Source organism: Calypte anna, chromosome 27 (assembly GCF_003957555.1).
Source record: "Calypte anna isolate BGI_N300 chromosome 27, bCalAnn1_v1.p, whole genome shotgun sequence".
NCBI lineage: Eukaryota > Metazoa > Chordata > Aves > Apodiformes > Trochilidae > Calypte > Calypte anna.
Genome location: NC_044272.1, coordinates 5,039,792 through 5,322,511, shown reverse-complemented (window position 1 = coordinate 5,322,511; position 282,720 = coordinate 5,039,792). Strand labels below are relative to the sequence as shown.

At 50.8% G+C, this 282,720-nt stretch overlaps 8 protein-coding genes across 13 annotated transcripts; 4 read left to right on the top strand and 4 right to left on the bottom strand.

Moving 5' to 3' along the window:
- Positions 1 to 26,756: 26,756 nt before the first annotated feature.
- WNT9B (Wnt family member 9B) lies at positions 26,757 to 60,580 on the bottom strand. The gene is given in 11 exon segments (XM_030465761.1): positions 26,757 to 26,907; positions 26,909 to 26,969; positions 26,972 to 27,107; positions 27,109 to 27,129; positions 27,131 to 27,190; positions 27,192 to 27,233; positions 28,912 to 28,926; positions 28,928 to 29,178; positions 35,451 to 35,707; positions 59,894 to 60,016; positions 60,567 to 60,580. Coding segments are annotated over 11 exon segments (1,131 nt in total).
- A 6,124-nt stretch (positions 60,581 to 66,704) lies between these two features.
- Positions 66,705 to 112,515, top strand: WNT3 (Wnt family member 3). Its single transcript, XM_008495336.2, has 5 exons — positions 66,705 to 66,785; positions 99,252 to 99,493; positions 108,827 to 109,092; positions 110,861 to 111,346; positions 112,077 to 112,515. The coding sequence occupies exons 1-4, from the start codon at positions 66,706 to 66,708 to the stop codon at positions 111,338 to 111,340; spliced, it is 1,068 nt and encodes a 355-aa protein (XP_008493558.1). The 5' UTR covers position 66,705; the 3' UTR covers positions 111,341 to 111,346; positions 112,077 to 112,515.
- A 2,118-nt stretch (positions 112,516 to 114,633) lies between these two features.
- NSF (N-ethylmaleimide sensitive factor, vesicle fusing ATPase) lies at positions 114,634 to 194,308 on the bottom strand. 2 transcript variants are annotated; one of them, XM_030465843.1, is made up of 21 exons: positions 194,229 to 194,308; positions 180,119 to 180,204; positions 174,892 to 174,991; positions 172,215 to 172,254; positions 169,529 to 169,695; positions 168,423 to 168,530; positions 167,702 to 167,777; positions 161,884 to 162,039; positions 147,961 to 148,160; positions 146,058 to 146,223; positions 145,451 to 145,525; positions 141,329 to 141,516; positions 136,316 to 136,411; positions 135,591 to 135,747; positions 131,620 to 131,753; positions 130,402 to 130,468; positions 130,151 to 130,230; positions 121,863 to 121,997; positions 120,998 to 121,111; positions 116,738 to 116,793; positions 114,634 to 116,337 (listed from the first exon to the last, which is right to left on the bottom strand). In XM_030465843.1, the coding sequence occupies exons 1-21, from the start codon at positions 194,238 to 194,240 to the stop codon at positions 116,322 to 116,324; spliced, it is 2,229 nt and encodes a 742-aa protein (XP_030321703.1). In that variant the 5' UTR covers positions 194,241 to 194,308; the 3' UTR covers positions 114,634 to 116,321. The 2 variants fall into 2 exon arrangements, with proteins under 2 accessions (XP_030321703.1, XP_030321702.1); XM_030465842.1 differs by having other exon boundaries at positions 114,634 to 116,138; positions 194,229 to 194,305.
- A 4,878-nt stretch (positions 194,309 to 199,186) lies between these two features.
- Positions 199,187 to 210,987, top strand: MEIOC (meiosis specific with coiled-coil domain). The gene is made up of 8 exons (XM_030465760.1): positions 199,187 to 199,216; positions 199,364 to 199,489; positions 200,570 to 200,727; positions 200,850 to 200,954; positions 202,319 to 204,173; positions 205,459 to 205,593; positions 207,575 to 207,755; positions 210,803 to 210,987. The coding sequence occupies exons 1-8, from the start codon at positions 199,187 to 199,189 to the stop codon at positions 210,985 to 210,987; spliced, it is 2,775 nt and encodes a 924-aa protein (XP_030321620.1).
- A 3,134-nt stretch (positions 210,988 to 214,121) lies between these two features.
- Positions 214,122 to 223,224, bottom strand: CCDC43 (coiled-coil domain containing 43). The gene is made up of 5 exons (XM_030465848.1): positions 223,042 to 223,224; positions 219,118 to 219,205; positions 216,992 to 217,127; positions 216,399 to 216,457; positions 214,122 to 215,301 (listed from the first exon to the last, which is right to left on the bottom strand). The coding sequence occupies exons 1-5, from the start codon at positions 223,207 to 223,209 to the stop codon at positions 215,114 to 215,116; spliced, it is 639 nt and encodes a 212-aa protein (XP_030321708.1). The 5' UTR covers positions 223,210 to 223,224; the 3' UTR covers positions 214,122 to 215,113.
- A 361-nt stretch (positions 223,225 to 223,585) lies between these two features.
- Positions 223,586 to 235,058, top strand: DBF4B (DBF4 zinc finger B). The gene is made up of 12 exons (XM_030465747.1): positions 223,586 to 223,741; positions 226,037 to 226,222; positions 227,239 to 227,289; positions 227,899 to 227,968; positions 228,844 to 228,914; positions 229,489 to 229,525; positions 231,252 to 231,294; positions 232,133 to 232,249; positions 232,447 to 232,573; positions 233,197 to 233,306; positions 233,747 to 233,912; positions 234,756 to 235,058. Exons 1-12 carry the CDS (start codon positions 223,586 to 223,588, stop codon positions 235,056 to 235,058), a joined length of 1,437 nt encoding a protein of 478 aa, XP_030321607.1.
- A 4,171-nt stretch (positions 235,059 to 239,229) lies between these two features.
- On the top strand, positions 239,230 to 249,727 carry ADAM11 (ADAM metallopeptidase domain 11). Its single transcript, XM_030465894.1, has 26 exons — positions 239,230 to 239,287; positions 240,823 to 241,037; positions 242,301 to 242,377; positions 242,860 to 242,935; positions 243,492 to 243,577; positions 243,649 to 243,715; positions 243,837 to 243,885; positions 243,989 to 244,056; positions 244,477 to 244,551; positions 244,625 to 244,696; positions 245,468 to 245,634; positions 245,710 to 245,794; positions 245,874 to 245,964; positions 246,075 to 246,126; positions 246,231 to 246,330; positions 246,650 to 246,721; positions 247,113 to 247,205; positions 247,296 to 247,376; positions 247,457 to 247,507; positions 247,997 to 248,060; positions 248,129 to 248,228; positions 248,303 to 248,422; positions 248,500 to 248,668; positions 248,749 to 248,863; positions 249,073 to 249,163; positions 249,605 to 249,727. The coding sequence occupies exons 1-26, from the start codon at positions 239,230 to 239,232 to the stop codon at positions 249,648 to 249,650; spliced, it is 2,340 nt and encodes a 779-aa protein (XP_030321754.1). The 3' UTR covers positions 249,651 to 249,727.
- A 10,742-nt stretch (positions 249,728 to 260,469) lies between these two features.
- Positions 260,470 to 282,022, bottom strand: GJC1 (gap junction protein gamma 1). Of its 5 annotated transcripts, none has more exons than XM_030466089.1 (4): positions 281,962 to 282,022; positions 264,604 to 264,717; positions 262,474 to 262,549; positions 260,470 to 261,997 (listed from the first exon to the last, which is right to left on the bottom strand). In XM_030466089.1, exon 4 carries the CDS (start codon positions 261,976 to 261,978, stop codon positions 260,797 to 260,799), a length of 1,182 nt encoding a protein of 393 aa, XP_030321949.1. In that variant the 5' UTR covers positions 261,979 to 261,997; positions 262,474 to 262,549; positions 264,604 to 264,717; positions 281,962 to 282,022; the 3' UTR covers positions 260,470 to 260,796. The 5 variants fall into 5 exon arrangements, with proteins under 5 accessions (XP_030321949.1, XP_030321946.1, XP_030321948.1 ...); XM_030466086.1 differs by lacking the exon at positions 281,962 to 282,022 and adding an exon at positions 279,962 to 280,085; XM_030466088.1 differs by lacking the exon at positions 281,962 to 282,022 and adding an exon at positions 279,962 to 280,085 and having other exon boundaries at positions 262,474 to 262,546.
- Positions 282,023 to 282,720: the final 698 nt, after the last annotated feature.

Genomic DNA, 282,720 nt, shown 5'->3' with positions numbered 1-282,720 from the left:
AAGACCTACAGCAGTAATTCATTTCAGTGGGATAGTGTTGTCACCAGTTCAAATAGCTGATCTCTACTTAAATGTTCTGTGTCTGGTTTCAAAGATAGCCCAAAGCAGCAATTCTACATCCTTGATTTGTCCTACATACAAAAGCCTTTCAGTGGCTGAATTATTTTTTTTGTTGTTGTTGTGTTTCCAATTTCGTTTAATATCCCCCAATGATATGTAATGAGACTGCAGAGCCCAGTATCATTTGCTGTTCAATCATTCTGGTGACATTTTAACAATTTTACCTGGCTTCAGACAATTAATTTTTCTTATATGATCAGACTCCTGGTCTCATCCCACCATTAGAGGCCTCGCAATTCTGCTACATCCCATGGATACACATGGGATTGCCAGCAGTCAGAGCTGTACCACAGAGCTTTGACATGGCACTGGGGTATTTTCCATACCAGCTTTTGCCTAGGACCATGCACATTCACATCCTCCCTGTTTCGAGCCCAGGAGGCAGAGATGTGCCACAGTGCCCACAGGCTCCCTGTCTGCTCCCCCCTGCCTGTGCCAGAGAGAAAGTGGGGCAGGGAGGAGGAGAGGAGGAGGGGCTGAAGATTAAACAAGACAGACCAGAAAGCCTTGAATTTTTCTCCCTAATACTCAGCCATTTAATGACTAGTTGATGATAAGCATGAAATTAAATAGACAAAGAAAATTCTCTCACGTCTCAGAAGTCAGCAGATAATTAAGCTTTGATTGGTGACATTCTGAGTGCTTTCTATTATTTTGTGATTCTGATTAAGGCTGGGCAGTTTTGGTTGTCCCTGCCAGTTGAATTCTGCAGATCTCTTCCTGGCCAGACCTTGAGTAGATGCAGTGCTGCCTGATGCCTCCTTACTTAGGGAGGTTTTCATCCTCTGAAAAAAAACCTTCCTCAGTAAGGAAAACTTTCTGTTCCTCTCATTTTCTATTTCCCATTTCTTTCTCTTTTAGGCTCTTTGTTGCTCACTTCATCCAGAGCAAAATTAATATGCAGTGGTAATAATAACCTGGTCTTTCCCTTTGTGAGGGTAAAACCAGTAGCAAGAAGCATGAAGGAAGGTCCTTCAGCAGCTTTGAACTCAAAGGCATTGTTTCTGTGCCTATTATAGATGTGCTTTACTTTAAGTCCATAAATTCTGAAAACCAGAAAAGAATGAATCAGGCTCAAGACTCAGACCCACAACCGCTGGCTCCAAAGGGCTGAGACTCTCTGGATAAGGAAATTGCACACCAGATAGTGGTGAATTCACAGTATCCTGGTCCCTCCAAGTAGCCATAATTTGAGCATTCCAAAGTACAACAAAAAAAGAAATCCCTTTCTCACATGTGAGCACTCCTGCTCACATATGAGCAGATATGTATGTTTTATTTTCAGGGAATGCCAGCTCATTATTCCTATACCTCAAGTCAAAATCCCCACGTGCAAGCCAGCTCCAGACTAGAAGCCATGAAATCACAGGTGCCACACATCTGCTGCCAAGAAGACCAATTAGATGGGTGCCAGAAGCAATCTCTGAAAACTTGAGGTAGGAAAAAGGTGAATAAATGAGGGAGAATGAGACAGTAGGTAAGAAATGGAGGGAAAGATAAAAGAAATCCTATTCGTGAATCAAAAGCTGACAGCTTGTCTTCTGTAAAAACCAAGGCAAAGCTGAGTGCATGTGACAGAAGATGTGAACCTGAAGCTGATGGCTTTTTCACAAATAACTTGGGCTTGGAGAAAAGTAGGAGGATTGCCTGGCCCTGGCACACAGCATCACCAGCCAAGTGTCATCTGAGAGCACAGGAAGAATCAGCTTTGGTGAACTCCACTGTCCCTAACAACTGCAACTCCTCAGGTTTTGAAAATAACTTCTCATCCATCCCACTTAAAGCATTCCCAAAACGTCAAATCTGATCAATCCTCTTGAAAAAATCAGACTGTCAGCTCACCCTGACACTCTCATAATTTTTGCTTTGATCACAATAATGGGAAAATTCCAAATCTTTGCAGACTGCCCTGGAAGAAAGAAAATAATTTTCTACAAATCCCTGATCTCAAATACATTTTGCTGTTTATTTTTGGGAGGAGAAGACCAGCAAACTTGACAGTGCCCATAAGAATGTCCAGCTGCCAGCAAACTGTTCACAGCTTTCAGGCTCCTGGAGAGTGATAGGAGGTGAGGAGGGAGAATCCACTCCAGGAATGCGTGCTGGGGCTTCAGAGGGCTGAGCTGTGTTTGACAGTGTAATAGACCCCCAGAGAGACACCGAGTCTTATGCATAGCCTGCAGCTATTGGAGAGCTCAAAGCTCAAACATACACACAGAAAGGTTAGCTTTTAATGGATGGTAAATGTTTGGAGAGACCTTTGACCAGCTCTAATACTGCAGCTGACCATTGGAAAGTCTGTAATGAATGACCAGGCATTAGGCTCTGCTGCTCAGTTTAGTGGACAATATCTGTCAGACCTTGCTGCTTAACCCCCAGCCAGCTCTGCTGCCCCTCAGGTGGTAACTGAGCAGGGACTGTGGGGTTAGACCTGGCTTTGGGTCACACTTGTTCTGTACAACCATCAGAGAAGTCCAGAGCACCTTGCTGAGGTGGAGATGATGCAAAAAGACCCTGGGATGCCTCTAAAAAAGTGTTTTTCATGATTTTTCAAAGGAACCAAACCTGGGTCAGCACTGGTCACTGTCAGGAGCTTCGTCAGCTCTGACAAGGATGAGAAACCAATAGAGCAGCTGAGTCTCAGCCCCTGTCTTGGCCTTCCTAAGAAAGCCATGGAAGGAGACAGTTTGTTTCCCATGTTTTTATTATATACCACTGGGCTCAAATTCCCCCAAAGATCTCATACTCAAAGACATTCAGCATGTTCAGGTTTCCTGAAAATACTGCAGAAATTTGCCCAATTGAAATGATTAGACCTTGGTCAGGTGTGGAAGTCAGTAGCTGACCAAAGACCTTTTACCTGTGCTGGTAAGAGGAGCCCCTGGTAGGACAGAGATGTCATCACACACCCAGTGCCTGCCACTGACAGCTCTGATGCTGAATGCCCTGGCAATGGTCCTAGCAACCCTCTAGAATGGTGAAAAGATAACCAGGATCTCTTGTCTCAGGAATCACGGGGGCATTGCTGCTGTACACTGAGAAGTTTCACAGCTTTTTTTTAGTCCTGACATATTTGCAGAGAGCAGCCCTTTGGTGGATGATTATTTGGAGGCAAGGACCCAGGCAATGCCCCTTACACACCAAGTGGGATGGCTACAGGGCATGGAGAGGCAATAAATTGCCACTGAACCTCTGCCTCTGTGTGTTGGGGCCATGGAAAAAATACAAATAAAAAATAAAAAAGGATGTTGCATCATCTATCATAGTCATCTCATTGGCAGGCTGAGAAAATATGGGCTGGGCAAGCAGACAGTTCATCAGGACTGCTGGGCTCAGAGGAGACACTAGGGACAGGACATCCATGATAGTGCTGGGGTCACCCCTTGGGGGTTGATATGGAAGCCCATATGGCTCAAAAACTTTCCTGGAGACTTCCACTTGACATGAACCCACCTAGAAGCAGAGGATCATTCCAGTAGCAAAGAATCTCAGGAGGTGTCCACAACATCCAGATGAAAGCAGCACCAGCCATGAGATCAGCCTGGGCTGCACTGAACTTGGGATCTGCAGCAATTTTTTTGATGATGCAAAAGTGAAGCAGGGGGAGGGTTGGACAGGAGGGCTGCCCAGCTGAGGGGCTGAACCTCAGTGCAGAAGGACCTGAAACTTCAAGACTGGGCCAAGCACAAACCTCATGAGGTTGACAGAGGAAGAAGTGACTGTTCTTACACCATCTGTCACCCATTGGCCTTCTCTTCTCTCATTCTGAACCAGGGTCAGGATTTTCCCCTGCATTTCTCTACCCAGACTTACCCCGTGCATTCCACATGAGGTCTGTGCCCTCTCACAAATTCCAGCTGAGATCCTTGCTGTACAGACAGGATTTGTCTTCAGTCAAGAGTGCCACCAGTATTCTTGGCCTTGCTATAGCCTTTTCCAGGGCTTTGACGCAGCAGCTCTCCCCTATGAGTCTGCCTGGGTATCACCAGAACTGCAGTGGGCAGGAGTTAAAAGAAGGGCAGAGGACTGGGAGTGGATCTCACTGTGGCTGGAGGTGCTGCATCAGCCTCAGAATGTCAGTGCATGTACATCACTCTCAGAATTGTCACAGTAAAGTCTGGTGTGGAGGTAATGAGCAAGGCAAATTCCATGTGGAGGTCCATGACAAGGGCAGGACCAAAGATGCTTCATGTCCAAAGTGGAAAGAAACATACAGGGCCCTGAGCTACATAGGGAGGGTGTGAGGATGCATGGGACAGTGACTTGGATGTGACATGGGTGGGAAGAGAGCAAGAAGAGGCTGATGAAAAGGCCCATGGACAAGCCAAGAGAGGTCCAACAAAAGGCTCCTTCTGTTTGTGTGCTGATGGCACATCTGACCTGAAATAGGTGGCACGAAGTTAATCCATCAGAACAAACCTGAGCTGGAACAGAAAGTTTATTCCTCACCCTCACACTGAGTCGTGAGGCTGTGGCATTTCTGCTGTAGCACTAAAAGCCCTCGAGTTAGGTTCAGCATACCACTGGAACTGCAGTTTTAAATCACAGCTTCTCCATGTACTCTCTCCTTATGGGGAAAAACAAGCATCAAAGGAACCTCTTCAAAACTTCCCCTCCTGCTCCTTCCATCTCATTTTCAAGCTGGAGAAATATATTGTATGTTAATTCCACCTCCCTTCTCTCAGTTTCTTCCACTTGGCTGATGTCTTCAGTTACTGTCAGTGAATATGCAAATGTAATTTTGTTTGTCTTGCCTTGGGACAATTAAGTCTTTGAAGTGTAGATATCAGATCTTCAATTTGTCTTGCTGTCTAAGAACCCACTTTCTCTTTAACTCTTTTTTTTTTAAGTAGAAGGGCTCTTCTCTTGCCTTTCCCTTTCATTGCTAACAAGCCATTCACTCTCATTTAGGCAAAGGGGAATATATTTCAACTGGTCACTGGATTTGTTGGCTGAACTACACCACAAATTCTCAGATTTCATAAACCATTGCCATTCAATGCCTGAGCAGCAAGAGACTTGTCTATTTCTTCCCAGAATTGCACAAAGTGTGAAGAGTATTCCTCAGCATCTCTGAGAGCTGAACCGACTGTACAGAGCTCTCCTCATTGAGATGTGAGGACACAGAAATGTCAAATCTGAATCACGTCCAAGATCCCTTCCACTTAGTGCTGTATACCCTGGCTGTGGCCAGGAGAAATCCCTAAGGAAGATGGAGAGCAGCAGGATGAGTAGCAAATGAAGCCCAGCCATGGAGCACCAGGACATTTACATCCCAGGAGGTACCTGGGAGTCTGAGACCTCCAGAGGGCAGTGAATCTGTATTTGAGAGAGGACCAAGACAAAACATCCGTATGTCAGCTGAGTCTACCTGTCCATGGTATCAGGACCTCATCCCTTATGAAATACCCACGTGGAAGAACTGGCAAACCTGCTGTTATGAACCAAACCAAACGTGACACTTTCTGGTTATGTGATCTACCCCTGGTGCACTCTGCACAATCATTTCTTACCATGAGTGGGCACAGTCCTACCTGAAGTAGCACAGGGAGAGCTGGATGGTGGCACTGAGGTTAAACTTCTTGTTGGGATGGCAAAAGAAGCCCCCACAGCTCAGGTGTGGCTGTGTCAGGAGATGCACACCCAGCTGGACACCCCCGAGACACCTCCCCTGGCATGTACCTCTGTATAGAGAATGTTCATGAGGAGAAGCTGATCTGGGAGCTGCCACCTCAAGAGCCAAGCTGACAGCCCATCATGGCTTGGCCCTGCTCACTGACCACATCAGTGTCCCCAAAAGCCTGGCTGGTGACAACTTCCAACAGCCCAGGACTGACATTCTGCTTTCTCTGCTTCTTCCAGTGAACCATGGTGGTTCCTCAACTAGCTACCAACCAGCTTGCTTTGCCCTTTTCCACAGCCATCCTAACTATTGCAAATAATTCATTTAGTTCTTTGTATCCTTTCATGGGCAATTTCAGCCCAATTGCCCGTTTCTGATCTTTTGACTAAAAAGATCTATTTTTTTCTTGTCAGTGGGGAAGTTTCAGTTTCTCCAGGGGTATCATCCTTCTTGAGCCTCTGAACTGCAAAGTCAGGAGACTGGGAGAGCACCCTGGGGAAGTCTCCTACATGCTTGCCATGCTCACATATTCATCCCTGAGCATCTGTAGGTGAACTTTTAATCCAGGACAACTGTTGTGTTCTTCTCTCTGCTTTGTTTACTCACAAGACTTATTCTGACAAGCACACGTCCAGGCTATATCTGGTCCTACATCTCCTCATCCCATTCAGGGATAATTATTACATTAGGTTAATTAGGCTAGTAGACTCTCACAGATTGGATTATCACCTGGATTCTTTTAACTGAATTTTCTTATAATATATTATAATATTTTCCCCTGTGCAACAAACCAACTTTTTTATTTCAAGTATAACTTTCACCTGTGAGTTCAAATGTTCTTAATTTTGGGGGGGTGTTCTTGGGTTGTTTTTTTTTGCATCTACTTATATGGTGCAATGTTTAAAGGGGTTGGAGGGAACTCAATACATGGGCCAAGAAGAACTGTGAAAATTACACACACAAAGCTCCACAAGATGCATTTACTGGGTTGGCTTGGTTGTTGGAACAGAAGTTCACCACAAAACCCCCAGCATGCTTCTCTCCACGGTGTTGGGCCATCATCCCAAAATCTTATCTCAAAAAGGATCCTTTTCCTTCATCTTCCTCCAAGATCTACCTAACATCCTCTATCTTCTTCAACCTCCCATGATGAACTTGTGCTCACACAACTGATTCCTCCACCCAGATCTCTGACTCATCAAATCCTGGAAATATTTTGATTGATCTTAAAAAAAAAACAAAACTGATAGAAATTAGAGTGATTGATGAGGATGTGAGAGCTAAGAATCAAAAAGCCATCATACAGACCCCTATGAAAGAATCAGGATGCAGCTGTGGTGGAGAAATCTCTTCACCTCTGTGTGCAGAAGAGCCCACTCAGGGGGATCCAGCAGAGCCACTGAACCCAGGGCTCTCATGCCAGGGAAATATTTGCCTTTACTGCAATGTTACCTCCAGGCTTGACCAACAAACACCCAGAGCAGGAGCATTTCTGCTGCTAATTCATTGCTGGAAAGTGGCAAGATAATTTGTGGCTTCCAACCCCAATTCCCAGTTCCTGTCCTGACCTGGTTCTGGTCTTGAGTGCTGTCCCATGGTCTAGTTGTGACCCCCAGAGAGGCAGAATTAAACCTCACTCCTTCTCTCCAGCTTTGCCTGTTTTCTGCTTGGTTGTCCCATGTCATTGTGCTTTGTAGGCAACCGACTCCCCACAAATGCTGCACTTGGGGTGTGACCCAACACCCCAAAATGTGCATTGCACATTGGTCACCACTGCTTGAACCCCTCTAACCACAAGTTTACTGAAGGATCTAGGAGCAGATTTCCACCACAAGTCAGGAGTGGGAAAAAACAGGAAACAGCAAATAAAATCTGACAAATAAAAAGTTCTTAAAATTCAAATAAATTCAAAGACAACTTAGGGAAAGTTGTCAGAAGCCCTGTTTGCAATCTTTTAATTTCTTAATGGGTTTATTCATTGTTGCTCCAAGTTCTCCAGAATTTAAGGATGCCTTGATCACATTTTTAAAAGAAAAGGAAACACTCTGCATTTCATGGTGAAATTTCAAAACCAGCTAAATATACTTTCAAGAACAGAAACAGCCTTGTTGAAAGAATGAACTGCCAGTGCAATGAAGGGTGAAATGCAATAGGAAACTGACTTGATAAAAGGTTAATTCCAGTAAATGAATAACACTTCTCTTGCATCACACAAAATACATAATGCTCAGATTATAAGAACTGCAGCTGCAGCCCAGGTTCTGAATCCCAATCTGGCAAACCTGGACAGGAGCCTTGTGAGAGGATGTCTGACAGCTGAGTCCAGCTGAGGGGCACGATGGTCCCTGATCAAAAGCAACCCTAGATAATCAGCAAAGATAAAAATTGTTCCAATTGATGTCATCTAATGCCACTGAAAACATCCCAACCAGCAAGAGAAGCAGGGGAATGTCCAGAGCCTGAGACTGCACTGAAAGGTTTCGTCTGTTCTGGAGCTGGAGAGGGAGATGTCAAATGTGAGCCAGTCACTGGAGGCTCTGCTCATACTCACTGAAGAAAAAAGGCCCAGGACAATTCATTTGGCCTTTCTAAGAGAATATTCATTGCTTGATGGCCTAATTCTTCCACTGACCATAAAGGAAGCACAGAGTAAAGAGCTCAGCTGGGGACATTGAATTATTAGCTGAGGAAGCTCTGACAAAGGGACCTCACCAAGTCAGGACTCCTTAGGAGGATCTCTGGCTAGGTGGCCTTGGCACTGATTATACCTGAAGAAAGTTTTAATGCTCACCAAAAGGAATGGGGAGTCCACGTTTTCCTCATGGCTGTAACTCTGACTCAGCCCATTACTCTGGATTAATCTCTTCCTCTGCTCTTTCATTGATTACAGAGTGATGGCTGTGAATTCACATCCTAAAGAAATCCTGTGGATTAAGGGAACTGAAGAGCAAGGTCTGCAGGATGGCAACCTGAGCCCACGCAGCTCCCAACAGCATCACTAAGTGCCAGGCATTATTTTCATACAACTCCCAAGGGCATTCAGGGTCCCACCAAGCCATGGGACAAGCCCCTGGGCTACTAAGCACTCAAATGGAAGGTGTTTTACCAATCCCATTATTATATTTTCTTACTATTTCAACTGACACAGGTGTTTCAATTTCCTGATTTAGAGGTTTCCTATTTGGAGGCAATAGGAATGAGTGTGTCAAGCAAGGCAATCATTTCATCCTCCTGCCTTAGAGGGGTGTCAGGGTCTACTGGTTGGAATAATTCTTGAGGTCCCTTCCAAGCTGGCATTTCATGATGCTATGGTACATGGCATGGTGCTGGCAAGGGACAGACACTCACCTGGGCAGAGCCAACCCTCGTGCCACACCACGGTCACACTCACACTGAAAGGTGTGAGGGAAGCAGAAGTCTCTCTCCTGCCAGGCCCTCTGAAGAAGTGAGTTTCTGTTTCAGCATGGCCAACCTCTTTAAAACTCTTCTTCTAGCTGCTATGTTGGTGGTAGAAACAGCTGGAGCCCTTCTGAGGTCAGATAGTGGAATTTTAGCTAGAGGCATTTTTTGTCTCAACAGAGATGCCGCCGGTTTGTTCGGCTGAAAGATCTAAAGTAGGGGCCGGGGCAGCAGAAATCCACTTGCTTGGGCCAACCACTGCCCACCCACCCTGGAATGACTCCAACACACTCACCAGACCCCCCACCTCTTGTTTAATCTTTAATGCACCCCCAGTTGCCCTAGGCTGGACACCTCAGCAAGGCAGGCAAGATAGGAGTGATGATTACCTGCCTGACCCCGTGTGCTGTGCTGGGCAATGGGAAATGTTTGTCTAATGGGTGACCCTGCATCGATCCCCTCCGTGTCCTCCGGGCAGAAGGAATCATTAGCAGCAGCTTAGGATGGAGGGGCATGCAATACCTCTCATTCTCCTTGGTACAGGCACATGAAAAAGCCACAGGCACAGCAGACCTGCCCTACCTGTTCCTACCCCCTGGCTCCCAGTGTGGCTGCTCTGAGGCATCCAGTGTGAGAGGACTTGGGGAGGGATGAACCAGGGTGCCCTGGACATACCCCCTTGGGTGCTTGCCTAAATCCTTTTCTTCCTGAGATACCCATCCTGTGCCACAGGGAATCAGCTCTTGCATTAACAGGACAACTCTCCTGTCCACAGCCTGACTACAACCCCTGCCATCCAGGCACTGACAGAAAACCCCAGAAAACCCCAGGTGCAAACCTAGAGACATTGGTGTTTTACTGCTCACCCACCCCTTCAACTCTGTTCTCAGTTTTGATGAAAGACTCTGCTCAAATGGAAATCAGAGAATCAGAAGAGTCAATGGCCCCAGCAAAGAGGAACCTCTCCAGAGCTGGAACAATCCAAGATCCAAAGTCAAGCATCCTTGCATGACAAAAGATGGCATTGCCAACAAGAGTGAGGGAACTCAAACCTGAAAAGACAACAGAAAATAGCAAAAGACATGGGTGGTATGGCCAATACATGAAATTAGAGACCACATGAAAACCTGACCCATGAGTAAGAAGAGCATTTGGGCACAACAAAAGATGGGCTTGAGAACCTAACTGTGGAAGAAGCAAATCAAGAGATGAGGGAGCTCAGAAGATAGATGGACATTGCTACGAGACACCACGAGTGGAAAGGCTTCCTAGAGACTGGAATAAAGATAAATTCCCCTAAGGGAAATGATTTCTAACAACTGGTTAAACAACACTGAAAATATGATTTGTCCAACCAGGACATCTACCTGGGGTCCATCTCATGGGCACTTCTTGTATCAATGAATCCTCAGTGGTGATACCAGAATAGACTGAAAAGGCAAGAAGAAATTACCCAATTAGAAATATCATTCAAAATGTTGGTGCAAGAGCCTGGAGCAACAAGAAGTTTATTGGGAGAGATGTACTGAAGACATCCATGGTAGTACCAAGATCAGTAACATTTAAATAAATTAATAGGCTGCTGAAACAGAAACAAATGCACAGAAATCATCATGCTCAAAACAGCCTGAAGTAAACATTTTTGATATGACAGACCCAGCAGAGGACACTGCCTGTACCAGAGGCAGTGACTGACAGCCCTGAGGATATGCAGGTCATATCCTCTGATTTGCTCTGTAATTGTTGGGTTCTCCACAGTAGCTCCTGGTCAGAGATGAATTTCCCATTGGCTCCTTTGTTCCTCCTCCATGTGGTGATGGCTGTGCCCTTATTCATCATCCAGCTACATACAAGAGAAATTACAGCCCAGAAGCTTGTCCATATTAAATTAAAAATACTTGTGTTCTTTCTAACAAGCAAGAATCAGTAAGCTCAGAAAACACCTCTCAGGGTCATAGTCCTCTCCTTGTACCAGAGCCCAGGAGAAATTACCCTTCTTAATCCCACCCCTATGCCTGCCAAATTTATGAACCACTAGCACTACTATGGCTTTATACTGAAGCAATCTGATGCCAACAAGCTTTCTCTATTTGTGCAATTCTCCTCTTCTTCCCCTGCCCCCCACTACTCTTCCCACCCTCTGAACATCTCCCTTCCAATTTTTCTTTATTTCAGATTAGTTCAGTGTCTGACTCTACTCATAAGCTTCTCTTCTCCATTGATGCTGTCCAGATTTAAAGCTGTGGGTGCTGCTGGGCTTTGTAAATGTTCATCTTTCCATTCCATGCTCCTGAATTACAACTTTTTTCTGTTACACTTGTCAGGATGTGGAGCAAGATGGACCCAGGACATCATTATTACTTCTGTCTTGTCAGGGAGTCCCCACTTTGTGCTGTTAACACATTAAATAAAGACACAACTGACATGGATTTTTCAAGAAGAGATCCCACAGCTCAGCTTCACTGTGAGAGTAGCAAACCTGCTGGCTAAGAACAAGCAAGCAGATCCATGTATCTTGTTTTCTCTTGGGTCACTGAAGTAGGTTAGAAAAATGTAAGTCACCTCCATGTCAATAAGGTCTCTCCAGGGAGAGGTTATGCAGTCTTGTTATGAAACTTTGTCCAGTGTTCAGTCCTGGTTCTGGTATTACAAGAATTTGTATCAGTTAATGATTAAGAATAAATAATACCTTTTCTAAATGTATAGGCAATGGCAACCAAGCAAGGTCTTCCTACATGATAAAGAGAAGACAAGAACTCATTTCAAACAATTTTGGGATTTTTAGTAAAACAGTTGCTGTATGAAAACCACTGACTGGTCTGCCTTGGCTTTGTTTTAGCCAAATTCCACTTCTTCAATCACATGGTCCATCAAAATCATTTGCTTAGTACTGAGATCAAATACACAAACCCACATCCACTCACATAATTTTATTTTCTTCCCTTTTTTGTTCCAAGGCACTGCTTGTTTTGAGGCATGCAGGACAATTAGATAAGAACTGAATGCTGGTGTGATATAACCACCCAGATTTAGCCTGATTTAGGATAACAAGAGCAGCTCCATAAATGCCATCCTGGCTGTGGATAATACAGATCAGGGAGTGAGGAGGAGCAAGTAGGGCTGGGGTTCAGCCTCATCTGAAGGGATGTTGAGGGGCTGCTGCTTCACTACCTTTGGTGCTTTCCACCAGCACTGGAATTTTCTTATTTTGGAATTTTCTTATTTTTACTCTCCACCTGATTGTCCACTGCTTTATCCTTCTTTTTCTGAATGTCTCTTTTCCAGCTGTGAAGTTCACACAAGAATCTCCCAGCTTTGTCTTACATTTTTTGGTTTGACATTTGTCTAAGTCATGCTTGTCTTCAGCTCAGAAAGGATTCCTTACAGCTATCTTCTGGGAATAATTTTTTTTTATAAATGAAGCCTGAGGGGGTAACATCAAAAACTATTCTTTCATGGTCAACTCTGAAATTAGCTTTTGGCCTAGATTTTATTTTCATGGCTTACTTTTCTTCCCATAAATGGGGAGAGTTCTGTTTATGGACACCTCCATTCCTCTTGGGCATGCCCTACTTTGGTAGGAGCATCATCCATCCATCCATCCATCCATCCATCCATCCATCCATCCATCCCAGCACTGCAAAGGACAGTGATGGATGCTCCTGTGCCCCTTCACAGTTTCTGTCATCCTCAAGTCTACCTTTCATTTTTTTATCCCTGAAAGATGTAACAGTTGTCTATGCTTTAGATCTTAATTGAAGAAATACCAAATCATCGGGTTTTTTAACAGAAATTAATCTCCATTGCATAGAGAATGTAAAAGCATGAATACAGAGTTATAAGCTTAAATTAGGGGTGGTTTTGCTATTTGAGACATGGGTGTCCAGTCTAAACCAGTATCAAATCTTAGACTGATAAGTGGAACAACTTTTGTTTCAGTTAGCAAGGCAAACTGAGAGTTAAGACCAACATTCCCCATTTACCAGGAACAGCAGATATAGTGAAAGGCAGCACTCCATGTGAAGGTATGTCTGAGAGAATGAGAAGTTAACTAAGAAGTAAAGAGAGAGGAAATTCTGTTTTGTAAAAGCAAATGCTACACCTGTGATGTCTCCTTCAAGACAGACAGAAGATGTAAAGCCCATGAAATCTTTGGGTGCCTCTTAAGATGTATGGTTTATAAAAGACTGGTTTTGCCTACAAAATGAGACAAGTTTGGGGTCTGACATCTTTTGGATGAGAGTTTGCTGCATTGCAGGAGTTGCAGTGGCAGCTGATACTGTGAAGTGAGGGAAGAAGAAAAGGCAGAAATTAATCAGGATCTCTGTGACACAGGAAGCACCATGTCCAGCCAACCAGGCACGTGGAAATTTCTTCCTGTCACAAGCACAGTAAGAAGCAAGGGACTTAAATTTCCATAAAAGCATCCTCAGTTGGACATTTGGTTTTGTTTTGGGTGCTGTGGGTTTTTTTCCCCTAACAGAACAAAGGTGAAGCAAAGAAAGAAATTGCCTAGATAACTGTAGAAACCCTTTCACTGTTATCTCTGCTCAAGCCACAGGCTACTCTTATCTTTCCCACAATGCCACAATATGCAGCTCGGATGAGCTCTCCTTTACCCCCATCCTGTTCCTTCCTCCCTGTATTTTGGCCTTTCAATCAGTCTCAAGGAATCCAATAAAAGCTCCTGCAGGAATTTGTAGCAACACATTCCTTTTCCATCATCATCTGCTCTTTGGACAGAGCTCTTCTCTTATATATCTCTCTGACAGAATATGAAACCACAAGTATTTTTAAGCTGAGACAAGAAAGTAGAGGGCAGTAATCCAAACTGACAGCAACATTATTAATTGGGGAGGAAGAGGCTGAGCAGAGCTGAGTGCTCAGAGATCTAAGAAATGGCATTGTGCTGGGAGGGGGTCCCAGGTATTTCTGTGGATGCACTGCAGAGCCTCTTGCCTACAGGACACCACATCAGTCCCCAAAGGCAATGGCAGGAGCAGAGATACAAGACCACCCGGTGTTGAGGCACACACGTTCCTTGAAGCTCTCCCTTTCTGGTGTCTGCTTTTCCTCAGAGTCTGCTCTGAATGCCAGGGCTTTGATCAGATCACTGGGGGAGAGGGGGCAGACACTTTTTTTCAAAATGTCTTAGTTTTTAGGTTTTTGCCTAAAGACCCTATTCCTATCAGTGCTCTCCTGGGTGGAGTTTTAGGGTCCATGTGCCATGCTGTTGCAGTACCAGGTTGTGCCATCCCTGCACTCAGCAGGTCCTGATCCATCCAGGAGGGGAGCTGGGACACAGCAAGGCAGACACCTCCTGCAGGATGCACTCCACAGCTAGGAAGGGGGCAAACATTGCAACACCACAGCTGAAGAGGGACTCCCCCTCTACACACTTCACACCCACGCACTGTGATCAAGCCCAATCCCAAATGCTTTTTACAGTTAATGGAGAATTAAGGGAGCTGAGTTCTGGAAGTTCCTTCCCCTCTGCTGGGGACCAAGGCAAGAACAGTCAAGGGTCTGCACAGTGTGGCCATGAAGTGGGTGAGTCCCAACCATGCTATTTAAATAAACTTGGTTACTATTCAGTCCAGAATATTCTTCAAAACTGGCTTCTGGTTTTAATTATTCATGATTATTTAGGTCTTCTGTTACTTTTACACATGGTAATTTACACTATTCCAATCATCAGGATGTTTTGAATGTGGCTATCCCAGGAGTAACCCCCTGTATGAACATCCCTACTAGAGAATAATTCCCTCATTATTGCTTTATCAGTCTCATTTCTGTTGATCAAAATGGACAGTAATTATTTTTTATTTTTAAAGCAGAGCATATCCTGTCACTACATGACATGAAGACTCTAGATTCAGAAAGTACCCTCCATCCTTAAAAAAGAGAAGTTTGTCCTACCTAAGTTATCAAAGAAGGAGATAAAAAGAAGACATGGAAGGAAAAGACTTCTAAGAACAGATATCTGTTTATTCTAACAGGTAATGGACAATGTGAGCTGGCAGTATATAAGCTAAAGTTAAGCAGATTTAATTGCTCTCATGTCAGCTTTTCCATCATTTCCTGGGCATAAATTACATCAGTTCACAATTCAACAGAAACTTTTCCTCTCCTCCCCATAACTTGTCCAGTGCCTCAAGATTTGTTAAACATCCTTGCTAAAGACTCCAAGCTTCCTACCCAGTTCCTCTTAACTTCACAGCTGCAACTTACTTGACCAGTCACTACAAAAGGAAATAACATCTTGTGTAGAAACCAAAGGGATGGGAGGGAGATAATTGTTGTGGTTGCTGTTTCTGCATCATCACATCACTGGACTGCAACTCTGGCCTCTAAGAGGGCTGTAGAATTGCTGAATTTCCATTACTACAGAATTTCAATATAGGAGAGAATTTCAGCCAAGGGGAAGTAAGTCTGCTCATTTACTTCTCTTCATATCAAAGAAGCAGAAATTGAAGTAAAGGAGAATTAAGGCATAGCCTCAGGTCATGCCAACCCTCTTGGTCTCATGCATTAGATTTGATATCTTTCCTGTCTTACATTTGTTTGTTTTTTAAACGACCAAATTCACCCCTTGGGATTTGCAATGCAGAGTAGTACTTAAACAGTAAGAAATTTGTAGGCAACTGTAGGACAGGATTCATCTTCTCAGGGGCTGCCTTGCAATTGTAAGCAGATTACATGGTGACCCTGCAACCAAACCAGCCCAGAGCTGAACTTTCAAGGGAGATGAGGTTGGAAACTGCCCTCACCCAGAGGCTGGGGGTTGGCTCAGAGCATTAGGGATATTAGATGGGTGATGCTCTGAGGGTGGTCTTATCCCCAATCATACATCTCCCCAGTTCTTCTGGAAGCTGAGCTTTTTGGAGGACTTACATGAACTCTTACTTTTTCTTTACTCTTACTCTTGCTCTTACTTTACATGAAGTCTTAGTGATGGAAACACTGCTGATGGAAGACAGCCCAGCAACAAATGCTCCCAGACTGTTCCTTACTCCTCCCGAGCCCAATGACGCTCTGAGGTCAACTGAATTCTACCTCCACACCAGGCAGGCTGGGACAACATCACTCCCTTGTCTGAGATCAGATCCATGCTCCTAAGCTTCCTCGGAATGTGCATGCCTTTACTTACTAATGTTAGTGAGTTAGTTATTATTTGTGCTGTGTTAAAAAAAAGTAATCTTTGTGTTATGTGAACATCTGGAGACCTAGGACCAGCCTGGGCATCTTCATGCTATGCTGCCTAGAATGTAGCAGTTGAGGAGGTGAGGGAGCACGTGTAGAGGAGAGGGTGGCCACATTACTCTGTTCCCTGAAAACCTTTGCTCGCGTGCTGGGGGCTGAGGGTTGGGGAGGGCACTGGGTTTATCTCTGTGGAAACAGCCACATTGGACATGCTGCTCTCTGCCTTCCAGAAACCTTTACCTGACCGTGGGCAATGAGCCTCAGACTAAACCTCCTGTTCAAACCTGACACAGAGCTTTCCACAAGCCCCAGCAGAGGAAACGTGAGACGTGGTGCTGGCAGCTCTGGTTCCTGATGTGTGTCAGCCTCCCCCTTCAGCACTCCCCCCATCCTCTCCAGATCCAGGCTGGGAGAAGTCCCCTCCATCCTCCACAACACCTTGCGGCTCCCGGAGCCTCTGGGCACGCAGGGAGCAGCTCAGTGCAGAGGAGGGGAAGCATGTTTGAAGGTTTTTTTTTTCAAGAAAGGTGTGCCTAGTTTCAAGGTGACCTCAGGGGGTTGTGGATAGCGGGAAGGGATCATTCCCCTCTCCCAAGTCAGCAGCCAGAACGGTCACACCCTGAATCCCCGCGAGCTGCGGAATCTTCATTTTCTCTGTCTGGCTGTGCTGCTGGGCTTGTCCAGACAAACAGGCAGCCATCTGCTTGGGAAATGGGTACAGGGAGGGGTTTCCCACCTCACTTGGCTTCTGCTCTCCCCTGTTGGTCACTTTGCCCAGAGCTAGGTGGTAGTTCCAGTTTCTTAGATTCACGATCTTGCTGCTCTGCTTTCACTTTCCTCTGTTTCTTCCCTCCATCTCTAGGCTTGCTGCAGGAGGGGTTAAGGGATAAACCACTGGGGGAACTTGGGCCCCAAATGAATAAGAGACAGGAAAATCAAAACAAGCCCTGATTTTGGACTGTGACTGAGACACATTGAGAGGGACAGTACCCTTCACATCTCCAGCTCTCAGAGACTCAGTGACCTTCTGATGGACACAGGAGTGATCCCAACCCACACCCTGCTGACAGCTGTTCCCTGGACAAGCACAAGTCCCAAAAGCTGGAGAGAAATGCCATGCAGGTCAGCACAAACCACATCTTAGCCACGGGGAGAGCTGGAGACCACCAGCCATTCTCCCTTTCCACATATAATAAATACATCTTTTACCTGCATGGCTGAGCAGCCTGCTCACAGGGGCTGCCTGGGTCTGGCCCTGCTCCCCTCCTAACCCCAGCCATGCCCCATGCTCAGAGGTATTTTGCACTGGACTTGCTGGGGCAGTGCAATGCCATGAATAACTTCCCTGCTAAAAGCAAGAGGGATGGAGAAGTGGGAAAGGTGGCTGAGTTTGGCAAGAGCAGTGCAGAGGGAAGGATAAAGAATCTGGGTTGGATGGGGGAGGGAAGAGAAAATTAATAAAAAGCAAGTGAGGGAAGGGACATTGGATGAGGGCCAGCAAGTTGGGTCAGGCAGCAGTCAAGAAGAGGTGGTACCAACAACAGGGCACGGATTTGTGTCCCCACAACAGGGTCAGGCAATTCACAGCAGAGCCCTTCCAAGGGCTTAAGAGGTGACTCAGAAGAGTAACTGGTCCAGTCAGTAGGTAAGAGCCAAATGCACACAGACCTCCTTCTGGGTGTCTGGGTCAGCTCCTTCACCTTGCCCATACAGAAGTCTCTCACCAGACCTATCAGGGTCAGATGGCAAATCTGAAAACCTCCCAAGGATGAGTGTCTGGTAGCAGCACGGGAGCTGGGGATCAGTGATGTGATTTGGGGTGGGGGGCAATGCAAAAAAAAAGCTGTTCAGCAGAGTTTTGCACAGACAGCTACAATTTCTCTACATAAGCAGGGGTCTGTCAAAGTGCAAAGCAGCTGAAATGTAAGAACAGACATTCAGCTGCAAATGATATGGCACCTGGCACGAAAGGCAAATGTCTTCTAGCTCAGCACATGCTGGGCTCAGGATCTAACATCGAGTACGAATTCCCAGCTGCCTGCTGGATCAAGGAAAGCAGGTGGCAGCAGACAGAGAAAAGGTGACAAAACGTAAGTGCCTTCTTGTAGGTTCAGTTAAAAGCATCCCTGCAGGTATATCTTGGTTCTGCAGAGTCTCTAAAACAGGGTTTGTGCTGAGCAGGTTCAGCACATCCTTTGGAAGGGACCTTTGGGATTTATTTACCAATGGACAGTGACAATATCCTCACCCTCTGGCAGAGCTGAGGCATCACCATTTTCAGACTTGATATTGTAGCAGCAGAGGAAAAAAGGAAAATAATATCCAAAATTATGGGAAAACATTTTAACACTGGGTTTAAAAAGCCAGCAGAATGTGTAAGGTCAGGGAGAAATACAGTAAGGTGTCAGTAAGACAGAAAAGGTAGTGACATGCCTCTATCCATGGACAAAAGGGATACAAAGGTTTATACATTTATATTCTGATGGTGGTTTCCATCTGGTGTGTCTGACAAAAATGTCTCATCCACAGGCATTAGTATTTAAAATGTGCTGTATACCATGGGTGCTAACAGAAATGAGTCTCTCAGCCAGGAGGTGACAGATGAAAACCATCCAAGGCTGTCAGGTCAGGTTTCATATCAAAGCCTTGGAAAAGGTGGCTGCTGGATGTATGGGAGTCCTGTCTGGGTCCAGAACAGACTGCAGGAGTCTCATGCCTTTTACATTTCAAAAATGAGTCCTGGCAAAAACTTTTCACAAAACCTTGCAGAAGAAAGGCATTAGCACTACCATCCCAGGCTGCCAGTCATTGTCCTGGGCACCTTGTGGGATTTAAAACTAGCACAAACTGGGAAAAAGCTACCAGAGTTTCAGTTGCCCTAAATTTTTAATACAGATGACCTGCTCTGGGAGGTGCCTGTTCTTCCCCTTGACTGATGCATATTTGCAGCTTAAGCTTTCAGACATCTAAGGTTAGGTTGGCAATCCCTAAAACATTCCAGTTTAGACAACCAGAATCTGAAGCACACACAGACCCAAGAACACGTCCTGGAGTCCTGGCTTGCCCTTACAGAAACCAGAGCACAAAAAGAGGTTTAGCAGAGGGAATGGAGGTCAGTGAGGGCTCCGTGGGTGGGTGCGGACAGGATGATCTCCAGCCACAGGGTTACTTCTTTACCCCACATGTCAGAACAGATGCTGGCACTGGAGATGCTGGAGCTCCAGAGGTGTTTCTGCCTCCAGGGTGATGCTGTGCACAGTGGCAAAGCCACTCTAAGGACCCAGGCTCACACTTTGCAGCTGTCCCTGTTGAGGTGGCTTTGATTTGCATGAGGGTTCAGATGCAGTTGTGGGTGAGAAGGAAAAGAGCTCAGCTGGGAGGTGCCAGAACTCTCATCAATGGCAATGCCCTTGACATCAAACAGGGATCAGGTTTGAGTTACCTGTTCTTGCTCCCCAAAGCAACTGAGCACCCAGCGAGGGTCACTTAGAAGCAGCCTGGCTAGAACTCACCCATCTGTCCAGACAAGATATTTCCAACATTTTCTACACCCAAGATGTGGTTTGCACACTGTCTCCTGTGTCTGGGGCTCCTGTTGCTGCTGTGACTGCAGAGATCCTGCTGGAGCTCTCCAGTGCCTGGGGGTGATGGGAACCCATGGCCCTGTGCCCCGAACCAACTCATCCCCCAAAGACAGGAGGTCTGCCCAGACCCCATGGTCAACTTTCCTCCATCCAGCAAGGCAGGGGGATTTTTCAGCATGGCTAACAAATGAACAGGCATCCACTTTGCTTCATTTGCCAGAATCTCTTTCCCATGACTTTTTAATCCCACTGCCAGAGAAATGAGCAGCACGGAGGTTTTTCTTGCACTCCCCCAGCACATGCACAGCCCCTGTCCTCTGTGTCCCCTCGCTGGGACTGAGAACACAAAAACCTCAAATCCCATTAGCCAGGAGGCAGATGATCTCAGGAAAACAACCTGTCTGATTGAAGGCCTGATTGAGGGCTTGGCTGGCCCTTGTGTGCCCAGGGTCTGGCACTGACAAGAGAGGATGGCACATGTCACTGTGTTCTGCCCACCCAGTTTCCACCAATGCTCCTTTCTTCCCCAGCCAAGAAGGGTCTGGAGCAGAGCTCTGCCCAGGGAGCAGCCTGAGGCCCTGGGGGTGTTTGATCCTGGAGCCAGAGGAGCTGCAGGGGAGACCTTGTGGCTCTCTGCTAACCCCCTGAGAGGAGGTTGGAGCCAGGGGGGGTCGGCTCTGCTCCAAGGAAACAAGGGATGGGACAAGAGAACTTTGGCACAACTCAAGTTGTGCCAGGGGAGGTTTAGGTTGGAGCTTGGGGACAATTTCTGCCTGGAAAGGGTTGTCAGGGCCTGGCCCAGGCTGCCCAGGGCAGGGCTGGAGTCCCCATCATCCCTGGAGGGGTTTCAGAGCCTGGAGATGTGGGGATGAGGGACATGAGGTGGGGGTGGCCTGGGCAGGATGGAGGGACAGAGCTGTCTGGGGCAATTGGATGGGGCAACAAAAATTCCAGCCAGAAAGCAAAACCACAAGGTGAAGCAGCTCTGCTGTGGGACACAATTGGCAGCTCTGGGCCATGCTGTCCTGGGCAGTTGCAGATGTTGGCTGAGGACTGTGCTGAGCCTGGGACACAGCAAGTGGTCGCATGTGGCCATGGCCCTTCCTCTGGCCTCATGGGTCCCATGGGGCACTACAAGGTGCTGAGGTGCCACCATGCTGTAGGTAGCCTGGTGCCAGGCCAAGGGAATGAGGAGGCATTTTGGGATAAACTCTCCTTCAGCTATGGCTCAGGATGACTGAACTGGCAGCTCCCATCTGCCCAAGCTGAAAGGGCAAGGAGAAGAGCCATGAGTTTGGTGTCACCTCTGAGGCACCAGGCCAGCACCCTGAAAAAAGTATGATCTGGTGCTCCTCTACATGTCCACAGGATTCCCTCAGACAACTGCACTTGCATCCCCCAGGGACAGCCCAAGGAGCACAGGGAACCTTTGAGCTGTGTCTTGAGGCTGAGAAACTTCTGCATCAATTGCATCAACCCAGCTGCCAAGTCCCACGAGCAGGCACAGCTGAACAGTGACATGGAGCACCAGCAGTGGAACAGAACACCAGGAACACCAGCACCCAGGTACCCCAGCACCCCAGGTACCCCAGAACCCAGTTTATTTCGCTGCTACTGGAGAAGAGGCCACCTGGCATGTTCTTGTCACATCTCCTTAACACAAACACACCAGAGCTCAGCCCCCTGGCAACCCTTACCACTGGGGCAGGCAGAATGGACATTTCTGGTTATCTTCTGGAGAGGGTGCAGGTAAAGAAGAATTAAAGGTGTAAAGATGAGTGTGCCAGAGGAGGGTGGCATTACTCAAAGTATTTTGTGGTGGCATTCCTTGAAAGGCAGAAATGTACATTCTTAGAAACAACTGGTATTTATTGACTGACAAGAACACCAGCAGTGCAGGCATGAGTGCAGTGCTGGACAACACAGCCAGCTACACAATATGCATGTTATCATTAAAGGGATTATATAAAAAATTGGGACAAGCAGGACTGTAATGCAGCTTAAAACCCATAGCACATTTTCTTTCAAGAGGATACAATAAGAAATATAATAACATCCACATTTCTGGTCACAAAATTTGTACATCTTGAGGTAGACAAAGGTTTGATTTCCCTTAAAGCAACAACGATGTGTGGGTTTTTTTCAAGTGACATATTATATAGTGTCCCAAATTGTCCTTCCAGTCTTACACAAGGTGTCTGAGGGTGCACAGTGGGATTTGCTAATCTGCTCATTTGTCACCCCTGGACATGGCACCATTTATTGACCCATAAAGTGCCCCTGACCCAGCACTGCACTGCCCACCCCCTCCCTGCTGTGGGGATCCCTGGTGGGCATCAGAGCTTATCCACTTCAGGAAAACTTTCTGATGGATTGTTCTTTCTGCCTTGCAATAAGCATGTTGGAGCCACTGAGACCAAACCAGCACCACAACACACCATTAGAACAACAAGAACTGGGGCCAGGATGTACACAGAGGGACAAGGAGTAAGCTGTCCTGATGGACAACCCAGCAGCAAGGAGTGTTCTCAGGTTTCTTGTATTCTAGGTGCAGAGGAAAAGATTCATCCGAGTTTAAAAAAATCTGTCAGGAGAGCACGTGCATCCACAGGCACAGTGAGGTATGTGTGATCTTGAGAAAGATTTTCTTATAGCCAGGGCATAATCTTTCACCTTTGCTGCTGAAGGTATTTCCATGTAAAGACTTAAGTGCATTCCCCCCTGTCTCCAGCCTGTCATTCCAGTGACTTCTTGCACACACAACCAAGGCAGCCACACCCCCTGGGTCTGTAGCCCATGACAGGGTATGCAGCTTAATCAAAAGCTCACACCAGATCAAGTGGAGGCCCAGGTCCCCACATCCCAAATAACCAGCAGGTGGTGGGAGCTTTGTTTGAGATGATACTTGGCCTTGATTCTTGAATAAAATAAAATTCAAGCTAAACAGCTAAAAACACAACTTTCAGCCAAATATCAGACCTCCATATTCCAGTGACCCAATCTCCCCCCAGGATACCAGAGAATGAAACGCATCTCTTCCTCAGATCTTCCCCATATTCACCATTTCTCAAGCAGCTCTGAGAAATGAAGGACAAGGGTCTGCAGGGGCAAAGTCCCCTTGGTATATGAGAAAAACGTACTTAATTTCTCCTAAGATATCTTTTTGTCAGTTCTTATTCAAACGATTCTCTGTGGTGCTACCTTCCAATTTACTTTTTGTTTGTTTGTTTTGTTATTCTTTGACTTTAATGAAGTTCTTGTGAGATCTCCATAGGACTGCCCAACCCAACACTCCATAGGAAGGGCAGCTCCACCCACAGTGCTGCACAGACATGTGTGACAGATGCAGCCAGGGTCAATAGACCACAGCTCCAGAAGTAACACAGATCCCTGCCAAAACTTCCATTCCTAGAAGTAATCCCTGCACATTTTGAGACTCCAGTGTCAAAGGAGTTGGTGACACCACCTCAGGAGCATCAATGTCCATACAACATGGGCTAACACACATAGTACAAGATATTTTTCAAGTGCTGCAAATCAGGATCTAATTTTGCTTTAAATGTGTCATCTTTGCCTGAAGAGTATCAAAAGACCAGTTCCAGTCCAAAATCTTCACATTGAAAGGGCTTGATCACCATTGCCTAAACAAAAGTGTCCAGTCCTCTATACCACAAATCCAACCTCCAGCCCAGACAGACATCAGTGTTTCAGCTGCAAAAGGACACAAATAACCAAGGTTGTAAGTTCACCTAGCCTGACCATATTCTTCTCTGTTGGCATAATCATTTTACCACTGCTCTGGTCTTGTTTTGAGTAAGTTTTTGCAAGCACATCAAGAGACTGAATGCATTCACCACCCCTCTCGTTACATTGCAGCATTTGGGAGGGCAGAGAACAAAGGTATCAAAATAACACTTTTGTCACATGGAATCCATGTTTGCCTCTGGGATGGGAGATCTGCCCTACTTGGTTTTAAATGCTCCTGACAGATTCTCAGCTATGTGTGGGGTGGATGATAGATCCCTTTCCACAGGTCTGAGTTGGGTTTGGAGAGCAGGAGAACATCAGAGCTCCTTGGACAGCCTGAGAGTTCCCACTGCCAAGGTCAAACACAGAGGTGTTCCAAAAGGTCACTTGGAGCTCGATGGGCACAAAGCCCTTAAGAGAAGACTTAACACTCCAGGTGACATGAACAATCTTCTGGTTTAAGAAATGAGAGAGCAATTCCTAACCCTTCACTGGGATCCAGCTGTAAGCAGGTGACACTGACCCAGACAACATGAGCAGGTGATTAGAGAAGTGTTTTTTTCCTTTTCAAACAACTTCATGGCAAATCTAGAGGCAGAATTTCCTAAGCCATTGAAAACTATTTCCTACCTGCAGTGAGCTCAGGATGTGCCTCTGCCTGAGCTACACAATGCATGAATCCCAACCTGTACGCATCCCATTGAGTTCTCTCCATCAACATTAGCCCAAAGAGAAAATATAATGAAATGAGACCATCAAAAACACTTCCACCACCTAAGAGCATCCTATCTGTTCTCAAATTATGACATCTTGGGTATGGAGAATGGGTGGTGCACACCCAGAAGTTACTGGCCAGGAGGAGTTACGGAGGAGAGCAAGAGGACAAAGCACTGTGTCTGTCTCTGCTCCCAAAGTTTGTGCTGCCCCTTCCTCCCACCAAGCCCCAGACCCTGATTCAATGGGAATTCTCCATGAAATGCCACAGGATCCAAAATAACCCTCCTGTGATGTGTCCTCCCCAATGATCAACAATCCAGGCGGCAGGAGCCTTGGGATCAGTAGTGTAGAGCAGAGCTGGTTCCTTTGTGACTTCACCTATGATGCCTGTTCCTAACAATTGTAACTCATTGGGATATATTTTCCTTGAGACTCGTGGGAAGATTTTAACTCCCAAAAGATTAAAAGCAACATGTATATAATGGTCTGCTCAATACTAATGTCTTGGGTATTTAGGAGGTAAAAAAAAAAAACCAAAAATAAGGCCAATTATCCTAATTTGCAGTATTGTGTCTGTCAGAAGGACTTTAATTCAGTTCAAGTCAATTTGAGCCAGAAAAAGGATAAAAAGGAGTAAGCCTGTCAAAAGACCTGTAGGGAAGGTGTTGGTGGCCTTCAAACTTCCAGCTAGTGGCTGGATCTGCTCTGAGACACCTCTGTCCTATCTTTTTTATGAAATAAAAATAGGAAGGAGAGTGTGACTGCACCCTCACCACTGAAAAGTAATTATTCAAAGCATATGTAAATGAAGGGCTGAGCTGCCAGACTTCAGCACGTGGAAGCTCACGAGCTGGAGCACTCAGGTCTGATGTCAGTGCTCATGAGGAGAGCTCAGTCACACTGAGAACTCGTCCAGTGTGGCCTCAGCCCATCTGAACAGCCCAAACTCAAACCTTTACCCATTGCACCACTGATGAATTTCAGGATTTAAATGTTCTTTTCAGTACCAGCCCATCTCCACACCAGCATCGTGAGTGAGCAAACACAGTGGCTTTGTTGTCTCTGGGACTCTCCAGAGCTGCTCGAGGTACAAAGGCTCCAATCAGCACTGCAGGAAGGAGCAGATGGAGCCCTGGAGCAGGGAGATGCTCAGCTCCTGGACAGGTTGTGCCTGAGCCCTCTGTGTGTGTCTGGCGGCCAGGTCAGGGCCAGTCCCAAGTCTGCTCTCTAAGACACAACCAGCAAAACAAACCAGGTGGTTTCTGTTGTGTTGAATTAACCAGAAAAACAGGACTCCAAGTCAGGGGACAGCTTGGGAGTGGCTCTGCTCATTCCCTGAGCCACCTCCTCTTGTGCCAGACCCCAGCACTGTCTGGAAGTTCTCAGTGCAGAGATTTGTCACTTATGAATCACAAATGTTTAAGATGCTCCAGGTCCTGCAGTCCCCAGTTCCTCCCAGAAATTCTGCCATTAGCAGAGGCAGGACTGTGGGGTGGGATGCAGCCTCAGGGACCAGGGCACAGAGTGACAGATGTGACACCAAAGGCAAGTGGACAGTTTGATGGAGGAGAGGAAAGAGAGATGCATGGACTGGCACCATCACCAACACCATAAAACAACCCTCTACGAGGCCACATGCTGCAGAGGGGCAACTTCACAGCCCTCAGCTGAGCCGCTGTGCACCAAAACAGAGGCAACTCCAGTTCTCCTGTGTACAGAAAGGTTAAAAAGTGGGTTAAAATGCACGTGAAGGCCTGATGTCCAAACACCAGCCTGGGAGGTGATGGATACCAGCTCCGTTTGGTTGTGAAGAGGTATTTCTGAGGCACAATTCTTGTAGCAAGATGAGAGTCCTCAACAGTGACTCTCAGAGCTTAGAGCAGGAAGGATTCACCCAGAGAATCACACTGAAAATCCCTTGCTGCCAGAGTCCCTCTGCAGTGCAGGAAGCCGCTGTCCTCTCACATCAGGGTCCATCCCAGTCCCTTAATTCTCCTCTCCCCAGGAACCAGGCACAAGCCCCCAGTGTCACCACCCCAACACATTTACATAAGTGCAGGCAAGGGACAGAGGAGGGGGATATTCCTGCAGACAAGAGTCCAAGTTTTAGCACAACAGAGATAGTTTTGACTGGTTCAGTGTTTCTGCTGTCCCATGTTACCCCCAACCTCCTGACACCCGACCAAACCTCTGCCACTCACCCCTCCCACCGGGGCGCTCTCCCAGGTGCCAGGGTCTCAACACTGAGCTCATGGGAGCACTGGACATCTTTGTGTTTTGCCTTTTGCCCTCACCCCAGAGCAGAGAGTCACATCTCCCCCTCCCCACAGCCTGGGGACTGGTCTGGACCCTGCAGCCACTGGTTACTGCTTGCAGCTGTAGACCACCTCTTCCTGCAGGCACTGCTGGCACTCCACGTAGCAGCACCACTGCACCTGGCAATGGCAGGAGAAGGTCACCATCCTGCTCTGGGTGTTGTACCCCCGGCCACAGCACATGCTGTCACAGTGCCCTCCTCGAGCAGATCCTGCCGGCAGTTCCCAGGGAATATTTGCTGGGACGGCAGAAACTGGGGAGTCTTCCACGTAGACCAGGTCGGTGGAGCGAGGGGCAGGGGGTGCCGGGGGGAATGGCTGTGGGCTCTGCGGGGCAGAGAGCTCCGAGTGCCCCACGGCGTCGTTGCTGCTGCTGAAAACCTTGACAGCATCATCGTTAACGCAGCTTCAGCACCCGCCCCGATCTCGTGGAAAGGGGAAAGCTGCTTCCAGCACGTCCGGACAGCGCAGGAGCCAGAGACAACCGTGGCACTTGCAGGTGGTTTTGAGACCGTTTTTCACAGCCTGGTGAGGAAGAGAAAAGTGGCAATCAGCACCTGATGGGACCATGAGGCTGATTCGGGGTGGAGGGAACAGCCTCAGATTGTGGGCAGCCTGGAAGTATTTCAGTTCTGTTGGTATTTTCCTGCTTTATAGAGTAAAAGTGAGGAAAACAGAAAAAACAAAGCAAAAAACACAAAAAACAAACAAAACAAATAAAACGCAACAAAAAAAAACCACACAAACCAAAAAATAAAAAACCAAGAAACACAAAAACACAAAAATACAAAAATAAATAAAAACAAAAAAACAAAAAAACCCAATCAAAAGCAAAACAAAAAACCCAGAAAAAAACAAGCAAACAAAAAAAACCCCAATCAAACCAAAGCAAAAAACAAGAACAAGAAACATACAAACAAAAACAAAAGACAAACCAAAAAACCCACCATGGGAATGGCTACAGAGCTGACTGGTGAACCAGAGCATAGAAAGGCTGAATGAGGACAATTGGCTGAATACTGAATACATTCTTGCTAAGCCATCTTGGGGTAGCCAGGAGAAGCCAGGACCAGGAGACTGAGCATCTCCAGCACAGTGGATTTCCCTTGGAATACTCAAGACAAGCCATCTCATCCAACAATAACTGGACTCCATAAGTGCAGAACCATTAATTGTCAGTACCCTGTGTCATACAGGTCAAGGTGTTTGACCTAAAGATCTCCTTGACCCAAACCTGGCATGATTTGTTCCACAGAGAATTTCCAGCAGACTCATAACTTTTCTCGAGTGTGAACCCTCGATCTGCTCCCTGTGTCCAACCAGCTCTGAAGCTCTTACTGTTCTCTGAATTCCCTGGGGCTGTGGCCTAACCCAGGGAAATCATTCTGTGAGGTTTTACCACTGGTACCATGCTAAATCCTGCAGTAACTCAGCCTCTTGATACCACTGCAGGATAGGACACTGCCCTGCCAAAGATGAAGCTCCTGACACCAGAATCCAGGTGACTTTCTCAGTGCCAAAATGCCCACAGCACACAGGGGAAATGATGAATCCTCCTTTCCCAAGCACCTTTGGCTGAAGATGGGTTAGAAGAACAGGGTCCATTTCTGGGCCCCTCAGCTCAGGAAGGAGCTTGAGGTGCTGGAGCAGGTCCAGAGAAGAGCAAGGAGGCTGTGAAGGGATCCAGCAGAATTGCTGTGAGGAAGGGCTGAGGGAGCTGGGGGTGTTGAGGCTGGAGAAGAGGAGGCTCAGGGGAGACCTCATCACTCTCTGCAACTCCCTGAAAGGAGGTTGGAGCCAGGGGGGGGGTCGGGCTCTGCTCCCAGACAGATATCAGTAAGACAAGAGGCCGTGGGGATTAAGACTTTTTTCCTAATATCCAACCTAAACCTCCCCTGGCAGAGCTTTGGCTCTGGCAGGGGAGGTTTAGGTTGGATATTAGGAAGGAATTCTTTCCAGAGAGGGTGCTCAGGCATTGGAATGGGCTGCCCAGGGAGGGGGTGGATTCTCCATCCCTGGAGGTTTTTAAGAAGAGGCTGAATGTGGCACTGAGTGCCATGGGCTGGGGAACCATGGGGGTAGTGGATCAAGGGTTGGAGGTTGATGCTCTCAGAGCTCCTTTCCCACTCGGATCATTCTGTGTTTCTGTGATTCTAAGACTCACACTGAATCCTCCCTTCCCTCCAGCCCTGCAGCTCCTCACCTTGATGCCAACGTTGGGTGTTGTGGATGTCCACCTTGGCCCGCAGGTCCTTGCCAATCCTCTTCTGCCCCAGGAATTTCTTGAGGAACTTGGTGCTGTACTTGAGGTTGTCTCCACAGACTCCCCACTGCCAGGCCTGTCGGTTTTCCAGGTCTGGGGAATCATCGCAGGTGCAGCGCTCCATGCGCCCCGCGCTGCAGGCTCGGGCCAGGGAGTGGGTGAGGGCTGCAGAGGACACAGCATAGAGGAAGGCAGTTTCCTTAAACCCTGCAGGGGAGAAGGATGAGGAGAGGGTAGGAGCAGGGAAGGCACAACAAGTTTTTCATCCACCTCACAAAATGCAAACACGAAGAGGCAAAACTCTTCAGTTGCCTGCACATCATTCCTGGCAGAGAATCTCAGTATCAGCAGTGGTGTAGTGACATCCCAGCATCACCTCTGACTGACCCAGTATGGACACCATACTGGGAACCACTCAGAAACCAAAGGGAAAAGCCAAGGAATCCAGGGAGAACCTTCAGCTGCAAAAAGTGAGCATGAAACTCCATTTGTCCTCATCCACAGCACAGAGCTGCTGGGTGTGAATGGAGACTGGGGCTTAAAGTCAGGAAATGTTTAGTAGGTACTGAAAAGCTATTTTAAGAATCCAACACATTATTTTAAAATGCTTTTAACTGGGCTGTGAGGGCACAGTGGAGGAATGTTCCATATGGAAAGGTCATATACAGTTTGATTGGGAAAGGTTTGGCCTTGAAGGACATCCTGGGGGAGAAGGACAAACTTCTCCACACAAGAGGACTTTCTGACTTTGCTCCCATGCACAGTGCTGATGGGATTCTTCAGCTATTCTCCTTCCCAGCTTCATCCCAAGCAGGATTCCCAGCTCGGCTATGTTTTTTGCCCTGAAGTATGTGACCATGGCACACCTTGGGATTTTAACCAGGAAAGGCAGCAGGGCCTGAATAGAAATTCACTCTGAAGACATGGGATCAGGCTGGGACAGGAATGTTGTGATGGCACCCATGACCTCACAGAAGTTCCAGAAAATAGTGATTGACACAAACCTGACCTAAACCAGAAAGTTATATTATATATATAATACATATTATATATAATATACATATATATATTAAAGTTTTATTAACAACAAAGTTGTTAATAAAATTTCCCTATTTAAGCCAGGGAGGAAGAAAAAAAAAAAAAGAAACAGAAAGAGAGAGAGAACCACAGAGAGCTGATCTAGTCTTGCAATTAGCCCTACTTTGAGCAGAGGTTGGAGGGACCTCTAGAATTCATCCAATCCAACCCCAAATCTTTCCATCAGTCTGTTCCCTCAAAGAATTCCAAACAATTCAGTTGTAATAATAATCAGACTACGGCCTGCTGAGAGCTGGGTAAGATCACCATAGATCTGAGCAGAGAACAGGACAGAGAGTTCTGATAGTTATCAGTGAGAAATCAGCTAATGATGAACATGGTGGATCTGCTGTGCTAGCAAACATCAAGACAGATTTCATAGAAGCTTGTAGGAATTCCAGAATTCTAGATGAAAGATCTATCAACAGCAAAAAGAAAATATGGAGGAGGTCAAGGACATCAGTCACAAACTGCTTCCTACCTCACAGTTTTATCTGCTGTATCACTTGGACATAATTTGAAACTAACCTCTGTGGTGGATGATGCTTTATAACATCTTTGAGTATTCTGGAAGAATAATGACAAAGTGTCACCAAATCCATCAAAAGTTTTGGAAAGGCTGATAAGGGATCCAGCAGTACAGATTATGAGTAGCAGTGTGATGCTCACACATTTTTAAACAGTGGGTACCCAAAAGAAGGAGCTAAGAGAGGGTAAGATACACTTGAGACTCTGAAAAATTATTCCAGAAGCTGATCTCCAAATGCTCACCCAACACCCCAGCAGGATATTGTCCCAATATCCTCTCTGACGTGCAGATACCAGAAGAGAGGGAGCATTTCAGAAGCACTTTCCCATGCCATTTAGAGGCAGCAGTACCAGTCAGCTTCACATACCCTGCTAAATCTGACTTTGTGGAACACCACATTGCTTCTGCTATTTCTGACCAGGGATGGTTTGGTTTCTTCTGTGGCACTCCACGTAAGAGCTGGCCAGATGTCCACCCACTTGAAATCAGAGACTGTTGCTTATGGTCAGGCCACTGCAGACAGCAGTAACTGAAGATAAGGAACATACTTTCATATTGTCTCCTTCTTCTTCCCACTCCCACCTCCTTTTATGGCAAAGGTTTAGTGTCCTCAGGCTGCCAAATGCTTGTCTGAAAAGTCCAAGATGGTTCCTCCTACGTTGTCATAAGGCACTGATTATTATTTCATTGTTTCATTCGCAAATCACATGAGGAAAGAAAAAACTCAATGGTCCTTTATTCCTTCTGGAATAAAAAAGAGCAACAAAGCAGCAGTTGAAGCTGGGTTTTCAGTAGGACACAGCACAGATGAGCAGCACTAATGTGATTTGAGATAAAAGTAGAGGTTATTCCATGTGTCCTGAGTATCTGCCCTCCCACTGTGCCAATGGAGCTCTGGTCCCCACAGCCAGGGGAACCTGGACCTGAAGCCCAGGCTGCCAGGGGCTGCTTTAGGTCTCTCCAGACCCCACTGAGGGCTTTGCAAGTGACTATAACAAAACCTGAAACACTCAGTGCCAGAGGGAACATCGAGGAGATGCCTTTGCTGAGCAGTTTGATGGCAAACATGTAGCAGAAAATTGATTTTCAAGATGCTGAAGCAATCCAGCTTCCCCTGGTAGGACCTTGCAGATGTCCAAGCCTTCCCCTGAGCTCCCTGGAATTGCTCCTCCAGCTCAGCAGCCCATAAATACAGAGGGATGTTTGCTGCCATGGCCAGGCACTGCTCTGTGGTGTGGTGTGGTGACCACAGGGAAAACTATGAGAGGAGGAATTTGGCATATGGTGACTCTGCCAGAGGAAAGATGCTCAAGGTCAAAGATTTTTTCAATGCTACAGTAAAGATAGTGTGAGCATTTCAGAGCAAGGAGGGAACACATCTCTCTGGGGAAAACAAAACAGCAATGAAACAAAACAAAAGGGAGAAAACCCAACCCAGCAATCAATCAAACAAACAAACAAACAAACAAACAAAAAACCTAAACAAAAAAGAACCATTTAGGATGGAAGAACTTCTCAAGGACTTTTGCACAACCTCCTGCTCAAAGCAGGACTAAGTCCAGTGTCAGATAAAGTTACTCAGAGCTTTGTCCAGCTGAGTTCTTAACCTTTCCAGTGGTGGGAATTCTGCATCCCTGAGCCACCTCTCCTGAGCTGTGCCCTGCCTGGATTCCTCACGGCATCAGTGGAACCACTGCTTGAGGGTCACAGAATCTGCCCAACATGAAACAAAGAAGTGGATTGATGGAGGGAAAGATTGTAGAGTGTTAATTTCTCAATAAGTTTTGGGTTGGTTTTTTTTTTTTTTGAGTGGTTGGATCTCAGCTGTCTTTGCTATATTTATTTATTTTCCCCAAATCCCCATGCTGTTGAAGTAATGCTTACTTGACCCACAGCAGTAGCTGGCTGCCCTTGTGCCACAGCTTGGACACCAAAACATCATTATTGCTTTACAAACTTTATAAAAAGACAACAACTGCAACAAGGTGGCTTGAAATGTCTGTCCAGAATAAATTTAAATCTACTTATTGCATGGATGTTTAAAGATGTAGAAAGGGAATGCAGAAGGATTTTGATCAGTGAAGAGAAACACCTTAAGTGACTGCAATAGTGAGAGAAGGGTTGTAGGTTACACAAAAGGAGTTTTGTAGTTGTGTCAGTGTAACACAACCAGTGGTGCAGACTGTGGAAATAAGTCTAACATTCCAAAAAAACAGAAGCCCTTGGCATTTTTTTTAACTTGGTAAAAGTAGATAAATAGAATCTAAAAGATGCTGGCATCACTAGGAGCAGGAAAAGCACAGGTGATCCCAGTCAGCCACACAGGTTTTCAGATGTCACTGCAAATTAATCATGGATTTTCCTCTATTAAAAAAATGTACCATCTCACTGAGACGTTTTCTCCTCAAAAGACCATTAAAGATAGGTTAACAATGTGTGGGTTCATTTGCAGGTTCTCTGGGATCATGGAGATATCAAATTAATAATTTCTAAAACTCTTGGGTGGAAGGAGCCCAGTCTGGTGTCAGACCAAGGATTTCCAAGGCAGCAAGAAAACAGAAAGAGAATATGTGAGAAATGGATCCAAAGTGGCAGCTGAAAGACTCATGTTCTTTGTGAATTAACCAACCTATTTGCAAGTTCAAGGAGAATGAGAACTAATAATTACTTCCAGCCAACTGTCCTCGGATACAAGAGATGCATGTAGCATACTTTTCTGTATTAAATCATCATCTGATCCTTTAGATTGGGTAATAAAAGTTTTCAAACACTTATCCTCATCTGCCAAAACAGGTTTTAAATTACAGGTGATATTTTATTTTGTCAGTCAGGAGACCATGGGAATGTTGAGGCATGCCACCACGAGATAATTAAATGTTTTGAAGCTATTTGAAGATGAGGATTATTCAATTGTCATTTTCAAGTTCTTTGAGGTTGAGGAAGGTACGGATGTCATTCAGAATGATGACAAAAATGATCACAAACAGCTTCTTACACAGCTAAAAATTAATAGTAGAGCCTTGCAATGAGGTAAATATGATCTTGTATGTGCTGGTTTACAGAAATATTTACATTTATTTTAATAAATTTGATAGTTTAAAATGGAAACGTTAAAAATTTTCAATCCCAATGGTAGTTAGAATTGAGATTTTAATTTAAGTGAAGATAATACTGTCTTCTTCAAGTCCTTTAAAAAAAAACATTTATTTACTAAATATTATTGAAGGGCTGAAACTCAGTAAGGGGATGGTTTGGATGAGCACAGGTAGGTGTATGGGTGTGCTTTGGGAATGTTTGAGTAAGGAATATTTTCAGGGTCTAGCTTCATTTATCTGTTTTTCTCATAATTTAAAGGACCTGTTCTACACCCTCCTCAAATACAGAACATACAGACTGTTTTCTTCTAAAACCTTCTGTGAAACAGAAGTCAGTGACTCTTCTGTCCACTGTGTCCCCACTTCTGCAGAAACTCCAAGTATGTGTGAAAGACTCTTGGGAGAGATTTGTAAACATTCACTGTGTGCCTTAATGCTGATAAGTGGCTTCTCACACAGTTAATTAGGATTAAATTCTGTACCTGAGAACAACAAATTTCCACAGAAAAAATATCCAGAAGGCTAAAAAGTGTCTTTTCTGAACACATACCTTGGTGTAAAGCCCTAACCCTAAGGGTTCCATTTTGTTTTGTTCACAGCATCACCCCTGATTGCCAGCCAAGGGAGATGGTCAGCCCAGGAAACCCTGGTCTTGGACATAAATCCACAAACCAAGGCTGTGAACTTCCTTCTGCTTTTCAGTCTGGGACAAACCATGCACGAAAGCTGAGGATAAGGCATATATTGTGGCAGAAGAGCCCAATGGCACAGCTCCCACTTTTGGGCAAAGCAAATGATCTCTGGCCTCCCGGCTTACTGCCCCGTGTCCTTTCTCACAATCACAGAATCATTCTGGTTGGAGAAGATCCTTAAGATGATTGAGTCCAACCATCACCAGCCAAAGCCAACCTTTTACGCGATTTGAGATCACAGAGAATCACAGAATCACCTGGGTTGGAAAGGAGCTCTGGGATCATCAGCTCCAACCTTTAATCCATTACCCCCGTGGTTCCCAGCCCATGGCACTCAGTGCCACATTCAGTCTCTTCTTAAAAACCTCCAGAGACGAAGAATCCACCCCCTCCCTGGGCAGCCCATTCCAATGCCTGAGCACCCTCTCTGGAAAGAATTCCTTCCTAATATCCAACCTAAACCTCCCCTGCCAGAGCCAAAGCTCTGCCAGGGGAGGTTTAGGTTGGATATTAGGAAAAAAGTCTTAATCCCACGGCCTCTTGTCTTACTGATATCTGTCTGGGAGCAGAGCCCGACCCCCCCCCTGGCTCCAACCTCCTTTCAGGGAGTTGGAGAGAGTGATGAGGTCTCCCCTGAGCCTCCTCTTCTCCAGCCTCAACACCCCCAGCTCCCTCAGCCCTTCCTCACAGGAATTCTGCTGGATCCCTTCACAGCCTCCTTGCTCTTCTCTGGACCTGCTCCAGCACCTCAATCTCCTTCCTGAGCTGAGGGGCCCAGAACTGGACACAGGACTCAAGCTGTGGCCTCCCCAGGGCTGAGCACAGGGGCAGAATCCCTTCCCTGGACCTGCTGGCCACGCTGTTCCTGAGCCAGCCCAGGATGCCATTGGCCTTCTTGGCCACCTGGGCACACTGCTGGCTCCTGCTCACGTCCCTGTCACTCCAGACTTCCAGGTCCCTCTCTGCCTTGGCTGCTCGCAGCCACTCCGTGCCCAGGCTGGATCGCTGATGCACAGGAGATGCAGACGCCAAGCGGCACCAGCAGGGAGTGGGATTTGGTGCTGGAAGCCAAGGACTACCTTGTACCTCTCTTCAGCAGGCTGGTCCGGCCCTCCAGGCTGCAGTTCCAGCGCTCGCTGCGGAACTGGTACTGGCACTCCACCACCCCCAGGCGGACAGCATCCCGCAGGGTCTCTGCCAAGCCCGGCTCCCGACGGCAAAGCCTCTTCTGCTTTCGGGAGAGCTTCAGCAGGTCACACTGCTTCACATGGACCTTCCCCTGGGCAGCGCTGGAGGAGGGGCCCAGGGATGGGAAGTGGGTCAGAGCTTCTTTGCCGGTCAAGCTGAAAGGAAGGAGAAGAAGGGGTAAGTTGTGAAAGATCACACAGAGAATCACAGAATCACCTGGGTTGGAAAGGAGCTCTGGGATCATCAGCTCCAACCTTTAATCCATTACCCCCGTGGTTCCCAGCCCATGGCACTCAGTGCCACATTCAGTCTCTTCTTAAAAACCTCCAGAGATGAAGAATCCAGCACCTCCCTGGGCAGCCCATTCCAAGGACTGATCACCCTCTCTGGGAAGAATTCCTTCCCAATATCCAACCTAAACCTCCCCTGGCAGAGTTTAAGCCCATGGCCTCTTGTCTTACTGAGAGCTGCCTGGGAGCAGAGACCAATCCTCCCCTGGCTCCAACCTCCTTTCAGGGAGCTGGCAGTGGTGGGTGGGATGGTGTGATCAGAGGGAAGGATGTTCAGAAAGGTGGTGGTCAGGTCATAAACTGAGATTAATCAATACAGATTGATTAGACTTAACATCCCCTCTCCACTGCACAGCAAGGAAAAGTAGCAGACCAGCACTGGTGGGAGAAGGACCACGTGTCTTGTCACACGTGTCTTGTCACACGTGTCTTGTCACCAGCAACCAGTAGGAAGTTTGACTCCGTGTGAAGCAAAGTGCTCACACCCCTCCAGTTTTGTTTCCATCACACAAAGAGATTTGTTTTGCTCAGGTCACTGCACTCCACAGCTCTGAGCTAACTCCATACATTAACAAAGGGTTCATCTGCACTGCTGCCAAACCACCAGACCCAGCTGGGAAAGACCAATGGGGAGACATTAACAATGACCTCCTTTCTAGAGCAAGCATGAGTACTGCTGGAAAATATTATTTTGCTAAGAAAACCAAAGGAGAGATCCACTGAAAATGCACTGCCAGCTACAAGGTACTTGTATGTGATTCATCTGAGAGAGGTCACAAATTTTTGAGACAAATGGTTTCACTTTTCATGGCAAGACAATATTTTTCTTGCAAAAGTTAACTCCTTTAATATTCACAGGATACTTGAAAACAAACAGAAATTGTGTTACACTGGTGCCAGATTTGAGGGCTGCAAACAAAGGGGCCAGAGTGCTGCATTTGCACAGCACTGATCCTGGGTGCTACTCTTGATACCAAACAGGTAAGAGTCACCCAGTGCATCAACCCCCCCTCTCCAAAAAATACCAAAACCAGACAGATACATAGAAATCAGCTATATCTTCACATTTTCACACATTTCATCCCTAATATTAACATCTGCAGACTACACCTCCCCTCCCCCAAACCCCAGTGTTTTCCTTGCATGTCCACAGGTAGCTCAGTGTGGGCAGAGAGGAGCCAGTGGGTCCTTGTTCCTCTCTCCCCATCAGGCAAGGTGAGTTACACTGCTCCATGAAGTGAGGCTGGGAGCCAGAGGGGCAAAGGAGGGAAGGATGCAATCAGCAGCAATGTCCCAAACACTTCCACAAAGAGTCCCCAGCTGCTGGTGCCCCTCCAGCTGCCCAGCATCTCTCCATCCCTTCCCCTGCACAGCTCAGTCCCAGCCCGGTGGAGATGTAGCACCCACCAGTTAGTAGGGTGGTACAAAGCCAAGCAAACCATTCCTCCCAGCAGTGTAGGAAGTAAGATTCTTTACCTCAGAACCATCCTGAGGTTCCTTGTACAAACCTGACTCTTCCACATCTGTATTACTGAGCAGATCTGACTGGGCATGTGCCCAGGTAGATGTTTCTGACAGCAAATGATGGCAGAGAGAGGAGAGCAAGGTCTGTGCTAGTGAATAAGTGTCCTCACTGTCTATCACGCCCCAGCTCACAAGGATTTTAACCAATGAAGGTGACCAAAAGGAAAACTTAACCTGGCTCCACAACAGACAGACATGTCCTACAGAGCATTCTCTTATGTAAGGGACATAATCTTTGTTATGGAGGATGCAACTCAAGCACTGCAGCTGCAATTTTACCCCTCCACATCCTTTCTGAGTTATGTGTCTGCATCTCTCTGTAGTCAGTCCAGTCTACAGAGGCACAAATCAGCTGCTCTTGGAGGCTTGAGAGGCTGAGGGCGCTGGAGCTGAACAGGAGGCTGAGGGGAGACCTTAACGCTCTCTACAGGTCCCTGAAAGGAGGCTGCAGGGAGTCAGGGGTTGGCCTCTTCTCTCCAGTGAGCAGGGATAAGACAAGAGGTAAATGGGTTCCAGTTGTACCAAGGGAGGTTCAGATTGGATATTAGAAAATATTTCCTCATCGAAAGAGTGGTGAAGCACAGGGACAGGTTGCCCAGGGAGGTGGTGGAGTTGCCATCCCTGGGGGTATTCAAAAACTGTGTAGATGTGGTGCTTCAGGAGATGGTTTAGTGGTTATGGTGGTGTAGGGCTGACAGCTGGACTTGATGATTATGAAGATCTTTCCCAGCCATGAGGCCATGATCTAACCCTTCAGCACTTCTGCATTAATTCTTACAGTAGCCCACAACCTCCAGATGCACTCACACTTAAGTGCATTTAGCAAACCCAGAGAAATCATTCAGAGAATAACCAAGGCATCACTGTGAATCACACAGCAAGTATTAAATTTTAAGAATCAAGTGGGTGAATCTCTTAATCTCATTGTCAGTGATGAACTGTGGGACAGAACCACAAGATGTTCCAGCAGCTGACAACCTTGAGAACAGAGACAGGTATCTGTGGTCAGGTTCAGACCAAGAAACTGGAATTTACCCAGTATCATAGAGCAGTTCAGGTGGCACAGTTCAAAGCCCCAAGACACCAAACACTGCCCAGAGAGGGCACCTGGTGCACAAGGGACATGAGCTGTATTGAAGGACAGAAGATTGACCCAAATGAGTGAGACCAGCCCTTGATGAGCCAGCTTGACCACTTCATCTGACTCACTCTGGTGCTTAAAAACTGACCCACACGTTCACTGGAGTTTTATTTCCCTGGGTGCATAAGCACATGCTCTGCACAAAGCTCTGAAGCTCAGAAGATGCCAACTCCAGCACAGGCAAGGAGAGGCTTAGATTTCAACCAAAGTCTGACTTCTTGGGGATTTTCAGAGGGTACCTCACTCACTGAGAAGATGCTGCGTTCAGGCAGAGGTCTGCCTGGTACATCAGCTGGAGGAGGAACAGCAACCACACAGAAAATCAGAGACCTGGACTTGGTTTGGTAGTGGGAATCCAGCACTCACCTCCAAGGAAAGTGCACTCATCAACAAGTTAAATGTGAGATGTGAGTATCCTCCATTTGAAGTATCTGCACCTCCTTGCAGATAAGTTTCCCAGGTTCATGGTACAGAAAGAAAAAATAAGAAAATGTGACCTGACACCAGAAAGAAGAGTTTGGGAGCCTCATAACAACACTGAACTAGATTGCTACTGGAAAGCCATGTGCAATTTTATTGTATTTGTATATGTATATATATATATACACACACACAACAAATACACCAACCTACCAGTTGCCCACATACCAACAGAACTATCACCCATGCCAAGCATCCTAACTCCCAAAAGTCCCTTCTCAGAACAAAGACAGTTCCCCTTCAGAGTTCTCCATCCCAGCTAAACTTGATTCATCCCTTCTCAGATATTTTGAGGCAGCAGTAGTAGCTTCAGTGACTATTTGGCCTGGTGATCTCCTTCCTATGAAAGATGTGATCAGCTCTCAGCCCTTCCTTTTCTTGGAAGCTTCAGGAGCAGCAGGAACTACTGGAGTGTCCTGCTGGCTATTTCCAAGGGTGTTCAATGGTATGGCTTCAGCTGAGAATAGAACAGAATTACAAAAAGAACTGCTCACTGTTTGTTCTTGACATTCTACACGCTCATCCCAAGGGGCTAAATCCATGGATCCTTTTTCCTGGGGAAAAGATACAGTTGGTCCTTCAGTCTACCAGTAACCAGCAAAGACCTATAGGGTGGAAGTTAAACCCAGAAAACTGGATCTTAAAGCAGACACAATTTAACCAAGGGCTCCTCCAGGGGTCTCAAGGGCTTGGATGTGTCACCTGAAGTAGTGAACGATGTGCTCAGGGGGGTCAGAGGTCTCATGTCACAGCACTGACTCGGGGAGGGCAATGTGGGGCAAAAGCTATTGCTTAAAACTCCATGAGTATGAAAAGGAGGTAAAAAAGGGGAAGAGATCTTCCCAGTTTTATGTGATATGTTGACCAAGACAGCACAGCAGAGACCTGTGCCAAGAGAGCTCTTAGAAACTCAGAGAATAGAGTGAGTAGAATTGGTGGGCATGGGTCAGACACAGAGCAATGGAGAAAAGTCCCCATGGCTTCTGCAGGAAGGAATTGTGCTTCACAGAGCTCTGAACAGAAAGACCAAGGCTAAGCCCCTTGCTTGCACTTGTGAAAGGAACAGATTTCCAGAATAGATGTGAGTGAAGGCAGAGATTGACTGGATATCTTCCACAATTCCCACAAGGAGAAAAGGAATACCAGTAGAACACAGGGTTGTAAAACTATGACTGGCTTCTAAGTGAGTTAAGAAAGGTTATTCCTACCTCTAATATACATGAACCAGGAGAAATTATATTAATTGTTAATTGACAGACTAAAAATAAATGGAGCAGGGTACAGAAGCTGTAGTTAAACTTGCAGCCCCTCTGAACACAGCACAGAATACAGGTGTTCATACAAAACCATGGCAGAAAAGTTCACCAGGGGCCATTAAAGACAAAGAGACTTTGACACAGGAAGTCAGCTTGTCAGAAACTGGAGAGGATTCTGAGGGACTGCCACTTTCTGCTCTCCTATTACTTTTTAAGCTTTTGCCTTCATGCTCAGTGCTGCCCAGTGCTGAAACAAGCAGGCAGTGAGATTTGGGTTCCCACATATTGCATTTCTCCAGACCCTGAAGGATGCTGGGTGTTCATATTTGTGGAAAACTCAAATAGGATGATGAAGGCACCACAAAGCAACCTTTGAAGAATTTGATTTTCAGAGCACACTCAACAGCACTCAGCAAGCAGATCCTGGGAGTGCACACAGAGCAAAGGCACCCACTCTGATTCATCTCCTACACCCTGCAAAGCAAAAGCTTCATGGGAAAAACACTTTCCAAAATTGGATCTAGCAAGATGTTAAATTCTGACAGAATTAACACAGCATCCTATGCAAACAGCTGACTGCACAGGCAAACAGTACCTTTTTTCTTTTTGGTTTTTTTGTTGAATTTCTAAAGTTGCAACTTACAAAGTAACTTCAATTTCCTCTAGAAATGGAGGAGGGAAATAACCAGGTGGAAATAAAGTATTGACGAGTAAACAAAATAATCAATAAATTGTGTTATCCAAGAGATGTGACTAAAGCTGCCTGGAGCATCCTCGTTACCTGAGTGAATGTCAGCATGAGAAAACTCCAGCTTGGAGGGCCCTACAGAGGTTGGGATTCATTGCATCATTTTAGATAAATAGGCAGAGAAATTAAAGGAATTGCCCAAGGTGGTGGAATTGACCCGTGGCACAGCTGGGAGCAGAAGCCACTTTCAGGGTCCTGAGAGGCACAGCCGAGGTCACCTGTGGGAGTGGAGACTTGCAGGCTCTGACTACATTATTTTTTATTGGGGTAAAACACAGTATCAGATCAAAATCACAGTACGAGAACATTCTTAAACTATTAAATATAAAATATGCAGATATTTGCAGTTAGGCAAACTGCACGTGGTTTTAAGATGATTTAGGGTTCAGTATCTACAGATCATACAGCAAAAAAAAAAGTAAACTCTGAATTAATGCACACCTGCTAGCAATCTGAAAGAACAATAAGGATCTTAAACTTTTATTTCTCTCTAGTTTTCTGTCTAAGCACTTTCCTAAATTCATCCATTTCCTTTAATCTCCTTCCAGCCACATTCCAGCTGCTTAAGAGACTTTTAATGAGAACCTGTTCCTGTGCAATGCCCAGCATCCTCTGGATCTGAGAGGTCTTAAAACCCCCTAAAAATATGCCTTTTTTACCTCTCCCAAGTAAGAATAAAAATCAAAGGGAGCCCTAACAATACACCATATCTGATTTCACAGGTCTTTCATGTTCCACAGAAATATCTACACCCCACAGATAGCTGCAACAAGCAGTCAGGAGAGGCTTAGAGAACACAGGACAAGGACAGATCAAACCACTGTGTGCACAACGGGTCCTCAGCTCTCCTCTCTCCCTGGCAGCTCAGTGGAAAAGAGTTTTAAACACTGTTTAATCCTTAATATTCCCAGGACAAAGCTGTGGCCAGCAGCACTGTCTGGACTACATGGAATGGTCACTGCAGAGAGGGTGGCACAAAGGCCCAGACCAGCACCTCAGGATGAACTTATGATCTCAAAGGTTGTTTTTTTTTAACTTTTCTGTATCAGAATCATCATCTCAGACCATCTGGCCAGTGGTTTTATACCTATTATCCTCTGGGTTTTCTGTTAAGCTTTCTGCTCCTCACAAAGAAAAAGAGCTTGAATTGAAAACTCAGGTGAGGTTTGTGTGAGGTTATGAGTTGGAATCCTGGGCAATTGAACTTTTCTGCTTCCTGCAAACCCTTTTTGGGAACAATAACAGACGTGTCCAAATACAGTTTTTAAGAGTAATTATCCACAGAGAAGAACTTATGAATAATTATCCATTGGTTTGGGATAAGAGGTTTGTGCAACTTTCAGTTTGTGCAACTATCTGTGAGGATACCTGGGAACCATTGCAGCCAGTTCTAACCAACAGCTGACTTGGGTCACTCTGCACCAGGTTCTTCATAGAATCCCAGACTGCTTTGGGTGGGAAGAGACCTCAAAGCCCCCCCAGTGCCACCCCTGCCATGGGCAGGGACACCTCCCACCAGCCCAGGGGGCTCCAAGCCCCATCCAACCTTCAACACTGCCAGGGATGGGGCAGCCACAGCTTCTGGGGGCAACCTGGGCACCCAGGGGCTCAGCACCCTCACCCCAAAGAGTTTCTCCCTCCCTCCCTGCCCAAGATCTCCTCTCCATCTCCCCTCTCCCAGCTGCAAACCCTTCCCCCTCAGAGAGTAGCATCCCTCCAGGCCCTTGTCCCAAGTCCCTCCCCAGCTTTCCTGGAGCCCCTTCAGGCACTGGAAGGTGCTCTAAGGTCTCCCCATTGCTCCCTTCTCTTCCCCAGCCTGAACAACCACATTCTGGCTCCTGATCTGCTCTGGGATCCCACAGTCTGCACACACTTGGTTCAGAACCTTCCACCTCTCAGCTCCATCCCATCCAATATCTCCCTGGGGCTCTTGGTTCCAGGGGCAGTGCAGTCCCTGCTGCTGCCCACCCAGCCCAGGCACCACTCTGCTCAATCATTACACAGGACATCAGATTTCCAGTCTAACCCGGGGCTGACCATGTTCCCTGGGCTGTTCCCTCCATGTAATACCCAACACCCAGTGGGAAGATTTTTTTTTTTTTACAAAATACAATGCCCTGAGATATCAGGTAAGGAGAATGTGGGGACTGAAGACAATCAGGAACATCCATGAGAAGCCCTCACCCATGGACCTGCAGTCCCACCCCATCTCTGCTCTGGCAGTCACTACAGGTTCCATTTTTTTAAAACCTTGGCTGAAAGCTGCCTTCCCTCTCCATTGCTGCTCTCTTCCTGCTAATATCCTCTTTTCAAACATCTCTTTATGGTTTGTGACTGACAATGCAAACCAAAGATGCTGTAGCCCTTCTGTAGCCCATCTTTAAACCCAGGAGCAATATGTGCTCAACAGGAGAGACACATCCTCAGAAATCTTAGAGGAATGCTCAGAACTGGACAGCAGAGTCTTGATGTTTGGTAGATCTGGTCCATTAGGGGGCTGTTTAATAGATTTGGTTTTATCAGGGGAAGGCTGCAATAAGAGAGCCACCAAAGAAAGCAGGACTGTAGGAAACTGGGCTAACTGAATGAAAACCAGCACTTACTGGACATCTCTAGAAGGACACAGGTGTTCGTATTTATATTGTCATTTGACATGATTTGCTATTTTCAAATCTACACAAGCCCAAGCTTCAACAGAGCTGCAGCTGATACGTTGTTTTTACTCTCTCAAGGGCAAAAAAAATCCTTCCATCATGAAATGAGCAACCCTTGTGCCTTCAGTGGGAGCAGAACTGGCAGTGAAGACAGAGGACACTGAACAAGAGGAGCAGCGAATCCCCAAAGCACAGCAGGGCAGCTGGAGGAATCTTGCTGCCTCTGGAGCTGCCACAGGTATTTCAAGATGAGTTATAAAGGATCAGTCCCACAGAGCAGAGGCCAAACTGGCCCACGAAAGAGACATGGTGCAGCTTTCTCCTGGAGATCTCCCCAGAAGTCTTTCATCAAGTCTGCTGCTTTTTACTACCCAGCCACATCCTCCTTAGGTTGGATGTGAATTCTTCTGAATTCTGCCCTAATTCTAGAAAGATGCCTTCTTAGACCCTGTGGGGAGCTCTGTGCCCTCCAACACCTCCCAAACCACTTTTTACTTTGTGAAATGTGTCCTCTAAGAAGGCACCAGAAGACCGAGAGCGTGTGGGGAGCTGCAGAGAGATCCCCACCCCGTCAGGGACCTGAGAGAAACAGCATGGCTGAGATGAGGAGAGAAAAACACCTTGGGGGAGGACTGAAGCAAAGGTGAAAAGTCAACAGGATAAAGGAAATCCAGAGGTGTCCACAAGGGAGATGGCCACTCCTGGATTCCTGCATCCAATGAGCCAGGCAAGCCCAATGTAACCTGAACATCAGCTGCTCCACAGTTCATCCAGAGATTATTTTCTCCTCCTGTAGTTTACACCTTTCTGGACCCAGCACTGGCAGTTCAAGGTCTGTCCAAGCACAGTCTGTGCATTGAGACCAAACAGACCAACAACCCAGGTATTAGGAATGGGCTCCTCTGAGACCTACCCACAGCTGCTGCTATTTCTCCATTGTGAGGCTGTGAGCACGATGCCAACACTTTGGTTTGCATATTTAGAGGAACCTTCATCTTTCCCAGGCCCTCACACCATTTTTGCTGGACTGCTCTGTACACATCTTGCCTCACCTTTGTCCCAATGGAATCAAACTTGGTGTTTTCTCCACTGCTGCCAACCAGCAATATTTCCCCTTTGCCAAATCCAGCATGCACCTCAGAAAGGACTCAGGCCCTCTCTCTACAGATAGCCACCCAAAAGCCTCCTTCCCTTTATATTACACCTCAGCAAGATCTTTCTCATCTGTTGGGAAAGCAAAGATCTGACTCATGTCTTTCCTAAGTCTTTCCTGTTGAGCAAAACTTGGAGGTGGACCACTGAACCAGGGGCTGAACCCCAGAATTTCAGCAGTAATTTGGACGTGAAGTTATTTTTTCCCAAACTGAGACATACCAGGCATTCATCTCAGCATTTCTGAAATATTCTGACTTCCATTTCTTTCTTTTATTCCTCATTGTGACTTTTAAATGAAGAGGTGAGAATATGAGGGCAACCCTCAAGGAAAAAATAAAGCATTAAAACGTGAAATGCCAGCCTCAGCCCCTAAGATATGCATTGTCAAAAGGAAGAACTCATGTCCCACAAAGGAGCCTGTACCTAAAGGATCATTGCCACAAAATGAAGAATCACATCCCCCTCGTGGGAGGGGTTTGAAAGGGAAGCACAAAGATATTTTTCTTCCATGGAGCACAGTGACAAGCACGTGTCCCTGGAAGTGGGAAACCAACTGCTGCCAGCAACTCAGGTCCTGACAGAGAGTGTGTACATACACCCTGTGAATGACCAAGAGAGGTGAAAACCTCCCCTGACAGCAGATGCTTAGGTATGAGTTAAACAACACAATTAATAAAATCCAGGAAGCTTTCCAGCAGAGATGAAATACCAAGCACTGTCCCAGGAAGCAGTGACAACCCCACAGACACTTGAGGGAGCGGGGAGAAGTGTCTGGCATGTGATGAGAGGGCCGGTGGAGAGGGACCAAGAGCTTCTACCAGTGGAAGGCACAGTCCTGAGCCACCACCACTCACAGCAGTGTCCAAATGTTTGTGTCTCTCCTCCAGTCCCTGGGACACCGGCACTAACAGCTCTGCTGTCAGAAAACCTGCCTGAGGAGCAGCTCACACAGAAAACAAAACCAAACCAAACACTTCACAGCAGATTCTGTACTCACCCAACCTGTTAAAAACCCATCTTTGCCTTTAACCCAAGCAAACAGAAACGCAAGAGGAGTTCCCACGCCCGAGTGCCCCCGGCTGAAGCATCACCTCAGCCTCGCTGCTCCTCGTGCTCTGTCCCTGGGGTCCCTTTGATCCTCTGTCACCCCTGGGAACCCCGCAGCACCCCCAGTGCCACTCGTGTCTCTCTGCTGAGCCCTGGCTCCCTCCGCCAGCCCGTTCCTCCCACCTTCCTTCCTCCCTCCGGGGAAGCAGCCTGGGGAGAGGTACCAAAGTCAGACGCAGCGCTCCGGAGCTAAATTCTCATCCTTAGCAGAACCGGAGCGTGGTGCAAGGCACGGAGTAAAGCCGGGGGTTCTTCCTCCTGCTCCCACACAACAGCATCTTCTCGCCCTCCACCCCTGTTTCTCCGTCCTTCTCTTGCACAGGTTGTTCCTCCCCCGTCCCCTCTCTCCGGGCTGCCCCGGAGCACGGCGGGGGCTCCTGCCCGCCCCCTGATCCCCCCGTCCCGCTTTCCCCCCCAGCCCGCACCGCAGAGCACGGGGAGAGCCCCGCGGTGACAGCGCGGCCGCGGGATGCGGGGACGGGACCCGGACGGGACCCCGCGCACCTCCCCAGCGGCCGAGAGACCCCGCGAAGCCACCGCGCATCCTCCCAGCAAAGTATCCGCGGCAGATCCGCGGTCTCTCCCGGGTTCCCCCGCACTGTCCTGCGGGCATCGCCCGCTCTCTCCTGGGGTGACCCCGCGGACATTGCGCGCTCCCTCACGGGGGTGCCCCCGAGGACCCTGCGCTGTCCCTCCCAGAGTCCCCCCGCACTGCTCCGCGGATTTTGCCCGCTCCCTCCCTGCGCTTCCCCGCGGATCCTGCGCGCTCCTTCCCGCGGTCCCGGCGCGGAGGCGGCGCCAGGGCCGAGCCTGACCCGAAGTAGGCGGCGGCGGGCGGCGGCGGCGGGAGGAGGATGAAGAGGATGAGGATGAGCAGGAAGATGCGGAGGGTGCGGCCGGGGCCGGCAGCGCAGCGCATGGTGCCGGGTCCGCAGCTCCCTGCGCGCCCGTCCCGCGCAGCGGCTCTTTAAGCGGGAGGCGGGGCGGCCCCTTCCTCCGGCCCGTCCCGGCCCGTCCCGTCCCACAGCCGCCGGCGGGGCCGTGGCCGAGGGCACCGGGCACCCCTGGGGCTCCCTGGGGACCTGTCGCCCCCGCCGCCCCCACCCCAGCCCTCGGGCGGGCCGGGTCGGGTCGCGTACCACCAAATCCCTCCATCCCGGGGGGCTCCGAGGGCTCTGGGGCTTTGGGGGTCTCTGTACCAGGCTCCGGGATGCTTGACGGCACCATTGGAGCCATGAGAGGCTGTCCCACCACCGAGGCTTTGGGGCAGCTGTTTGTGCAGGAAAGTGAACCGAGGTATTCAGGGAAAAGATGAAGAGGAGCCCGCAGTGCTCAGGCACCCAACATTCACCCCACATCTGCCTGGGCTCACTGCCAATGGCACCAATGTCCATGGACATGGGAGGTAGACCCCAGCACATGGCCTGGAGCACACTCCTACAGCAGATATAACCAAACATGGATTCCATAAGCAGACATCTCATAGAAATGTTGGTGGAAAGGATCCTTTGGGCTTCTCTAAACCAAGCACAGAATCACAGAATTACCTTGGTTAGAAAAAACCTTCAAGATCATGAAATCCAATCCTTAACATTGATAGGTCCTCAACTAAGCCATATCCCTAAGCCATATCACTCTTAAATACTTGCAGGGATGGTGATGCCACAGCTGCCCTGGGCAGTCACTACAGTACTTGCCAACCCCTTCAGTGAAGAAATTCTTCCTAACATCCAATATAAGACTCAGCCTCCTGTTCAAAGCCAAGCTGTCAGATGTAGATAAGTGTGATGGTGACTTTATCCATCCTCCAAGGATGGAAATCTGCACCTCTCTGGGTACTCTGGGACTGCACAGCCTGCAGCAGTATCCTCAGATACCTCATGATGGGGGGGCACTGCCAGGGCCTCTTCTCTGCTACTGAGTCCAGTGCTCTTCTCCAATGTGGTCTTGAGCTGCTTCTATTTTTACCCTACAGAGGGGCTCATGGCACCTTCCCAGGGGCAGAGCATCTCTGTAACCATCCCACTGCTGTCCCACCTACAGCCCTGCAGGATTTCAGGACAGCATTTGCAGTCACCATCTCCTCAGCAGTCCTACTGCAGTAAGAAGAGAAAGTACTGCTCTTCTGCCATGCTCTGTCCTGAGCTGGGCTGGGGACACAGAAACTCCCATGGCTGCATGTCTGGAGAGTTTGTGGCCCCATGAAGGGGGCTGGCTGGGAGTCCCAGATACCATGATAAATGGTGTGAAGGGCAGCCTAGGTGTGTTCACCCCTGAGAGAGCTCCCCAACACCCAGCACAGTCCTAGGACTGCCCATGGCTTCCCCTTGATCCTGCTCTGCTGCAACCTCCATTCTTAACCTTCTTGCACAAGTATTCCAGGAGCAGCAAAATCCCATTTTGCCAACCCCTCTGAGAAGCTGTTCACCATTTCTGCTCTTGACAGTGTTCATTAGGTGCAACACATAAACTTGCTGGGTTTGTTACCCCTGTTTAGGGGTGTTTGCATAAGAATGTCTTCCGATGCTGTTTTTCACCAAATTGTACAGGAATGATGGGGCTGGAGCTTTGCTCTTGATAACCCTCCTGTTTCTTGACTCACTTCTTGCTACCAGGACAGCACTCGGAACCTGGGCATCAGGTTAATCTTGATGTTAATCTTTGCTGAGAGCACAACAGAGAATGGATCTGTGAATATTCACCAGCTGCAGGCTTCAGCCACAAGACTCAGACATCCTCAGCCAGGCACCACCAGGCCATAGGAGCAGTTCAGGAAGAAGGCAGCCACCTGCCTGGGAGTGGAAAGACATGGAGAACACCACACCATGGGCACCAGTGTCACAATCAAGTCTTGATGACTGTGGAAAAGACTCATACAATCCCAGATTGGTTTGGGTTGGAAGGGACCTTTAAAAGTCACCCAGGGACATCAGCAGGGACATCTTCAACTGGATCAGGTTATCCAGAGCCCTGCCCAACCTGACCCAGAATGGTTCTAGGAATGGTGCATCTACCACCTCCCTGGGCAACCTGGGCAAGTCTTTCACCACTCTCATTGTAAAAAATTTCTTCCCACTACCCAGTCTGAATCTCCCCTCTGCCCTCCCTAAAACCATCAGGGTGTGAACTGATGGATCAGACCCTGCAGCCTCTACAGTCCTCCTGCTGGGACTTGCTCTCCAAATCCAGTTGCTGTGATACACCAGAGTCCCAATAAAGCAGCCAAAGTCCCTCTCCCAGGCTCTCAGAGAAGCTGTGACACCATCAAGGCTCCTGGGTGCTCAGCACTGACTGTAGCACATCTGAGGAGCTACCCGTATGTTTGTTCCCTGTCCCACTTCAGACCAGGTTTTGGGTTTGGGAATCCACCTTGTGAGCAGAGCAGAGTCCATGCAGCACCTCTGCCAGCAGCTCAGAGGAGGTGGGAGGGATGGTGGCACAAAGATGTGGCAGATGAGATGCTTCTAGCACCTGTCCTGCCAGCTCTTGAAGTCCAAGACTGCTCTGCCCAACACACATGTGCAGCTTCTCAGGCCTGACACAAGGCCCAGTAGAGGAAGGAAAGAGGTGTAAACCCCACAGGACTATAAAAATCCACAGGGAAGGGTGAAAAGGACCATCCAGGATCCAAGCAACGAAGTTCCAGCAGAAGGGTAATGTATGAATATTGCAATACTAAACAGAGAATAATTAATGAAAGACCAGCTTGACCTGGGGCTGCCAAGGGATGTAGGCAAGGAGGGGTGGGGAAGAGGACACAAAGACCTCTCTGGTGCCTCCTGGATAATGTCTCTGATGTGAGGAAGGCACCTTCTGTACAGCTTGGAGGCCACAACTGCATCCAGATTTTCACACCTTTGGCATTTATGTCGGGAGAGTTACAGTTGGCATTTTGCCTTCTGGCTGGCGTGAAGGAAGGAATTCCAAATGGTATGTAGGCATGTGAGGAGGAGGTGGGAACTGCAGGACAGATGGAGGGAGCAGCCATGCTTCAGGTGTTAGAGCTGGGGCCATGAAGTCCCAGCTCCATGGACTGTGCACATGGCAGTCCTGCTGAGCTAAGTTCCACAGTGAAGAGCTGCCAGGAGAAAAAGATGAGGTTCTGGGCAAGCTGTGCATGTTCTCATGGCCTGGAAAGGGTCTTTCATGTAGGCGCCATGTCCATCCCAGTCCTGAACCCTTCAGCCAGCAAAGGGAAACCTGAAAGAAGTGGTGGGCTGAGGAAGAACAACCCTGGTGGTAGCTGTTGCTTTCCTCATCCCACAGTGGTGGGACAGCTGGAGATGAAGTGTTTAGCAAAGAGACAGCATGGGGGACAACACGTGAGATAATTTGATCCCCTGAGCTCTCTTTCTTCTTGGCTTATTGGGAAGCAGGATTTCTTCCCATAATTTCTGGGACAGGAGGAGTGAGAGAGAGAACATGGGGAGGGGAGGGCTGAGGAGCAGACTTGTTGGGGTATTCTCGGGATAAAATGCAATGAACATACAGGAGTTCAGCTGCTCAGTGAGGAGCCAGGCCAGAGGGAGGATAAAGTGAAGAGTAAGTTGGTGTCTGAGGCAGAGAAGGTGTCAGGAGAGACCCTGGGCAGAGCTTTAGGAGGTTGGAAATGGCCACGAGGGAAGCTCAAGGGAAGGGAGAGGTGAGAGATGTGGGTGGCTTAGCACATGGGCCATGTAATGCTTTGTGCTAGCAGCAGGAATGGGAAAGGTTTCTCAGAATCCAGAGGCTGGGATTTGCCAAGAACTTGGGAGGAGAAGCGCAGAGGACATCAGGAGAAGGAAAACTGGGAAAAATAAGGTCAGCAGGAATAGCTGAGAAGATTGATCCAACTGCTCCTCTCTGCACTGTGCCAGGTGAAGCCTTGAGTTTAGTCAGGGGGTCCATAAACCAACAAAGCCCACACAAGACTGGGGGATGAAGAAGTGTTGTTTTCCTTCCTGGCATGTTCCTTTAGCCCAGTTCCTGGCAGGGATACTTCAGGACGTGTCAGGGTGGATTTTCTCTCCTTGAATTATTTTATTACAGAGATTATTTGTGTGTAAAACCAAGTTTAGGGATATTTTCCAGGGGGCAAGGGCCACATTTATTCTAAACCAGATAGTTTTCTGTCAGCTGCTTCTTGCTCTGTTCACTGTCCCATGGCTGCTGGAGCAAATGTTGATAGTACTTACTTCATGCCTAGCATTTACATAGCTTTTTATCTCTAGCATTTTAAAGAGCTTTTAATTGAATTTCAGCTGCCATTTTATTTGATTCACACAGAAGATGTTTACATTACATTTACATTGTAAGATTTTGAAGAAAAGGTATTTTGAGGGACTCATGAGAATCAAGGAGAAGTTCTCACTCAATGTTTCTGTATTCTGGAGTTTGGCTTTTTAAGTTTCTGATACTCAGATGTTGATCACGTGTGCTGGCAAACACCCAGGGGCACTGCAGAACCCACCCCACCCCTCATCTATGTTGTCCCATGGAGTAACCTGCAGTCCCACAGCTCCTGGTGACAATGCCTTGGTTGTGGGAAGCATCACATCCAGTGTTGGTTGGGTTTGGTTTTCTCTTTTAACACCACAGCTGGTATTTGATTCCCCAGCAATTAGAAGCTCTTGTCCACCCTCCATCAGCCACTTGATCTCAAAACCTTCACATCCCCACCAGCTGTCTCCTTACAAACAGGATCCCAAGGATCCCACCCTGCTCACCCATCCTACTGATGCCCTTGTCCTGGCTCAGCATTGCTGGAGCTCCCCAGACCTTCCCTAGTCCTGTTGTATCTCTATTTGAGTTGGGGCTTAAAATTCCATGAAATCAGATTGCTCATAGACAACAGATGCTGCTCCTTGCCATTCCTCTTTCCAAGAGCTGGAGAAGAGCATAAGAAACCCTGATGAGTTCAGGGTTAGTGAAGCTGTAGAGCAATGCCTGGGTCAAGAAGCAGCCACTGCTCCAGAACACTGTGAGGGGATTCATTTACTCCTCAGCTCATAGGTGTGGGGAAAACACCATCCTCGTGGGGTAAGGCAACACAGCAGTGCTTGAAAGCAACAGTGCTGGCCCAGCTCAAAGCTTGCACCTGGTGAGAAAGGTTTTGTCTTGTGGGCAAAAACACATCCACAAGCCATGGTCGTTTCATGGGGTCCTGGACACCTTCTCCAAAGCACGGGATCTGCTGCCAGGATCTCTGATCAGGATGGGGTTGGGTGGACTGATTTACAGCAGACACCAAACATTTGCATGCAGTTTAAGGAGAAACCAGGTAGATTTATGGAAGAGGCAAAAAGGCTGTTGTTAAAGTCAGCAACACTACCTTGGGCTGGGGAAGTCCCTGAGCCACAAATTCTTGGCATCTGGGAAATTTTTCAGAGGAGGAGCCTCTGTGTGCACATTCTGTTCTTGTACTTTTCCCGGGGAATCTGCTTCTGCACAGTGTCACTGCTGGGCACCAGCCAAGGCTGAAAATCTAAATAGAAAATTGGGAAGATTGGGAAAGAGATCAAAAATAAAATCAAATTACAAAGGTGGTAAACATGAAAGCAAGGGACAGGTCAAAGGACTGGAAACATGCAACACTTGAAAAGAAGAAAAGCAGAAGGGGAAAAGATGAAAAGTCCTCTGGAAATGCCCACTGCTCCCTGAGGGCACCCAAAGGAGATGGTGGGGTGAACAACAGGGACAGAGACCAATGGTTGGGTTACCAGTGACCCACAGAGGTGAATGCACCCTCTTGTCCCATGGCAGGACACTGATGGGGAAACCAAAGGCCCTGTGATGGGAATAGAGATAAAAGGAGGAGTCTGTAGAAGACCTGAGAGTTGGCTGGCAGTCCTGAAACACATGTTCACCAGGACCTGCCCCTCACTACAAAAAGATTCCATGTGAGAGGTGCTGTGAACTGCACTCTGAGCACACCCACCCTCATCACACCTTGGTGGCTTTTCCAACTTAAGTCCCAGTCTGGACCTGACGTAAACAGAAATCTTGGATTTCCAACTTCCTTTGCTGGTGAAAGGTCCCATCACTCTCTGTGCATCAACACAGGACAAAGAGATGGAATCACAGAATCACAGAATCATCTGGGTTGGAAAAGCTCTCTGAGATCATCAAGTCCAACCCTTGATCCACTCCCCCATGGTTCCCAGCCCATGGCACTCAGTGCCACATCCAGGCTCTTCTTAAAAACCTCCAGGGATGGAGAATCCACCCCCTCCCTGGCAGCCCATTCCAAGGACTGAGCACCCTCTCTGGAAAGATTCCTTCCTAATATCCAACCTAAACCTCCCCTGGCACAACTTGAGTTGTGCCAAAAGTTCCTCTTGTCCCATCCCTTGTTCCTTGGGAGCAGAGCCCGACCCCCCCTGGCTCCAACCTCCTCTCAGGGGGTTGCAGAGAGCCACAAGGTCTCCCTCAGCCTCCTCTGCTCCATGTCCTTGCACCCTGGAGGAATCAGGAAACTACAGGGGACATCACCCATCCCTGGTCATGCCAAAACACCGTCAGTCTTGTTTAGGCACGTAAGTCAGAGTTCTCCAAGGAGGTATCTTGGGTGGTTGGAAAAGAGCTGATGATCATCACTCACATCCAAGCAGTGCATGCAGAGCTGCTGGGCTCCAAGAGGGGGATCTGAGGGTGCCAATAAACACCAAACTGTGCTGGTCTGACAGCTCACTGCTGCCTCCAGAGGAATCACTCTCAGCCCTTCTTCCTCCATCCACCCTTTGCTCTCAACAGCACTCCTGACCACTATTTTGTACAAGCTCTTTTTTTAGCCATAGTTTGCATACCCAGTGAGTTGAACTGGTCCATGGGAGCTCTGTGGGCACCCAGCTGGTTCCCAAGTGGGAGATATGGATGCACAGCCCTTGCTGGGGAGGCAGAAAAGATGTAGAGAGCAGATTCCTCCTTTTGTCAGTAGTTATCTGTCAGCTGAGCTCACACCATCTCATGGAGCATCCCCTGAGAACATCCAGTCCCAGGTGTCCTGGCAGGGGTGAGATGTTGGACCCCCAGCTCAGCCTGAGCCCACCTTAGGAGAGCTGAACCTTACCCAAAGCATCTTGAATGCAACCCCCCAGACCTCAGGTGTTCTTTCCAGCTCATCCAGCTGTGTCTGCAGATCCCAGGGACAAGGTGATCATTTTGCAGGTGTGAACAAATCATTCTTTCCAAAGCACTTCTCATACATCTCACCACTCAGGTGCATTTTGATAGATGAGTCAGGTTTAGGAAAACAAAATCCAGAGAAGTGCAGCTGAGCAGGGCCTGGCCTGCCCCTTCCCCATCCCCGACCAGTGGGACCATGTTCCAAGTGTGGATCAAGTCCTGGGTCCTATTTGAAGCCACGTAGCTTAGCAAATGGTTTCATGAGTTGTGTTTTGAATCTGCTGGGTCTGCTTCAGACCACAGCTTCCTGGCCACACTGTGTGGGCTCACAGGGCTTGCTTTTGTAATCTGACACACACTTCCCTGGGAAATAACCTAGGAAAAGACAAACTGCAACACACAGAAAGTGATGAAGAGGAAAAAAAGAATGAAGATGGCTGCTAGACTTGAGGGTTCTGAGAGCAGGGATGAACTAACAGCCTCAAATCAGTCATCTGCTATTTTTTAGGCAGATAAACTGAAATGAGGCAGAGACTGGGAGAGTTAGAGGCCAAACACTGTGCTGAGATGAATAGGAAAGAAGAGAACAGAAATAAATGTGGGCTGAGAGGGAAGGAAGGAGGTGCTGGTGTAATGCACACCCCAGTGAAGAAGAGAGGAGGGGGTGGAAAACATCACTACTCAAACTGCAGCTTAATAAGACAAACAAAACCAAAACAAAACAACAATAAAAAATCAAAACAAACAAACAAAACACAAAAAACCAAACGAACAGACAGACAAACAAAAACATTACAAAAATCCATCCCAGTAAAGCCTTCACACAGGGTTGGTGAGCTGGGCTCTGGTTTGGGATTTTTGCCTTCCTCTTGCAGCTGAAGACCCTGAACATCTCCTGCCCAAGGCCTGACTCACCTTTGAGGTCTAAATTTGCAACTTAAATACTTAACACGGGTCTGAATGAACAGCAAACGTGATTTTCTCTCTAGTTCCGTCCGGGTGCAAAGTGCCAGGGCTGTTTCTAACCCCAGCCCCATCCCTGGCTCTGCTGTCGTCCCGCTGCCAGCAGGTGGTACTGTGCCCCCAAGGATCGCGCAAGGACCGAGGGCTCCTCGGAGGGGCTTTGGCAAAGGAAACCTTCCCAAACAACTGGGAAAGGTGATGACAATTTTTCTCTTGCCCTCCCTGCTCACCCTGCCACCCCTGGAGCCCTTTTCTCCCCAAAATGCTCCTGCCCCGAGGGGGTGAGTGAAGCACAAGGGGGTTTGGTGGCTGGGGAGCTCCCACCCCTCCACAGTGACACCAAGCACTCAGGTGACTCTGTACCTGGGGTTTGTGTTCCCTTCGTTACCTGGAGCATCCCCAGAGCCGGGGGAGAGGGGCACAATGGGGAAGTCTCCAACCCCTGCCCCCCCTAGCTGAGACCCTCAAGGGATGGACCCTGCCAGGGACCCCAGGCCTTGGGGATGGTGTTTTTGGAGCTACAGCCTGGTGCCTGTGCTTCAGTGAGCAGCTCAGATCTGTTTGTGTTGGGACCAGGAAAGCATCAGATACAGCCCAGGACCTCATCCCACGTCGCCAGTGGAAATGCTGCATTACAATGTCCCCTCCCTGGCAGGTTGGATGGGGCATGTGGGGGGTGTCCCTGCCCACGGGGATGATCTTTAAGGTCCCTTCCCAGCCAAGCCATTCTGTGAGGATGCTGTATGGTCAGTGTGACAGGTCCACAGGATGGCACTGTGTCCCACGTCACTCCCATCCCACCAAACCCATTCCCCAGAGCACGGGGGGGCACAGACACTCTGCAGGTCACCAGCACTACTGCACTGCCTGCACTGCACTTCAGGACAGGATTCCTTTGAAATAAAGATGGTTTTCAAGAAAAAGCAGTAGCTGAGAATCAGCCACTGGTTGCAAAAGTCTGAGCAGGACATGGTGTTCATGGTTCTGACACACAAACATACACAATCACAGCTGGGCTCCAATGCACAGAAAACCTCCTCAGTCCTGTGTGCACTTTCCACCAGATTTATGATAACAAAACAAAAGGAGAACTACATAAAAGTGGAGTGATGCAAATAGAGATTACTTCCTCCATCACCCCCCAAAAAGTTTATTTTTATAGCAGCTCAGTGAGTTGAGGGGATTTTTCAAGGAGGGGGAAAAATTGTGATGACTCTGGGACAGAAATTTAGGGCAGAGCATTCACCAGTGAGAGTGGGGGGTTGGAGAGTGAGGGGTCTCTCACCTCTATCTGGACCAGGAGCACTGTGGTGTGGGTACAAAGAGGACCACACCTACTGGGGGATGCTCCAGTTGGGGTCTTTTTACTTTATTATGGAAGAGAAATTAATTTCCATGGATCAAAAGTGAGGGCTCTGGTAGCTGTTCAGCTCCAGGAAGCTGCTCCTGGCAATAAGAACTTCATGGGGTGGCACTCACCAAGCTACAGGACAGGAAAAAACAGTGCTCAGACACTCTGAGGAATGGAAGCTTGTTTTACTTTTGTCTGAAGAGAGCAGGCAAGAGTGTCCTCAGACACTGCAGTAGCAGCAAGCACAGAGTCTGGGAATGATCTGCAAAGCAGGACCAGGGTAGGAGCCTTTTACAGTGGGGTCACAGAGCTGGAGGGCAAGGAGAGAGGAACTGGCACCATCTACCTGGTCTGGTACAAAGTGTTCACCAGTGCTGTGGTCAACAGCTCAGGGTCCCAGTGGGGACCAGTGACAAGTGGTGTTCCTCCAAGGCAGGCACTGGGACAAGTGCTGTTTGATGTCTTTGTTGGAGACATTGGGATTGAGTTAACCCTCTGCAGGTTTGCTGAGGCACCAAGCTGAGTGGTGTGGTCATCACCCTGGGGGGACAGGAGGGCATCCAGAGGGACCTGGGGAGCCTCTAGGGGTGAGCCCATGGCAGCCTCTGAATGTCAATAAAGGCAGGAACAAGGCCTTTCACTTGGCTCACAAATGTAGGTTGGGTGCAGAATGGATTGAGAGCAGCCCTGAGGAGAAGGAGCTGGGTGTGTTTGAGAAGCTGAAGGTGAGCCACGAGTGTGTGTGCAGCACAGACACCAACCTGATCCTGGACTGAAACAGCAGCAGCCACATCAACAGCAGGGAGGGGATTATAGGATTATCCCCCTCTACTCTTGGGAGTTACCCTGGGGTAAAGCTGTGTCCAGCCCTGGGGTCCCCATCAGCAGAAGGACACGGAGCTGCTGGAGCCATTCCAGAGGAGGCCCTGGAGCTGCTGGGAGGGCTGGAGCAGCTCTGGAGCCAGGGGGAGAGAGTTGGGGGTGTTGAGGCTGGAGAAGAGAAGGATCCCATGGGGAGACCTTAGAGCACCTTCCAGTGCCTGAAGGGGCTCCAGGAAAGCTGGGGAGGGACTTGGGACAAGGGCCTGGAGGGATGGGACCCTCTGAGGGGGAAGGGTTTGCAGCTGGGAGAGGGGAGATGGAGAGGAGATCTTGGGCAGGGAGGGAGGGAGGGAGAATTTGTTTGGGGTGAGGGTGCTGAGCCCCTGGGTGCCCAGGTTGCCCCCAGAAGCTGTGGCTGCCCCATCCCTGGCAGTGTTGAAGGTTGGATGGGGCTTGGAGCCCCCTGGGCTGGTGGGAAGGTGTCCCTGCCCATGGCAGGGGTGGCACTGGGGGGGCTTTAAGGTCCCTCCCAACTCAAACTAGTTGGGATTCCAAACTGCTTTTCTCTCCAAGCTGTGCTGTGTCTGCAGGGGATTCATTTCTTTTGCTGTCACCTCTGCCTTTCCTTTCCCTTTTTGTCCCAAATGGGCCTGGGCAGGATTTTTGCTGCAGTTTACACCATGGATGAGCAGTACAAGTATCTGTATCAAGCTCCACAATGAAGAAGACCCAAGAGCATAACCTGAGCACCACAACAAAACTTCAGGGCTTGCATTTTGCAGCTGTCACTGAAGAAATTGGAGTAGGCAGCACAGAGCTGAATTTATAACTTTCAGTGTCATTTCTGGCATTTGCTCAGCCAGATCCCTCCCCAAAACCCAAAGCTGTGGTAAGCAGCAAAACCTTCTCCATCTTCCCTGGAGAAAGTCTGCAGTGCCCCTTCCTGCTGGATCTCCCTGGCTGCAGGGGCTGCTCTGAGGACAGAGGGAGTGAGCTCTTCATCAGCTCCAGACACGGAGAAACTTCAGAGGAAATGGGGCAGCGAGAAGGGGGAGTCCTGGGCTGGAAGAGGCAGTGGGGCAGTGGTCTGCCCTGCAGGGAATGGGTCCTCAGGGCAAAGGATGCACAGCTTGTCCTAGCTTTTTGGGGTGTTTTTTGTTGGTTTGTTTTTTTGGGGATTTTTGTGGGTGTTTTTGCTTTCCCCCTCTCTTTCCCCCCCCCCCCCCCCTCTGATATCTGAATATATAATTGCAGGAGGGGACGAGGGGGAAAATGAGCCAAAGACTGGTAACTGCAGAGGCCATTCCCTGTGAGCAAAGGGCCACATGTCTCCTTTTATCGCCAGCCATAATTCCCTCCCTGGCTCAAAGGCGGCTGTGAAAAGAGCAGGACTGGTTCAAACTTCCTTGGGGTCTCCGTGGCAACCAGCCCTGCAGGAGCCTTTTCTTCCTTTCCCCCCTTTCCTCTTTTGTTGTTGTTGTTGTTGTGTCATTAAAACTTCCCGGATTGAATCCCCACCAGGCTGCTCCCCAGGCACTGCTCCAGACCTCCTGCCTGCCTCCAGACACCTGCCCTGGCCCTTTCTCATCTCCTGGACCAGCAAACCTCATCCAGCCCCAGCCCAGCCCCAGCTCACCACAGCCCAGCCCAGTTTCCCATCAGGACATCAAATACAAATAAGTATTTTATCTTCTGACACTGCAGCCCAGCATCCCCACGGAGGGGAAGCAGAGATGGGGATGCTCTGAGGAGGAGCATGGGGCAGCTCAGACCTGGAATCTCTGCTTGGCATTGCCCACACACAGCTGAACCAGCCCAAGGCTGAGCAGAGCTGCTGATGCATCAGTGTTTGGGCACAGCAAGGGCTGCAGGGACCCCTGGGGAGTCAAAGTCTTGGCCATGAGCAGCAGAGGTCTCAGCCCCATTGTGTGAATGCAGGTGGCAGCCCAAGGTGGGAGAGAGGCTGAGTTCTGTGTCATCAATCCTGACTTTTGGCTTTGAGGGTGCAGCTCCTCAAGGACATGTAAAACAAGCAAAAAATGTTGCTTATCCCTGTTCTTGTGTTGTGTTATGTTTGTAGACTGTGACACTTCCCTGTGGAGGGTGAGGGGATGGGGATGTTGCAGGTGTCCCTGTGCCTGCCATCACCCCACAGCAGGACTGACCAGACATCCCAGGAGAGCTGCAGCTCTGTAACCTCCTGGTCTCCTGGCCAAGTCAATCCTACTCCAAGTCATCCCTGTTCTTCTGAAGTAAAGGAAGATCCATGTCTGTCAGGGTAGGACATCTGTCCCATCAGCCACGTGTAAATGCACACAGCTCCTTTTGCTCCAACAGCACAAGCATTTGCCTACATCAAAAGGGCCCCAAGACTGCAGCCACAGCAACAGGGAAAGCCACAGCCCCACAGCAAAAATACCTGGTCTCATTTTTTACTGTGTGTTCTTCAGCCTCCAGGATATTGCTAGGTGAGAGTCCTGGGGAAGGAAGGAAGAAAAGAAGAAGAATGACTCTGTTCCCTTTGCTCTCCAGCCCTTCCCCCCTTGCATTCCTCCAGATGTCAAGGTAGACAGAGCTGTCTTCCAAACAAACCCAGGACCTGGGGCGTAGTTTCCTCACATGCTCAGCCAGTCCCAATTAGTCAGATTTACTGCAGCTGGGGAAAGGCAGCTCAGCCTCACCCTGGAGCTGCCCTGCACCATGGAAAACTGCCCTGCAGAACTTCAGAGGGACTGGCAGGCACTCACCTTGCAGGGATTTCTATAATGAACTGGATCCCCAGAAATCTCTGGGACTTCCCCACCAGCAGGGCCCAGGAGACCTGGGTGCACTTCTTCATCCCCCCATCCCCCTCCTCTTCCTCCCAGCCCCTGCATGCAGACGCAGGAGCACCCACAGTGGCAGTCAGGGTTCTGTACAGGCACAACCATCCCCCTCTGACACCTCCTTTGTCCTGAGCTGAGGGGTCACACTAGTGAAAAAAATGACAACAATGCACAAGAAACCTTCCTGAGACCCCTGGGTGTTACTGTGCCCAAACCAGCTTAGGTGAAGACAACTAAAAAAAAAAACTGAAAAAGGTCTGGAAATAATTTCTGACTCAGAAGTGATGAGACAGGTGTCCTGCTCTGCTAGACTTGGATCTTCCTTAGAAAATCAGGGAGGACTTGGAGCCGGGATGACTTGGTTAGGAGATCAGAAGGTTACCAGAAAAGATTCCAAAGCTTCATTACAGGACCTGCCTCATCCAAAGGCCCTTGCTGAAGCAGAGTCCCCACATCATGCAGTGTGGGACAGCACTGGCTTGGCTGTGCCTCTCAGACACAGGATCTGTGCCCTTCTGTTTTCTGAAATTTCAGATGGATTTCATTGCTGCCTCTCTGTGGTCTCTGTTGTCATAGTCACTAAAGAACCATTCACCTTAGGGCTTCCATACGGATTTTGATTTTTTTTTTTTCTTAACATCTCCATGGCAAGATAGAGGAAAGATCTCAAAACCTGACCAGACTTTGAAATGTGAGATGCTAAAGTAATTTAAGCAGGTGACAGTGGAAGGAAGGTGTTTTTATTCAGTCCCCAGCAGCTCCCATTCCATGGCACTCAGGCACTGAGACAAAATGTCCTCAGAAGCTTTGGTGGAAGCCACAGTCAGCATTCCCACCCCTCACGTTCCCTGTCACCCCCTGGCCACAGAACAAAACACCCATGAATAAAAAGGAGGAGAAAACCTAAAAACACAGGGAACAGCATTTAATCATTCCTTCTGCCCTTCAAAATGCAAGGACTGGGATTCCAGTGCCTGCTCCTATGTTCAGTACCAGCTGTACTGTTATTAATACAAATTATTTTTATTATTGTCTGTGATTCACAGCTGTTCCTTGGTGTCCTTGCTCAGGCCTGCACAGAGGGAGAGAGAGTTCCCTCCTGAAGGAAATAACAGGAGACACACAAAAACAATTCTTTCACAAGTTTTACAGGCAAGAGAGACAGGGACAGAGAAGGAACCTGGGCCATCAAAAGTCACATGAAGAGTCGTTGGCAAAGTTGAGAGCACAACACAAGTATTACAATTTCATCTTTTGTTTCTAAACAAAACCCCAGAAGTCTCAGTCCCTTAGCCACGAGACTTTCTGGGATATTGCAGTAAAATTTTATTCCAAAGAGTTTCTGCCATCACTGTCAGACAAAAAATGCCCCAAGTGCAGGATTTCCACACCATGAGCTTAGAACAGTTTGTAATAAAATGGGGTGAGGTGAGGCCATGCACAGGAATGCTGACCCACACACCTATCCTTAGAACACTGAAAACAATGCTAAAGGTTTTGTTAAATTCAAAGCTTTCTGTCACCACCCTCCCAGCAACCACCAGACCTCCAGCAGCAGCCTGGCTGTCCTCTGCTTTACACTTGTGTAAAGGGTGATGTCCTCTGCTTTACACCTGTGTCTCCAGCAAAGGGTGATGTCCCAAGAAAATACCAAGTAGAAACAAGGTCATGGAGCTCACCTGGAGAGGTGAAAATCCAAATCCATTCTCCCAGAGCAGTGGATTCCTTTCCCCTGTGGCTGCCTCTCCCAGCAGCTTTACAGACCTCCAGGAAGGGAGAGGCAGAGACATCAGAGACTTCTGCAACCCTGAGCTTACCTGGAGGTACCATGGAAACTCTGATGGAGCAGAGGTGGAGATGAAGCCCCTGGCAGGAGTGAGGGGCTCCATGGAAAGTCACAGTGCTGGGGGTATCCCCCAGCTCATCACTGATGGAGCAGATGGAGAAGATTCATGGAGACGTTCCTGTCCAAGAAGATCAGAGGGGATGTCATTCCCACAGAGCCCTTCTTAAAATCCCTGCTCTGCTGGTAACACAAGTGGCTGTTCCCAGGTGATGGATTCCTTGGTGTGCCCAGATAACAGGAACTGAGATCTGAGGGACCAGAAGCATCAGAGGGGAACAGTCTGACAGAGCCAGGGGGAACACAAAGGTCTGGGAGAGAGATCTGGCCAAGAAACCTGAGGAACGGGCAAGTTTAGAGAGAAATGTAATGCTACCAGGCATCAGTTGGAAGCAACACTGCCCTCAGAAATACACTGTGTTTGAGTAGTTTACAGGGGAAAGGACTCAGATGTCTCCATGCTTTGGATTTCTCTGACTCTTCATATACTTCTTAATAACAATTCATTTAGGGACTGATGCCTACAGCCATCAAAGGACTAATTTGCTATTTTATCTCCACTTTAGATACCAAGACAAAATCTAAGTCTTCAAAACAACAAATTCCATTGCTTTCTAAGACTTGAAACTCCCTGGAGGATCAGGGCTCTTAGGAACAACACCTTCTTCAGTTTCTCTTTCTGGCCATGCCCAGAAGTACCCTTAAACCAACAAAAAAGAAAGAAACCAAAAACAAAAAACCAAACCAAAACAAAACCAACCAACCAAACAAAAAGACCACAAACAACAACAAACCAAAAACTAAACACACCAACAGAACAAAACGAACCAAACCAAAACCCAGCATCCATCCTGACATGCTCACCTACATGTTCTTTCATCCCTGCAGGGATGGTGACTCCAGCACCTCCCTGACTCCACCAAGGGCAGCTGAACCACATCAGGAGGAGGTCCTGAGGTCCTGGTTCCTCCACACTCATCCCTGGCTCAGAATGTTGGAGTCAGGATGAGAACATAAGCCCAGGATGACCTCCACGGCCCCATCACCCTCCCCAGGTGGCTTGGTTACATCCTGCTGGTCAGATTCTGACAGATAAAGGGAAGGAAAACCCACGAGAAGGGAAAGGGACAAAAGTCAGGTAGCAGAGGGAGGAGGGGAGGATCCTGCAGTGCCTGTGATGTTGGGATAAACCAAAGGATCCCTTCAAGGCACAGGGGTGCCTCTGCTGTACCCAACGTTAGCACAATACAGAAGGAGCTTTGTACCAACATTGTGAAGGCAACAGGACTTCCCTTGAGCAGCCAGACCTCGAGTTCCTCAATTTTTATTTTTTTTTTTTTTCATTTCTGGGCATATTGAAACTGGTCTTTAAGAGTCAGTATTGCCAAACTAGACAGACCAAGGTGATTGAAAAGAGCCACAGTCAATAAAGCTGTCAGTCAGCAGCACAAGGAGGTGCCTATGAGTGGAAGTTTGAATTGCAGTCTTTTGGATAACTGTCACTTGCTCCTAGAAATTACATTTAAAATTAATGTTTGCTGTAGAACTTATAAATATTTGTTCAGGCTAGCATGAAATACCCCCAGGATCATTTTATCCTGTAGGCATCAGATTTTAATTTCACAGCAGAGAAGACTGAAAGTCTGTTCCTTCCACAGACAATGTTGTCTTCATTCCCATGAGACAGGTCACACTCCTGGGTGAGACATTCCTGACATCTCAAGGCTTCAGGGATCTGGGCTGATACAACTGAAGGCACAACTGAAACCTGCTATTGATTTTCTGGTCATTTTCCTACTCAGCTCAATGGAAGAAACTTGGAGCCAATATTGACTCTTACTCAGACATGAACAGGGCTAGAGACAAAAGAAGGACCTTCCACGTGCAGGATCTCACAAGAGGTCCAAGCCAAAGCAGCTGTGGAGGTACCTGAGTCACAGTCTCATCCCACAAGGCAAGAGCACCCAAATTCCTTGTGGTGCTGAGATGAGCAGCCAAAGGGAGCAACAGATGGGAGAAGTTAAAAAGCAACGTGTGAAACATCACCGGGAACCTTCCAGAGTCCCAAAGAGCTTCCTCTTACCTTCAGTCTACCTGGGACCAAACCCTTCCCAACAGGGTCACCTTTCAAAACCTCCCTGTGGCCACAGCAATGTGATGCTGGGCAGGTACCATGGGTCTGGGCTTTGGCATCTCTGCTGCTTTAGTAATGCAAAACTTCAGAGTCCTCTGCACACAAAGTCTCTGGGGCTTGGGGCCCTTTCCCTACTTGGTTGTGTGGAGGAGAAGCACTCTGTAGCTTGTTATTGGTGTGATTTCTAAATCCTCTCATCAAGAAATGGGTAAAGATGATGGTGCATTGTTCCCTATAGTCTATGGGGACAGGAACATTCCAACCCCCCAGACCTTGATGGTGCTCTCCAAAGAGTTGTTCAGTTCATAGTTCAAAGCTTTCCCCAGATGGATTTCTGCAGAGTTGGGGATTTTTCATCATTTTTCCAAGAGATGTCATTCACCTGTGCTATCACCTGAGATCTTGTGCTTGAGTCTCTCATTTTGATGCCTCTTTCACAGTTTGACATTTTAACAACAGAAATGACACTTTCAATCCTTATTCTGTTTGTAAGGATCCAAAACTCCCATCAGTAGAGGTACAAACAATCTAAGGGCTGCTTTTTGCTCATGGGTTCTTTGGTTGCAGTTCCCACACTCCTCATCTTCTACATCCAGTAAGTTAAAAGTCTCTGTGACCATTACCTGATGCTGGAACCAGGGAGGCAGGGACACAGGACCCCCTTCATCCATCCTGATAAACTCACTGTAACCTCCAGAAGAGGTGGGTCACATCTTAAAAGTCTGTTTGGAATAGTTCCTGTTCCACACTAACCCCAAATCAGTTAAGATTTCTTCAGGGCTGTGCCAGTTGGCTGGGTCAGCCCCATGTGAGGGCCCAAGCTTCATAGATAAAAACATTTAAAAAACCCAAAAGAGTTGAAGATGTGAGGAAGATTCCCAGGTGGTGTTTAGTGGAACAGATTAAATCCTCGTGTCTCCAAATGCTCATCTGAAAATCATCACTTTCTGAAACCCAAGTGATTGTGTTCATAGAATGGAGTTGGGCACCAGGCAAGGGATTCCCCAGGACAGAGCCTATGGGATTTGAACCCTTTGGGATTTGAAATCCCACATGAGGAACAAACCACGTTTAGCATCTATGATGCCACAGACAGCTGAAAAACCCATTGAGCTAAGCCAGGAGAATCTTGGCCTCGTTGTCCTTGTGGCAGATGGAGGGAGAGGAGGAGGTGATGTGGATGCAGGAAACCATCATCCCTGTGGGACCAGCTCTGCAGCATCCCTGCCCAAATCACCACCAGCTACAAGAACTGGAAATCAGGAGAGACAGGGACAGGGGGTAGGTGCATCCCAGAAATGAGGAAATAACAAGGGATGTGTTTGTACCCAGAGCCTTCATACCAGGAGAAGGTCTAAAGAGCCATGTGAAGGTCTGGGCTGCCCCTCAGTTACAGCCCTTGCTCTGCATAAATCCATTTGCTGGCTACTCCTGAGGCACCAGGAGGTTATAAACTGGGCAGCTGGGAATGCTCCATGAGCCAAAGCACCTTTCAATGGATTTCTCCCATTTCTTTGTCCCATTCTGTTGAGCCATCCTTTAGATCTGTGACTCTGACCCTGTGCAAGCAGCATCACTGTGCAATAACAAGGATTTTCACAGAAAATCTTTCTTGGCTCTATTTGCAATATGCAAGCACTTCAGAGAACTCATAAGGCTCTTGATGAATTTTTAATTTATTATTTATTATTGGATATTTATTTTAATGAGTGTGTCTTTTTGTTAATATTTTCATCTCTCTGCATCCAGAGATGCTCATCAAAAGAAATCCACTCGTGGGGCATCTTCCCAGCTGCCTGCTCCACCCTTGCCGTGACACAACATCCTCTTCTCCACAGAAATCCAGGCTGCCACTGCTTCCCCCTCCATCCCCTCCACCCACATGCTTCAAAAAACCTGAGCAGAGCAGAATCCATTTCAAATTTACATCCAGCCTGGCCCACGTGGCTCACACTGCGACTTTCAGGGGGTGACTCTGCCTCTTTGGGGCTCCCATTACCTCTGCCTCCTGCAAGGGTTAAGCTTCACCTCCCACTCCACCTAAAGAATGAGTTGCCTACCTCCCCCCCATCATCAGATTAAGGGCGATTGCCCTCACCCTCCATCCTTACCTTGCAAAGTCCTGCAGGGGCTGTGTGCTGTGTGTCCTGGGCTTCTGAGTGAAATTAAAAAAAAAAAAAAAAAAAAAAAAAAAAAAAAAAAAAAAAAAAAAGAAAGAAAAAAGAAAAAAAAAAAAAGCCCCACATTAAAAATTTTGGGAAAAAAAAAACCAACAAACAAAAAACAAACAAAAAGAGAACCAACAACAAACAAACAAAAAGAACCCACCACCAAAAATCTGAGTGGCCCAGTGAAGTCCCTTGCAAAGAGGGTTTGTCTGTGGGAGCGAGGGGTAGGAACAAAGTTGTGGGGTGGAGGGGGAGGAGAGGGTGATTGACAGCCCTGAGCTGAGACTCATCCCTTACCTTGGGCCATGCAGGCTGATTGGCTGCCTGCTGACATCCCCAAGCCCTGCACTTTTTAATAGACGCTTTTGGATGATCTACAGGGAAAAGCCTTGGAGAGGTGTGTTTCTGACAAGCCAGAAAGTCATCCGCACCACAAGGGACTTTGTTTAACTCTTTTTTTTTTTTTTTTTTTTTTCCTCTTTTTTTTTTTTTTTTTTTTTTTCCTGGAAGGAGGGGGATTCTTCATTTTCACACTTAATGTTTTTCTGAAAACTTCACTGGGATTTTCCCCTTGCACCAACCTGGACTAATGGATTACCACCTGCTTGGACTAATTTTATCTTTTCTCTTCAATGGCACAAAGGTCTTAGCTGGTTACCCAATTTGGTGGTAAGATTTCTTCCTCCCCACCCACTCCCCTTCCTTTTTTCTACGATTGATTAATGAATTAATTAATTATTAGCTATGGGATTTTGTGGCTGCGTGTCGCTTCCTTTTCACCCTTCGCCCTGCTGAGCTGCCCACGGTTGCATGTTTGATTCTAAACATAATTTCCTCAGATTTGACCAGTAATTAAGGAAAAGTTTGGGGGTTATTTTTAAAGGACAATGTCTTGGTTTCCCTTTGCACAAATGGAGTCTTCCCCACCACTCTTTAATTTCTCCATTTTCGTCACTGGAGCAGGAGCATTTGTTTTTATGTGAAAGGATGCGGATTTATTTTCCTTGTGCAGAAGGAATTTTCTCTGTTGCACGGCTCTGTAGCAGGTATTTTCCTCCTTTCCATAAAACTGTGATCAATCCTTTAGGAAAAAAAAAAAAAATCATTCTCTTTTCTTTTTGGCTGCTGCAGTTTTTGGACTTCTTTCTCTTCTTTTGTTGTATTCTGTCATGTGAATTTAGTCCGGCAAATAAGCTGAGAACGCAAACAGCACCTCAGAAAATATTTGTCACAAGAATTCTTCAAAGATTGGTTTAGTTCTTTTTATTTATGGAGATGTCACTTGTTTTCTTGCCCCCATAGTTGTTTTTTTTTTTTTTTAAATAATTGGCTGGGTCTTATAATGTGGCTGACAAGTAACGAGTTACTTATTTTGAAAATTAAATATAAGAGTATTTAAATAAATATATTAACAAAATGCAATTGGGAGAACTTCAGAACAAAAAAAAATACAGACCAAAACATTTCAGGTCATTTAACCACAGCAGACAGCGAGTTGCATAACAGAATATTTCAGTTAATTTCTCTCTCAATGGTGATGGATTTCTCACTGGGATCTCGTTAAGTTTCTGTATGTGCCAGGTAGAGGTTGTAAAACCCAAAGATCTGCAGGGCAAAGAGGGAGATGTTGGAATTTGGTGCTACTGAGATTCTTGGGTTATTTTGGCCTTTAGAGAGAAGTATTGTTGTTGGTGGTGTTATTATTATTATTATTGTTATTATTATTGTTATTACTGAATTAGATCCTTTCGGTGCCAACATGGAGATGGCAAGAGGTAGGTGGGAGTGAACTTAGAAACGGGCTGCCATGTCTGGGATTATTTAGGAATCAGAAGGAAAAGCCAAATTTTATTTCCTAATCATCTTCTTACCGTGGACTTTGATAATAAAAATGTGCAGTTCCAGCAGAGAAAGCCAGAGAACACAATGAGAAGTCCACGCTCAGGAAGCCTCTAAAAGCCACGCAGGTTCATGAAATGGCTAAATCACAGCAGGTTTTCCTGAAGAATTAAATTATTTCCTCGCCCTGAGCAGGGCTGCTCAACTTCAGAACCTAAGCCTGGGGCAGGGGAGAGACCTGGAATCTGGGCAGCATCCTCTGATTCCTTACATCCCTTTTCTCCTTCCCCTGGGGACCGGGATATCGGCGCGGGGCTGCCAGGAGGGCTGGAGAGGAGGCCAAAATCTGATGGCTGGAGCTAAAGACAAGAATCTGCACGGGGCAGTGGTACCTTGTGGTGATGTCAGCTCTCCCAGGGCCTTGCCAGCTCCTGACCTGCCTCAGGATTTGGCAGAAATTGGGATTTAATGCCTGAATCAAGGGGGGTTTTGACACTCGGAGCGGGAAATCAAAATCTTGACAAAAAGGTCTGGGTTTTCCCCATGAAATAAAAATGTTCCTGTGAATCAAACATCTCCTCCTGTTTTCAGGAGAAGATGCTGCAGACGAGTGTCCTTGCCTTCCCCAAACCCTCGTAAGTTCACAGAAAATGAACAATACAGAGGATGTGTAAGACAGAAGCACCAGGGGCAGGGCAAGCAGCATCCGTGGGAAGGGAGGGAGCCAAACAAGCTACAGGCAGAATTCCACTCAATAAATCTGCATCTTGCACACCTTTTGGGTGATTCTGGCAATACCAAGGTGCCAGGACATCCCCAGTGTGCTGAAGGGGTGTGAGGGGATTTTTCGTAATGAAAAAAATGAAAAAAAAAAAAAATCAAAAATGGCATGGGGGGGTTTAGAGGTTTCTTGAGCAGAAGGACAGAAATATCTGGGCCAGGGCTCCCTGGCTGCTCGGGCAGACACAATTCCCTCAGAATTCAATTCCTGCCTCAGCTCTGCTGGAAGCTGGGAGTGTCTGCTCTGTGGAGCTGGGGTCTTACACTCGGTGTGCTCCAGCTCCTTGGGACACGAACCCTGTAAAAAAAACATCCTTTTCCTGATCCTCTGAGCCTTGTGCAGGCACACGGAGGGTTTTGGGGGATGAGTCCCACACTCAGGGTTCAGCACCTCAGGATCAGCCCAATTTCAGCCCAGGATCAGCCCAGTCCCCTGCCCTGAGCTCCTGCAGCCCTCCAGGCCAGGCTGGACCAGAGATGCTCAGCACTTCCCCAGCCTCAGCTGAGCCCTTCTCTGCTCTGCTCATCTTGCAGGATCCCAGGGCTGCTGACAGGCAGGGCCTGGCCCTCCTGCTGCAACATTTCTGGGTATTTACTGTGCAGAAAATATTTTGGCAGTAAAATCAAAATAGAGTTTTTCTGCTCTGGGGCATAAATGGGGAAAAAAAAAACGAAAAAAACCACCAAAAAAAACCTGTATTCCTGTAGTGGGGAGGAAGTGTCTGAGTGTGCACAAAGCAAAGAGCAATGAGAGGTGTCTGGGCTCCCAGGAAATGGGTTTAGGGGTGGTTGGAATAATTGGGATGCTCCGTGGTGTGGTCAGAGAGTGGTGGTGAGGATGGCACTGGTAGCACTAGGGTCGGAGGGATAAAAGGAAAAGTGAGGGCTTGCCCTGAGGGGTCAGGGGGGCTGCAGCCCCTCTGGTTGCAGCATCTGCAGGAGGATAAACCCCACAGCAACCCTCAGCTCATTCACCATCCCTTGGAGGGGGGTCCTGACCTTGGTCTCAAAGATGGAACCTCTGGTCCCAGGCAGGGAGGCTGAGACCACCAGCACAGGGATGGGAAGGAAAGGACTCCCAGGTGGAAATGTGGCAGTGAGATGGTGGAGCCACTGGGCTCACAGACAGGGGGGATTTTGTGTCTCAGGCTCTTTGAGTGCAGTTCCCTGACACCTCTCTGAGCATCCAGCATCTCCCCAGGTGACACTTGAGCAAGGTCCAAGGTGGAGCAGATGTGACCTTCAGTGAGCAGGGGTGGCATTCAGCCAGGTTCCAACCCTTCCTCACATGCTTCCATCCCATTACAGCAGTGAAAAGGAACAAATGGGGCACAGATGGGAAAAGGTCATCTAAATGCTGCCTGCAAGAGTGACAAGAGGAGCTGAGGCCAACAAAAGCTTCCTCAGATATGTGTCCAGCTCTTCATCTGTCTGGGTTGCTGCTGCTAAAAGAGAGGTGGAGAAGGAAGAGAGAAAGAGAAAGTGAGGCCATGGAGAGCCAGGGCTGCTCAGGGCTGGCAGCAAAGGCAGCAGGACCCCAGCCCCACAGGCAGCACTTGTGGGTCAGACACTTGGTGTGACCCTGGGGGAGGGACAGGAGGGGGATTTCATGAGCCTGATGGTCCTTTCTAGTTTGGTGTATTCAGTGGTTCTGTGATTTTATGATTCTATGCCAACAGACCTTTCAGGTGCCAGGAGAAGGGATGGTGGTGACATCAATCACCCCACAGTCACATTTTTAAGCCCAAATCCCCTAATGGCAGTGTGGAAGGTACACTGGGGTATGAAAAACTTGGTCAATGCAGCCTAATGCCAGACTGAGGGATGGGATCAGAGCCTTCTGGAAATCTCCTGAGGGAACTGAGATGTAAATCTTGCCCATGGCCAACAGAGATATTGTGATACAGGAGACAACCAGGAACTGCTCCCAGGATGCTAATCCATGTGTGGGGAGTAAAGAAGAAAATCAGGGAGACAACTCCACCCATGGACTGAGCAAAGACACCAAATGCTGCTGTCCTCTGGCATCCACAGCATTCACCAAGGAGTGTGGAAAACCTCTGGTGTCACTGGCCTGGAGAGAGGATCCAGATTCAGTCACTGGTGTAAAGAGGGAGTGAAAGATTCAGCCCCACTCCTCTCAGCATCACCAGATCACTGCCCATAAATGTGACTCTCACCAAGAGCAGCTTCTCACCCAACATTTGTTGCCCACTTAGCAGATGAGGTGACAACCAGAAGGATGCCTTTTTCCACTGTGAATTATTAAAATCCATTTCTGTCCCTCAGAAGTGTTTGTCAGGGGAGGCTGGAGGCTTTGGCTGAGCATCCGAGTGGCCTTGGGCCCCAAGGAGGAGGCAGGTAGAGACTTAAAAACATGTTCTCATTGGCCTCATGGTGGCTTCCTCATTAGGAACAAACCTGTATCTGAAAACCTTTTGCAGGGAGATGCAGTCTGAGGTGACTTGTCCCTTGTCTTCTTCAGCTTGCAGGGTCTCACCTTGCTGGAATGAATGGGAGATGTCATTCTCTCAGCATTTTCTTTTCATCCTCTGAAGGTTGAAAGCTCATATTCTTATATTTGAAACTCTTATTCTGTAGCCTTTTATTTTGTTGTTGTTTTCTAAGCATTTATTCAAAAAGCTTTGTTAAAGGTTTATTTAAATGGAATCAAATGGCAGGGCAGGGCCAGAGGAGGGGAGTGGATTTCCTGATGCAAATCCAGCTGCTGTGGCACTACAAAGGAAGGAGGAAAAAATCCATGTATCATCTTCCTGCAGCTTACAGTGCCACCAGTTCTGGGGAAAAATGACTAAGATGATGATGGAGGCTGCCAGGGACAGAGCTGATGGCACTCAGTGTGCAAAGCCAGAGGTGCTGCCAGGCACACGAAGCCAAAGCAGCTCCTAAGCTGGCACAGAAAGCTCTTAACTGGAAGAGCTGACACATAAACCACAGCTCAGCTGCTGCTGGGGCTGCTGGGGGGGGAACACAACTTGGGGGGTCACACCCCAGGTTCTGCCCCTGGATGTGTCAAAGCTTTGTCTGGCAGAGCTGCCTGGGAACTGCAGGAGGTGATGGGGTGATGCTCATGGCACCAGATGTCAATAAGTAAACAGCCACAAGGGTCAGGTCCTTGTGATTTTAAAGGTTTCCTTCAGCATCTTCTGTAGCCAGGCATGGGAATTGGGGTCACCAGCTGGCTGGAGGGGAGGGTGAGTCCAGCCATGAGAGCCAGAGCTTGTCCAGGTGGGACTGAGATTCAGAGAAACATAAAATGTTGGAAAAGAGCACTAAGGCCAATCAAGTCCAACCATCAACCCAACACCACTAAACCGTGCCCTGAAGAGCCACATCCATGTGGTTTCTGGACACCTCCAGGTCACTGTCCTGGGCAGCCTGGTCCAGAGTCCTGGGCAGCATTTCCAGCCCTAAATATTGCCAGGTGAAGGCTTCTGAGATTGCACAGGCTTGAGAACCCTGACCCATGCCAGAACTTGGCAAAGCGTTTGCATGGCCAGACAGCATCTCCTGGTGGTTTTCCCTCTCCCTGCCTGGCAGGGAGCAGTGCAGGGGAGTCCTGAGCTCAGGAACAGCTTCAAAATACTGCTGGGACACAACAGGAAAGAGCAGTAAGAAATGTATGGATTTCCACAAATGTCAGGAAGTCTCATTCCCACAAAAACGACCCCCTCATGCCTCTTGGAGTGTCCAGGGATCCACAGGTCTTGCAGGGTCAGCACAAGCCTGAAGCCAGAGGTACAGGGGGTGAAGGGCTCTGAAGCCAGAAATCAATTACCAGCCTAGAAACCAAATTCATAAGTGAATTTAAGTGATCACACAGAGGTTCTGAGAAGGCAGTTTGACTGAAAATCAACTTCTTTTCACTTGAAAACAGGGGAGTGTTGATCTTGGAGCAGAGGAGGCTGAGGGGAGACCTTGTGGCTCTCTGCAACCCCCTGAGAGGAGGTTGGAGCCAGGGGGGGTCGGGCTCTGCTCCCAAGGAACAAGGGATGGGACAAGAGGAACTTTTGGCACAACTCAAGTTGTGCCAGGGGAGGTTTAGGTTGGAGCTTGGGGACAATTTCTCCCTGGAAAGGGTTGTCAGGGCCTGGCCCAGGCTGCCCAGGGCAGGGCTGGAGTCCCCATCATCCCTGGAGGGGTTTCAGAGCCTGGAGATGTGGGGATGAGGGACATGGGGCAGGGGTGGCCTGGGCAGGGATGGGATTGGACTCCATGATCCTAAAGGTCATTTCCAATAAAAACATTTCTCTGATTCTGTGAATCCTTCATTAGATGTAGCACTGGACAAACTGCAACACATCCAATGGAAATTCAGGAGGTGCTTCTGGCCACCTGGTACCCTTAGCTCAGAGCTGGCCAGGGATGTTGGGGATGTTGGAGGCCACCAATTGGTGAACTGGTGGAAGAGAGCAGCAATGGAGAGGGAAGGCAGCTTTCAGCCAAGGTTTTAAAAAAATGGAACCTGTAGTGACTGCCAGAGCAGAGATGGGGTGGGACTGCAGGTCCATGGGTGAGGGCTTCTCATGGATGTTCCTGATTGTCTTCAGTCCCCACATTCTCCTTACCTGATATCTCAGGGCATTGTATTTTGTAAAAAAAAAAAAATCTTCCCACTGGGTGTTGGGTATTACATGGAGGGAACAGCCCAGGGAACATGGTCAGCCCCGGGTTAGACTGGAAATCTGATGTCCTGTGTAATGATTGAGCAGAGTGGTGCCTGGGCTGGGTGGGCAGCAGCAGGGACTGCACTGCCCCTGGAACCAAGAGCCCCAGGGAGATATTGGATGGGATGGAGCTGAGAGGTGGAAGGTTCTGAACCAAGTGTGTGCAGACTGTGGGATCCCAGAGCAGATCAGGAGCCAGAATGTGGTTGTTCAGGCTGGGGAAGAGAAGGGAGCAATGGGGAGACCTTAGAGCACCTTCCAGTGCCTGAAGGGGCTCCAGGAAAGCTGGGGAGGGACTTGGGACAAGGGCCTGGAGGGATGGGACCCTGCGAGGGGGAAGGGTTTGCAGCTGGGAGAGGGGAGATGGAGAGGAGATCTTGGGCAGGGAGGGAGGGAGGGAGAAATTGTTTGGGGTGAGGGTGCTGAGCCCCTGGGTGCCCAGGTTGCCCCCAGAAGCTGTGGCTGCCCCATCCCTGGCAGTGTTGAAGGTTGGATGGGGCTTGGAGCCCCCTGGGCTGGTGGGAGGTGTCCCTGCCCATGGCAGGGGTGGCACTGGGGGGGCTTTAAGGTCCCCTCCCACCCAAACCAGTCTGAGATTCCATGATATGACTACATGTGCACCTCAAACAAAATAAATGTGATGCTGGGAGGAGAAGTGTGGGCAGCACATTGAGGGGAGCTGTCAGACTCTGTTTGGTCCCCTCTCTGCTCAGTTTGAGAAGGATGTAGAGAAACTGGAGTGTCCTGTGGGTGCTTCCAACATGGTAAGGGTCCTGGAAGACCTGGCTAACCCAGACCGAGGGGATCTGGGCTCCTTTAGAGGAGACTCAGCTGCCTCTGGCTTCCTGAATGGCTCTCAGGAGTCTGCTGGATCCTCTCCCTGTGGTGCCAGACAATAAACAAAGGGTGGGTGCTACAGACTGGGACTTCCAAACCTTATGGCTGCTGGGGGACACAGACCCTCCTTGCTGAAGGGGGTGGTGATGCCCTGAGCCAGATGCCCATACAGGTGAGGAGCCCTCCTTGGACATTTCCAGGACTCACCTGCACAAAGTTCTGTCCTACCCTGGGCAGGGGCTTGGAGCAGAGAGAGGGATCCTCTCAGGGTTCATTTCTGTGGCTGTAACAGAGACTTTGCTGAAGCCAACAGCACAGCTCCAAAAGCTGCAAAGTGTGGGGCAGGTCCTGGGTTACCCAGTCCCCAGGGAATGTCCAACCCTTCCCCAGCAACCTGAGCCTGCCCAAGCAGCTCTCACCCAGCTGACAGCTCAAGGTTTATGGCAATGTACAGCCCAACAAACACCTGATGGTCACCCTGTCCCCCCTGCCATGTGTGACGTGATGTGTGACACTGCCACTCCAGCGAGGCCATGATGGGGCTTCAGCTGATGCCTCCACACTGCATCTGCCTTGGCTCTGTTGTCTTCAGCTCCTGCTCTCACCCCCTGCTCTGCTGAGCTGTGAGCCACAGAATCACTGTAATTCTGTCATTCTGTCATTCAGTGCCCTGCTGGGGGTGTGAGCCACGGGGAGATGCATTAAAAACTCTCCAGCCCTTTCTCCCACCCTGTAGGGCACCTGGGCAGCTGGAACTCTCTGAGGGCATGAATCTAAGGTCACTTAATAATTTCTGACTTTTAATCTACACTTTCACAATCTAGCTGATGCTCTGAAGGCACTTGGGGAGGCCCAAGGACACTGCCCACATACTCACCAGGGCTGGTAACCAGGAGGTAGAAAGTTATCTTCCACCTGACAGAGGTGACAGTGATGCTCATCAGGCCTTTCAAATTGTTTAACGCTGGGCTGACAATTAAATGAGTGACAGATGCTCCCTATTAACCCAAATAATGCTGATGTCACCACCAAGGCTGCAAGGCAGCCCTGGAAAAGCCCCAGGATGGGTTCCTGGAGTCAGTGGCAGACAGGATCTGGATGCAGAAACACACAGACTCAGGAGGGCATAGATGAGGATCAGAGGCAGAAAAACTCACAGAATCACCCCAGAATGCTGTCCATGGGTGAAGTTCTTCTCCTCATGATCCCTCAAGTTTATACTGAGTATGGCATGTATGGGATGGAATTCACCATTTGGTCAATTTTGGTCATTTGTCTTCTCTCCTACTCCCTAAAGCAGGGTTGCAGGTCTGACCCCTTTACTCCCTGTCTCCTTTTGGAGCCCAGAAGTGAGCAGTGCCCTTGGCTCTGCAGTAACTATAAACACAGAGTGGTATCCACCCCAGGAGCAAGCAGTGACTGAGAAAATTGCTGTTAATTACAGCAAGTGCAGCTACTTAGAAGAGACTTAGCTGAAGGTTGGATTACAAGACAGAAAAGTGGTTCTATTGTGACTCAAACAAGGATAAACCTAAAACTAGTGGCTGGATTTTGTATGGAAAAGCAAGGGAGTATCCTAGTAGCCAATTCTAAGGAACTAAAAATCAACCCTTAAATATGAGATAATAATGCTTAAAATATTGTGTTGTGTGTTGAAAACATGCATATACCATGTCCTGTACGTTTGGCTTTCTCTGTCATGTATTCAACTGAAAAACATCATCATCTGATGTGTGCTACAAATCCCAGTTGTGAGGCTCACCAGGAGATCAACCATCTGGAAATCCTGGGGCACAGAAGTGATGGGACCTCAATGTGAGAAGTGCAGCATCCCTCTTATATTATGAGATCCAAGCTGCCCAAATCAATGAAAACTTATAGAATTCCCAGTCAGCTGGGTGAGCAGTGGTGTTTGTCTGGATGTGTCTCACTGCTACCACCCCCTTGTGCCTTGCAGATCCAATTTGCATGAGTTGTGTTGAGCCCAAGCAGTATCTATGGTAATTTGGCTCAACTTGAGCCTGTTTGGAAGCTTTTGCCAGGCCTGAGTGAAGCATCCTGGGCATGTCTGGTGGGAGTCAGCAGCTTCCAGGGAGCAGTCTTCCTGCTGACCAGTGTTGGGCTGGTTGGAACATGTGACAGCATATCAAATATGGAATATTCTGGAGCACTGAATGGAAAGAATTCTGTATCCAGAGTCCAGCTATTCAGAAATGTGGACACACCCAAAATCCCTGGTGAAAGTCGAGGCCTTTGTGCATCTCCTGAGCAGCTATTGCCATTCTTACAGCATTATGAAGCTCACACCAAAGGCTTTTCAAAACCAGATTCACGGATTTTGTCTGTGTCCATATGGATAGGATCACCTCATAGGAGACATGGTTAAACCTGGAAATAAAAACCCCAGGGAGGCATTCCTGCTTTATTTAAGCAAACTCTTACACTCAGTTTCACAAAGGCAAGGGCTCTAAATTGAGCTTGTAATGCAAATTGTGCCCAACAGCTCTACAAGGCTATAAGGTACTGCTCAAAATAATAAACTGTGGCAAGAGAATTACAGTGGGATTCCCCTCCCAGGAATGTTGGATCCTTCTGTGCACAAATCACTAAGGCACAGACTAATGGGAAGACACTGCCTCCAGAAGGTCTGTCTTAGGTCTGATCTTGGAAAGGATGAAATCACCTTAAATTTCCTCTATTGGTACCAGAGCCACCCAATGGCTGCAGATCAGAATCCTATTTTCCATTGGGTGTTGTTTTCATGAGGCAAATCTGGTGTTCCCCAGCTCCTACAGATATCCATAATCTCATTCTTCAGTTCCCAACACCCCTCAGAGAATCAACCAGTGATTTCTTAAAGGATCTGAAATGGGAGGGATTTGTAGGCAGCTCCTCTCTATAATTTCCAGACCCCATAATCAGCCAGGGCACAGACAGCTCATGTTCAATCCCATCCCTCTCTGGGCAGATCCAACCTCATTTTGCTGACCTGGTCTGAGGTTCATTTTGTACCTACCAATGGAACTGGTTTAATGTTACTCCTGTTTGGAGATAATTCTGTAGTGAGTGAATGTAATGAGAAGTTTCAGATATGGAGGGCATCAGGCAGTAATATTTAAGGTTTTTTAGTGGGAATTCCAGAGCAAAGGCCACACCATGAGTGTGACATGGTGACAACCAGAGCCTAGGACCAACCATGGGGACCCATGGGGAAGAAGCTGGGAAACGCTGGGTTGTGATTAACACTTGGAGATGTTTTAACTCAGTCCCTACATTGACTGCATGGGAATTTACAGCTTTTCTTATGATATTTCCTGGACATAAAACTTAGGACAGGGCACATCTGGATTGTCCCCACCTCTTCCAGCCCAGGAGCACCATGGTTCTTACCATTTACCCAGACTCGGAGTGTAGCCAGAACTCCTTAAATATTCTAAACTGACCCCAAAACAGAGGGTATTTGCAAACCTCTGGGTAAGAGAGAAGTCCTTCAGAAACACCTCTTTTCTCCCTTGTAAAACACATTACCCTGGCTGGAAGACTCCTGTTTCCACACCACCCATCCATCCAGCACAGGTAGGAACAGAGAGGCTCCTGCTGCTGCAGCTTAGTCACGAAAACCTCCACCCTGACCTAAGGAGGAATGTGAGCCATCCCTGGCTTCTGGTGCTTGAAAAATGGAATATTTACCCTGTAACAACAAAAACATTCATCACCAGGACTGTTAGTGAAGTTGCTTTGCCACCTTTGGAAACACAGGACAACTGCTCCTTGATAAGCATATTTGTTGTGATAAAGAAGCCAAACTTCTTAATTCCATTTCTTAGGGTAGGTTTCCTGATCTGCTAATTTACCTTTTTCACACTTCTCTGAGCATGTCTGGTTTTAATTAATCTTACAAATCTAATCAGGTCTAACTGGCATCTTTCCAGTGCTTGCAACTTTCATTTTTGAATGAGAAGCAGTTTCCCTGAGCCACTCCAGCATTGCTCAGACACTGGAGATCTTCCTGCACCTTTTCAACAAACAGACCCATGAGCTCAAAACAGGAGGGATTTATGGGATGTGATTTTGTTCTTTCCATGTCTCACAGACATCAGTTTTCCTGCAGTTACCTTCTAGTAGTAGCATAGTATTATAAATAGGAGATTTTAGCAGGGCATGTCCTGATAGGAATGGGATGAGAGCTTTCAACTGGGAAAGGGGAGATGGAGAGGAGATGGGAGGGAGAAATTGTTTGGGGTGAGGGTGCTGAGCCCCTGGGTGCCCAGGTTGCCCCCAGAAGCTGTGGCTGCCCCATCCCTGGCAGTGTTGAAGGTTGGATGGGGCTTGGAGCCCCCTGGGCTGGTGGGAGGTGTCCCTGCCCATGGCAGGGGTGGCACTGGGGGGCCAGTCCAGGATTCAATTATTTTTAGTGATCCTTGAAATCTGTCACAGGAGCTTCCACTGCTCTAGTGGCATCCACTAAAGTGCCTCTCCATCCCTTGCTCCTCTCCTGCCACTGGAGGAATCCCCAGTGCAGGTACCTTCCCCACCTTAGGGTTTTTTTCCTGGCAATGGTGCAGCCATAGGGCAGTTTTGCTTTGCAGAGCTCTAAAATGAGACCAGTGTTTGTTCTGCTCCTTGGGCCAGGTCTCAGCTGAAGTCTCTGCAGTCCATCAGGTGATTCCCATCAGCTGCAGGCACAGCCCAGCTGGGTCCAGAGTTGTCTGCAAACTCCTCACTGGGGATCCTGTGTCAGCTTCCAGCCCAGGTTCCAGCCCATGGCAGATACCTCGTGCCTCAGCCATGGAATTCCCTCATCATTGATCAGTTTTCCACCTGATTTCCTCACATGTGCTTCCCATGGTTGCTGATGCCTTTAGTAGCAATGTTTTTCTTCCGGTGCAAAAGATTTTCATTTGTGCTTTTAGAAGTCTGATTATTCCCTTGCATGTGCTCTGAATTCACTATCTTTGGTAACAACTGAATCACCTTTAGTGATTTTTTAATGAAATCCATCTGATTTCTGTCTGACAAGCAGTTTATGTAGTACTCTGAGTTGTGGTTATGGCTATATTTTCACTCTTCATTACAGTTTGCTCATTTTCCCTGCGAATTTCCTCAAAATTAGATCTCCAGAAACACAGATCTCCTTGGTGGGTTCTGGGGTGCCAGGTCTGTTGCTCCTGCCTGGTGTAGAGAGAAAGGTGGAAGAGTCAGGGAGCTGAGAGGAGCCCTTATGGAAAGGATCCTTTGCCTCAGTCCAGGTGGTGCAATGGTCAAGGCTGTAGTTTTGGAGACTTAATTTCTACTGAAACCCTTGAAGGTTTCTCAGCCCTCATCTGCTGGGGTCACATGTGCAGAATTCAGTCTGAGCATGAGCAAAGGTCTCATTTCTTGGGGTAAAACTTATTCAGCCTTTGGTGAGATAAATGCCCAAGGACAATGCGAGGAGCCTTGGGACAGCCAGACCCAGACTGATGACTGTCACAGAACCATTCCAGATCATGGTGTTTGGAAAGTGCAGCCTTCTTTACCCCAAGGACACAGACGAGTCCTCCCAGGTGTTCAGAAGTGATGCTGCTCCAATTATCTCAGCTGTTTGCTTGGCGTGGTGCTGCCTCCCATCCTCTCTCCAGCTCTGAGATCACTATGGGATTCCCCTCCCAGGAATGTTGGGACTCCCCTGCATTGCCATGGCTGCTCCTGACCAGTGCCACCCAGGCTCACAGGATGGGGTCACAGTCAGAACAAAATGATCACTGCAGCCCCCACACTCTTAATGTTCTGAGTTTTGAGCCTTTGGTTTCCAGCCCTGCCTGAGTTTTAGATTTTTCTCTCCTGCTCCCCTCAGCCCAGCACCCTGCAACTCAGCACCCCCAAAGCTGGACTGGGAAGCAGGGCTGGGGGCAGCAGCTGAGGGATGTCCAGGGATTCAGTTCTGGGGAGAAAACGCTTGATTTCCACTTTGAGCCTTCAGCCCCTGGACATGAGGCTCTGGTGGCTCTGCTTGACTCTGATGCCTGGGTGGAAATCACAAAAGAAGCTGGAAAAGCAGCTTTGATGTGGTTTGGAATATTGTGAATTCAGAGTAACCTGTGAGAAGTTAACAACTGGGAGCAAAAGAAATCTCCCTGGAGTAGTGGAATGAGTTATGTTACAGAACATTTCTGTAGGAAAGGGTGTAGGTGTTCAAACCACATTGACTTCGGGGTTTGTGTTTTTAGCCTTTATTTTGTGAGTCATATGATGCTCCAGGGCAGCACTAATGGATTTCCAGCACTAAGTCACAGCCCAGTTCTGCCTGGCCTTACACCTTACACCACCTCACAGAGGGTGTTAGGATGAACTGAGTTTCCTCATTTAAGCTCAATATAGCTGGTACTGACCAGCAAATAGTGTGACAGCCCCAGCTGTTAAAAACATTTCTGGGCAAATTTTCTGGGCAATAATCAAAACTTTAGGAACAGATTAATTTTCAGAATAATTCTTCTCTAATCCTTACCACATCTCTTGAAGGAAAGGTTCTTCCACATGACTTCATATCAGAGTACTTGTTAAAAATATGGAAAAGGTAATTTCTAGTTTCATAAGGAGTTGGCAGTAGAATTCTGCAAGGAGAGATTCTTGAAGAGGGTTGCAGAGGTGGAGCAGTGATGTGATGAAGTTTCCAGATACAACTCATTGCTCAGGAAGGTCCAAAGCACAGAAAACAGGAATGGGTGTCAGTCAATGGGCAGTGAAAAAACAGATTAATTGCAAATAACTGTCAGGTAGTGCAGCCTTGGGAAATGACACCAAATCTGCACAACAGCACAGGTTGAACTATTCCAACCACCCTGGAAACAGAAGTTACTCTAAGGGGTGTTTGCAGCTGGCAGTGAAGTGCTCAGAAATCAGCAGGTGGAACTGTACAACAGCCACGAGCTTTGCACCTTCCTGCTCTCTCCCTTGCCCAGATTTCTGGGACCAGACAAGGTCAGCTGTTAGAAGCCACTGCTGGGTTTGTTGTCAAAACAGAAAACAGCAGTGTGTCACTACTTCAATCATTATTTATTTTGATTTGTTTGCAACCTGATCATTGCATTTCCCCAAGCTGTTACATCAAGAGGTAAAAGCACTCAGGCAATCAGCAGCAGCAGGGAACTGGAAGGTCTGAAATTTCTGGATGGGGAGGTGTCAGGGTTTAACACTGGACAGGAGGCAATATTTAGATTTGTGATGAGTGAACACAACACAGATCTTGCAGATGCAGAATGATGCCAGGAGTGTGCCCAGGAAAAGCTGTTTGTTTCTCAGGGTGGAAGAACCAAATCCTGCAGTGGGATAACCCAGGGAGGCAGCTGAGCATCACAGAGCTGCTCAGGCCCTGCCAGAGGGATGGGAGAGAATCAGAAAGGTCAAAGCACAAAATCTCCTGGGCTAAGATAGAGGCAGTTTAATAGATAAAGCAAAAGCTGCACCTGAAACCAAGTTAAGGAATTCATTCAATACTTTCCTTCAGCTGCTCAGCCATTCCCAGGCTCTGTGGTTACTTGGGGACACAAATGCCACCACTCCATCCATCCCCCACATCCCGTCTTCCCCCAGGACTTTGGTTACTTGGTCATTTATCAGAGTGGGGCCTCTTCAGCATGAGTTCACCTTTCCTGGTGCTGCTCCACAGTCCTTCCCTCTCACCTGTCTGTGAGGACATCCTGGATCCCTGGATCACCAGGATCCCCCTCAAGCCATCACCAGTGCCACCCACTTACTCCACGTTGCTCAGGGACTCTCCCTTTGAACACCCAGCCCAGCACAGGAGCTCGAGGTGCCCAGAGGAGCTCAGCTTCCAGATCTCCTCCTTCTCAGCTCCTTCATGTGCTGAAAAATCTTTTTCCTTTAGAGGCTTTAAAACACATTTCTCCTATCTTGTCCTGTCTGGAGCTCTACTGCATGAACTGTTTCCTCTTCATTCATCCAAATGCTTATTGCTCTGCCCTGTGACATTTATTGGTCCTTGGGTTTAAAATTAACAGAGAAGTGTCTGTCAGAGTGTGGAACTTGTGTCCAGGAAGCTCTGGGGACATAAACCATAGGGTGAGCAGTGGCTTGGAGGAAATAAATGAGGATGACTCCACTGGGAGTCCTTGAGGATGATAGCCCAGAGCCAACTTTCAGTTCAGGAAATCCCACATCCCATCACTGCTGGGACCTGCATGTGCTGGGCAGAGCCAGCTTTTCCCCTTGCTTTGTTTCTCATGGTGTTTTCCCAGATGGCTGAGATTTCTATTGAACATGGCAGAACATTGACCTCTGGAGCAGATCCAGCAAGCCAACCAGTTCAGTATTTTCTGCAACACCCATGGCAGTTCCTGTCTCCCCTCTTCCTGGAGCCCCCTGAGTGCTGATGTGTTCTCCATGGGAAGAAGATGGCAGAGGTTAACTTTTCACCACAACAAAACCCCAAACCTAACTCTAGAGCTGGTTTCCAGAAGATTCAATTTGACTTTTCTGTGTTGTGTCTGACACAAAACACTTCAAGGTCCAGATGAGACACAGGTGCCCCAGTCTCAGATGTGCTGCCCTGGATGGACAGACCATGATCCCCTGTCACCTCCTAGGCCAGGACAGGTCCTCCCTGGGGAGAGCCTCCATCAGGCTGTTCACAGGAGCAGAATCACCTCTTTTTTCTTCAGTCTTTGTCTCAGGGCACAGTGGGGAACTCCCCAAGGAGAGGCAGACTGAGCATCCACCTTAGAGCCCACCCCAGACTATGGGGCAGATGGGTGGATGAAATAATTCTCATCCATGGTGTTTATCTGGATGTTCCCATAGTATCTGAGCACTGGGCTGAAGCTTTTCAGTGCCAGTGCTGGTGGCTCAGACAGTGATTCCCAGATGCTTGGCACCAACCACTCACTGAGCTTGGCCACCAGCAAGGCCTCTCCAAATCAGCATCCCAAACTGGATGCATCTGGAAGGGCTTGGCTGAGCAATGGGGGCATCACCAGCATCCTCACTGGCCTGGCTGGAGAGGTCTCTTTTCCTGCTCTCCCTTCTGGACGCTCTGTTCTGGATTGAGTATCCCACCTCCTCCTCCTCCCTGGTAGGAAATGTTTCCCTCCATCAGCAGCAGCCTGGGGGAGATGCAGGGCAGGAAGGAGAATCCAAGAGGTGAGCTGTCTCTTTGCTGGGAATGCCTTCCAGGCAGGACTGGGAGTGGGAGGGCAGCACCAAGAAATGGAGTGGCCTTGGTCACACAGGGATGCAAATCATAGAATCATTAAGGCTGGAAAAGACCTCTAAGGTCACCAAGTCCAACCCTACAACCCCTGACCACTCAGCCATCCACTGCAGCTCCTCAGCTCCCCATCCTCTGAACCCCTCCAGGGCTGATGCCTCCACCACCTCCCTGGGCAGCCTCTTCCAATACTGTGAGGGAATTTTTCCTGACACCCAACCTGAACCTCCCCTGCTGGAGCTTGACCCCATTTCCTCTTCTCCTCTCACTGGTCAGCAGGGAGAAGAAGCCAACCTCAGCCAAATCTGTTTCAAACCTTCAGCTCTGCCAGGGCTTGGAGTGAGCAAGACTCCAAACAAATTCCAGTGTTGTCTCTTTGAAGGAAAGGTTTTCCAGTGCTGAAAATCTCACCGTGTTTATTGCAGTCAGAGCCTTGGAAGGCTTTATTTGCGTATGCAAATCATATGCATTTATGCAAATTAAGGGTCGAATAATAATATTATCAGAGTCCCTGCAGAACAGATTCTCTCCCATGGCGAATCTCTTGATGGTGTTTTCTAAACCCAGAGTGACATTGCTTTGGGCACATAACATTTATATCTGCTCCCCAGAACAATGCAGGAGCCCCAGTCCTGGGCTCTCCCCCCAGCAGCCACTCACCCAAGCTCTGTTCCTTAGGAAGAGAAGCAGCTCCCAGGCCCTGCCCTCCCACCCCCATCCTTCCAGCATTTGCTGGCAAAATAACTCGGAGCTGAACCTCGTGCAATGCCAAGACAAAGGGGTGGAGGCAGATGCCAAATCACTTCCAAGCCCATGACAGAGCCCTGAGTCACCCAAACTGGAGCAGCTCTCCCGGCATGGGCTCGTCTCACAAAAGTGCTGTTGCTGCAGCAACACTAATCCAGAGGCTGTGGGCAGGGAGATGAAGGAAGGGATGCAAGAGCAGCTCAAGGACCTGCTCAGACAAGGGGAAATGGAAGGGATCTGGAGGGACTGGCTTGCTCTGCCATCAAGCCCTCTGTTGTAGGGACCCCTGAGGCTGGAACATGAGAGGGAACTGGTGTCAGCTCTGACCCTGCTCACTGGCTTGGAAGTCTTACTGGGAAGAGGGGAGAAGGAGAGGAGATGGGAGGAAGAAATTCTTTGGGGTGAGGGTGCTGAGCCCCTGGGTGCCCAGGTTGCCCCCAGAAGCTGTGGCTGCCCCATCCCTGGCAGTGTTGAAGGTTGGATGGGGCTTGGAGCCCCCTGGGCTGGTGGGAGGTGTCCCTGCCCATGGCAGGGTGTGGCACTGGGGGGGCTTTGAGGTCCCTTCCCACCCAAACCAGTCTGGGATTCTGGGATTTTATAATTCCATGTGTTTGTCATTGCCTTTTATCCTCTCACTGGGTACCACTGGAAGGACTCTGGCAACATCTTCTCTGCTCTCTACAACCAGTTTTATGTACATATTGTCAAGATATCCCCAGGACTTTCTTTTCTCCTGACTACACATTTGGAGCTCTCACAGCCTCTCCTCATGTCAGATGCTCCAACCCAAACCATCTTCACTCCTCCATCAGCTTAACAGAAGTTTCACAGCTCCCTGCAGGCCAATGGATCATTCTTATGCTCTCTAGTTCTGCCCTCAAGGTCCAGGATTGGAAGGCAGGGATGATCACTCAGCCTCTGGACTCCCTTAGCTCCATCCATTCCATGTCTCAGCCTCTAAATCTTTACTCATCTTAACAGAAAAGTCCCTTCTTTCCCTGATGCTCAGATACCTCTTCATGTACCCAGATGATTTCCCTGCCCAAGCATTCACATGTGCAGATACAGAGGTTCTGTGGTGCTGCTGATGGTACCACCCAGGACCTAACTCATCCCTGGGGATGATCTTCATTGAGCATCACTGTTCCTGGTATAGCCAAACCTTTCCTGAGCACTGGAAAATAAATGTCACAGTCCTGACACAAATATCACAGTCCTGACACTCAAGGTTTCAGGATTTCTGAGCTGCTCTGTGAACAGTGGACAAGGACCTGGCTCTCAGAGGGCATTGCTCCTGTGACAGCTCGTGCAAGAAACATCTCTGTTGGTTTTTCCTCATTGTCTTTTTAAAAAGATGGTGCACCATTCCTGGGTGCTTTCAGCTTCATCCTGTGCTGGTGGGGATGAGCAGTCAGGAAGAGCCACCTGAGACAGATTTGTGGGCACAATTTAAACCCAAGTGTCCTGGCCACATGTCCAGAGTGCAGCCCAGAGAACCCATCCAGAAGTAAAACAGGTCAGTGGGACATGTCCTGAGGGCATCCTTCTATCCCTTTGATTCAAGGACCTGGGTGACTGCCTCAGGTGGAGAAGGATCATGATGACACCTGAAGGTCAGGTCTCTGATCCAGCCACCATTTCACTGTAAATTCATTGATGAGGCAGCAGTACAGGGGTGACCCTCCAGCCTCAGGTAATTTCCATGGAGTGCAATGGGAGGGAACCCCCCCCCCAGATATCCTCAGAGATCTGCTCTGCTCTGTTGGCTGGAGGAGGAACCAGCACCACCAGCTGCTGAATAAACACAGTTTGGGAAAAGCCATGAACTTCAGAGCCAGGGGCTGAGTGAGTGAGCACACCAGGCTTTTGCAGAGCTCATTGATTCATCCTCTCATAGGAACATTTATCTTGAAAAGAATCATCTGTTGGTCTCTTATCTGGAGGACCCACAACCCCCTGAGCAACCTGGGCTCCCCCTGCACGTTCAAGTCTGGCCTGGCCTGGGGAGCCCTGGACAGGACAGAGGATTCCAACCCTGACCTTAGAAATGCTGAGGAAGGGGATGAATCCCATCCCTCAGGGCTCTGATCTCTCTCTTCCGAATGCAGCCCCAGGATGGACACGGGGACTCCTCTTCCAGGGGTTGCTCCCCTGGATCCTCCAGCCCTTTACTGCAAAGCCCCCCCCTGCCCTGTTCCATGGGGCTGGGACACCCCAGGGTCAGGACTTTCCTCTTGCTCTTGTTGGGTTTACCAGCCACACATTTCTCACCCTGCTGAGAACATTGAGGAGCTGCCCTCCCCTCAAACAGCTGCCACTTGCACTTTGAGACATTAACCAGCTCAGCCCAGAGTTCCACCACCCCTCAGTCCATCTCTCTAGTCCATATTTCATCTGTTTTTCCACAGAGATGCCATGGAAGATAATCTCTTGTTAAGGATGAGGTAAATGACACCCACTGCTCCCTCCTCCCCACGGAGCTCCCTGGCTGGGAAAGCTCAATTTTATTTGGGAAATCCATGCTGGGCTGTTCCCAATCACCCTCTGGTCCTTCAGGTGCCTGAACAGAGCTTCCAAGAGGATTTTCTCCATAGCATTTTACAGCTGAAGGTCTGAAGGTGGTGGTCCAGCTTAGCAGGGTGCAATGGTAACCACATCTTGGACCAGCACATGGGAGAACACAGAGAACACCTTAGAGAGAGCTGTTCATGAGCAGCAGAAATGGGACAGACCTCAAACACCTGAAGTGCCTTTAGCAGTGGGAAGAGACCCAAAGAACAGCACTGAAAAGTGCTTTTTCTCAGCAGCCCTATAAGCTTCTGGTGATGAGAAGAGAGGAACACAGGAAGCACCCATGGAGAGTCAGCTGCTGTGTCCAATACTGGACAATTAGTAAGAGATAAGAAAAAGCACCAAATCTGCATTTATTTGGAGATTCAGCTTGGCCATGAGGCCACTCTTTTCTCAAGGAGGTGGCACGGGGTCCTGAGGGGCTTTACAAAATTTGTCTTGCCAAAACCACTGCCCTCCTGATCTGGTGTTCATGGTTGTCCTGCACTGCCTGTTAATGAGAAATACTCCTGTTTGTTGTTCTAACCAGCCACAAGTCAGAGACCCCAAGCTGAGAGGACATGGGAAGTTCTTGATTTGCATTACAACTATCAGGCTGAGTTGTCCAATTGTTTCTTCTAATCTGTTAACTCAGGATCTTCTGGATGGTTCAGTTTTCACCTCTAGAGATCATTTTAATCCAGCACCAAATGCAGTTTGTCACAATCCTATTTTACACACGGGTACAACCTAACACTCTCCCATTGTCACATTGTCATTAATTGTTCGTTAATATCAATTATTGCTGGCAGCCTGAGTGGTTTTTTTAACCACCTTCTTCTATCTTTGGAATTTCTTGCTTTTTGCCTCCCCATCTGCTCCCCTCCTGTGACCCTGGGATGTCCCTCAGCACATGGATGCTGCGTCCCAAAGGAGCTGCTGCCAGAGGGGTTTGTGTTATCTCCTCATTCTGCTGGGTGATGAAACCCCCCCAGGAACAAGTCGCTTAATGACCAGACAGTATCCTGACTTTCCTTCTGCCTTTGCCTTCCCTGGATGACACAAGCATCCAGATTTCATGGTTTCTTGAACTAACAGCACGCTGAGGTTCTCCCTGCCTCTTGGTGTCAGGCCCTGCAGGGGTAACACAGTCCTGAGGAACTGGAGGGATGTTGGATACTGAGCAGTTCTGGGCGACTAGAGAAAGAGTTTGTGCAATGAGGAACATCCATGGGGACTGGGAATTAAGTTTCTATTACTTAGGACTCTCTTCACTTTAAAAAATGCTGCAGGAATTTAGTAGAAGTTGCAGAACTTCCTGCTAAGGATGTAATTTTGCCACAGTCCCTTCTTGGTCACCGTGCCCAGTGCTCTCCATCCTCCTGTGAGAAATTAATGTCTGCTTCTCTGACAGGAGATCCAAAAAAAGCATGATCTTCCTCAGATGTCCACCAGCATCCATGATGAGCTGGTGTTCCAGCACATCCAGGTACCTGGACCACTCTTCTGAAAGCCAAGGCAGGTCCCAGCCCAGCTCTGTGCTCAGAGCCATCATTGCTGGTCCAGGAGCCACCATTTCCTACACAGAGATTCTGCCACCTGGGAAAAATCTGAAAGCAGCTGTGCAAAAGGGAGGGCAGGGCAAGACCCACACTGGGAGCACACATAAGGTTTGGAAATGCCTCCAAGGGTGTTGTCTCCAGAGGAAATTATCTCTGGTAAAAATGGGGAACTGAGAGAAGCAACTGCAGGGAGCTCCTGACAGCTCAGTCAGTGCTCACCTGGATCCTCTTTGGACTGAAGGGGAATCCCTCAGCATCACACAAACTGCACTGGGGTTCAGCAAAGCCACTCAGGGGAAGCTGAGTCCTTCCCCCATCCCTTGCCCTGGTGACTCTGGGATTTGACTGTGGTTATCACCACAACATTACAAAGTACTGAGCTGGCTTAAACCTCCATGGAGTCCTCCCATCACCCTCCATGTGCATCACCTGATCATTCAAGGGCATCTCAGGGAATGCTGATGGAGTTTACCTTTGATTAGAGAGGAAATAAGGGAATGATTTTCCAGAAGCCCCTCCTGACACAAGAGCTGGTCCAAGCTCCACCAGTGCTGCCCCAGCACATCCTCCTCCTGTTGCTGCTTCAGGCACTGTGGGTGTGTGCAGAGAGAATCATTGTGGCAGAAATCACAGCAAGGCACAGGCTGAGTGGGATGTTCCTCCTCGTGAACCCAAAGGACAAGGAGAAAAAAAACCCCAAAACAATCCTCCTTGCCCAGCCATGGGTACTGCAACCACTCAGCCTGAGCCTTTTGCCCCAAGGGAGAGGAATTCATTTGTATTGACTCAAAAAGTTCTTTTCAGAAAAGCACAGGCTGGATTTGAAGACACAGAGTTAGTGAGTCTGCAACAAGAGTTGGACGTTTGTCTTTGTAACCTCTGCCTTTTCCTTTTGCTGCTGAATTCTCCCTCACCAGCCTTTGTCTTGCCCTCTTCTGCTGGACACGAAGTCTTAATCTTCCCCTTCTCCTCACTGTAACTAAATAATCTCTCAGAAGTCTTTCCAATAGACTAATCAAACTGTCACCATAAGCCACTGCCTCAGCTCACTGCTCTTTTGTCCCTTGCCATGTTTAACACCCGATTTACAACAAGGAGGAGGCTTGAAACACTCCAGTTCCTCAGCACGGTGTGGAAGGCTGGGCAGGACAGCACAGACTCAGACAGAACCTGACAAAGGCAACACAAGTACAAAACCACCCTAATACCTCCCTGGGGAAGGTGCAGGACACCCTTGGTGCCTGGGAGATGGGTTGTGAGCTTCATAAATGTGATGCTGTCCCCTGTCCCTGGGATGTTTTATTGAGCTGTGCAGAGCCAGGGGTGATGGTTTCATCCTCATGGAGACACCACTGCAGAGGATTTAGGATTTCTCTCCCAGCGTGGCCATTCCATGAGAGGTCTCCTTCCCACCAGGCTCCAGGGTGCCCCAGTTTACACAGAACTCTTGAGCAGATGCTCATGGACACCACCAGCACCCAGGGTGGGCTTGGGTGAAAGCTCCAAGCCAGACCCCAGCTCCATGCATGTCCCCAGGCTGCTGCCCAAGCTGCAATCAGTGCCAGGGGGTCAGGAGGCCTTGGAGCCCAGTTCATTCTTGAAGAGGTTTATCCTTAAGCATAGAATCCCAGACTGGTTTGGGTTGGGAGGGACCTCAAAGCCCCCCCAGTGCCACCCCTGCCATGGGCAGGGACACCTCCCACCAGCCCAGGGGGCTCCAAGCCCCATCCAACCTTCAACACTGCCAGGGATGGGGCAGCCACAGCTTCTGGGGGCAACCTGGGCACCCAGGGGCTCAGCACCCTCACCCCAAACAATTTCTTCCTCCCTCCCTCCCTCCCTCCCTCCCTCCCTCCCTCCCCAAGATCTCCTCTCCATCTCCCCTCTCCCAGCTGCAAACCCTTCCCCCTCAGAGGGTCCCATCCCTCCAGTCCCTTGTCCCAAGTCCCTCCCCAGCTTTCCTGGAGCCCCTTCAGGCACTGGAAGGTGCTCTAAGGTCTCACCAGTTCAGTGTCAGTCATTCTCACAGTAGGAAGAAAGTTCATAAAACCAAGGTTTTCTGAAACTCTGATGTTGGGTAACATCCCCCAGCATGTCCTGGCCCATGGACCCCACCTCTTCAATCACCTGAACCTTCATCCCACCTCCTGGGCTTAGTCTGGTCCTCTGTGTACCTGCAATATTTGCATTTCCCTAAAATCTTTCATGTCCAAGAACTGTGACCACTCTGGTAGCAACCCTATGAGCACCAACCCCCACCTGGGCCCCCACAGGCACAAGCAGCATCTCTGGAACCCACCCACACTCAAGTCATGGAGCATCCTGCAGATTTCCAAGCTGGATGGCATTTTCCCATGGTCCTGTCTGAAGAAGGATGCTTCTAACCATCTCCAGCCCATCAGAGGGCACAAGATATGAACAAGACTCTGCAGCTGGAGAGGACTGAAGAGAACTTTGCTGTTTCATCTGTTACCTCTGGGAAGAGTTTGGCTCCATCAGATGTGCAGCTGCCCCACAAGCAGCTGTAGCTGTTGTTAGACACTCCTCAGCCTCCTTTCCCATGTTCTAAACCATCCCAAATGCCTCCACCTCTCCTGGTACAGCAAAGCTGCTCTGTCTGAGGCCTTTATTTTATATAAATGTTTATATATTTATACTCTTACCTTACACTTTCTATACATCCCTGTTCACTGGTGGACCTAAAACTGGATGCAGAGCTCCCAGTGTGGTGTCACCACAAAAAAAGGGCAAGAACTTCCCTTGATGTGCTAAACCCCCTGACACAGCCCACTCAGAGGTTTGCACTGGTGATGCTGAGAACAATCACTGCTTTGGGTTCCAACCAGGCATCTTCAGCCATTTCACCATCATTTCACATGAATGAACCTTGTACTAGGAAACAAATGAATCCCCAGAAATTCACTTCTTTTAAACAGTTTAAAAACCATTTTAGTGGCACAACGTTTGGGGTCTTGTTGGTGACAGGCTGGAGAAGCTGCACTGATGGTTGCTAGCACATCCAGCTGGAGGGTAGCACAGGCACCTTGGGACACCTGATGGAGACCTGTGGGTCAGGAATGGCTCTGGGGTCAGAAAGAGCAGTGACTGTCAGGGTTTTAACCCTGGAGGAGCTGAATCATTTCACCACAGTGGGCATCTCCCATCAGCTCACCCAGCCCAAAGCTGGAAGAGGATCTCCTGGCTGCTCAACACCTGCAGGCTCAGGGACTGCCCATGGGGATCAGCCCAGCAGACAGAATCTGGGGACTGGGACCCTGCTACCTTGTGGGGAGCAGCAGACACTGTCTGCAAAATGCAGGAATGTGAGATGTAAAATATGACACAGATTATTTGGGAGGTCAGTGAGAGGTTGAAGAAAACCCATTTGAGATTTTGACACTGACCCCACCACCCTTGTGTAAGTGCTGCTTTCAGCTGAGAAACCAGCTCATGAGCAAATCCCTGAACAAATACTTGGGTTCTGAGTGATGCATCTGCCCTGCACCCCTTCATGTCCCCCAGCTTCATGAAACCTTCAGAATCTGGGTTCACTTTATAAAGGGAATGAGAACCCCATCTCACTGCCACCTCTGGTTTCATTAGAGTGGAGAAAGAAGGCAAAACACAGACAGGATGTTCCTCTTCAGGAGGGATGCTCTGTTGTTCCCAGGTGTCCCTTGGACATTTTTTCAGTGGTTGAAATCAGAGAATGAGGAATACATGAAATGATGTGTGTCAATCCTCTGAGTGTAAACGCTCCCAGAGGCTCCCTGGGAGCAGGGTGAGTTCCTCCCCAGCCTCCTCCTTCCAGCACTGCTATTGATGCTTCCTTCAGCCTCATCCTGGCTTTGTCCCTCTCTGGCTTTCCCATCTTCCTGTATCACTGTGCCCATGAAGCTCCTTCCCACTCCTGTGAGGAATCAAATGCTCAGAGTAACCCAGCCCCTTCCAACCTGTCTGCAGGACAAATCTCCTCCTGTCTCTGCCACCCACCCACTCCTTCATTTTCCTTCAGTGGTGCCTCTGCCAGACCTACCAATAATCTGGGACAAGGCTTGTGAGCTCTTAGGAAACTGGGAAGCCCATCTTGGAGCCCTCAGAAGAAGTTGTCCTCCCTCCTCCTCCCTCGGCAGCCCTGGCATCAGCATCAGGGGCTGAGAGCATCCATCCAGCTCCGAGTGCCCCTGGCAGGACCTGACTCCTTCCTTTTCCCAACAGCTTTGAGGAGCAGACAGTTCAGGGAGCACTTTGCAGATGTCCACACAAGCAATGCCAGCAGCTGGAGCTCAGGGCAGTTCTGGTCCTGAGGACCACCCCAGGACAACCCCAGTGTCTGCTCAGAGGATCCAACACTCCCCTGCCTGGTCCTGCTTGAGCTGCCAACCTCTGGTGACCCTGAGGCAATTTCTGTGACACCAGTGTTGTTTGTGACCACTCTTCCCCACCCATTATGCAGTATTTCCTTGCCCAGGAGGTGGTGGGATTTCCTACAACACCAGAGCAGGGTTTGTCCTCATTTGTCTCTATCCACAGATCCCTGGGGCTTGAGCTTCCTTCATCCCAGGCTTCCCTGACTTCAGTTTCACATTGACCACAACAGCAGCAGATGACCTTCACCAGTGCTTCTCTGTCATTTGACAGTTCTCACTTAACAAACCTTCCGCCTCTTCCAGCAGATATTTCACTATTTTGACACCACCTCCCTGCAGCAGAGTTGGTGGGGAGGATGGGAACTGCTCAGAGCAATCCCAGGGGTGAGTTCAGAGCAGAAAAACTGCTGGAGGCATCAGCCCCAAGATGCAGCAGGACCCAGAGAGCAGCCAGAGGGCTCACAATTCCTTCTTTGGTGAAATATTCAAATTTTGTCCCACTCTGAGAGGCCCCTAAGCCCGTGCCAGTGCCAGTTCCAGGTGTTCCTTTGGTGGTGTCAGGGGGATTTCATTGAGCTCTGCTGCTTCCTCACCTGTGTTATGGTGCAGGGCAGAGGGATTCTCACTCCTGAAGAACCATTTGTTATCCAACCAAGACACAAACCTGGTTTTTTGAAGGAAAAATTCCCCCCTGTCCAGATATGGGGATTTTCATTTGACTCAATCAATGAAGATCCAACCTGGGGTGAGTTTCAAGAGCTGCTTGTTGGTGTTGGTGGGAGGTTAAATCCAACAGCACTGTCCCCTCCCTGCAGTTCCTCAGGCCCTGAGCACCCTTCTCTTCACCATTTCGTTCTAGCATTCACTTTTTAGCAATACCTGAGAAATCCTCCTTCTGATACCTCAGAATAAAAGCTCGGGGGCTCACAGCCCCTCTCCCACCACCTGGGATTGCAGGCAGGGTCTGTGCTGCCCAACCCTCCTGATCAGAGAACCATTCCATGCACTGCTTTCTCCTTGTCTTCTTCTGGAAATAATCAACATCTCTCTGCCAGTGGAGCAGTTGCCAATTTTCTACCCTTCTGGTGCTACCCCTGACCAGGAGGTGCTGAGCAGGACCCTCCTGCAGTGCCTGGGGAAGGGCTGAGCCCTCCTGGAGAGGCTGCTGGAGGAGGGGTCTGCAGCTCCAGGGAGGACACAACTCACAGAGGAGGCAGCGTGGGCAGCATGGACAATAAATAAACAAATAAAAATCCCTCAGGAGCAGGAGGGATCGAAGTAGCAAGAGCTGTGCCCCTGTCAGAGCTCTCAGAGATGCTTCACTCATTTCTAAGCAGCCACAGGTTTGGGTGTGAATCCTCAGTGAACTTTTGACTTTGGGAAGGTTTTAGAAAAGGTTTCTGAGGTTTCTGGCCTTTAGGTGTGACTAAATAAAGAGAGAATCTTAACTGGACAGAATCTGGCTTTGCAGGCTGCTGCATTTTGTGCAGATCATGCAATTCAAACACATAATTTAATGAGGTAATTTTAAAACACACCATCTGGGAACAAAGTTCTCTTGTTCAAGAGCCCACATCACACTGGTGTGTAAATACTACAGAGACCATGCAGGGGCAGAAACACAGCAAACCCTTGCACCCCCCTCATGCCCAGGGGTCTTGGCTCCGGGGGTTTGGCCTCCAATACTCAAGCAGATGAATTTCTTTAAAAAAAAAGATTCAGTTCCTCTCAGTTCTGCAGAGCCCACCAATGACTGCAGAGTTTGGTGCAGAGTCTGGGTGATCTCTCCAGCCACAAATGGTGACTCCAAGCTCCAGAGAGGTTCAGCAGAGATGAAATAGCGGGTGATGTGTGAGCAAAGGCTTGGGATTCACTACAGCTCCCCAGTTCCCTAGGAAATGCAATGTTCCCTGTGTGGATGCTTCCTGCCTGCTCCCCATATCCAGCCAAGACCTGGCAGTTCTCAAGCTCCCCTGTGCTCCCAGGCAAAACTTTCCCTTTTGCTGCTCTTGATCTTCAGACAAACCCAGAGATTTGTGTCTGACCCTGGTCACAGAGGGCTGCAGTCTGACAAGAACCCAGAGATGGGGATGCTGTAGCAGAGCTCAGACCCCTGGAGGGGATGCAGCAGGGTTGGAGGCAGCTGTGTGTGCATGGGGACCCCTCTGTCAGAGCTGGGGGAGCTTCCTCAGCTCTGAGCTCAAAATGAACACCTGCACTTGGTAAAAACTCTCTGAGCATCACATCAGCTGAGCTGAGTGGGGTTCAAAAGGTGCCATGAGGGAAGGAAGGGGTCTGGGGCTGCTCTGGGCAAGTGCCCCTCATCATTCATTCCCCTCTGCTGCTGTGGATCTTGCACAGCCCTTCACCTGCTCCAGGGAAAAAGACAAAATTCCTGGGCAAGGCTCATACAACACTGAATAAAGAGCCAGGGTGAAAAGTCCTGGCTCCCAACGTGCATTTCAATGTGTCACTGCAAGACAGTGGGATGCCAGCCTGCACCATTGTCCATTTTAAACCAGAACATGGCCCAGGATTGGAAAAAACCAAATATATATCTAAAAATAGTACAATGAGAAACCCTCCCAGCAGAGAAAGCTTTTCTCTAGGACAGTGGGTGGCAAACAACGCCTGAGCTGTGAGCTGGCTTTGTCCTGCTGGGCCACAGCTTCCCCAGAGCATTATAAAAGGGCTGTGGGGATGGACATGGGGCACAAGCAGGATGGGCTTTGCCTGACAGGGACCTGAGTTCTGTGGGAGGAAACACCCTGGTTGAAAAGAGCCTCAGCTCTACCAGGCCCTGGGAGCTCTCAGGGAGTGTTTCCAGCTGTAGTTTGCAAAGTGTTTAGGAAAAGCAGTTGTTTAATTGACGCTGAGAGGGAGGGAGAAGGTGAGCAGAGCCCTGAAGGGTGTTGGTTCTCTGCACAGCTCTGCCCCAAAGGAAATCTGGGTCTGTGAGCACATGGAACCTCCCACCCCACAGGTCCCAGAGAGCAGAGTCCCTGCTGGGATCTCCCTCATCTCTGGAGTCACCACATCCTCTGGTCCTGCATGGATCTCCAGGTGTGCTGGGGCTCCAGGGCTGAACACAGATGCTCTTTCTAACAATTCTGTCAAGAGAAGGGGCACAGTGGTGTAGAGCATCCCCACAGCACCTCCAGATTTACAGGGGAGATCTCTTGGGAAAGGCAAGGCAGAGCTGCCATGTGTAAAGTCTCCATCTCTCTGGCACAAGACCCTGGGACACGTTCAGCTCTGCTCTCTGTCTGCTCTGTCCTGCCCGTGGGGTTGGTGGTGTCCTGGGTATAGGGGGGAAAAAGAAAAAATCAGTCTTCAGACTGATCCACCTACAGCTGCCAAGTTTAGAGCCAGAAAACATTCCCTCAGCAGCACATCCCAGAAATCCTCCTGCATTTCAAGGAAAAAGCTGCACTGACCTCAGGGAGTGGCAGCTGGCACAGACGCTGCCCCACTTTGGAGGTTGGAACACATCCTTCACCCCAATGTTGATATTTTCCAGGGCTGAGGAGGGAAAAACCAGGTTCCTGTCACCCTGCTGGGCTCTCAGGATCCACTAAAAATGGGTCCAACTGCTTCATGGGATTGCAGCAGAGAGAAAGAGGTGGCCAAACCAGATTGTGCCCCAAGAAGCTGGTCCCCTCCTCACTTTTCATTTTCCTTTTTAATCATCACAAAACTGGAATGGAAACCCGGTGTGAGCAAACCCCTCAGGTCAGCCCTCACCATGCCCTGCACACAGCAGGTAAAACCTTTTTCCCAGAAGTTTCTCTACCTCCTCCCAGCAGAGGAAGCACTCACTGGGGTTCAGCTCTGGCTGGGCAGTCCCTGGTCCTCAGTGCTCCCAGCAGCTCCCAGTTTCCTGCAGAGGGGAAAGAAGAAAAGTCCCTGCAGCTTCTGTGCTCACTGGCAGGAACCCTTTCTCAGTGTTCATCCTAAAAACCCTTCTCAATATGTTTTGTCACAGTTCTACCCTGGCCAAATCCTGCTCCTTTCAAACACCACTACTTCTGATTTCATAGAATCACAGAATGCCAGACCTGGAAGGGACCTCAAGGCTTCTCTGCTCCATCCCTTCTCATGTTATTGTTTAATGTTATTGTTTGTCTGAGCTGTCCCAGCACCCCTTGGGATGAGACTTCAAACTTTCCAAACTGGGGAATCCTCCCCTTCCCCTGGGAGACCATTCCCATGTCCCTTGATGTCGTGTGTCATACACACGAGGAGTTTGTTGGTCATCTCTGTAGGGAGGACAATGTGGAGAGGGAGAGCCCTGATACTGGGGTGCATCCTTAAAGGTCATCTTTAAGGAACCTTCCAACCCAAACCATTCTCTGATCCTATCCATGTGGGGATGTGAGTCACCTCCTCAGGGATGCACCCATCAGTAATTGCAGAGCATTTACTCCCAGAGCTTCAAAACCAATGGGAACCACAGAGCTGCTGCCTCCAACACTACTGATGGGAACAAAAGGAGACACTGGCCTGAGAGACAGTGCCAGGACTTTTGAGAGATTTAAGGGGATTAAGCAGAGAAAGAGAAAAGGAATTTCCCCTGGGTTTGCCAGAGGCACTCCTGCTCCTTGTGCTCTGCACGTGCACATCTCTCTGCTCACACTTACACACACAGCAGTGAACAGGAGCCTCCCAGCCAAGCAGAGCTGCCCAGGAGTGTGCTTAACATCAAATCTGGGCTGTAAGGTGAAAATGTGTCTGTCACCTCCTGCAGGTAAAGCTGGGGAGGGGAGCAGGGGTGGGAAGGGGCCTTTTCCCTTTGAGGTGATGATGAGAGAGCCCCCATAGCGAGATGTGGGCATGAAAGAATCATCAGAACCCAGAGTGGTGTGGGTTGGAAGGGACCTTAAAGCCCCCCAGTGCCACCCCTGCCATGGTCAGGGACACCTCCCACCAGCCCAGGGGGCTCCAAGCCCCATCCAACCTTCAACACTACCAGGGATGGGGCTGCCACAGCTTCTGGGGGTAACCTGGGCACCCAGGGGCTCAGCACCCTCACCCCAAACCATTTCTCCCTCCCTCCCTGCCCAAGATCTCCTCTCCATCTCCCCTCTCCCAGCTGCAAACCCTTCCCCCTCAGAGGGTCCCATCCCTCCAGGCCCTTGTCCCAAGTCCCTCCCCAGCTTTCCTGGAGCCCCTTCAGGCACTGGAAGGTGCTCTAAGGTCTCCCCATGGGATCCTTCTCTTCTCCAGCCTCAACACCCCCAACTCTCTCCCCCTGGCTCCAGAGCTGCTCCAGCCCTCCCAGCAGCTCCAGGGCCTCCTCTGGAATGGCTCCAGCAGCTCCGTGTCCTTCTGCTGATGGGGACCCCAGGGCTGGACACAGCTTTACCCCAGGGGGGGGGTCTCCCCAGAGGGGACAATCCCCTCCCTGCTCACTAAGGTATGGATGTGCTCAGTTGCCCATGCAGTGTCTGGCCTGTGGGATTTCTGCACTGGAAGCAGCTGAGCTCATCCCATTCTCTCTGGTATAAACCCAGCTGCTCATTTACAGCTCTGACCCCATGTTCTGTAGGGACACTGCAGGATGGTTTGGATCCTCAGCAGGAGCTGTAGGACCATCCCTGGATGTGTGTAACCTCGGGCATCTTGGTGCTTCTCTGAGCAAATATCTGTCTTCACCCTGCAGTAACAATTTCTGGCCATATAAGCAGTTTGACTAAGTAGTTAATGCTGGGCAGTTGGCAAGTCCATGAACCTATAGGAAAAGGCCCTCTCAGATGTCCCCTCAGAACCTTCAGCATGTCCCAGGACATCTGCCTGGCTCACAGGGGCTGAAGGCCATCAGATGGAGCCATGGGGATTTATCCTGCTGGAACCTCCTGCACTGGTGTCAAGGCAGCCTGGGACACCTGGCAGTGACATTCCTGACCCCAGACAATTCCCTCTCCAGTGAATGGGGAACCCTCTGCTGATGAATCCTAGAATCCTAGAATCCCAATGTCAGAGTTGGGAGGGACCTCAGGGCTCATCTGCTCCAACCCTTCTCATGTTACTGTTTGTCTGAGCTGTCCCAGCACCCATTGAGCTGAGATTTCAAACTTTTCAAGGTGGGGGAATCCACTCCTTCACTTGGGAGACCATTCCAGTCTCTGACTGTCCTCATGGGGAAAAATCTTCCTGTTCTGTTGAACCTGGATGCTTCCCCCGTGTCCCCGCTGTAGAAGCTCTCAGGTTTGTGTCTCCTGACACACTCCATGGTTTCCCAGCTCCCAGGTGTTGCTCCTGCAGATTCAGTTCCTTTATCAGGTCCATGATCCCCATGGGGAAACCTCAGCTGCCTGGGAATATCCTGAATGGCTCCAGGGGTCTCCATGAGCTGTGTCCAGGATGTCAGAGTGTCTCCAGGAGTGACAGCCCTCCTCACATTGGTGTGAGGCAATAGAAAGTCTCTCGTGTTCCTATGAAATTCCCCTTTTTCATGCCTTGTTTCTGCTCATTTTCCCATGGGTTCAGCTTCTGGGATGGCGGTGGGGACGTGACCATTGGGTGCCAACCCCCCCTCTGTCCTCTGTCCCTCGCAGGTCCCTTGCCTTAGGTCAGCAGTACAGCTCCCTGGGGTCCCAGCCCATCCTCTGTGGCTCCATCCCCGGCCTCGTCCCCAAGCAGCTCCGGTTCTGCCGTAACTACATCGAGATCATGCCCAGCGTGGCCGAGGGGGTGAAGCTGGGGATCCAGGAATGTCAGCACCAATTCCGGGGCCGCCGCTGGAACTGCACCACCATCGATGACAGCCTGGCCATCTTTGGGCCTGTCCTGGACAAAGGTAGGGACTGGGACCAGGGCTGTGGGGAGGGCTCTGCCCATGGGCTGGAGCTGTCACAGCTCAGCCTGGAGATGTTGGATGGAGGGAAAATGGCACAGGCTGCCCAGGAGGGGCTTGGAGATCCCTGGAGATGTTCAAGGTGAGGTTTGGGGAGGCTCTGAGCACCCTGATCTGGGTGAGGGTGTCCCTGATACTGCAGGGCTGGGACTGGGGGACCTTTGGGGGGCCCTTCCAACCCAAATCATTCTGGGATTCTATTAATGCCCCACTGGGAACACACTGGGGACAGGGTTAGGGTTTTCCTTGCTTTCAACCCCAATTTCTCCAATTGGTTTTTCCAATCTTGAGTGTCTGTGTGTGTGTGTGTGTGTGTTACACCAAAAGAGGTAATGAGGGAAGGGGCAGTTCTCACTCCAGGATCTCTCAGAAGGACCAGGCAGGGGAAGGTCTGTCTCCATGCATGCTCATGTGCTCTGGGATGATGGGTTCCATCCTCCCTGCCCAGCTTGTGCAGCACTTCCAACCAGGATCCTGCAGCCCCAAGAGAGGGGCTGTGGTTCCCTGGTGGGCTCAGGGCAGACTCCACACTGCCTGACAGAGGAGGCCCCTGCCAGGGAGAAGCAATGGTTGAACTTAGTTGAACTCCATGGCCAGGCCAGCTTACAGATGAGCCCAAAACAATCAGGGCTGGAAACAAAAAGGGGGAGAATAAGCATATTTTCCCTCTTCTCTCTCCAAACATAGATGCTTGCTCCTCTTCATCACCTCCTCCTGCCAGGCCACCTTTCTAGACCCACTGGTATGGATCAGGCACCATGGAACCATTGGTGAGGCACAATAAAGTTGAGGTTCCTGATGAGGTCACAGCTTGGGCATTGGACAGAGAAAAGTGAGATGTTGGGCCCCAGGACCACTGGGCACCTGTGCCATGAGCCTGCAGCCAAATAGGGTCTGGAAGGAGGGTGCTGGAGGACCTTGGTGGCAGATAACCTACTGCAAGTCTCAGATGTCCAAACCAAGATCTTTGATAAAAACTTATTCCCATGAAAAAAACGAGATGGTGGATGAAAAGCTCCCCTCCATCCCACCCCCTAACTTTGTATGTGGGCACTGCTGACAAAAGGGAACGTCCCATGGAAGTGCCCAGGGCCATCTCACAACTGTGGCTTTGCTCCTTCTGGACGAACCTGCTCTGAGGATTTGATGTGCTGAGCTCCTCCAACTGGGAACAAAGCCCTGCCTGGAGCTGCTGCTGGTCCAGGGCATTTCCTTCCCTGCCCCAGGAACCTGCAGACCCTGGGGTCTCAGAGCTGCTCCCCTGCTCGACTTGAGCCCAGCCACCCCTGCACTGCCCCTTCCACCACTGTGGGTGGGTTCAGGGACAGGTTGGATGGGACTATGAGCAACTTGGGTCAGGCAGGAGGTGTCCCTGCTCATGGCTGGGGTTGGGACTTGGTGATCTTTAAAGTCTCTTCCAACCCAAACCAGTCTGGGATTCTATGATCTGTGACCTCCAGAAGGTTCCTCATCACCCCCAGGGGGAAGGGAGAAGGGGCTGACTGTTTGCAGGACTCTGCCAGAACCAGGACCCTGTACCCCTGCCAGGCTCAGACCAGAAAAGCTTTTCTGAGGTCAAATGCAGGGAGGGTGGAATGAAAGCCATGGAGCCCAGCACAGGACTCCAGGTTTAGCAGAAGGGAGACCTGCAGGTAACATCCTGGTTTGACACCTTCATAAATGCAACCAAAACCATTTCTGGCTTCATTGGTTTTGAAACATTTGAGTCTGTACAGTCCAGCTCAGTGTGCTGATTGAAAAAGCCCTTAATGGGAAAAGGGAAATGGGAACCTCATGGTAAGGACTTTACAAAACTGGAGAAACTGGGGCTGAAAAGCAGGACAGCAAAATCCTTCCCAACAGCCTCCTGGAGCCCCTGTGTGTCTCCTGCTTTCTTACAAAACAACAATATTCTAACAGAATCATAGAATCTGCAAAGTTGGAGGGGACCCATCAGAATCATCCAGTCCAACTCCTGTCCCTGTGCAGGGCACCCCAGGATCACACCAGATGCCTGAGAGCATCATCCAAACACTTCTTGAACTCGGGCAGGCCTGGTGCTGCTTGGTGCTGATTATTCTGCCTATAAACAGTTCATTTTTATGTTTTTCCAAGTTGCAGCCATGGTGCAGTTTCCTGAACCATCAGTAGCACATTTCAGTGGAAGTGACCATTTGTGTTAAAGTGTGATTCTTTGCAGAAGTCAGGATTGCAATAGGGGATCAGGAGATTTAATTCTCCCCTGTTTTGCCAGGCTCTGGTTGGGGTTACTGCTGTATTTATTGTCAAATAGCTCATCACCAAGGCTTGCCACATGACAGCTTTCTGCCTAATAAAAGCAAACCCTAAACTGCAGCACTCAAGAGAGCAGAAAGGTTGAATTTTTCTTTCAAACGATCAAAACTCATCAAAAACTACCATCAGATTTTTAAACACATCACGAAAGAACTCTTCTGGCATTCAGGCACTGAAAAAATCTCTCAGCACCATCTCTGTCAGCATGACAGCTCTTACAAACTGCCTGTGAACCATCCTCCCAGCAATGAGCAAAATGAACTTTGAATTTTTGAAGAATATTTTAAGATTCTTTGGGATGCAGGGACTACAGCAAAACCTCACATGCAGACGTGCCTCAACACCTCCCTGCACACCAAGCTGACAAAGTAAAATATCACCCATCGCTCAGAAACTTGTGACAGATGGAAAAAAATTATTGAGCACGTTTGTTTTACAGCTTTCCCCATCACCCCAGGATGCACCGACAGACCCCGAGACAGAACTGCCAGGCAATTAGCTTGAGAAGTGTTATTTATTCTTGTGTCTCACTCCCCTGTAAGTAGAACAGTTAAAAATAAACAGCATCACCCACAAATAACGACACATCAAAGTCCAACCCAGTTGGTTGTGATTATTATTTACATTTTCTAAATGTGCTGCTGCCTTGCCACTGAGGCCTTGAAAAATTCATGAGCAGAGAGAGGATGGGACTGATTTCCCCTACGTGGCAATGGGTGACTCCAGGAAAGCCTCTGCCACTCCCGAAGTTTTCAGCCTCAGTAGCTGCAGAGAAACTCATCACATTTTCAGCCACATCCTTCTGAAGGAAGAGATAAAACCTTGGCCACACGAATGCTCTTGTCCTGCCCTGATGGGTCTCATGGGCTGGGATGAGTCTGGGCACCAACACTGGTGGCTGCCATGGGAGCTGTGGATGGAGCTGCTGGATATTTTTTTTTGTTGGCTTTGTGACACCCCCTCTCCCAGGCTCTTGTCCCATCTGCCTGAGGTGCAGCAACAACAGAAATTGAGAGTTTTGAGCCCATAACCTGATGGCACACACACTGTGCAACTTGCAGAGTGTGTTAGGCCAGTGAAATACCAAGCCCAAATATCCAGCCTTTAAGCTGTGATAACCACCTGGATGAAGTCACCTCCAAGAATCAAAGAGGACCATTTCAGTTAATGTCATTGAATGCTCCCTTAGGATGATTGAAGCTATTTTGGGAGAAAAAAAAAAACTTCAAAGATGTAGTTCTCACAGCAATAGCATGGAAAATCATTTCTAATATAGCCTGAGAAGAAACTGAAGATAATTTCATTTTAAAGGAGCTGCAAAAATGTTAATCATCACAGTTGCTTCCATTCAAGCACAGCTTAGTCTGAAGATCACTGGACTGTGGGTGAATGCTGGAGCTGTTGGCAGTGGTTGGGCTGTGCAGACCCTCTCCCAGTTCTTGTGTTTAAGCCTTCCTTGGTGCCTTCTTCTGGGCACCTCATCCAGGCTTCCAGGGATGGTGTCAGCATGGGACCACAGGGACCCCTTCCTGAAATAGCCCCAGGGTTCCAGCCCCCAGCTCCATCCCCATCTTGCTTCTCTTCCCAACTTCACCATAAAATTCTCATCTTCCCTCTCACAATCTCTAGCACAGAATCATGGAATTCCAGACTGGGTTTTCATAGACTGGTTTGGGTTGGAGGCCCCCCCAGTGCCATGGGCAGGGACACCTCCCACCAGCCCAGGGGGCCCCAAGCCCCATCCAACCTTCAACACTGCCAGGGATGGGGCAGCCACAGCTTCTGGGGGCAACCTGGGCACCCAGGGGCTCAGCACCCTCACCCCAAACAATTTCTTCCTAAGATCTATCCTCAGTCTCCCCTTTTCCAGTTTTAAGCCATTAACCCTTGTGTGTTCCTACATGTCCTTGTCCCAAGCCCCTCTCCAGCTTTCTGCAACCTCCCCAGGGCCTTGAAGGCTTCAAACAGCAAAGCCATAAAGAGCAAACAGAGCACAGCCAAACCTTGGGGACTGATGTGGTCCCATTCAGGGGCTGCTGAGCACCACCCCGGGCTACAGGCTCTGCCTTGACCCCCCTGATTTCCCCCATGGCCCCTGCCCAAAGGTTTTTGCCATAAAATGCTGTAGCTGGGGAGGTTTTTGCTTCCCAAGGCTACTGAGTAGCTTCCTGCAAGTTGGTTTGGTTTGGGTTTTTTTTTTACGTTTGCTTTTTTTTTCCTTTAACCTGGGCTGGGAAGAAACAAAACCCAAAAAAACAACCCCAGCATGTGGATCACGTTTTTACAAGCAAATTCTCCAAGATGATTTATGCAGCAGGTGTGCAGCCTGGGATAAGGAGGGAAGAAAAACCTGCTTCCCCCCTTCTCTCCTTCTCTTTTCTTTTTAAAATAAGGTCAGTTCTTATTAAAAGACAACATCTATTCCAGCCAAGTCCCACCCCAAAACCAAGGCTGAGCCAACAGAGTTGCTGCTGCTGCCCTGGGAGGGTGAGGGGCTACTCTGTGTTAGTGATAAACTCTGAGATTTTGGTTAAAGTGCAGTGCCATGAGCTGGCTGGGAGTGCAGGAAGCTGGAGAACAGCTCCTGGGCTGGATGAGAGCTCTCTGAGCCACGGGCAGGGCTGGATCTGGCAGGAGCCTCAGAAGCATCGGGAGCCGGCACCATCCCCGCTCCTCTGCCCCTCGCTCCGCTCCGCTCCTCCTCTCCCTCTCCAGGGGGATCCCGCAGGTTCTCCAGGGGGATCCCGCAGGTTCTCCGGGAGCCTCCTCCATGCCCTGGATGCTGGGGGGGTCTGGCGGTGTGTGGCTGAGAGGAGGGGCTGCAGGTGCAGCGCTGGCAGATGGGTCCGGGGCTGCCTTTGGGGGTCCCTCTGTGCCGGGCTAAGCCCCTGCCACGAGCTGTGAAAAGGCAGCCCCGCACCACGATAACCCCACGGCTTTTCTCAGCCGTGACACCCGCTGTCATTTGCATCTAAACAGGGGTGTGTGGGATCAGGGGCCGTCTTGATATAAACTCAACAGCTTAACGGGAGGGGGAGGGAAAGGAGAGAGAGGGGAGAGAGAAAAATAAGCTTATACCGATGAGAAAGAGCTAAGCTTCCTCCCCTACTGTGAGCCAGGGCGAGCGGGACCATCCCAGCCCCGCAGTCGTTTCAAATCGGTGCCGCATTCACACGCCCTTTGGGCCATTCTGCTCCGGTGGCGGGGGGCTGGGGACAGCCATCAATAGGGATTTCCCAGCCGGGCTGGCGGGATTGGAGGGTGACGGCAGGACAGGGGAACATTGCCCCGTTGCTACGAGGTGCTCCTGGGGAATGCCAGTGCTCTGTGCCGTGGGTACGCTGGCCGGCGGAAACATTCTGCATTATGCTGGTAATAGAGTGTGACACGGAGCGAACAATGGGAAATTGAGTGTCCCAGCAGGTAACGGGCCCGGCTGGGAGACAGTCGCAGTGGTGCACTGTCAAGACGGCTCTAATCCTCCCTCGCCAGCCCCTCCCCTGGTTCTGGGAACTCTGCTCCCGCATTTCATCTCTGGGAAATTCTCCCGGCTCCTCGCCCAGACCCAGGGGAGAATTCCAAGGCGAAGGGGTTTGTGCTCACTGCTTGCCCCCCCCCCCCAGCCCCGGCAGGGTGGGCAGAGCTCCTGGGGTTGCTGGGGGCTGCAGCCCCCCGGGATGGTTCAGATCCTCAGCTCCCATCCCAGCACAGAGCCCGCTCCATCCCGTGCCCGGCGCCTTCCCACCCCCTCGGGAACAGGAGCAGAGGAGATGTCAGCCAGGAGAGAGACTCGTGTCCCCCCCAGCTGTCCTGGGATGGGGCCAGGGGACTGCCCAGCTCCTCTGATCTCATCTGCTTTAGCTCACTGGCCACCCAAACAGCTTTTGTCAGGCTGAACCACTCCGGTTGGAGCAGTCACCTCCACCCGGCCCGGAGCCCCCAGTGGTACCAGAATAAGCAACTGGTGAACGATACCGAAGGGAACCTGAGCAGGTAGAGGCTGGATCCCTCTGTTGGAGGTGTGGAGGGAAAGGAGGCAAGAGTTTAAATTAAAATCACAGACTCATCATGGTTGGAAAGGACCTTCAAGATCATCAAGTCCAACTGTAAACCTGACACCACCATAACCACGAAATCTTCCCCCAAAGCTCCACATCTACCCAGGGACAGCAACTCCACCACCTCCCTAGGCAGCCTGTCCCAGTGCTTCACCACTCTTTGGGTGACAACATTTTTCCTAATATCCAATCTGAACCTCTCCTGGTGCAACTTGAACCTGTTTCCTCTTGTCCTAAATTTAAAAGAAAGTAAAAACCACAACGTGGTCCCACTGGCCAAGACAGGATTGAGCAGCCCTGGTTTAGGATCACGTTTGGCTCCAAGATCTGAGCTCCCCAAGCTGCAGGAGAGGAGAGCAGGGGGCACATACCCACGAGTTGCCTCTTCCCAGTGCCTCTGTTTGAGGTTCCTGGGGGTTGGGAGCTTCCCCCAACCTCTGCAGGGAAGGCCAAGGAGCAAGACCTGGTGCCAGGCACAAGGCAAGAACAGGTCAGGGATGCACAGGGCAGGGGAGAAGATGGTCCACAGCACCCACTCTCAGAGGATGGGACAGTCCCCAAGGTCATCACTGGTCTGCACCAGCAGAAAAGTTTGGCTTTGTCCCACATCCCCTGATGTCCTGGTGGTTCAGTCCCCTTACATCCACGAGGCAGCTGGAGCCACCTCCCCAGGACACCACCCACCCAGGAGAGTCCTCAGACAATGCTCCAAGCAATGCCTGGTCCCACCAGAGAGGCTCTGAAGAGAACAGAAAAGAAAGATGTCCCCAAGGAGAAAAGTGTCTGAGGTTTATTTGCACCATGCTTGGGGATGCCTGTATTTGGTTTTCAGCTGTATTGAAGTCAAGAGTCAAACTCCTGTTGATTTCAAAAATGAGTAAAAGTAGTTCAACAAACACACCACAAAAAAAAAAAAAAAAAATTAAAAGCACCCCAAGCAGAAGCAGAGCTGTGTAGCTCAACAACCAGGTCATGGCTGCAAGAACCCAGAACCAAGTCCAGAGACTGAAGTTTCTGTGCTGAGCAAGGAAACACAGCAGGGACTTCCCAGTCTGTGTCCTAATGCAGGAGAGAGCTCCCACCTGCCCTCAGCTGTGCTGGAATCATGGAACCATTTTGGTTGGAGAAGCCCTTTAGGATCCTGGAGTCCAACCCTTCCCCCATCCCTGCCAAGGCCACCCCTGCCCCATGTCCCTCATCCCCACATCTCCAGGCTCTGAAACCCCTCCAGGGATGATGGGGACTCCAGCCCTGCCCTGGGCAGCCTGGGCCAGGCCCTGACAACCCTTTCCAGGCAGAAATTGTCCCCAAGCTCCAACCTAAACCTGGGAAACCTGAGGCTTCCCTTCAGCCCTACCATTTTGCAGCTGCAAGGGAGTGTTTGCTTCTCCCCACCCTTCTGGAGAGAGTAATTAAGCCCAGAAGAAGATGCAGAGAGGGGCAATCAGCCTGAGGAGTGTCATGGGCAACATTTCTGGAAAAATTTCACAAATGGGGCTCTCTGAGCACTGTAAAATGGAGGTTTTGCTGTCTACAAGGACCACAAATAAATGCAGGGGCCATTAAAAGCCCCTTGAAGATGAGAGCCCATGTGAACACAGGAACAAAGTCTATGAACTGGCTGGGCTTCAATCTGAGTTGGAAATTCAAAGGGAACCATTATCCTGGCTCCAAACCAGTGGAAGGGCCACCAGTCAGAGCAGCAGCAAAAGGACCTGAGTCTGACAGCCTGAGAGCTGAGTTCAGAGCAGGTCACCACCTCTACAATGACCTCCTGAAGAGTTCAGAGACCCAGACACACTCTGCAGGAAACACCCTTTCAGTTTAACAGGGTATTGTCCACTCTCAGAGTGCAAGACTCCCCAAAACATGACATTAAACTCATGGACATCACAGTAGAAAAATGCCATCACATTATGTGGACAATATCATCTCCTTCTGTATCCTCTAAAGCCAGCTTGAGGATTATTGTTATTTGGTGTTTCTAACACTTCAGAAATTACCTCTGGTAAGCCAAGGAAACCTGTCTGAGACTCACGGAACCATGGAATGTCTGGATGGCTCCATGGCAGCTGCTGCTTTAGGTGTCCCAGCAGCACCTCAGTACTGGGCTCAGGTGATTTCCATCCAGACCAACACACCCCAAATAAGATTTTCCTTCTGTTTATGGAAAGGCCCCAATGTTCAGGCAGAAGGTCCTGCAGTGTGCAGGGCTGATGGAGAGGTTTTGGGTTGTGATGGAGAAAGCAGCTCCCTGGTGAGCTTGGAGATCCAGAGCAGCAGTTCTGGCCTTTCCCACCCATCCTGCTTGGCCTTGTCCTTCCCAGCCCCACCTGAAGCTAAAATCCAGACAATGTCAGCATCCTCATGGCTTCTGGTGGCTTCCCCACACCCCTCTGCAGTTTTCCTGCTGCTGCCCAAAGTCCAGGTCAGGCCCCCCCAGGATGAGCAGGGAGAGTTTGAGCCCTTGCCCTGCCATGGTCAGAGGTGGATGAGGTGATGGGCAGAGGTGAGACATTTAACAGGAATTCTCAGCTCCTGGGCTCTGTTCTGCTGCTGCCTCCCCTGTATCACCTGGAACCTCTCCCTGTTTCAGTCTGTGCATGAGCCTCACCTCCCTTTGGGCTGCCTCCAGCTCTGGGGTCCCTCTTTGGGTTTTCAGACCAGGTATTACCCCACTAACTCTTTCCTGAGGCCCCTCAAGCTCTCCCTGAGGTTTTGGTTGGGTTTGGGGGAAACGTTGTCCTTGGGACAGAGCAGGAGCCACCCCCTTCCCCTCCCCTGACCTGGGGCAGAAACAGCTCCCTGAACAAGGAGCAACTTTTTGCTTTTCAGTGAGGTTTAGGTGATGCTGGAGGAGGTTGGGAAGGAGAACAGCAGTGTAACCCTGACTGACCCCCCCATGGGCTCTGTTCCTCCCCAGCCACAAGGGAATCTGCCTTCGTCCACGCCATCGCCTCGGCCGGGGTGGCCTTTGCCGTCACCCGCTCCTGCGCCGAGGGCACCTCCACCATCTGTGGCTGTGACTCCCACCACAAAGGACCCCCAGGAGATGGCTGGAAGTGGGGGGGGTGCAGCGAGGATGCTGATTTTGGGGTGCTGGTGTCCCGGGAATTTGCAGACGCCCGAGAGAACCGCCCGGACGCGCGCTCGGCCATGAACAGACACAACAACGAGGCGGGCAGGACGGTGAGTGCTCCGCAGGGACACAGCACCCATCACCCCGGGATGGCCCAGCCTGCCTCCCCCTGACACCCCAGCACCCCAACCATGCCCGGGCAGGAGCTCTCTGGGGTTATTTTCTAGGGTACAGCATCTGTCCTTACTCCAATCAGATGGGAAGGGGTTAAGAAAAGCTGAACCCTGTGGCCCTTCCAGCACAAACATCTCCCAGGGCAGCTGTAGGGACACCCCTGGGCTGCCCCAAACCCCATGGTGAGAGGTTTCCTCCCATGCTGCTCCTTCCTCTCTGCTCCCCATTGAAACTTTGTCCCACCGCTGATTCCTTGGAGCACCTGATCCTTGTCAGCCCCTTCCAGATGAAATATTCCATCCCCTTCCTGTTGCCTGCAGGGCCTGGGGCTGTCCCAGCTCCTGTGCAAAGCCACCACCCCTCAGCCCTCTCACATCCAGGACACTGGAACAGGGCTGGAAGCAAACACCAGATATTGCCAGGCAGAGGTGTGGGGGGGTGGAAGCTGTGACCTGTGTCACCCTGGGGCAGTGTCCTGTAGAGAAACCCAAAGAAACCTCTCAGGATTGTAACACAAATCAGTGACATTTTGCTCCACACAGAAGGTTTCTGAGGAAGAGCATCGGGTCCTTGGGCTGACTATTTCATTCCCTCTTGTGCAGACTGCCAGGACACGGGGGTTGTTCCACATCCACGGGTGTCAGGGACATCTTCCAGCCCTCGGCTTCTCTGGGCTCTGATTGCCCACAGGGAGGGACAGAGCTTGGGACTGGATCAGATGGGATCAGGTTGGGTTAGATTGGGATGCACGGATGCTGTAACATGAGGAAAGGGTGAGGGGGCTGGGAGCTGGAGGAGGAATCTCAGCAATGCCCACAGATACCCACAGGGTGGGTGCCAGGAGGAGGGAACCAGGCTAGTGTCCAGTGACAGGACAAGGGGCAATGGTCACAAACTGGGACATGGGAGGTTCAACAAAACATAAGGAGCAGCTTCTCTAGTGTGAGGGTGGCAGAGCCCTGGAACAGGCTGCCCAGAGAGGTGGTGGGGTCTCTGGAGACATTCCCAACCCACCTGGACACCCCCCTGTGTCACCTGCTGGGGGTGACCCTGCCCTGGCAGGGGGGTGGATTAGATGATCTCCAAAGGTTCCTTCCAACCCCTGACATTCTGTGATTAGAGCAGATGCCCCCACCCTAACAAAGCTCTTCTAGCACATCTCTGCCTGGAGATGTTTCTGCCTCACACCCAAGATCCCAAACAAAACACTCAAACCCAGGCCTTCCAGCCCAAGCTCAGATCACAGAATCACAGGATGTTTAGGTTGGAAGAGACCTCCAAGATCATCCAGTCCAACATTTGACCAACCCCACACTCAGCTCCTAACCCAGCTCCAAATGCCTTTTAAATGCCTCCAGGGATGGGGACTCCACCCCTGTCCTGGGCCATCCCAATGCCTGACAACCCTCTTGGTGAAAAACTATTTCCTGACATCCAACCTAAGCCTCCCCTGGCACAGCTTCCATCCATTCCCTCTGCTCCTATCCCATCCCTCAGGAGCAGAGGCTTTTTCCCTCCTCTCTCCAGCTCCCTCGAGGCAGCTGCAGGGATCCATATGGATCTCCTCTCCCCTCTTCTCCAGACTGAGGTGCTCAGATCCAGATGTTTAAACCCAGGTACCAAAGTTGGGTGACTGAACACAACTCCTGGGTCTCAGGGGCTGCTGCTGACCCCCTGACCTCCTCCTTTTCCCTCCCTGGACAGACCATCCTGGACCACATGCACCTGAAGTGCAAGTGCCACGGGCTGTCGGGCAGCTGCGAGGTGAAGACCTGCTGGTGGGCACAGCCGGATTTCCGGGCCATCGGGGATTTCCTGAAGGACAAATACGACAGCGCCTCCGAGATGGTGGTGGAGAAGCACCGGGAGTCCCGGGGCTGGGTGGAAACTCTGAGGGCCAAGTACGCCCTCTTCAAACCCCCGACGGAGCGGGACCTGGTCTACTACGAGAACTCCCCCAACTTCTGTGAGCCCAACCCCGAGACGGGCTCCTTCGGGACCAGGGACAGGACGTGCAACGTCACCTCCCACGGGATCGATGGCTGCGATCTGCTGTGCTGCGGCCGCGGCCACAACACCAGGACTGAGAGGAGGAAGGAGAAATGTCACTGCATCTTCCACTGGTGCTGCTACGTCAGCTGCCAGGAGTGCGTCCGTGTCTACGATGTCCACACCTGCAAGTAACCCCAGGTAGGTCTGGGGGGGTCTGCTGGGAAGGGCTGGGCGGGGGTGTCTATCCCACCCGTGATCAGAGCCCGTGGGGTGGCCTCAGAGGATGGGGGAACAAAATGCTGATGGATTTGGTCGGGGCAGACCCCCACACAGCCACCTCCAGCTCACAGCATCCCCCCCAAACGGGGAGGCCCAAGGCTGGAGCTGCCCCTGCAGCCACCCTGGGTGAGGCGTGGGAGGCTGAGCAGAGGGGACAGGGAATGTCACAGTGAGGAATGAATGGTCACAGCAGTCAGGGACACACAGCACACAGGAAGCTCCCAGCTCTGTCCTCCTCCCAGCTCTGTCCCATGGAGGTGCCAGTCCAGGGGTTCAGATGGAGCTCAGAGCACCTCTCCGGGCACAAGGTATGAGCCAGGTGAGCTGCTACACCAGCTCTGCCCATCACTGATGGACAGGGAGACAGAAGCCCTGGCAAGAAGAAATTTCTGTCCCAGGTTTCTTGTCAGCCCTGCCCCATCAGACTTCACCAAACCTTCCACCCAGCAGAAGAGAAGGAAGGGTGGATGGGGAAGGGAGAGCTTCATCCCACAGCACCATTCCAGGCAGACCCTTCCCTTCCCACAAAAGCTCTGGAGCTGCCTGGTCCATGAGTCCACATCTCCCAGAAGGGCTCCATGACCCATCCCATGTCCCTCCCCAGGCACAGCCCTTCCCTGACCCTCCTTTGGGGCTTTTGTGTTTTCAGGGCCCTGCAAACCACACAGATCAGGAGTTCCTGTCCTAGTGGGCTCCTCCAGGGGTGCTGAGGTCCCAGCCCACATTCCCAGCTCCCACACAGCAGTGATGTAACACAGAGATCTGTCCCAAACATCCAGGTTGGGTCTCCTCCCTGACTTGTCCGTGGCAGGAGCAGCACAAGGAGCAATAAATCAGGGACAGCCCCTGGTCTGGAGCCCTCAGCGTGGCCCTGGCCCTCAGACTGTGCCTGGAGAGAACCAGAGCCAAGTTCTGGGTCCCTCTGCAGAACCCAGGAGGAGTTTGTGACCTGAAGGTGAAGATCACCCCAGAGCTCAACACCCCCAGCTCAGATAACCCCTCTCTGATATGCATTCTATTTAAAAGTATATATTAAATTCCCTGTCTGGAAAGATTCCAAGTACCTGACTTTAAACAGAATCCCTTTTTTTGTTTGTTTGTTTTGTTTGGGTTTGTTTTGGTTTTGTTTTTAATCAAGAAAAGATATTTAATATTAAATAGAACATTTATTGCCTTGTAATTATTTTACTGTAGCCAGGTATTCTAGCACTGAATGGAAGATCTTTTTCCATCAATCTGCTGTATCCAAAGTTTTGTATAAAGTTGTAGAGGTCGATTTTTTTTTTATTTTATATTCAGAAAATGTCTCTTTTTATAAGCATTATTTATTATACAATGTATATACTTGAGTTAACTAAGATTATATATTATATAAATATATATATTTGGAGAAAAATATATTTCAACTTGCATTTCTTTTTGTGGTACATCATTAAAGAAAAGGTAAAAAACCAAAAATCTATACTTGCCAGCTTGTGTGGTTTGCCTCTGGAGGTCCTTTATTTCCTGTTGAACATCCCTGGGCTGTGGTCACCATCCTGCCCAGGGACAGCCACCTGAGCACGAGGTGATGACAGAGATCCCCACACAGAGGGGATTTTACTGCTGCATGCCAAGGTTTTATTTCTTCTCCCAGTGCCACCCCTGTGCAGACACCACAGGATGCACACAGCTCCCACACCCCCAGCCAGGGGTCACCAGATCCCCCCTGCGTGGTCTGGGCAGACCCAGATCCCAGTGTTCCCATTTCAAAACATTTTCTCCTGTCCAAGAAAAACGGTGTGGGTGTTCCTGCAACACCTCCCACACAGTGAAGATGCTTTTAAGTGCACACATTTTCCACAGCACTGACCTCAAATATCTGGGGCAAACCCCAAACCCGATCACTCTCTGCCTCAGCTCATTCACAAAGCTGCATTTCCCTTCTCACTGTGTCCCTGAGCTGCTCGTGCAGGACTGATGCTGTCTGACTGTTGTCTGACCACCAGACTCTGCCTGTGCCACCTCCTCCCACTGCCACCTCCCACTCCCACTGCCAGCTACAGGAACCCCAAGGTTGTTCTGCTACAACCCAGGGAACCCAGAATTCCTTCCTCGTGGAGCACTTTGAGCTCAGGGTGATGGGCAGACACCCAAAGATGTGAAGCTCTAAACACCCCAGGAAGCACCACAATCTGTCCCCCAACACCCATCCCAACACTTGGTCTTTCAGACCATTCTAAAGAGTTCAGGGAAAAGCAGCACAGGGCAAGGAGGGGGCTGAAGAATCCTGCTGCTCTCTGAAGCAGTCTCACTCCTGCCCTGGCCATGTGTCAGGGAGAAAATGTGGTGGGAAGGGGGGACAAGGAGGAATTCTCTTCTGGCACCTGCAGGAAACATCTTGGATGGAGAGTTTGGGTTGGAATGGGGGGATCTGTCCCACCCAAGAGTTTGCCCTGGTTTTCCAGCATGGCCTCCAAGTGTGATCCTCCTGCCCTGCAGACACAGAGAAATGTCTGGGGGTTCATCAGCACTGCAAGGTCTGGAACGCTCTAGAAGGACTGGACCTGAGGTCTGCTTGCCCAGCTATGGAGTTACAGAATGGTTCAGGTTGGAAGAGGCCTTTAAAGGTCACCCAGTCCAACCCCCTCTGAGCAGAGACATCTTCAGCTAGGCCAAGCCCCATCCAACCTGACCTGGAAGGATCCCAGGGATGGGGTTCCCACCACATCTCTGGGCAGCCTGGACCAGTGTCCCACCACCCTCATGGTTAAAAAATTTCTTCCCAATATCTGGCCTGAATCTCCTGTCAGTTTCAAACCATCACCACTTGTCCTATCACCACAGACCCTGCTAAAAACTCTGTCCTCATCTTTCTTATTTCCCCTTTAAGTATTGAAAGGTCACAGTAAGGTCTCCCCCAGAGCCTTCTCTTCTCCAGGCTGAACCACCCCAGCTCTCAGCAGAAGTGCTCCAGCCCCTGGATTATTTTTGTGGACTCCTCTGGACTCACTCCAACAGCTCCATGTCCTTCCTGTTCCCAGGACTCCAGAGCTGGACACGGTGCTGCAGATGGGGTCTCAGCAGACTGGCTGGGAATGTCTTAAATCCATCCATGCTCAGGTCCCCACTGAACATCCCTCTGGCCACCAACAGCCTGGGACCATCTTCATGTTGTACATCAGCACTCATGGACCTCTGATCAATCAGCACTAAAGACAAAGATGTCTCCCAGCTCATCACAAGGAGTTGTGCTTTTTATTGAATCCATTGAATGTGCAATTAAATCAGATATTTATTCATCAATATACTTCTGGACAAAGACACAACGAGGTTTACATCATTTGCTCTGAAATATAAGTTAACGTGTGCTGCTGCTGTCCCTGGGACCAGCAGAGGAAAAGAACAAAGAAATTCACAAGATCGTACACAAAATGAGAGGGAATAATAACCACTGGGACTTGCAAAGTCACCACTACACAACAGCACTGCCAAAGGACAAGAAACCAGAGTGGAGTGACTCAAATACTCCTCCTGCTGTAAGCACACTAAGGACTCCAGTGCCTCCACCTTGGCCTGGAAGGATGTGGGGCAACCTCCTTCCCTGGGAACACCACCTGGGGAGGAGCTGCCAGCCCTTTGCAGCGTGTCTGGTCAAGTTTAGGAAGCTCCACTGACTAAGATCTCATAAATGGCTTTGATTTCATGCCCCACCAAATTGAGGTATGTTCCATCACCCTTATTAAGTCTGGGGAGCCAAAGAACCAGGGGGGAACAGCCTCATGCAGTCATCACCAACAGCATCCCAGTGACGTGAGGTGAGTGCTGGGGAAGGACCACATAGCAGAGTCTGATACATTCCTTCATCTCAGTGCAAAAGCAGGGTAATACACACCTCGTGCAGCTGCAGAGCTTGGCCTCCTCTCTGTCTCCAGGGAGGAAGTCCAACCTTTGGTAATATGGCAGGAAAATGGGATCTAATGAAGCTGGCTTATACCGAAGGTGCCATCTGCATGAAGAGCTTCAGGCTGGAACCAGCATCTCTAAAACTGTTGTTCAGTTAACAACAAGCTTTGATGCCTAAATACTGGATTTGGAAATTCCCTCTGCTCTTCCCTGCCTTCTTCCAGCTCCTGATGCCACCAGCCAAGCTTCCTCACCAGACCACAAAATCCCTGGGTGTAAAGGAGAGCAGGCAGCAGCAGTGAGGCAGTGCTGGAGCTGAATTACCATGGGCACTGTCTGCAGGTTACCAGCCTGGCTCAGGGGTTGGTGAGGCACAGGGTGACACCACAAGAAAGTGTTCCTCAGGGTAACCCAGAGCAGAATTTAATTTGTCCTCACCACAGACTGACAGCATGTCTTGGGAATCAGGATTTCTCTCCTATGGCAGCAACTGGATGCTGGGTACAAGTGAGCATCAGCTTCAGAACTTACAGGACATTTCCCCCATGCTGAAATCAAATGAGAAGGCAGCCTCACCTGCACACAGACAGAAGCACAGTGCTCAGGAGACACTTCCACATGACATCAGTAAAGACAAAGAGTAAAGATACAGTATTGCACTACACATGCAGATTCCACATGGGGTTCTTGGAAAGAGGGGAGCATTTCACTTTGTCCAATGTGTTGAACACAGAAGAGTAAAGATCCCAGTGTATATTCTCCAGGTTGGTCACTTTTCCAGCTGTAGATCTTGCACTTGGTCCACCTTCAGTCTAGGGGAGGAACTCTTGCAAAAGAAGCCAAATCCATCAGGAAAGCATGCACATGTATAAAAGCATCAAGCACACACTGGAACCCACTCACATGTAGCCAGGAAAGGGACTGTTGGGAGTTTCCCCAGCACAGGTACTGCCCTACATGTTTTAGAAAGTCATTTTCTAGGAGGTGCCACTGTCAAGACTGGACTCAACTACTCCCTGTGATACCTACAGGGGAAAAAGTAGGACATCCTTCTCTCAGACAGGAGAAATACAAGAGATCAAAGTTCCAGATTTTAGACAAACAACTGGATTTTAACTCCAGCAGAATCTCTTCTGAATTATTTTAATTAAAGAAAACTAAACGGTGATCCAATATCTCATTTAGATTTTGAAGTCCCAAGTAAATTAACCAAAGCAGAGAATTCAGGCATGCAGCTCTGCATAACAGCTTCTGGACCTCCCCCCTCCCAGAACACCTGTGAGGAGAACTGACCTGATACCCAGCTCTGGAAACACCCGAGGGGCCAACAGTGAGGGCAGAAACCCCACACTGCAGGCTCCCCTCAGAGAGGTGTCTGCTTCTGAGCAGGAATTTTACATGATGCTTTAAAATAAAAGTACTCACGTTCCTTCTTCTCGCAGAAGAGCCAAGAATTTTTTCACCCGATACTCAGGATCCATCTAAACACCAAACAAAGGAGATCTCCATTAATGTGACACAACCTCTCAGGTAGCACCATAGGAAAATGAGGCTGGAAGGACAGCTGGAGGTGTGTGTGTGTGTTTGCTTTGTCCCTGCATCAGCCTGGCCAGAGCATGGAAACAAAACCACTGAGAGAGCTCCACATGATCCAGGCCAGAAGCACACAGAGCATCCCCAGCAGGTTCTGCTGCTCTGAGGGCAATCTGCCCACCCACACTGTGCCTCCTGCTCTGTCCCCTTCCCAGAGCTGGGGCAGAACAGTCCAGAGCAGATGGGATTGAACATGGGTCCTGAAGAGACCCTGGAGCTGCTGGGAGGGCTGGAGCAGCTCTGGAGCCAGGGGGAGAGAGTTGGGGGTGTTGAGGCTGGAGAAGAGAAGGATCCCATGGGGAGACCTTAGAGCACCTTCCAGTGCCTGAAGGGGCTCCAGGAAAGCTGGGGAGGGACTTGGGACAAGGGCCTGGAGGGATGGGATGAGGGGGAAGGGTTTGCAGCTGGGAGAGGGGAGATGGAGAGGAGATCTTGGGCAGGGAGGGAGGGAGGGAGAAATTGTTTGGGGTGAGGGTGCTGAGCCCCTGGGTGCCCAGGTTGCCCCCAGAAGCTGTGGCTGCCCCATCCCTGGCAGTGTTGAAGGATGGATGGGGCTTGGAGCCCCCTGGGCTGGTGGGAGGTGTCCCTGCCCATGGCAGGGGTGGCACTGGGGGGGGTTTAAGGTCCTTCCAACCCAAGAAATTGGGTCACCTGAGAGCACTGCAAAAGGGCAGCCAAGGATACCTCAAAACTAAACTTTTCTGGATTCACAATGCAGCTCGTGAGTGTATCCACTCTTCAAAGGCATCTTGTGAACAAGAACATGACATCAGTCCAGGACATTTGGTGTATACAAGATGGCCAAAGTATGAGACACTGAGCACCAGTAGCTGGACATGAAAGAAGGCCAGAAATAGAAACAAAAATAGTTTGAGGGAAATTATGCTCCCAATAAGTGTAGCTTTACAGGGCTTGTACCCAAGGTCTCAAAGCAATGCAGTGGTTCATGGTGGTCCAAGAAAGGATTTGGCTGTTGAGAGACTGGTTCAGCAAGACTGCACCAGAAACAAACTGAAAGTCATTTGAATATCTGAATACCTACACAGAGCACACACCAGGTTACTGGTCTGGTAAAAAAACCCAAAACCCAACACAATTAAATTCAGTGACTGCAGAAAAAGAAACCAGATGCATGTTCTTTGCAAAGAATTCATTCACCATGGGATCTACTCAGCTGAATTTTTGAGAAACTCCATCCATCACTTGGAATCTTTAAGGAATTTCAGATTTAAATCCCTTTCTAAAAAGCTGTGGTCCAGTTCACTGAGGAAAGGAACAAGCCTTGGACTTTCTGCTTCCCTGTGAAAGGGAGCCAGCTGTAGCCTCTCAGTGCATTTGGGTGAGTGTTCTGCTCACCCCATCCCTGAACTGACAGCAGCTCAGCAGATGTCAACACTTCAGACCTTCTGGAGCAGAACTTGGTCATATCTTGCTTCCATCTCCTATTCCACAACTACCTGAAGTGAGTGTGCTAACATAAGTCTTGTTGCTACCAAGCTACAGCAGCAAAGGTGATCAGAGAGTAAGTGCAGAGGAAGGAGCCCTGGGGTGCCTGGGGCACAGAGGGATGCACAGAGGGATGACCATGAGCCAACAATGTCCCCGTGGTGCCAAGCAGGCTCCTGGCACCTGGGGGGTGCTCAGTAGGTCAGGAGAGGTTCTGCTCCCCCTCTGCTCTGCCTTGGGGAGGCCACATCTGGAATATTGTGTCCAGTTCTGGGATCCTCAGTTCCAGGACAGGGAACTGCTGGAGAGAGCCCAGAGCAGAGGCACAGAGCTGCTGAAGGGAGTGGAACATCTCCTGGTGAGGAAAGGCTGAGGGAGCTGAGGGGCTCTGAGCTTGGAGAGGAGAATGAGGGGGGAGCTGAGGAATGGTTATAAATATGTAGAGGTGAGTGGCAGGAGGATGGAGCCAGGCTCTGCTCAGGGATGTCCAGTGACAGGACAAGGGGTGCAAGCTGGAGCAGAGGAGGTTCCCCAGAAACATCAGGAAAAACTTTTGCAGTGTGAGGGTGAGGGAGCCCTGGCCCAGGCTGCCCAGGGGGGTGTGGAGTCTCCTTCTCTGCAGACATTCAAACCCCTCCTGGACACCTCCCTGTGTGCCCTGCTGGAGGTGACCCTGCTCTGACAGGGGATTGCACTCCAGGGGCTCTCGGGGTCCCTTCCAACCCTGACATTCTGTGATTTCTGTTACCAATGAGCTGTCAGCAGTGCCAGCCCTTCATTTCACACTTCATGGCTGACACAGATCTGCCTGTCTCCTCTCCATTCTGTCTGGTTATGGATTCTTCTACAAAACAGTGGTCTTGTTAGAACACAAGCGCTGGTTAGGCCACACCTCGAGTACTGTGTCCAGTTCTGGGCCCCTCAGTTTAAGAAGGATATTGAGGTCCTGGAACAGGTCCAAAGGAGGGCAACCAGGCTGGTGAAGGGACTCGAGCACAGGCCCTATGAGGAGAGGCTGAGAGAGCTGGGGCTGTTCAGCCTGAAGAAGAGGAGGCTCAGGGGAGACCTCATTGCTGTCTACAACTCCCTGAAAGGAGGCTGTAGCGAGGTGGGAACTGGACTCTTTTCACAGACGACCTTCAACAAGACAAGAGGACACAGTCTTAAGTTGTGCCAGGGGAGGTTTAGGTTAGATATTAGAAAGAATTTCTTCACGGAGAGGGTGATCAGGCTATGGAATGGACTGCCCGGTGAGGTGGTAGATTCTCCGTCCCTGGAGACATTTAAAAAAAGACTGGATGTGGCACTCAGTGCCATGGTCTAGCAACTGCTCCGGTGGGTCAAAGGTTGGACTAGATGATCTCTGAGGTCCCTTCCAACCTGGCTAATTCTATGATTCTATGATTCTATGAAAAAAAACTATTTACAAGACAAATTCACCTGTCTGCAGCCTAGGACAGCATGAAGGCTCCCCAGCTGCAGCACTGTGGCTGTGCAGCCATGGGCCATGCTGTGAACAGCTCCAGGGGAAGCACTTCCACACTGCTCCAGACTGAGAACAACCCATAATTTACATAACCTTCACCTTGAGTTGTGAAAAGAACCAACGCTTAAGGTCAAAGCAGCAAAAGAAAACGTCCTGTGTCAGAAGAAGGAATCCATTGTCAAAGCTGAGTGAGAGGGACTGCAGCAGAGCCCAGCAGCCCCTGCAGGCCTGCACCCCTTAAATACATTTAATACATGTGAGCAATGACTTACTGACTTGCCTGTAGGTATGGAATTAAAAGCCAAGGAAGAAGAGGAAAAAGTAATCTAGATAAATGACTTTATTCCCTGAGGTGACATCCAGTCAGAGCACATCCTCAGTGCTGTGCAAGTTTTAACAGAATTGTGAATAGTGAACTGAGGGATACATGACTTATATGCTGCTAAACTACATGCCTCTTAGCTTATGCTCAGCCTCTCCTAGGAAGATCTAAGGACAGTTCACTCAGCTGCACTAAATCCATTTGATGTGCAAAGTGAGTGTGTGTGTGAGGGGGAGGCTGAGATGTCAGCGCTGGGGGATTAGGGTGCAGGCTGCACCCTCTCCTTCTCAGCAGGCACAGCACTTGATGGCTGGCTTGCAGGCAGGGAGGAGGGGATGGGGGAGGGTTGGCAGCTACATATTTCTACCCTCTGCAATTATTTTCTTTAAAGTGCTGAAAGTGGGAAATAAAGAGAAGAGCAGCTGAACAGCCTGACAGATTTATCTTCTTCAGGGAAAGAGCACATACACCTGCACAGGCATCTTTTTCTTTAAAAAAAAAAAATAAAATAAATCCTAAGTGATTGCTCTGTGCAATCTCAACATGCTGGCTGTAAAGAAGAAATTTCATGAAAGGTAAGTTAATCCAATCCCTCCTGTTGCCAGATGCTCTTCTCTGAAGTGGAGCTCTACACAGCCACGGTTGTTAAAGATCTCTCCACAGCCTGAGACCTGGGGATTGCTTTCTTCAGAAAACTTCTCCTCACTGCACCTCTTTCCTCAATTAAATCCATCCCAAGGCTCCTACCACACAGCATAAGTACAAGTTGGCAGAGAAGTGGGAACCTCTGAAACTGCTCTGTTTACCCCAGTCCTTCCCAAACCAGAAGCATTCTTACTTGTAATGACATTTCTATCAGCATCAGCAGCTTCTTGATACCAATCCAGACAGGCTTCCCTTTGACATTCTGTGCAATGGTGCTGCGTTCCTTGTCTTTGAAGTTACCCAGGAGCTGGGGGGGAGAAGGAAAAAAAAATTTAAAAATCAACAAGAGCAGACAGTCAGTAAGAACAATGCTACCTAACTCAGGAAAAAGGGAAGGAATTTAGAAAGCAAACTTGCTGCAGTGTATCTAGACAAGGCAAAACACAGATGCTTTTATTCCATGATGGTTCTTTTCATAACATCTCTATTGGAGCAGTTAGTGACTCTCTTTTATGATCCAGCCTAGGTTTTCTCCAGACTAGAATCTAGAAGAACACAGTAAGCTCTCAAAATAACTGCAAGAGTGCTCTTGGATGGTATCATTGTGACAATTTTCCAAGTTTGTATAAAAGATCTGCCTGCTCAGTTTAGTTTAGCAGCTTCAATATTCACTACAATCTCCACTATGACACAGAACAAGAAGCCATTAAGGGCAAAAATTTATAAAGAACCTATAATCTCTTCAGTACCAAACACCTTCATTTGATGTTCTTCCAGTTACCAGGAGCTTGGTGCCCTCCCAGCACACGCAGTTTCAGTGCCCTGATTATATTCATTACCTACTTTCATGCCCTCAAAATCTTTTACTCCACAAACTTTTCCCTGTTCCCTCATTTTACTTTAATTTATTGTATGAGAAAGTAACTCAGAGAGGCCTTAGAGCTGCTCTGTTACGACATCACATTAATTGGGCAGTGGTCCCCAAAGCAGAGCTACTGCAAAATCACTCAGTTTCAGCAAATTCTGAGCTTGTTTATTACCCTTGAACTTTCTCTCACCTCCAAGGCCTCCATCAGCTGCTCCCCTGTTGCAATGTTGGGCACATGGATGGTGGTGCTGAAGGCATTCAGCATTTCCATCTCCTGCAGGACATCCTTGCGACTGGTGGTGCCGATGATGAGAAGCTTCCGACCCTGCCCACACAATGGGATAAGAGGTCAAGAAGGGAAAATAAGAGAGGAGACAGCTTTGGGGAGCTTCAGCTGAGTACAAATGAAAACCAGAAAATGGCTGTGTAAAATAAAACCAGGAGAATTAAATCTGTCAGTAACTGAAGTGCTCAACATCAACAAGAGCAGGATGACAGGTCAGGGCAATGCCACCAACAGAAAATGAAAAGTCTCATGCAGCTTTCCTACCTCACTTCTCCTTCTAAAGCCATCATGAGAAACAGCTGAAACCTCATTAAAATTTCAAAGCATAAGCAAAGCCCCACTCCTAAAAGCTGAATTACTGATGACTTCTGGAGGGAGCAGCCTGCCTTGAGAAATGAAGTGGGCAGTGAATGCTCTGCCACTGCACAGGCAGATCCAGTGGGTCCACAGCTCCCACTCCAGGAGAGGAGGACGCCCTGAGTCCAGGAGCTTTCCCAGTGAGGTTGTATAAAAGGGCAGCAGGATGTCTGGCAGCCTCCAAGTTCAAAGCCAAGCTGCACACACCAATTCCAAACTGGTCTGAGCAATGAGAGGCTTTATAAATAATGCAGAAATGACTGGGAAACACCAGCCACCAATAAAATCCACTTTCCCTGGTTCATCCTGCAAATGCCACTTCAGTGGTACTGGAACTGTACACACAGTGTTCAGACACAGATAAATGTTGGCTGATGGAAGGAGCTGCTGGGATTCCAAGCCCACGGGCCAGGCTGGCCAAGCATCCTCCTCACTGCCTGTACAGAAGTTTAGTTGATGCTCAGAGACCAAGAATAAAGTTCTATATTTCATGGTCATGACAAAATTCTGTTCACCACTATAAAAAACCCAATCCCCTAAAAACTATCTCCACAGAGCAGTCAGGATGAATTTCACAAGTGCTTTTCATTCCTTTGACAAAAGATGAAAACCTATTTAAACTAAATAAATCCTCGATGAAGGTGATGCATCTCTGCAGCAGTTGTATCCACTGTGCTCACTGCTGGCTGGACAGATGAGACTCCTGCTTTGGGGGACAGGCCAGGAGAAAACACCAGAACTGGTAATGAACTCAAGTGCCCACATCAGGTTTGCTTTTAGCCTCAGATGCCCAGGAGGTTGGGAGCAGAGTCCACCCCAGGGCAGAGCTTCACAAAAGGCAGTGTCAGGAACCTGCTCTGTCCCTTTGTGTTCTCATCACTGTCCCCATCACTGGAGGCACCAAGCTCATCACCTCCCTCACCTCTTCACAGGGGGAAACCCTCCAATTTCATGGGAAAAGCAGCCAATTCCTGAACTGACAGCAGAAATATCAGTTTAAATCTGCAGTGGGAGCAGGGAATGCTTTATTACCAGACAAAACTCACCTGGGGTGGCACACAGCAAGCAGAAGGTCTGACTGCCTAAAAGTGTCTGTAGGTACAGACAGGGCCCAGCACATCCCAGAGAGCACAAGTACAACAATTCTGTAGGCTGCTGCTCATGCACAGCTTTACAATTGCTCCTTATTTGTTCCCTTTATGATCATTGTGTAGTAAGGGCAGGGAAATATTTTATCATTTTACAAATGTCAGCCAAGTATGAGCAAATCATTAAGATGAAAACCCAATGCACTCAGCGGAGAGCAAGCAAATGGCATCTGATCCTCACTCCTACAAGGAGGAAATTTGAGGAATTCAGAAAGCCCCATAAGGTGCTCGTTTGCAGCTAAAGTTCTCAACAGAACAAGCAGAATAAATGATGCTCAGCAAGCAACAAGTTTTTTACCTACATGAAGACAAAACTTCAGTGATCTTCATCTTTGGAAGAGGATGGTGAAAGAATTTAAACATGGGCTTGGAAGCTGTGTGAAACAAATTCCCCAAGAACACTTGAACCATCCCCTGCTGGTGAACCCCAGAGGAGTGGCAGAAACACCTCTGGCATCTGCTCTGAAGTTACCACCCAAGGACAAGGTTAAAAGGGGCCTTCAGTTTGGTGAGATGCCCTTGGGACAGCCACACGTGTGACAGCAGAACTGAGGCGTGCTTAAAATCTTCAGAACACAGAGATTTTCAGCAGCTTTGATGGAGAAAATTTCAGCTCAATTCTGATTTACTTTGGTTTCATGGCTGCTCTGTATTTCCTTGACTCTCTGTCATCAGTTTTTGTTCCATTCATAACTAAGGCTGATATATATCTGATCCTATTTATGCTACAAGGAGAATTTCTGCTGGCTTATGCAAGAAATTGTAACCCATCATACACGTGCTGCTGGGCCCTTCAGAGTCTTCTCATGAGGCAGGGAGGGTGTTGGGGTACAAAGGCAGAGAGGAACAGAGCTGAGACCCCCCCAGCATGCAGCAGCCCCACAACCCATGCAGTGCTGTATCACCAGCACTGAGCTGCTTTACAAGCAGTAGCAATTCTTTTAACAAACTGTTTACTGCTGTGTGGAACTTGCAGAGCTCAGAGCAGCTGGGACACAGCAGACATCAGTCACTGCCTTGAGCCTGAGCAGCTTCTACCCTGATGAAGTCCATGCCTGACTATAATAAAACTGGAGCCTAGTTTGGGATTTCACCACCAGGAAAGGATGTAAGCCACAGGAATGTCATGAGTGAGGTGAGTTCTACCTCCTGTAACTTCAGATCTCCACATTTCCTTCTCAGTTAATGCAGCCCAGATGACAGATACCTCTCCCAGAAAAGCTGCCTACACTCTGGGCTCACACAGCAAACTATTTTCTAAGCAACTAATTCTATCAGAGAAAACCAAACTGCTGACAGCCACGTTTAGTCAGATGAATCCCAAACTTGCTGTAAATCAGGCCAGCAGACCACTGCTACACATACAAAAATGACTCCAAATGAGTTTTTACCATTCAGAAAAGCCACTGGAATTGGTCATTGTGGCAAGTTCTGTGAAAACACCACCTCATGCTAAACATAACCAAAATGCAAACACTTGGACATTTTTAGAATAGGAAAAGAGTAAAACCAAAGTTATTATCGTGCTGCATGAATCCAGGGTAGGGAGGACACTTCAGGTTTGAAGGACACTTCAAACACAATTAGAGACACATCACTGAGCTGGAGAAATCAGAGGAAAGCCATGGGGATGGTCAGAAAGATGGAATAGCTTCCCTTGAGAGTCCCTTGGTAAAATGATGAGTGGTAAACAGAAAGGTCTGTAAGAGCACAGAGGAGATGAGGGGCAAACGTGGGGAGTGGTGGATGGGGCATCCATCCCAGCTTTAATCCCAGCTCAGTATCTCATATAAACAACAGCATGGGAAGGGTTGGACCAGAAGGTGCTGGAGGTCCCTTCCAACTCTGACATTCTGTGATTCTATGAAACTGCTGTTTCTCAGAATAAAAGCTTGGGAGCACCAGGTGAAACTCTCAAGCACCACTTTGAAACTGAACAAAAGAACATTTGCTTTCACCAGGCAGTCCTCAAGCAAGCACAGCACTAAGAATGGTAAAAGTCTGACAAGGTCCAAAAGCAGCAGGATGAGTTAATCCAGGTCAGACCCCTCAGAGATGTGTAGCTGTTGGGAGCCATGCTCAGGACCTGACCCACTGGTGATGGGGGAAAACTCTTCAGAGCAGATGGCTACTCTGCAAAACTTGACATTTTTTAACAGCCCCACCCAAAGCAGACTGATTTTTTTTTCCCCCTGCTTTCTTCAAAAGAAACTATGTGCTTCAACTTGCCACCTTTAAACTTGACCCACTGGAACACCAGTTACCATCAAACAAGCATAATCTCTGCTGGATCAATTACTAAAAGAAAATGAAGTGTCAGGAGTCCCGTGTATGTTTCAAAGTTTCAGGCAACTTGCTCAGCAAACAACTGGAAAACCTGCAAGTCAGAGATGTTTTGCCCCAGGCATTAGCAGAGAAGCATGAAAAGCCATCAAGCCAAAGGGGAGAGGCTGCCCTCACCCCACTGCTCTGCAGGGAGAGCACACCAGGGCTTAGGTCTTGCTCTTGCAAGATGCTGAAGTGTCCTCACTTTCAGAAATCTTCTCATTTTTGATCTTTCATTTTGACCACAGCCATTGCAGAGGCAACATGCCATGTGTGCAGTCCAAAGAAGGTCAGGATGCAAGCTGAACTCCCCCTAAATCAGACAGGGCACCAGAAAAATTACCAAAAAGGAGGAATTTGTTTTTTCAGCAGTTTAAGACCATTTGGTGTCAGACTTCTCACCAGGGCAGTTCCAGGCCCAGTTCTTACATCAACAGAGATCAGACACAGGCAACTTGCTGACGTCTGGATTCATCCTGCTGGTTTTTAGGCAATACCAGTGCCCAAGATCCCTCTATAATGGTGGAGAGACACCCAGTAAAGAGGGGCATGTCTTGTCCTGCTGCCTTCCAGAAGTGGGATAACCCCCGATTTCATCTCTCTCCTTCAGGGATTTTATCTGAATGAAGGATACAATCATGCAGAGAACTCTGAGACTCCAAGAGGAGGTAGCTTTGAAGTACTACATTTTTAAGCATTATGAGATTGATTCTTCTAACACAATATTCATTCATTTCCCAGTGGGCACCACATCGTGGCAATGACTACTGAAGACAGAAAAGAGTTACAGGGTCTGCTACAAGCAAATGGAGTCTCAGCATGTCAGTGGAGTCTCAAATTACAGAATCTCAACAAATCTACCCAGCCCTAGGCAAGGGGAGTTGAGGGGAGCTCGAACTCTGCTACAGCCAGGTCTGGGTGGATACTGAAGTGCCTCTCGGCCACCCACCAGCTGATCATTCAACTTGGGACTCTTGTGTATTTTTATACATATGTTTTGGGGTACCAACCATCCTCCACATGTAGTGGGAGAAAACACAATTCTCCAGGTTTACAAGCATCAAGGTAAGGTCACTGTTGAACGGAGTCGCTTCCAATTCACACCAAGTGACACGGGATCAGGAATGCGTCTGGGATTATACCAAACAAGGAGATTATTCCCCCCTTTCCTCCATCAACTTCCATCAATTGGCAAAAGCCTCCAGCGCCCCGGAGAGGAGAGGGGCTGGGGGGCCTCTGGGAGCAGTGGAAGGGCATCCACAAGAGTGGTGGAGAGCATCTCCCTAAGCCAAACACTTCATAACACAGCCCAGATTGTGCGGGCAGCTTAGCGCGGGGATGCGGCCGTGGTCTTTCACCCCCTGAGCCGATTGTCAGCTTTTCACAGGAACCAGCAGGGAAGCACATGTGAAACCTCTGTGGGGCTGGTGAGTGTCTCCATGCCTTGTGTGACTCTGCATGTAGATGAAGCAGCTTCGGCTTTCGGAGCTGCTGCTGCTTAGTTCTCAGAGAAGTCCTTTTCTCCCGCCCGGCTCCCTGCTGCGCCAGCCCTTTTCAGGCTTTCTATCCCCCCCAGCCTCTTCTCCTGCACAACACAGGGAAACTTGACTGAAATAAAGACCCAAGAGAACATGGTTTATTTTCTTCTCTTCAAGCCATTTTAGAAAAGCTTTTTAATTGGTTTAAAAGAAGATGCTGAACAAAATGCAACGTCTTTCAGTCTCCTTGAACTCGTAGTAACAGATACCACTATTCAAGCACTGCTGAGTGCAACGAGCGAGCACGCGCCATGACTGTGAATTTAAAGCAAACTCAGAGATAGTTCCCAGTTCCTCTAAGGTCTAACATGTTTACTCTCAAAACTTCTGCAAAGTACAAACAAGCCAGAAAGCCCAGAAAAGCAGAAGCTCCAAGTATCTGCCCTTCCCACACGACGTTCCGATAACGCAGCCTCAATAGGAAGAGGGGAGCCTGGGAGACAGCTTTCATAAACCACTTCTTCAGAGACATACACCTCAATGCATAATTAATAAGACTCCATGCCAGAAATGCTCCTCTTGCACACGTAGCTTACAGTAATTGTAGGAAGCTGCTTGCACATTAAGAACACTCTCTGCAAGGGATGTGACAACACTGTGTGAATACATAATCTGGGCCACAAAGATGGAAGCAGCCCAAACGCTCCCTCTGCTTCCCACCCACTCCCTGCCTGCAGTTTCAACTCCCATTTCAAATCAACTCCATATTTCAGGTCCCTCTTACTAGTGAAAGGGTAAAAAGTCACACTGAGAGCAACAGAGAAGAGGTTTTGTCTCCCAGCATCTTGCCAATAACATCTCTCAGCACAGGGACACCACTGGTACATCCCAGGATACTCCATTTTTACAAGGAATGAACCTAAAGCATCACCCCAATCCCCCAGAAATTCTGGTTGCTTTGACCTCATGGAGCAGGTCAGCACCACTGATGCTTCTCATGTGGATCTAAGGCATGTATCTGCATCTCAAATTGCAACAAAACTCCTGAACCAACCATTACTTCCCAACAAATTGCTCCCCACGGGAACTGCTCATCTCAGAGGGAACCTGGGAGGCAGCTGATTAACCAGCAGTATTATCTCCCTTGTGGGTTTCTCACTAGAGCTTAAATACCCCAAGAGTCACCATGACCAAATTCACTCTTTTTCACAATAAACACAGCAGAAAAGGCCTTTTCCTGCATGACTCTACCTCTTGTTTTGGCATTCCTTAATGAAAAAAAAATCTCCTCGTGCCATGACTGTCTCAGGGAACTCACCAGAAACAAACACACCAGAGTGAACCCTGTCATCAGAACTGCCAAACTGGGTCAGCCCAAAGGGTGCCTCTAACCCAACGTCCTCATTTCCACGGTAGCCAAGAGTGGACACTTAGAAAAAAAGGAAAAAAACAACCCCACCTCATCAATCAAACAGTGACATTTCCTCAGAAAACTCTCTACCCTCCAACAATTTATGGCTTAAGTCACCATAATATTGGCTGTCAACCCAGTCTTCCAGCCTCAAGGGCATTTCAAACATTGCAAAGTACAAATCTCCAGCAACATGCATAAACTTGGCAAATATCTGAGAGCTTCAAGCCCTGCATCCTGCTTTCAGGGAGACGTGGGTGCCAACAGAAGTGCATCTAAGCAGCAAAATACATGCAGAGGATGTAGTGATAGAATGAACAGTTTCATATTTGCAGTTCCTTCAGAAACTGAAACAAATCAAGTTCTATTTTCCCTATTGATTCATGGGAAGAATCATTTCCTGGTGCTGTGGAAATACCCAGCACTAGGTCAGTGATTACACCAGATTATGCTGATCAGGGCTGGTTGTGCTGTTGCCTTTCTGTTCCAAGCTGTGATACCAGAACCCAAGTCCTACATTAGAGGCTTCACATGGCACAGAAAGCTGACTGGGAAAAAATATCTTTGTTCTCCCAGGTTGACAGTCACAAGGGGAACTTCAGGGCCTGTGGCACTACATTTTAGTTCAAAGTTCTGTATTTGAAAGGTCTTTTCACCAAACTCTCTAAGGAAAACATACTCACACGTAGGTTACTGCTTCCAGGGTATTAAAAATGACAAAACAATTGAGATCACCCAGGCTGTGCTTCTCTGCCTTTTTCCTAACACCAACTCTCGAGGTTTTCCTGCTAGTATGTTATTTATTCATGCAGAGACTTTCATACACACAGCAGAACTCCAGTGAATGACAGGAAAAATGGCAAACAAAAACCAGGAGTCCCTGCCTGTTCATCTCATTCAGCACAAGCTTCAGAAATTTATCACTTGTGATGCTCTTAAATGTCACCATGCCAGAAAGTGCTAATACACAGGATCAGCATGAGATGGAAGATCTGAGGCTTTCCTTACCCACTGTAATTAACATCTGATAATTTCAAGTTAAGAGCAAATTAAAACCCTGACATCCACTCTCATACATTACTTAGAAATTGATTTCTAAATAAGGAGGGAGCACGTGGCTGAGCCAGGGATTGATTTGGACTGAACAGTTCCTCAGTTAATCAGGAAGCAGACAGCTTGCATGTTTTAAGTTTTACGTGGTGAAGGTTAAACTTGTTTCTTTACACAGTATTTCTAAGGCTAAATACAGAAGATTCAGCCTTAAGTAATTAGATAATTAAAGTTGAATCCTTTGTGGTTATGCTAGAAACATTTCACTGAATGAACAGCAGCAGGCTGGGATTAACTTGACTGAACCAGAGACAATGGCACTAATACCCCTGGCAGCACAGCAGCCATCAGCACCACACAAAGCTCCTCACTGTCAAAATGCTTGCAGGGAAAGGACACCTCACCCCCTGATCACCTTCTTACCTGAGGGGGGGCCTTCTTTAGCAGAACCAGCAGGGCTTGCAACACCAGGTTAGAGAACCGTGGTCCAATTGGGACATAATCTGAAATGAAAAACTGATTTTAATGCCCAAGAAGAAGATGCACATTTAAGCCACTTCACTGTAGCAAAACCAGTAAATGGTTCCAGACCCTTTGCAACATTTCAATACTGCAAATATTTCAGTATTTCTGCACAGCACACAATCCAGCTCTTTCTCATCACCCTGACTCACCCAGAAGTCTCTCAATGTCATCCACGACAACACAGCTGAGTTGGGACTTGTAGGCATCATCAAAGATCTGTAAAAGAACAGAGTGACTCACTGCCAGACCCCAGCAACAGCACTACAACAGCAACAACAGGACCTGTGGATGTGTTTTTAGCTAAATGCAGCAGTATCTGGCAGAATAAACAGAGAAGAAAAAAGAGAAGTACCAAAAGCCTAGAATCTGCCTGCATTTGATAGAACACTGCCATCTCAACTCATCCAGAGCTCAGGTTTGTCCATTTACCACACACTCTTTGCAAAAAACAAAAAACCAAAAAAGCAGCTGCTCTGCTTTTAACTGTAAGCCATGGACAAACCAGAGCATCCTTCTGCTTTCTGGAGCTGGGGCAATACTGATAGAACAGCAGACACAGAAATCCCCCCACAGCTGTAATGCAATTAGGAATGCATTTATATTGGTTACTTTTCCTAACAGGACGCTGCAGGGAGAACCTCCTCAGGAACAGACTGAACGCCCCACATCACCCTCCAGAGAGCAGCAAACCAAGGTCCTGCTGAGCCTGGGATTTCCACAGGAATAGCAGTGAGGGCACCAGTGGTGCTGCAGCTCTGCCCCAGCACACATCCAAAGGCTCCTTTTTGGATCTGTGTTACCACCTGGGCTGCCAGCCCTGAGCTTTGCTTCTCCTAGAGCCCATGCAATCCTCCCACCATCTGATCTTACAGCAACATTTCCCTGACATGCCTCCTCCAGAGTCACTGCTTCAGTCAATGAAATCTCCTACTTGGCTGCTTGAAATAATTTAAGATGTTTGACTTGTTTGCAATCCCCCTGCTCCCCAGGTTGTTAAAGTTCTTGTTTAACTAAACATTACCACCTCAGAACCATTCCAAGTCCCCTTCAGGCAAGATCCATTCTTTCCAAGTCCATCCCTAAGCCCTTCCTGCCTTCACCTTTGCAGACAGAGCTCCAGACTCACTCATCACAGATGTTTTGTCCACTCTCAGTCATGATGCCATTTCAGACCCAACTGGAATTTTCCCTAAGTAACTCAGTGTCAGTGCCACAAAAATTCATTCAACTTTATAAATATATATCTGCACAGCAATTTAGGACCTATAGAGAGCAAAATACACAGCCACAAGGGTAATTCACTTCACTGTCCACTAGAGAACATGGAATTGGACTGGCACAAGCAAAAGAGGAGGATGCAAAAGTACCTTCTTCATAGCTTGGCACTTGGCTGTTTCAGAAAATCCAATCATCTTATCAGGAGAACAGATCTTGATAAAGGGAAAGTTGGATTCTTCTGCTATTTTTGCTGCTAGAGCAGTCTTCCCACTGTGAGGGGGACCTGAAACAGAAGACAAAAAAACCCCAAGGAAAGCAGCTCTGGTTAGGCTCAGCACAGGTGGTATTTTAGGCAAGTTTATTATCTCATTTGGAGGTATTCTGAAATGACCTCTTCTGCCTGCAGTGATTCTGCCTGCCTGGCAGATTCCTGCCAGCAGGAATCACTCTGATTCCTAGTGCAACCCAAACCTCAGAAGAAGGGAACTGATGCAACTATTTGAGTAGAATCATAGAATCATAGAATCCTTGGGGTTGGAAGGGACCTCGAAAGATCATCTAGTCCAACCCCCCCTGCCAGAGCAGGGCCACCTAGAGCACTTCGCATAGGAACGTGTCCAGGGGGGTTTTGAATGTCTCCAGTGAAGGAGACTCCACGACCCCCCTGGGCAGCCTGTTCCAGGGCTCTGTCACCCTTACAGGAAAAACATTTTTCCGGATATTCAACTTGAACCTCCTGTGCTCCAATTTACACCCATTACCCCTTGTCCTATCACTGGTCATCACTGAGAAAAGCCTAACTCCATCTCCCTGACACTCACCCCTTACATATTTGAAAACATTGATGAGGTCACCCCTCAGTCTCCTTTTCTCCAAACTAAAGAGACCCAGCTCCCTCAGCCTTTCCTCATAAGGGAGATGTTCCACTCCCTTAATCATCTTAGTAGCTCTGCGCTGGACTCTTTCAAGCACTTCCCTGTCCTTCTTGAACTGAGGGGCCCAGAACTGGACACAATACTCCAGGTGCGGCCTCACCAATGCAGAATAGAGGGGGAGGAGAACCTCTCTTGACCTACTAACCACACCCTTTCTAATGCACCCCAGGATGCCATTGGCCTTCTTGGCCACAAGGGCACATTGCTGGCTCATGGTCATCCTCTTGTCTACCAGGACCCCCAGGTCTCTTTCACCTACACTGCTCTCCAGCAGGTCAGCCCCCAACCTATACTGGGACATCGTGTTGTTCTTCCCCAAATGCAAAACTCTACACTTCCCCTTGTTGAATTTCATCATGTTTCTCCCTGCCCAACTCTCCAGCCTGTCTAAGTCTCTCTGAATGGCAGCACAGCCTTCTGGTGTGTCAGCCACTCCTCCCAGCTTAGTGTCATCAGCAAACTTGCTGAGGGTACATTCTATACCCTCATCCAAGTCGTTGATGAAGATATTGAACAACACCGGTCCCAGTACCGACCCCTGAGGGACTCCACTAGTCACACACCTCCAACCAGATTCTGCCCCATTGACTACAACTCTCTGACTCCTTCCTTTCAACCAGTTCCTGATCCACCTCACTACCTGATCACCAAACCCATACTTGGTCAACTTATCTACAAGGATGCTGTGAGAGACAGTGTCAAATGCTTTACTGAAATCAAGATAAACCACATCTGCTCTTCCATCATCTATCCACCTAGTAATTTCCTCATAGAAGGCTATGAGGTTAGTCAAACATGATCTACCCTTGATAAAACCATGCTGACTGCTCTTGATGACCCCCATGTCCTTGATATGCCTGGAGATAGTGACAAGAACAAGTTGTTCCATCACCTTTCCAGGGATGGAGGTGAGGCTGACCGGTCTATAGTTACCCGGGTCCTCCTTCTTGCCCTTCTTGTAGACTGGAGTGACATTTGCTATTCTCCAGTCCTCAGGCACCTCTCCTGTTACCCATGACTTACTGGAGATGATGGAGAGTGGCCTAGCAATGACCTCCGCCAGCTCCCTCAGCACCCTTGGATGCATTCCATCTGGACCCATCGACTTATGGATGTCCAGATTACTCAGCTGATCCCTAACCCAATCCTCATCTACCATGTCTAACTCCTCATCTATCTTGACTACTTCTGGGGCTAAATGAATCTGGGGCTCACGTGGAAACCCTGCAGGAGTAAAGACAGAGGCAAAGAAGGCGTTCAGCACCTCTGCCTTCTTTATATCCTCTGTCACCAGGGCTCCCAGCTCATTCCTTAGTGGGCCAATATTGCCTCTAGTGTTAGTTTTGCTAGCTATGTATTTGAAAAAGCCCTTTCTATTATCCTTAACCTGACTTGCAAGGTTAAGTTCCAAGGAGGCCTTAGCTTTCCTAATTGCCTCCCTACATCCTCTGACAACAGTCCTATATTCCTCCCAAGTGACCAGCCCCCCCTTCCATGATCTGTAGATTTTCCTTTTCCACTTCAGTTTTCCCAGCAGTTCCTTTTTTAACCATGCTGGTCTCCTAGCTCCCTTACTAGATTTCCTAACCATAGGGACGCTCTGCTCCTGCACTTGCAAATAGTGGTCCTTGAATACTGACCAGCTATCTTGAGCCCCTTTATCTCTTAACGCCCTGTCCCATGGGATTTCTCTTAACAGTTGATTGAGGAGGCCAAAGTTTGCCCTGTGGAAGTCCAGGGTTCTGGTCCTACTGGGTATTCTGTTCCTTCCACACAGGATCCTGAACTCTACCATCTCATGATCACTGCAGCCAAGGCTGCCATTGACCACCACTGCTTCGACAAGTCATGAGTACCTGAAGACTGATTTACCAAGAAACAAACACCAAAGAGGGTGTTACATATTTTGTAGGACTGGCCACTGCACCAACATTAGTATGTGTCAGTGTTCTGGAGAAGCTTCTGGAACTGCATTTATGCCCCTTTTCTGCAGGTACTGTGGCACAGAAGTCAGCAGCATGAATGCCAGGTAAATACTGACAAAGGCATTTTGTTATTTGCCTGAATTCCCATCAGAGTAATTCAGAGACCAAAGACATATCTTAATCTATTCACCCAATAGAAATAAATTCAGAGTGCAGAAGGTGTTGCATACTAGCACTGTGTCAGCCACAAGCACACAGAATTACTTAGGGGACCTATTCAAGGTTCATTTCAAAGCTACAGACCTCAGTGCAGTAGTAATTCACATTGTTTTACTTCAGAAGAAGGGAAGAGCTGTAAATAACAAATCCCAGTCCAGCATGTGTAGCATCCATAACTGGAACTGGTTTCCTTAACTCCTCACAGCCACCACCAGTCTAGATGGAGGGCACCCACCCCTCAGAGCAGACTCCTGAATGGGGCCAGATGTTTGTACTCAGCTAATTACACTGATGTCACTACAGTGACTTCCAGGAGGATTTAGATAACTCAGCTGGAGATGTTGGCACTGTGAAGCACCCACATTTAGGTTATTAACTGGGTACATCCACTTCTCCATTTTTCCACAAACAGGATTTCTGAGAAGCCACTTTCAGTATCCAAAGCAGGATCACCAAACAACTTTTACCTCCCATGTGTTTCTTCTGCACAGAGTTGCAGGATGGGGAAGGGTCTGGAGAACAAGTCCTATGAGGAGAGGCTGAGGGAACTGGGAATGTTCAGTTTGGAGTCTGAGAAGAGATCTTACTGCTCTCTACAGTTACCCAAAAGGAGGTTGTAGAGAGGTGGGTGCTGCCCCTTCAGTGAACAATGATAGGATTAGGGGAAATGGCCTGAAGTTGTCCCAGGGGAGGTTTAGATGAGACCTGAGGAAGAATTTCTGTCCTGAGAGAGCAGTCGGGTGCTGAAGGGGCTGCCCAGGGAGGTGGTGGAGTCACCAGCCCTGGAGGGACTGAAAACCTGTGGAGCTGAGGCCCTTCAGGAGCTGCTCTGGTGGGCATGGGGATACAGATATTGATAAATATATTTTATTTATTTATTTGGGGGGGGAGATGCTGATGGTTGGACACAGTGATCTTAGATGACTTTTCCAACTGTGACTGTTCAGTGATTCTGTGTGATTGTGTGAAATGGCCAACTGATAGGAACAGTTTACAGAAGTGACTTGGGCCTTTTCAATCCCTCCTTTCCCCTCAGTTTACCTTCTAGCAGGACGCTGACCAGGGGGGTGCGGTCGCTGTTCTTGGTTTGCTGAACAAGCAGCTCCCCATCATCCAGCACCCGTGTGACAGGATCCCCCCACTTGATAATCCCATTCATGATGTAGCTTGCATAGTCTTCCTGGTTGGTTCCAAATGCCTGTATTAAGAGAGGGAACGTGGATTTTACCAAGAAATTTTGCATCACATGAGAAAAACCTAAAAGAATTAAAGATCTCCAAAGTGACCTGGGCTCTGGATGCTTCCAGTTGGTACTGGAGGTCCCACAGGTGACACACAACATTTCAGCTGGAAGGACTGAACACTGCTGGGCACCACAAATGTTTAGAAAAACCTTTTGATATACCCTCAAAACAAATTCTAACCAGTGCAAGCTGCAGTGGGTTCTGAATCCACACCAGTTCAAAAACTGAGGTGCAAACCTCCTCCTGCAGCCCATATTAAAGCCATCATCCACCAGCTGGAGTAGCCTGAAAGGCAGAGTGTCCATGCAAAGAGCAGACAAAATCCCAAGTTGGTCTCTTGATTTGTTCTTTTCCTCTTTATGATTCTTGCATTCAGCAAGGTACAAACCAGCACCTTAGCACTGCAGGCAGAAAGAGGCTCTCTGCTTTCACTCTTGCAACAGAAGATGTCAGCCCATGGTGCACGTTCTGATGCCAGAAGGAAGCTGCCCCCTCACACTCTGCAGCAGATACACTACTTACTGGTTTGATATCATTCTCCAAAGATGCAAAGAAGTCTCCTCGTGTCACACGCAGGCTCTCTGCCTTCTCCATGTCCACTTCCACTTTGTTGCTGGCCTAACAAAGGCAAAAGAAGACACTGAAGAACAGCACACACAGCCCCTCACCAACTTCCACCCAGGGACCCAACCCAGAGTTGGGCTGTGTCAGCAAGAAAAGTGACTCCTGGCAGGACATCTGTTGGACTCATGCTGGTGACCACTGGAGCAGCCCTCATCATCTTCACAGAGCCACCCTGCACACACCAGCCCCAAAAAGGTAATGGTTGTTCCACTCCACTGCCTGGGAAGCTGAAGTGTATGGCCATGGCCCCCCCATGTTTCTGAGCAGCCACCCCAGCCAAGAAGAGTTTGGAAGCTCTGCACCATCCCTGCTGCTGCTGTGTTACCCTGAGTACATAAACCAAGAGTCAGCGAGGCTCAGACTGGTGCTCAGTGTGGGACTGATCTCACCTAAGTTTAAATTTCTGGAAGTTACTGGAGTTATGTAGGTTCCCTTTTGAGTAGGGAATTATTCTTTCCTCTAAGAGAGTGTAGAAAAAATTCTTCATTATGCTCTCTGGGTGCTGGGTGGGAAGGGGATGAAGCCTCCTCCATTGTGTGACTGTTTTTAGAAAGGCAAATTTAAGTTTGGTTTAACTCAACTCTCAATCTCCCTGCACCATCTTCAGCAACTAAGCCAAAAATAAGAATTCTTCACATACTTCCTTCTAGTTTTCTATTCAAACCATGCTCTTTCCCCTGTACAAGGAAGTCTTTCAGGGGACTGGCAAATATTAGATTTCTTTCTACTTTGTCTTTATTTGCTTTAGTTCAACAGAAGCCATGAATCTTCCCAAGATAATGCTATTGGTATGAGCTGGAATAAATAACCTGCAGCTGGCTCAGCTCACACTGCACTTCCTCCTACACAAAACACAGCACCTTGCTCCTTCTGCCATTCCCAACGTGTCCAACAACACTTAAACCCCAAGGACTGAAAGCAAACACCCCACAGAGCACCCGTGCAGTCCCCTCCTCTCAGTCACAGCAGAGCTACTGCCAGGAGCTGGCCCAAAGCTGCTCTCTGTGGAGCCAGAAGAGCTTCTGAGCTCCCAAAAAGAACTTGGGAGCAGCCTTTAAACCTGGAGACTTCCCTGGGGTGGCTGCAGCCTTTCAAGGCAGCTGTAGATGTATTCCTGAGCATGGCTGCAGCTCCACGTGGGAGGATTTATTTGTAGAACCACAAGCACATTGATGGCCTTGGGCAGCAATCAGGAATTAAATGGATTTGAAACAACTTTTCCACTCCAGGGCTTAGGAAGGCAGGCAATTAGACACTAATCCCATGGGAGCAGCCTGCTGAGGATCCTGAGTGGAGTCAGATACCAGAAACAGGATCAGTCACAAGAGGGGGCAGGGGTTGATCTGGGAAGAGCAATTCATCCAACTGGGAAGTGGCAGCTGAAGCTGGTTTTTAAGTAGCTCAGAGCTGAGGCAAAAGATCTTCTTCTTTTCCAGCAAAGTGCAGCCCTGAAAGGCTCTGGGTAATTCCTGAATTTCCCAACTATACCACAAGTTTCTCTAGATTCCAAAATAATAAGTGTCATTTCGAGTGAGAGTTACCTGAACCTTACAGGTAGAAGCAGAGCCTACATCACCTGATGGCTCAGGGGGAATAAACTGGGATTTCCATGAGATTGTTGGAAGGCAAAGCAACCTCTGGCACCTTTGCCTAAGACCAAGCTGATGGACAAGTCAAGGAACTCTGACCCTCAACACTGTGTCTCAGAGCCATTCTCCTCTGAGCAGGGTCACCTCCAAGAAGAAGGAGCACTGGATCACAAGAAGGAAAAATCCTAATGACAACAATCCCATTCTGCTTGTGGAGCCTCCAAACAGCAACCTGGGGAGTCCAGACTGACCAAAAACCCAGTGCCAAAGGAACAACTCCAAGCAGAGGGGTCTGCAAGGACCCAGCAACACCCATGGAGCAGGAGCAGGGAATGCCAAAGGCAAAGTGCAGGCTGATCCCTTCCCTGCACTGCACAGGGAAGGGACCTGGAACACTGTTAATATATTCCTGAAGTTGCTTGTACACTCAAAATCACGGTGGGTTCTTCCTCTCCCAGCCTTTAATGAGTTACATGTTTTAAGTTTTAACACACTGAGAGATTATCAGGAAAGTTTAAACAATTCAGAAGAATAATATCCCTTGGGTTTCAGTTCGTGCTCTTGCTTCTCATAGGTGCTTTACCAAACCAGCTCAGGCCTATGATGGATATTTTAAAATTTGCAGTACTTGTAGGAGAGAATAAAACACCTGAGTGCATCATTTGGCTGAAGTCACCTTCAGAATAAACAATAAGATTATCCCAAAATACTACAGCAAAGGGTTTGAAAAGCAAAGCAAAGCAAAGCGTGGGCACTTCCCATCCACAGGTGGATGAAGATGTCAGTCACCTCCCAGCCTGAAGGAGGGAACTGCTGCTCCACGTTCATGCCTTGCCATTTGCTCTTCTCCTGCTGTGACATTTGGCACACCAGGGAATGAATCAAATTAATGGTTCCCAAACACACCCAAAACTCAAGCACTGAGAAAAACATCAACAAGAAGCAATACTAATTATTCAAGGAAAATGTTTTGCTTGTGAAGGGATGAAAATACCTCCAGAGGTGTGTTTTTTTTTTTAAGCAGAATGTAAGAAAATTAGAAACTGTTGATGTCTGCATTTTTTGTTATGGATTAGAACAATTAGAACAATTAATGAATTTCAAGTATTATGGTTATACAAGAAAAATTAGCAGAACGAGCCAATTTTCCTTTAAAAAGAGTGTTCCCAAGAGGTACAAACATCTAAGGAACCAACTGATTTATGATTAAACAAAATAATGATTTACTTTCTCCATATTCAAGGCTGAACAGACTTGTTACTGAAAAATCCACCAGTGCAGTGGAACTGATGTCAAAGGCTTTGATTCTCTGCAGTAACTCACACCAGCTCCTGGCCACCAGAGCACAGGGACTGTGTCTTTCAGCCTCCTTCACCAACTAATCATCTCATATTTCAACACCACTGAATACTGTCTTTTCCATCTGGATTAATATAAGCTGACATTTCATGGTCTGTCACTCCTTTCCAGTTAAAGCCACACCGAGCTCCCAGAATCAGCAAGCATTGGGAAAGGAAAGCAATGCTGCTGGAGAAGAGCAGGAGCTGAGAGCATTACACACAGGTCACTGTGGACACTGGGATGACCATCAGGGAGTTCCTTTTTCCAGATATTCCATGAGCCCCTTCTGAATTCAACCAAGGTTTTAGCATCAGTGACATCTTGGAGCAGAAGATTCCTTCCACAGCTGAAAGACTTCTTCACCCAATGCCCATTCCCATTCTCCACTTGGAGCATGGCCCTGCTCCTACCATTCGCTGTGCTTTGAGGTCTTGTATCAGGAAAGAGCAGACACTCACCCTCCATTCACCAGTTCACACCCACTCACAACTTCACTTTTTCTCACAAACCCTTCGCTGTGTTTCTTTCAGGCTCAGACACCTTGCTCTGCCCCTTTGCTCCAGGATGATGGAGGTGGCACCATTCATTCCCTGGGAGCAGGGAAGGGTCCCCGGGGTGGCTCCAAAATGTCCATCCCCACCTCTGGTTGATGGTGAGGCCATCAGGGATGAGGGATGAGGGATGCACCTCTGCCATTAACAGCTTCAGGAAGGGGAAACAAGCAGCTCTGAGACCCCAGGGCAGAGGAGAGATGAGGAGGAGGAGAGAGAAAACCCTCCAATACCTCTGTCCTTCCCAGTGCCTTTCCACAGCCTTGTTCTGTCACCAAGACAGGTGGCCCAGGCACCCACAGATTCAAACCTTGACATAACCACAGCCTCATTTTTGCTCTGTGTATTTCTCTTCATAAATTCTAATGTTGCATTTGCTTTTCTCACTGATAAGGACTGAGATGATTTTCAAGACCATTAAAACTCCAAGAACTTGTCTCCAGGTAGTGCTCAGGTCAGCTCTTACTACTGCCAACACCTTTCTGAATTTTCTCTCCCCAGCATACATGTAAGTTCCCAGAGTACATCTTGAGCATTCACATTATTTCAAACACCTCCTGCATCTTTATGACCACAAACCAGTTGTACATTGAGCTGCAGAGCTCCCTCCTGTACATCTGACTCTTCTCACAGAAATCACAGAATGTCAGGGTTGGAAGGGACCCCGAGAGCCCCTGGAGTGCAATCCCCTGTCAGAGCAGGGTCACCTCCAGCAGGGCACACAGGGAGGTGTCCAGGAGGGGTTTGAATGTCTGCAGAGAAGGAGACTCCACACTCCCCTGGGCAGCCTGGGCCAGGGCTCCCTCACCCTCACACTGCAAAAGTTTTTCCTGATGTTTCTGGGGAACCTCCTCTGCTCCAGCTTGCACCCCTTGTCCTGTCACTGGACATCCCTGAGCAGAGCCTGGCTCCATCCTCCTGCCACTCACCTCTACATATTTATAACCATTCCTCAGCTCCCCCCTCATTCTCCTCTCCAAGCTCAGAGCCCCTCAGCTCCCTCAGCCTTTCCTCACCAGGAGATGTTCCACTCCCTTCAGCAGCTCTGTGCCTCTGCTCTGGGCTCTCTCCAGCAGTTCCCTGTCCTGGAACTGAGGATCCCAGAACTGGACACAATATTCCAGATACTCACTTCTGTCTCTTGTCTCCTGGGAACAATCTTTTGAGCTCAAGACTTCCAGTTTTTATCAAAATACACTGAGAGTTACCTTCCATTCCAACTGAGATATGGAAGAGTCACTCAGAGGGCAGGAGGTGGAAGAGGTCAGTCAGAACCACAGCAAAGCAAAGTGAAAAGGTGGTGCCCATATGAATTCCATCTCTAAGCTATGCTGAGATGCTGCCAGCCATTTAGAAGTAAACATGCAAGAAAAGACTCCAAACATAACTCTTGTCCCCTTTTTCACCCAATGAGAGATGACAGGACTGACCTTAATGTGTCTGTTCATAGCAGTAGACTGAGCAGCTCGAACCAAACCTTCTAACTCAGCACCACTGAAGTTTTTGGTCTCCACTGCCAGCTCCCCAATGTCCACATCCTCAGCCAGCAGTTGGTGCTCCCGCATCCGGACCGTGTGGATGTGAAGGATCTGGAACCTTCCCTTCTCATCAGGCAGACCTGAGGATTCCAGCACAGCAGGGGTTAAACAGAGCCCCAGCAGAGCAAGGGCAGCACACACAGCCTTGGCCTCTCCTCAGCTCTCCTGTCTCCAAAGGCTCTTTGGAGCAATCCATTCTTACAAACAGAAGATTTGATGATGGTTTTTGTTTCAGAACATTCAATTACAGGGACTGCCCCCAGCACAGTGATCAGCACCAGGGCCAGAGAGAGAGGAAAAACGGAATCCTTAACTTCCTTTCTTCAGGCTTCCTCCAAATTGCTTGCTTTCCAGCCTTCATACCAGAAATTCACCTTTCATGAAGGCAATCTGGTCAGACCCTTGGCATCCCTAAACTCAGTTTTAATTATCATAGACTCACAGAATAGTCGGGGTTGGAAGTGAAAATTAAAGATCTAATCTACAAGCCCAGGGGGCTCCAAGCCCCATCCAACCTTCAACACTGCCAGGGATGGGGCAGCCACAGCTTCTGGGGGCAACCTGGGCACCCAGGGGCTCAGCACCCTCACCCCAAAGAGTTTCTCCCTCCCTCCCTCCCTCCCTGCCCAAGATCTCCTCTCCATCTCCCCTCTCCCAGCTGCAAACCCTTCCCCCTCAGAGGGTCCCATCCCTCCAGGCCCTTGTCCCAAGTCCCTCCCCAGCTTTCCTGGAGCCCCTTCAGGCACTGGAAGGTGCTCTAAGGTCTCCCCATGGGATCCTTCTCTTCTCCAGCCTCAACACCCCCAACTCTCTCCCCCTGGCTCCAGAGCTGCTCCAGCCCTCCCAGCAGCTCCAGGGCCTCCTCTGGAATGGCTCCAGAGCATTTTCTTTAATCTTCCTGTTCTGACCAATGCACCTTCACAAGCTATCATTATTAGTATTACTATTATTATTGTTGGGTTTATTGTTGTTGTTGTTGTTGTTATTATTATTCACATCCCTTGACAAATCCAGCTCTCACCATGCCTTAGCTGTCCTTATCCCATCCCTGCACATCCAGGCTGTGTCCCTGTGCTCTTCCCAGGACACATGTCCCCGGTTCCAGTGCCTCTGCATTTCCTTCTTACACTCTCAATTGACCAGGATGTCCTTGCTGAGCTGTGCTGGTCTGCTGTCTCCCTTGCCCTATTTCTTACATTAGGGAATCAAACACTATTGGATGCAAAGAAAAATAACCTTTAAGAGCTGCCAGCTCTGTCCTGCTCCTTTATCCCTGAAGGCAGCTTCCTATGGGGTCCTACCCACTAATTACTCAATCAGCTTAAAGTTCACTCTCCTAAAATTCAGGGTCTTGACTCTTCACCTGGCCCACAGTGTTCTCACACAAGATTCATGTTCCCTGACTGAGGTGGTAATTTCCCAGTTTGCACCTTAGGAAGTGTCTTCAAAAAGGCATCTAATGGAAGACAGAGAAAACCCTTCAGTAAAGGAAAGCACAACAAGCCTGTCAGGCAGACCTTGGGAAAACCATGGAGGTCTTCAGCACCTGCCCCAATCCCCCTCAGCAGCCTTCAGTCCAAGGCTCTGACAATTTGCACTGCTGAGCATTTGTGCTGAGATAATGCAAAGAGACATTTTACAATCTGCAGAGCCCCCAGCAGGGTTCAGCCCTTATCATCTGATCATTTGTTCTGGGGAGTCTTGCTCAGTCTCCAGCATTTATTTAATTCATTGTTGTCAAATAAGATGCAAGTGGTACCCCTGCCATCCAACCAATCTCACCTGGGCTCAGCTGCTCTTAGGGATTTGTTTCATGTCTGAGATTGTTCAAAGGTGACTGTGATCACGGCTGCACTTCATCCCTAAAACACACTTTCTTTATTGACTCTTTCCTTCTGTTCCTTGTAGCTGTGTTAGATTGTAAAGACTGGATCTGGCTCCAACTTTGCCAGTGGTGATCCTAGAATGGTTTCGGTTGGAAGAGATGTTAAAGATCATCCAGTTCCAACCCCCCTGCCATGGGCAGGGACACCTCCCACCAGCCCAGGTTGCTCCAAGCCCCATCCAACCTGACCTGAGACACTGCCAGGGATGGGGCAGCCACAGCTTCCTTGGCCAACCTGTTCCTGGGTCTCACCACCCTCACAGGAAAGAATCTTTTCCTAATATCCAACCTCAATCTCCTCTCTTCAAGTTTTAACCCATTCCCCTTGTCCTCTCCCTGTCCCCCCATGTCCAAAGCCCTCCCCCAGCTTTCTTGGAGCCCCTTCAGATATTGGAAGGTTGCTCTGAGCTCCCCTGGGAGCCTCCTCTGCTCCAGGCTGAACAACCCCAATCCCTCAGCCTGGCTTCCCAGGGAGCTGCTCAGCCCTCTGAGCATTTTGGTGGCTCTCATCAGCCTGATTTCTGACCATCCTCTATGTTCTGCTGGACACCTCTTTTCCCAATTTGGTTTTTTTTGTGTGTTGTGCCCTGAGCAGGCATGAATCTCTTTCAATATTTCTAAGAAATGTAATAGTCTGTGAAAACTCCAGCAGATTTGAACCCCTCCATGCTGCCCATGCTCCACCACAGTTTTCAGCACCAGCTCCAGGTGCACCTCCAGCCCTCACACCTTGCACAAGCTGTGTGCACACTGATGCTCCACAGAACCTGCTGCCTGCAGCACCCCAGGACAGCACCAGCTCACAGCCCAGGCTACCACTGCAGCTGCCTCAGTAGTCATCAGCTTCACTCCTTCATCCTTCTTTTGCCTGAAATCTTTCCTTTTCAGCTATCACAAAAACTCTTTCCCCCAAAGAGTGAAAAAAATCCCTGCCAAGCTCTTAGGATTACACTGACAGATCAGATTTCAGGAGCTCCCCCCAGTTCAGACCAGCACAGATAATTTTGCCTGCCACTCAAGTATGATATCACATCATTTTTAGGATTATATGGACATTCTCATCTAATTTTCTGCAACTGAAACAGAACACATGAATGCTCACGTCCTTGCCTGTTCCTTTCTGTGACTCAGGATAGCTTGAGGATTTTTACCTTTACGACAGTCAGTGCCCCCAGCTCAGAGCACAGAGAATGTTTTGTGACATTTGTGTGTCTGTGCAAAATTAGGGGAAAATGATTTAGGAGCTCTTTCAAACTACATGTCTGGATTTGCATTTCCAACCTTTAAATCAAACATCTCCACCAATTTGAGTTTCTCACTGAAAAAAAAAGATCATTAAGATTTTAATCAGTCCCAGGCAATTCTCTATTCAAACATCTCCCTGTGGAGTGTTAACCTCAGAACTGACACCACAGCCTAAGCACCCTTTAAATTCCACAGTGATCTTTACTGATTCAACTTCTGATCTCAAATGCAGACAAAAACTTCTTTCCATGAATCTAAGAGGATCTGGTCTAAAATTCTTAATAAATCCTGTGCTATCAGGCACTCCATTATTTAACCTGCAGGGGTGTCAGGCAGCTGTATACAGAAGTCCCTTTCAGATCACTGCCAGGTAATGTTCTTTTCCAGCTCACAACAGAGCTCTCAGCCCACTTTTAATTCTGTTGATGCAACTAATCCAGACTGCTGCTTTCAGACCCCAATGGCCAATGCTATTCATCATCTGCAGTTCCTGCAGGGAAGTTCACCATCACCACTTCATGCAAATAAAATGGTGTCCACATCCTCCAAGTCAAGAATTGCTCATGCACTGCATTTTCCTGCTCCACAGGTTCAACACTTCTGCAGTTTCCTCCTGGGAATGATCTGGTACCATGTGGCTCCCTTCACTCACTCAAGAGATTCAGGGTCCTGCCTGCCACACCTACCCCCACTCTGCTGGTCAGAAACTGGTATCAGGTCTAGGGCTTATTAGTCTGAAATGTCCTTGTAACTGGCTGAATAAATTTGAATGCAATCGTGTGGATAGACTTGCATGGCATTCAGCCCTCTGCCAGCCTGGTTGCCTGTCCACACTGTTCACACCTCTGCTTTGCTACTGGAAGTACAATGAGCCAGCTGCTTACCAATCTCCATTTTCACCTCCAGCCTCCCCGGTCTCAGCAGAGCCTCATCAATCAGGTCAGGTCTGTTGGTCATTCCTAAATTCAAAGTTAAAAACAAAATAAATATTATTTGAGCTGACTGAATGGGTCTCTGACTCCTGAATACAGCTAAGAAGATATCCCAAGAGTTCCAAGAAAGACAGAAGATGCCCATCTCCAGAAATATGGGAAAAGTCATGCCCTGGGTGGAGCCAGGACAAGAGGGAACAAACCTGAAGCTGTGGCTGTATCTGCAGGGCCCCTGGAACCAGAACAAGCAGACAGCACAGCAAGATTGCCCCCACTCCTTCGTATGCCAACACATCAATGCACATCATTCCTTGCAAGTTTTCTTAAACTATGAAACACTTGTGATCAAAGGCTAAAGGAGGAAAGCAGCAGCAGTGTCAGCTGGTTACAGCATCATCTCCCTTTACATCTGCTGCTGCTTGTTCAACAGCACCCACCCAGCCTGCATCAGTCCAAACACATCTCACACCAGTAATGACAACTTAGCTGACCTGCAGCAAGAAAACTATCAGTAGTTTGCAGCCAGACCCCAAAAGAGAGAAAGTAAGCACCAGCATACCAATCACTAGGATGTTATTGAGCTGCTCTACTCCATCAATTTTAGACAGCAATTGGTTAACAACAGTGTCATGGACTCCAGTGCTGCCCGCCATGCTTCCTCTCTGCTTGCAGATTGCATCAATCTCATCAAAAATGATGATATGCACACCACTGTTTGCTCCAAGCTATTGGAGAGAAAAACATGTCAGGAATGCCACATGTCATCACTGAAAGCAATCCAAACAAAACAGCAACTTCCCCACAAGCTCAGCCAGGGACATCCAGACCATCAATAGCTCCAAGTGCTTTTAGCCCCACAAGCTCTGTGTGCACCAGACCCCTTCCAGAGCATCTTGTCCACCTCCAAGCTGGGCTGGGGGGTGGGCTTAGCCCCAGCACAGGACCCTACTGCTGGAGCAAGGTTTCAAGGAACATAACTCAAAAGAATAAGAAAAGCACAAGCCCAGAGCTGGACCAGGCAGCTCAGAGCACTTAGAGTGGGAGATGGGGAGGAGAGCAGAGCTGAGAGGGGATGCACCCCATGTGGGAAATGCCCCAGCTTATGCTCAGGTTAGTACAGATACAGCTTGCCAGAGCAGCTTAATTCTTAATATTTTTAAGGAGTCTATTTGTTCAGTGCCAGTCAGGAACAGAACTGCTCATTTCCAGGTTCACTCAAAGGTGAAGCAGTTGCAGGTGGTAAGAGAACAGGATACTTTTTGTGACCATATGATGACACTTTTTCCCTTCAAATTCCACCTCTAAAACATCTTTTGTGGACAGCAGAGACCATGTTAACACCAGGTAAATGTGCTGTCACTGGCAGTCTGCCCCAGACACAAGTCATTACAATACCAACCTTTTCGAGACCTTTTTAATCTCAGAGCTTGTCATCAGGACCATCCCCTCCAGCCAATATCAAGTCTATTTTAACAGGTGTGTTATTGCAAAGGAAAAGACACTCACAGCTTTCTGGGATATTGCAACAGCCAGAGAGAAGGGGATTGTTTACAGCAGGATGGGTTACCACGAAGAGCTGACTTACTGATTAATAAATCTTTTGCAGAGGAAAATTAAATTATGTCAAGCCAGTAGCACAATCTGCAGTCTTGTTAGCTGTAAATAAAATTAAAAGGGATACAATGTCCTCTGCTAATGCCTTCTGAAAAGGCTTCCCTGTATTTAACTGTGACTTGTCTGAAACTGTATTTTCTTTACCAGAAACTCTTGTCAAGATTAAGCAATCCACAGCAAAGAAGAATTACCATATGACACAGAAAAGAAGTATTTAATCCTTCATAATGAAGATGGGGCTTTTGATAGCCAGCTGAAGTAATGGATAGAAAAAAAAATTAGTTTGGAAAAAAAAGAATCCTTATCTCCACTTTCAAAGATCTGGACCCTCTAGCTTTGAGCCACTGTTCTCATCCATCAGTTTTCTGCTCAGAAAAATTAATGATGTATTGATTACAGCACTTCAAGGATTAGAATATACTTATTCTAATAAGCCAGTAACCCAAAAACCTGAAGCTATGACAGCATATTTAAAATTCATCCCCTTATGTGCTACCTGAATTTAGTAGCAAAAATCCAAAGAGATTATGTCAGGTGACATGGCATCATCTACAGCACAGCAGGATGGGCCCCACTGTATTACTGCAAAATCACTCTGTGTGGAATTTAAACAAACTGTCCATCTCCAGCATAGCTGGAAGCAGACCAGTTACCTTGGGGTTTCTAAGGTTGTTTTTCCACTGTTAGTGTGTGGATCTGGAGCACATAACATTGAATGCTATAATCAGGAGCCATGCAGTGACTCAGTCTCCTAATGCAAGCAGCAATTTTCTGATTATAAACCTCCTTTCCAGTCACTCTCCAGGCACATTCACACTGACCATGATATTTATCTCTGTTTGCATTACCCTTCTTTGTTCCTCTTCTGCATCAGCAAACAGCTTGCGGATGTTGGCCTCGGATTCACCCACATATTTATTGAGGATTTCTGGACCATTGACCACCTTTGGCTCCCTGGCATTCAGCATCTTGCCAATCTGTCTGGCCATGAGTGTTTTCCCACAGCCTGGAGGTCCGTACAGGAGAATGCCTTTCACGTGCTTGCAGCCTAGAACAAGAGAGAACAAGTTTGGGAAGAGGGAGCAGGGAGATGGCAAAGAGGGAAGTGGTGTCCCTGGGGGCACAGGGATCTGGCAGAGATGTCCATCAGCTCTGCTCAGTGCCTAGGAGCTGGAAACTCAAACACAGAACTGCCAGAGCTGTCCCAAGGATCGGGCAACAGCCAGGAGCAACAGCCCAGAGAGGAGCAGGAATGTTGGAATGTGCATGGCCCAGAGCTGTACCTGCTGGGGAGCAGGGAGATGGGGCTGGGGGCAGGAACACACTTCCCAGTCCAGTAAAACCCAGGGATGCTGATGGGGGCTGCAGATACTTATTCCACACACCCTGAATGACAACCAAAGCCAACCAGCAGTTCAGGACAAGCATCTGCAAAGCCCAGAAACCAACCACATCCTGGGTTGTGGGCTGCAGCAAAACCAGAGTGGCCATCAGGTGAAGAGAAGGGATCTTCCCTCTCTGCTCTCATGAGACCCCCCTGGAGCTCTGCATCCATCTCTGGGGTCCCCATCAGCAGAAGGACACGGAGCTGCTGGAGCCATTCCAGAGGAGGCCCTGGAGCTGCTGGGAGGGCTGGAGCAGCTCTGGAGTCAGGGGGAGAGAGTTGGGGGTGTTGAGGCTGGAGAAGAGAAGGATCCCATGGGGAGACCTTAGAGCACCTTCCAGTGTCTGAAGGGGCTCCAGGAAAGCTGGGGAGGGACTTGGGACAAGGGCCTGGAGGGATGGGATGAGGGGGAAGGGTTTGCAGCTGGGAGAGGGGAGATGGAGAGGAGATCTTGGGCAGGGAGGGAGGGAGGGAGAAATTGTTTGGGGTGAGGGTGCTGAGCCCCTGGGTGCCCAGGTTGCCCCCAGAAGCTGTGGCTGCCCCATCCCTGGCAGTGTTGAAGGTTGGATGGGGCTTGGAGCCCCCTGGGCTGGTGGGAGGTGTCCCTGCCCATGGCAGGGGTGGCACTGGGGGGCTTTGAGGTCTCTTCCAACCCAAACCATTCTATGATTCATTCTATGATTGATTTTTCTCTCCTAGGGACACACAGTCCCCACAAAAGCAGCTTTCCTTCACACGAGAGCTTCAACTCAACTCGATTTCCAGGCAAGGAAAATGAAGCATCAGGACCTCAAAGTTACTCAACACAGAGTGAGCTCCCAGAGTGGAAAGAGATCAAACACAATAACCTGGTTCTTTAGAGACAAAATGAGGAATACCACATAATAACAGCAAACTTTTTACCCCTGTATTGGGCTTTACTGACTTCCATTAACACACCTTGTTCTGATTCCAGGTTTGTAGGACAAATGCTGAGAACTGAAAAAAGCTTAAGAACCATCAGCCCAGAAAGCTTAACCTGGACCTAGGAAGACCTGAAAAATTCTAATTTATTCAAATAACAGGACTTGGATCACTGTGTATGAGCAGTGACATTTGAATTCTCTCCTTGAGGGAAGGAGAGGGCACCATGGTGCAAGGTGATGCTGGGCACAACTCTCTTGACAAGAGGCAGAAGTCTCCTAAGTGTGCATGCAACTCCACACAAAGACTCCCAAGCAGCAACCAGAAAGCTTTCCCTGAAGTACTGATGGAATTCTGGATATACAGCTTGTGAGCCCCAGGCAGATTTTATCAACTGTCTGAATATCCTTCTGCCTGAATATTTTATTCTCTGCCTTACACTATGCTAACAGAGGTCGTGGTATCAGCACGTGCCTACAATGAAGTCTGGCTGATTCATTCCATGGGACTTCAGCATTTCCACAAGATCCAGAAAGTAACTGCACCAAGACAAAACCTTTTTCCTTGAGCAATCTGAAGGGACCAGTGTTGGAAAATCCTGAAACTGGAGAGCAGAGATCATGTATCAGCAGAGGGATTTAAGCACTGAGCACCACACTCAGGGAATGCCTCAAGTGGAAAGCCACAGATTCAAAGCAGAGGCATCTAACTACAAAAACAACAAAGAAAAATAGAAGTTACCTTAAGAGAAAAGACTCAGGAGCTCAGTACTGCCCAATTTAAAATACTGGTACAAGAGAGATTTGGGAGCAGAGCAAATCTGGATATTGTCTGCTCACAAAGTGGTGAGGAAACAGGACAGGGAAATAGTAATTTATTATCTCTAGAAATTTGTATTTCCAGCAGAGCAACGTTTTCTATTTTCCAGCTGATACTGAAGACCAAAGAGTAAATGCAGAACAGTGAGTAACCACATTTATTTTCAACATTTAGGACACAGCAGTTATTTCTATAGATTATTTCTTCCCAGGCAATTTCAAGCAGAATATAAAGTACAGTTGTGGCTGCCCCCTCCCTGGAAGTGTGGAAGGACAGGCTGGATGGGCTTGCAGCACCTTCATCCAGCAGCAGATCTCCCTGCCCGTGGCAGGAGGGCTGGAACTATGATGATGATCTCTGAGGTCCCTTCCAACCCAAACCATTCTATGATTCTGTGATTCCTCACTGGGTCTCCTCAAACAGGAAAAGGGAGCTGTGCAGCCATCAAAACACTCAGCAAGGGCTGAGGTGGGGACATCCTGACCAAAGAGACCCTGAGGAAGCTTCAACCACTGCAGACTGCAGAAAATCAGCAGATTTGGAATCTGCCTCAACAAAATTTGACTCTAAACACAAGTGTTTAATGTCAGAAGTAGGGAATTCAGTAGCACCTTCTCCTTTTCTCTTGCTCCAGCCTCATTGCTGCACAAGATCCCTACACATGTGCTCTGGACAACAACTGAGGAACACAAGATCTGCATGTCAGAGATCTCTGTGTCACAGAGGACCTGGATGTCACACCAGATCTGTATGTCACAGAGATCTATGTCACACAAGATCTGTATATGTCACAAGCTCAGTAGATCCCTATTTGAAGATTCTGAAAACCCTGTGTTTTGTTTCAATAAAATTTCTCTAAAACCTAGGCAAGTTCCTTGTTTGGGGAAAAAGCAACACTTGAATGGGGGGAAACTGCTCCATGTTGTAGATAACACCCATAAGACATTCTTTTTATCCTGCATTCCTGCAGTTGGACTTTTCTAAGGATGCAATCCACCCAACATGAGTCCAGCAGTGCTTAAGATTCACATTAAAAAAATAGCAAACTGGTGGCAAAAAGCTCAGACTCAGAGGACGAGTTCAGTTTCTACCATCATCACAGTTTGATGAATTTGGGGAAATGGAGTTATTTGTCACCCAGGTGGAAGGAGTTCCCTGCTGGATTCTGGTGTGTCCCCAGCCCATGGTGAGTTGACCTCCTGGCCACACAGACCTCACAGCAAAGTTCTGCCTTGAAAGCAAAGTGCTTTTCTCCTTTATTAACTCACCAGCACTCAACTGTGATTTCATTTACTGCTGAATATTATAGCAATAAAGAATTAATTTCGTTTAAGCAGCTGCTCAATACAAAATCATTTCCATTGTGATCTCAGGTTGATCACACAGAAATGGAGCTTCAGGAGAACATGGCTGTGAGGAGATCCCCACCAAAACCCCAGGGAGCAGTAATGCTGCACTCAATAAGCACAGCAATCAAGCTGAAAGGTTTTTCTGGGCCTTTTCTCTGCAGATAAAAAAAAATTTACTACAAAAATCAAAAGATCCTAGCTGAGAAGAATTCATTTGTCAACTTCCAAGCATCTAGGAGTAAAACATAAACAATATACTGTCAGGAAAGACAAATTTCACCCAGGAACGCATGAGGCAAAGATAAATTAAAAGCCATTCCTGTCAAATCACTGTCAGGAAAGGCATTGTTAATGTGTTCTGGGGAGGAACACGATCAGCTCTGTAGCTGAGCAGCACAAAGCAGGATCTCAGTGATGAGTGATGCTCTGAAGGGAAATCCCCAGCACCCCCCAGCTCAGGAGCTCCATGTGCCCAAGCCAGAGGCTGTCACAAGGCCACCAGCAAGTCAGGGCACAGGTACACAGACACAACCCTGACAGGCAGGAAAACTGCACCCCAGAGGATCGTTTTTTACTACTACACCTTCCAAAAAGAAGCACAGCTACAGAGTCCTGTATTTTTTCTAGCTGTGCAGTTCACAGTCTCCCCCCTACAATGTACAACAAGGAACAGCCACGGGGAGCTCCTCTTCCACAGCCCAAAGAAAACTGAACTTACTGAAAAGGCCAAATATTGCCCCACACATACAGGAACACAGCAAAGGGCTCCCTGCACCTGGAGTCTCCTCTCCAGCAGTGGAAAACCAAAAGGCAAACTGCCCGGGTGGCAGCTGGAGGACAGGGGGCAAATGAGTCTTTGGACAAACATGGTTAAAAACCCTCCTGTGATTTTCCTCTTCTTCCCATTCAAGGTGACTTATCATGAGAAAGTATCACCTCTTACAGAATCATAGAATCCTCCTGGTCAGAGAAGACCTTTAGGATCCTGGAGTCCAACCCTTCCCCCATCCCTGCCAAGGCCACCCCTGCCCCATGTCCCTCATCCCCACATCTCCAGGCTCTGAAACCCCTCCAGGGATGATGGGGACTCCAGCCCTGCCCTGGGCAGCCTGGGCCAGGCCCTGACAACCCTTTCCAGGGAGAAATTGTCCCCAAGCCCCAACCTAAACCTCCCCTGGCACAACTTGAGTTGTGCCAAAAGTTCCTCTTGTCCCATCCCTTGTTCCTTGGGAGCAGAGCCCGACCCCCCCTGGCTCCAACCTCCTCTCAGGGGGTTGCAGAGAGCCACAAGGTCTCCCCTCAGCCTCCTCTGCTCCAGGATCAACACCCCCAGGGCCCTCAGCTGCTCCTGGGCAGACTTCTGCTCCAGACCCTTCCCCACCTCTCTTTCCCTTCCCTGGACACACTCCAGCCCCTCAGTGTCCCTTTTCTGACCCAAAACTGACCCCAGGATTGGAGGTGCAGCCTCAGCAGTGCCCAGCACAGGGGATGATCCCTGCCCTGCTCCTGCTGGCCACACCAGTGCTGACACAGCCAGGATGCTGGTGGCCCTGGGCACACTCTGACTCCTGTTCAGCTGCTGTTGACCAACACCCCCAGGTCCTTTTCTACCAGTTAAAAACAAATAAATAAAAAATAATTTTAAAAAAATACACTAATTGCTGAAAGGAGAGAAGCTGCTGCAGGAAGACTGAAGAGAGAGGCCATGTCAGTGCTAGCCCACTGCTTCAGCTGCTTGCCAAAGCCCTCAGCCCTTCTCTGCCCGCAGTAACTGCAGAAACCCCAGCCCTGGGGCACAGCAGCTTCCCAGACACCACTGCCAAACCAGCCCCAGCCAAGCCCACAGCACTGGGCAGCCCAGAACCTGGAGATGTGTCCCCACACCAAGGACATCAGTGACCACCTGCTGCAGGACTCGGTGGCCACTGAATGGGCAACCTGAGAGCTGAGTCTGGGTCAGGTGGAAGAACATTCCAATTAGTTCCTCCTCAAACCAAGCTGCCACAAGCTCCACCAGCAGAGGTTCCCCTCTGTAGCTACCTTCACCTGGCTAAAATTAAAGCTTTAAACAGAAGCAGGACTTTATTAAAATAGGCAGGTGATGACAAACTGCAAATGTTACCTCTCAGATCACACTGGGATCCTCTGCCCCACACAGGAATTTTGATTAAGTTTATCTCCCCTTTGCTGATTTCACCAACGCAGCCCAAATGTCAATACTATTATGAGAAACTTATAAACACAAATTATTAGCAGTGCAGACATCTCCAACTCGTTAAGCTCACCATGAGGACTCCAAATCAAAGGTCACTCCTGTAACGTGATACTTAATTATGGAATCTAATGACATACAGTTAGAGGCTGAAGGGTATGTTAGCAGCAACTCAAATACATTAACAGGAGAAATATTCTACACAAAATACTAGGGTAAAATCTTAAAAAACAGAGATAATGAGAAATTTATTAGTGTTACCAAGAGAAATCAAACACTGTTTTGAACCACAATGTCACCTACCCAAAGACAAGATGAAGTTTATTTGTTCAACTCTCACTGTTCTCTTTTTTTTTTTGAAAGATCAAAAGAAATGTTTTAGAGCAATAGGGATTTTCTACTTGGGAGTGTAATTCCCCTTTTCATTAAAATCAAAGCATTCTGGTGTGATTGTATCATTGAGATGCAGCTATGGGGAATCTGTGATAGTAAAGCAGCGACCCTGAGCACACCAGGGGAGATGTTTATCTCTGCACATTCATCTGCAGGCAGGTTAGAGGGAGATCAGGGTTCCCAGACTTCACCTGCCACACAGACAGAATTTCCCCAAAATAAAGCTGGGTGGAATTTCCCCCCTCCTCTCCTTTCCTCCTGCAAGCCCAGCATCACTCCAGCCCTCATCACTCCTCCAGTTCATCTTCCTGCAGGATTTATGTCTTCCCAACAAGCAGCACAACTGAGGTCACTTGTGTGAGCTGAGACAGGGAAAGGGCCACACCTGAAACAGACATTTGTGTTAGAGGTGGACCCTCAATATCCAGGGGTTTTGACCTATTAAATGGCTTCCACTGCAGAGAGCAGACAAGTCACTAAGTTCTCCCTAGATCTCTGAAAACAGCTTTGCTCCTCAAATCTGATTTGGCTGTGAGAAGTTTCATGCACACATAAGGAGGCAAGAAGGAGATTTACAGCAAGGGCAGAACATTTATCAATTTCTGATGGAATGTGATAAAACTAAATCAGCTTTAGAAAAGCTTCCAAAGGAATGCCTTTGGCTCCACAAACACAATCAGGACTCTCAGGAAAAGGGATTTTGATAAGAGTATATACAAAACAAACTGATCTTCAGAAGCCATCACTGCAGCAGAAAGAGAGTAAATGCCTCTGCCTCCTAACAGAGGAGCTACAGAGCTGGAGCTCATTTGAGACAGAGATTATGCAGAGCTGCTGGGTGGATTGCTGAACCCAGCAGCTGATGTTTACAGTCATATCCCACCTGGATGTTCATGGCCATAAATCTCAGCAGCATTTTCTGCTTTCTGGGACAAAGCTGGATCATTTCTGTCTGCTTAGCAAGTCAACATGGTGTAATTTGTAAATGCCTTCTGGGACATGTACCTGCAGAGCACTGCAGAGTAAACAAGCATCACCAGAACAGGGTCACTGGGATGTCCCAAGGACTGGGCTTCCAGCTAGAGAAAAACTGGGAATTGCCAAGAGCAGGGATGGTGCCTGATAACTCACACCACAACTGCATCCATACAAAGAAGAGCAAATCCCCTGGGTATCTGCAGCCCCCAGCACAGAAGTGCAGAGCTCCACACAGCACCTTTGGTGGAAAGCCCCTGCTCCTCTTTCCAAGCCTCCCATCTGTGACCTTCACCTCACGGTTCCATATTCTGTACTGAAAATAAGAACATTTTTCCCAAAAGTTTTTGCATTTTCACTTCATCCTTTCTGATGAAGGTCATGGCTGCATCAGCAATTCAGTATGTGAACAAACCACAGATTTACACTGTGGCATAATTATGTTCTATTTTGTGGTTCTTTAAATTCTTATTTATAACCATCAGATTAGTGTAGGAATTCGCTGACCCCTTCTGAGCCTTGGAGCAATTATTTTTGGAGATCTACTGCAGTCCTAAAATTGTGATGGAGTGACACATCAGCACAGCCAGCATTTTACAAACTGTGATTTTCATGAGTATCTTTTTCCACTGATCACCATGAGGTCTCATTTGTTGTTTTATTGCTGAGTCACTCACTCTTGGAAAGTCCTTCTGCAGACCCACGGATGATTTGAGGCTGGAAGAGACCTTTGAAGACCCTCTAGTGCAGCCCCCCCTGGCAGGGCAGGGTCCCCCAGAGCAGGAGGCACCCAGGCAGGTTCTGAATGTCTGCAGAGACAGAGGCTCCAGCACCTCTCTGAGCAGCCTCTGCTCCAGTCTCTGCCACCCTCATCTTCAGACAGAACTTGCTGTGGTCAAGTTACTGTCCCTGACTGGTCCCAAAGTCCTCAGGAACTGCTCCTGTTTGCAATGATCTTTCAGAGAGAAGTGAGGGTGGGCTCACAGTGACACGGGTGGCTTGCACAGAACTCCTGGGTGCATCCAAACCCCAACTGCAATTCGGTCTTCAGATTCCCTTGAAGTTTCCCCTCCTCAGTCATTCCTGACACATTGAACAGCAGAGAGCTCTGACTCTCCTCCATTAAGTCTGTGGCCACATAAAACTTCACATTTTTAGCTTCTTCAGTTCCTTCAAGTCTCCAAAATATCAGGGATGCTTGGATGCTCTGAAGTCAGTCTCTATGGTTCTAGGAAGGTCAGGAAAAAGACAGATGTCAAAGACTCCTTAGCTGTTCTCTCCAAAGAAAGTGCACCTGGATCACTTTAGATATGTGAAGGAAGAATTAAGGGATGAGATTCAGGCTCACCAGCCACAGGCAACCTTGTGCTTCAAAGTGAGGAGTGAACTTCATTTTATGATCACATTGGGAGGAGAGCCAGGAGAAAAGCCAGCACTGATCCACTCCTCCTCTGGAGAAGAAAAGCTGCCAACAGAAAATACCAAGTTCCAGTTTTCCACAAATGAGGACTTCACATGTTACATGGAAGCTGATATGAATACCAAAGGGGCAGGGACAGGAAAAAGGAGTAAGGAAGAACAAGGACCACCACAGGAGTAGCAGAGATCTGCAGATTACCTGGACATGAACTTCACCCAAGAGCACTCAGAGGGGGTGAAACCACCTCAGAATCAATGAGAACTTGGAGAGGATGGGTGAGACACTGGGGGAAACTCAAAGGATCCACCAAGTTACAAAGGGCAGAGGAAGGGAGCCACAGGGCTGGGCTAAACCTCAAGAAATCTCTTTTCTGATCCTGTGGTACAAACCTATCACTGGCTTTATTTGTGGAAAATTCTGGTACAGGATTTTTTTCCGTAGGTAGAAGAAAACAAGGATACAAGAAATAGCAAGAAGGAATTGATTAATTGATTACATCAGCCTGAGACAACTTCCCTCTAGGAAAGGTAAGAGAGCACACAGAGAGGGTTTGAGAAAACAAATAAAGCTATAACAGAGAGAGATATAGGCTTTCACAAAGGTATAAATAGGCCTTATACAACTTCATAAGCATGCAGGAAAAACACAGGCTGAATTAAGCTAAAGGTAGACCAGAAGTGGATGGAAAAACCCCACAAACTTTATAGCATGAGAAAGGTTCCATGCTGGATCTGCTGGTACAGAGTGCCTTTATTAATAGCCTGGCAGATGGAACAGAACACAGCTAAAATGTGCTAAAAATTTAAAACTTAAATGCATTCTAAAATATTGCAATTCAATGCACAGGTTTCCAGATTGGTGTAGGAATAATTAACCACCTGCTGCACCAAAAAAAAAACAAATCATCATATTGAGGATTATGAGGAGGCACAGAGAGGCACAGCCAGAACCTGGCCCTGACCTGCCTGGATCACCACCTGGGTTACCAGGGCCTGTTTGGCTCATCAGACTTCTAAGCAGTGAGGAAGAACCAAGGGAAGAGAAACAACAACAACCAGAGTGAAACATCAACAGATAAGTATGTAAAAGCCTCCTCCAAAACCATAGAAGAAATAAACAATCCACAATGGAGCTGCTGCAGGACTGAGAATAAACACTTGGAAACTTCCAGCAGTAGAGATGCTGTAGGCAGTGAGCTGCTGCCTTGAGAGGCTCTGGCATTTCTGTCACCTCAATTACAGGCTGGACATATCTGACACTGATTTCTCATTAAACTTATCCTATTTTAAGAATAGGCTGGATGAGATCCTTTCATTATTATTCTTCTCTTACCGTACCTGAGGACTTCAAGAACATTTATGTATTAATTTTTAAGACACCTTAAAAGACAAACCTTCACTTCACAGGCAGAATTCAAGAAGGAAAATAACATCTGACTATCTGCTAAGATGAGTCCTCCTCTTGTGCTTTGTTAACACTTCACTTTTATATAGTGAAAATACAGAGAATATACAGCAAAAATACAGAGCACTGAAACCAGTTATTGATCCAAGAGGGCAGAGCACAAGTTAAGATGGGTATTAGGACACAGAAATCACCTTGGGAAAATCTGATTTAACCTACCCACTGAGGGCACCAGGAGAGGAGAGGAGAGGGAAATTTGGTTCCATTTCAATGTCTCAAAAGGAATGTGATCTGTAACCCCAAACCCTTCTATACCTGTTGTTAAACAGCAGCAATGACACGTGCACATGGAGTCTGCGTTTTCAGCAGCTTCTACAACAACTAAGGTGCCACAGAAGTCACAGAAAACACTTCCCTGCTGAAAGTCAAGATTGTCCTTCAATGCATGGAGACACCAGAGTACTCTTGAAAAAGAAAAACAAGAGTTCAGTACCAGCATTTTCTTTTCAGGCCTGAGAAATGCTTTTCAGTTGGGTTGGAATTTACAGATACCAGATATCAGAAACTTCAGTCTGAGGGCTAAAGATCTGCTGGAGGGGGGAAGCAGTGTCAGTGTTCAGCAGTGGTTATGAAATGGCACAAGCCACTGAGTGACCTGAATTTAAAGTCTTGGTAGAAAACAGCATTTTAACATGGCTGTGAAGAAAGTCCTATCTGCAGGAACAGCTCACAAAAATACACTACTTGTCAAATAAAAGAAGCTCTAGATTCAGCAGGAAGATGCTCTGAGATGCAACCAAGGTTATCAAACCCAGTCTGCACAGCTTTGCTGGGAGCTGGATGGCACAGAGACCCAGGCTGGAAAAGGAGGGGCCCTGGGAACAGTCCATAGTCTGTGTCCTTCAGAGAGGGACTGAGACCTCCCCTCCACCACTGCCCTGCAAGGGCAAAGTTCTGTCCTCAGAACTGTCTCTGGGAGGACAGGAGGCTCTGAGCAGGAGTGTCCCTTGGCACCTTCCTCAAACCTCATCCAGAGGAGGATCTGCATCCATTGGACAGGCAAGGGGCTGCTGAGAGACAAGGATGAGGTAGAAGACAGCACCACAGGCAGTGTTCATGGTGCTAAAGCACCTCCAGTAAATGGCTGGGAAACTGCAAGCAACTTAAAAGCAAACAGCTAAAACTGATGAAGGTCCCAAAGTGCCCATTTCCCCTTTGGAGGGAGCTATGGCAAGGTTCAGTGAGCAGCTGAAGTTGATCTAAGGGTTCTTTTCTCAGATAAACCAAACACTGTACTATCAGAATTGTATTTCCACACTTGGAGAACTTTGATTTAGATGCTCCAAACCCAGAACATGCTTTGGAAATGAGATAAACCACACACAAACTGCAAGCCATTTCTGAAGGCTCTGTGCAGCCTCTGTGTAGTTACAGGACAGAAAAATTTATTGCATTTGGCATGGAAGTTGCAGCCTGTGAGCACGGGGCAAACACCAGCAATGGGTGAGCACTAGAGCACCAGATAGCAAACAAATGCTTTATTTTCCTTTCCCAATAAATTATCTACAAAGGTGAACAGCTGTCACACTGACATTTCAGATCTGAAATACAGTTAAGAGCAAGTTATAACTAAGGCAAAGAAAATGAATGTCAGAAAGTTTTGTTTTTTCAAATTTCAGATAAGCTCTTTAGCCCTAGGGTTAATCAGGGAGCTGGAGAGCTCTGCTTGGAGTCTCACTTCTTACCAGAAAAATGCTTCTTTGTGTAGTATGTGTGTAAACACGCACAAGTAAGGGTAGATGTATTTATATAAATAATATGGCACACCTTTAATTCATTGCCCAGGGTAATCAAAACACCACTGGTCCTGCAGAGAATCTTTTCTTCCTGTATTGAGCAACACCAATTAATGAGAGGAACCCTCTGAGCAGCACCCCAACCTCACCCTGCAGCCAGCAAGGTTCCTGACCCTCTCCAGAGGAACCTGATGGAGATGTGGATCCTCTCCATGGCAGTTGCTGCAGATCATTACCAGAGAGTGCCAAGCTGTCAGGTTAATCCAGCTGAGCATAATGCCAAGGGAATGCAGTTGTAGTCTGACACATGGCTGCTGAACGTGCTGCCAGACTGCAGCAGCCAGGGAGAGTGAAGAGGTGAAGTGACAGCAAAATGAAAACAAACTCTAATTACCTCTCATCCACTGACATAGTTCTCATCACAGTCCCATGGCTCTGATGAGAATTCCTGGAGTCTGCATCTTCTACCTTCACACATGGTCACAGCCAAGGACTCTGCTCTGCAGCCATGAATATGCATGACAGTTTGCTTCAAAGGGTACAAATATTTTGGTTGTTCAGACTGGAGAAGACTCCAGGGAGACCCAAGAGTGACCTTCCAGTGGCTGAAGGGGCTCCAGAAAGGCTGAGAGGGAATGTGTGCAAGGGCCTGGAGTGATGGGATGAGGGGAAATGGTTTTAAATTAGAGAAGAGCAGATTTGGATTGGATGTCAGGAACAAGTTGTGTCCCAAGGAGGGCAGTGGGACAATGGCACAGGCTGCCCAGGGAGGGGGTTGGGGCCTCATCCCTGGAGATGTTCAAGGTGAGGCTTGAGGAGGCTCTGAGCACCCTGATCTGGGTGAGGGTGTCCCTGAGACTGCAGGGCTGGGACTGGGGGACCTTTGGGGGCCCTTCCAACCCAAATCATTCTGTGATTTCAAGTGAGGGATTCTGGTCCAAATGCCAGCAGCTCCTCTGAACTGGACACAACAGTGTCTAAGTAAAAGCTTTTCTTTCTCTAACACTGTTTCTCTCATTTCCTCTCTCTGCAGAGAGGCAAATATTGAACTAATTTAAGCATCTGATATTCTCAAGCAGAGGCAGAGAAATTATGAGTTGCTCACAGCCACAAAAACCAAGAGAACCAAGATTAGCCCCAAAGGCCTTGGCTACCAGATCGATAGAAGCAAAAAGGCAGGAGAGAGAGAATCCTGCACTAATTGGATTTTGCTGTCAGGGTTTCTTCACTGTTTCTCCCTTAGTGCTCAGATCACTAAGAAAAGACCTAACACACCTCACAGGGAAGTTACTTTGACATTAATCCCACAATCCCTGGATACGGCCACACTTTACACAGCCACACACAAACAGGATGGATCTGCTGATGAAAATCTGTTTTGTAATCAAAATCTTGATTGCTTCATTTGTGGGAAGAGGGAAGGTGGATCCAGAAGTATAAACATACACAGAAATTATACAGCTATGAATTCCAAGTTTAAATATAAACCCACAGAGATTACATTCAGACAACAAGGAGCAGCTATAACATCCCCAGCCACTTTATGTGACAAAATAAGATATCTGCAGCTGCATACTGCTTACTAAAAATTAAAACCAGTACCATTTCTCTGCCTGCCAGCACATGTCTACAAAGTTAATGGGACTGTCTTTCCTCCCCCCAGCCCCCAAAAAAAGTTATATTTAAAATCTGTGCTTTTATTCCACAGACTCCAAGACGTGCCACAGCCTGTGCATCCTCTCCAGCATTTCAAGCACAGCTCACACAAGATACTCTATTTACTGGGCTAACACTGTGAGAAGGACACAGGTTTATAGTACAACTGCCAGGACAAAAGATATTTAATATATAAGGCAGGATCATTAAGAAAAAAATCCCTTTGATATATACAGACAGCCCACTGACAGTAAGTCTGCACCAGGAGCATTCCTGCTATGAATACATGGAGCTCTCAAAAGAGCTGGGAGCATTTGAGGTCCAACAGAAAAGTATTCAGTTAAATCCTCTATCTCATTTGTTCAGACAGTGCTGGGTGTTCACGTTCTTCCTTTCCCACTCCTCCCTGGACAAGTAACAGGAATCCAAAGGACACTGGGGAGCTCCAGGTCCCACTCACCCATCTGCTCCACGATTTCAGGTGGGAACACTCGAGAAGCAAAAGCTCGTCGGAAAATATCTGAGAATTCTTTGTCAAGGCCCCCAATGCCCATTTTCTCAAAGTTCCAGTCTGGGTTGATGATTGACTGGCGGTTCTCCTTGGTCTTTGCTTTACCTGCAAAAGAAGTAAAAGTTTCAAACATGCAGCAGAATGACAGCAATTAGAGGCACAAGCACCAGGTCAGGTCCCCGTGCAGATAACTGGACACTGGGTTGTTCCCAACCTCAGCCCGGAGGGAGCACGATGAGAAGGGTACCAGGGCAGTCAGAGCCTCACTTGGTAAACTATTTTCCCAGCCTTCCAACCATTTTGTTCAAGGATTTCTCAAGCCAGGTGTTGCTCCTACATATTTAAGAATCCACAGTAGATTTCTCTGTGTCCCCTTGGGCCCACACCAGCTTTGTACCCACAGCACCCCACAGCACCCAGCTCCCCACCCTTCCTCTGGCTCAGCCAGCTCCTGCCAGCTCCAATGCACGTGCTCCAAGTCCCAGACCTGGAGAGACAGTAAATATTATCAGTATCCACGCTCTTTCAGGCTACCCAGGAGGACACCAGGCTTGTCCCAGAGCAATCCTCACGAGTTCCTCCTTGCTCCAGCAGCAGCTGCTCCACCCTTCAGCACCCTTCTTCCCATCTCAGTCTTCTCTGTTGCTACTGAAACCTCTGACAGGCAGCCAGGCCTGGACTGCATGCATTGTGGTTTGTTTGCATCTTAAATACAGGTAACAAAATAGTGCTTGTATTCCTTTATTAATAATATGTGAAGATTCTTAACAACCTCACTTAACAGTTCTTAACATGGCTCAGGCTGCTACTGAGCTCAGAGCCAGCATTTCCTCAAAACTACCACACCTGGGCTCTGGGTCCAACACAGCAATCATTTTTTGACCAAAGATAAAAGAGTTTTTCCTCCCACACATCACTTTACATTTATTTATGTCAAATTTCCTCTGCCATTTTATTTCTTAGTCACTGAGCTCTATAAGTGCAAGCTTTGTCACCTCATTATTCAGTCTTTTTTCCAGTTTATTCAATAATTGTAATAAAAAGCAAAGGTTCCAGCAGAGATTCATGCTGAACTCCACTGGTTATTCCCTTCCACCCTTTCATCACTCACTGACTTCTACAAGGACCTTGTTTCTTACAGATCTGTTTAGTTTCTTTTTGAAGGAACTTTGCTGGAAGAGCTGTGAACAAGCAGCAGGCTGTGTCAGCCCTCATCCCACACTTTTTGATCCCTGTAATGGACTCCTTGGGATCCTTGGACTGCCCTTGCAGAAGACAGACTGAACCTGCCCAGCATATCACCTCTGTTCAGGTACCCACTCATTTGGTTCTTTATTGCAGTTTCTGTTGATTTTTTTTCTGTACAGGTTTCAGGTTCCAAAGATCTGTTGCTCTCAGGACCCTCTCTGGAGCCCTTCTTAAAAGAGAGCACACTTGCCACCTTCCAGTCCTCAGACACCAGAGCAGCTTTAGGCAAGGTTACACAAAATAATCATGAGGTCAGCTCAGAGAACAAAAGGCAGCCTTGGTAAAACACCACAGCCATTTCATCTCTTTGTTCCACAGCCTCTTCTAGAGCTACTTCAAATCCAGCCAGATCCCCTAAGTGCAGGCTCTGTAGCCTCCATGCATTGGTGTAACCACCCTCCTCTCTTTTTGACAAATCACACAAGTTTTAGTCTTACAGAGCTCCTTACTCCCTCTTCAGAGAAGCTTTGAAGTGCTCAGGGCATTCAGGAAGCAGCACAAACACTCCTACAAGAATACTGCTGAGATGCTGTGAAATCCATAGAGTCTCACCTGAAGTTTACTTGAGGGGATTTATAAACAACCACAGACACTATCAGTCAGATCAATCCTTCCAAATGGTTTTCAGCAACATCACAGTGCTCAGCTAACAGAGAAACCAGCAGTAATCTAAAAACCCAGGGAGAAAGCAAAGACTGAAGATGATCCTTAATTCATGCAGGAATCAGATGTCTTCCTCTTTTCTTAGATACACCCAGTGCTCCACAGGATTGGGCCTGGGGACCACAATCTCCCCTCCAAAGCCAGTCCTGGCAAACTGCAGCTGTGGATTTTGCTGATTTGCTCCATCTCCTCTTCTAGAGCTGTGTCAAGGGGAGTCAGCTAATGAGTTAATATCTACAAGTCCTGTAAATACACTAAATAAATGTGTGAGCTGAATTAGAGGGCAACAAATCTTGGTCTAAACACAGCTGGAACCAGCACTTCAATTCTAAGGGCATCAAACTAAAGAAAGAAGAAGATGAGTGTAACAGAGGGTGAACACAGCAGCATGCAGGGCAGCAGCCCTGTCCCAGTGCTCAGCAGAGCTGAGGAGCAGAGCTGAGGCAGGGATGCTCCTCACCCTGCAGAGCTTGGCCTACACCCCCCTCTTCTGGCTGCAGCTGATCACAATCAAATTCCTACAGATTGAATTAAAACATCATCACATCATCCACTGGGCTTGTAACACAAGATTTTATGTTAAGTGGAAAAAATAGAATTGGCTTTTTTTTCCAATTATTTTAATGATTACAATTCTTGTCTATTGAAAAAAAAATAAAGGCCTTTCACTGAAGGCATTGCTCAGTGACACTTTTATCTCCTCTCTCAGAATTTAATTATTCACAGCTCTACAATACTCCAGAGACTAACACAGCACATTAAGTAGCTCTGCCTCAGATCAATGAGGAGATTAAATAAAGCACCAATTTGACAGAAGTAAATTGAGGCATAAGCAACCCTTTTGTCTTGTCTGCAGGCAAGGAGGCTGAAGCACAGGGAAGGATTCCTATTTCCAACACCCAGCTCTCCCCCAGGACCACTCTCTGCACCTCTGTGTGCCAGCAGAAGATCACAGGTCACAAGATGGTTTTGAATATTAAGCAAGCAAAATATCACTGCTTGCTCTGATGCAATAAATTGGATTATGTTAATACTCACCTCAAGCTGTCCTATCCACACACAGTAAAAACTAAATGGGCTGTGACCAGTTAATGACAGGTAATAACAGGTACAAACCAATTGTCCATGAAACTTCATTCAGTGCTCTTAAAACCTCCCTCCTTGTTAATATCCTTAATTACAGTCATCTACAGCTCAGCCCACAGACCTCTGCTGGGGGAATTTCAGTACAGATGAGTGGCTGTACTTTCACATCCACACAGGACACAGGGTATGTGGGTACACCACAGCCTCACATCTCCCCAGCTCTGCAGTGACTGCACAAGGTGAAGCCACCCTCACATGTCAGGGAAGGTGACACTCCAGGGCAGCAGCTCAGCCTCTGCACAGGCTCCTGCAGTGATGAATGAGGGGAATTCTACTTTCCCAAGTGGCCCTTACCCTCATCTGCTTGCTTTCTGTGCCAAATACTCAAAGTCCTGAGTGTTCACAGTCAAGCAGTGCTGTGCTTTGAAGGCTGCTGCAGAAATAGTCAGAGTTAACCCTGATCTGAGCTGGCCAGGTTCCCTGAACCCCCCTCACAGCAGCCATCACTGCCACCTCTTATCTGTGAAACTGCAGCAGCACAAGTTTTCTTAGCTCACAGACTCCAGGAAGAGGGAACAAAATGTGAAATGAAAACTAAAAAAAAAAAAAAGTGTTCAAGTACTGGACTTGAATCACACCAAGAAAAGAAAGCCCAGAGCCACATAACCAGCAGGGGAGGAATTTCAGCTCCAGGCTTGCTCTGCCCTGCACTTGGCAGTGCTGAGAAGGAGCTGAGGGGGATGTGGCTCTGTGCTCTCACTGCCACCCAGGTCCCCACCACTCAACCTGGTGGCTCTCTGGGAACACACCAGATTCTGCCCCAACCCTACACCAGCTCCTCTCTAAATCAATGTGTAAAGGACACAGCAGTTGTTCCCTGATTCATAATCCATAGTTTTGTTAATAATCTTGCTGTCCAAAGAGTTAATACAAACCCAGAGCAGGAACCCACTGTGCTTCCTGAAGAGCAGGGCTTTTAGAAGTCAAGCAAACTGAAGTGCTCTCCAGAAGCTGTCCTGTCTCCTTCAAGGAGATTTCTCATTAGAGATGGGATTTTCAGAAGTTTTACACTTGCCTTGAAATTTTGCCTGCACATTCAAAGAGTTCTCAATTTCCTATTTCCCTGCCACGATAATTAAACTGAATTCTAGAGGTTTATGAAAATATCACTCTCTGATGTTTAAAAAATTACAATATTTCAACTAGCTGCAGACTTCTACTGAAGCTACAGTTCCACAGCACCTTTCTAACCTAGGCCCAGGAGCCTGGAGTGCTCATCTCAACTCCTCTGCTTATCCAACATGATTTGCTATGGTCAGAATCCCTCCAGGTCACACTTCCCTCTCCTCCTCCTGGCTCTCTGTATTTCAGACACAGGACCCAGACCCAGAACTGCCCTGGCAGCTCAGTCAGACGTGGAGCTCCCTGCAGGAGGACCAGGGACTTCCACAGAGCCCCTGTGCAGAAGCAGGGATGGTGCCTTCTCAGCGGTTTTCAAGAGAGTGCTTGTCCTGGTTTGGGCCAGGATAAAGGTGATTTTCTGTCTTGTACTTTTGCTTTTAGCTAAGTTTCTCAGACAGTGTGTGCTTCTAGGATTGATAACACTTGATGTTTATAGTTACTGCTAGAGACTGGTGTGCAGAGCCAAGGACACTGCTCAGCTCTGAGGAAAACATTTTACCGTCCAGAAGGAGTAAAGAGGTCCCACCTGAGCCCTCCTTTGGGGAGGAACAGACAAGATAGATGCCAGAATTGACCAAACAGAGGATTCCATCCCATATACGTCACACTCAGTATAAATTTGAGGCATCACGAGGGCCGAGCCAGATCTTTTCCGGATCTTTTCCGGATTTCCTGCTTCCCTTCCTTCACCTGGCATCCTGGAAGGATCCTGTCTGTTCATCTGCCTGTGCTCCTGATCCAGCCCAGCCCATATCTGTGTGTTCCTGCCTCCGGTTCCCAACTGCTGCCGACTCCAGGAGTCCAGCCTGGACTTTCCCAGGGCTGCCCTGCAGCCTCGGTGGTGACGTGAGAGTTATTGGGGGAAAGGGGGGAGGAATGTGGTTTCCATTTTCCTGTATATTTGTATATATTTGGTAATTTTTCCTATTTATCATTACTGTTCATTAAAGTTGTGTAGTTTAGTTTCCAACCCATCAGTCTCTCTCCCTTATTCTCTCTCCTTTCTCTATCAAGGAGAGAGAGATTAATAGAGAGCCTCTGTTAGTCGGTTTAATTGCCGGGCCAGTGTTAAACCCTGACAGTGCTGAGCATTTACAAACTCTTTTGGGAGAGGGAGTGTGTGCAAGGGCCTGGAGTGATGGGACAGGGGCAATGGTTTTAAATCAGGGAAGAGCAGCTTGAGATTGGATGTCAGGAACAAGTTGTGTCCCAGGAGGGCAGTGGGACAATGGCACAGGCTGCCCAGGGAGGGGGTTGGGGCCTCATCCCTGGAGATGTTCAAGGTGAGGCTTGAGGAGGCTCTGAGCACCCTGATCTGGGTGAGGGTGTCCCTGAGACTGCAGGGCTGGGACTGGGGGACCTTTGGGGGGCCCTTCCAACCCAAATCATTCTGGGATTCTGTGTTTTCTGTTGCAAGCCAGGTTCCTAGGGGATCAAACCCAGTCATTGCAGAGCTAACCAGGTATCTGGGAGGCATTTTGAGATGCAGTTTTCCATGGATTAGGTCAACTGAAAAACTGACACACTCATCTTGGAAAAGCAGCAAACTTCAAGCATGATTCCTCTCTTCAGACACAGTGACACTTACCAATCAGATTGAGAGAGGAGTTCTCAGCTTTTTCAAAGGCAACTTGACTGTTTCCAAGAATCAAACCCACCTCAATCTGCAAAAAGGGAGGAAACAAATAATTACATTCAACTATTAGACTCAACTTCAGATTGGTCCTCATGTATCTTCAAGCACATCTCAGAGGGCAAGAAACAGCAGCAAGAGCCCCACTACAAAAATCATTGGGAAAAATGAGAAATATCAACAAGCTCCTCTAAAGCTAACAACATGGAATGCAGGAGCTCATCAAGTACAATAACCTGGCTTTTATTGCTAAACAAATTATTGTGTTGTATAAACAAAAAACAAATTCTTGTAGAAAAAAATTATTTGTTTAATTCACAACCAACTATTTTACTTCAACAGGATCCAGCCAGCAAAGAAAAATACAAAATCGTGTCCTTTCTACAAAAGAAAAAATCAAAATTAGATGTATTTGGAAGGGACAAAGGATGAATAAAGGATGAAGCTGAGCACTTCAGCAGGTGTAACTCACAGCTCCTAATGCCACAAGCAGAGGACACTGCATCAAAGGGAAAACAGTGCTCCTTATCTGCTCTGAGGCAAAAGCAACAGCAAAAGCCCCATGAAACAAGTGTACAGCTTCTACAAATGCAAGTAACCCAACTCCCCCCCGGAACAAGATCTGATCAGAACTTTACTTTCCCTGGGGAATGAACATGCACTCCTCTGAGCCCACCTTCTGCTTTTTGTTTGCTCCAGACTCTCCTTTGAGGATGCTGGGGTCCATTGCTTCCATGTCCTTTACCATCAGGCCAAAAAGTTTGTCATTAAAGCTGAAGACAAGCTGAGGAAAGACAAAACAGGAGAGGATTTTGACTCATTAAAAAGCTAAAAAGGATTTTGATGAGGCTACTATCTGAAGAGAAAGAGCCATGAGGACTAAGTTTGCCACCCAACATATTCTGTGTACTTGTATCCTTTACTGTAAAGGAAAAAATCTCCTTCCAGGAAAAGCTTCTCTTTCCCACCCTTTTCTCCCCAGCTAAACATTCTATATCATCTCCTGACCTTTTCATCTCACTTTAGACATTGGTTTTAGACAAGAGGAATGATTTAGCTCAAACCTTTTTGATCTTCTCTATTTCAGTTTGGCAGATACTTCAAAACTAATGCTACAGTAGTGAGAGAGAATGATCACAAGGAGTCCATCCCATAGAAAGCAGCTTGCCTCTTCACAATTCCCTTCCTCTTCTCAAAACTGGACATGCCCAAATCCCTCAGCCTCTCCTCCTGTCCTTTGTTCTCCAGGCCCATCACCAGCTCTGTACCTCTCCTCTGGGCATGTTCAGCCCCTCAGTGTCCTTCTTGTTGTGAGGGGCCCAGAACTCAACACGGGATGAAGTCAAATGCTTCATACCCTTTTTTCTACTGGAGCCCATAGAATAGCAATAAATGTTACAATAAAATACACAGCACTCAAAAGGTGCTGCTGAGAATTACTTAAATCCAGTGGTCACTCTGATCTTCTGCAGAAGGAAAGCAAAAGTTATTTCTCAGAAGATTTCAGGAGCTGCCATGTTTTGTCCACCCAGCTCCCCCCAGCCTTGGAACTTTCCTCACAAAGTAAGAGGATGTCTTTAGATAAGGAAAAGACAGATCTTAAACCACTCAGTAAAAGTCACAATGGTTCAACTGTTCATAAAGAAACCACTGACACAATAAACAATTTCTGCCTCTTAGGTCTCCCTTGCAGCACAGAGAGCACCCAGGCCTCCTGCAGTACAAACACGGGCATGTTGCTTGAGAATATTTTAGCTTTAAAAAGCAAAAGAAGCCCCAGACCTGCTGGCCTATAGAGAAGGCCTGGCTGTTGAACTGCTGGATGAACTCTGCTGCCATCTTGTCTGTGTCATAGGGGTTGGAGTCAATGTTCTTCTTCTGCAGAAAATCAATCTCGATTGTCATGGTGCCAATGCACTGCTTGGCCTTGTCAAAAGTGTACAAGGAAACTGTGAAAAGACAAAATAAAAAATAAGAAACAGCACATTGCAGAACAGCAAGGTCTCCCCACAATATATTAACCACACTGTAAGTTTGGCAACACGTGTTCTTCTGTGCAGAATCAGCACTTAACCAAATTGTGTAATGGTTCTGAGAGAGACTCTTATTTCTCTGTGTGTACTTCATGCACAACTCACTATTTCCTGTCAAGGCCCCTGGCAGTAAAATGGATCCAGAATAAACCTGCAGACTCCTGGGAAGCTGTGATGTCAAAACCAGCACCCAGTGTGCTACCTGACTCACTCCAGTTAGAAGAGAGCCTCTGGCTGAGGGTGCTACAGAACGTGGTCATCACCACGTGTTTGATGTCCTCCCTAGAAATCAGCAGTCCCAGTAAGACCTTCCTGGGAACAGGGATGAAGAAACACCAAACCACAGCCTGGATGGAGGTGATTCCACTAGGCTGACCTGTTCTTTCAGAAAGGGACATGGCAGCAGAGTTCTGTAAGTCCCAGCTAAGGAAGGACTTTGGTCCTTCTTACCTCAGTGGTCACTTCAGGCCAGGTTTATTCCTTACTTTTCCTTTGCCTGTCTCATGGCTTTGTCAAACAAGTTTCCAGAAGGAATTCCAGCCCCTGGTCACAGCACAGAACTGAACATGTCAGGGTCTGAATACAGGGATGGGTGGTTGGGAGGAAAAGAGCTCTGGTCCCTGGGGTCCCAGGCTGGGAGGGGAGCAGGGACCTCCTGGGGCCACACCATGGGAGCTGAAGCTCTCTGAGGACAGGACACCTGCATCCACTCAACCTTTCCACGAAGGCAAACTCAAAAAAAAAAACCCCATTACAGTAACATTTGGGGCTCAGAGGGATCTGGCTTCACTGTGCCACTAAGCAGTGGACTGCATTTAACATTGACATTTCAAACAGAGTTTTCACATTATCAGGAGAACAAAGCAAAAAAAGAGCCCTGGTAAATCACTGGGTTTGTGAATACCTCTCCCCACCCATAGAATCCCTTTACAAACCCCTTCAGCTCAGCAGGGAGTCAGATGACATTTAGTCACTGTATAAAACCACTGCAATATTTCCCTTACACATGCTCCCACGTAGCTGCTGAGTTCATAGCAAGGTCTGGTACAAGCACAACCACAAATCCACTCTTCTCTCACCTAATCATGCTGAATATTATTGTTTCTTTCCCCAAATCACTTCAGTACTAAACAGGATTTCTCTGCAAGCCAGCTGGTACATGTTACTGATCAGCAACAAACACTATGTGAGAAACATTAATTTATGGCTCTCCCCTCCTCATTATGGGTTATTCTTCAGTTTAAAAAATGAACCACAACAAAACCAACTAACAAACAGAAATGGCTTCCAGGCAAGAGCCATGGGGCATCCAGTCTTGTAGAGAGACACCAGACCCACTCCAGCTTGTCCAAAGACATCAAACTTCTCACTTGAGTCCTGACCCATGGACTTGCTGAGACCCAAGGAGCTGCAACACCAGCCAAGGAGTGAGCTGCCCTAACTGCACCTCTCCCCACAGCTGAGTTCTCACTTTGCTGGCACAGGATGGAGCCATCAGGGATGCCCACAAACCAGGAGAACTCCTAAATGCCTCAGATGGCAAAACAGTGGCCAAACAGTTTGCTCCACCTCAGGGACCAACCAACCATCACAGCAACCTTCTCCCAGGAGAGACCGAGCCAGGAGCACGTGGGAAATTCCTGATGGCCAGAGGAACAGATGAGATCCACTGACCCACTACCTTGAACAACACGAAGCTTCCTATCACAAGCTGCAGTCAGCTCTGTGGTCAGTACTCCAGAAGGAACACAGCCCCTACACTGACAGTGATGCCAGTTGTTTATAAAGCAGAGGCAATGGTGACAGACAGCACAAATAAATGAAATACAGAGCATGCAAGCTGAGAGACACAAATCAGCCTCCTGTTTGAACATTGGCAAAGGCTCATCAGGCTCTGTTAAGACTTGAAGTTGGAATACAAATCTTCAATTTGCAGAAACATGACATAGCATCCCTGCCCCTCATCATACTGAAGAATATTCTAGCCACTTATTGGTGAAAATATCAGTCTGCTCACAAAGCTCAGCACTCCAGCTCTCCGGAGCACACTGCTGGCTTTCAGCAGCACTTAGCATTAAAACTTCCCCACTCTCAATCTTCAAATTTAAATGCCAAGAATATCCTCAGCAATAACAGCTGTCTTCTGTTAGCTGATAAGTGTCCTCCAAAGCCTCCAGGACATGTAAAATGTTCACACCTGCATGCAGACACTGCTGTCCCATCCAGAGCTGGACTGATACAGGGGCAGACATCTGAAAATAGAAGTCAAAATACCCCTCCAGGTTTTGCAAACATGAAGAGACAGAAAGCCTGCAACTCCTTTCCACTAATGAAGGCCTCACATTACCTGAAGAAGGGCTGAAGATCTGACATTTTCCAGTTCATTCTGGTATGGACAGAGCTTTGACACACACCCATCATGCTGACTGACTTACCATCTATCTCCTGTCCGATGGAGAGTCCAGCCCATTTCCTCTGTAAAAAACAAGACAAAACCCTCACAAAGCCTGTTCTTCAGGAGAACAAATGCCCACTCAAAGTCAACATCCTTGCTCAGAGAAGCAGAATGCCCCTGGAGAACATAAAGCAGCAACAAAAAAGGGCAGAATGAGACCTTACAGACCCCCAAATTATCAGGGAACAAGTCAAACACATGGAATCATTTTTATTAATAATTCTATTTCCTGACCTCAGGAGCATGCTCTGTCATGCTATTGGCCACCCCACTGTCTCAGAGGCAGAAATTAGGGTATTGGATAGGGCTATTTCCCATTCTGCTCAGTTTTTAACAGAGCTCAGATGCAGATCACACAACAGGGAGTGCAAGAGGCAGGAAAGGCTGTTACACACCCCATCATCATTTTAAAAGCTTCCATGTACATACTAGTTGCAGGAAACTGTTGTAATGTTCTTTAATATATAATATTACCTAAAAGAAAACTTGTTCAGAGAACTAGGTAAGAAAGAAACTGTTCAAGTCCTTAAGGTCCCTTCAATTTCCTTTAAAACGATTTGTGCAGCACAGAACTGCAGGAGAGGTGGGGAATGGCTCAACACTGACGTGACAAAGAGAATCCATGACCTTTACCATGCCAGGAGTTCTGGCTCAGTAATTGCAATAGTGATATTTTTGCAATGGCTCTGGCTTGGCCACTGTGTATTTACAGCCCACAGCTCAGGCTAGGCAGTATTCAGAGTCTCTCACAATATCTGCACCATGGAGAGGCATGAATCACAGAACTATCAAAGTGTCACTGCACAGGGCTCTGCTCAGATCACCTCTGAAGTGTTCTGCTTTATGGTCATTTACATTTGGTGTTTTATTTGGAAGGCCCAAGTCTGGGAGAAGGAATTCAATGACCTTTTTTCTAATACAAAGATTTCTCCCTGGATGCCCTCTCCAATATCTTCACTGTTCAAGCTCAAGGAAAGAATTCCCTTGGCTCAGCAGAGATCAGAGCCAGAAATCAGAGTTCAGAGCAGCAGCCCCTGCATGTACTTACTGGAATTCCCAAGAAGGTGAAAATAAATGATGCTTCCATATTTAATCTCACACTTATCAACTTCCACTGTTTACCTGCAAGGCCAGGAGGAATTCTCCCCCTCCCTTTGACACTGGGGCTCCTGCAAACCCACCAGGTTAAACCTAGCACCAAATTTCAGGTCAGGAAGGAAAGTTGTCCAAATTCTTCTACAAAGATTAGTTTGGATCTTCTCTGTGCCAAGAGATACAGCTCAATTACTATGTTCATTTGGGTGTCTTCTGCTAAGAAGTTTGTCATCACTGCACAGTGCTTCATCTTTTAGGCTTAGCAATATACATTATTTTCCATGATTTTTGGTCTTCAGGCCTAGAGTTAGAATTGTTACAGAAAAAAAGTGGTTGAAAACTTTATGTGCAAAATGAATGCAGAAGAAACAGGTTTTCTTGCAGCCTTTGTCCACTACATGACATTCTGTGAATACATAAGGTAAAATCCTTAAAGATAAAAAAATATTGTGTGTAATACTGGTTCATTGTAACACTGAGAATTATCCACAGCTGCAGGAAACACTGGAAACTAAAACCCAGGAATAAATTTCAAATAAAACATTTGCCTACCAGCAGCTGTAACCCCTATTTCCATAGAGACCTTCAAGAGGCAAGCAACACACCTCAGTCCCTGGCAGAGGAGCTCTCCCAGCTCTGCAACTACTGGAATCTACAAAAATCAGCCCTAGACCATGGCTGCATCTACTTTAACCTCTGATACTGATATCTCCTCCTGATAACTGCTTTTCAGCCCAGGCATAAGAAGCCACAGTCAGACACATGGTTATCATCACACCCCCTTCACTCACTCATCCAGACAAATCAGCATTTGAACATGTCAGAAAGCAAGAAGCATTCTGGGGCCTCTGCCAAGTCATATGTTAAAGAAAAAAATATCTTGTGTTCACAGCATTGAGCCTTGGCTTCTAGAGCAGTTGCTAGCAGGAGAACAGAAAAGCATTCAGTCAGTGCCCATGATTGTTGCAGGTTTACATGATGTGACTGACTCCCTGGGTAAGCCAGGTACAGGCTCCAAGATTTATTTCTCTACTTAGAAGTTAATTGTATTAATTATTTATTCTAACCATCATTTAACATGGGATGACTTGACTGAATTAAGAAAGAGAACACAAGTTAAATTATGTTTTTATCACATTGTACTTTCCATCTAGAAAACTAATCCTGACTGAATACAGCCAGTACCACTGCTCTTTAAGAGAGCAACACAGCAAAGAAAACCCCTTGAAGTTCAGGGACATCAGGGAACAATGAAAATACACACAAGGAATAGCTGACACTGCTTGGGCTTTTCTTTTTGAAATAGTTTGGTGGGGTTTTAAAAGGTTAAATCACACATTTTCCAGTGTCTTTATCCCATCATGCACTAAAAATAGACCAAGGTAATTCAAGCAAGTTTGTTTCAGATACTGGAAAGGTCTCCTTAAACCTCTGCTGTCAGAAATCATACCTGCAGCATACATTTATGCTGACATCTCTCTCCAATTAGAAATTATCTTCACTCCTGATCTCAAAAGAGAATTTAATTCTGTAGCAAAACAGGGACTCAAACCATACAGTACCTGGGGCAAGCTGAAGGCAATGCTGCCAGGAACAACTGAGGAATGGGTTCTCAGTGTGAAAATGTACTTGTGGTTGGGAGAAGTCTTCACAACAACATGCCTAGAAGAGAGAAGAGTATTTTTACTCAAATATATACCCCCAGTCTCAGCAGGCCATCTCTCTCAGTGAGAAAGCAGCTCTCAAAGCCCAGCTGCAAGCCCTTGTACTAATAATGGCTATTTATGTTCCAAACCAGCAGCCCTTCAGGAACTGCACCACACCAAAGCAGGGAATCAAACCACAAAGACTAGGGCTGCTGCATCTGAAAATCAACCCTGGTTCCACATCTCAAGCATCTGACACCAAAGCATTCATATTTTACCCCAGTTTTACCCCTGGCTGTTATTTCAACAGGAAACAGATGCAAAGCCTATACAAGGATCTTAGTACATTGTTTAGAAGTTTAATCACAGACAGAAATTGAAGGAGTTGCTGTACAACAAGTAAAATCAGACAGGCCCTGAGACTGATCCTCCTGTTTGTTAGTGAGCAGCAGCTTTCAAACCCAGACAGAGCCTGAAGCCCAGGAACAACACACAGAACACCAGAGGAGCAGGCACACCATCAGTCTCCTGTGCCTGTCTGTCACTGTCAGAAGCAAAGCAGCTGGGAACAAAGCTCCTCAAAAGCTGCTTTCAGTTACCCTCAGACTGTGCCTCAGAGCTCTTCCCATGCAATAGGCAGATGACTTCTTTTTGGCATAAGACAACAAAATGGGAACTGTGTGCCCTTGGAGACAGTGGAATCAGGTTCCAAACCCACGGCCTCTGGACTGCCTGGGAGGGCCACGGGGCCACTGCAGCCTGTGGTGTTCCCCACTCATCCATGGCCAGAAACCCACGGCCAGATGAGCTGTTCCAAGAGCCAAGGCCACCTCCTGGCCCTGGCTGTCTGACATGCAGGTACCTCCACATGGGCAGTGACCCCAGCCCCATCCCAAAGCAGATCTGTGCCCACGGGGCCACTGGCTTCAGCACCAACAGCCTCAGCAACATGGCAGGAAAGAGCTGGCCCTTGGAGACCAGAGGGAACGTGTGGCCACCAGACAGCACCAGCTCCCAGGGGAGCTTGGAAAGCCATGCCAGGAGCTGCTGGCCCTGTTGGCAGAGTGGGTAAGAACGTGTGTTAAACACAGCACGTGGTGACACAGACCCTCTGCCTGTGCCACCTCCTCCTGCCCAGGCACAAATCCAGAAACCCTACAGATGGGAAGTTGCCCCCCAAGTCCTACAGAGGGAGAGCAAAATGTTTCCTGGTGCTCAGGGAAGGTTTCTGAGGACTGGGAGAAAGATGTGAGCAGCTCCAAGAAGGCAGGTAGGAGGTCAGCCTCTGTCCCTGGGACAGTGACGGAGCAAACTAATCCTGGGAGCCAAAGAGATTAAAGGTTAAGAGAGTGACAGGGAGCAGGCAGCAGGATTTGCAAAGGCAAAACCAGGCCTGATCAACATGAGGAGATGGTGAGCTCTGAGGAGGGGGTTTATCTCAGCATTAGCAATGGTTCCTACACCACCCAACAGCCCTGACAGACAAACTGCCAGGGGCAGTGAGCAGGGGACTGCAAAGTGTCCCAACCGCTGTGGTCACAGCATGAAATCCACCCTGGGCACTTCAGCAGTGCCTTCCCTACCCCAGGTGTCCATACGGGGCCAAAACACTTTAACCTCTTCACTTATAAGGGGAATGATGGAACAGAGCTCACCCTCAGCCAGACTGCAGATGCCACAGCTGCTGGTCCTGCTGATCCTCCTGCTCTGCAGAGAAAGATCTGGGATCCTGGTGGAGCATGAGCCAGCAACCCAGCCCTGGAGCCAAGAGCTCAGGGAGAGCCATGCCAGAGGTCAGGGGAGATGATCCCTGCCTGAACACTGCTCCAAGGACTGTTTCATTTTACACTGAGTGGTGGATAAAACAGAGAAGCTTTCCAAGAAAGGGACTGAGATCAGGAGGTTCCCAGCACAGGGTGTCTCAGGATGAGTAATTCAAATTAGCACCAGTATCCATCCAGCAGGGAAGGTACTGAGTGTGCTGCAGTGTGAGACTGTCTGAGGCAAAACACAACCAGCAGCCATGCCATGGAACACCTCACCAGAGTGGTGACAAAGAACACTCCTAGAAGCAGCTCAGGCAGTAAAAGGCCCAAGATTAAAGCTTCAGACTGAGATGGATCCCTATGAAGCACAACAGTGAGTTTAACTGCAGGAAGAAACAAACTCCACCACTGCTGGGTGGAAGAAGCAAAGAAGCAAAAAGAAGCAAACACAAAAAATATGAAGGTATCTGGTAAAAATGCTGCAGGAGGGGGGGAGGTGGTACCACAAAGATTTGATACAAATTAAAATTACCACATTGGAGAATACCATGAACATTTCCAGCAGACCAGAAAGATAAGAGCCTGAGAGCTGGGAAATGGACACCAGGAAAAAAAAAGAAAAGAATTTTTAAAAAAGAGAAGAAAACCAAAAGACCAACTTCCTGAAAGCCAAGCAAGAAACTTCAGTTCAAATCCAGACAGTTTCTTTGAGAAAAATTTGGCACAAGAACAATGATGTTTCTTCTCAGAGACAGAAGGAGCAGGTAGTCTCCAACAGGCTGTAAGCAACCCAAGAATGAAGAATGTTCCAAGTAAGACAATAGCAAGGAAAATTAAATGCATTTTCCTGCACTGATGTTCACAAGGAAGGAGCTTGGCAAGCTCACAGAGACTCACAGGGGAAATCACAACCTCATTAGCAACTTCTGCTTAGAAAGGAACAAAAGAACAGTGAGTCACCAGGGCCAGATACCTCCCAAGAGATTTCTCCAACAGATTTCTCTAACATTTCTCTCTCTCCTGCTCTAACTCCTGTGTCAAACCTTCTCTGAACCCACCAGAACCAAAAGGTGGCTGTCATGCCAGTGCCCCAGAGGGGCTCCAGACCAGGCCCAGGAAAGGGTCAGCTGGTAAGTCACAGATAATATTAACCTTGGGTTCTTCAGTTTTTATCTTCATCAAGACCAAGCACAGCTTTTTTAAGGGAGAGCATAACTTGTGTATTTGTGAAAAGGCACCAGTGAGCATCTGAGCAACACAGGCAGGTGCTCCTCTTGTGCATGTTTGGAAATTATTCAGCAAGGCTCCTGAAGGGAGAACTTCCCTGAATGAGACAGAAGGATGGTCCTCCCATCTAAATAGCAGGAATAAAAGGTAAGAATAATTACACAGTTCTGAATAGACTAAACACACACATATATATATATATTTGTGTACATTTATATATATACATAGAAAATAAATAAACCTGCCAGTGAGATAACCTGCCCTGTCTTCTCCCAGACTGTTGATCCCCTCACTGTCTGGGTGTTTGCAGCCCTGGTTTCTGTTCCAAGATACACTGGGAGTCCTCCAGACAGGAGGATGTCACAGGAACTTGAAGCAGTGCAAGTTATCAAAGCCACATGGTACCAGAGGGATGCACTGCCATGGATTCATGTGCCACAGGGTGGTGACTCAGACTTTTCCAGCTTGCAGGATGCAGAAAATGAAGGATGAAAATATCCACAGCAGCATCCTGGGCCCAAACCAACTTCTGATCCAAGGTCAAACTCCCAGCTCCAGACCATGAGCACTGAATGGATGTGTTAAGGGAAAGCCCTTTGTGCACCCCTGTGCAGCCACCCATGGCTGGGGTGACACAACCCAAACCTGCTGCCTGGGTGCTCCCTCCTGCAGCAGATCACAAGGATGCTCTTGCTCAGTCTATCTGCAATGCAGCAGAATGACTGCATCCTCCAGGAGTGGCTGAATCTCATCTCCTATCTCTGTCTTACACTTCTCAAAGCCATTTATAGCTCCTGCTCACAACCAAACATATGCTGCTTGCTTTAGGAGCCCAAGTTTCTAGAAATAAGCAGTTCTCTGGGGAAGAATCAGTCCAGGCAGGATCATGGGCAGCCTGCTCTGCAGGCAGCTCTCAGGATGGCTCTGCATGCTTCCATAAAGGTGAGGAGGGAAAGGAGAGCAGGCAGCTGCTGCAGGCCTGGAAGCTGGGTCCCTCCAGGACATCCACATTTGAGGAAATTAACATTTTTATAATGCATGAGGTACAATGCTCACTTCAGGTATTTCTGTAACTCAGTTACTTAGAAAAAAAAATCTACTTAGGGAAAAGCATCACTTGAAGAGACCAGGACCCTGCCCTGCCCAAGCAGTGTCTGCTTTGTGCCTGCTTTGGATCCAGTTGTGCTCATCTGAGGGGGGTTTTTTGGGGGGTTTCCATCATGTTTTGTTATTTTACACTAGAGGTGAGTTGGTGAAATCCCAGTTCAGATTCCCACTGAAGAGCCAGGACAGTTCTGGGAACTAAAACACATCACTGCCTCATTCAGTGCAGCTCAGAGCCACTTTGCTCTTCATCCATTTCATGTCCTATGTGTATTATCCAGTATCTTTTTTAACTTTTCCCCCATTTTTCAAACCCAAGGTCTCTCTCCTTCTGCTGCATGTGATGCTCTCTCTTTCTGCTGAAATTAATGACTTCTGTCCACAACCTACAAACTGAATTTTTTAAGAGACAAAGCAGGACACTAATTATTTGAATTTGCTTCTTTTAACACAAATCCTTCCTGTGTGGGCTGGGCTGAAAAAAATAATGTTTTCTTCTTTTCCCACAAAAGTAAAATCCAGAGTCAGCTCCTATCAGTCCCCACAGAACTGTAATTAAATAATCCAAATTGTGCCCACATTCTGGTTGTTTTCCCCTTTTGTTCCTGTGCATGAAACCCCCCAGAACTAGAGTTGCTACTGACTCTGCTCAGCACTCCAACACGATGTGACAGTGAGAAGATGCCCCTAGTAACACAATTAAATGATAAAAATCTAGTTGAAATAGGTCATATATTCTATGTAACACGAACAACAGCAAAAACAACAAGAAAAATTTAAGAAGGCCTGAAGCCCTTCATTAAAATAATTATAATTACTTAAGCAGTTCCAGTTTCCAAGCAAGAAATGCTTCAAAGAAAATTTTACCATTTTTTTCAGCAATTCCAGTTCTGAGAAAGAGGCACATTTAAAGTTTTGGTCTCTAAAGACACAGAAGTTTTGTTAATTAACCTACTGCAAAATCTGAAATTCCATCCCACCTCCACCCAAATTTTGAACCCTTTTCAGTTAAAAGCTGAAAGAGCAGCAGCTCTGAGCACACTTACTGCCCAGACTGGAAATCCTTCTCATTCACCACAGCACAGTTGGTTAAGGACAGTTCATCAGTGGGACATCTTGCTGCTTGCATAGACTACAAGAGAGAAGAGGGAGAGAAAAACAATTATCCATTAAAACTTGAATCTTCCTTTCCTAAGCCAAATCTCAAGACTTCTGTAAATTCATAAAACACAAACAGGTTTCATGAGCATAAACATGAGTGCAGTTCCCCAGCACTGCCAGGCTCCTGCCCCTCTTCACAGCTTCTCCAATACAGATGTTTGCACCCAAAAGTTCTGCAGCTTGGGTGTCCAGCAGCCCTCACCTTTCCTATCACCCCACATTTAGCAAGGAAAGACCTGCAGGACAAATACACTTCACTTGCTGGTGAGCCCTGGTGTTCTGCAACTTCCCTGAGCCCTGCAACAAACCAGCAGGTGGCAAAGCACCCACTGGGAGGCATTTCTGCCCAAAACCCAGGGGATTTTGAATGCTGGAAAGGCAAAGCAACCTAGAGACTGCCCCACTGCCTGCAGCCCATGGAACCCCTGTCCTGCACTGCTGTGCTGGGTCAGTGAGATTCAGAGGGGAAAAGAGGGTGGAATAAAGCTGTTATCTCCCTTCTTTCCCCACCTGGCTCAGAAAACTGAAACTTGAGTACATCACAGAAATCACAGAATGTCAGGGTTGGAAGGGACCCCGAGAGCCCCTGGAGTGCAATCCCCTGTCAGAGCAGGGTCACCTCCAGCAGGGCACACAGGGAGGTGTCCAGGAGGGGTTTGAATGTCTGCAGAGAAGGAGACTCCACACCCCCCTGGGCAGCCTGGGCCAGGGCTCCCTCACCCTCACACTGCAAAAGTTTTTCCTGATGTTTCTGGGGAACCTCCTCTGCTCCAGCTTGCACCCCTTGTCCTGTCACTGGACATCCCTGAGCAGAGCCTGGCTCCATCCTCCTGCCACTCACCTCTACATATTTATAACCATTCCTCAGCTCCCCCCTCATTCTCCTCTCCAAGCTCAGAGCCCCTCAGCTCCCTCAGCCTTTCCTCACCAGGAGATGTTCCACTCCCTTCAGCAGCTCTGTGCCTCTGCTCTGGGCTCTCTCCAGCAGTTCCCTGTCCTGGAACTGAGGATCCCACAACTGGACACAATATTCCAGATGTGGCCTCCCCAGGGCAGAGCAGAGGGGGAGCAGAACCTCTCCTGACCTCCTGAGCACCCCCTTTTAACACCCCCCAGGTGCCAGGGGCCTTCTTGGCTGTGTGGACATGAGCACATCCAGTCTGGAATGCACACTCCAGCACTGGAAAAAGCCCACAGGAGGGTTCAGTTCTCAGGCTGTCCATCTCTGCAGAACTTCTCAGAAGAAGTATCACGATCCAAATAAGATTTCTTACTCTACAGGGAACTTTGCAGATCAGTAACAAGCAGGAGAAAATGAAATCAAACAGTCAATTCCAGCCCACCACTATTTGAAGATTCACTTCAACAAATTTTGTGGGGGTGTCCTCTCTCCCTCCTTTTTTTTTTCCTGAAGCCAAAGGAGCAATCCTATTTCAAGGGTATCTCTTTACTTTTTTCCCCCTCTATTACTCACAAATCAGCAGCTGAAATAACCAAACACCACCCAGCCCAGGCTCCCCCTTTCCACCTCAGCCCTTCCGTGCACTCCCAACCCCATCTGCTTCTGCAGAGTGATTGCACAAAGCCAGGGCAGAAAGATGAAAATTGGGCTCAAAATGCCTCTACAGGTGGAGAAATGGACAGAAAAGTCAAAATGTCTCTAACATCAGCTATAGACTGAAAAAACTTATCTTGGAGAAAAGCTAAAGCTGCCCCCAGGATGTTATTTTAGGGTGAAAGTGTTTTCTTTGTTGGCCACACATCTGCAGGCAATGCAACAGAAACCATCTCCCAGCCTCAACCTATTGCTAAGAGCAATTCAGAGAGGATTTGCTCTTAAATCCAGCAACAGGAGAAGGAAAGGTGCTGATCCTACTGCACACATCCGGATCATTTCCAGGAGTTACCTCCCTGCTCAGCCCTTCCCCCTCAAACCCTTCTGGGCCATTTCAGATCCGAAGTTTCTCTCTGTGTGGCTGCAAGCCTGGCCCAGAGCTCAAACCCACCTCTTATCTCAGAACCCAATTCTTCTGGAGTCCTTGCTATTTAGAAAAGGGCTAACTCATTATTTTTACTGAATAATGCTCAACTGCCCTTTACTTACATGAAAACAGAAAAGGATTCTGTTCTCAGCCTGGGAACAGGTTTATCTGCCTGGATCTCAGGGTAATAAGAGACTCAAATATTCTCAGAATAAAAAACATGTGAACATCAGTGGACTTCTGACACAGACATCCTGCCTCTTACAACTCAGCATCTTTGGGCACTTCACACACACAAAAAAAGCATTCACCATTTTATCAGTGCTCCCTTCCACTGCAAGGGACTGCTCAGTGCAGGGCATGCCCTGATCAGAGGCATTAGGGAGGGTATTTTGAGAAAACTGAACACAGAGCTCCTGGATTAAACCTTTTTTTTCCAGCACAAGACCTCAACTGCATTTTTAATCCTTGCTGACAAACTGCTTCCTACATCCATGTTACCAGCACCAGCCTGGCCAAGCTGCCATTCTGCTGTGGTATTTCTGTCCCCACCAGGGAACGTGCACTTCTTGGCTTTAAGAAAATGCTGAAATATAAAGGAATGAATCCCAAATCCAGCACAAAGTGCTGCTCCTTCTGCAAGCTCCACAAGATGAGATCCATGGCAAAGCATCCTTGGGTCCCTGATCCATGCAGTAATGTGGCTGCAGCAGCCTCAGCCCTGTTCCCAGCACAGGCTGCTCCTCAGGTGCTGGGCTGGAGCTCACTCCTCCCTGGGCAATACCCAACATTTCAGAGCCATCATCCCACTGTGCTCCCAGCTCCTTCCTCAAGCTCAAAGACCATTTTGCAGAACTTCAATAGATTATCAATATACAGAAGTGCTTTTAACATAAAACAGCTTGTGCATGGGAGTCAGTCCCTGGAGCAGCTTTTCCTGGGTACACATGGGACAGTTTGTGGAAATCTGGTTATTGAAGAGATGAGAATTGAACTGGAAAGCACCCAGACAAGAAGGAGGAACACACAATTCTAAGTGAACTGCAGAGGCTTCCTCTTACCCCCTCTGCTCACCCCAGTGCTCACACCCCTGGCACTCCTGCTCACAGGGTCCTTGTCCTGAGCTGTCACAGCAGGGACACGGACATGGGCTGCTCCTGGGGAAGATTTTCTGGCATAAACACAGCAGAACAGAGCTGTGACATGAACCACAGGAGCTGAGGTTGCTGCTGTGGAGCTGAGGTGACTGCCCCATGCCAGTGGTAGAACTCTCAGGGACACTCCAAGCTCTTGCAGTGTGGGATGCAGCTCCCCAGGACAGCAGCACAGGGACTCCCACAGCTCCTGCACATCTCAGGGAACAGAGGAGGCAAAATCCTCAAGAATATTTCTCAGAAATCTCCAAGTAAACTTACACAGCTGATTTGAAGCTAACCAGTGGTTCCTGCCAGCCACTGGGCAAGGTGACACACAGCTCAGCTCTAGCAACCCAGCAGAGCAGATCAGTGACACTGCTCTGAAGGTGACCCACTGACACCCCCCAATCCACAGGACAGATCCAGCAGGCCTGAAGTGACAGGAGTCTTCCTGCCTCCAGGAATTGTTCTGCTTTATGTGCAAGGAGGAGACTCCAAGGACAGTGAAGTTCTAGGACTACAGCACCTCTGTCCTAAGGCATCCTGAGCATTGATTGATCATCCACCACACAGTCCCTGCTCCTAAATCCAGGGAGGTCTGCTCCAGTATTCCTTCTGTTTCCCAAGAGGACAAGGAGCTCACATGGAGAAACCTCGTGCTGAGCAGTGTGAGGGGCCTCACCCTCAGATCTGTAACAGCAGTAATGCTGCCTCTGCCCTTCTGCTGCTGAGCTGGTGCTAAGCATGAAAATCTGTCAGGAATAAGTTGTGCCCCAGGAGGGCAGTGGGACAATGGCACAGGCTGCCCAGGAAGGGGGTTGGGGCCTCATCCCTGGAGATGTTCAAGGTGAGGCTTGAGGAGGCTCTGAGCACCCTGATCTGGGTGAGGGTGTCCCTGAGACTGCAGGGCTGGGACTGGGGGACCTTTGGGGGGCCCTTCCAACCCAAATTGTTTTGTGATTCTCTGATAAAATCCAGCACCAGGAGGCTCAGGAATGCTGACACATTTTACTTTTACAAAGTAAAAGTCTCATCAAAGAACAAACACCTTTGTAACGGAAACAACCGTGATCATATCTAATCTTCCAGAGGGTTTTTTCTCAGTTGCACAGATCCCAGTTTTCCTCCACATAAGGATGAAGCTGAGTTCTCCTGGCACGTTAGGAGAGCTCAGCCCAGAAATCAATGTTCAGTTACCTGGCTGTTTTCACACCCAGATAAAACACATCTTTTCTCCTGCTGAATTTCAAGACAAGCATCCACAGCAAAAGCAAAGCCAGGGGAAGGAACAATAAAATCCCAGGAATGTTACACACAGTGCAGTGCATCACACTGCTGTGTGGGCAGGCACACACTACAGAAATACAGTTAACAACTCACAAATATTAAGGCTGATGATGGAGGAAGCTGAAGAAAAACATTTTCCCATTACCCAGCCCCACAGGAGGTAACCTGGTGGCACACAGGAGCAGAGCCCTGCTGCCTGTCAGCTCTGCTGAGCAGAGGAGCTCTCATCTGAAATGCTCAGGCAGAGATTCTCCTCATTGCAAGCAGCTTAACTCCTTTCATTTCCTAATCCTGGCCAAGAGATTATGCAACAGCTTCTAAAGCTGGGACAGGTTTTGTTCTGTCCACAGTTTCTACAAGGTTTGTAGAAGCCAAAAATCACTGGTGTTACACATTTACAATTCTCTTGTGTGTGAAACACACAGACACAGCTCTGCCTGCACACAGGTCCACACAGACATGATTTCTGTCACACTGATGCTGCCAGAGGAGTGTCAGGAGATGTGACAACTCTAAGTACTCAATATTTAAGTTTCCTCTGTGAAGCCCACTGCCAGCTGCATGGAAATGGGGATTCCTGCTCCAAAAACCATCTCAGCTCTACTGGAACAGCTGTCAGGCACCAAAGCACCCCCAAGCCCAGAGCTTCACCACCCAGGCAGGGGAACAAACAACCTGTGCAGGAGTTTTCTCCAAAGGAAGTTCAGTCCATATTCCCAGGTCTGGTGTCCCCAATAGAAAAAAGGGACAGAGATCTGTTGGGAGGAGTCCAGAGGAGGCCACAAAGAGGAGGCCTCAGCTGAAGCAGCTGAGGAGCTGGGATTGTTCAGTCTGGAGAAGAGAAGACTCCAGGGGGACCTCAGAGCTGCCCCCCAATCCCTGAAGGAACCTCCAGGAGGTGGCAGAGGGACTTTGCATCAGAGTGTCCAGTGACAGGAGAAGGGGAAAGGGACTGAAACTGCAGGAGAAGAGGCTCAGAGTGGATCTGAGGAAGAAGTTCTTCATCAGGAGGGTGCTGAGCCTCTGGAACAGATTGCCCAGAGAAGCTGTGGCTGCCCCCTCCCTGGAGGTGTTCAGGGCCAGGTTGGATGAGGCTTGGAGCAACCTGGGCTGGATGAGAGGTGTCCCTGGGCATGGCAGGGGGATGGAGGGGATGAGCTCTCAGCTCCCTCCCAACCTCACCCATTCCATGATTCTGTGATATTTACCAGGGCCCAAGAAGGTGTGTGCTGCCTGCTGGTTGTGACCCAAACACTCATTCACTCATTCCCAGTCAAACACTCATTCACCACAAGTCTGCAAATAAAACAAAGTTTGAACACTGAAAGGAAGGACTAGGATGTGAAAGGAAGTCTGAAGATAAACAGGGAACTGAGGTGATGATCTGCAGAGCATGTGTTACCCTGGACCATGCTCCTGATGGAAAGCAGACATGCACCAGGCACTGCCTGCTTTAAAAACTCAGTGTCTGAAGTGACAGCAGAACCTGAGATGATGATGGAAGCAGTGAACATCAGGAGCCTCCTGACAAATGCTGAGAGCAGAACAAGGAGCTGGGTCAGCAACAGCCAAGCTCTCCCAGCTCAGGGAGGCCTGGGGAGAATGATTCCTGATTTCTCTCTCTACACACACACCCCACAGACCTGAATAATGCAGAGGAAAACCAACTCTGAACGAAAGCAGAGAAGAAATTGGTATCAAACAATAGTAATGTTACTGCAGCTCATTGAACCACAGGATGGGTTGGGTGGGAAGGGACCTTAAAGATCACCCAGTTCCAACTCCCAAGAATGGGCTCCTGACAAGAGAGTGGGAAACAGTGAAGACAACCCCAAAACACCTTTAAGGAAGGCATTCTGTAATATAATGACAACAGGATTCCTACACCAGGGATCAGACTCAGCAAGAGGAGATGTCCACAATGCTGTGTTTCCAAAATTCAAGAAAATAGAAATAAAAAATTAAACAAGGAAGACACTAATTTGCTGGAGGTTTTGTTTTGTTTTGTTTTGTTTTTTCTTTTTGACATCTGAAAAAAATACCTGAAGAAAGCTTACAGAGTGCTGCAGCTACAAGAAAAGATCAACCACTTACAAATAACTTCTTGGAACAGCAGGCTTGGCAGGAGAGGTTTCCTTCCCAGCCCCTCCAAGCACCCTGCTGTGCCCAGCAGCTGAAGCACTCTGTCCCCAGGGCTGGCTGCTCAGGACCAACCTTCCCATCTGCTACACCTGACCCACAGTTCACTTTGCTGGAAGCTTCCATCCCCATCAGGAAGGAGATGCATTCTCTCTCAGTAACAAGCTCACAGTTTTCTTCTCCTCTTAAAAAAATGAACACATTAGGAGAGCTAAAATCTCATTATTATTATTCAAGTTTTTGCCAAAGCCAAGGAACTCTGAGCAAGCCAACACCATCCCACAGAGCTCAGCACAGAGTCCAGACAAGAACAGGGATGCTCCCAGCCCTCCTCCCCTCCCCAGAGGGGCTGATCCCACAGGTACAAACCAGGGGGCACCAGGTGAACCCACCTGAGCCACACACACCCCACAACCCCATCCCTCAGCCCTGTCAGAGGAAAGAGTCCACATCACCACCTCCTGCACCACCCAGGAAATGAGCAGGGAATGGTTTTCCCCACATGGGTTTGTGCCTGCAGCACCAGGAACCTCCCCATCAGCCCCAGCAGGGCTGGCAGGGCAGACACAACTCCTCTGCACTGGCTGTTCTTCAGAGACAAAATACACTTCACACATTCCCCATTTTCCAATGGCCTTGCTGGTCTGAAGGAGCACAAGAAACAAATGCACTAAATCAATTCTACAGCTGCAGCCTAACTAAAGAGCTTGCTCTGCCCCAAGATGTCATCCTCCACACCACCTCTCCACAACATGAGCAGTAAAATTATTTCAGAAATACATCTGTACCTGTGTCACTGGGCCACAGAGCCAGGAAGCTGTTTCCTGACAGCTCTGCACAAACATCAACTCCACAATTAAGTAACAGCAATGCAGAAGATGTGTCTGTAATTAACACGTTCATTTTTGGAGGGGATGGTGCCTCACATTTCTTCCACGAGCCAAGATGATGAACAATTTAATTACAGGGAACTGCTACATGTGGTGTTTCATCTACACCTCTCCTAAAGCTGCTCACAGGAATGAAACATCACACAGCCATGTCTGAGGTGTCAGCCACAGGATTTTGACATACCAGCTGTGAGGACACCAACTGGATGCCAGTTTTGCCCCATTTCTTTAGAAAAGTTACCCAATGGCAAGAAGCACCTAAATAAAAATATCCACTCCAAGCTGGGATTTGCCTGGGGAAAGCCTGAGGTGCTCCAGGACAAGAACCAAGCTGCAGACACTCCCTGCTCCCAAGCAGCCCTCCCAAGTATTGCTGGGTTTCCTACAGAACAAGCAGGTCACTTGACACAACTCCAGGGCACAAACTCCTCCAGATTTTTTTACAGAAGGCCATTGCTTTATTGCATCCCAGGAGACTAGAGAAATGTGTGAAATCTTTTTATGCTGCAAACATTTGACCTTCCTGAACTGAGCATCCGAGAGGCACACACAGGGAGGAGCAGGCAGGGCAGGGCAGTGCCTGGAGAACCATAAATTCAGCCTTGATTCAAGCAGCACAGATTATCAGTGGGCTCAAGTGCAGACAAACTGAATCCAATGAACTGCAGCAACTGGTTTCCTTGCTCCAATCTTTCTGTTCACAGATCTCCTCCAGCACAACTCCTGGAGGTCAAAAAAAGCTAAAAACAAAGATGGCCAACTTGAAAATTAATCAAGAGAACTTCCCTGACTGGAGACAGCATCCTGAGAGATGCCTCATGCTCTGAACCTCCTTCCAACAACCAGAGCAGTCTGAGGTCACAGCTGCCTGTCCCACAGCTCAGGGCTCAGCCAGCACCAGGGCTGCCCAAAGCCTCTGCTCTGCCTCTTCTGAGGACACTTGCACAGCTTCCACCCACTCCTGGATCATAAAAAGATCAAATCATGCCTAAGGAACTTTTCTTTTCCCCAGTTCTCTGATTTTTTTTTTTTTTTTACATTTTCATGTGAAGAAAAGAATAAAAAAAATTTTTATTCTCCTAAAAAACATGTCCTGCCTGGGTAAGCAACTTAATAATGGAAGTATCACTACTTTCTAAGGACTGATTTTCTGTGTACCCAAGCAGAGGTGATTTTATGACAGCACAACCTCCAAATTTACAGCTAGGGCATCTCCCAAACCACAGGGTCTGCTAAACAACCTCTGTGCAGGACGCAGAACATAGGATAGGAGGAGAGATTTTGCTGTGTGATGGAAAGGAAAAAAAAAATAATATTTAAGAAATTCACACTTGAAATTATCTTGAAAAGGTTTCTTTGATTTTTACGGATTAAAAAAAAAAAAAAAAAAAAAAAAAAGGTGTAACATAGCAGCACCCCCAAAGCTGGAGATGTGGAGATGTGGAGATGGAGAGGCAGCACCAACATCTCCTCACTGTGCTGTCTCCTGAGCTTTGGCCACACTGCTTCTGCACCACTGAGCCAAACAACAAATTAATCAGAGATGACAAGGTCAGCTATCCCATGCCCACAAACAGCCACATGCCTGGATTTTATTCTTAATAACTGAGCATGGGGATTACACTGCAGAAGCCCTGTCAGAAGGGCACAGCTCTGCCTGAGATGAGTCCCCAGTACAGGTACACAGCTGCAGAACAGATCCAAGGAACAGAGATTCAGGTCTGGCTGTCTCCCACTGCACTTGAGCATTGCTAAAAACTATTTCTTCAGAATACGTGTTAGGAAGCACTAAAAAAAAATGCTAAGTGAGGACAGAAGGATCAGTACCACAGCACCAGGAAGGACTCTGACAATTCACAGATGTCTCCTTGGTTGCCTGATGCTGCCTGCAGCCCCATGGTGATTCCATATGTTATCAGCTGTACCCAGAAACATAAAATCCAACACTCGTCATTTCCAAGTTCCTACCCAACTCTCCAACCTGTACCTGCCCTGGGACTGACTGCAGGGAGCAGGAGAGCACACATCAGTCATCAGGGGATCACGGAATGGTTCTGCTCACACCACAGGTTCTGCTCTTGCAGAGGAGTTAAGGGACAGTCCCGTGTGTCACCCAACATCTACAAGTACCTGAGTGAAACCAAACCCATTCCCCACCCCATGCAGATGTGAATCTGGAGCTCTCTTCTGAGAAGCAAACAGACAAATGTCTCCTGTCACTGGGCTAATGGCAACACCATCCAAATGAGTCCCAAATAAGCAAATAAAGACAAATAAAGGTGCTACACCAGTTATACCATTAAACCAACCATGACTTCTGATCATGGTGAACACTTACATGATTGGTGCTGTTAAAAAACTTTAATATTCCTAAAAGAAAAACAGAACGGTCACCAGTGGTGTCCCCCAGGGATCAGAGTTGGGCCCAGTGCTGTTCAATATCTTCATGGATGATTTAGATGAGGGGATTGAGTCCATCATCAGCAGATCTGCAGCTGACACTAAGATGGGGGGAGTGTGGATCAGCTGGAAGGCAGGAGGGCTCTGCAGAGGGACCTGGACAGACTGGAGAGTTGGGCTGATCCCAAGGGGATGAGGTTCAACACAACAACCCCATGGGGAGCTCCAGGCTGGGCACACAGTGGCAGAAAAGGACCTGGGAGTCTGGATTGCCAGGAAGCTGAAGAGGAGCCAGCAGTGTGCCCAGGTGGCCAAGAAGGCCAATGGCATCCTGGGCTGGCTCAGGAACAGCGTGGCCAGCAGGTCCAGGGAAGGGATTCTGCCCCTGTGCTCAGCTCTGGGGAGGCCACAGCTTGAGTCCTGTGTCCAGTTCTGGGCCCCTCAGCTCAGGAAGGAGCTTGAGGTGCTGGAGCAGGTCCAGAGAAGAGCAAGGAGGCTGTGAAGGGATCCAGCAGAATTCCTGTGAGGAAGGGCTGAGGGAGCTGGGGGTGTTGAGGCTGGAGAAGAGGAGGCTCAGGGGAGACCTCATCACTCTCTCCAACTCCCTGAAAGGAGGTTGGAGCCAGGGGGGGGTTGGGCTCTTTTCCCAGGCAACTCTCAGCAAGACAAGAGGGCAGGGTCTCAAGTTGTGCCAGGGGAGGTTTAGGTTGGAGATGAGAAAGAATTTCTTTCTGGAGAGGGTGATCAGGCATTGGAATGGGCTGCCCAGGGAAGTAGTGGATTCTCCGTGTCTGGAGATCTTTCCAAAGAGCCTGGATGTGGCACTCAGTGCCATGGGCTGGGAACCACGGGGGGAGTGGATCAAGGGTTGGACTCGATGAGCTCTGAGGTCCCTTCCAACCCAGCCAGTTCTATGATTCTATGATTCCATGAACTGTGTCTGACAGGGGATCAGCACCAACATCCACCACAGCAATGCTCATCCCACATGGGTTCCCCATCTCCTGACAGACCTGTTCCCTTTACAGCAGCATTTCTCTCTGGAGCTCTGCAGCCTGGTCCAGCACCAGCAGAACCACAGCTCAGCCTGGATCAACAGCTTGACATGGGCTGGAAGAAGGCACAGAAGTCAGCTGGCCTTTCTACAGCCTGTGAGAGCTAATTCCTAATGATGCTGAAATCAACTGGCTACAGACAGCACCAGTCAGGTTCCAACCTGGGTACAAGGGATCTGCAGCCAAGCAGGGACAGAGCTGACAGCTTCACCCCACTCCCTCTGCAGCAGATGCTGGCTGGTGTCAGTGCTCTGCTTGCAGGCCTGATGATCCCCATGCAGGGAGACACAGAATACATCATAACAGAAACAGCCATTACTCCTCATCAGCATAAACTGTTTTTCCTGTAAACTTCAATCACCATTAATCACATCTCTTCCTTGAGCTCGAGGAAACTCGGTGCAATTAAGGGAGCGATATACCTGAAACAGCACTGGGCAATTAATAAGAGTTGGCTTATCATCTGTCTAAATCATTTAAAACACTACTAGAAGCCTGAAGATTCTGTCTCTCTCCTGTACCAGGAAAGCCGTTTGTTTGTAACTGTAAACACCCCCAAATCAAACACAGGAGCCTCCAGAAAGAGGCTGAGCTCTGCACAGCCCTGCAGGACATCTCCTCAGCCCAGAAGCCACCACTGAAGCTTTCTGTACCCATTTTCCAGGTTTTAGCACCTTTTCAGAATGCTGCCAACAGAACAGCAGCAGTGTTCCAGTGCCACTCACCAGCTGTACCTCCAGCACACCTCCAGCCTCCTCCCTGCCCTTCCTTAGGGCTGCAGAGCCACATCTGAGCCAGCCCAGGAGCAGCAGGAGCCAGCAGGCAGCTCCCTGCTTCAGCTACACCAACAGCACCCAGCACCCTACAAGGAGGGAGCAAGCTCAGGAAAGGTCTGAACACTCTGCTTGAGAGCTCTCTCCACAGCACTGGATAATCTGAGAGTTCTGCAACAGCTGCATTTGTAGATAAATCCTGAACCCCAGAGGGATCTGGGTTGGAAGGGCCCCTCAAAGGTCCCCCAGAGTCAGCAGGGACACCCTCACCCAGATCAGGGTGCTCAGAGCCTCCTCACCTTGAGCATCTCCAGGGATGAGGCCCTGGATAGCAAGAAGCTCCATGGTAAACCAGGGAAATCATCACCCACCTCAATTACCACTTATCCTCCAATCTCTCTCCGGAATTTGTATAAATCCTCCCTTTCCTCAACCAGGCTTCCAAGTCAGACAAATAAAGAGAGATTTTTTCAGGTGTTTAGCAGCACAAAAGCTCACAGCAAAGGGAGCAAGTTGGGGCTGATCCCTCTCCTTCCTCCCCACCTCCAGCACTCAGGGTGTTCACTGAGAATTTCCACTGCACCAATGCCACTGAGAACCAACTCCTCACCACACAGATCCTGTGCTCTGCTGCCCTGGCATGCAGGGAAGGCTCAGGGGACAAGGGCACTGCAGCCACGGTGCTTTGTGCTACAAGGACTCTGACAACAACATCCATCACCAGTGATGGGAGCACCAAGCTCCCTTTCTGCTCATAGCTGACTTTTTTCAGCTGGTCACAAGATGAAAAAAAGGTGCAAGGAAGAAGTGAGAACACACATCTGGATCAGGGACAGAAGGAAAAGCTCTTATTTACAGAGAGATGGCCAAAAAACGGTTTTTTTTCCTCAGTTAATCAGCAGCATTTTTGAGGTGGTACCCAAGATCTGCTCACCTGGGACACAGATTATCCCTGGGCCAAATTTCTCACCCCTGCTCTGCATCACACCACTGCACCATCTGCAGTGTACTCACCAGAAAACCAGAACATTAAAAAAAAAAAAAATCAAACAAGAAAACCTGTTCCCCTGGTTCTCAGTCACTGAATTGTCTGGCCAAGACAAAAGATTTCAGCCTGAAGCAGATGTTAATTAAACAATGTTAATGAACACCATGATTTCACAAGCTGACAGCCAGTAGAGGATGAGTGAGCAACCTTAACTGCAGCCCCTGGAGATGGACACCTGAAAACAGAAGGGACAGAGGAGGCACTACAGTGATGTGGCAGACAAGAGTGTTCCATCACATTTCCAGGCCTTTTTAGCCACTTGCTGATCTTATGTAATCAATGACAGAGAAGGGACTCCTTTATTTTAAATAAGTGCAGAATAAAACGACTGCACAGCCCTTGAGATGTATTTTAACACAACCTGAACCCACAGCACAGTGCCCAGCTGGTGCCCACAGGGCAGAGGAGGCTCTAGGGCCTCACAAAGCCCTTCAAACATCCCCCAGCACCCAGAGGCCACCTCATGGCACCCTGAGGGGACCCACACACCCCATGGGGACAGAGATCACCCAGCCTCATGGAGCCCTCTGGGAATTCCAACAGCCCTGCCCCAGAGCAGCAGTGGGTGACCCCATCTCCCCTTCCCCCTGCCCCACAGCGTGCAGGGAGAGGGGGCACTGCAGCCCCACAGCACCTCAGACCCTGCCCTGCTCCCCACACAAGGCCCGAGGGCTGCTGCAGCCTCACAGCACCCTAAAGGGACCCTAAATCCTGACCCCGAGGGTCTCACCCCACTCCGCAGGCAGAGGGATCACCTCAGCCCCAGAACCTCACCCCACAGCTCCCAGGGGTTACCACAGCCCCACAGCACCCCCAGGACACCCTGAGTCCTGCCCTGCACCCCGCAGGACCACCGCAACCTCACAGCACCCTTCGGGAACCCTAAACCCGGACTCCCCCCAGAGGCAGAGGGCTCAGCCGGGCCTCACCGAGCTCCTGAGCACCGCACAGCCCTGACCCCGATGCCACATCACCAAGAGGCCACCCCAGCCCCACAGCACCCACACGGGACCCTAAAACCGTGCTCCAGGGGGACAGGGGCCACCCAGACCCCGCAGCCCCCTCAGGGGACCCCGCAGCACCCAGGGGTTCACCACACCCCCTCAGGGACCCTCCCCCCCTCCCTGCCCAAGGGCTGAGCGACCGTCCCGGCCACGGGGCTACGGGAAGTCACCAAGCCCCCCGGCGCCCAGTGAAGGAGGAGCCGCGGGGTTGGCGGGGCCGGGCAGGCGGGCAGGGCCGGTGCCGGGGCCGTGCCCAGGGCCGTGCCCGTTCCCGCACTTACCCTCCCCGCCATCTTGCCGCTCCCCGGCCCGCACCGCCGCAGCCGCCGTGCCCCCCCGCAGCCGCCAGGGGGCGGTGCAGCGCAGGCGCAGCGGAGGGAGGGGGCGGGGCCTGGGAGGGGGCGGGGCGGGGACTGCATCGTCAGCCGCCTCCGATTGGCCCTTGCGGCCCCGGCAGTCTCCCGATGCCGCCTGCCCATAGGTCTAGAGGTAGGGAGGGCGGGAGCTGTGCTGTACGTCAGAGGGAAGCGCTGCTGGGATTGGTCGGTCGGGCTGTGCGCGAGGCGGTGGGGGAGGAGCCGCCGCTCTCCTCAGGGCGGGCGGGAAAGAGAGGAACCGGCGGGCGGGGCTGAGGCGGGAGCGGGGCTGAGGCGGGACGGGGGCAGACGGGACAGGGGTGCCTGAGGGAACCGGCGGCGGTGGTGACAGGGCTGGGCTGGGCTGGTAGCAGACCTGTCGGCAACAGGGTCTGTCACCCGGGCTCTGTCACCCAGGGTCTCTCACTCGGGGTCTCTCACCCGGGCTCTGTCAGGACTCGGGGACCCTTCTCGCCAGTGAGCCCCTGAGCAGGGAGCCTGAGCAGTGCTCAGTGGGCGGTTTTACAGCGCGTGGTGGAATAAAAAGGCTTTCCAGCTGTCAAACCGCCAAACAGGCTTTCTTCTTAATTTTTTTTTCTCTTCTTTTTTTTTTTCTTTTCTTTTTTTTTCTTTTTTTCATGATAACCGCTCCTGTAACCGGGGTGCTGTGATCTCTTGACAGCACACCCAGTGCTTCCCTGTGCTTCTCAGCTTCCCATTCACCTGTGTCTGGGTAACACGGTGTGGTTTGTGCTACACGTTCCCGGTGGGCATAAGGCTGGAAGGCAGAGATGCTGGGATATGGGAGCTGGGAGCTGCTCCTGCCCCAGCACGGGCAGTGCCTGGTGTTGCCCTCAGGCCGTGTCAGGGGCTGGGGCTGTAGCTGGGGCTGTAGCCGGGGCTGTGCTCACGGCAGCTCCTCCTGTCTGAGCACTCGGGAATGTTCGCAGCGGGATTTCTGTGTGTGGTTCCCTGCGGGGATTTGGTGGGGATAGGTCTGCACTGGGAAGCGCGCCGGATCGTGTTGGATGAACTGCCCCATGCTGAGAGATGAAAATGGCTTCTTGAGCTGCATGGCCCTGGGGGGTGTTCTGGGGAGCCTGGGTTCCGATTGTCACTCCTGGCTGGCTGTGAAGGAGGAAGGTGACAAACGCTTGGACTCCTGAGCCAGGCTCAGTGCTGCTTCCAGAGCCAACCACAACATCCTGGAAACCCATCCAGGGAGTGAGCCAAAGCCTCAGTGCAGCCGGTTACATCACGTTTCTGCCCAAGGCTTTGACAACATCATAAAATATTATTATTATTATTATTATTGATTTTAGCTGCTGGTTTGCTACCTTAGCAACGATCACTGTAACCCGGGGAGGAACGCTGAGTTTGTGGGAAACCGTGGGGGAGAGGCAAACCGAGGGGCAGGGGATGTGCCTGAGGGCAGGAACCTGCTGGGTACCCAGCGCAGAGCAGTGCCAGGGCTTGGGTGCCCCTGGGAACACCATTCCTGCTCACACAGCAGCTGGGTTTCTCCTGCGTCCTTTCCTCAACAGAAATCGGAAAACTGGGAAAACATCTGGGAAAAGCAGAGGTTAAAGCAGATGGGGCAGGTGAGTCCTGCGGGCTCTGGTGCTGCTGCACCCCCAGCAGTGAACTGGGGCTGAGTTATCTCATTTGGAGGGATTCTGCTTTGAGCTTCCCAAATCTCTGTCCTGTGTGGCCCTCGAGGAGCCTTTTGGAGAAACAGATGCTGGAAATGTGACCCCTGAATTTGCAGGGAAATGGTGACAGCAGGGAGAAGAAATGATCCTGCATCAATTCCAAGGGGGCAGAAAGGAAAGCAGAGCTCCAGACCTCCACAGACCAAACACGAAGGTCGGGCACGGGCGGTTCCTCTTCAGAGCCCGGAGCAAAAGGGACCCCAGCACCCCCTGCTTGGTCCTGAGCACCAGCCAGGATCTGTCTGCTGGGTGAGAGGACTGCACCTCCAGGGCTTTGGGCACAGCTCAGGGCTGGGACAGCACTTTGCTGGGGCATGGCCCACAGCTCTGCCCCACACCTCAGACACACAGCTCTGCCCCACACCTCAGACACACAGCACCACAGCTCTGCCCCACAGCTCTGCCCCACAGCCAAGCCCTCCCCAGAGCAGAGGATGAGGGATGAGCAGGGCACAGCACGGGATGGGGGGCTGAGCCCAGTGTCCCCTCCCTGTGTCCCCTCCCTGTGTCCCTGTGCCCTGATCTCCTCCAGCAGACACAACATCCACATCCCGAATGCCGGCGGGGTTGGGGCAGGATCTCACCCCGCTGACCTCCCTGTGAACCTGCTGGCTGGGACTGAGGGGGTGAGAAGGCTGGATGGAGGCTTTGAGGGAGATGTAGGGCAGCACAAATGCCCACAAATCATACAAAACTTGGTGCCTCTGTCTTGGTGAAGAGATCTGCGTATTGCCTTGATCTGACGGAGAGAGAGCAGCCAAAGTGGCGTCCCCAGACACTGTGAAATAGCTTGAAAAGAAAAAAGCAAATAGCTTGAGAACTGAAAACAAATGTACGGTTTGGTTTCAGGGGGTTTAGGTTTTCTTCAGTGATTTTTAAGTGAAAACAGCAATATTCATACGCTTGGCAGAGTATCCAAGCCAGCAGCAAGGATGAGTACACAGAAACACGAGTGGGCAATGCAGAGGCTGCTGCCAGAACCGGGCTGCTCCCTGGGGTTCCTCCTGCCAGCCCGGCAGCCCCGGGGCTCTGGGGCACCCTGGGCCATTGCTCAGCACAGCAGGGCCACCTGCTCTGTCACTGTCACTGTGTCACTGTCACCAGCCATGGGGGGGTTCCTCCTGCTCCCATGGGCAGCGCACGGGGCTGGAGTCAGGGGGTGGTTTGGCCTTGGGCAGGACTGTGCTGAGCTGGCCTGGTGACAGCTGAGGGCAGGGCCCAGGGGTGACAGGGCCGGGGGGGTGGCAGGGCCGGGGGGGTGACGGGGTTTGACCGGGTGACACGGCCTGAGGGGGTGACATGGCCTGAGGGGGTGACACGGCCTGAAGGGTGTCAGCGCTTGCTGGGGTGACACGGCCCGAGGGGTGCCAGAGGGCTGAGGGGGTTACAGCGCCCGGGGCTGCTCGAGCACTGTTCCCACAGAGCAGCCAGGTCGGTGCCAGCCCCGCGGCTCTCAGGGACCGCTCGGTGCCTCCCGCTCGGCCCCGCACCGCTCCAACGGCCCCGGACCCGTCTCCGGGTGAGCGACGCCTCCGCGGCCTCTCATTGGCGGGCCGGGTGCGCAGACTGTTTTTTCATTGGCCGGGCCTTGGCGGTCAGGGCCAATAGAACTCGAGCTCTGTTGCCATGCTGAGCTCTGTGCCTCAGCACCGCGTGGGGAAGGCAGCGGGTCACGCGGTGGGGGGAGGCACGAGGCAGCCGCTCGGCTCCTCATTGGCCGGGCGGCCCTGGCGCGCGCTGGGCGGGGCGGGGCGGCGGTTGGCCCAGCGCGAGGCCAACGGCTGCGCGTCGCCTCAGCCTCAGCCTCGCCTCAGCCTCAGCCCTCCCGCCATGGCCGCGCGCGGGGGAGGCGGCAGCGCGCGCCGCCGGTAGCTGCTGTCACCGCCGCCATCGCGGGGTCACCCATGGAGGTGAGGGACGGGACGGGACTGGACTGGGCAGGGCAGGGCAGCTCTTCCAGTCAGAGGCCCGGCGGGCAGCCCAGCCGGAGCTGTTCCGGGGCTCGGGCTTCACCTGAGCGCCGGTTACCGAACCGGGGTTGAGGCGTTTCCACCCTTCCCCCGCGGTGTGTGATGCCACCACCGGATTTTTCCTCGGTGTCCTGCTGAATGGGGCGGGCCGAGGTTGTCCGAGCCTGGGCCCGACCTGTGGTAATGGGTGCTGTAAAACTGAGCTCAGAAGCGTCAGGAAAACATCTCAGTGTCTGGAAAAATCCTGTTTGGGCGAAAAGCGAGCGCGTGTGGTTTGGTGGGTGCAGGGGGTGCCCCAGACACCTCCCCATACCCATCCATTTCCTCGTTCTCTGCGGTCACAGCTCAGGCAGGTGCTGGGTGTCCTGGCTCGGTGTCAGCAGCACCGCTGAGCTCCGCACTCACCGTGGCCACAGAGCTGTAAAACGGGTCTGAAAAACCTCTCTTAATGCATCGGTGTAAATTGGGATGAAGATTGTGCTGCAGAGTCTGTTCTCAGCCTGAGGCAGCTACAGAAAAACATCTTTATGGAGGAAGTGCTCAATACAGAATGCTCTCAGAACACTGGTCTTGGGAAACTTCAACTTTTTCTAAATTCAGTAAGCATGTCAGGAGAGCTGCTGTGGTAATATTATAAATATTGTGTAAATAACATTTTTACTGTGAGCTAATGTTGAGGGTTTTTTGCTAGTCGTAATTTAAATCTTCTTTGTGTACCTCACCTGAAGGAGGGGTGAAAAGACACCTAACTTCTTGTTTTGTTTTCATTCCTTGCTCCCACTGGCCAGCTCTGCCTGAGCTTGTCCAGGTTGGTGATGGGCAGAGGGCTGCTTCTTAGGTGGAAGTTGTTCCTCTGGTAGTTACAGAATAAGACTGGTTTCCACCCTAGCTCCCAGGGTCTGTGTGGAGCTTCTGGAATTTCACACACAGGTGTTGGTGTAACGTAAACTGAAAGGGTGAGAGGTGTGGAGTGATGTGCAGGAGGCTGAGTGACTCCTCTGCTGCTGGTGAGAAGGATGATGGTTTTCCCACTCCTGTGGTTGATGTTCTTCTGGTGGTTCAGATGTTCATAAACTCATCTGATGGAACTGGAGAGAATGCAGGGCCCCTCCTCATCTGTACCTCTCTGTCTTGTTGGGTTAAGCTTGTCCCTAAAGGCAAATATGAAAGTGTTCTAATGTCAATATTTAGATCTAACTGCATGAAAGCTCAGATGGTGCAGTGTCCACAGGTAAATTAAAGTGTGTAAGAAGGTAGTGTTGATATAAAATCTACAGTTCTCAGATGAATGTATGATTCTGACCTCCCAGACATAACTTTATATATATTATATATAATTATATGTATTGTATATAACTTTTCCCCCTGTCCTGTGCAGCCCAAGGTTGCATTCAGAGGTGGCAGCTGCTGCTGGAGCAGTGCAGAAGCTGGTGGGAGGCTGACTGATGCCTTCAGTAACGTGGTGACAGGCTCTGGCTCACTCTATGGCTGCTACAAATCACAGGTGAAGTTGATTACAAATGAGTCTTTTACATCTGATGTAAGAGTGTGGGTTGCCTTAAACAAAATGGTCAAAAATATTTGTAATGCAGTTGCTTATGAACATAAATCACAGGGTTTGATTTGGTCACAATGGATCTTTATTGTCATAATGTTCCTCAGGACAGTGAGGTTTTGATACAGTCACAGCTACAGCAGTGTGTGGTGGTTAGCAGAACAGTGTTTCACTGTGGTCTCTGTTCTGTGAACAGAGGCAAAAAAGTGAGGAGAAATGACTTAGGAAAGCTGGGAGGTGGGTAAGAGGGAGAAACTTGGGTACTGCAACAAATTCTTCTGTGTCACACTGCAGATGTGGAGTCCAAACATTCACATGAACCAGCCTGGCAGTGCTGCTGCTCAGACTTGTCAGGTACATCAGACTTCTCATTTGGCCATGAACTTTACACCAAACTGAAAGATTCAAGTGCAGACTCCTTCCCAATACCTCCAGGAACAGACCTGTTACTTGCTCTGCCCTAGACTTTGTTCTTCCATGGCTTGCAGTCCAGTGACTGGGCTGAAACTGGGCTGACAACTGTTTTGCTTACAAAAGTATTTAACAGCTTTGGGGAACCCAGAGGTGAAGTGGAGTCACCTGTCCATGCAGAAGGGAATTCCTTGTGGGGAATAAACCCTGCCCTTGTGTGGCACCCTGTAGCTGCTAGACTGCTTTGCTCTGTAAAGGAGCATATTCTGTAACTTCAACATTTAATCCTGTGAAAAAACTGTGAAAATTTTTCAAAGAGCTGAGAAGACTTACTGTGTTTAAAGCAAACAAGCAAATGCTCCTTTTCTCTTAAAAGTGATCATTTGTCAGAAACCAGGGCAGCTGTGGTGGCCCCAGGTTTTCACTGCTTTGTGTCCATGTGCTGGGCACTGATCCCAGCAGAGGGACCTGGAGCAGCCTGACAGAGGATATGGCTTGCTTGTTTCTTGTGCTCTGGTTCCTCCAAGGGTGAACTGTTACAGCTGCTTAGAATGAGGAGGTGACATGGTGAAATGACAAGGGGATGTGTTTAATACCTGTGTTGTACATGAAATGCAGAATGAAGAAAATGTAGATCTCCCTCAGAGCTACAGCTCTGCTCTTTCAGCATCAGAATACTCTGCATCTGTGGACTCTTCCCTTCTCTACACCCCGTGGTCTACCTGTGGGGATGATGCCAAGCAGCCTCCTGTGCCCCAGATCAGCGTCAAGTCCAGGTACTCAGTCTTGGCAGAGGGAATGCCTCTCCTGAAGGAGCAGATGGGTGATTTGTTTGGCTTAGGGTAGGAATGATTTTGAAGGGAGTAAAAGTTTTAATTAATATGCTTCTTGTTTTCAGGATTCAACCTGAAAGGAATGATTATGGCAGTGAAACAGACTTATATGGACTCGTGTCTAACATCTTGGAAGAACAAGATAAATCACAGCCATATTGTGCTGAGGGGTGAGTGACATCCCCTGACAAAAACTCTCCTTGCTGTTCTGTTAGGCATCTTTGTGTCTGCTGCTGGCAGGTCCTCATGTGCTTTAGAGTTTCCCTTCCTTCCCCTTTTTCTTCTATTTTGCTTGTGATACTTCAGTTTTCTCTGCGTACTCAAATGATATGGTAGGTTCTACCTTTCTGGTGTCAACAGAGCTTTTTAATTGGCATTTTTAAAATGAGTCCCTAACAAGTTCCTGTATTCAAATAAGTCTCCTTGTATATGTATACATACCTTGACCTGTTTATTTTGTTATTATTTTATTTTGGAGAAAGATTTAATTCAGTCCTTGAGTTTCTCTCTTAAATAATTTCAGTTCACAGAAAAAATACCCAAACCACAGAACGTTGCTTTCACACTTTCCTGACCTGTCAGGAGGGAAGGATTGTGTGTAAAATGACTATTTCTTGATGTTAGCTAAGCAATATTTGCATCTCCCAGAGTCAGGTCTAGGAAGCCCCTGTTGTAGCACCAGAAGAAGCCATCAGATGGTCATAAAAGTGTGAGATAAAGGGACTGGATTCCAGTGTCCCCATGGGAGCTCATGGTCTGAGACCTGAACACGAGTGGTCTGAGGGATTAGAAAGGGAACCCAGTTCTCGTGGTTCCCAAGTCAGACCCTGCTTTTCCTTTCTGTCTTTTCTCAACATTGCAATGATTTCTGGCTGTGTGCTGAGACGTGGCTGAGTGAGGGAAACATTAGTGGAGAGTCTTGATCCAGAGATACCTTAGGAATTCCTTTGCTTCAGACAGTTCAGGTTGGATTTCTCTCTTCAGGGCTGCCAAATTTGGCTGTGGCTGTAATGACTTTTTACTTAGTCTGTTTACAGCTTTCCTTGACACTCAGTGATTGATTGTCCTGTGTTAATTCATGGTAATTAGCAGAAGGAAAGGAAATGTGCTGAGATGCTTACTCTTGATTTACCTGCAGGAAGCAGTGTAAGCCAGCATAAAACACAGTAGAGTCTGAAGCAATGAGCAAGATGAGAGAGAGGAACATTGTCTGCAATGCTAGGATGTGGCTTTGGAAGGATGTGGGTAGCTTGGGAAGTGTGGTTGTTTTAACTTGCTGCTTAACCAGGAGTATTTTAGTGGTTTTGGGCAATCTCCTGACAGGGCTGCCCACAGGTGGTCTGTTCACATCACCTGCAGCTCCACACCCTCAGTCAGCTTCTCATTGAGCCAGGGGAAACTGCAAAGATGGCAGCAGTGGAGAGAAGTTGGAGACATCCTTGAATCCATTGGGGTTTCAAACCTGTCTGTGCATCTGGGGCTGGAAGAGGAGCCCTCAGGTCAGATTCTAACTGAGCATTTCTTCTCTTTGAAGGAGCTGCCCTCCCACCTTGAAGTCAGTGTGGCCCATGAATGCACCCAGACTCGTAGACCACCATGACCTGTTGCCAGAAACTAAAAGACCAGTTGTTGGAGCTGTCTCACCACAGGGTTTTTATGGTAGTGAATCTGTATCTGCTGCTGAAAAACAGTATCTGCCAAGTGGTAATCTGCCATCCCAGCAGAAGGTGGAGGAGTGTTATCGTGGGTTTCCTGGTCTAGACCTTGAAGAGCAGTGTTTGTACCCTCCTAGGAATGATCGTGTCAGCTGTTGCAGCGTGCAGAATAATGAGAATATAAAGACAACACCCATCTATCAGAATTATCCATACATGAAAACCACCTTTACAGCCCCAGGGGGGTTCTCAGAGGTGATCAAAGACTCAGGAGCTGATGCTTATCCTTATGGGAGAGAGAAGGGGTGTCCCAAGGCACCCGAGGCCCAGTCTCACCAGAAACGGGCAGAAATGTTTCTCCCCCAGTTTCACAGATATAATGAAAACCCAGATTGTGGGAGATACACTGAGTATTCTCATGCTAGCAAAGCAAAGCCTAACAAGAGCACCAGCTGTGGCCTCCAGGAAAACAAGAGGTTAGTCAATGGAAGCCTTGAGGCAGCATCTCTGGACACAGAGCCCTACACTAAATTATTTCAGGTTAAATCAGGAACTCAGAAAAAAATAGAAGATGCAATTTCAGATCAGCCAAACTTTACACTTCCCAAAGCTGTAGGACTTCTATCAGAAAAACAGTTTGCAAATGAAGCTTCGTTCTGCACCGAGTTTGGGCAAAAATTTGAATATGGATTAAAATCTTTTGCAGCTTGTTCAGGAAATAGTGACTGTGCAAATGGTGTGGAAAAGCAGCAGTTCTCCAAGCCTGATCTTCAGAATTCTGAGTACTGTAAATCCCTCCCACTGTTACCAAACTCTGCCAGCCCCTCAGCAGCTGCTCCTGGGAAGCCAGCGTGGGTGAATGTTCAGACCAAAGCTGCTGCTTCTGTCCCAGTTCAGAATCCAAATCCTTTGTTGAAACTCAATAATCATCTTCCAGCTTTTCCAAAAAGCTCCAGTCACCCTAATGATTTTTTGCAGTTACCATCTTCAAACTTCTCCCTCGGAGGTAATTTATTTCACAAGTACTGCCCAGACAACCCTTCCTTTTTTTCCAGCCTTGATTTGGGCTATAACACAGAACGAGCTCGCTCTGCAGCCTGTGTGGAAGCCCTGGTGAGGAGTGGAGAGGAGAATCTCATTGAGTATTTGAGTGAAAAGAAACTGAAGCAGCCCAATGGGTTCAGTGAGAGTTACCTGGCCCAGCAGCTGGAGGTGATGGAAGCCATGAACAAACACCGCTTCCACCTGAAGCCCGGCGAGCGCTACGACCCGGAGGGACACAAACACACTGAGGGCTTCCTGCAGAACGTCTACCAAGACCTGGTGGAGGCTCAGGGTCAGTTCAGTCTCCGTCAGGGGAGTGGGGACAGTAACACCATCAATCCTGTCACTTGCCTGCCAGCTCCAGGGCTGTCCAGCAGCTGCGTGCTGGGGGACTTCAGGCGGAATCCGCAGCTGGGGCCGAACGCCTTCCCCTGGAGGTCAGCTCAGCTCTTTGGCCGTTCCATTGTCCCCCTGGTGGAGTCTCCTGACTTGTTCTCCCACGATGACTTGAAACGTTTCTACCCTTATTTTAACGATAAGGTGTATGGTGACACTTCTTTTCCTGGTGTTGCACCAGCGTTTGGATTTCAAAGGCAAGTGAAAACCCGTAGCGGGCCTTCCAGTGAGCTTCATGTTAGACTAGAAGAATGTTATGAGCAGTGGAGAGCTTTGGAGAAAGAAAGAAAGAAGGTAAAAAAATTAAATTAATATGTCATATCCCAGGTTTGATGCAGATATCCTGTTCAGACCAGTCATGGGTAATTCTCACTGTTATAAGCAGAAATGCTGAGTGTGACTTGAAAGTTAAAGAGTTTTGCTTCCCTGAACATTTGGGACTGCAAGCAGAAGTTCTGAAGGTTTGTAGCTTGGTTGGGAGTCTCAGTATTGTGTGGAATGATGCACTTCAGGCAGGAATTGGGTGCCAGTCACAGTCTAGAGGCTGAGGTGCTGCAGGGCTCACAAAGCATCTGGAAACTTAGAAAGCAAATCCATTAATTACATGTTGATTTGAGACTAAACATTGATCTTTTCCAGAATTAATGAAAATGCTTAGGCCCTGACCTTTTAGTTCTTTACACAAGTTCTTCTCACCTCCTGTTTACCCAGTTTTAAGCCAAACAGGCTTTTTCCCCACGGAAATGCAGGCCTAAGAAAGGGTAATACAAAACCCTTGAGCTGAAAGGTGTCTCCCCTTGTTGGATGTAGAAGCTGCCTTAACTTCACCAGTTCTGCTGCTATTGATATTTAAAAACACTCTGGAGCTGCGACTTCCTGAGGGGGAAACTTGACTTGGGGGAGTGGGGTGGAGGGGAGGGGTGTCAAAAGTGACCACCACAAGGCAATCTAAGAAAAGCAATTTAAAAACAAATTTAGCAAGCTCTAAATTTTTCCTGGTGTTGCAGAGTGACAAAAGCATCGGCTGAGGGGAGCTGAAATCTGAAACCTTGCAGTCAGGTTTCAAAGTAATTGAAATTTGATGACTAAATGAAATGGGGTTCACTTTACCAAACAGCTTTCTGTGGTTTGACAAATCTGTACACTATTTAGGTTAATTGCAGACTGTAACAATTTAATTTTGTGGATGAGGTCCACACCTGTTGGTTGATTGGTTTTTGCCTTGTAATTCTACAAGTTGCCTCCACTTCATTTACAGGCAGAATCAGTAGAGGCTGCAGTCAGAGTGTAGGGGACACAGACAGCAGTTCTGAACCACGTTGTGTTGGCATAATTACTGTAGTTAAACTGCTTTCAGTGCAGTGGGTTTTCACTTAAAACAGGTGATTGTCTAACCAAAGGATTAAATCCCAAATGCCTGAATCCTCATTATCTGCTTAAAAAAACCAAAAAAAACAAAAATAAAAAATCCTAAAGGGAGGAAGAAAAAAAAGTGTATCTGATAGCTCTTCTTGTTTCTGTCCCAAAGCACACTTTGCAGCTTACATTCTTAGGGAGTTATCCTTTTGTTTTCCCACAGACTGAATCAGCTCTTGCTAAGAATTTCCAAGGGAAAAAGGTTTCCAGTGCTAACAACACTCCAATCCCAAGGCTGACATCAAACCCATCAAGAGTTGATCGTTTAATTGTGGATCAGCTACGTGAACAAGCCAGAGTGAGTTGTGGGGCTTAAAAAAAAAATCTTTTGAACTTCTTGCAGACAATTTGAATACAATGTGAGATCTGTGAAGTGATCAGAGCAGCTTTTCCTGGGGTAGCTTTGTTGTTGAACACCGAGCAGGGAGGCTCTTTGAGCAGGATGCACACAGCCCAGCTCTGCACAGCTCCCACACCTCCCCAGTGCAGAGCTATGGAAGGCTCAGTACAGATTTGCAGACTCTGTATTAGAGGAGGTATTTGGGGAGGAAAAAAAGCAACTTCAGGGTTTGTCAGACTTCGGTATGTATTTGCTTGAGAGTCTTTGATTTCTTTCATGCAGAATGGAGATTTGAGGCAACTTCAGCCTGAATTTCTACATTATTAGTTTGCTGCTTAACTCAAACAGCCACAAGGTGTAGGGCAAGCATGCCTGGTGTCTTTTGAGCCACTGGTGGCCACTGCTGGTGCCTGGGGGCAGTACTGTGCTCTGAGCCAGCAAGATCCTGCCAGGGAGCCCTGGAGGAGCAGGAATGTGAGCCTGGAGTGATCCTAGGGCAGCGAGCCCTGGGGGGCTGCTGAGCTGGGGGAGCAGCAGCTGCTGCTGGGGGAGGTGCTGAGCTCAGCCAGGACACTCAGCACCTTTCCTGCCAGCCCCGGGGCTGCCTCCTGCAGCCTGCCCTGAGCAGCTGCCGGGGTGGTTCTTACAGCTGGGAGGTGTGCTGGTGGACCCCAAAAGAGCAGTTTTGGGATGTTTCCACTTCAGGCAGGCTTCCCTGGCCTTGTACTTTAGAATTGCACCTAAAAACAGGATTTAATTTTCTCTGGCCATTTGAGAGACCATCAGGGCACAGCACCTCCAACACTTATTAGGTAGCAACTGAAAAGTAGGTTTAAGGATTCTCAGAAGCACAGTGAGGCTGTTAGACCTGGATTCTAACATCCCAGTGATGGCCAAATAGAAATTTTGGTGCAAGAGTTCAACTGGAAGTGGAGCTGGCTGAATCTGGGATGGTTTCAGTGGTGTGGAGCATCCAGTTAAATCCTCTTGGTGGTCACTTTGGTTTCCTCATTTGAGACTTCCACTTGGAGCTGCTCTCAGTTCCAGAGCAAAACATAGCTGATGGAGAGGGGACCTCAGGTCCCTCACTGTGTCATCAGCTGCTAAAACCACTTCATAGCAGGAGAACAAAAATCACTTTGTTCCAAGGAAGTACCAGGAAGTCACTCTCTGCTGTGCCCCCAGACCTTGTGTTTGGTAAGCTGTGGATGACCATCAGCCTTGTCAGGAGCTCCTCATGTGGAGCCTTTGCCCAACAAATATGAACATTTTGGCATTTTGAGTGTTATTTCTTTATAACCAGTAGCCACGTTTTGGAGAGCTCTGTGAACCAGGCTTGGGGAATCACTCACCAAGGGGAGAATTCACAGTAATGACACTGTTGTAAGATAAACAAAGATGCAGATTCTCAATGAACTAATCAAAGCTGAATGTTTTTTGAGTGGTTGTGCTCAGTATCCTCTGTGGTTCCACAGCAGCTTTAGCCAGTCAGGGCTGGGCTGCTGCTCTCCCACACTGCCCTTGCTTTGGGCTGGCACAGCATGAGGAGATCCCCTGGGCCCACACTGGCTGCTCCAGGGGAATTGGCTTTCACCTGGACAGTTGTGGCAGAGGGAAGGGAGGAGCACAGGGCTCAGAGGAATGCACACAGTCATGGGACCACCTCCTGGTACCTGGGTGTCCCCAAGGTGCAGGCATCCAATATTATCCAGAAATCTGAGTCCTGATACTGGACTTTGTTGTGCTGTGCACACCCAGGGGTTCTACAGCTTTGGTGGGGAGGAGAGGAATTCCTAGATCAGAATCTAAAACTTATCTAAAATGATAACTTTATGAACTGTTCTCACGAGAAAACCATGGTTATTGTTAGCCTGTTCTTCCTGATCTCGTTCATTTTCTTGTGAGTGTGAACTCCCATAAAGTGTGAAATGTTCCTCAGGTTGTGACTTTGCTTGGAAAGATGGAGCGTCTGCGCAGCTCTCCCCTGCATGCCAACATTGCTGCTGCTCTGGATAAGCACCTGGAGGTGATCCATGTGGTGCACTCCCGCAGGAAAGATGAAATTGTAAATGCTTCAAATCGACAGAGGCAAGGAGCTCCCAGGTGCCAGGATGACAGAGGTAGAGTTACACTTACATACTTTAATAAGGTAGCTCCAAAATTCTACACATATTGCAAATCTGTATTTAAAAAGAAGTGTGGGGGTTGTGTTGAAGTTTTGGTTTATTTTTCAGCATCTAGAGAAAGGCAAACTGTGGGGTTTGGATCAGAGTTTGGAGAGGACATTAAAACTGGGTTTTAGAGATCAGTGGGGTTAAATCCATTTGGATTGGCTTTATTCACTTAATAAGCAAGCAAGTAATGAGAAGTAATGGGTTGTTGTTGCTTTTTGAGGATTTTTGTAACGTGGTTTGGGGTGGGAGATGACATTAAGCTGTTGCCTCTTTCTTCCCTCTGTCCCTCATGTTCCTGCTCCCATCCCACCTCTCCCTCTCTGTTCCACAAAACACTTCTTGGGATCTCCATGGTCAGTCTGACAGAGCCCAAGATGACCTTGAGTTATGAGTGGATTTCCTCTTCAAGCACGTTCTGTCACAGGCTGCCATTAGCACAGGCACACAAAGCTATATTAGAATGGTTTTATTCTTCATAGTACCCAAAACATGCAGAATATTCAGCTTCACTCTTCACTAGGGCAGAATGACACATCCCCTCCTCTCAGATGTCAGGCAGAATGAATTCCTGAGACTGGTGATTCTCCAGCCTACTGCTTGGTGTTGGAAGTGCTCCTGAGTCCTCTGTTCACTTCTGCCTCTCTTTCCACAGCAGAAGTAGATGGCTTATTTTACCTCTTTGGGCACTTTTGTCATCCACTTCTGTAATTCTCAAGTTGGCTTCCAAAGATACACTATAGCAAATTGTCTTTTGACCTCATTCTTGTTTCTCTTTACTGTAATTGAGATGATGTCACTTGTTAAGATGAAAGGGTCTTTTTGGGGTGTTAAAGGCACCTGTTTGGTACTGGCATTACCTGGTGCTGCTCCTGAACCAGAACAGTGAGCTCTCTGAAAACAAGTGGTTTGGGAAGGAGCTGTGGGACCTCAGGATCTGCTCCCTGGTCCAGCTGCTTGGAGAAGAGAAGAGAACTTTTCAGGAGAGGATCTGATTGTTTAACTAAAGAGCTGCCCCTTGAGGTACCTCTCATCCTCCCCACTGTCTGTCTCCAGATGTGTTAGCCTGTTGTGTCTCCTGGGGAGGGTTTGTCAGATTATTGAACAGAATCACTGCATTTGCTGCATCTCTGAGAGGGCCTTGCAGAAGCTCTCTTAAACAGAGCTTTGTTGTTAATCGTTCTGTTTTGATGAGAAGAGCTTTTCCCCTCCCACACCTTGTTTCCACAGCCCCTCTCCCTTCCATCCCAGCTGATATTAAGTATCAGTTACCAGGCTGGGCCAGTCTGTTGTGTCTGTTGTGTCCCCTGTGCCAGAACTTTGGTTTTTATACCAGACCCAGAGGTGAGCCCTGGTCTCCCCCTCTCCCAGCTCCCCTGCTGTAGTTGCAACACAGATTTACATCAGTGGGAAGCAGCTGGGGCTGAGCTGCCCCACACAGGTTGTGCTCACACACAACATGGGGCTGAAAAATTCTGCTGTTGTTCCAGACTGAAGATGTGGAACTCTGTGAAGTATCTGACATTTGTTCATAAATTATTTCCATCACTTAATGAAGGGCAGTGAAAAAGAAAAAAAAGGAAGCTCAGTGATCAGAAAAAGGATTTATGGAGTGACAGCTGTCACCCAGAACAAGAGTCAGGCCTCACAGAGCTGTCTGACCATACCCCTGCTGTGTGGTTCCCTGGATTTAGTGCTCAAGACCTTTCAGGAGGGTATAGATGTTGCAGATCATCTCCTGAAGAGAGAAAAGACCTTTTTAATGTCTGCAACTCCCAGGTGCTGCATTCAGGCAGAGCCTTTAAAACAATTCTTCCTTATTACTGTGGGACTTTCCCTTCTCTGGTAGTGACCAAGGTGCCAACCATCTCTCACAGCTTTGAGATGTGTCCCTTGTTCCTTAGCTTCTCTTAGGCAGTCCAGATGACACCATTCCTGTGATCTCTGGATCCCACAAAGTTTGGTGTGAAAATTGGAATTCTGAAAGTACAAGAGCTGATAATCATGTCCTCCCACATGTCCTCCCACTGTATTCTTTCCTTTCTTTCTCTGGAGTTACCCTTCCGAACACCACCACCTGACATTGTTTGGGTGGCACTTGTGCTGGACAAGTGCATTCTCATGGTGATTTTCCAGTTACCAAAATCTATTTTCTGTCCCACTCCCTGCAGCCACTTAGGGTGGTGACAGCAGAGGGGTGGTGGAGGAGGGAGGGGATCTCGGGACAGGTTGCAGAGAAACCCTGGGGAGCAGAGCCAGACAAGCTGGTGAAAAGGGTGGTGAGGGGTGAGGGTTGGCCTTTGACTCTGCCCAAGGGACCACCAAGAGGGGAATGCTGAGCATCCAGGAGCTGAGCATCCAGGGCTGAAGGTAGGTGCCAGATTTCTGCAATAAAATAAAGCTGCAGTTGTGCTGACTCAGCATGAGGACTGGGAAGAGCAGACTTCATCCCAAAGTGTCCTCCACTCTTCCAGCCCCCGTGGCAGTGCCCAGGCACACAGGTGCTCTCTGTGCAGCCACACACAGCGTGGCCCAGAGTCACCTGGAAAGAGGGTGTCAGATTGGTTTCCTCACACACAGGCTGGAAATAAAATCCAAGCATTATCTCTGTTGTTGAATCCATGGACCACTGCACCACATTAATCTTTATTTTAAAGTGGTGGATGATCTGTGTGCTTCAATAAAAAGCCATAAATGGCCATTCCTTCACCTCTCTCAGTGAGGCAGGCAGAGCATCCTCTCTGGGCCCAGCAGGGTTGGTGGGGACACTGAGCAGGGAGCTCACAGGAAGGGCTGAGATGCTCTGAGTGTCTGTGGAACCAGAGCTCACCAGGTGGGAGCAAAAAGTGCCTCAAATCCACCCAGGCTTGTGTGTGAGGGCCTGAAAACCTCTGCTGGCTTAGAGTCAGCTTTCCCAGCCCTGTAAAGAGCCAGAGGCACGGTGAGGCACTGAGCATGGTGCTGGGTGAGGCCTCAGCCCCCTCTCCTCCCTGCAGATGTCTTTGCTCTGGCCCTGTCGATCCGCGAGCTGAGCGCAGCCACGCGCAGGACGCGGACGGCTCTGTGGTGTGCACTGCAGCTGAGCCTGCCCAAACCTCCCCCTGGGACACCCGAGGAGAAAGCCCTGGGAACGCCGGCAGGGCCCCGGGACAGGGGGCTGAAGGCAGCAAACACTAACTGAGCCCCTCTGCTCTTCACCCACTGTGCAGAGAGGCGACAGCTGATTCTTTGTAATGATTTGTAAAGTTTGAATATTAATATTCGTATTTAAAGCTGTGCCTTGAGGAGAAGTTGAATTTGCTTTAAGAGGTCTCAGGTTCTAATTCGACTGTTACCATGACAGGCAGCATGAGAATGTTGTAAAGCTGTACTGGTGAATGTTAACTTAAAAGAATAATCAGACTGAATAATTAGCAGCCAAGATATTATTTAACTTCTGCAGGTGAAACCTGGTGTACAACTCTTCCCATAACTTCTTTCAGTTTTGCTTTAGGAAATAGGTTTTAAAATAATGATTCTTAAAGACTGTAGTCTAACAGGGTGTCTGGTCAGTGGTGGAGAAGATTGTGATGCAAAAATGTTTCTTTTTTCTTATCAAACTAGAACCTGGAAACAAGGAAAAAATGCTAAGAATACCCAATATTCATATAAAATTAACTATTTAAAATATAAATATTTATGAATTTGAGATTTTAGAATCTAAGTTCGTGGAAGGAGATGCACTGGCTTCTACTAAATTACTGGTATGACAAAATTGCTGTTGTGAAACCATGCAATTTAGTAAATGTGTTCAAATCTTGGGGGAAAAAAAAGAACCTCTGTTTTAAAGTATTTAAACGTAATCAAATCTGCTGTGCACACGGGATGATCTTTAAAAAGCTGTGCAGCAGCTGGAATGATGAGTCTTGCTTTTAATACCTTCACTCAGATTGGAAGAGGTATCACACGGTTCTGAAATTTGGGTCTTCTTAAAGTTAGGCTTTCACTTGTTCGGTTTGGAATTTGGTTGTCATATTTTAGACTTCTTAGTTCACCTCTGTGTTTTGGACAGCTTTTATTACTTGGTGTTTCTCTGCCTCTCTTTATCTGTACAGATTAGAAGTAACTTATTGGCTATGGGAGATGTGGGTATGAAGTGGCTCGGGAGAGACAGAGTTTTAAGACTTGTGGCATCGCATTTATAATGTCTGGATTAAATTTCTTCAGCTGTCCTTGCCTAAAGACCTGGGTATTTTAAATGTCTCTGTTTTTCCTACTTCTGGAAATCCTGATATGCAAAAAGGTGGGATGGCACCACAGAAATCGTTAGTAGATGATGTGAAAGAGAAACCCAATGAGCGGAGTGACCGTTCTGATCACTGAAGTGAGCAGCAGCACTGCCAGGGTGAGCAGATCGGGAGGGAGAGCAAAGCACAACCTCACCCCGCCTGTCACTGCCTTAGCATTTGTTGTGTTTAACCTAGGACGTGTTGATGTTACAGACAGAACTCTGCTGCCTTGAGGCCGGCAAAAATAAACTGGCTTTTGTTGAAGGGCGATTGTTCTCTGATTGTGCCACAGCCAGGCGGTTTCTGAACTCCTCCAGGGCAGCCCCTTCAGACCTGACTGCTCCTCAGGACATAAGTTCTTCCTCAGGTCTAATCTAAACCTCCCCTGAGGCAACTTCAGGCCATGTCCTCTGGTCCTGTCGTTATTCACTTTGGAAAAGACACCAGCACCCACCTCCCTGCCCCTCTTTTCAGGGAGCTGTAGAGAGCCTCAGACTCCTCAAAACTCAGCACCCTCAGTTCCCTCAGCCTCTTCCTGCAGGACCTGTTCTCCAGACCCTTCCCCACCTCTCTTTCCCTTCTCTGGACACCTCCAGCCCCTCAGTGTCCCTTTTCTGACCCAAAACTTACCCCAGGATTGGAGGTGCAGCCTGAGCAGTGCCCAGCACAGGGGATGATCCCTGCCCTGCTCCTGCTGGCCACACCAGTGCTGACAGTAGCCAGGATGCTGGTGGCCACCTGGGCACACTCTGACTCCTGTTCAGCTGCTGTTGACCAACACCCCCTGGAGCTCTGCATCCATCTCTGGGGTCCCCATCAGCAGAAGGACACGGAGCTGTTGGAGCCATTCCAGAGGAGGCCCTGGAGCTGCTGGGAGGGCTGGAGCAGTTCTGGAGCCAGGGGGAGAGAGTTGGGGGTGTTGAGGCTGGAGAAGAGAAGGATCCCATGGGGAGACCTTAGAGCACCTTCCAGTGCCTGAAGGGGCTCCAGGAAAGCTGGAGAGGGACGTGGGACAAGGGCCTGGAGGGATGGGATGAGGGGGAAGGGTTTGCAGCTGGGAGAGGGGAGATGGAGAGGAGATCTTGGGCAGGGAGGGAGGGAGGGAGAAATTGTTTGGGGTGAGGGTGCTGAGCCCCTGGGTGCCCAGGTTGCCCCCAGAAGCTGTGGCTGCCCCATCCCTGGCAGTGTTGAAGGTTGGATGGGGCTTGGAGCCCCCTGGGCTGGTGGGAGGTGTCCCTGCCCATGGCAGGGGTGGCACTGGGGGGGCTTTAAGGTCCCTTCCAACCCAAACCAGTCTGGGTTCAGCCTCAGCACCCTGCTGGGCTCCAGCACTGTCTCCAGGTATTGGAGCCCCTGGGGCTGCACCTCCAGCTCCTGCTCCCCTCTATTAACCAGGGGGTGACACCTTGGCTGGGCAGACACATCCCAAACCCACCCTGGGCTGGGATGTGCAGGGCAGGAATTGCATCAGGAACCCCCCCGTGTGAGGGAGCTCCTGGGGTGTGGGACTGTGCCCTGCTCCAACCCTGCAGCCCTCGGGGCGAGGGGGTTTGGGTCCTGTCACGGGGGGGGTGAACGCTGCTGTCACCTGAGCAGGAAGGGGCTGTGCTCTGCAGCTCTGCCCCCCAGCCCACACCCCACTGTCACACAGAGGTCTGGGGACATTCCCCAGGTGACAGCAGGAACACGGGAAGGAACAAGGATGCAGAGGAACCGAGGTGGGAGGGGAAGGGTTGGGTCACTGGATCCCTGTCAGTGTCCTCACACCCACAGGGCCCAGGGTGCTGAGCCATGGTTTGGTGCCCAGGGCCCCAGGAAGAGGAGGTGCTGAGGGGCACCCCATGACACCCCTCCCTCAACAACTGCCTCTCCCCATCCCACTGCAGCCAGGACCCCCACAGTACCCCTGGCTGGATCAGAACCCAGCCCTGGGGACAGCAGAGCCCATTCAGTGCCAGCCAGGCCTTGGGAAAGCAGCAATGGGGCAGCCCCTGGGAACGCTGCTGAGGGACACAGGGGGGACCCACACACACCACAGACAGAAGAACCCATTTCTTGGCCAAGTTTTATTGTTCCAACCCCAAGAGGAAGCAGTGCTGTGCTCCTGCACCCCCAGAACTGCTCTGGGTCCCTCCCTCCCTCACAGTTTGCAGGAATTAGTGTTCTTTCCAGAGGTGAGAAACAAAACCGGCCAGAACCAGCAGGTAATGAGCCCTTGGAGGGAGAGAAGCATTCAGCTCCTGATAAACCCAGCGACCCCCTGACCCCCCCAGCACCGAACCTGCAGCCCCCCCTTCCCCCTGGCACCGCTGCAGGAATCAGTCAGACCTTTGGGCCCCGGAGCTCAGTTTTCCACCTTCCCACACGAAGTCCTGAAGCAGTGTGAGGGCTCAGCCCACCCGCAGCCCGGGGGTGCTGCAATCATCGATACTTCATTCCCTTTCCTTCCTCCTGCTGCAGAACGGGACTCCCCCTCGCTGAGGTCAGCTCCAAACCCTCTGCTCTGAGCTCAGCCAGAATGAAGATGCTGCGCTGTTCTTGGCAGCATAAATCCCAGGATTTGCAAATATTTTTTGTTTTCAAGGCTACTGTAAATAAATTCACTCCTGCCCCGCGGCAGCGTGTCCTCAGGGACAGTTCAGGGCAGGGCTCTGCTCTCCTCTCAACAAGCTGTTTGCTGGCAGGAGGTGGTGGGTGTCTGGGCAGCCTCTGCCACAGCTCCCACGTCTGGTTTTGCCTCGCTCGAAGTGGTTAGGAGTGAAAATCAATCAGTTTCAGAACACGGACATGGTCACATCACCGTCCTTTGGTACAGACATGGCCACAACAACCCACGGGGACATCTGACACCACAAGCACACGGCACACCTCACCTTCACGAGGTGCTGGGAATTTTCTTTTTTGCTACATAAAGGAAAAAACCAAAATCCAAAATGCTTCCAAAGAGCCACTCGCCAGCCACGTGCCCAGAATTTCTGCTGCTTTTTAAACACACATGGTACTGAAATTCATGTAAGGCCTTGACCTGGGGAAGCCCAGCTACCGCTTCCGCTCGCCTTTCTGTGTCCTTTTCTTCTCCTTCTCCTTCCTCTCCTGCTTGGCCAGCTTATCCTTCTCTCGCTGGAGTTTATCTTGCTCTCTTTTCTTCTGGAACTCATCCCGCAGCAGTTCCCTCTCCAGCTTCCTGGCGTTCAGCACATCCTCCACGTTCGTGTTTCGGAACAGCGCTGGTGCAGTGTTAAGGGCAGATGGGTTCTGCTCACCCTGCAGACTGTTCTGGAGCTCTGAGTGCTGCCCTCAGCACATGGGATGGGTCATTCAACCTTCCCCTTCACCTTCAGACTCCTGCCTGGATTCCTCGCCAAGCAGGTAAGGAATTTGAGAATGAGAAATGAGGAACAGAGGAAAAAAAAGGAATCGAGGTCTCACATCCTGCAGTGACCTGGTGAGAGGGAATCTGCTCTGCTGGGGGGGAAGGGTTTGCAGCTGGGAGAGGGGAGATGGAGAGGAGATCTTGGGCAGGGAGGGAGGGAGAAATTGTTTGGGGTGAGGGTGCTGAGCCCCTGGGTGCCCAGGTTGCCCCCAGAAGCTGTGGCTGCCCCATCCCTGGCAGTGTTGAAGGTTGGATGGGGCTTGGAGCCCCCTGGACTGGTGGGAGGTGTCCCTGCCCATGGCAGGGGTGGGAGGTGTCCCTGCCCATGGCAGAGGTGGCACTGGGGGGGCTTTGAGGTCCCTTCCAACCCAAACCAGTCTGGGATTCTATGAATTTAGGTTTCACTTTTTAGTTATGTGATAGAAAACTTCTTCTCTCTTAGATCTGCCAGTGGGTAAGCTAAAGGAATGTCCCAAATTACTGTGTTGAGAAAAAATGTGAGGTCCAGGGTCCTTGTTCAGTATTAAAGCTCAACTGCACCATGGCCTCACAAGCTGCAGATAAATGTTTTGTTTCTGTTGCACTTTTAATAATTCCTGACATGATTTACCTCTCTGGACACTTAACATGGAAGTGATTGTCTGGGAGGATTATTCTTCCTAGCATTGTGTTCTGTGAAGCTGCTGAGAGGGTGGAAGAGGAAGGGAAGGAACAGAGGAGAGAAAAGAGAAGGAGAGAACCAATGTCAGGTGTGCAGATGGGGCAGGGAGCAGATGGACCTCAGACTTTGATTAGGAGCAAGGTACAGGGTACAGAAACAGAGAAATGAATCAAACTCAAGAGGTGGCTGTGAGGAAATGGGGGGTATCACCACAGAGAAGGAAAGGTGGGAAACTCGGGGAGGAAGCGGCCTTCCTCCCAGCAAACTTGGGTCACTGATCCAAAGGATACATTTTTCTGATCCAATATTTACTGCTGCCCCAACTGATCCATCCTGCTCATCCTCACCAGTGAGAGAATTAAGGAAATCTGGACATCAGCAATGACCTTGTGCCTCTCGACGGCCCCACCTGGCTCAAAACGTGGCCAGTAACCATTTTACCAAGGCACAACAAGACTAAAAATTAAGGCACTGAAAAGAGAGAACTTTGAACTCTCCCACTCCACACATACTCTCTAAACAGGAGCTTTTCCATGGTTTTCTCTCCATAAAGGAAGAGAGAAAATCCAGTACATTCCCTACAGAGTGGCCAGGAGGTGAATCCCACCTCTCCGGGGCTGGGCAAGCCTCCCCCAGGTGAGGCCCAGCTGGTGGGGAGTGTGGGACTGGGGGAGAAACCTCCCCAGAGGTGCTCGTGGCACTGAAAACTCCCAGGAGAAGAAAAAGCTTCCGTGCTTTTTTCCATGGAAGATATTGTGTAACAGAGAAGGAAGACAGAAAAGTTCCCCCAGTTCTCCCCACTGCACAGGGCTCGTTTTAGGAGCTTTTCAATAAAAATTGTCCTGCAAAGCACCAGGTCCTGACTGGGTCAGGCAAAGGATATTCCTCCTCATCCGTCACGTTGGCGTACTGAGCCAGGAGAGCAGCTTTCCTCTGCTTCTCCTCCTGGGAAACTTCCTTTGGCTTCACCACAATCCTGGCCTGCTTCTCCATCATGCTGGTGATGGCCTGGATCTCATCTGGCAAGGAGGAGACTCAGAGGGTGAGGCTGCCAGACCCCCCTGCCCAGCCCTGTGCATGTCCCTGGGACATCTGCACTGAGCTAAAGGGAGAATCCTCACCCAAAAAATATCCCCCACCCCCCAGAGCCTCTGAGAGCTGCTGCTGGGGAGCTGAGGATGAGGATGGGAGGAGCAGGAGCTTCTCCTCCCCAGGAGGAATTCCCTGTGCTGCCCCAGCAGCTGCTTTCCTGGGGCACAGAAGGCTCACAATAAAAGCTTTGAAATCAGCAAGATTCTCCTGATGAAAATCCATTTTCCTCCAAACTGCTGGGGAACAGCAGCTCAGACTTTATTTCACCACACACTTCAAACCCCACCAAACAGAAATCCTGGAGGCCGAGGTGGCTGCTCAGTTAAATTCTGTCTCTTCTACTCACCAAGGGCAATGAGCAACTGAATGGCCTCGTACTGCTCCTCACCTCTGACACTGCTGCCCAGCTCTTGAAATGACATTTGGGGGCTGACAACAATTTATTTGTTTTTTAAAGCTTGTTAATAACTTCTCCTCAGGATTCTGTTACTCTAAGCAGACACTGACTCCACTGGGGATTTATCCACAGTGAAATAATGAAATTCTTGCTTTTCTTACACCCCAGACACATCCTGCCCCCTTCTTTCTGTGACAAGTAAGAAAAACCCCTGTGGGTAACCAACAGTACAAGCAGGAGGCACCCAGCAGCAGCTCCAGAATTTCCTTTCTCTTGTCCCCAGAAGAAGGATTAATTTGATTTAACGTGCAGAGAGCAGAACTTTGCCCCATCCCCAGCCAAAGGGGAGGTGAGGCCAAGAGGAGCTTCAGGGAATGTTTGGGGAAAGCCAATGGTGGTTCAGTCCCTGAGCTCTGAAACACTGAGGGGCTGACAAGGAAGAAAACCACAGGCCTGGGGCCACGGGGAGAACTATTTCCAGCATGACATCAGCCAGTGACAATGTTCTGTCTGCAACCAGAACCAACAAGAAAATGCAAAGCCAACAAAAAGCAGGATTTAGCCAAAAGGGAGGGCAGGGTGGGGCTGTGCACTTGGCAGGTTACAAACTCCCCCCTGCACTCTGCTTCAGCCAGAAAAAACCCTCCAGCCTCTGAGCTCATGGTACTCCAGAGCTCTGCTCAGTGAGCAGAACCAACCCTCATCCACAGCAAGGAGGTGGAGGAAGACAAGGGGTGAATCTGAGGGGTTCCAAGCTGCAGGAGGGCTGGGAATCATGGAATGGTTTGGGTTGGAAGGGACCTTAAAGATCAAGATCCAATCCCCTGCATGGGCAGGGACAGCTCCCACCAGCCCAGGCTGCACAAAGCCCCATCCAACCTGCCAGGGATGGGCACCAACAACCTCCCTGGGCAACCTATTCCAGTGTCCTGCTGCCCTCATGGGGAAGAACTTTCTTCCTAACATCTAACCTGAATCTAGATACCCAGTAGGGCTGGGAAAGGAGCAGCCTCCCCCAGCTCTCCGCACTTATGGGGAAAAAAAAGGACAGTTTTAAAGAGAAGATTTTGAGAGGAAAATCAGGATGGTTTCCTGGTGAGTGCTGGGCCTCTCTCCTGGTGAGCAGCAGAGGAGGGGCAGCTCTCAGTGCAGCTCTCTGCAGGTGTAGTTAAAGCAGTATAAAAATATTTGCTACTGGAGTAGCACAGGCTCCTCACACCACAACCCCTGCACCAGCTGCCATCCCTGCATGGTCACGTCAAGAGAAACAGCCCCAGCTGCTTCATGAAGGGAAATTTAAAAAATCCTACAGAAATCAATAAATACATAAATAAATGAGGTCTTCCTCTGCCCAAAGAGCAGCAGAATGCTGGGGAGGGCCAAAAGGGAACTCATCCTCATTCCCTGTTTCAAGACAAAACAGTAAATAAGCAGCAGTGGCAATGAGAAGGGAGTCAGATCTGCAGTGTGGGGCTGAGCTCCCACCAGGAGGACACAGGCACACCCAGCACCCACTGTACCTTCTTTTTTCTCTTTGGTGTCAACAACCTGAGACTCAGCCCACTTCTCCACCACCTCCCTGCAAACATCATTTATGAGATCTTCTTCCTAGGGAGGGAAAGGAGACTTCTGAGTCTTGGAGCAAAGCTGGTTTGATTTGAGAGAGCTGATACCAAACCCATCAAGTGTGAGGAATCTGAGGACCCAGGGCCAGGCTCCAGCAGTGCAGCTCTTCACACAAAACCTTCTGGTTAACTGGTTAACTAGTTAACTGGTTAGCTGGTTAACTGGTCAGCCTGTGCAGACAGGACTCAGGTGACAGACCCAGCTCAGGACCAGAGTGCCAGTCCCCAGCAGGAAGATGTCATGGGCACCCCCAGCAGTCTGGGCACTTCTGTGCATCCCTTTCCCACCACACGTGGGTCCCACAGCTCCTGGTGCAACCACCCCAGCACCAGGCACCAAGCACCAAGCACCAGGCCCTGCACGGGCTCCTCCTGAGCCATCTCACCATAGCTGGGTGGGCACAGCCCAGAGCTGACACCCCCAGAGTTGTCACCAGCAGGGACATTGCCAGGAGGCAGCTGAGGCCTCATCCCTGGAGATGCTCAAGGTGAGGCTTGAGGAGGCTCTGAGCACCCTGATCTGGGTGAGGGTGTCCCTGAGACTGCAGGGCTGGGACTGGGGGACCTTTGGGGGCCCTTCCAACCCAAATCATTCTGGGATTCTATACTCTTGTCCCCCTTGTCCTGCCTGGAGTGTTACACACAATCTCTGGAGGTGGCACTGGAAGGAATTCAAACTCTTGTTCATTACTGAGGAGAGAAAGGAAACCCCCCCAGGCAGCACGAGGCAGCACTCCCAGCTCCAGCTTCTGGGGAACCAACACCAGAACTCAAACTCCAGTGAGAGACAGAATCATGGAATCATTCTGGTTGAAAAAGAATTCCAAGATCATTGAGTCCAACCACACAGCACTGCTCTGCCTCAGGACAGTCACAGCCTTCCTGCAAGAGCTGCCCAACAGGAGACTTCAGGTTGGAGAAGCTGAATCCAGGCAAGAAACATGATTTGATAAAAGAGAGAAGAGTTCTGAAGGGGCAGAGCCAGCAGCACATCACTGGGAAGAGGCACATGTCCAAGAGGCAGGGAGTGTCTGTGGGCTTTTGGTTGGATCCTGGCACTGCCTGCAAACCCTCCTGCTCCTCCTGGGGCAGCTGCACTGCTCCCCAGCTTCCCTGGGCACCCAGGGGCTCAGCACCCTCACCCCAAACAATTTCTCCCTCCCTCTCTCCCTCCCTGCCCAAGATCTCCTCTCCATCTCCCCTCTCCCAGCTGCAAACCCTTCCCCCTCATCCCATCCCTCCAGGCCCTTGTCCCAAGTCCCTCCCCAGCTTTCCTTGAGCCCCTTCAGGCTCTGGAAGGTGCTCTAAGGTCTCCCCATGGGATCCTTCTCTTCTCCATCTGAACACCCCCAACTCTCTCCCCCTGGCTCCAGAGCTGCTCCCACCCCCAGCCTACAACAGCCAAACACAAAACCTCAGAGTGTAACAGAGAGACAGGAGCAGAACCAGCACAGGGTGACACCACAGGGCTGGGCACCCACAGAAGGACAAGGTCCACAGGGGAGGGGACAGCACAAGGACAAGGGGGGGACACTCCAGGCTGTGAGAGGAGGTGATCTGCACACAGAGGGGCAGCAGAAAGAGGAAAGGTTTGGGGTTCCCACCAGGACCAGGCTCCCCCCCCTTTAACCAGAGCAGATGCAGGACAGGATGGTGCTCAGCTGAGGAGTAAGAATGGGGGGCTCAGGGCTGAGCCCAGCAGGAGGTGACACTGAGACCTTCAGAGGAACACAGGAGCAGAGTTCAAGGAGGTGATGTGCATGGAACCACCAGCCAGAGGGGATCTGTCTGCCCTGAGACACAGCAAGGCAGGAAAAGAGAAGGAAAATCAGCAGGGCATGGAAGATGTGAAGGTTTTTAAGTGCCAGGAACACTCCCAGTGAAAGCATTCTCCTGGATGGGTGGGCTCCCCTGAGCACTGGGATGGCAGCCACTGGAATCAGGGCTGGCAGGACCAGGAGCAGCTTTCTAAGCCAGGAGAGAAGGGTGAGAGAAATTCCCTGAGCACTGTGCAGCAGGGAAATCTGTCAGTGAGGGGGAAGGGAAAGGAATGGCAGAAACCTGGGAAACCTTCTGATGAGGGGGTGGAGGTTGTTGTGTGAGGGGAGAGGGCAAAAGGGAAACACTGCAGGGATCCCAGAGAGAGGGAAAAAACAGCCCTGGAGCTGGGGAAGAGACAGAGACCCCTGGGGGGAACTGAGCCAGGACAGGAGGAGCTGTGCAGAACCCCCAGAACCCAACTCTGCTCCCAGCAAACAAACTCTGCCTGCAGCAGGGGAGCCACCAAACACCTCCAGCTGGGCTGCCCCAAGGGAGAGGGGAGGTGAGGAAATGCAGAGGAAAATGGAGAACTCCATCAAGCTGGATTCTGTCTGACTGAGAGAGAAGAAGTGAACAGAAACATCTCCTGGTTCCCAGTGTCTGGATTTGAAATGGTGACAGGGAACAAGCAGGTGACATTGTCAGGAACCAGGGGACACCAGTGCTGAGGTCACCTGAAATGTATCTGTGTGAGGGTTGCCAAAAACTAACAGCAAAAAAGTATCAAAAATTACCTGGAATCTGTGACCAGAACAAAGAAAAAAATCCTGGCAAGAAAGGGCCCAGATTGACCAAATAAAACATTCCTTTAGAATTCCATACAGAAATGAGCACAGAATCTATAAATAAAGAAAATGCACTGAATAAAAAGAGCAATTTAAAAGTTTGAGGCCCCAAGAGGCAGAGAGGTTTTACAACTGCAGAAGCATCCAGCTGAGTTTGCAGATGAAGCAGAACTGAGCTGTGGCTGTGAGAGAAGAGCAGGAGGAGCAGGCAGAGGGCTGGGGACAACTCCTGCAGGACAGAGCCAGCCCAGAGCTCCAGGAGGGATCCAGCAGCACCCAGGAAGGACACTGAGAGAAGAGGGGAATCAGCAGGAGGGAAAGCAGCCCCGGGGTAAGGATCAGACAGGGGCTCAGCCTCTGGTGATGAAATAAAGTCAGTGCAGTAATTACAGACAAGTTAATTAACCTCGGGTATTTGGGGGCAGCCTTCCCAAAGCCCCTCACACTGCCAGAATGCAGCCCTGGCCTCTCCATGGTTTTGGGCACAGATCAGTGCTGGCACAGCCTTCAGACCCTGCCCTGGGTGGGCAAGGGCCGTGCAGGCAGTGAAGATGTGCTCTGTCTTTTCATAAAAACGATTTTAAATGCTGTGTGGTCTGTGAACATAAAGATTTACAGGATATATTTACTGCAAACCGCAGCTCCCCAGTCCCTTTGTGCTCTGTGCTCCTGGGCTTCGTTTGGGGACTCAGCCCCGGCAGAGCAGTCCCAGCACCTCCCCCCGAACACCCAAACCCCCCGGACAGAGGATGCTGTGCAAACCTCACAGCCCCCCAGGAGAGACCCACGGGAGGAAAAGCTTTTCCTGCACCCTCCGAGCCCTCCCCGAAGCCGAGGGACAGCCCTGCCCGGCCCGGAGGTGTTTGGGCTCCAGCCCGATCCCAAGGCCCGGGAGGGGACACCCGGCTGCGAGGGGGGAGCGGGACGAGACCCCCCCGCACACAGCGGCCCCGCAGCATTTCTGGAACCTTCGTCTTGTTTAAAAGCCGCTTCTGAACGCGCCCGCGGGCAGCTCCGCACACACAGCCCCGACCCTGACCCCCCAGAACCGGCACAGCCCCCTCCCCACCAACACCCGGAGGGCCCAGAGGGGTTGGGGACCCCAGGGACGGCGCCTCCCCCCCAGGGCTGCGGGAAGACAGAGAGCTGAGGCCCGGGGGAATCTGGGGGAGCCCTCGGGCCCCTCGCCCCGTCCCCCCCTCCCGCCCCTCACCAGGCAGGCGCCCAGGACGCCCCGCAGCGCTTCCAGCCGCTCCTCGTCGCTCTCCTCCTCACGGAGCAGTCCCTCGATGTACGCCCCGTAGACGGCCCGGTCCAGGCCCAGCGCCTCCAGCCGCCCCTCCAGCCAGGCCCCGAACCCCAACCCGGAGCCCGGACCCATCCCCGGCCCCGCCGCCCCTCCCCGCCGGGCGCCGCCATCTTGGGACCGCGCCGCGCCCCGGGGAAAGGGGGCGGGGGAGGGCCCGACGGTGGCCGCCCGGGACAAACTTGTGGCGGGAGCGCGGAGGCGTTCAGAGGCCCGGCCCGTCCGTTCAGAGCCAGCCGCTCCCGGCCGGGCCGCTCCCCGGTGCCCGCAGCCGCTGCCCGGTACCCGCAGCCGCGCTCCCGCTCCCACTCCCGCCCCTCCGGAACGGCGAACGCGCTGCGGGGCCTTAGCGGGGAGCGGCGGGGAGCGGCGTGTCCCTGCGCGGCCGCCGTAGCGGCGCCGTTAGAGGCGGGGCGGGAGTTTAAACGGCGGCGGCTCCGGTGCGGGCGCCATGGCGGTCCCGGGCACCTCCCGGCCCCTCCGCGGGAAGTCCTTCTACCTCGACCTGCCCGGCGGGAGGGAGGCGCGGGAGCTGGCGGAGGCCATCCGGTACCTGGGCGGGGTGAGCGGCTTCCCCGGGGCTCACACACCCCGCACCCCCTCCGCGGTATCCCGGGGGTCCCTTCCCCTCAGACCCTTCCCGGGGGCTCCCCCTGGGTCCCTTCTCAGCCCCGGCCCCCCCAGTGCCTCCCGCCCGGCCCCGGTTCCCTCTCCGCGGGGCCTCCCCCCCCTCCCGTCTCAGTTCTCGCTTCGTTTCTCTCTTCGCTGTTTCATTTCCTTCTCCTTTCACCGTTTCTTTCCTTTCCCCGGTACCTCCGGGGCTGATGTGCTCTAACGCCTCCGCCCGGCTGCGCTTCCCGGGCCCCGGAGCTCCGAACCTCACAGCCGGGAGCGGATCGGGGCAGGAGGGTCCCCTGTGCCCCCCGTCCCTGTGCCCCCGTCCCCCCTCCCCCCGTGGTGTCTCTGGGCAGCACTGGTGACTACTGGTGACCACTGGTGACCTGCTGGCTCCTGACTTCCCGGGGGTGGCCACTGTTTGCCCATCCACGGGACCCCCCGGGGTGTTGGTCCCAGTCTGTGTAGCTGTGCCTCCCAGTCCGGGGTGCCCTGGGAGACCCCCGGGCTGTGTCACTGCGTCCCCCAGGAGGTGACATCTGGGCATTGAGCACCTCTGCTCAGTGCTGCTGCTTGCCTGCCTCACCCGGGGGCCTCAATTCCTCGGGAAGCTCTGGGACTTCCAGATGTTTCCTGGAACTCAACACCTGGCAAGGTCAGGGAACCCCAGACAAGTCTCTTGTCTTGGCTCTGTTCTTGGCTCTGTTCTTTCCTCCTGCCTTTCCCACTGCACCATCTGGACCCTTCTCCCCTGAAGCTGTTTTTTTGTGGCATTTCCAATTTCCATTGCTCACCAATTCCTTCCCCAACACCTTTCTAAAAGCAGAGCTGCAGCTGAGGGCAGGGCATTGCTGGGTGGGCATTGCTGTCATTTCAGCTTCCTTAGCACTTAAGTGCAGTTTGGTCCTAACAGTTCTTACTCTTTTTTCAGACTGTTTCATCTCTCTGAGGCAGATTTTCACCCCAAAACTTCCTTGAGTCCTTCAATGTCCCATGCAGGTGTAAAAGTCCATTTAGCTCTGGCTGCTGCTGAATCTCTGCCACCAGGATCATGTGGCTGTAGAGACACCTGAGGAAGCTGACTTGCACTTTTTTCTCTTTTTTTTTCATCATGCTGATCTTGTGGATTTCTTTCTGTCCTCCCCTGGATGTGCTGCCAGCACCCAGGGATGTTCTCCTCACAGCACCTCTGATGATTTAACTCTGCAGCTTCAGTCCTGAGAACCACTTGCTCCCAGCAGTCAGTTATTTCCCTACCCAGCTGCCTCATTACTTGCAAATGATGTGACCCTTCTGATTGTCCCTTGGCTTCTTCCCAAGCACTGTCCTGGGTCACTTCCCTCTCTGGAATGCTCTCCCCTGGCACTGGAGGTTCCATTCCTGTTGCTGTTCTGGAGATTCAACTGAATTCAGCTGCGTGGTGACCACCACCCCTGAAACAGCTCAACAGGAATGTCCCAGCCCAGGTCCAGGTCCCCTCTGCTGCCCAGGACCATGCTAAGTGCATCTTGTGGCCTTGGACTGAGCCCTGGTGAGGGGATGGCAATATCCAGGGCTGTTATCTGGGGGAGATGTTGCTTTACTCTCTTCGTGATGTCCTGTGTCACAGGTGATGGTCACAGGGCATCCTGCAGATGTGGCACTTCCCAGAGCTGGCTCCAGAGTCTGCATCCACAGGGATTCTGTAGCACAGCAGAACCAGCAGACACAGCTGCAGACTGCTCTGATCCTGTGGCCTTCCCCCTGTGCCTCAGAGCCCCAGGGCTCTCTGCCTTCTGCTGAGTTTCTGATAACCCTACTGCTAGTATCCCAAAATTTGGGTTTTCCACCTCAGACTCCCAGCTTCTGTGCAGAGCTGTGTGTCTGTCTGCTGGCTTTCTGGTCCCTGCTGCCCTGCTCTCTGTGGAGCTGCTTGTCCCAGTTGTTCATTTTCTGCTTTACTTTGCTATAAAATGCATTCTGCTCTCCTGAGAACAAAGCTCTTCCACACTGATGCACAATACCCAGAGCCTTTTTCATGGCTAGTCTCTTTTTTTCCTGAAAGCATTGCTTGAGGAGTAGATAATGGGAGTCAGTGTCAGAGGAGCCTCAGCCTGCAGGCTCTGGGGGTGTTTGCAGGACTGCTCTGTGGATCATCAAATCTCCTGGGAGAGCAGTGGGGAGTGGGCAGAGGAACTGCCTGGAGAGATGAGTTCTTTCAGCAGCCCCTTGGCTGGCTGTGCTGGAGGCAGGAGTGTCAGCTCAGAGCTAGGCAGTTCCAGAGCTGCTGTTCTGTCTCTTGCTGCAGGTGACAGAGAGCTTCCTGAGCAAAGAAGTCACCTGTGTGGTGTCCAGCAACAAAGAGGCCAAACGAGACAAAGCCAGGACCCGGGGAGAGAAGTGGAGCAGTGCAGCCCCAGGAGAGGGAAAAGCCCTGAGCCCCACACCTTCCACCTCCAAAGCTGCCAGACCTCACCAGAGGCCACCAGACACAGTAAGAGCTGTAAAGGGTTTAGGCCACCTCAAAGTTTGACCTGAGGGATTGACAGAGTAGTAACAGGCCAGTGTTGGGTGAGAGAATTGCTCCTGCTCTGAGCAAATACGTGTGGATCTTTTCCCCTGGTCTGGCTGTTCACATCTGTGCCCCTGCTCCTTGTATCTGCACATTGTTGTCTGTTCAAATGTGCATGTCACAGCTTTGAGCTGCTGCACAAGGACATCTGCTCCCATGGCAGAGGAAATGACAGGCTTGGCTGGCTTCCCCAGAGAGCAGGAAATCCTCCTGAGCAGAGCTGTGTCCAGAAAAGCCAAGAAATGGAGACAAGACAAAAGTTTCAGGCCCTGGATGTGTGCTCATGAGCACCAGGTAGCCTGGGAGGTAACCATGGGGCCTGGGAGATCTCCCAGGGCAGGTTGAGAGAAGGGATTTCCCAGGGACCTGTTCACCCCCCAGCCTGAGCTTTCTGGTCAGCAGTGTTTGTGGCTGGAGCTCCAACATCCTGCTCTGGACACGGGTGTCCCTGGAGCTGTGAGTGTGGGGAGAGCTGCAGCCCCTGCCTGGGCCATGGCACCTCTGCCAGCTGGAGCTGGGCCCACATCAGGTCCCCCATGGTGTCTGTCCCCTGCTCCTTGCTCCCAGCACTGTCCCCCTGTCTCACAAAGAGCTTAAACCTGTCAGCTGAGGTGACAGCAGGGACCCAGATGATCCTCACCCCTCCAGCCTGCAGGGACAGGCAGAGTCCCTCAGCTGCACTGCTCTTGGCTCCTTCTGGAACATTCCCTGCTGGTCAGTGAAAGCCTTGGCTGAGCAGCTGCTTCCTGCAGACCTAAGGGGTGCCCCTGTGGTTTGTGATCCCTGGAACTGCTCAGTCCTGCTGTCTGAGGTGGAATCTTGGTCAGAATTCCCTCCCCAGCAGAGCTCAGGGGTCAAGAGGAATCATCCCCCAGAGAGCTCTGCTGCTGCCTGGGACCTCTTTGCTCTCACCTGGTGCTGGGCTCCTTTCTCTGCAGGTCCTGATCAGCAGGGGAAAGGAACTGCTGCAGAAGGCCATGAAGAATCAGGTGAGCAGCCTGTAGATGGGTTTTTCTGTAGCTGTCAGGAGTGCTGAGCAGTGCAGAACCAGTGCCAGCCCCTTCTCCGGAGCCCTTGCCTGCTGAATGGAGCTGATTTAGGGGCTGGTGAAGGGATGAGGCCCCATTGCTTGTGGCTCCACAGAACACTGCAGTGCCCCTGAGCACTGTTCTTCGTGGAGCCAGCTGGTTGTCTGTCCATGGTAGTGCTTCCAAGGTCTGTCCCAGTGCTCCGGGTGCTCAACACAAGAGAATTAGTAAGACCAGACCTATTGCTAAATGTATTTTTAGCCTAGAAAGAGCTAAAGCTAAATGGCTGAGGCAAAGGGCTCCCCTGGAGTCCTTTCACTGATATCACAAGTGGCCAAAAACCCTCACTGCCCACTAAGAAGCTCATGCTACAACAGGAATTAAACATCTGACCTGAATGCTGCTGTTAATTTGGGGTGGATGAAGCAGAGTCTGAGCCTTTTCTGCTCTGCCCCGATTTGGTCTGTCTGTTGGGCAATAGGAAAATCTCTAAAGTAGATGTGGAGCTGCATGTGCTGAGGATGCCATCTCTGCTGTGCTGCCCCTTGCCAAAGCTCTCTGTTTGCACAGGACACCTGCAGTGGCAGCAGCATCCTCGCCAACGCTCGCCTCTGGGGAGTCCAGATCCTGCACGTGGATGGTATCCTTCTCTGCAGGCTGACATTTACCTCCTGGTAATGAGTGGGGTTTTTTGAGAGAGGAGAAGTGATGCAGTGAGTGTGGCACAGAAGGAAGAAACTGTGAGAAGTACCCAATTCTTGACTGATGCCATCCTGCCCTTCAGATGAAGTCCGTGTACACACTGCAGTCACTGACGAGCCCAGCACTGAGTGTGCTCTTATATACTGAAGATGTAATATTAGAAAGTGTTAATAGCTTAGTCAGTGCATTAATTTGTTCCAAAAAGACCATTTCTACTAATTGACCTGGAAGCACAGATCATGGTAATGGCAGGATTTGGTTGGTTTTAATTAGGAAGAGCTGATGTTTGAGGACCTGCACTGGAAGGCTCTTCCCATCACTGTGATGAATGGGGTGGGGGTGATGGCAAAGGGAGATGGTGGAGCTCTGGTTCTAAGAATAGGTCTGGAGTAAAAGGTTCCTGAGTGTCCCTGACAGTGACACATGGCCCTGACTGAGCCTGTCTGGGTGTGTAATGGAGGCAGGAGCTCTGCTGCCCATCCCTGAGCAGCCAGCTCTGCCCAACCACCAGCCTGTCAGACCTTTCAGGTGCCAGGCTCTGCCTCCTGCACAGTGAGGTTCTGAAGGGGTTCTTGTTTCTGCAGAGATGCAGAGCCAGGCTCCAGCTCTGCTGAGCCACAGCATGGGGTGCTGGCACTGGCACAGCTTTCTGAGCTGCTTCTGGGCTGAGTTACCCGTGCTGAGGTGATGCTCTGGGGTGACAGCAGGCTGGGACACTTGCCCTGCTGCAGATGGGAGTCACAGCTGTGGTGCAGGGGGTCAGGTCACCTTCCTCACTGAGCTCGGGCTCTCCTTGACATCCCACCTGCACAGAAATGTTGGCATATGCTCAGCAGCTGCTGCGGGCCATCTCGGGAGCCAGGAAACGCTGCCAGAAGACAGAGGTAACTTGATTTAGCTCCAGGCAACCTGAGGTGCTCAGGGTCCCTCTGCAGCTCTCACCAATCCTTCTAGCTCCTGTAGGGCTGCTGGGTGTGCAAGCAGGGACTCCCCTAGGTTTGCATCCAGTCTGGTGCTTCTGTTAATTGATGGAGGTGTCAAAATTCAAATTTTTCTTTTCATAAAGTTGGGGGTAAAACCAAGAGAGAACGAAGCAGCTGTTGGTTATCAGCCTCATCTGTAGCCCAGCTAATAATGGTTTGGACTTGCAAGGCACTAAGGGTAAAAGGAAGATCATTTGCAGCTGATGCACTGGCTTTCTGAAGTATTTTTAATATGTTGTGGAGGTCAGTGAGAAAGTAGGGCATCAGATCAGAGAGTGGCAGCCTCTGTCGTATTGAAACTACCTCTGGGTAACTTGGGAGACAAAAATATCGAGGGGAGGTGATACAGTGGCTGATGCAGGAGCTCTGAAGTGGTTGGTGAGACTGCTGGAATCTCAATTTACTGCTGTGGGATCAGTACTGATGGTTCTGCCTGTGCTGGCTCCTCTACTAAATATATCACTTTTCCTTGTAGGCAAAATGTCTGACACCCGGGGCAAAAATTCACACAGGTAGGCCCAGGAATTGTGCTCCTGTTTACACTCAGGTGCTTCAGAGAAGCCTTGTTTAGAATTTGAAACTCTATCTGAAATCTCAGCAACCCAAAATCTGCAACTGTGAGGGCAGTTTCTCTTGCAGGGTTTTTGTGGCTCCATCTCTGAGTCGAGCTGCAGCCTCCTGATGCTGCTGAGGAGTTGATGCCTTGGATTTCAGGCAGTGTTTTTTAAAATCCCATGAACAGTTTGCAGCTCAGCTCCCAGAATCCTGAGGCACCAGAGAGCTGTGCTGCTGGCACTGCACGAGGGATCAATTGGCTCAAACCAAGTTTCAAGGAATAATTCGTGCTCCAGAGGAGAGCATGTTCCTTGCAGCCCACTCACTGCTGTGAGACACCAAACTAGGGATAACACTTCCAAGGGAGGAGGGAGGGAGGGAGGGAAAACCAGGTTCTCATCTGCAATTAGACAAAAGGCAATTGTGGTGCTGAGATTAGCAGCAGTGACATCAGTTACTGTGTGACTGCTCTGACTTCTCTTGTCAGAGCGAGAGCTCAGTGGTGTCTCAGAGCTCCAACCTGGATTCTGTGTGTGCCACCTGGGAGGTTAATTTCCAGTTTGGGGTGGGGAAGGTGGTGGGAAAAAAGGCTCAAAAAGCTGTTGGATGAGGGAGATCATCTGCTGCAAGCTCAGAGCTCTTCATTTGTGGCACACTCTGAATCCTGCCTGGGGACTTGTGGTGACAGCTGAACCATTTGTCACTGCTCAGCACTCTGCCACGAGAGCTCAGGACCTGTGCACCAGCCTGAGTTTTATCTGGGGCCCTAAAGGTGGCCTTGCTTTCAGAAGTGCTAAGCATTTGGCAGTGTTTGTTTGGAGAAATTGATCCTGGACTTAAATAGCTCCTGAGTGACATAAGGACACGTTTGGTGCTGGTGAGGACGGGGGGACTGAGCCCTTCTGGAGCAGGAGGTTAACATTTCTTTGGGGAAAATAGAACTGAGTGCCAGGATCACCAGAACACAGAACACCTCACCCTTAAGAGGCAACCAGGGAGGTTTGGTTTCAGGGTCAGGCAGGTGCCCTCTGGGGGTACCTTGGTGTCTGTTTGTGCCTTACCTGGGGCTCTGCTCAGATTTCCAGGCTGAACGAAACGTTATCCCTGGTGAGCTGAACCTTCCAAGCAGGAGGAACCTGGTAGCCTCTTCTCCCAGGCTGGCTCTGAGAACCTGTTCCCTGAATGCACTGCTGAGCCTTTTTTCTGCTCCCTTAATGTATATTCTGGCTGCTCTTTGCCCTCCCTAGGGACCAGGCCTGATACTGCTCTTTAGCTCTGTTCTCATGCTGGGCTTGGCTCTGCAGCACCTTGGTTTGTCTCCAGCAGCTTTGACTCAGCCATCCTGACCAGAGCCATCCTGAACTCCAGGGAGTTGTGTAAGGAGTGAAAAATGTCCTGGAAGGGCAGAAGCAGAGCACGAGGAGCTTGGCTGGGTGGTCGTTTTAAACAGTCCATGGTTGGGCTGTCCCAGGGGTTTAGTTGTGCTATGGAAAACTCTGGGGGCAAAGGCTGTTGCCAGTTACCTGAAGGGCTGTTTTGGCTGCACTGAACATCACTTGGCATTCACAGGTGTCAGAAGTACTGGTGAGCTTGGCTCTGCAGCCCAGTTCTGTTGGGGAATGAATGAATGAATAAGCAGGGACTTTGGCCAGGACAGTTCTTAACCAGCTCTCTTTCTAGCAGGAACATTGAAGCCCCCTTTTCTGAAGGTTGAAGACCTGAGCAGGTAAATGAGGTCTTTCTACATCTCATACCTTAAAGCCTCAGGGGCTCCTGTACTCACTTTATTTGAAATTAATACTCTGTAGCCAGGGCCTTTTCTGAAGACCCTGTTACACACTGAGAAGTTGGCTCTCTCCAAGAGGGAGGCAAGTGGAGTTTAGAGAAACAATCTAGGTGGCTCATATGGCAGGGGAGGAAATGTGTTAAATGAGACTTGACAACAGTTTACTTCCTTGCTCAGATTCTGTTTGTGATCCTCAGCAGGTCACTTAATCTGCTGGAGCCCTCTGAAATGAGGAAAGAGATTGAAACCCAGGAGGTCAGGGCCTGTAACTTGATTACAGCACCCAGCAAAGGGGATCTGATCTCTGTGGTGTTTCTAACAACTCTGTAACTCTAACACTATCCAGAGCACTAATTAATTATTCTGAAGACAACATTTAAGGCTCATGCAGAGTCAAATATTAGGTTTTACATGCTGCATGCAATGAAGTGTGGAGAGAGAGTGATGTGGTCTGGGAACCACAACCTCCCCATGCTGCCCTGTGGCTGGCAGTGCTGCTCTGGCTCTGCTGATGCCCCTCAGGGGCAGGAGGTGAGTTTTTAGCTGAGCAGACAAGCCTGCCTCCTGCCAAAACATCCCCCCACCAGTGCCACAGCTGGGAATCAGGTTTGGTACTCCCAATGAGAAATGGGAGCTCCCTGGAGCAGCCAAACTGAAGGGGACAGCAATGGTCAGTATCCCATAGTCAGTGGGACAGTGCCTTGAGCCCCTCTGAGGGAGGAACAGCTCTTTATCCATCCCATCCCTGCACAACTCTGATGTCCATATCTGCTTTCAGGCAATTCCGACCCTTCCATCACCAGTTCAAAAGCTTTCCTGACCTGAACTTCCTGGCCCCCAAAGGCTCCAGCCCATTTGAGCCTCTGAAAAGCTTCTCAAATTCTTGCAGAGCCAGGTAGGTTGTAGCTCCTTCTGTGCAAGTTTTTAACCCAACTCCCCTGCTAACTCCTGGCCTGCTGGCTCCTAGGATGTAAGGAATCCCTCTTTCTTTCTGGATGCAGAGGGAGAAGCCCTGTTCTGGGTTAGACAGCTGAAGGTATAAAACAGATGCTGTGAAAGGAGGGCAGGGAAGATGTTTGCTGTTCCTTGCAGGGCTGTGGAGGGGTGTCCAAAGCGCAGCAAGGGGCAGAAGAGCCCCCAGTCCCCAGCAGTCTCTGTGCCCAAGAAGAAGAGGGGATTTTGTGAGTGCTGCCAAGAGACCTTTGAAGAGCTGGAGAAGGTAAAGGTTCCCCTGGGACCTGGTTCCTTGCAAAAGTTGTGGGGGTCACTCAGCAGCTTTGCTCATTGTGTCATGCCCATAATCAGTAGGAACCCTCCTGGAAGGGAGGCAGATTGCTGAACCTGCAGCCTCTCTGGTGTCTGCTGGCTTCAGCCTTGTGAAGAAAAGCCACAGTGCATCTGCTCTGGCCTCCTGGTTTGGGCAGACAGTAGTTTTCAAGATTGGAACATGACATGGCCCCCTCTGGGGCTAGGAGAGCCTCAAGTATCATCCCCTTACATGGTCTGTGAGGTGGGCAGTGTGTTCCACAGCAGTCAGGGGGCATGGGCTGATTCAAAAGGTGGGAAGAGGGATTTTTACCTCCTGGAAGTTATCAAACAATGTGGCTTTCAGAGCCCAACCTTTGGTGATGGACAGTGTGTGTCTGGGTGAGCCCTGACCTCCTCATCAGGGGTGTCTGGGAGGAACAGACATAACAGAGCTCCCCAAATCCACTTCCAAACAGCAGCTCAACCTGGTGGGAAGGCTGTTGGCCCTCAGTAGGCTGGGGAAGTGCCTGTTACTGCAGATTTCCCTCCTGTGAAAGGATGGCTGTTGCTAAGAGGGTCTCTGCCACCTTCCAGCACCTCCAGAGCCCCCAGCACAAGCAGTTTGCACTGGATGACTCCCAGTATGCTCCTGTGGATTCTGTCATCTCCCAGCTCACCAACAACTTCGTGGAGCTCTCAGCCAAGTAAGTCTTTGCATATCTGCTCACTCCTGGAGCCCAAAAGCTGGGCTAGGTGGTTCTGAGCCCAGCTCATGGCAGGGGATCAGCCAGCAGGGAGCTGTGGATCAACCCAGCACCTGGCAGGTGAGGTTTAGATGAGCCATGGCAGGTATCCTTCCTGAGTTTCTGGGGCTTCTCTGCTGCAGGGAACTCCCTGTGGACTTCTAGTGCCACCTAAACTAGGAAGGGCAGCTGGGCCTCCCCTGTGCCCTGCAGACCCTGCTGCTCTGCAGCTCTCCTGTGCCCAGCCCTGGGCTGTTGAGGAGATCCCTAGTGCTGCCCACATCCTCTGCCAGCAGTGCTCTCCCTCCTTGCTGAGCCTCTCCTGAGCCAGGGCTGCAGAACCTCCCTGGGGAGGGGGTGCTGGGCCCAGAGGCACTGAGCAGTAACTTGGTTCTCCTCAGGGTGCCGTGGTCCTGCCTGGCAGATGTCTCCTCCCTGCCTCAAGCACAAGTCCCTGGAGGAATGGAGATGCTGCCAGCAGAGCTGGGGAAAGGAAGGCAGCAGCAGGAGCAGTGGGGACTGCTCACTGACACACAGCCTGACACTGACCTGCAGCCCAGGGACAGGGTCAGGAGTCCCAGGGAAGGAGGAGGGGGTCTGTGGGAGAGCTGCCCCCCAGGGCTGCCTGTGGGAGTGGGCTCAGCAGAGGGGGACACAGATCCAGGGGTGACTCCTGACCTGGGTTGGGGGACTCATGGAGCAGCCTCTGGTGTTGGACAGACAGTTGCTTCTTCATCTGAACTTTGCAGAGAGCAGCTGCTGGGCTCTCTCAGCCCTCCAGCACCACTCCTGACCTCCAGGAAACGCCAGCTCCCCTCTGGACACAGCACCCAGCTGGGGAAGAAGCCCAGGCTGGAGATGGGAGGTTCCCTCTCTCCAAATGAGCAGACAAACCCAGTGGAAGGTGGGAGGGGTGTGCAGGGCTCAGGACAAACATCTGAGCTGGGCTTGCCTGGTGTGGTGGAAGCTGGCAGCCTGACTCTAGGCACTCAGCTCTCCAAGAGACCTCAGAGCTCCCTGGGTTTGGCCCCCTGCCCAGGTGGGAGCCCTGGGGACCCTGCATCACAGCCACGTTCCCTTGGAGCTCTGTCTGTGGGTTTTGATCCCTCAGAGGCTGCTGCAGCCAACACTGTCAGAGAGCATGGCTGGGTCCAAGCAAACCCCAGCTCCCAGGGGAAGCAGCTTGGAGAGGAGAATGGAAACACACCCAGAAATGTGAATAGTCCCGATCCAGAGAGCACAATGAGCAGGACCAGCTGTCCTCCTGGCTGGTTGCCCTCTCCAGAACTGCCTGTGGCTGAAGCCAGATGTAGCTGCTTGCTCTGTGTCACAGCAGCAGAAAAAATAGCACCCGAAGTACCTGACCTGGCTGGGCAGAGCCAGCAGCTCCTTCAGCCTCTGCCACATCAGCCCCAGGCTGAGCACACCTTCAGCAGGAGCTCCTCTGACTCAGACTGGGATGTCCAGCTGCTCTCCAGGCTGACAGGCATCCAGGAGGGCAGGATGCAGCCTGTGGACAGGGACTTGCTCCAGAGGACACATGTCAACGTGAGGGACAGTGGGTATGAGTCTCAGCTCTGCTCTGTCCTGAAGCAGAAGTCAGAGCTCACCTGGGCAGGCAAGGAGGACAAGAACTGCTGGAACTACTGCACAGAGACCAAAGGAGCCTCTTTCCCCATATTTGAGACCTTTTGTGGCAGCTGGACTACTTAAACCCTCCTGGCTGTTCTGTGGGCCCTCAGTGGGAGCTGGGAGGGACTGAACAGCCCCAGGAGGTGCAGCTGGAGCTGGGCTGAGCATGGTGGTTCCCAGAGCCCAATCTGGGGAGCTCTGGTGGGAACTGGTGGGTGATGGGGAGGTTTTGTTTTCACTGTTCTTGGCTGGAGGAGGGGCTGGGATCTTCTCTCTGCTGGTGGTGTTCAGAGCCAGCACAGTTTCCTTCTTGAACTCCTCATGACAATGGGGTTCTTTGGAGGTCTCTCTTCAGCAGGAAGAGGCTCTTTGCCTGGTCCTCCTCTTGCCCAGTCCTTGGTGGTGCAGAGATGGTGGAGAGGAGGGCCCTGGAGGTGAGATTTGTGTTCTTCACATGGTTTGGGGTTTTATTGGATGTTTTTGAGTATTTACAGCTGTTTGTAACTGGTACCGAGTTGGGTTTTTAGCTAATTTTTAAACTTTTAAATAAATTGGAAGATGAGATCCTGCTCTCCTGTACAATGGGGAAAACCTCTGGTGGCCTTCAGCTCATCTAAAGAGGGTGTGAAATGTCCATCAGAGGCTGATGCAGGGAGGATCTGGGGGTGCTGGTGGGCACCAGGATGAATACAACATCCCCCTGTGTGTGGTTTCCCCTGGGAATGTGGTCAGCAGGCTCTGGGAAAGTGCTGGACCCAGCACAGGGGTGAAGAGGGACATGGAGAAATTGGAGAGCAGGTGGTGGAGGCTGAGCTCACCTGGACAGTGCCAAGGAGAGGAGGATGGAGCTGGGAGCTGGGCTGGGTTTGTCTTACCCTGGGCCAGGCAATCAGAGTGGTGGGGTCAGGATCTCCATGGGAGTGAAGGAGCAGCATCCTCCTGCACCTCAAGGCTTGGAGTGAAGCCCTGAGCACCCAGACAAGGTGGTTCTACTGTCAGCATCAGAGGTTCCTCCTCAGCCAAGTCCTTGTCCAGGTCAGCAGCCAAACTCTGGTTCCTTTTCACCCAGTGAGGCCCTGGCAGAGGTTATGAGGAGCAGGAGGCAGGCACAGGGCTGTCCCAGCTGAAGGAGTCCCTGGAAGAGGTAAAACTGGTTTGGTGCTCCAAGTGTTCAACCTCTTGGTGTGCTCTGACTCCTGGAGGGACCCCTGGGCTCTGTGCCCCTTGGGCAGCAGCAGGGAGAGGTGAGCTGGCCAGGAACAGTCCCTGCAGCAGCCTGGGGGGTGTCAGAACAACTCCTGGAGTCAGTTGTCCCTTGCAGACACTCATGGCAGGGCTGCCCTGGAGGGGGCAGGGAGCTCCCTGGGGCCCTGGGAGATGAGCCAGGGGTGAGGACAGTTCTGTCACCTCCATCACGGGGGGCTCTGGGCATGAGGAGAGTGGGACCTGCTTTGGGGAGACAGCTCAGGCTTTGGCTCAGATCCTCTTGCAGGAGGATGCTGCCTGACATTGGTGTGGGTCCCCTCCTGGGAAGGATGTGGACCCCTTGTCCTGAGGAAGAGGGGGGGAGGCTGAAGGCTTTGCAGAGCAGGAGCTGGGGCAGCTCAGATGGGTTTGGTACCACAGGTTCCTGGCCTCCTCTCTGTGTTTGTGGCTGAATCCCAGAATCCCAGACTGGTTTGGGTTGGAAGGGACCTTAAAGCCCCCCCAGTGCCACCCCTGCCATGGGCAGGGACACCTCCCACCAGCCCAGGGGGCTCCAAGCCCCATCCAACCTTCAACACTGCCAGGGATGGGGCAGCCACAGCTTCTGGGGGCAACCTGGGCACCCAGGGGCTCAGCACCCTCACCCCAAACAATTTCTCCCTCCCTCCCTCCCTGCCCAAGATCTCCTCTCCATCTCCCCTCTCCCAGCTGCAAACCCTTCCCCCTCAGAGGGCCCCATCCCTCCAGGCCCTTGTCCCAAGTCCCTCCCCAGCTTTCCTGGAGCCCCTTCAGGCACTGGAAGGTGCTCTAAGGTCTCCCCATGGGATCCTTCTCTTCTCCAGCCTCAACACCCCCAACTCTCTCCCCCTGGCTCCAGAGCTGCTCCAGCCCTCCCAGCAGCTCCAGGGCCTCCTCTGGAATGGCTCCAGCAGCTCCGTGTCCTTCTGCTGATGGGGACCCCAGGGCTGGACACAGCTTTACCCCAGGGGGGGTCTCCCCAGAGGGGACAATCCCCTCCCTGTCCCTGCTGCTCACACTCTGGGGTGCAGCCCAGGGCTAGGGGGGTTTCATGGCTCCTGTTGAGCTTCTCCTCCCCCAGCACCCCAGGTCCTTCTCTGGCATGGCTTTGGGGCATCCCCTGCCCTGTGGGGCTGAGCTGGGTCAGAGCCCCCTCCGTGTGGCTGAGGAGGTGGCCAAGGAGCCCATCAGCCTTCCCCAGGGCTTCCCTGGCCAAACCAGCCTGGGAGATGCTTCCCCACTCCCCTGACCCCCCAAACTTGGGGAAGGGTTTGTGACCCCCCCCCCAGCCGGAGCATGGCCCCTCAGCAGCTCCTCCATGGTGACCCCAGGCCCAGCTGCACCTTTTCCTTCTGTCCCCCCCCAAGCTGGGGCTGCTGGCAGCTCCTCAGGGCTCTGCTCCTGCCTCCAACTTCTGCACAAATGGGGGGAGCCCCCGGGGCTGCTGCTCAGGAGGGGGCTCGGGGGGCAATGGGGGGGTGATTGAACATCAAGTTTCACATCTTTGAGTGAACTTCCCCGTGCCTTGGGGATGGCTCTGAGCTGCCCCTGTGTCCCCAGAGATGTTTGTCCCCATCAGGGGGTGAGTCCTGGGGGGAGAAGGGAGGGGAGGTGGGGGTGAGGCTCCCAGCAGAGAGGGTCTGTGGGGAGGGGGCACATCCCCCCCACCCCAGCGTGTCCTGGGTGCCCTGGGCAGAGGGTGTTGGGATGTGCTGGGATGTGTTGGGATGTGCTGGGAATCCTTCCCCGGGGTCATGGTGGCCCTGGGAGGAGCTGGAAGGAAAGGGGGGGCCAGGGGGTGCAGGGAAGCCCCCAGAAGATGTGGGGATGGGAGAGGTTGACCTGGGGTTGTAACACAAAATGGGTCAAAAAAGTTTAAAGGGGGGGATGAGTTGTTCTGGGGGAGCACGAGGGATGTGAAGGGGGGTTCAAGACCCTGGGTTGATCTTTCTAAGGGGGTCCAGGGCAGGTGACCTCTGGGGTTATCTGGGGGCTACCAAAGTGTCTCAATTCCCTCGACCACCCCGGGTGCCAAGCTCTGCTCCTCCTGTGGACAGGGGGTGCCCACTGCCCCCCCTGGGGACAACCAGCACTCCCCCAGGGCTGGCCCTGAGCAAGGCCACGGCTGAGGAGCTCCAGGAGGTCTCTGTCCACCCCCGGCCCCACCTCTGGGATGGTGGGATGAGTTCCCCTTCCCATGCCATCCCCTCCATCCTGCTGCTGCAATAAACAGGAGTTTACTGGGGGCTTTTTGTCTCCCCTGATCCCCAGGTGGGGGATGGGCCCTTGCAGCATCCCCTGAATTGGGGGCACCCCAGGAGGGGGGGGCTGTGTTCCCAGTGCTCCCCGGCTGGGAGGTACACAACTGAGAGCCCCCACCCCCAAAACCAGTGACAGCTCAGGATTGATCCCCAACCCCAGGTGCTCTGGGTGTCCCCAACCCCATGTTCAGCAGAGGCCCCTGGGACCCCCAGCTCCCATCTGGCACCATCTGGGGGGGAACAGGGATCTGTACTGGCAGAGGGGCCCGGTACTGGTGTGTGTCGGGGTGTCTAATACTGGCTGGGGAGCTGGTACTGGGGGGGACTCCAGTCCCAGCTGGTGACCCTGTAGGGGCTGGTGGGGCTCCGGTACCGGCTCGGGATGTAGCACTGGCGGGGGGGTGGTGACACCGGCTGGGGGTCCCGGTGCCGGGGGGGGGGGGTGACACTGTCGGAGGGTCCCGGTACCGGGGCGGTGGGGAGGTGCCCCCGGCTGGGGGTCCCGGTGCTCCGGTGCTGCAATGCCGCGGGGGTGCCAGCGGCGCTGCGGCAGCCGGGGGGGGGTGGGGGGAGGGCGGGGCGGTGCTGCCGGTGCCGGGGGGGCGGGGGGCGGCGGGCCCGGGGCCGTGCGCGCGTGCGGGGGGCGGGGGCGGCGCTCGGGGCCCGGCGGCCGCTCCCTGCCCGGCCCGGGGCGGGGGTTCGGGCGGGGGCAGACGGTCCCCGGCTCGGCGGGCCCGGTGCGGCCGCGCTCGGATGATGAGGGAGCCATGAGCCCGCTGCGGGGCTGGCTGCTCGCCGCGCTCCTCTCGCTCGCCCCGCGGGCAGGTAGGTCCGGGCCCGCTTCGCCCCGGTACCGGCATCGCCCCGGGCCTGGCATCCCTCCCGTCGCCCCGCTCCCCGCATCGCCCCGGCTCCGGTACCGGCAGCGCTCCTGGCATCATCCCGTTCCCCGGCCCCGTTCCCCCTCCCCATCGCTCCGGTCCCCCGGCACCGGCATCGCCCCGGTGCCGGCATCGCTCCGGTGTCCCGGTCCCGCTCGTGGCCCGGGCATCTTCCCGGTCCCCGCATCGCCCCTGTCCCCTGATGTCCCGCTCCCTGCATCTCCCCGCTGTCCCGGTCCCGGCCCCAGAATCGCCCCCGGTCCCGGTCCCGGTTCCGGCCCCGCCGCCGCCGCTGCGGTTTTTTCGCTGCATCGACACATTTTTCCGCAGCGCCGCCCCCCCCGCAGAGCCCCGGGAGGGGCTGGGCCCGCAACTGCCCCCGCGCCCCTGTCCCCCGGTGTCCCCGCCGAGGGGTCCCTGCGCCAGCACCCCTGTCCCCGGTGTCCCCGCGGGACGAGTCCCCGTGCCAGCCCTCTGTGTCCTCTCGGGAGGTGGCCCCATAGCGGCTTCCCCCCACCCCTGTCCCCTGGGTGTCCCCGCGGGAGGTGTCCCCATGCCGGCACCCCTATCCCCCATGTATCTCCCCCCGAGATGTCCCCATAGCAGCCTCCCGTGTCCCCTCTCAGATGTGTCCCCATATCTGCTGCCCTGTCCCCTGGGTGTCCCCCCAGGAGATGCCCCCATAGGAGCCCTGCATGTCCCCTTGGGATGTGTCCCCATAGCAGCCCCCGGGTGTCCCCTGGGTGTCCCCTGCAGGCCTGTCCCCACACCTGCCCGCCTGTGCCCTCACTGTCCCTTCTGGAGGATGTCCCCATACCAGCCCCCCATGTCCCATCGGTGTCCCCTCCAGGAGGTACTGCTGTGCCCCCCACCCTTCCTCCAGGTGCAATGGCATTCCTGGGTCCCCCCATGTGTCCTGGGTGTCCCCTCTCAGATGTGTCACATTACTGTGACACCCTCATGTCCTCTGGGTGTCCCCACCAGGATGTGCTACTTTACCTGGGGCCCCCTGAGCTTTCCCCCCAGCCCCAGATGTGTCCCCAACATCCCCTGGGCACCTCCCAGCCCGTGTGGTGCCCCCTCCTGGTCACACCTCCACGCACGGGTGTCCCCCTCATGTCCTCCACCCCTCTACCCTAGGATATGTCCCCATACCCCTTCTGCATGTCCCTGTCGGTCCTCATCCCCAGCCCCCACGTCCCCATCCCTCCAGGACACAAGTGTCCCCTTTGAGATGCTGTGCCACACCTGCGTTGCCCTCAGAGCACTTCCCCATCCCCCATGTCCCCATCCCTCTGTGTCCCCATTTCCCAAGTCCCCATGTACCCGTACCCCGTGTCCCCAGTCCCCATGTCCCTATGTCCCCATCCCTCCCCAGTCCCTGTGTCCTCATCTCTCCTCATCCTCATGTCCCTAATTCCCCGTGTCCCCATCCCCCATGTCCCCCTAACTCCCTGGCCCACCGTGACCCTCTCCCCTGTCCCTCAGGCCTGGCCACACAGGGGGGATGGCCGCAGTGGAGGGTCCCCCGGGCCCGGTGGCAGGAGGGGGATGTGGTGTCCCAGGTCACCCACCCCAGCAGGCTGGTGGGGCAGAGCTCAGGAGGAGAAGTCCAGAGGCACCAGCTGGACACCAGGGTCAGGAATGAGCCCGGAGGAGGAAAAAAAGGAGGAGGAGGAGGAGGAGGAGGCCCGGTGAGTGACCTGCACCCCCCATCCGCTCTCCTCCTGGGGTTCCTGTCACCTGCCTGGCCACACCCTGGCAAGCCTGTGGCCACCAGTGTCCCATCCCGGAGCCTTCATCCCCTTCATGGGAACCATCACCCTGCCCTGGCAGGCACTGGTGTGTGCCAAAGGGTCCTGGGACACCTGGGAACCAGGGGAGCACAGGAGTGGGGAGATGAAATGGGAGCAGGGACAGGCAGGGAGCAGGCAGGGACTGGGGAGCAGGCAGGACTCCTGCAGGACAAGCAGGTTCAAGGCTCCATCAAAGGCTGATCCCAGCCAGGTGAGAGCAGCCGCCCCTCCCTGGCCCCCCCAAACCCGCAGCCATCCCCCCACCCCCGCTGGGTGCCCCTCACCCCGGGCCGGTTTTCCCGGCGTTTCAGGGACCGGCACACACCTCCCACCCGGGGCCGGCGGGGTCGATGCTTTCAAGAGGCCGCGGCAGCCAGGACGCATCGATCCCCCCATCCCCGCCGGATAAAGGCTCAGTAAGGAGCTGGAATCACCGCAACGGGGATTTAAAGCCGGCGTTAAGTAAAACCACGGGACGCCGGGAAGCGCCGTGGGTCCGGGCTGGCGCTGGCGGGAGGGTGGGAGGTGTCGGGGAGGGGATGGAGCGGGAGGTCCCGGGGGATCCGGCCTCGGTCTCAGCGGTGGCATCACCAAAGCTCCCGGTGAGGCTCTGGACATGGTGGGCACTGTCCTGGCCGGGACGAACCCGGGGGGCTGCGAGGTGACAAACTTGTCCTCGTGTCCATGTCACCGTCCTGAGCTGCGTCCGGGTCCCAGCGAGGGGATGGGGCACCTTTGGAAAGGTTTGGTGTTTCCTGGCTGGAGAAAGGGTTGGCTTTCCCCACGGCCCCCGCGGGACGCGCTGCCGGGTTGGCCCCTCAGTCCTGCGGCGTTTGCCGGGGCTCAGCCGGGCTCGGCCCCCGGCGGCTGCTGCGGGAATTGGGTCAGGACCGCGGGAGCCGGAGTGGTGCTGCCTGCGGCCCCCACCCTGACACGGCTCCCCAGGAGGTGGGTGACAGGATGCAGGTGCCCTCCCGGCACCGAGGGATCAATGATTTGGGGGTAAAACCCCAGCATTTTCCTTTATCTGGAATTCTTGGGGGTTAAAAATAAAATATCACCTTTAGAGGTGGTAGATTTGGGCTGGTCCTTTTTATTATTATTTATTTTTAATTTACTTGGTGTGTGGGGGGGGGGCTGACGGCTCCGTCTCTCCTGCAGGGGCTGCACCTGGCTCGGGTGAGCTTCGTGGTGCGGGCATTCGGCATCGCCTTCACCCTCGACCTCCGGCTGAACCAGTGAGGGGCCCGGGGCACCCAGTGGGGTGGGGGGCATCTGCTGTGGGGCTGGGGGCACCTGATATGGGGCTGGGGGCATCTGAAATGGGGCTGGAGCATCTGCTGTGGGGCTGGGGCACCTGCAATGGGGCGGTGGTATCTGATTTGGGGCTGGGGGCACCTGATATGGGGCCGGGGCACCTGATGTGGGGCTGGGGCACCCACTGGGGGTTGGGAGCACCTGAAATGGGGCTGGGGTAACCCGCATGGGGCTGAGGCTGCCCCTGAGCAGGAGGAGGGTCCCTGGGGGAGGGGCTCCAGTCCCAGCTCCAGTACGAGGTGTGGGGGGGTGGGACGGGGGGGCCCAAGGGGCGTTCACTGCGGGGTAAAGCCACGTGCGTGGGTGGTGGGTGGGCACACCCCAGGGTGCTGCTGCGGAGGGGCTGCTGCTCTCTCCCTTCTCCTCCTCCCCCCGCAGCCTCTCACCCGCCCCCTCCCCGCAGCCACCTCCTCGCCTCCCACTACCAGGAGCGGCACCTCGGCGTGGGCGACAACGGCACCCACAGCACCCACAGCACGGTGAGCTGCACCCCACGGGAGGGACCCTGCCCGGGGGGGTCACGCGGGGCCACGCCGTGCCATCTCATGCCACACTGTCACACCGTGCCCTGCCATGCCGTGCCATGTGGTGCCAGGCTCTGTCACACAGTGCCACATTGTGCCGCGGTGTGCCGTGCCATGCCACGCTCTGTCACACAGTGCCATGCTGTGCAGTGTCACTGTCACACCCTGCGGTGCCATCTCAGGGCTCCTGGTGGCAAATTTCTAAATCCAGCCACAGCCCAGGATTGGCACCAGCACCTTGGTGTCCCCACCCAGGTGGCCTCTGGATCCCCCTACCCCTTGGGTGCCCACCCACACCTAGGGGGTGCCCAGCTGGGTGCTGGGGGGTTCCTCCTCCCTCCCACGGGTGGTGATGAGCCCCGAGTGCTTTGGCCTGGCAGTGGTCCCCACCCAGTGCCACGGGTGCCCTGTGCACCCCGAGGGCAGCACCCTCCAGCCCCCGGGTACCGGGGGGGCAGGACGTGACCCCCGGGCTGGGCAGGGGGCTCAGCATCCTCTCTGTCTGAGGCAGGGTGCAGGGGAGCACTGCTACTACCAGGGCCGTCTGCGGGGGCTGCCCCGCTCCTTTGCTGCTCTCTCCAGCTGCCAGGGCCTGCGGTGAGTGACCCTGGGGGGTGTGGGCTGGGGATGCCCCCCCCAGCACCCCCTCACCCCCCTCCCTCTTGCAGTGGGGTCTTTTCGGATGGCCGAGCCACCTACCTGATCGAGCCCCAGGAGGGTGTCGAGGATGGGCAGGTGAGTGGTGGCACCCAGCATCTGCCTGCCTCAGTTTCCCCACTGCAGCTGTATGGGTCTGGCTGTGGCTCAGCCCCGGGGACACGGGGACAGTCCTGTGACACTCATCTCCCCATGGCAGGACCTTCAGCCACACATCGTTCAGCGCATCCCCAACTGTGCTCAACCAGGTGAGCCTTGGCGTGGAGCTGGTGCTGGTTCCTGAGGACCCAGTGACAGTGGCCTTGGTGGCCCTGTGTCCTGCTCCCCGACAGCTCTGTCCTTTCCCCCCAGGCTGCCTCTCCCCTGTGCTCAGCCAGCACCTCACAGACGGGTCACCCAAGCTGCGGCAGCGGCGACAGGTTAGCAGGGACAAGTGGGGACACTGGGAGAGGGGCAGGGGACACTGGGTAGGGGACAAGGACCCTTGACCCCAGTTGGCCTCTAGCTGCTGCTCAGCCATGGCCTGGGTCTGCCAGGGGCTAAGCCAGGCTGGCTGGGAGGTACTGGGGATGTTCAGGGCATGTTGGGGACATTTGGAGGGTGCTGGGGATGTTTGTAGGATGCTGGCAATAGTTGGAGGGTGCAAGGATGTTTAGAGGGTGCTTGGGATGTTTGGGGTATGCTGTGGATGGTGGGAGAGTTCTGAGGATGTTTGGAGGGTGCAGGGGGTGTTTAGAGGGCTCTGGGGACGTCCAGGGGGTGCTGGGGTCTGTTTGGTGGGTGCTGGGATGGACACATGGGTGCTGCTGGAGTTGGCTCATCCGTGTGTCCCGTGGCAGCTCCGCCGGTCCCAGCACACAGTTCACAGTGAGACCAAGTACATCGAGCTGGCGGTGGTGAACGACCACCAGCTGGTAAGGGGAGGGTCCTGGGGTTTGGGTGGGGGGATTGGGGTGGGCCCCCCACCCAGCCTGGTGTCCCTCCCAGTTCCTGCAGCTCCGCAAGTCCGTGGTTCTCACCAGCAACTTTGCCAAGTCCGTGGTCAACCTGGCTGACATGGTGAGGGGGTTCAGCTCCAGGGGCTGATCCCAGGGGGTTTGTCCCTGGGGGGAAATTGTCCCTGGGGGGTTGGTCCCCAGCACCTGGTGGGTTTGTTTCTGGGATTCATTCCCCAGAGGTTTGTCTCCAGTGGACTTGTCCCTGAGGGGAGGGTTGTCCCCAAGGGGTTTGTCCCTGGCTTTGTCTCCTGGGACAGGGTGGGTTTGGTCCCTGGCACCTGGTGGGTTGGGGTTTGTCCCTGGGGGAGGCTGGCACCTGGGAAGTTGTGTCCCCATCACCTGGTGGGTTTGTCCCTGGGGGCATTGTCCTCCAGAGGTTTGTCCCACTGGGGGTTTGTCCTTGAGGAGTTTGTCCCCAGCACCTGTTGGGTTTGTCCATGGGTGAGGTGTCCCTGGTTCCCGGTGAGTTTGTCCAGGGGGTGGGGTGGGGGTGTCTGTCCCTGGAGTTTGGTCCTCAGCACCTGATGGGTTGGTCCCTTGGGGGGTTGTTCCCAGGGGGTTTGTCTGTAGCACCTTGTGCTTTTGTCCTGAGGGGATTGTTCCAGGGGGATGGGGGAAGGAGCGGAAGAGGAGGAAGTTGTAGGTAGGGCCCTGTACGTGGGGGATTTGTCCCGGGGAGTTTGTCCCCAGGGGGTTCATTCCTGTTCCTACTGGGTTTGTCCCCGGGAGGGTTGTCCATGGGTGGGAATGTCCCCAGAGAGTTGGACCCTGGCTCCTGGTGGGTTTGTCCTTGGGGGGATGTTCATCCCTAACACTCTCCTCATCCCCACAGATCTACAAGGAGCAGCTCAACACCCGCATTGTGCTGGTGGCCATGGAGACCTGGGCCTCGGAGGACCGGATCCGGATGGGGGAGGATTCCCTGGAGACCCTGACCGAGTTCATGAAGTACCGGCGTGAGGGGCTGGCAGAGCAGAGTGACACCGTCCACCTCTTCTCGTGAGTGCCGTGGGCATGTCACCTCCCCGGCTCTGGGAGCCACCGTCCCCATTCCCACCATCCTCTTCCTCACAGGGGTCGGACCTTCCAGAGCAGCCGCAGTGGCACGGCCTTTGTGGGGGGCATCTGCTCAGCTGCCCGTGCCGGGGGTGTCAATGAGGTGGGTGCAGCGAGACCCCGCCGGGAGGGGGCTGGGGCTGAGGGGTCCCCCGGGTGACTCCCCCGTGTCCCCGGTGCAGTACGGCAACGTGGCGGCCATGGCGGTGACGCTGGCGCAGACGCTGGGGCAGAATGTGGGAATGATGTGGAACAAACACCGCACAGCTGCAGGTACCTGCCACCCGCTGGGAGGGGGCTGGGGACAACGAGGGGGTCACACTGTGGTGCCCCAAGCTGGCAGCGGGACGTTTGTCACCCCCGGTCCCTCTCCTCTCTCCCAGGAGACTGCCGGTGTCCAGACTCCTGGCTGGGCTGTATCATGGAGGACACAGGGTGGGTGTCCGTTCAGGGTGGCACTGCCACCATCCCCCATGTCACCAGCTATGCCTGGTGATGGCACCCTGGTGACACAGGGGTGACAGTCCCCTGTCCCCCAGGTATTACCTCCCACGGAAGTTCTCCCGCTGTAGCATTGATGAGTACAACCAGTTCCTGCAGGACGGGGGTGGCAGCTGCCTCTTCAACAAACCCCTCAAGGTACCGGGACCCCCCGGACTCCTGACCCCAGGCTGTGGGAGCCATCACGGGTGGGGAGCAATGCCCTGGGGAGCTCTGAGGGTCCTTGGGGACTCATGGTGTCCCCCAGCCCCTGCCGTGGCCGAGGTGACAGCACTGGTGTCAACCCTCTCATCCCTCACTGGGGACAGAGCCCGAGCCTTACAATTGAGGGCAAAACCCAAGTGGTTTGGAGAGGAGGGGGGGCTTGGGGGGTCCTGATACCCCCTTTTCTGGGGGGCAGTGCCCGGCCTGGGGACCTCCCCTGCAGCTCTTGTGTCCCTTCTCTTGGTCCTGGCAGCTCCTGGACCCTCCAGAGTGTGGAAACGGCTTCGTGGAGGCAGGAGAGGAGTGTGACTGCGGGTCCCTGGCGGTGAGGGGAGCAGAGCTGGGCATGGGGGCACTGGGTAACTGGGCAGGATGGGACTGGTTAACTGGGCATGGGGGCACTGGTTAACTGGGCAGGATGGGACTGGTTAACTGGGCATGGGGGGACTGGTTAACTGGGCATGGGGGCACTGATTAGCTGGGCCGGATGGGACTGGTGAGCTCAGTGGGACAGGTGAGCCCAGCTGCACTCTGGGCTGCCCACCATGCCCAGGGCGCAGTCACCATGATGGGGGCTGCTCACTGCAGCCATCCAAGGGGTCCCCTCACCATCCCAGGGGTCCCCTCACCATGGCTGTGCCAGGGATCCCCTTCCCACAGCCAATGTCCCGGGGCTCTGCTCCCCACGGCCGTGCTGAGGTGCTGTGTCCCCACAGGAGTGTGCGAGGAGCGGGGGCAACTGCTGCAAGAAGTGCACGCTGACCCATGACGCCATGTGCAGCGATGGGCTCTGCTGCAAGGGCTGCAAGGTGGGGCTGGGGGGGGGCTGTGACCCCCCAGGGGGCTGAGGGGTCCCTGGGCTTGGGGCTCTGAGGTGGCAGCTCTGTCCCCCTGTGCAGTACGAGCCACGAGGTGTGTCCTGCCGGGAGGCTGTGAACGAGTGTGACATCCCTGAGACCTGCACTGGGGACTCCAGCCAGGTGAGCTGGGCTGGGGGACACAGGGGGACATGCTGCAGGGACATGTGGCATCACCCGTCCCCTTCTCCCTGTCCCCCTAGTGTCCCCCCAACCTCCACAAGCTGGATGGCTACTTCTGTGAAAACGAGCAGGTGAGTCCAGCTTGGTGTGGTGGGACATGTCCCGTGGGATGCCAGCACATCCCTGTGGGCTCCAGACTGTCCTCTGGGGCTCCAGCTTGTCCTGGGAAGCTCCAGAACATTCCTGTGGGCTCCAGCGTGTCCCTGTGGGGCTTGGACCCATCCCATGGGGCTACAGCAAATCCCTGTGGGCTCCAACGTCCTGATCCTTGGCTGAGCCGTGCACAGGGGGTGGGCTGGGGGTCCCTGGGGTGCACAGCTGGCTCCTCATCCGTGTGCCACGGTCCCTGTGCCACCTTCCCTGTGTGTGTCACCCTACTCCCCACACCCCACGTTTTCCCCGGGTCCCCTCTCCTGCTCCCCCGTGCACACACATGGCAGCGGTGGCCACGCACGCCTCCCTCGGCCACGTGCCACCCGTCCCCGTGTCCCCAGCGTGGCTGCGGGCACACGTGGCTCCCCGGTGTCCCCTTCCCCACCTCGTGGCCCCCCTCTCCTCAGGGACGATGCTATGGTGGGCGCTGCAAAACGCGGGACCGGCAGTGCAACGCGCTGTGGGGACGCGGTGAGTGTCAGCCCCGGGCTGGGGAGGGGACGGGGAGGGGACAGGGGGTGACACCCGTTTGCCGCCAGGCTCGGCCGAGCGGTTCTGCTACGAGAAGCTGAACGTGGAGGGGACAGAGAGGGGCAACTGCGGGCGCGAGGGTGCGGGATGGCTGCAGTGCAACAAGCAGTGAGTGACCGTCCCCACGCGTGCCCTCCTGGCTGCCACCCGCCTGCCGCGGTGACGCCACCGCCGCCTTGCAGGGACGTGCTCTGCGGGTTCCTCCTCTGCGCCAACATCTCGGGCGCTCCTCGGGTGGGCGAGCTCAGCGGGGAGGTGGCCACCACCACCTTCTTCCACCAGAACCGCTACGTGGACTGCAGGTGGGTGCCGCGCCCGGGGGGTCCCCAGCCGGATCGAGGACGACCCCAGCGTCACCCGGTGCCACCGTCCCACGCAGGGGAGGCCACGTGCAGCTGGTGGACGGCTCGGACCTGAGCTATGTGGAGGACGGGACACCCTGCGGGCCCGGCATGCTGTGCCTCGACCGCAAATGCCTTCCGGCCACCGCCTTCAACTTCAGCTCCTGCCCCGGCAGCTGGGACGGGAAGATTTGCTTTGACCACGGGGTGAGGGACACCCCCGGGGGACAGGGAGGGACCCCAGGGCGGGTGTCACGGCAGCAGGGGGTGACACGGTCCCCTCGCAGGTTTGCAGCAATGAGGGGAAGTGCATCTGCCGGGCAGAGTGGACGGGGAAGGACTGCAGCGTCTACGACCCCATCCCCGAGCCGAGACCGACGGGGGAGACGGAGAGATACAAGGGTCTGTGCACCCCCGGGGGGACAACGGGGTCCCCGTGTCCCTGCTGTCCCCAGCCCCAGCACCCCGGGGTGGCCTGCTCTGTCCCCGGACACCCCCAGGGGATCCCCCCACCCGGGGTCCTGCCCCGCACAGCAGTGGGGCTGTGTCCCCGTGTCCCCTCACTACTGACACATGTACCTGTCCCCTCCTCCCTGTCCCCTCTGTCGCAGGTCCCAGCGGTACCAACATCATTATTGGCTCCATCGCGGGGGCTGTGCTGGTGGCTGCCATCGTCCTTGGGGGGACAGGCTGGGGATTTAAGTAAGCGGGGGCTGCGTGCCTTGTCCCTCTGCTGTCACCACGCCAGAGCCAGGCCCTGCCCTCCTGGGGCCACCCCTGGGGGGGACACTGCCCGTACCCCCCAAAACGGGCATCACCTGTCCCCTGGGGACTGGGGAGGCCTCGTCCCTACCTTGACTCTTTGTCCCTGCCTGGTCCCTTTGTCCCTACCTTATGTCCTTGTCCCTCGGCCTGGTCCCCTTGTCCCTGGCCCTGTCTGCATGTGCCACCGGGGTTTCACTGTCCCCTTGCTCCATCCTGGCTGTCCCCAAGCATGGGGTGACTGTGGGGGCAGCTGTGCAGGTGCCCCCGCCTGGCACTGGGACATGTCCCATGTCCTCTGCCTGTGGGACCGGGGACACCTCGTAGGGGACAGGGGTGGCACTAACGCTGATCTCCTCTCCCCCCTCACTGCCCCCCAAGGAACATCCGCCGAGGAAGGTACGACCCGGCGCAGCAGGGAGTGTAACCACCCCCCCCATCGTGTCACCGTCACTGTCACCGTCACCCCGACGGCGTGGGACCCCCGGCCTGGGCCCGTCTGTCCCTGTCGCTGTGTGTCCGGCCGTGCTGTCTCCATCTCTGTGCCCCCCAGCTGAAAAGAGGCGGCGGTTTGGAGGGGGGGAGGGGGGACTGGCAGCAGCCCCCACCCCCACCCCGGGGCTGGCTCTTTTCGGCTCAGTGTCCCCCCCATGTGTCCCCCCACCCCGTGTCACAGCCCACACTAAACACACCCCAATTCTGTGTTGCAGGTCCGGGGGGACCTGAGAGGGGGATGCTCTGCCCCTCATGCTCCCCCCCCAGCGCCTCATTAACAGCAATTAACCGGGGTGCTGCTGCCCAGCGGCCACCAAGGAGGAGAGTGGGGGGCACCTGGGACCCCCCCCGACCCCCGCCACACCACCACGAATGTCTGGGTCCCCCCGGCCCCCATCCCAGGGCTGGCAGCACCAGGATGAATGTATCTGCAGGGGGGCGAGTGGGGACCCCCCAACCCCCCACCCCCCATCAGCATCTTCCAGCTTTGGGGTCCCAATGGCTGGCCAGTGCTCCCCAGTACCAGGCCAGTGCTCCCCAGTACCAGACCCCCCAGTGCAGGGACAGGAGTTGTGTCCCCCCCACCCCAGGTGCCAGGTCTGGGATGGGGTCCCAGCTCTGCACCCCCAGATGTGCTTCCCCTTGGGGTACCCCAACACTGTCCCCCACTACAAATGTTATGGCCACACACCCCCAGCCATGGTGTCCCCAGGTCCCTGGTGGTGGGGACTGTCCCCCCCCCTGTCCTCAGCTCAGGCAGGTGAATCCCCAACCAGTGGCCCTGGGGCTGGGGAGGGACAGGTGAGCCCGGGCTGGTGGCAGTGGTGCTTCTGGGGGGCGGCATGTGTCACCCCAGCCCCATGGACACCCGGTGGTACCTGTCTGACCCCCCCAGGTATCTGCTGGCTGTCCCCCTTCCCATGGCAGCTGGGTGGCATGTGTCATCCTGTCCCCATGGCACGTGTCACCCTGCATGGGGTGACTCTGTAAGGCCACCCAACCCACAGCACCAGGGAGCACTGAGGGCCACACGGGTCCCCTCAAACACAGGTGACACCCCTGGTGGCACTCAGTGTGTGTGTGTCTGTGTGCGTGGACACTCCTGGTGACTCTCAGCAGGGGACAGTGGGTATGGCACCCCATGCACACGATGGTGTTGGGGTGTCACCCCTTGCCCTGTGTCCCTGCCTGCCATCAGGACCCTTTCCCGTGGTGGCAGAGGGTGACCAGGGGTGTCCCCAAGCCCAGCCACAGCTAAGGCATGTGGTGTCCCCTGACGTTGGGTGACAGCCCAGCTGGGTGCCCTGGCAGAGATGGCACCAGGCAGGGGACAAATCACCTCTGTGCCGAGGCCTTGGGAGGTGACAGTGGGACAGGAGGTGGCTGGGTGTCCCCAGGATGTGCTTTGTTGGTGACCCCTCTCATGATCCATCAGTGATGGGCTGGGGACACAGGGACCTGGGGCCACCATGGGCACGGGGGGAGGGGTCTGGGCCAACCCCCATCTCTCTCACTGTCACCACAATGTCCCCACAGCTGTCACAGCCACAGTGCCAGGGTGGTCCCTGCAGCAAGGGGACACCTCTGTTTCAGAGCAAGAAGCCACCGTTGTCACTGGGTTTAGGGACATTAATATAATATATATATATATATAAATACTGGGCTTTTTTCTTAATGATTTTAACTCTGTAAGGTCAAGAGGTGCCGGGAGGGCCCGGCCAGGGGGGGGTCCCCTGTCCCCTGTGCTTCCACAGCCAAGAGAGCAAAACCTCCCCCCCCCAAGGCTGAGCCTCCGGGCCCAGCAGGCGACAGGGGACAAGCACAGCGGGGGGGTGACAATCCCCTGTCCTGCCACCTCGCTGCCCCGCACCACCGCACTCCCGGGTCCTGGGGAAGGGGCTTCGCTGTCCCCTCTCCGCCGACCCCGCTTTGCACACCCCGGGAGCCACCGGAGCTGCCGTCCGGGTCCCGCAGCGGCTCCGAATTGATTCCCAATAAAGGTTTGGACAATTCCCGCGGCTCCTCCTCCCTGCGCTCCGGGGCTGTGGGGTTGGGGGATGCTCCTGCCCGTGGGCCCCTCCACATCATCCCACCCACGGCCTCCTCATGTCCCACACTCCACCCAGGACTGTCCCCTCGTGTCTAAGTCAAGAGTCCTATCGTATGGTGACACTGGGACAAGGTGGGGGACACCGAGGTCCCCTCCCTCTGAGCCCAGGGGGGACACCGCCTCCCCCCAGGGACTCCTGTCCCCCGCGTCCCACCGCAGGGATGCTCAGCTCTGTGTCCAACTGCGAGCTCACGGCTCCCTCCCTGTCCCACCACGGGGACAGATCCCTGACACTTCTCTGGGACACGGGAACCGATCATGGTCCCACGGCAGGGACAGGGGGGGCAGGGCCCTGTCCCCTCCCAGGGACACCCCACGGGGGGACAGCTCTGCCTGGCTCTGCAGTGCCGTGACCAACCCCAGGCTGGTGTCCCCATCATCCCCGTGGGGACCTGGGGATTCGTCCCCAAAACCAGAGGGACCCACGGGGCTGGAGCAGCCTCTGGGGACCAGCGGGGGTGGGGGGCAAAGCTCGGCACGGCCGGAGTGTCCCCTGGCACGGCCGGAGTGTCCTTTGTCACCGCAGGGATTGTCCCCTGGCCCCGCTCCGCACATCGACCACGAGAGGGCCCCCCCAGCCCAGCCCAGGAGCGCCTGGCCTGGGAGTGCAGGGGATGCTCTGATGTCCCCAGGATGCTCTGGTGTCCCCAGGATGCTTTGATGTCCCCGAGATGCTCCGAGGTCACACGGGTCCCCAGCCCCGAGCTGGCAGGATGGAGCCCAAGGCCAAAGGAGCGGGATGAGGGGGGTGTGGGGGGGCTGCATCACAGACCCTCTGCCCAACGTCCTTTGTTGGCAACATCTGTGGCAGATGGGGACACCAGACCAGTGGTGCCACCACCGCCCTCAGTCTTGGCTCAGCACGCCCCTGGCACCCAGGGCAGTGGGTGGGACACAGGGCAAAGCTGTGACAGGCCAGCCCCTGTGGTGGGACTGAGGGGACCTTCAGAGGCCCAAGGGGACCCATCTGGTGTCCCCAAAGCAGGAAAACACCCCAGGGCCCACGGCTCCAGGACACTGGGGAGCAGGAGCAGGTCTGCTGCCAGCTCTGCCTCAGCATGGGGGTGCCCAGAAGCTCCTTGGGGTCCCCTGGGGTGCTACTCAGGAAGGTCCTCAGGGTGCTCCTTGGGGTATTCTTTGGGGTGCTCTTTGGGGTGCTCCTTGGGTATTCCTCGGAGTGTCTCTCCTGGCTGCAGAAGGGTCAGGACCATCCTGCTAAAGCCATCCCCTTCATCCCCCCTCTCTGTGCCCCCAGCCAGAGCCTCACTGTGTAGGGAAGGTGCTGGGGGAGGTCCTGGACACTGCACCCCCCCCCCCTCACCTCTTGGCACACCCAACCCCCCCTTTCTCCCCACGAGCTGGGCACAGCAGGGACATCTTTGCACCCCACTGAAGGACTTTGGCTGCAGATTTGCCACCAGACACATCCTGAGAGGATCTGTTCTGGGCTATTCTGGGCTGGTGTCGAGATAGCAGGTGATGAGTGAGCCAGAGACACTCCAGAGGCTCCTGACTCCAGAGTTATGCAGGGTCAGGGGAGCAAAACCCACGACTTCAACTGGGCCCATCGGGGTCTGCAGCCCTGGGGGTCCTGCAGCCTCTGTGCTGGGGGTGGTGAGGACACTCAGGAGGGGTTGGACACAGCACAAGAGATGCTCCCTGGCCACCTCCTCAGGACCACACATCTGGGAGATGCAGCAGGGCTGGGTGCCCAGGGGTGCTCCATGCCCCAGGCTGCTCCATCCCCAGCTCCTCTCCAGCCTCCTCCACCCATCACCACCTCTGCCAGGGAGAGGAGCGGCCCCTGAGGCAGGGCAGGGGCTGGCAGTGTCCTCCCTGTGCTCCAGACCCTTCTTTTGCCCCTTCCTCCCCAGCTGCAGGGGACAGACCTCACCCCAGCCCACACTCCTCACCCACCCAGGCAGCAGAGTGTCCCCTTCCTCCAACACCCTCTGCAGGGTCAGCACCACCTTTTGGGTTCTCCAAGGTGGGATTCACCCCCCACGGCTGCAGCAGACCTGGGAGAGCCAGGGACAGACCTGAGGACACTGAACAAGGAGAAACTCCAAGATTTTGTGTCCCCTTGTTGTGCTGCATGCAGCAATGGGGCCCTGAGGGGATCCTGCCAACCTCAAAATAAGAATAATAAATTCCTCGTTATCAGTAAAAGTGGAGAAACTCCTGCCTTGGATCTGTGCCCTTCACATAATGGGAAACCCTTGAACCCCAAACATCTCCTCTGGTTGCCAGAGCTGATGGGTGAGCACCTGTCTGAGATGTCCCAGCCTCTGCCTTTGGGGGGGGCACAAGGGAGCTCCTCAAGGAGCCCTTGGGATGTGGGAGGCTCTGAGGCTCCTCAGAAATCTGAGATGTTTGGGTTGGGTGCTGAGAGCAGAGGGGGAGGTGGGGTGGTCGTGGGCAATGCTGCCCTGGGAGGTGAGATGGGGAAATGTCTCCTTGGAGGGGGTTTTCTTGGAGAGGAGAAGGTAACCCCCCCACATCCCGGCTTCCCAACTCAGCTGGAAAAAACACATCCTGGTTTTCCATGTAAATACACAAAGAGTCTGAACTGAACACTGACCTTGACCCAGGACTGGGCCACCCTCCAGAGCTGTCCCAAGGGGAATTGTCCCTCTGTCCTTCTCTGGGACTCTCACACCCACACTCGAGCTCCAGGCACGTCCTGCACCAGTGACCATGCTGGGGGACACTGGGACCCCCCCTGGTCCTGTCACCCAAGGTCTGGAGAGGGAAAAGGAGGAGGAGAGAGGGGATGGGAGGGTAAAGCTCTGCCCCAGGACTTGGGGAGTATTGAGCAGGATCAGAGAATCCCCACTGTGCTGAGGAGTCAAGATTCCTGGTACAGGGAGATCATAGGGAAATCCAACTTCTCACAGAGTCCCAGACTGGGTTGGGTTGGAAGGGACCTTAAAGGGACCCCTCCCACCAGCCCAGGGGGCTCCAAGCCCCATCCAACCTTCAACACTGCCAGGGATGGGGCAGCCACAGCTTCTGGGGGCAACCTGGGCACCCAGGGGCTCAGCACCCTCATCCCAAAGAGTTTCCCCCTCCCTCCCTCCCTGCCCAAGATCTCCTCTCCATCTCCCCTCTTGCAGCTGCAAACCCTAAATTAGTTTTTTTTCTTCCCAAGTAATTTTTTTTTTTGATCTCCAGCAGGGTGCCCTTGCTGCCAGGGGGGCCAAGGGAATCAAGAAGAGGGTGGGCAGGATCTGGAGGGCTCATTCTGCCCCTCTGCTCTGCCCTGGGGAGGCCACAGCTGGGGAACTGCATCCAGTGCTGGGCTCCCCAGCTCCAGAGAGACAGAGAACTGCTCAGAGAGTCCAGAGGAGGAGAACAAAGCTGATCAGGGGTTGGGGCATCTCTGATGAGGAAAGGCTGAGAGAGCTGGGACTCTTTAAGAAGAGAAGGCTGAGGGGAGACCTTGTGAGTGTCCCCAAGTATCTAAAGGGTGGGTGCAGGGAGGATGGAGCCAGACTCTGCCCAGTAACTCCCAGTGCCAGCAGGATGGGCAATGGGCACAAGCTGGGACAAGGGAAGTTCCATTTAAATAGGAGGAAAAAACTCCTGTACAGTGAGGGTGCCCAGGGAGGTTGTGGAGTCCCCTTCTCTGGAGAGATTCCAAACCCCCTGGATGCAGCCCTGGGGGATGTGCTGTGGGGGATCCTGATTTAGTGGGGAGTGGGAGTGGGAGATCCCTGGGGGTCCCTTCCAACCCTGACACTTCTGTGGTTCTGTGATTTTGTGATGCTGACCAGGACTGGACCCAGTCCTGACTCCTGGGGACACCACTGGTTCCTGTCCCCCCACTACCTGTCCCACTGACCCTCTAAGTCCCTCTGAGCTGTCTCTGTGCCAGGTTTCACCCCAGCCCACTGCTGAGCTGTCCCAGGGGTGCTGTGGGTGCTGTGGGTGCTGGGTCTGCAGCTGCACAGCCCCTACACAAACCCCAACACTGTCCCTGTGGAAAAGCAAATTCCTCCACATTCCTGCACTCCCTGTGCATCCCACAGGCTGACCCAGTGCCCATGGATGCCCCCAGGAATCCACCTGCAGCTGATGGAATCAACTCCCCTGCCCACACCTCCCTCCCAGGCCCTTCCCCACGCTCAGGAGCTGTTGCTGTTCAGTTCTTACCAACCCTGTTCCCGTGTCAGGGCTGGGGGGTGGGGGGTCCCCTGAGCTCCCAGGGGCTGCAGAGCTCCCCCAGCACCCCCCCATGGGCCAGGAGGCATTAGGGCTGCTTTTTGGGGTACAAGATACAAGAATTCAGGCAGCAACTGAGATTTTCATACAAGCTCCAGGGGGAAGGGCAGAGAGAAGGGGTCTGCAGGTTCTGGTCCCTGTGCCCACCCCAGTGGGCAGCACCAGGTCCCAGCCCTGGAGAAGGGACGGGGATAAAGATCCAAGGGGTTTGGTCCCTTGGGGCAGATCAGGGTCAAAAGATTCTGCTCAGCACCACCCGTGGAGTGGGACAGAGGGACCTGGGCTGGACAGAACCCATCTGCTGAGCAGCTGCTGAGCACGGAATTTGCACAGCAAGGAAAATGTCACCCTGCAGAACACAAAATGTCACTTCCCAGGCTGTGACAAGCTGGTGTTTGAAGTCTCCTCTGATCCAGAGGACACAAAGAGAGAGTCCCAGAGGAGCCCCGAGCCCCTTCCCAGTCTGCTGCAGGGCAGTGGGCTCAGCCCAGTGACACCAGTAAGACCAAACGGGAATGGTACTGGTGCTGAGGGATCGGCCCCTCCTGAGCTGCCCCATGGTCATGGCAAAAAGACAACCACATCCTGGTGGGAATCCAGCAGCACAAACACCCCACGAGTGACCGGGGGTGGCTCCATGGTCACCTCCTTCCAAAACAACCACGGAGGGGACACAAATTCCAGCCCTGGATCATCCCCAAACAAAGCCCCGGGAAGGATGGGGGGTGGCTGCCAGCACCTCCCAGCAGCTCCGGGCCCTGAGCCCCACGGGGGGTGGCAGAGGTCACCCAGGACCCCTGGGAGTCACATCCAGCACCTGGAGGCCAGGAGAACCCAGGGGCACCCCAGGCAGCACCCTGTGTCTGTCCCCAGCCCACACTGGGCTTCCAATGGGGCATCTTCTGCCCCTGACCTGCTCCATATGACACAAGGGACATCACATGGTGGCTTCCAGGAGTTCCCCAAACACCACATCCCATGTTCAGCATATTCCAGGTTCCCACTTCCAGGACAGGGGCAACCCCAACTTGCTTGGCCCAGGTTGCCCCCAGAAGCTGTGGCTGCCCCATCCCTGGCAGTGTTGAAGGTTGGATGGGGCTTGGAGCCCCCTGGGCTGGTGGGAGGTGTCCCTGCCCATGGCAGGGGTGGCACTGGGGGGGCTTTGAGGTCCCTGCAGCTCTGCCCTTCTTCACCCGAGGTTCAGTGCTGCAGCTTTTCAGTTCCTTGCTGCAAATTCCTGGTTAAATGAAGTTTTTTCTGCACTTCAAAGCCCTGCAGCAGCCTGGAGGGGCTCCCACCCAGATGATCCCACTCAGGGTGAAGGAGCAGGAGGAGCTCCCCGTGTCCTGCTCCCCACTCCCCAGAGCTGGGGACCCCCAGACCTCCCCAGGTCTGGTCCCACCTCGGTCCCCAGCCCCCCCTGGGTGACCCCAGGCTCTGGGTGAGCAGAGCAGCAGCTTCTGCCTCTGCCTCTGCCTTCTGGGTTCCCTTTTTTTTGGCTTTTAACTGCACAAAGAGCTTTTCCTCCCCACCCCCCCTGCCCCTGGTGCCTCCTCAGGTGGGTCCCCAGTTTGGAGGCCGAATCTGCAGGGAGGGGACAGGAGGGGACAGAGGCAGCTTTGGGGACAGCCACACAGCCAGGTTTCCAGTTGGGATTTTCCAAGGGATCTGAGCAGCTCCGGCCCCGTCTGCTGCTCCAGGGAAATGAGGGCAGTGAGAGCTGCACAGCTGAGTGGGCACCATCAGGCTGCTCCTCCAGAGCCACAGATGCAATTCCCATCTCTCCATGAGGCACCTCCTCAAGGCCTGGCTCACAAAGTTCATGGATTTCTTTCTCTTTTTTTCCCTTTTCGTGCAATTGTTCTTCTTAGGAAGAGCAATTCACAGGCAGAAAGGCTCAGGGAGTTTCTAACTGACTCTTTTATTACACTAAACGAGGTCAAATGTATAAAAATTCCAAGCTGTAGCTCTGAGACAAACGACTCCAATCTCTCTCCCCCTCACTCCCACACCCAGAGTATTCTATAGCTGGAAAAAAGAAGCCATCTCACTGGAGTAATCCACTGGATTTAATAGATTATTGATATTTTTTTTTTCCAAAACCACATCCAAAAGCAGAGAATGACAAGAGAAACCCAAGTTCTGTTCAGTCATTTTGTCCAAAAGTCTCTTCTGAACATTTATTTCGGAATGGCCTACATTAAGCCAGAGCAAGAGAGCATTGTAAAGTAATGCAGGTTATCATTTCTTCAAAAGGAAAAATCAAGCCCGATACTTTGAAACTGAAAACAGTCACAGGGGTGAACATGTAGAGCCAGAACAGACATCCCCTAGAACAACAAACACTCAGTTTCAAAGAAAATGTGCACTTGATACACAACAAACCCAAAACCCAACAGTGAACAGGAACAGCTCCAGCACTTGGTGTTTCTGGGATGAGCCGAGTGCTGGGGTTGGAATATTCTGCAGATTCTGCTGAGCAAGGGGGGTCTGGACAGGAGCTGAGAGGATTGTCCTGAGGCAGGCACAGGGCAGGGAATGGGTCAGGGCAAACCCAGAGGATGGAGGACTAGGAGGAAGAGGAGGAGGAGGAAGAGGAGGAGGAGGAGGAGGAGGAGGAGGAGGAGGAGGAGGAGGAGGAGGAGGAGGAAGACCACCAGCCCCATCTCCAGGCCCTGCCCAGGTCCCTCCAGTCCCAGCTCCCCCATCCCCTCCCAGCTCTGCTGGCAAAGCCTCCCTATCCTGAGCTTCCCTCCAGCCTCCCAGTTAATTAGAGGAGCACCATTAATGAGCCCTCTCACCCTCCAGCTGGTCCCATCTCCCACTGCCAGGTCCCTGCTGGGGGACTCACTCATCCTGACTTACAGACATCACCTGGGATCTGTCAGCTGAAATTCTGGAGGTTTCTCCTCTCCTGAAGCAGCAGCTGTGAAACAACCAGCCAGGGGACAAGTGGGATCCAAAGAGCTGGGGGAGCTCCTCAGGGGGGGCTTGGCTGGCTCTGGGGACACTGACACCTCCCTGCAGCAGAGCTGAGCAGGCTGGGACCTACACCTGCACTGCCCAGCATCCCAAAATGAGATCAGACTGAGAACATCCAGCAGAATACCTGTTTTCAGCAAGCCTTGGGCAGAGGATAACCACAGGTGTGTGTTCCTAACCCCTTAGTTTGGACTGAACACAAAGCCTCCACCTGGATGTTCTGTGGGTCAGGAATGGGCCTGGGGCTCCCTGTGCCCCCTCCTGCCCCTGCCCCAGGCTCTACCCAGGGCACTGAGGACTGAGGCAGCCTCCAAACAGAGCAGTTCTGCTTGAAACAGCCCCCCCAAGAACACACTGAAACACAGAAAAACCTAACAAAAAAACCCCCAAAAAACCAAAACCAAAACAAACAAACCCCCCCCAGCAAAAAAAAAGAGAGAGGAGCAAGGTCCTGAGTACATTATAAATAGTAGCAAAAAGCAGACACATTTCTCTCCAGCACTTCTGCTCCTCCTGGCCAAGATGCCAGTGCCAAAGGCGGGTGTACCACAGCCTCCTTCCTCTGATTATCAGGTCAAGTTTAATGCCAGAACCACCCCGTGCCAACCCTGACTGGTCTCTCAAGCAGAAATCTGAATTATACATATTGCTTGCTCCCTTTGAACCCGATTCCTCAGACACAAGGGCAGGAAAAAAGGGTCTGGCATAAGGCAGCGTCACTGATACTGGGAAAGGGCTTTGTTAAAACTCTTCCAGACAGCTCGTGGGTCCTGGCTGGGGGGAGGAAGGTTATTCCTCGAGTGTAATGCACTGAGAAACAAACTCACCGTGACTCCATCCAAGCAGATTACTCTGGGAAAGACAGAAATTCGACCCAAAAGGTACGGGAACAACTCCAGGCCCGTGGGGAGGGGGGTGTGATGCAGGGAGAGACCTCAAACCCATCCCTTTGCACAGATGTCACATCAGGAGGGGGAATTACTGCTCACAGTCATTTCTATTTACTTGCTGGGGGTGTTCTGCAGGACTCTGAACTCTCCCCTCCTGTTGCATAAAACTTGCAGGGTGGGGGAGCCCCCTGACTCTGAGCAGAGGTTCCCTCCCACAGGTGGGGTTTTCCTGTCAGTAATTTTCCATAAGGTGAAACCCTCCCCCAGCACATCCCAGCTCTGGCACAATGCTTCTGAACATCATTTTTGTAAAGGACAGAGCCAGGAGAAGCAGGAGCAGCAGGAGCAGATTTTCCCCAGCCCTGCACTGCTCAGGCAGTGGCACCCGGGGCTCCTCTGGGCTCTCTGCACCCTCAAGGCACTTCTGAAACGCAGCATAGAAAGTTGGACCTGTGAACCCAAGGAAGAACAACGACAGAAACTGCAGACCAGGGTAAGAAAACCAGCAAAATGCTACCAGCTACCCATTGCTTTCTCCTCCTTAATATAAAAAAGTGTAACATCAGAGATCCAGTGTACAAATACAAAAAATTGTGCATAATAAATGTACTATAATTCTGTACATACAGCATAAACCGTTCAATGAGAATGATTTAAATATACCTACTTGTCTCCTGGCTTGGAAGACAGAAGATAGAAGTCCTAGAATCCTAGAAGATGCATACAAACCCTTTCTGAGGGGTTGGATCACGAGCCAACGGTATCCCTGAAAATAAGCAGTCAGGTATTTACTCAGTGGGAGCCATTATTCGAGGGGTTGCTGGTTACAATAAACTGGGAGAAAAACCCACAGTCTACAACCTCAGCCAACATTAAATCCAGACAGAGTTCTTCCCATCTCCTGACTTGCTGCTGGCACTGCTTTTGTTGGAGCCAGCTTTGGATTTCTTCTCCCTGGAACCGCTGGGATTGTTTTGGTTGTTGTAAGCCTGGATGGCGAGGTCCAGGCGCTCCTGAGCCACTTTGATTTCCCTCTGCAGAGTTTCCAGGTCGGCAGGAATGTTTTCTTCATTGCTTCCATACTGCTGTTCCTGAGCTATGTTGGCTTTGTTCTGCTTGTAGGCCATCTTGGCGTTGGACAGGTCCGTGTACTGCAGCTGCTCTGGTTTGACAGCGATGTTGTAGCCCGGAGGAGCAGAGGGTGTGTTCCAAGTGAAAGGGTAATTGTAGGTACCAGAGTCTTCCAGCTCTTTCCTCTTATTGTTCAGCGTGTCCCGGATTGTGCCAAATCCCAAATGGAGCATCTCCCAGACATTCAAAAGTAAACACATGCAGCTCACCCCGTACATTATCAGCAGGAAAATGGTCTTCTCGGTCGGCCTGGAAATGAAACAATCGATTTTGTGGGGGCACGGCTTCCTGCTGCAGACAAACATGGGGCTGACCTCGAAGCCATACAGAAAATACTGACCCACCAGGAAGCCAATCTCAAACGTGGTCCTCGCCAGCAGCTGCAGGACGTAGATTTTCATGAGCCCATCTTCCCGGATCCGCCTCCGGCCGTCGTGCTTGGCTTTGGCAGGGGGCTGCTGCTCTTTGTTCTCCCGCTCGCTCTCCAGCTCCATCTCTGGGTACATCATTGGGTCCTCCTCGTGGTCCTCCTCAGTTTCCTCCAAGCCCCGGTGTTGTTTCCAGCGCACGGAGAAGGTTTTGCCTCTGGATCTCCTCTCGGTGTCCCCGTGTTCCACCATCCGGGCGATCTTGTGGACGGCGTATCCCAGGTACATGACAGAGGGGGTGGCGATGAGGATGATCTGAAAGACCCAAAACCTCACGTGGGAGAGAGGAGCAAAAGCATCGTAGCAAACATTCTCACAGCCTGGCTGCTCCGTGTTGCACACAAACTTGCTCTGCTCGTCGTAGTAAATGGATTCTCCTCCCACAGCAGTCAGGACGATCCGGAACACGATCAGCACCGTCAGCCAGATCTTACCCACAAAGGTGGAGTGGTTGTGGATCTCCTCTAACAGGCGGGTCAGGAAGCTCCAACTCATGGTGGTCAAAGAATTTTATCTAAAAAACCACAAAAACACAAACAAACCTCATGATATTTATGAGTTTATCAGCCTCAACGTGACAAAACAATCACAGAGTCACAGAACTGAAGGTTGGGAGGAGCCTCAGGGCTCACCTGCTCCAACCCTCCTCACATTATTGTTTATCTGAGATGTCCCAGCACCCATTGAGCTGAGACTTCAAACTTTCCAAGAGGAAACTCTCCAAACTTTTCCTCAAGGGGAAAAATTTTCCTCTTGTGTCCAATGGGAATCTCCCCAGGAGCACCTTGTGCCCACTGCCCCTTGTCCATGGGACTCCTTGGAAACAGGGAGTCTCCATCTTCTCTGTGTCCCCCTCTAAGTACTGAAACATGGTAAAATAAGGTGTCCCCTGAGCCCTCTCTTCTCCAGGCTGAACAGACCTGGTTTTCTCAGCCTCTCTCAACCAAGAAAGTCAGACACTAGGATTTCACAACCACTCTGCAGCATCACCTGCTATCGGGAAACTCCAGCTGCCAGAATTTGCTTGAAGATCCTACATCTCCTCCACAGGCTTTGGAGAAGTCTGCTGCAAAGAAACCCAGAGCTGTTACCTGACATTTCCCACACAGAATGTGTTCCCAAAGCTGCTCCCCAAAAAACCCCAGCTGCTCTGTACTTCATCTGTTCACAAAACCATTTCCACTCCAGGCTGGAACCTCCAGCACACAGGGGATGCAGAGCTCAGCTCCCATGAAACGCTGTGGGCACTGCTGGCTACTGCTAACTGAGATTTATTGTGACTGCACACAGGGGGCCAAAAAACCCCTGAGTCAGCAGTTTCAGCCACAACTACAGCCCAGGGAGAGCTCTCTCTGCAGCACAGCCTGAGGAACAGGCAACTGTGCTGAGAGGCAGGACACCCTGCACCCAACCCAGAGAGAAGGTCTGAGCCAAGAGCAGCTGCTTCTTACTGCCCAACGTGCTCCAGGGATTTGGGTTCAGCCCCTGAGGGAGGCTCAAAAATCTTCCCCCTGAAGTCAGAAAAGACTGAATTTTGTATTTTGTAGTGCTCTTTGGGAGAGGAGGGAGGAAATCTAGCTAAAGAAAGTTATCTGATGAAAATTTTAGAAGAGCTATTAGCTAGAAACCCAAATAAATCTGCAATTCTAACAGTGAACATCCCAACAGATCCCATCAGTGGAAACTCCGGGCTGGCACCAGGGTGAAGCATGGCTATGAAGGAAACCTGGCAACACTGTCAGCCCACCTGGGGCTCCAAGTAGTAAAATGGATAAAATATTGAGCACAGAAGATCTGATTGATGTGGTTATAGCCCCGGGGACAAGACATCTTACAGTCCTCTGTTGAGTTAAACACACATTTGTAGTAAAAATTTTTACTGGGTAACATCTGGTCAAAGGTTCTTAAATCAGAACTGGACGGGTCCCTGGCTCACTGATCTTAAAAGTGATTTATTCCTAACATGGAGAGATTCCAGGTGTCTGGAAGAAAATGGAGCTTTTGCAGCTATTCAGCTTCTTCCACACAGCTACAGAGCTGCTCAGAGGCAGAACAATGGAATCTGAGGGGATGCAATCAATACAGAATTAAAGGATACAAATGTAATCCCCCTTCTGGTGAAATGCAATGTTTTGCTCAGCACAGCCACAATGTGGATGGGCTGTGTAGGACATTTGAGTTATCACTTCTTGACAGTGGGCGAAAAAAAATAGCACAAGAGAGTATTAAAAAGCCTGCATTAAGTGGATTAAAAGTAACAAAGATCTTGACAAATGATTCCCCCATTAGAACCAGGAGCTACTGTGTGTAATTACAGCAAGTTCTGCAAAGGCCAGGGACAGCCTGGGCTGTGCCTTCCCCAGACTGCACCAGAGAATCTCTGCTGACAAAACCTGCAAAGGGCACAGAAGTTTGCAGGCGACAGAGAAAGATGAGAGTCAGCAGTGATGCAGAAAGGCAGAGACTGCTCCAGAGGCTGAGGCCACCCAAACAAAGCCACTGCTCCAGCCAGGCTTAACAAAAAGACCAAGAGGATGAGGAGGCTGCTCCCAGGAGCCAGCACAGAAATACAGAACGGTTTGGGAAGGGACCTCCAAGATCACCCAGTGAGCAGGGACACCTCCCCCCAGCCCAGGTTGCTCAGGGCCCCATCCAGCCTGGTCCTGAACACTTCCAGGGGTGGAGGTTCCACAACTTTGGAGGACACCCTGTTCCTGTGTCTCACCAGCCTGACACTGAAGGATTCCCTCCTGAGCAGTTCCTCTGGAGAGCAGTTCACAGAACCACAGAATTGCAGAACCACAGAATGAGAGGGGTTGGCAGGGACATCTAAGGAGCATCAAGCCCCCAACCCCCCTGCTTGAGCAGGATCACCCAGGGCAGGGCACACAGGAACATGTCCAGGGGGGCTTTGAATTCTCCAGAAAAGGAGACCCCACAACCCCCCTGGGCAGCCTGGGCCAGGGCTCCATCACCCTCACAGTCAAGAAGCTTCTCCTCATGTTGAGGTGGAACTTCCCAAACCATTATTAGTTAACTGGGAAGGGGGTGAGGGTGATGGATGAGCACCTCAAGGAGAGCTGGTGCCAGAGCAGAGACCTTGGGCTGTGGTGATCTTACCTCCTGGTTAGCAAGACAGCACCCCTGGCCTGAGTCTGCATCCTTCAGAAGTTGCTTAACCATCAGAGAGCAAATGTGTCAGTCTGGAACTCAGCTGAAGAACCAAGAAGATGCCTAAAAGTGAGAGTTAAAGAGTTCATTTTTTTCAGCTGGAAAAGATGGGTAGAAAACAAAAGATCACCAGTGAAGCACTTCATCCAGCCACTGTCAGCTGTGCACACCAGGAGTCCACAGCTCCCTCCCTGCTCTACACAGCCATGAGCCCAACTGAAACAACACATTTGGAACAGGGAAAGACCAGAGTGGGCTCCAGCCCCAGCACAGGGGTGTTCTGCATCCCCCACTTCACAGCAGCCCCAGGACCAGAGCCCCCCCAGGCACCCCCACTTCAGCAACCCACTGACCAGGGGTTAAAATCACAGAATCCCTGAGGTTGGAGAAGACCTTCAAGATAGAGTCCAACCACAGCCCAGGTACCACAACCCCTGAACCATCTCCTGAAGCACCACATCTGAAGGCTTCTTCAGCACCTCCCCCCTGCCTGGGCAGCCCATTCCAATCCCTCACCACTCTTTCAGTAAAGGAAATTTTCCTAATACCCAACCTAAGCCTCCCCTGGCACAACTTAAACCCATTTCCTCTCCTCCTGTTGCTGGTCACCTGGGAGAAGAGACCAACTCCAGCCTCCCTGCACCCTCCCTTCAGTGGCTGAGAGCCATAAGATCTCCCCTGGGCCTTTTCTTCTTCAGACTAAATAACCCCAGACTAAAGAACCCTAAGCTAAATAACCCTAAACTTAATAACCAGCCTTCAGACTCAGCTCCCTTGATCAGCCCTTGCACACCATGCCCCCCAAGTCCCTCATCAGCCTCAGGACTCTTCTCTGGACATGCTCCAGGACCTCAATGTCTTTCCCCTGCTGTGGCACCCAGAATTAAACTGGGAGGCAGTGGGACCCTGGGGGTGCTGCAGAGCCTCCACAACACAGAACAGACCCGTGGTACCCCCTGGCTGGGGTGGGGGTCACAGCCCAGGAACCCAGCAGTGGTCCTGAGGTTATCCATCAACAAACCAGGAGAGAAAACCCACAGGAGGTAAAGAAGGGACTGATGGACTCACTGTCACTTATGGAAAACATTGGGGTCAAACTCTTCTCTGAAATTAAACTCCAGAGAGGAAATCTGAAACTAGTGGAAGACTGAGTGCTGTCAGTTTGGGACACGAGCAGGAACTGCCCTTCAGCAGCCACTGTCAGTGTGGTGACTGATGGAGAAGTTTTAATTTGGCTTTGGTTTCTATAGGAGAGGGGACACCAGACAAGCTGCCACCTTGACAGCTCACGACCCCTTGGAAGTATTTCTGAGCCTTTTCACTGTGGGTTTTGTATCTGTGGAGCACAGAGCTGTGGTCAGCTCCTGTCATTCCTCAGCAGAGGGAGAAAGGGCTGAGAGCAGCCCCAGGAGCAGGGCCTGGGGTGGTGGGGCAGGAGAAGCTCAACAGGAGCCATGAAACCCCCCCAGCCCTGGGCTGCACCCCAGAGTGTGAGCAGCAGGGACAGGAGGGGACTGTCCCCTCTGGGGAGACCCCCCTGGGGTAAAGCTGTGTCCAGCCCTGGGGTCCCCATCAGCAGAAGGACACGGAGCTGCTGGAGCCATTCCAGAGGAGGCCCTGGAGCTGCTGGGAGGGCTGGAGCAGCTCTGGAGCCAGGGGGAGAGAGTTGGGGGTGTTGAGGCTGGAGAAGAGAAGGATCCCATGGGGAGACCTTAGAGCACCTTCCAGTGCCTGAAGGGGCTCCAGGAAAGCTGGGGAGGGACTTGGGACAAGGGCCTGGAGGGATGGGACCCTCTGAGGGGGAAGGGTTTGCAGCTGGGAGAGGGGAGATGGAGAGGAGATCTTGGGCAGGGAGGGAGGGAGGGAGGGAGGGAGAAATTGTTTGGGGTGAGGGTGCTGAGCCCCTGGGTGCCCAGGTTGCCCCCAGAAGCTGTGGCTGCCCCATCCCTGGCAGTGTTGAAGGTTGGATGGGGCTTGGAGCCCCCTGGGCTGGTGGGAGGTGTCCCTGCCCATGGCAGGGGTGGCACTGGGGGGGCTTTGAGGTCCCTCCCAACCCAACCCATTCCCTGGTTCCATGATGCTGACACAAGGGGGTGGGTGGATCACCCCTTCCTGGGCTGTGGTGCAGAGCTGAGCATCTGTCCCAGCAGGACACAGCTACTGGATGGCAGGAGGCATCTGGACAGCTCTGGAACTTGCTTTGGGAGAAAGAGGAGAATTCATGTCCTGGATTCCACTGATTATATAAAGGCACAGCCTGAAAAACCTGCAGACAGACCCCAACCACATGGGCTGTGGTGGGAGAGCTCTGGCTGTGGGGATGGAAGCTGAGGAGCTCTGATCCTCCTCAACAAGAAAGTGCCACTGATTCTAAATTTAGTGTCAATCCAGAGCAAAGGCAGCGACACCACGAAGGGAGAATCCACCAGCAGGCAAAGAACTTGTTTGCCTGGAAGGAAACATTTTTGGTTGAAGCGAAATGACCTCTCATTAAACCTTTCCTTCACTGGAAACTCTCAGGAAGCATCACAGGGAAGCAGGAATGCTGTGGCTGAGTGATGGAATGGTGGTGGTGTCCTGCAGGTCCCCAGGCTGGCCAAGGTCAGGGGCTGCATGCTGTGTCTGTACAACCCACGTCCTGCAGGACCCAGCTGCAACCTTCACCCAACCCTCACTCAGCATCTCCCCACTGGGTGTTCTCTCCACGTTTAACTCAAGAATTTTCCACTGTTTGAAATAAAAGTCTATGGACGCTGACACGCAGCTGGAAAAAGGCAAAGTGTCAGCAATTTCAGCTAATTTAAGTCATGCCAGAAAGTGCATTTGAGAGACTTTCACTCCTTGTATTTGTCATCAGCTCAGCCCAGCTCTGCCAGCAGAGGCGATGCAAATCAGAGGATGCTGATCCCTGACAGCAAGCTGGCTCCTGTGAGTTCAGGATTTGCAGACACTGACATCCAGGAAGAATAAAGCAGACTTTGGAGTAGGTACATGGGAAAAAAGAAATCAGCTTTAGATTAAGAGATTCACCGCAGGAAATCTCTTGGGTCACGTCCAGACAGCAAACAGCCCCTCTCCTGCCCCTGAGTGGCTCTGAACATGAATTTAAACATGGGATTAACTTCATCTCCTTTCAACTCCCTCCTCTGTGACAGCTCCTGCCAGGCACGGAGAAACAATTGCACCTATGGCAGCAACCTTAAAACTCTGCTTTGGTGAGAGCTGAGTTGGGATGGAGAGGGAACACTGAGCTGGGCAGAGGGGGGGTGACACCTGAGGGACAAACCACAGGACAGGGGGTGAAAAGATGGAGAGCAGCCCTGTGGAGGAGGATCTGGGGATATTAGAGATGGAAAAGCTGAAGGTGAGCTGTCAGGGTGTGCCCAGAGTATCCATGGTGTGTCCTGGGAAGGGAAGGGAAGGGAAGGGAAGGGAAGGGAAGGGAAGGGAAGGGAAGGGAAGGGAAGGGAAGGGAAGGGAAGGGAAGGGAAGGGCAGGGAAGGGAAGGGAAGGGAAGGGAAGGGAAGGGAAGGGAAGGGAAGGGAAGGGAAGGGAAGGGAAGGGAAGGGAAGGGAAGGGAAGGGAAGGAAGGGAAGGGAAGGGAAGGGAAGGGAAGGGAAGGGATCCCCTGGGGATCTCAGCTCAGGACACACAGAGCTGCTGGAGAAGGTCCAGAGGAGGCCATGGAAATGGTCCAAGGGCTGGAACATCTGTGCTGGGGAGACAGGGGGAGAGAGTTGGGGTTGATCAGGCTGGAGAAGGCCCAAGGAGAGTATCTTGAGCCTCTCAGTACAATAAAGGGGCTCAGAAAGACAGAGAGATGGAGACTTTGTGCTGAGCCCTGCCTTGGCAGGACCTGAAGGGCACACAGTTAAACAGTGACAGGTTTAGTCTGGACATCAAGAAGAGCTGTTCCACCAGGAGGCTGCTGAGCCCCAGGTTGCCCCCAGAAGCTGTGGCTGCCCCATCCCTGGCAGTGTTGAAGGTTGGATGGGGCTTGGAGCCCCCTGGGCTGGTGGGAGGTGTCCCTGCCCATGGCAGGGGGGGCACTGGGGGGGCTTTGAGGTCCCTTCCAACCCAAACCAGTCTGGGGTTCCATGACTCCTGCTGCAAGGACACAACCTCCCTGTCCACCAGGCCTGACCCAGCTCTGCACCCCCTGGCTCTGTGTCCCCCCAGCCCCCAGCAGTGTCCCCAGGGCAGTGTGGGACAAACCTCCAGCCCCAGCTTCCCAAGGACACAGGGAGCTGAAGCTCTCAGGTCCCTCCATCATTCCCCAGCACCCCCTCAGACAAGGTTTGTCCTAAGCAAGATGCCCAGGAGCAGGATGCTGTAGCCAGAAGGCAGCCACTGAGGAGAATGGATTTACAGGAAGACTTTTTTTACCCCCCTCAAAATATATCCTCCCATGTCATGCTAATGAAATGTGATTAATTTATTAATGATACTTTTGTTTTGTTTTGTTTTAAGCAGCTTAAAAAGACATGTACTGAGCAGAAAAAAAAAATCAAGAATAAATGCATGGCAATTCTGTTGATAATCAGAAGAGGTTTCATGCTGCATGAAAGTGAAATTGAGCCCACAGGCTAATTAAAATAGGATTTGAATGAGGATGAATGAATAAGTAGCATTATTCATTCAAATCTCATTTACATGGAAATGTCAGAAGCTGCATGATTTACCATTATTTCTGAGGCAGCACAGGGGTTCAGTTTTGGTGTTTTGAAGCTGAAAAGTCAGTAAGACTTCAGTGTCCAACAGAGGGGGAAGTGGTGGCCAGACCCAAATCCTGGCCCTCTGCTTTCCCAAGCTGAGCAGCAATTCCCATGCCCATCCTCTGCCCCAGCACCAGGGGAGGGACATTCCTGGGAGGATTAATTCATTGCTATCACCCTTCTGTCATTCATGAAGGAAGTGGGATCAACCACCACCAACTTCAGCCCTGTGGTCAACAGAAACCTTCAGAGCTCTGTGCAGCTGAGGGGGGACAACAACTGCACTGACTTTTATTTGCTGATCTATATTAAAGAATATCTGGGAGCAAAAAGGCTGGGATTTTTTGGACAACACACAGTGCTTTTTCCAAGTCAATACTCAGAGGGTCTGGCAAGCCTCTTGTGGCAAAAAACAGAGAATGGTTTTGAGAAAGCCTCAGCATCAATGTCAATTTGGAAACGATTTCTGAATGGTGCCTTCAAATCCCAGGGATGTTAACAAGGTTCTGCTGAGCCCTGGACCAATCCCCTCGAGTCTGAAAACCCCTCGTTGAATTAAGAGGCCACAGATCCTGGGCAGGATATAAATAGAACACTAAAATATGGGTAAGAGGTAGGGGATATAATAAGATTCTTGTGCTGTCAAAAAAATAAAGATGTCAAATACACACCTTTTTTTTTTCTTTTGCAAATCAATGTACATGTGCCCACCCGAGCATTCAGCCTAAAGAGAAGCTGGGATCTGCAGATGAGACAGGGACCTCAGCAGCCCCAGTGTGCCCTCCAGGTAGGGCTGACCCCGGGAGCCAAGTGACAATTTTAGCATCACTCCCCCGCAGTGACACAATCCAAATGAAAGGGCCACGTGCCCCGTGCTGCCCCAAACCTACAGCATCCATACATCCCTGGGACATCCCCAGGGCAGAGCCCCTCCCCGGGAAGGCACAATCCTGCTGGGAGGAGCAGTGTCCATGGGGGAGCAGGAGCACTGATCCGGATGGAGCGGAGCTGCAGTCGCTGCTACCCTGGGGATTTTTACAGCTTTGGTTTTGGGTCTGTGTCAGCCTGAATCCCTCAGCACTCAGCATCCCCTGGGAGTGATGGGGATGAGGTGCCAGCTCCTGAATGTGGCATTTCTGTAGTGAGTGCCTCACACACCTGAGCAGGGGCTCTCCAGGCCCGTCCTGCAGACCCGAGGTGTCAGGAGGCAGCAGCGAGCCCTGGGTGCTGCTCAGACTCTGGGGATGGGAAATGGAACCGTGGAGCAAATGAAGGAAGTCAGCAGCTCCCTGGGTGTAAAACTGGGTCCTCGGGGCAGGGAGCCACAGCCAGGCTGGCACAGCATCGTGCCAAACTCTGGTGACACCAGCAGAGCAGGGGACCAAAGCAGCAGGGACAACCCCACTGAGCACAGGGAGCTCCCTGCTGGTGCCCTCTCCCAGCTCACCCAGCTCTCCTCTCATCTCACACGGCTCAGAGCATTTCCCTGCAATAAATTTTAACCCTCTTAAGCCCAGGCAGGTTTGAGTGGCTCCTCCATGAACTGGGCTCATCCAGCACCGGCAGGCCCAGCAGGATGTACTGACCCCAAGAAGCTGCACTGGTTCTGTGCCAAGCAGGAGGTGGTAATGTGCAGATAATGTACAGCTAAGTCCTTCCTGGTGCCTTTAGCTGGATGCTGAAAACAAGACAAAAGAAAACACCCAACACAGCTGTTCTGACAGCAAGGCTGAGTGTTTGACCAAAACCTGAGCCCTTGGGTTGCCAGCCCTGCAGCCAGCAGACAACAGCCAGCTCTGGTACTGGTACCCTGACCAGCCAAAGCTCAGGAGGGCATTCTCAAGAAAGATTGTTGCTACCAATGACCACCAGAGAGGATGAGTGTGGTCATCCAGCTCCACAAAACCATCCTGACAGCGAGCTCCCAGTTCCCTACGTTCCACACCACGTGAATCCTCTGGGCTCTTCCACCAGACCATGTTTGCACAGCACCCATCACCCAACACCAGCAAGTTCTCTGCCCCCACACCAGACACCCATTTGATAAGAGACTTCACCCTCCTTAGTTCAGGGCTGCTGACCCCTGGGGCAGACACATGAAGCACTACAAAGTGCCAAAATATGCCCCAGATCAAAGTCACCAAACACCCAGCAAGCCCAGCACTGTGGGTAAAGCAGAACCACCCCTCCACTTGAGGCACCTTTTTGTCTTTGGGAGGTGCTTAACCCCCTGTACCCTGCACATTGCCCTAAGGAATGTAAAACATTCTGCCAAGTTCAAACTGCCCATTGCTGTTAACAAATTCAGCTTCAGCCTGCATTCCAAAACAGAAATAAGTCTTTGGAATCCCTAAGCCATGTCATTAAACTTCATTTAAAATGGTGACTTGGAGCATCTCTCTGATGAGGAAAGGCTGAGAGAGCTGGGACTCCTTAGCCTGGAGAAGAGAAGGCTGAGGGCAGACCTTGTCAGAGTCCCCAGGTATCTGAAGGGTGCAGGGAGGATGGAGCCAGGTGATCCTGCTCTAGTGAGAGACCTGGACTAGATGATCTCTAGAGTCTCTCTGATAATTCTGTGATTCTGGGGGATTCTGCCATTCTGGGCAGGCTGTTCCCAGCTCTGACCACACTTGGTGCAAAACCTTTTCTCATGATTCAATGGAATTTTCTTTGTTTCCATCTGTGCCCATTGCTGCTCCTCGGGCACCACTGAGAAGAGGGAGGACAAGAGCAGGCAGGAAGTGCTTCCTGTCAGAGGGAAATAATGGGGGACACACAAGTTACAAGGACCTGCAATAGTCTGGGAAGTGACCAGAGACCCTTCCCAGTGACAGTGTGGGACAGCACCGGCTGCTGCTGCTCTCACCCCTGGCACACCCTGGGCAGCCCCACGAGCACTGGTGTGGTGTTCACACTGAAAACATGACAAACACTGGCCTGCTGACTCCTGCACCTGGGTTCCCAGCTGTTACTTTAAAAAACAAAGGCAGCAGCAGGGTGAAGTTAGAGAACAAGCAGTGGGGAAGGGGACAAGAGGAGGGTGCTAAGTGAGCAGTGTGACTCCGAGGCAGGAGAGCGCTGCAGAGCGGGGCTGGGGTGGCTGCACTGCCCCTGCCAAAAACCCCAGGTTCAGCTCCCATCAGGATGTGCTCAGGAACCAGCTCAGGAACAGCAGAGGGAATGAAACTGCGGGACAGTTGTCCTGCCTCAAACAACACAGCAGCACCAGCACCAGAACCAGCACCAGAACCATGGCAGGGCTGCAGCGGGAGAGCCTGGGGCTGAGCAGAGCCTGAGCAGGGCAGGATTTGTGCACTCCAGGGTGAGTCCAGAGTCCATCCTGACATTCCAGACCTTGGGATGGGCACATCCAGACCCAAAGTGCTGTAGGGAGGAAAGAAGGAAAAACTGTACTGTCCCAGACAGCCCCAAAAGGTCCCTCTGTGGAAAGGAGGGACACACAGGTACTGCCCTGTGTCACCCCACAAGGGCTGGGCTGGGCTGGCTTGGAAGGGACCTTAAAGATCATCAAAATCCAACCCCCTGCATGGGCAGGGACAGTTCCCACCAGCCCAGGGTGCACAGAGCCCCATCCAACCTGGCCTTAAACTCATCCAAGGAGGAGGCATCAACAACCTATTCCAGTGCCTTACAAACCTCATCGTGAAGAATTTCCTCCTGGTATCTAACCTGAATCTCCCCTCTTTCAGTTTAAGACCATTACCCCTTGTCCTGTCCCTCCCCTCTCTGGTGAAAAGCCCCTCCCCAGCTTTCCTGGAGCCCCCTTCATGGACTGGAAGGTGCTCTAGGGTTTCTCCAGGCTGAACACCCCCAGCTCCCCCAGCTGTGTTCAAACCCACAGCAAAGCCATGGAGGGACGGGTGCTGCTGGACCATGCACTCACCTGGGTCCCTCCATCCCTCTGGCACTGAGGTCTGGCCAAGGCCACCATCCCTGTCACCCCACTCTGGTCAGGCACAGGAGAGATCTCCCTGTCCTGTCCTGATTACTGATTCCAAGCACCACAACACCCCCGGGACTGCTCCTGACTCCACAGCCAGCAGCTCCGTGGCATTTCCCCACCGGGCTCCTCCTCCGTGCTCAGAGGGATGAGTGTCAAAAGCAAATGACACTCAGGAGGCAGCTGACCCAAATATCACTCTCACGGCCATTCTGGGGAGGGAGGGAGAAGCCAAAGGGAGCAATTGTGTCGGCTCCTGTGCATCAGAAGGCTGAGCTGGCTATAACCAACTGGGGATGAACACCTAATGCATGCACCACCATATTGTGACAGCCAGAGGAAACGACAGCAGTTTGCTTCACAGATAAGGTTCTGGTATGAATGGCTTGTAAATAAAATGGGGATCACGCACTGTGACACTGCCACAACGTCCCCAGTCACCCGTTCTGCAGCACTCTGGGATGGCAGTTGTTTTACTCTGACCCAAATTAAAATAAAAGATTTTTCTTCCCCAGCTCTGTCTTTGGGTCTAACAGGAGCCAGTGCCTCACCCTGCAGTCCTTCTAAATCCATCTGATGTTTCCTTCAACAGCAGCTCTGCAACTTTAGCAGAGAAGTTGTGGAAGGCTGCAGAAAAGGGTGTTTGGAGGCAGAGGACATTGGAGGGGACACAGCAAACCCTCACCACCAGCTGCTCCCCAGGACACCCAGCACTTGGAACAGCTCTGGCAGCCCTGGTCAGGACACGGAGCAGGAAGCAGTGCAGCCCCCTGGGACTTGACACAACTTGGTGGGAAGCACTCAGCTCAGGAGGGATGGTGGGAGGATGGGTGGTGGTCAGTCCAGCCAGGAGGACACCCTGAAATCCACAGAGATCTGAGGGCAGTGCAGGAATGACAGAACAAGATGGTGAGACCACCAGAGGCAGCAGCACAGTGCCCAGCACACAGCCACACACTGCAGATGCATGGGGTGCACTGCAACCCACACACCCCGACACACACCCACTGCCCCAGTGCAGAACCCACGGAACAGCCTCGTGTCAGCACACTGGTGTGGAGTGCAGTTGGTTTTGAGGAAAGGAGGCAGGGAATCAGCAGGCTGCTGTACTGGCAGCAAGATGTTACTCCTGCTTCAAGTTCAACAGAAATCTTAGAAGCTTTATTATGCCAAAGACTAAGTTTAGAGCATAAATAAGCACATAAATTCACTAAGTGAATTATTTGTTGGGATTAAAAAATACTACAGTGAAGAAAGAAACCCAAAGTTGTCATTTTCTGAAAGACTTGACTACTCCAACCCCTGGGGAAGGGACCTGAAGCACTCACTGAGTGAAGTCCCCACGCTGAGTCTCACCACCTGGGAGCACCTCACACCTCACAACTGCTGAGCAGAGGCACATCTGGGGGGTGCAGGAGGAATAGGGGAAAAATGAGGATGCTGAGGGGGAAAGAATGGAGAACCTGGAGTAGCCTGGAGAAGGAAAGGCCCTTAAAAACTGCAAAAAGAGACAGTGCTTCCCAGCGAGGGCGAGTCCCCTGGCAGAGAGCTCAGAGCTCTGGGAGGGTTCCAGAGGCACTGCCCCTGTCAGACCCTGCTGTTCCACAGGAGCCCACGGGAGCCCAGGGCTGTGGGGAGAACACGCTCGTGGATCAGCTAAAGAGACCTGCCAAGAGGGGAAAAAATGGTACCTTGGGCTATTAATCGTTGAGTGCAGCTGGTTGGTATTTAGTGCTTATTTGTCCAGCAAAGCTCAGGCAGTCAGCACACTTGAAGGGCAGCAGCGATTTATTTCTGTCAATAACTGCTGAGCACCCTCCCCCAGGGATGGGCTCCTCCAGCCCCCTGATCAATAAGGCTTTGCCACAGATTGCAAAGAGAGCAGGAGCAGGCAGAGGAATGCAAATCAAGCTGGGTCCTGCCAGAGGTGGCCATGCCACGGGAACAGTCCAGAAGGAGCAAGTCCAGAGAACAAAGATCATTTCCAAATGGCTGCATGAAGATCACTGTCTGCTCTCCTCCCAAATCCTTCCATTTCCTTTTGTGTTTTTAATATCACAGTCTCTGCTATGAAAATTCTTCTCCTTTTAAAAATAGTTTAACTACATACTTGAATGTCAGCTCAGTAACTCTTGTGAATAAATGCTGGCATTAAAATCCAGTCATTTCTCAACTACTAAAACATGTTTACTCTGAAGAGCGGGAGAATTTCAGGAGGTGCTGCATGCAACACAGCACACCTGCAAGACACATGAAGAACCTGAATTATTTTGGGTTTATGCCACTTAAAAACACATTATCAGTGGGGACAGCCCCACGTGCACGATCTGCCCCCCTGCTCAGGTTCTGCAGCATCACTTGTCAGAGGAGTCCCCGGGTCCGTAGCAGAGCGAGAGCTCCAGGAGTTAACAAGGAGTCAGGAACTCACCCTGGAGGGAGCATGGAAACCATCTCCACACGAGAAACACATCCCCCTCCCAGCACTCTGCTATTTTAAGCACCAGAGAGCCACAGGACTTCACAGAGGATGAGCTGTGATGCCGGGCAGGGTGTGGGACTCGGGGATGTCACTGCCCCCGATGCCACCCGGAGCCTCCCCGCTCACCCCGCCAGCCGCGTGCTCCCGCACCGCCCCGCAGCCACACCAGGAGCCATTTCTCCACGTTCCTTCATCACTCCAGCTCGAGCAGAAAAGCAAAGTGGAAACGAGGGGCTCCAAGGGGCTGCGTGGTGTTTGGGTTCGTTGGGGGGGAGGCTTTCCAGAGGCAAATGAACCGGCCCCGGGAAAGCGATTTGTGGCGGAGCGGAACGCAGCGAGGGGCACCCCAAAGAAAATGGGGAAGTGCAACTGTCAGACACCTCTGCAGCCCCCCCTGCCCCAGCCCCCAACACCATATTCATACTCAAAAGAACCACAGGCACCATCTGCTCCTCATCCATATGTACGTCTTCCCCTCGTACTTCAGTGGGATCTTAAACGAGGTCAGGCACGCACGCTCGGAATTGTTTCCTGACAAATTTGTAACTAAAAAGGTGGAACTAATATCTGTAAGAGCTGAAAGCTGGTATCATGTCCTTATTTAGGCAAAAAAAAGCTGGCTGACTCCAATGCTTTTCATCTAAGCAAGGTAACAGGGCAAAATCCTTCACTCCTGTGTAAAAATGTAAATCCCAGGTCAGTGAGTCAGTTACGCACCGAATGTACAGCCTGAGAGGAACCCTGCTGACAACCAGGCTGCCCAGAGACTCCGAGCAAGGCACGGGATAAATACCTGGATGAGCTGGAAATACCCCATAGCCCCCGGAAAAGAGACTAAACCAGGCTGGTTTGTCAATTAATCACAGTGGTATGAACAGAACTGCTAATATGAAACTGGGAGCATCGATTGTGTGTGTGTGGATGTTGAAGCATCTGCTCAAGTTTAGGCACATAAAACATTTTTCAGCCCAATGATTCCGCAGGGAAATGCCTCATACATCAGCTCATCTGACTCAATTTTTCCATCACATTTCCCTTAATACAGTTTGGTCCATAAATACACTATTTGTTTTTTATCTAAATATAGCTTTTTTTTTTATTTATTTATAGAGTCAGAAAACCTTGTAACTTGTGTTCCCACTTAAAGCCCCAGGTTCTGCTTTGGCAGGGGGGCTGAATGAGATCATCTCTAGAGATCCCTTCCAACCCCTAACATTCTATGATTCTGTGACCCTTTGATATGTAATAATTAAGGAATTATTACCAATAGTGAGGTAGGGAGCCAAGTCACCTCCATGTGCAGAAGGAATTTCTTTTTGCTACACCATTTATGGTTCTTGGCATTTCCTTCACCAGAAAATCCCCAGTAATGATGTCCCTGCCCAGCCATACATCTCCATCTATCAGTTCAGCCCACAGCACATCCAGGAACTTCCTGAAACCTTTGTTTTACACAAAAGAAAACTCAGGTTTTATTAAAAGTCCCAACCAGATCTTCTGGAGAGTCCCCAGCCTGGGGAGAACCACACAGCACTGCCCCAGCAGTGATAACAACTCAGGGTTAGGGCATGAGGAGGTCAGGAAGGGAAACTCAGCATTGCCTTCCCCCCCTCTGAGGAGCATTTGGAAAATAAATTCAGTTTTGTGGCTTTTAACAGAAAGCAAACAGCCTACAAACACCAGGGTGAGGAACAGCCAGTGAACAGAGCATTTAAACATTTTAAAGGTACGGGGGTTATTCAGAGGCAGAATTTAGACATCAAGCAATACTGAACAGAGAAGTAAAATGTTATTGATCAGAACTTCAGTCAGAAAACCAGGAGCAGCACATTATGACACAGCACGAGAACAGCACAGTGGAACTTCACTCCTGCTGCTCGAGGAAGTGCAAACTGCAGCTGGAAGGGCTGATAGCAACGTGGGCTCTGCCACGAAACCCTCATCCCCAGAGCAGGGCAGGCAGGATGGGTTCCCACCCTCCAGGGCTGAGGTCCAGGGACCACCCTATGGAAACACAGCTGGAAACCAGGGGAGCTGCCTGAGTGCTGGACAGGGATGGGAGGAAAGCCCCTTCTCCCCTCCCAGGACAGCAGTGATAAAGCAGAGCGAGCACAGGGAGTACTGATGGAACTTCTTCACACAGGAACAATTTACTTCCTATTAATCAGATTAAAAAGAAATCTGGAGCACAAACTCCATAAAGTACTTTGTTGAGTGGCAGCACAAAAAACAAAAGCTGGAAATGAGGGGGCAGAGAGGATCACCTTCCTGCTAATGAGGGAGCAGCACCCATCCCCATCCTCTCAGACCCACCACAGAGACAGCCAACAAAGGGGCCCATTATCTGCCCAGGCTTTTACTCCAACCATTTAATGACCATTCCTGTTGTCCCAGTTTGGGCACTACCCAGAGAGCCCCCCCAGAGCCAGGAGGCTGAGGCAGGACTGGGGTACCTGCTGCAACTCACTGTGTCCTGGTGTTCAGAGAAGGGGATTGTGAGACCTGAAGCAGTGTCAGGGAGGACCCATGAAGCTGCCCCCTCTTCCCAGCCCGGTGCTAACAGTGAGGCCACACACTGACTTTGTAACTTCTTTTTCCTCACAGGTACTAACACAGACCACGAGGGGACTTCTGGCAAACCCCCCCAGTTCCAGCTCAGGGGCAGAGGCTGCCCAGGACCTCTGGCTCACACACACCCCACGGTGCTTCAGCAGCTCTGGGAGGAAAGCTCTCCACACCCAGCATCTCCTCACCCTCCAGCACCGTGCCTGGGTCACGAAACCTCTGGCTGCAGTGCCAAGGACCAAGAGAAGCACGCAAGGCACAGGAGGTTCAGTGAGCCCTGGGTGAGCCACCCCATGCTGGTGCCTCCAGGATTCACCAAGCAGTGTTCCCATGTTCTCTGGATGAATTACAGCCCGAAGTGCTCCAGACCTCACCCTTTGCTTGGCAAAAGGTGATGGTTTAGGAGAGCCTGGGGTTTTTTTGTACTCTCAGAAGTTGCTGGCAGTCATTAAATTACTAAATCAACAAATTTGTGTCTTAAAAGTCCTTTGTGAACTCCTCATCAGATTTCAGAGCTGGTAAGAATCTTCCTCTTGAACCTGTCAGCTATAAAACCAAACAAAGCCAGAGCAGACCTTTTAAGTTAAAGTCTCACCTAAGCAGCACAATTCCCAAACCAATTACCTTTGGGACCACAGAAAATCCTCTAGAAAAACTGTGCTTACAATTAAAACTCTTCTATATGTACCAAAATATTTGCTAAATCCTTAAAATTGGTCTGAATTTGCCTGAAGATCCTTGCCTTGCTACTCCTCTGTCCCCACAAGCCACACTCATAAACTGTCCATAAGTTTTCTTTCAACATTCCTGCTGCCAGGAGAGCAGGGTCCCACTGGAAGCCCCTTCAGGGCTCCTCTCTAACTCATTCAAAGCCAGAACAAGGTGCTGTGCTCCCCATCTGGCACCCCAATCTTCCAGTTATCTGCAGATATTTGCACCACTTGCAAGGTGCCTGTGAGGAGCTGGGTGATTGCTCTGCAGTAACAATCAAGAACAATCACTAAGGAAGGGCTAAGAAGGGGCACCAGTGGAGCCCATCTTGACCAGAGCAATAACTCAGCAGTCCCTGCACGAGTGACAACCCAAACCTGCAACTGTAGCTTTAGAAGTAGTAAAGACAGTCCCATCCACAGGGGTACTGCCAGTGACCGAGAACTTTCTGCAACTTAAACTGAGCTGAAGCTTGACAAAGGCAGTTCGAGAAGCCACAGCCAGGATGAGAGGTTGGGTGAGAACTCGATCACCCACAGCGAGGAACAGCTGAATCTTTGTCACACAAGTTTCACTCTGACCTGCAGCACAACCCTCCTGACATGGGTGTCAGTGTGCTAAAACCTGCTCCTTGCCGTTTCACCCCATCCTTCACCACTTCAGCCCAGCACTCTCAGCGAGTTACTGTTCTGGGGGGAATACACCACAAAGGGACAGTTTCCTCCCAAGGAGCCAGAGCAGCACTGCCAGGGCAGAGACCCCTGCTCAGAACCAGCAACCCAGAGCTGGCGGCCACCAGCAACCCCCCAGCCCCTCACCCCCAGGCCATGGAGGGTCCCCAGCAGCACGAAGCCCCCCGCACTCCAACCACTCTACCTCAGCTTCCATGGTCAGGACAGTCTGCTCCTGAGGAGTCTGCTGCTGAGCAGAGCGAGGAGGAGGATGAGGATGAGGAGGAGGATGAGGAGGAGGATGAGGGCGGAGGAGCAGGCTGCGCACTCGGCAGACAGACACCGTGCAGCCTTCACCCCTCCCACCGCCGAACCCTCGGATCCGCTGCAGTCACCAGCGCGACGCGAGAGGGAAAACAAACATCGTCCCCTCCTGCCCTCCCTCCAACTGCAGAAACGCTGGAGTTAATTTTAGGACTGCTGGGAACACAGGAGATCCAGATGCACGGGGAGGGCACGGCGAGGCTCAAGTTTCCCACGTGTACCTCACAAACCCCGCGGTTCCCAGCCCGGAGCTCACTGTCCCCCCAGGAAAGCAGAAGCACAGCGTGGGGAAAGACGTGGGAAGGACCAAAACCAGAGAAGCCACCTCTCATTTTCCTGATCACAGACAGAAAACAACGGCTGTACCCTTTTAAAGGGCCTGAAGAACGGTGGGGTTTGGCCAGCTGGACTGACAGCTGGTTTGCTGAACATCATCACAAAACACATTTCTAACAGAAAGAGACAGATTTTTTTTTTTCCCTACCAATTATCCTGAACATACAGTGGGCAGGAGACACGGAAATAACAACAGGAGTAACCAACTCTGTCAAATGCAAGGTTTCTGTTCTTCCTCTTCTTCCTAACTGGTGAGCAGCCAGTGAAAGAGCTGAACCTGGAGGCACCAACTGTTGGTGAAGAATCCACATGGCACATCCCTGTCCTGACATCTCTGGGCACTACCCCCTATCTGTAACCAACCTCACCTGGAACAGATTTACCCCTTCCCTGGGAAACAACAACAGAAAGAGTCATAACCCATTCCTACCAGCAGCAAAGAGAACTGGCTGGAAAAAGGCAGCAAAAATAACTGTACAAATGTCATTCTTGTGACATTTTACGTCAACGGGTGAAAGTTAGGCCAAATACAGCCCAAAACTTTCATTATCCAGTGCTGAGGGGGGATTTTTCTCCTCGTGCCTTGCGTTCAGATTGAGCACAGAGAAATGGCAAAGTGCAGCCCCAGCCAGCTTGGGACTGGGTTAACTCAGGCTACTGACAACATCAGCGACCTCTCCCTGCCCAAGGAGAGCAGGGAGCTGAGAGTCCTTAACTTGGCTTGGAGCTACAGCAGCCTCTGCTGCCATGGGCTGAGCATCATCCTGCGGGGCTGGGGGAGGAGAGGTGCCCAGGCAGGTGACACAGCAGGTGCCACCTAAAGTGAGGGGAAAAACAAAACAAAACCAAAAAGACCACCGCACACCAAACATAAGAAACAAACCAAAACAAACAAAAACAAAAAAAGAAAAACAAAACAAAAACCCAACCCCCCCCAGATCTGTTACTTGGCACTAAGATCAGCGCCGCAGAAAGACCCAAAGGTGCCAGGGCAGGAGGAGAGGACACCCCGAGGGCTGCACCCCCGCACGCTGCCCTCTCACACCAGGAGGATTTCCATTCCTGCACTTGGGGAACCCCATCCGAAAGGCCCTGCCAGCCCCCGGGGGACCCCGCCGCGTCCCCACCCTCGGGGGCACCGAACCGGGGCTGCCCTCGGCCCCCGCTCCCCTCGGCCCCCGGCTGGGACCCTCCGAGCTTCCCTGAGGACCCCGCTGCCCCCGGAGCGCCCGGCCCGGAGCCTTCAGAGCCCCGGAGCCCTCAGAGCCCTCGCAGCGCCGCTGCCCTGAGCCCGCGGTTCCCCTCAGGCTCCCGCCTGCCCCGAGCCCGTGCCCGGGTCCCCTCTCTCCCGGGGTTCCCCTCGGGGCTCTCACCCTTCCGTCTCCCCCTCAGCTCCGCCGCTCGCTCCCTTCCCGCCCGCGGATCCCCACAGCCGCCCCCTCCCCTCCAAGCCGCCCTTTCCCGCCGGGGCGGCCCCGGCCCCGCTCAGAGCCACCGCCCCCCCCCCGGGGCCACCCCCTCCCTTCCCGCCCCCTCCCCTCTCACCGTCCCGCGCTCTCCGCTCCATGGTCTCGCGCCGGTCCCGGGCCGGGGTCTCTCCGGGCGCATGCGCACTGAGCGCCCCTCCCCGAGCCCCCCGGCGCCACGTGCCGCCCGGCGCGCGCCCCCGCGGAGGGTGGGCTGAGGGGGGGGGAGGGGACACTGGGGGGACACGGGGGGGACAAGGGGGACACGGGGGGATACGGGGGGGGACACGGGGGGGATACGGGGGACACGGAGGGGACACGAGGGGGATACGGGGGGACACGGGGGGATACGGGGGGGACACGGGGAACACGGGGGGGACAAGGGGGGACACCGGGGACACGGGGGGGACACGGAGGGGACACGGGGGGGATACGGGGAACACGGGGGGACAAGGGGGGACACCGGGGACACGGGGGGGACGCGGGGGGGGACACGGGGGGGGGCACGGGGGGGACGTGGGAGGGGGCGGAGGGGGGACGCGGGGGAGGACACGGGAGGTGACAGCCAGGAATGGGCTGGGAGAGGTGGGGGGGATCCATAGGGGGTGGGACAGGGACACGGGGACAGGGTGGGGACAATGGCAGAAGGATGGGGACAGCGACACGGGACACGGCACGGCAGGAGGATGGGGACAGGGACACGGGAGGGGAGCCGGGTGCTCCGTCCCCATCCTGTCCCTGAGCCTGGGGGACAAACAGACAATGCAGGAGTGGCACACTTGTCACTGCTGCGTGTCCCCGTGCTGAGCCCTGACGAACTCACGCCATGGGTGAGGCC

What these genes read in the sequence shown, in the direction of transcription:
- WNT3 (XM_008495336.2), top strand. Translation starts at nt 66,706, where the DNA reads ATGGATTACCACCTGCTTGGACTAATTTTATCTTTTCTCTTCAATGGC. An exon ending in TGGGCCTGTCCTGGACAAAG is followed by an intron (nt 99,494 to 108,826) that starts GTAGGGACTGGG and finishes GTTCCTCCCCAG; the next exon opens with CCACAAGGGAATCTGCCTTC. An exon ending in ACAACGAGGCGGGCAGGACG is followed by an intron (nt 109,093 to 110,860) that starts GTGAGTGCTCCG and finishes CTCCCTGGACAG; the next exon opens with ACCATCCTGGACCACATGCA.
- NSF (XM_030465842.1), bottom strand. An exon ending in CTCCTCTCTCAATCTGATTG is followed by an intron (nt 162,040 to 167,701) that starts GTAAGTGTCACT and finishes CTTCTTTTGCAG; the next exon opens with GTAAAGCAAAGACCAAGGAG. An exon ending in GGTCAGCGTCCTGCTAGAAG is followed by an intron (nt 131,754 to 135,590) that starts GTAAACTGAGGG and finishes CTTCTGTTTCAG; the next exon opens with GTCCCCCTCACAGTGGGAAG.
- MEIOC (XM_030465760.1), top strand. Translation starts at nt 199,187, where the DNA reads ATGAAAGCTCAGATGGTGCAGTGTCCACAG. An exon ending in CAGATCAGCGTCAAGTCCAG is followed by an intron (nt 200,728 to 200,849) that starts GTACTCAGTCTT and finishes TCTTGTTTTCAG; the next exon opens with GATTCAACCTGAAAGGAATG. An exon ending in CAGCCATATTGTGCTGAGGG is followed by an intron (nt 200,955 to 202,318) that starts GTGAGTGACATC and finishes TTCTCTTTGAAG; the next exon opens with GAGCTGCCCTCCCACCTTGA.
- CCDC43 (XM_030465848.1), bottom strand. Translation starts at nt 223,209, where the DNA reads ATGGGTCCGGGCTCCGGGTTGGGGTTCGGGGCCTGGCTGGAGGGGCGG. An exon ending in GCGTCCTGGGCGCCTGCCTG is followed by an intron (nt 219,206 to 223,041) that starts GTGAGGGGCGGG and finishes TTCCCTCCCTAG; the next exon opens with GAAGAAGATCTCATAAATGA. An exon ending in AACGTGACGGATGAGGAGGA is followed by an intron (nt 216,458 to 216,991) that starts ATATCCTTTGCC and finishes TAATTCTCTCAC; the next exon opens with TGGTGAGGATGAGCAGGATG.
- DBF4B (XM_030465747.1), top strand. Translation starts at nt 223,586, where the DNA reads ATGGCGGTCCCGGGCACCTCCCGGCCCCTCCGCGGGAAGTCCTTCTAC. An exon ending in AAGGTTGAAGACCTGAGCAG is followed by an intron (nt 231,295 to 232,132) that starts GTAAATGAGGTC and finishes ATCTGCTTTCAG; the next exon opens with GCAATTCCGACCCTTCCATC. An exon ending in TTCGTGGAGCTCTCAGCCAA is followed by an intron (nt 233,307 to 233,746) that starts GTAAGTCTTTGC and finishes GGTTCTCCTCAG; the next exon opens with GGTGCCGTGGTCCTGCCTGG.
- ADAM11 (XM_030465894.1), top strand. Translation starts at nt 239,230, where the DNA reads ATGAGCCCGCTGCGGGGCTGGCTGCTCGCCGCGCTCCTCTCGCTCGCC. An exon ending in CTCGCTCGCCCCGCGGGCAG is followed by an intron (nt 239,288 to 240,822) that starts GTAGGTCCGGGC and finishes ACCCTCTCCCCT; the next exon opens with GTCCCTCAGGCCTGGCCACA. An exon ending in AGATTTGCTTTGACCACGGG is followed by an intron (nt 248,669 to 248,748) that starts GTGAGGGACACC and finishes GTCCCCTCGCAG; the next exon opens with GTTTGCAGCAATGAGGGGAA.
- GJC1 (XM_030466089.1), bottom strand. Translation starts at nt 261,978, where the DNA reads ATGAGTTGGAGCTTCCTGACCCGCCTGTTAGAGGAGATCCACAACCAC.